Source organism: Balaenoptera physalus (assembly GCF_965194825.1).
Source record: "Balaenoptera physalus genome assembly, chromosome: 8".
NCBI lineage: Eukaryota > Metazoa > Chordata > Mammalia > Artiodactyla > Balaenopteridae > Balaenoptera > Balaenoptera physalus.
Window position 1 is genome coordinate 6,241,051 of NC_138887.1, and position 288,358 is coordinate 6,529,408.

Sequence of the window (288,358 nt, forward strand, 5' to 3'; positions counted from 1 at the left end):
TCTGCTCCCTTTCATAGTACTTCTCTTACTTAAAGACAACAACCTAAAGGAAGTAGTTTTCCTGGCCATTTTGAACTCTTTGTACACAGTGTCAATTTGTTTGAAAGTTGGGGGTGGGGGGAAATCTCAACTAAAACATGAGAGAACACTTTAAGACTTTCAAAAAATTTCTCTGCATCTATACTCTTTGTGAAGAAAGATAAACTGATACCATTCTCTCTCTTTAGTCTCTTTAGTTGTTTCCTAAGAAAGCACACATTCTGTCATTTGTTACCATTTACTATAGACAAACCAGTCAGACAAAACTTGCTGACCTCCGAATCCTCCACGACCTTCCCTGGGCTTTTCCTCCATCACCAGCTCAGGGTCTGCTTGTGCTCATCACACACGTCCCATCACCGAGAGGTAGAGCCTTCTTTCTCGGCTCTACGACAGGGCTGCATTTCTCCCCAGCAGTTTTTAATTGGGTAAATTAAATTCTATGCCTCAAGAATGTCAACCATAATAATGATAGGGTATAATCATGAGCTGTGATAAACATCTGTCCTTTTACATTAGTCCATATTTGAAATACACTCATTTAAAGTAAGGTCTATCACGGTATTCAATGCATCATGACCTCTGGACCAAAATCTCTCAACAAATAGATATGCACACACAGGAGATGAGCCAGAATGAGTTGGAGAGAGAAAGGAAGGGAGAGGTGAGAGGAAACCACACCTAAAAAGTGGCAGTAGCACTATTTAATCAGGAAGGCTGAGGCTGCAAACGCTCATGCCTATATTAGCCACGCAGGCCCCATAAACTGGTGGGTCAGGCTCGGTGGTGTCGGTGTGAGCTGGAGACCCAGTGTCCTTTCCGAAGGGGACCGTTATCACCCCGCCAAACGCCAGCTCACATGAAAGCACACCCAGTTGGCGAGCACTTTCCATTTTTCAAAAGAAACACAAAATTCACATTTTATATACGAAATCTCCTGATTTTTAAATGCTGCTATTAATTCAATTAGAAGAAATATTAAATAAGCCCCACAAAACCACATCTGTATCCTGAACTTGGTCTGCCGGCCACCAGTTGAAACCTCCAGGCTAGTGTTTCTAGTTATAACTATTCCCTGAGACAAGTGGTGACACCCTGGACAAAATATTTAGTGTCAGTTTTAAACCCTTAACATGGGCAAGGCATTGTACAGAGTCCAGAAACCTCCTACAAGATCCCTGCGCAAAGTAATTAACAAACATCGCAACAACGCCAGAAACTAGCATTCAAAACGCGATCCTGCTTTTTGAGAATTACGTAACCCTCAACCCTAGAGATAAGGAAGAATACGAATAACATATAATACTACTAAGAATACTAATGATAAATGAAGGCCTCAGCACTTTGGTGTCAGCATATGATCCCTGAAAAAGAAGCTGCTTTTTTCTATTCTGCCAGAGATAGGTCTCAACTCAGAGTCAAATGCAAATAACTCGACTCAAAGGGAGAGGAAACCCGGAAAGCCTGCCACCAGCACCGCCCAGGAACCTCGGCAGGGTTTCTGAGGCCACTGACTCTTACCTCTCAGAAACAGGTAATGTCTGCTCACAGTGTAAAATTGTAAGTGTGTAAAAGGACAGACATTTGAAAAACAAGTCTCCCTCTAACTCCTGACCCCCAGCTACCTAGCTCTCCTCCCCAGTGACAATTCTTGTGTCTTCTTAAAATATATCTTTAGAAGAGCTGTTGAGTGTGTGTACATTGAAATGGGAACCTGTTTTAGACATGCACGTTCTTAGAGAATTTTAGGATTGGAAGCGATCTGGTTCAGCCCTTAATTCACAGCTTCCCCTCGTGCTCTTTCTGCACACAAACCTCTCTAGGGATGGAGAAACACTTTCCACTTGGAGGCAGCTCAACCCACTTTTAGATAACGCCAGTAGTTTACAAAAGATATTTTTTTAAATTCTGAAATCTGCCACTCTGGTGTTTCATCCTCTTCAATTCCTGCTTTGACCTCAAAGGCCAGAGAAAACAGGTGGTCAAATGCCTTTTGCCTAAAATGGAACTTAAAATATTTGAAGCCCTCCCACTGTCACCCTGCCAAATAACCCCGGCTTCTCCTCCCCTTCCACAGGGTGTGTGGTTTCAGGGGATTCACTGCCATGTTCCTTCCAGAAAGGATTAAAGTCTTATTTAAAATACTCAGAAACTTCTTCAAAGAGGAGAACTGCTCATTAGAGGAGAGGAAAAAATTTCTGATCTATCGCTGGCAAAGTCATGAACAGCCTGTGTTATGAAAATTGATGGACCACAGAAGATTTAATGTGGGATGTACTACAGTCTCAGTGCATACTTGGTGTGCACGGATGCTTTATGTAGGAATTTTGGGGCCAAGTAGAAATTTTTGGTTGTACCTTCTCTAAAAAGTTTCCAAGATCTTCTGAAATAGAATTTGGGGGCCTGAAGTCTCCATGTGTCTCAGGTCTGGAAAAGTGGCAGTATGAGAGTGATGAAGGACGTGGCCAGGGTTTGAGTTCAAGGCTGGCCTCATGACTAGCAAGGATGCTTTGGGACTTTGGGCAAGTTATTTACTTAACCTTTCCCAGCCACGGCATCATCTTGCTATAAAAGGCAGACAAAAGCGTAACCTAGCTCATGGGTGGTCAGATAAGCTAATTTCTGATCAGTACTTAATACAGTGGAGTCAAGGCTGCTCCTGCTATTCCTGTGGTGGTGGTAGGGGCAGCTTTTGCTTGGGATATGGCCCGGGATGTGACGTGGGATCACTTCTTGCAGAGGCTGGGTGCCCGAGCATCCTGTCTACAGGGCCCAGTCTGGGCAAAGCTCCGTTCTCTCAAGAGGATGTCATTTCTGTTAGATCAGCCACACAGTGTTTTTCTTAACAAGTAACACATTCATGAATACACTCCACTCCACGTACCTGTCAAAGAGCATAAAATCATCCTGAATGTCACCCCTCACATCACAAGCTCAGAGGAGAAGCTGAACCGTCACATACATGTCCCAAGAGGATGCTGAGCTTTCCCGTTCCTCTCCAGTCACTGGGACCAATCCCGTATTGGTTCGTGTGCCTGAAGTGTCACCCTGCCTCTTCACGTAATTGTTCTCACAAGACTCTGCTTCTCGAGATGCCATCAGGTCGTATGGAACGATGCACTATGAAGGTAGTTGCTCTCTCCTTTTGGGAGAGTCATGGGAGAAATCCCTGTGCAGTCTTAAATATTTGATGTAGCTTGAATAGCTTGGTGTTTTAATGGACAGTATATTCGTGCTACCACACAAACGTTTCCTTGACAATGGCTCAGGGCCCAGTCTGTGGCCCTTGTTGAGTAAATGCACAGAATTTCTGTGAGCAGATCTCTGCTACGAGACGCACCCTTTGCTGCATTCTGTGCCCCCACTGCTGTGTGCCTTGGTGTCCTTCTCTAGCAGGTTGTCCTTTCCTGAGGTTGTTTCTTTACAAACCACTTTAAGTCCTTGTTTGGAGTGTGTGGAGGGGACCGAAGCCACAGACTGCAGAACGTACACAGCCCCCTTCATCCAGGGGCTGGATGAGTTCAGCAGGCTCAGTGGTCGTCCTGATTCATTAAAACAAAGAAACAAACACAGATGACTCTAAATTTAAAGAAGTCCCAGGTTCCATGGACTTGCTGCCTGGGAAGGAAAGATGTAAAGTTCTGCTCCTCCAACCATAGGAAAGGTCCTGCTTTAACTCTGCTTACTGTAGGTTTGTGATTCCTGCTTAAACAGCAGGGAGACCAGAGCTGAACCGCCTGAATGTCACAGTGGACCTGGTGAGGAGAGGCAATCCGGCTGTACACAGGCGGAAGACATCTGTCCTGTAGGAGTTGGAGCAGTAGGGTAAGGCGGCCTTTGCTGAAGGAATTTAGCTAAAAAGTTCCTGCAGCCTGAGAAAGGCTAATTTCTTCTAGCCGAGTCCTTAGTGGGTTTCCCTGGCTTTTCTCCTGCTTGAGTTACAGCGTGGTTGTCTCTGGGCAGAGGGGCACCTAGCTAGTGTTTGTGCTGAGCCTTTATTCTCAGCGCTTGACTTTTTGAAGTGATTTACTGCATGTATTTGCTTTTCAAGTACTCCTGGCACATGAAATGCTGCAGGCTCCTTCGGTGCCCATGCACTCGTTCAATACACGTTTTTCCAAGGCTAGTCTCTGTGTCAGGAGTTGGGTGCCCTCATTTCAGACGACTTCGAGGGTGCCTGACGGGATCCGAAGGACCCTCGGACTTGAGAGCGCATCTCAGAGGCCAGGCACCCACCGCATCCACGCGGGCGCGGCTAACTACCTTCTTGGAGGCCAGACCGCCGCTGACCCCCCCACTGGGATCCCGGGGTGCTCAGAGCAGTTGGGGGCCAGAATAAATCGGTGGTTTCCCCCTAAGTACCATCATCCGGCCTTGGCCTAAGGCTCGGCCAGTTTGCCCGGAGCTAGAACAAGTTTGCTCCGCAAGTTGGAGGGAGGAAGAAGGGAAACGGGAACCCTGGCACATAAGTGGCTCGCAGTAGGCTGGATGAACGAGACCGCAGGCAAGTCCTCGAGGACCCGTCCCGAGGGACAGCGCGGGGAACGCCCGGCTCCGCAATGAACTCCCGAGGCCTGGCTCGGCTCTGCACGCCCCCTTCCCGGGCGCCGGGCTCCCGGGGCCGCCGCTGTCCGCCTCCCCCTGTCCTGCCGGCCGACGCTCCTCCCGCCGGTTCCTCCTCCGCGAGGCGCGCCGTCCGCCCCTCCTCCCGGTCCCTCCTCCTTCGGCTCGGCCTCCCAGCGCCCCCGCCCCCGCCCCAGAGAGCTAGACATCCTGGCGGCCGGCGCAGCGCGCAGCCTCCGCCCCGGCTCGGTGCGCACGCCCGCGGCCCCGCGCGAGCCCCGTCTGCCCCGCGCCGCCGAGTCCCGCGCCCCGTGCACGGCCGCCGCTGCGTCCCGACCGAGTGCGGAGCCCGGCGCGATGCGACGCTCCGAGGCGAGCCGCGCCGTGCTCCTGGCGCTTCTGGCCGCGCACTTCCAGGCGAGTCCGGCGCTGTTGGAGAAGAAAGGTAAGGCTGCCCGCGCCGCCGTCCTTCCCGTCCTGGGCGGCCGCGCTTCTGCCGGGCCGCCGAGGAACGCGCGCCTCGGTTCCGGGCGGCGGGGCACCTCGGGCGCGAGGCGCGGCGGGCCGAGGAGCCCGGAGCGCGGCTTTCCCGTCCGCTGTCCTGCCCTCCGCCGGGTGGACGCCCCGGCGAGCGCTTGGTGCGGGGCGGGTGCGTCCCGGCACGTGCGTCAGCAGTCAGCCCGGGCCCGGGGGCCGAGGAGAGGCGCGGGGTCCATCCCGCCCCCTCGGACCTCCGGAACGGGAGCGGCCCTCCGCACCCGCGCCCCGCCCCCGGGCCGGCTCTCCGACCCCGTGAGCCCTCCTCCCGGCGCACCCTTGACCCGGAGGCCCGGGAGCTCGTCCCGGACACCAGCCACCTGTGCTGCGCGGCTGGGAGGGCCGCCCCTCCCTTCGGCACGGCCCGTCCGCGGCCCCCCTGCCGCCGCGAGCTGCCCCCGGCCGTCCGCGCCTTCCCAGACGGCGGGCTCTCGTGAGTGGTGGCTTCCCGGGACTGCCGAGACTCGCCCCCACCTGCAGCCTTTGGGCCGCGTGTCCGGGCTGCGCGGTGGAGTGGACAGAGCGGTGGGACCGGCCCCGGAGCGACAGCCGGGTCCTGGTGCGAACGCCCCAGGGGCGGAACCCATCCTGGCCGGGGCCCCGCGGTTTCAAAACAGGACTCACAGCAAGCTTTCCTCCTTAAAATCCAGAGATTTTTCTCTTTGGGATGTGTCTTCTAGCTTTTTGAAGAATTTGACATTAGGCCAACCAAAATATTAAACTTAACTAAAAAAAAAAAAAAAAAATGGATTGATGTCCATGGTTCACGTGTGCCCTGTCCAGACCTAACATGAGCGAGTCTGGCTTCGTGACTACCGACCATAAACCCACTTGACACGAGAAACATGCCTCAGAAGGTTTAATTGCACAATTTCAAGATCGAGCAGCCCGGGTTCCGAGAGTCAGGTCTGTACTTGCTGTTGATGTCATTGGCACAGGGAGTTGGGTTTGGGGCTGAGCGCCTTTGCTGTGGGAGCGCTAAGGCATAAAGCAGTGGTTCCCAAACTTTGCTGCAAATTAGAATCACTTGGACATTAAAACAAAACAAAACAAAAAAAAATGACGTCTGGCTCCCACCCGCAGACTTTCTCATTTCTCTGGTCTGGGGTGAGATCTGGCATCTGTATTTTAAAAAGCTCTTCCGGTACTTTTGTTGGGCAGCTGGGTTTGGGAATCACTGGCAATAGAGGTAAAATCTCTGGAGAGATTACCTGCCAATTTAAAAAGCTCTTTTGGAACATCTGGAGTTTTAACAATCTTGCAAAAGTACGGGAAAGAGGACGTGGGGGTGATTTCAGTAATAAGGGATTAGTCTTTTCACTGAAAGCTTCTCCTCCTCCTAGTCTGACGGGCTCCCCTACTCCATGCTGTGAACCCAGGAGGCTGTGGTCCTGCTCCTGAATCAGTTGACAGTAGGGTTCTTTTAGGCAGGTGGCAAGGGGACCCCATCCTTATTTTAAATTAAACTCTTGGAGTGTCTCCAAATCATCACTTTTCTCACTGCAGAAATGTTCCCAGCTCCTCGCTGTTAACCCCTTTGAACACTGCTGTCAGTGCTTGGAGATTTGTTTCTAAGAAATATATAACTACCACTGAATTTGCCTGTTAGTCCCGTGTTTGTTTAAAACAGAATCCTCCTGAATAGAATAGTGAGAGTAGGTGAGCAAACGTCATTGGGTTAAAGTAACATAAAAAGGCCAAAGTGTAAGGGGCAGATTATTAACAAAAAGTGTGAAAGACCCATATCAATCAAATGTGGTCAGTTTTGTTCTAGAAAATTTACTCATTTTAGAGAGATTGGTTTGGTTCTAAGATACGGTGTCTTTTGTTCTTACTGCACTTGGTCCTGTCAGACACCGTTTTAAGTGTCCTCTTAATCCTTACATCAACCATACGAGGTGGGTCCTCTCATTATATTTGGGGAAACTGAGGTACAGAGAGGTGACTTTCCCACAGCTAGCAAGAGGCAGAACCTGGATTCGAAGTCAGGCCTTCTGGCCCCAGAGCTTCCCCCCGCCCCTGCCTGTGCTGTCTTGTGTGAGTTCTGGTTTTGGGGGAGCCCTGTGGGTGTGTGTGATGTAGGAAGCTGGCAGGGGAGGAGGAGGACCGGGGATGGGGAACCCGCCCGGCCCGTGGTCTGGACTCCTGCTCCCGGTACTCAGGAGGCACCTTTTGTGGAGGAGCTCCATCACCAAGTGAGCCGTGACCATGGAGATTGCTGGAGGGATGTTGAGCAAGCCCCTTGCTCTTGCAAAACGGAAAGGTGAAGGCGCTACTCCGGAAGTGATCCTGGGTGGTATTCCCAGCCAAGCCAGCCTGCCTGGCCCCTCCTCTGAGGACATCCTTGGTTCAGTAGGTCTGGGCTGTATTGAAGAGGACAAACTCGGGGATTCCAAATTGTATCCAGAGCGAACCCTCCTTCCTCTAAGGAGACCAGAGGACTCCCACTCAGTTCTGGCCCGGAGGCCAGGAGCCTGTGTCCTTATTCCCGCTCTGTGTGAAGGTGGACACGTCCCTTGCCAGCTCCAGCTTCTTGAGTCCTCATTTCTCAGTTCAACGAATATTTATGGAGCGCACAGAATGTGCCAGACATTATGAATTCAAAGGGGCAGGGGTAATCTTAATGGTTTCTGTTGTTGCTTCCAGAGTGGTTCTTTGGGCCACTAATTAAGTATTAGTAGATTGCTTTTCAGATCTGAAAAGGAAACCAGCGTCTGTGTGTCTGTCATCTGTCCACACCCGGGTAGCTCCGTCTAGCAGTAACAGGCTGATAGCTCCCATCGGCTTTGGACTGCCATTTCAGGCGTCATATGTTTCGTTTTATAGTCCATAGATTTTCAAAAACTTATTCTGAAGTTTGAAGAAGCCGATTGCCAGAATCCATTGTGCTATGTAATTAGACTCGGTCCATGTGATGGCACTAACATGTTTTTAAATGTTTTTAGAGGTAGTGTCAGTAAAGAGGAAGAATTCTGCCCTGTTTAAAAAGAAAATACTCTTTGTTTTTCCTTTGATCAAAGCTCCAGGACTAGCAGCTAGTGTCTGAAACTTTCTTGACAGGAGTGGCAAGCCAGCTCTAACATTAAATTGATGATCATGGTGTCTAAGAGAAGATAGCCCCATGCTGGTGCCCCAAGCCCTGATACGGGGGCAGAATCAGAGCGTTGCGGACACACGGCTTGTTGAAGGACACCTAAGAAATTGGCTTGCACTCGCCCTGTGGCTTGCTGTGAAACTTGTGCTTGTGTGTGTGTTTGTGTTTTCATTTGGACTTAGTATAGTAGAAACGGGCTTATGGTTTTACTAATAGAGGTATGTTTTGAGAAAAGGTCCAAGTTCTAGAACATGGCTCACCCATGTGTTGTTTCCTTGTAGACACAATTTAAAAATTATATTATGCCCCTCAGATTTCTACTGAACAAATCCCATTTTCGTTTTCTTCTGTCACTTGTGGACATTCGAAATTATGATAAGAAACATTTTTGGTCTCAGTTAATTATTACTGGTTTATTTCTGAACCATCAACACCCATGGAACAGAACTTACATCTTAGCTTGTTCTCGTAGGTCATTCCCATTTGCATCGGAGCTTCTGCCCATACCTTCTTTTTCATCTCCCTTCTAAAAGCTTGTCTTTTTTGAGAAAATTCCTACAGTTGTCTCTTTGCACAGCATCTAAGGATAGTCTGCCATCCAGCCCATGGGCGTAAGCAGGTGAGCTTGAATTCGGGCAAGGATCCAGGCTTTGAGACTTAATGCCAAATAACCGGTTTGACTGAAATTTTCACATTTTCAGAGTCATCAGGTCCAGCTTCCTTACAACAGGCTTAGATAGAAACACTCGATTCAGTTGTCTAGAAAGTTCCCTGAGCCAGCTGGTGCAGGAGGGGTAGCTGGGGCCGGCGAGCAGTGGTGGCTTGTTTACTTAGCCTCATTAGAAGCTAAGAACTGGATTTGACGTTTTAATCTCTGAAGACGCTGAAGTATAAGATCAAATGTCTGACCCTGCTGACTGAGCATCTGTGAGTTGCATATGCTTAAAATAAACTTTACTCCTACCAAATTTCAGCAGCTTGCTTAAGAAAGTCGTCTGCAAAAGCTTGAGTGTGGGGTAGAGTTTCCTTCTTTGCCCCAGCATTATATCCCATTTTGGTGGTTTCTCATGGAAAAACCCAGAGTCCAAGTATCTCTTCTGGCTATATCTGGAACTTGTCATTATCAAGAGTCTCAAATTGCAATTTAGTGGACTAATGGTTAGGTGAGAATGCCTTGTACATAGTTCTTGTTATAGCCACAATTGCACCTGTTACTAGGGGGCCAGCAAACATGGCCTTGATTTAGTTCATTTAATTTAGTTTATTTAATTATTATTACATAAGTTAACCACTATTGTTCTTCCTTCGAATAAAAGGATGAGTATTACTGTGTATTACAGCCTTGGCTTTTATTTGCATTTTTTTCTTTACGTTCAAACCATGGTGACAGTGTGTGCTGTTCCATCCACATTTTGAACTCTAGGAATGAATCTGACTTGATACTTGCCCTTAAGTGTCTAGAAGTCCAGTATGGGAAGAGAGATCTATAGATAACAAGTGTGAAAATGTCACAGAAGCGATGATAGAATTCCATGCAGGATAAAGAAGTCTTCTGGTATTTAGTCCTTGCTTTGAATTCTACCTGGAGAGGGGGCCAGGTATAGCCCCAAATGGAAGGGATTACTCATTTGAGCCTGCAGAGAGCTATGGGTATTTCCCCAGAGACTATGACGTATGATGTGAAGGGCATTCCGAGAGAAGTGCCAAGAGTAGCAAAGTCCCGAAGAGCACTGGTTATTCAGTGTGATGGGAGGAGAAGGGAGAGTTGACGAGCCTGCAGTTCGTGGGAGCTGTGTGTGAAGGGAGGGGCACCGTGGAGTTCGAAGCTAGGAACTGGCGTGATGTGTTTGGTGTTTCGGAAAGATGACTCCAGCAGGATTGTGGGGGATGGATTATAGGGGCAACAGTAGCACTAGGGAGATGGGTGACTCCTGCGGGTGAAATGATGTCTCAGGACCAGTGAGGTTGCAGAACAAGAGACTCGGGCAGATCTGGAGGTAGAGCTGATTGATAATTATGTGTAACGAGTATGAGAAATGGAGAACCCCAGGATGCCACACAGGAAGCCTGGACAAATGTAAATCCATTCACGGAGGCTGCAAACGCTCCAGGAGGGATGGAGTCGATTGGTGGGATTTGCAGCGCTCAGACGGAAAAGTCCAGGAGGCAGTAGAGCGTACGGGTCTGGAGCCCAAGAGAGCAGTGTGGCCTTGAATTGTTGTTCTATTAGACGTTTCAATGGCAGGCGTTGTCTTTGGCTGTAGGACAACTCGCCCCAGCCTGTTTTATGCTCACTGCACTGCCGCCATCCATACTGAGCCTGGCCAGGTTGTAGATCACCAGCTGCTTTTCGGACTCGGCTGCTGTGGTGAGCAACCTGATGAGGTGCAGTTATCGGCAACCGATGAATAATGTACCGTGCATCGAAGTACGCTGGGAACTGTATTGGTGTACTGCTGTGCACCTCCTCAGATGGGAATCCGCCGTGTCTTATTTAGGACAGCATCGGATTACTTGGTTTTGTACATTAGTGACTGAACCGAAAAGACCAGGAGGTGACTCCTTTTTTTTTTAAAAACAGCAGCCTTTCCACTTTGAACATTCCTTAGAATCACCAAGAAGCTTCTGAAAAACAGGATGCCTTGCTGCACCCTAGGCCAGTCCAGTCCAAATTTCTGGAGGATGGAACACCGGCACATACTTTTTAAAACTCCCTGGGGGGTTGTGATGAGTGGAGTAAGTGGTGTGTATAGCTTGTGGCAGAGAAGAAATGTTGTCTTCTCTGATTCCCGTGTTTTACTCATTACATGGGCTTCCTCAAGAGTGAGGGGCTGGTTTATATTTCATTAATAAATGAGTCTCAGATTTGCATGTTTTTCATGAACTGATACATGAGAAGTCTACTACAGTGGCTCTCAGAGTATGTCCCAAGACAGCAGTAGTAGCACCTTGAACTTAAGAGAAATGCACATTCCTGAATCCCCAGCCTGGACCTCTGAATAAGGCACTGGGGGTTGGGGCCAGGGTTCGAGAACTGCTAACATGCTGCCCACAGGCCTCGAGCTGGGTTCTGGGTACACACTAGAGGAACGCGGGAATTGTGCTCGGCCTCACTAGATGCACAGTTTGCAGGGCTGAGCAGGGGGGAGGGACACGTGTAGCACAACGTCTCGTGATAGATGTGATGGGGGTTTCGGTGGGAGCCCAGAAAAGGGGCTGCATCTATCTCTGGGACAGCGGCAGCGTCTCAGAAAGAGGACATTTAGCTGGACCTCAGAGAATGAGGTTTTGCCTGGTCTCCATGCGAAGGGAAAAGAGGGAGATGATACTGTGACTGGTAGTCCTGCAGCAGCCCCGCCATGGCTGGCCACTTCGTAAAGGCACAGGTGAAGGCTTTAGCATTTCCTGCTTCCTTTTCTAAATGAGCATAAGGAAACTTACCATGTCAAAAGTAAAGTGCCCGAGAGCTGACACATTTTATATTTAAAAAATAAAATGGTCATTTGGTCATCTTCTTAAAAATTAACCAGATATGAAGGATTGAACTAGCATCTGGATTATAGTTCATAGTTTTAACATTCTCCCCAGTAGCAAGATTTGTCCCTAAAACTTGTTGTGAATAAGAAAAATGACTTCGTCCGATCCTTTATTTAACTCCTACTACAGAAAGCAAGGAGAAAATGGCAACAAAAGTCTGCATAATTCTAGACACAATAAATACATGTTGAATCACATTGAGCTCAGAAAATCTCTCAAGTTAATCGAGCCACTATCACTTATGAATTAGAAGACATCTATTTCCTGATTCACTGTTGAAAATTGCACAGGTTTACCTGTTTATTTGCAGAGGTCATTTGGAAACAACCAGGCGGATTTGTAACAGGGGATTAATGACTGCAGATGCTCCCTTGTGCACTCATTCCTGCCTTTAAGTGGAAGGAAATATGGAAGTGGTTCTAGACCACTGTTTACTTAGCAGTTGTTTTAAGAGCATTTATGAAGGATTTTATTTTAATCGCAGAAATGTGATACCTGAAGGTTTTACTACTGTGGACATGCAGGCCTGCACATGGTGAATGATGTCATGATGGCCTTAGCAGTTGTAGGCCTTTGCACATGCTATCATTATGACCACTTGCGGAAGTTCCTTTCTTTTACTCTAAGTCTTGGAGAAAACTGATGCATTGCATATAGTCTCTCCAGTTTGACAAACTGAATGTATGTGAAAAACTGCATGTTGTAGTTTCTTTGCCCTCACTCATAAATTCATCTCTACTTTAGTGTCTGGAATAAAAACAAATCATTTATTGAATCTGTGCAAGTCCTTAAGGACAGGCAAGTGTTCCCAGAAATCTCTTAAAATTGTAAATGGGATTTCAGAAAGTTTTGCAAAAAAAATTTTTTATATCACAAACCTGGTTTTACTTATTTACCAGCAAATGTGGAATACCTGAAGTCTGTAGGGAGATTTTATTGCCATACCCTTTCTGCATTTACACAGTATCTCTTAGTTCATTTGTATGCATCATAAACTAGAGTAGATGGCTAAAATTGTGCTGAACAAGATAAACTATTTTAAGTTTCTTCTAGTACTAACTTGTAAGATCCTGTCTTTTTTTTTAACTAAAGTATACTTTAACATAATATTAGAAAGTTAAAAAATTATCACCTCTTTCACAAGAAAAGAAAAAAACACCCCACTACTTTTGATTAAGTCCAGATGAATGACAGAAAAGCAAAAGGTGGTAGTCTAGTCGAAGCATTATTGTATCACCTGTTGGTATTTAAGGTATTGATTTTTAAATACAATGCATTTCAGAACTTTTTTTTGGCTTTGATTTGCTACAGAGTTAATAGAGAATCAGAAACCTTTCCTTATAGTTACTTCCTGATTTCTTTCTCTTGCCATTTCCTGATACTTTAATAGACTTCATGCATGGAACATATTTATGACTGAGAATAATGTATTACCTTAATCTGTCCTCCCTCCCTTGCCTTCTTTGCGTCCTTCCTTTCCTCCTTCCTTTCTCTCTTTCTTTTTGGAAGCTGTTATGAATAAGCGTTTGCAGAGAAAGAAAATTTCCACAAAAGATTGCAGTGAAAACCTTTGACGAGTGACTGCAATAATATACTATGTAATTTTTTTAAGTTAGAAAGTATCAAAGACATTCAGTATTTATGATTATTTTTTGTACAAATAAGCATATTCTTGTATCATTCCTTAAAAGTGGTGTTGCTAAAGTTTTCCTTACTATGTAGCTTAATGTATTTTTCCCCCAGTAATCTGTTGTTAGTTACAATAGGAAGAGAAAACAGATTAGAATCTACCTTCCTAGTTTCAACTTCCAAAAAACAACTAAACCAGATGGTTCTGAGCCTCCTGCCAGCTGGAACTGTCTATGAAATTAAAAGCAAATCTAAATGCATGCAAGGTATATATTTAAACATGTCGATAATAAATGTATTGTCCCTATAATTTAGATGCTAAAACATTGATGTCATAATAATAATAACACCTTGCATTTATACAGCACTTCACAGTTTACAAAATGCCCTAATATCCATCTTTCCCAGGCTCCCAACAACCCAATGGGATGGAGATAATTATCCACATTTGAAGGTGCAGGACCCAGGCTCACAGGGGTTCTGCAGTTTGCCCATGGTTACTGGGCTAGTCAACACTTAGGTGCCGAGAGCTTTTCCTGCTTCACAACACACGCTGTCTCCCGACACGTGTGACACATCTGACACAGGTGATGCATCTGACACGGGTCACGCATCTGACATGGGTGATGCATCTGACACGGGTGACACATCTGGCACGGGTGACACATCTGGCACGGGTGACACATCTGGCACAGGTGACATGGGTGACACATGACATGGGTGACTCATCTGACATGGTTGACACATCTGACACAGGTGACACATCTGACACCTGTGACACATGTCACACAGGTGACACATCTGACACAGGTGACACATCTGACACGGGTGACATCTGACACGGGTGATGCATCCGACACATCTAACGGGTGACACATCTGACACCTGTGACACATCTGACATGGGTGACACATCTGACACGGGTGACACATATGACACCTGTGACACGTGTCACACGGGTGACTCATCTGACACCTGTGACACATCTGACACGGGTGACGCATCTGACACCTGTGACACATCTGACACGGGTGACACGCTGTCACCCGTGTCAGATGTCCCGCACGCTCTCCTTACCCCTCCTCTGAGATGTCCCTGGTTCTTCGCTGTTGATGCTTCCTATCATTTTTAGTCCTGTTTGTGAATCAAAAGACTAACAGAATTCCTCAACGTTTCTGTTATACATCTATTACTTGTTTTTAATGCCCCTCAGAATTCCTGCTCTGTATTGTTCCTTTCCCACTTTTCCTCTTGTTACGAAGTATTTTTTGAGAGTTGTCTCTTATATATGTGTTGTAATAGCCTGTTTCATAAGATACAGGCATTGAATTTATGAGCCTTGAAGACGTTTACTTTAGAAATTAAAAGTATAACTTTATTTTAAAGAGTCATAAGCTTATGTAAATTTGCCAGACCTGTAAATACTTGAAGAAAAAATGAGGGGAGAAAGCACCTTGGTGTAGCAGTTGGGTCAGTTCACAATGCATGTGGCAAAGTGTGCTAATTTACTTACACAGTTGTGCAAAGAATCATATGCTGTGATTTAAATGAAGCACATACTTCAGTTCATTAGGGTGTGTAAACAGCTATGATGAAAAGAGACACACTTAACAAACAGTGTGCTTTCCAGGGATGCTCACGTCTACGTCACACCCTTTAGACAAAGCCATTCTGGCAAGTATCATCCTTGGAAGTGTGGACTTTGAGGAGAATTTATTACAAAAGTGAAGTTGTCCCACTTTGAGGAGCTTTGTCGGTTAAATGGATGGAACAAGGAACATGACAGTGGGTGGGCCCCTCATTGATGGAGAGACACCTTTCCTCAAAGAATCTCCAGATACACTGTTCATTCTCCTCCATTACAAAGGAAGGAGCTTTTTTCAGTTATTGTTTATTCCTAACATAGTGGAAACTTTTAGTACTCCAGCAGAAATTCCCCAAGAGCATGTTTATATTTCATAATTATCGAGTGAAATAGGGAAAAGTTCTGTATGTAAGCTGAATAATTTTTTTTTACTTTTTAATATTTATTTATTTATTTAGGCTGTGCCGGGTCTTAGTTGCAGCACACGGGATCTTCGTTGCAGCGTGTTTAGTTGCGGCACGCATGTGGGATCTAGTTCCCTGACCAGGGATCGAACCCAGGCCCCCTGCATTGGGAGTGCGGATTCTTACTCACTGGACCACCAGGGAAGTCCCTGTAGGCTGACTAACTGATCTGCAGTTGCAGCCTGTGTACTCAGATGTAGGGGCTGTCACTGAGAACGTGATTTTTTGCAGCCTGAGATGGCACAAACCCTTACAGTGAACAGGCAGCTAGTATATTGATCTCAGGGCCACTTTAGTAACTGAGCCTCTAAGTCTTGCAGAAGTTACTTGGGCAAAAGCTATGCCATTTCACCTTCAATCAGCAAAGTCTGCCCAGCCAAGGCAGAACAGACAGTTAAGCAATTTGGTGAAATGGGACGACGTAAAGAGTCAGTCAGATGAGTTGCTCCGATTTTCACTTCACTTTTGGCCTCCAGAGACTTTCTCTTGTGTAAATGCAAATTTAATGATGTCCCTGGCGGGGGGAGGGCATTAAGTGAGAAAGCCCCAGGTTGATGGAGGACTTGGGTGGGTATCTGAGTCCATGTTCCCTCGTGACATAGGGATTGTCCTTAAAGTCTTGGCTAGAAAAGCTAGGTTTTTAGGTTGTTGAGCAACAGCTACTAAATAGTCATAATGTTGCCCAGTTGCAGAAACAAAACATTCAAACTATAGCCAGGGAAATAAGTAGTCAAAAATTCAAGGTCTGAACCATGCTAGGAGCCAGTGAGAATGGGGTGTTTGATGCCACGGTGGGGACAGTTCTCAGGAGTGCATTCTTCTGTTGCAGTTTTTCTTTCTTCCTTGGACTTCATTGTGGGGAGAGGTTGGACTTTATTCCCCTTCTAGGCTTGCATCCTCTCATCTAGCTGACAAGGGAGAGGTAGACCGAGGTGGCAACCACAGTGCAGTGCAACGGTGGTGAGCGCAGGGATGCCGAGTGCATGTTTGTTGAAGTTTCACAGGCTGGGTGACTTCTGGACACTATGTACAAGGTTGCTTTTTAATTAAGAGAGAACCACTGGGTACCACGTAATGTAGTAACAGTATGCAGTCCTGATCTCATGACCGTCACATGTCCTGTTCACGAGGTGTTCCGTCGAGCCAGAAGAGGCCCAGGCTGAGTTTAAAAGGAGCTTTAAAAGTAACAGATGATAATTAATTAACACCCAGTGGTTTTGAAATGAGCCATCAAAATGCCAACTCAGCAGCGTCTCTCAGAGATGGGGAGAGGGTGGGACGATGAAGTCCGTCTCTGTCTGAGGAGATGGCTTCGTGCGGTGAGCTGGAAGCTGAGCGTGGTCTCGGGGGAAGCGCGTGTCTACAGATGAGTTTCCCCAGCGTTTGATCGGTGAAGTTTCGTCCTGCGTAGAGCTCCGCGTGCACACACCTCTGCCTCCTGGTGTGGCTTGGCTGGCCCTGACAGGTGGGAATCGTGTGCATCCTGACACACGCGGCTGGGCTGTTTGCAGGTCGGCACGTGTGTGCCACCTCCAGAGACGTGCGACCGCTGCCCCCTGGTCGCCTGTGACTGTCCTCGCTCTGTTGTTGGTGTCATTTTGCCGCAGATGCTTCTGGTCACTTATCAGTTTGCTGTGCCCACTGGTTGGTATAGAATTGATTCTCCTGAAGAATGTGTATCCGTTTATATGTTGGGCGCTGTAAAGTGGAATGTGTATGTCATTTATTAAAAGGTCGTTATTAAATGGGGAAAACGTTCTGGGGTTTCTTGACTCAAACAGGGAAAGAGGACACTTCCTCAGCCAAGGATTGACTACATTTGTGGGGTGAAGAGGACTTACCAAACCAGATGTCGAAAAAGCCACACGTGCCAATCGCTCAGGGCTCTTGGAGTAACCGCCCCCAAAACAAAGGCTTCCATTAGGTGGATGTTTGTGAATTTCACTGGTTCTGTGTCCAAAATGATCATGTCTACGAGTAATTTTTCCAATCTAAACGTTACTATAATAAGCTAAAGAATGCATTCGACCAGCGATTCTAGGAGTAATCGTCACCAACATTTGACGGATGACTTTTTCATTCTAGAAAAGGCAATAATAACGTTCGTATCGCTATCATCTGTCTGATGTTAAATTTTTTGTAAACAGGAAAAATAAAATGTGTACATGGGACTAAAATATAAATATCCAAAACAAGGAATATATCAGAAAACCTCTAGATCTGCCGTGTGGTTCTTTTCCTGGACAAAAGTTACTTACGGAGGCTCTACATCCTGCACGCTCACAGGACGGTGTGGGGTCTGCATCAGTCTCCCCTTGGTTGCTGGGCACGTTGGCCAAGTTGAGTAACCCCGTGAGTCCTGTTTTCCTCATCTGTAGAATGGAGACAGTAATGGTGCTTATCTCCTGGGGCTGCCCAGAGGATGAAAGGAGATGGTTTGTTTAGAGGATGGAGTCCGTTCCGGAAGAGCCCACTGTTATCCCTGTGTGAAGTGCTGCTGACTTGCACTCTGACCTCTGACCCTCACCACGACCTTTATGATCCCTGTTGTAGATGGGCAGCCTGGGGTGGGGCAATGTCACACCACTCACGGAGCTCATCCGCCCAGGCAGCGTGGCCCTGGCCCCTGCCCGGGAGCTGGCGTCCTCAGCAGTTGCAGGTCTCTGCCCCAGATGCCCATCCTGGCTTGGGGTCCTCAGGAGGCCATGGGGTCCAGGCAGGGAAGGCTCAGTGGCCCCACTCAGGGCCTCAGTTTCCCTCGGAAGAGCACTGTTGCTGTTTTGTTCCTGTACAGCCCTGGGCCGGTTTTCAGAATGCTCCTGATTTCATTGTACAACCTGATGATCTATTCCTGTGCTGTTTTCGCGTTAGCACGTTTATCACCGCCACTGTGAAGGCCCATTTCTCGTCCGTTTTGCCTGCTGACCCTCCTTTCATCACTGCAGCGCCCATGGCACTGATGGCCACACACGTTTCCCCAGCCTTTATGTCTTCATGGTCCCCTGGACAGGTGCCCTGCCGGGAGCCCTTGGCCGTTTCAGCCACAGTTCAGTTTCTAAAGAAAGACAAAAATGGGTCTGTGTTCCCCCTTTCAATTATCATTTGCTCTGAAATTAAGCTGTTTCAGGTAGTGCTTAGTGCACGTGTGGTGGGTCCCGAGCTTCTGCAGATGTCCTGCCCAGGGGCCGCTGCCTTCATCTGGGGCACCAGCCTCAGAGCTTCCTTCGCTTTCCGGTTCTTCACCAGGTTTGTACTAAGGCCTGCAGGTGCTCTTGTGGAACCAGGAAAATGTACCAATTCTCTAGGTGTCTATCATTTGATTTATCATTGTTTTTGAATTTGCAAGATAACAGACTGGTCATGAATGAACATGCTAGAGACTTGCTATTTCCTAGCAGCAGCATATAAAAGTTATTTTTAAAGTTGTTTTAAGTCTGTGAGTAAAAATAAATTGCTTTTGCTGCAAGAAACACCAAAAATGGAAAAGCTTAACAGTCCAAAGACGATAATTTATCTCATAGGCATTGTTAACAGTGTAGCTGCTTTAAACAGTGAGAAGATTTATGAGACGCTTGATTTACAACTGGGTTGAAGGGCGTTCTAACCTTCGTGCCAGGTCTCGCCATCCTTGAGCTTTTTGGAGTCACACGGCACAGTCGTGGAGATGTGGCTTGCCTGTGAGCGGGCCATTTGAAAACAGGCAGGACACACAGGGAAGCAGTGAGCGCTCCTGACACGTAAGCCTTTGGGAAACAAACATTTATTTTCTTAGAAAATTAACTTTATGGTTAGCTCTTTTTTTTTTTTTTTTTTTTTAAAGCATGGGAGAAAAGAAAATGTGCAGTTAGGAAGGTTAGGATTAAGGAAGTAAACTGCTGTACCTTCCCTAGATAACGTTTGAGAGAATAAGTTCTTCACTTTCAAAACACAGTTTAGGGCTTCCCTGGTGGCGCAGTGGTTAGGAATCCGCCTGCCAATGCAGGGGACACGGGTTCGAGCCCTGGTCTGGGAAGATCCCACATGCCATGAAGTAACTAAGCCCGTGTGCCACAACTACTGAGCCTGCACTCTAGAGCCTGCGAGCCACAACTACTGAGCCCGCGAGCCACAACTACTGAAGCCCATGTGCCACAACTACTGAAGCCCACGCACCTAGAGCCCGAGCTCTGCAACAAGAGAAGCCACTGCAATGAGAAGCCCACGCACCACAACAAAGAGTAGCCCCCGCTCTCCACAGCTAGAGAAAGCCCACGCACAGCAATGAAGACCCAATGCAGCCAAAAATAAATAAATTAAATAAATAAATTTTTTTAAAAAAGACACTTTAAAGTAGGTATTTGTCTGAACTTAGTGTTTGGATCTTATTTTTTTCTCAATAATTTTTTTTTTTTTAACTTAATAGAGATGTTCGGAAGACTTTTGAAATTGTTGTAGTCCTTAGACTAAAAATAAAACACTGACCACCTTATGTAAATATGAATGGTGGTTTGCTGCAACAGCAAAGCTTTTTGTTGTTAACTTTTTATTTTTCAAGAATTACAGATTCACGGGAAGTTGCAAAATAGGCACAGGGAGGTCCTCTGCACACACCCACCCCCAACTGCCCCCAGTGGAACATCTTAGCAAAGTTTTAAATATTTAGTTTGATGTCTTTATCTAATATAAGCTAGGCTAAATGCTCACTATTTTAATTAGCTAGTAAGGTGATAATACAGAAATCATAGCCTTCACAGTACTATTTAGAAGTTAATTTTTTTTTTTTTAATTTATTTTTGGCTGTGTTGGGTCTTCGTTTCTGTGTGAGGGCCTTCTCCAGTTGTGGCAAGTGGGGGCCATTCTTCATCGCGGTGCGCGGGCCTCTCACTATCGCGGCCTCTGTTGTCGCGGAGCACAGGCTCCAGACGCGCAGGCTCAGCAATTGTGGCTCACGGGCCCAGTTGCTCCGTGGCATGTGGGATCCTCCCAGACCAGGGCTCGAACCCATGTCCCCTGCATTGGCAGGCAGATTCGCAACCACTGCACCACCAGGGAAGCCCGAATTTTTTTTTTTTAAGAAAATTGTTGGTCTTTAAATTTGGAAGCCATGGAGGCATGAGGAAGGAAATGGAATGAGGGATGGAGGGAGAACATAGACAGACAGACAGACAAACAGAGAAACAGAGAGAGAGATAGAGAGATAGATTGCTTTCTTGCTTGATTGATTGGACAAGCCAAACATTCTCTTCTAGTTTTGGGGTTAATTTGCCAAGTTTATATTGTGTTCAGATCATAAGTGGTTGGGTTTTTGTGTGTGTACCGTTACGTCCATCCCATGTTTATTTTCCTCTGTTTGGTCTATTTTGCCTTCTTTAATTATCGGTGCCCTAGATGAGGGTCTTCTGGATCGCTGGTGATGTCATGTTTCTTGATTCAGATGCTGATTCCACAGATGGAATCACTCAGTGAGGGATTCATGGACCTGCATATTTTTGATTTGTACACTTTTCTACATGTACATTATACTGTACTAAGTTTAAAATACTGGCCTCACAGTCACTAGGTAGAGAAGATAAAAAACCTATAGGGAAAGCCAAGATTTTATTAGAAAATTCAGGATCTCAAAGACAGTATTGGACTTCCAAGTCAAGGCATTGCATCTGTTCTTTCTTTTGGTATAAATAGCAAAAAGATCTCTTCAACTCAAAGTGAGACTGCTCTTCCCGTTACTTCACTTTAAGTTAATTACAAATCATTTTAAATATAGGGTTGTAAAAGGATAGCATCAGAGTGGCATACTCCTTCTTCTTACATATATATAAAATCCCCCCCCCCAGGAGAAAGCCTCTTTTAACAGGTACTCACCAACTGCAGAATCCTCGCAGAAAGACAGTGTCATTGGAGGGTAACCACGTCTTCCTTCCTTGTCTGTTACCTCCCAGCGTCAGGGTCTCATGGAGCTATATTTAGACCCACACAGGGAAAGAGGAGAGAAAACCAATCCCATGGTAAAGACAGCTCCCAGTGTACATAACAAACGCATTCCCATACCGCAGATCCTCTTGTGGGAGTCTCTAGAGATTCCCAGATCTCCAAGCATGCTGAGCCCTGGTTCTTACACCTATTCCATTGCACAGCCGTAAACTGTGCTCGCAGTATAGCAGGGGCGCTTTATCTTAATAGATCGGTATAATTTAGCAGAATCATATTCATGTTTCATTTCCAACTTTTCAGTTCAGTTCAACTCAATAGGCATGCATTAAATGTTTACTGCGTATATTGTATACCAAAAAGCTGCTGGGGCGGGGTTCCATAGTCAGAAAATGTAGTCTCTGCCCAAATGAGCCTGCAGTCCAGAAGCCCATTCCTTCCGTCAAGTTTCCGAAAGTGAGAATTTGGTCTCATGTCGTTTGTGAGTTCTTCAGAACTGGAGTGATAGTCTCAGGAAACCTGAATGGGTTCGCTGGGCTGCTGGTGTGTGGCTGTGAATCAGGACGTAGCTTTCAGAGCCCCTCACAGCTTTCTCAGAGCCTTTGACACACTTTATCTTGTTTGAATAATCATGCAAGAATAGCCTCATTTCGGGGACTTCCCTGGTGGCGCAGTGGTTAAGAATCCACCTGCCAATTCAGGGGACACGGGTTCGAGCCCTGGTCCGGGAAGATCCCACATGCCGCAGAGCAGCTAAGCCCATGCGCCACAATTACTGAGCCTGCGCTCTAGAGCCCGTGAGCCACAACTACTGAGCCCACATGCCACAACTACTGAATCCCGAGCGCCTAGAGTCCGTGCTCCACAAGAGAAGCTGCTGCGATGGGAAGCCCATGTACCGCAACAAAGAGTAGCCCCTGCTCGCCACGACTAGAGAAAGCCCACATGCAGCAACGAAGACCCAATGCAGCCAAAAATTAATTAATTAATTTTTTTAAAAAATAGCCTCATTTCCCTTTTTGATCTCTTTGTCAGGGTGATCCAGTAGATTACAAGCCCCAGCTTCGGTGTTCACAGAACCGAATTGGTTCAGAAAATCTCTGAACTCTTTTCACGTTTCTAAGTTGACATCTAAAGTTGTTTCCCATAAGCTTAATAGTTGTAAGAGGTAAAATTTCAATCCTTTGGTGAAGCTGCCAGAAAGATGCTGACTTCTGTTTCCCGGTCAAAACACTTGTTAATACTTTCCTTAAAAGACCTGTCTCAGTTCTGAATGCCGATTCTAAGATGGATATTTTGACACTTGATGGGAAGTTGGGGCAAGGAGCCGTCGGGGACCGGCTGCCGGGAGGGAGTCGGCCAGGCTGTCTGCAGCATTTCAGTGCTGGGCCCAGCACCGTGCACGCGGCAGTCCTTTCATGTGGCAACCTGGAAGGGATTTTACAAACGGGGCCTGAGATGGGCCAGGAGGGTGGTTGTGAACGGAGAACCTGGATTCAGGTGGGTTGGCTTTAGGAAAGAGCACGCACAGGCGGGGAGACCCTGGGAAGTCCGGGTACCATGGGGGCCACCGCCGTGGTGTCAGACTAAGGACAGAGCAGGCAGGAGTGTGAAAGTGACAGTCAGGAAACTGGAGGAAACACATGTGCCTGCAGCCTTTTCCTAAACAGTGAACCTTCCTCCAGAGGGAGGGAGGGGGCTGTGAACAGCATGACCGTTCGCAGGAAGACGGCTGAGCAAACCCATCACAGCGCAGGTGGGCTGGTCCCTATGACAACGTTGAGCCCACTGTGCATCCCCACCTGGGGCTCCTGGGGAGCAAACCTGCCCTCTGTCTTGAGCTCAGTAAGTAGTGGCGGCAATTATGAAGCTGCTCTAAAGTTGCTTTCTCAAACTTGGGGGCCACAGATGTACCCTTTGGGGGAAGTGCCTGTGGACTTTATGAGATTTTTAAATCTTGTCTATTCATTTTGAGGATAATCTACATTCCTTTGAACTTATGTGCAGACTGAACCATTTTGTAGCAATAAATCACAACCCGATGGTACGCATGTGTGTAGGTAAACCTCACCCTCCAGTGATATCTTAACGGTCACTTGTATATTAAGGAAATTAAGAGGAGAAAAGGAAAGCCGTTATTTTATACTGACCCACCCATTTACCATGCGTTTCCCTTCTCTTCTGTCGTTCAGGCTTGCACTGACCAGTGGCTATTGCCTGACAACAGTTGCCTCAACTATTTCACTCAGTTTTCTGGTTGTTTATAGCAGGAGGACAGTCTAGTACCAGTTACCCAGAAGTGGCCAGAAGCAGAGGTGTGTGGATGGAATTTTTATAATTTCAGTGTTTCTCCAATTGGGGTCCAGTGGAAATTGTTTTTCTGTAAAAAAAAGGCCCATACAGTATTAAATGTGAGAAACCTCACTATAAATGAAGGAAGCTGAGAGGAACGAACAAGTAGGTGTCTTGTTCAACGTCCTGTACTAGGGACCTGATCGCCAAACACTCAGCCGATGCTGGGTAGCAGACCTACACCAAGTATCAGAAGTTCTGTTTGTACACGCCACGCTTTAAGGGGAACCTAGAAAACAGGTGTGAGGGGCAGTAGAGACAGCAGGAGAGTGTGGAAGCCTGAAGAACAGTTATAACAACCGAGGATATGTAATGGGAAGGAGAGGAACTTTTAGGGGCCACACCTGCCTCCTCAGGTTGACAGGGAGAAGAGAGAGCACGGATGAGAAGGGACAGCAGAGGCCCACGGAGGCAGCTCTGCCCAGAGAGGAATGTGCTTGGTTGAGGCAGAGCCCCTCTGTCCCGGGGGTGGTCGGAGACCGAGCAGTCATTTGTGGGTTTAGTACTGAGGTGTTCGTTTATAGAGAGAGTCTAGGAATGCTTGAGTGTGTAGATATTTAAGAAATAAATTCTGCACATCCCATGTCTTTTCCATACTCTGTCGTGCTGTCACAGTGGTTGCAAAGGAAGCACTGCCTGACATGAGCCCCCCAAGGCCTGGGAGCAAGGAACTGTCCCTAAACTACTGAGAATGAAGGAAAGAGATGGGTCCTCTGTGGGTTTGCTCCCAGCTGATACCTTTCTCTTTCTTAGACCAACTGATTAAGCTCTGACACGTGACTGTCCTCTTAACTAATACACTGAGAGTGAAGCAGAAATTCAGGGCTCCCTGAGGGTCACAGGGTGTTTTTAAACAAGTTTTCTATAGGGTAGATCCAGCTTTGTCGCCACTGGCTCTTGTTACAACAAAGAAAGCTGCTTATCAAAAAGTTGTGTTGTAAGGATGCCTTTCTGCATCAAGCTTGGAATCTGGCCACGTGGAGGTGGGAGGAATGAGTCCCCTAGGGAAGTATAAAAGACGGATTATGCCTCTGTATCTATATAGCCTGTAAGATTTCTGCACAGAACTACTGTATATGTATATACTGCATTTCTTCAGAGAAATATTAATCCTGAGACCCGCAGTCAAGTAGGATCCAGAGATGCTTAAGAAGACGGTGAGCTCGGAAGATCTGCGTGGTTACATCCTCTGTGTGCTGTGACGATGTGCTCCATCAGGGAAAAGCTTTGGTAAATACAAAGTGGGTGAATCAGACCTTTGCGATGCCTTTTACTTACGCATTGCTATTTTTATTTCAAGGCTGGTTTGAACTATTACAAAGTAATGTTTAAAAGTGCTTTCCTCACTCTTCTTTGCTCTGCGTTTCCCCATCAGATCACTACATAACTGGAGAGAGATGTTTCTTTGTTTTTGTTTTTCAGTGTCTACTTATAAAACATGTTTTTTGAACAACTGTGTTTTCGGGACAGCATGCCTTTTCCCAGAAAATACCAGGTTAACATTAAATAGGCACTGGATGTTTATCTGATCTTGTTTATGGGAGCATGAGAAATTCGGTAACCTTTGTATATACTTTACGCTATTAACTAGGTAGGAGGTCATTGGAACGTTTAGAATTCCACTATAAACTTCTAAAATTATCAGGTGATAATTTTATTTGCATTGCATCTATATCAGAAGATGTTTGTTATTCATCCAGGAATGAAATTAGCTATGTGAGAAAGAATATTTGTGGTTCTGTTTGGAAATCTACATTCAGTGACCAGCAACTGCATGTCCTTCAGAAGTTCACAAGGCCATTCTGCACCGTCCACCATGGTGGACGCCTTAGTAAATTAGCCTGGGCCTCTGTGGTGGTAAGTGTCATAACTACACCCATGGAGTCAGACACTGATGATGGAAGAAGTTACATATAAAACCACAGAGTGAGCCTGAGGTACTCTGCACTTCTTTTATGACATTCTAGATTATTTATGTTCTGGTACAAATTTCTCACTAGATTGTCAGCTCCGTGTGACAAGCAGCTTCTGGTTCATTCAGCCCATAACTCCCAGCACCATGCCAGGTACATAGTGAGCAGTAAATAAATAGTGGCTGCAATGCATTGAACATATCTAGGGTACGATTGCATTTCAAGTAAACTTCTGAAATCTGAACACATCTTTTTTCACTAAGAAGCACGAATGTAGTTTTTAAAAACGGGGGAGAACTTTTTAAGCCAGCAAATGATTAGATTATAGTGATCTCAATTCGTAAAATTTCTCACTGGCCTTCTTTATACTTAATTTGGAGTACATAGAAAAACAAGCATGTCTGAAGGAGAGTGCCAAGTGTTTTCTTATTTTACTTTTCAGAGCATTCATCTCTAAAGTAAAGAACATACATTGGTTTAAAAGTATTTTTAAGGAATTAGTAGTTGGATTAAAATTGAGTTATCAAGGAAAAACATATCTTAACTTCATGCATTCATGATTAGACCTCTTCATATAGAAGGGTCTGAGATTTATCTGCCGTATTCACCATCATCCAAAGAACTCAGGGGCATAGATTTTTTTTTTTAATTAAAATTAGTAGAAATTGGCATGCAGTTTAGAGTAATATCTGATCTTCAAAGCTCCCTTAGCAATTAAAAGAAAACTAATTATTTTTGCATGGAATACGATAAGGTGACTTTAAGTGCATATTAAAAGGTCATAACCATGACAACTCTTAAATATTACATCCAAGAAAAATAAGTTTGACTTTCATTTATTTTGGAAATAGCTATTAACTGTAACCCAAGAAACATTATGATCAGTGAGTTTGCTTCACGCCAGAGTGTTGTGAAAGTCAAGTGGCTAGTGGTTATTTATTACTGACAAGAGGCAGAAGTCATGTCCTGTCTGTCTATGTGTCTGGGTCTGCCCAGAGTTGGTACACTGATGAGAAGACCACAGGTACTAAATGAGGGGCTTCAATGAAATAAAACTGAATTTCAAGGACAGGGAAAGCAAAGTTCATTGAATTCTGTGACTCATCCCAAGTGTCCTAAGCTTTCTTACACTCAGTGCAGGATTCCTCTGTTTCATTTTATATTTATTTCCATGTAGCGTGGATGTGGGTGAGAGTCTCCTTTACAAAGGCGGTTCGTGTAATTTACTCTATGTAAGTGTATGAGGAGATTATAAAATTTTGAACCATCAACCAGATAAATTTTTGAATCTTCAAACCGGAAGACATAAAATAGAGGGAATCAGAAGAACTATGTAAACAAAATAATGATAGCAGGTCAAACTTTGCTGCCACACATGAGTCTGGGGCGGAGCATTGGTCTTGACTTTGCATGTACACGTTTCACAAATAGTTCTTTCTTCCTTCCCATTTACCTCTGGAAATGGAAATTAGCGTCGTCAGTGACTTTACTGGGAAGTAGAAGCTGTCTGTGAACTTCCTTTTGTTGTTTTTAAAACAGACTATCACATTTAAATGTCAAATATGATAAGCTGGCATCCTTTAGGAGTACCTGTTTCAAATCAGATGGTATCTATCCTTCAAACTGCCATTTAATGACTGACTGCTATACACAAGGTGTTACCTTCAAACTTAGGACTTAAGCTGCAAATCAAGTTAACAGATTTCAGCAATAGGCAGATCCAGACCAGTGGTTCTGTACCGGGAACGGTTTTGCTCCCTGCAACCCTCAGTCCCCTTCAGGGAGCATTTGGCAATGTCTGAAGCAGTTGTTGGTTTTCACACTGGGGTGTGTCATAGGCATCTAGTGGGCAGAGGCCAGGGCCAGACCCCGCCATAAAGGACAGTCCCCAGCCCAAAACGTTAGTGGTGCCGAGGTGGGGAAACCCTGGGCTAGGCCAAGCCAACCGTATTCAGCTCTTACTCATCCCTCTTTTTCATATCACACCAGCATACACTCACGGGCTTTATTCCTCCTGGCTTTGGAGCTGATTCTGCCTTCGCCTGGGTTTTCTGTGCGCCCGCGGTGCAGCAGCCGGCTTGGAGTCTGGCGTTCCTGACGGTTGCACTCGAGCCAGCATCCCACCTCCACCTGCAAAAGCCTGTCCAACCTGAAAGCCTGGCGAGTGAAAGCAGGAGTCATGTGAAGACGCCTTCATTATACCCACCCATAAACTTGCTTAGGAAGGAATCCGTGAGGTCCTGGAGTCAGAAATTGGCTCTATCCCGGTTGTCGAAACAACAGAAATCGAACAGAAAACACGTGCTTTTTCTTTTCCCTTCTTTTGTCCCCCTCCTGGCAGTGCAAGAGCGCCATTAGGTGAAGAAATCTCTCCCCACGCCACTCCCCAGAACCAGAAGAAAACCCAGCTTGTTCTAGCCCAGCTTTGTCATGGAGAGAAGGCAGCTGCTGCATTCTGAAATAGCCTTTCTCTGATAGCAGCCTGCCCGAGGATGAAATGCGTTTAAGAGTTTGAATTACACAATGCGCAGTGAATGCGTGCCTGTTTCTGCTTTATGGTACTTGCGAGTGAGGCTGTGTGCGCTGAGGTTTTAGATCACGACACCTAATGGCCTAGCAGAGGGGGAGGAAACCTTCTGCCAGGCAGGGGTCACTGCGTCAGTATTGGGGTGCTGGCCCACCAGCTGCCTGAGACTCCCGAAAGGGCTAAGTCACCGAGCTCTTGGCCGTGCCTAAAGGGAGTTTCTAGAGTCTTGGAACAGGGCCACACACCTGTGAGGTGCTCCCTGGGCATTTGGGCAGGGCAGGTGACCAAGGGTCCTGTTGGAGTTGGAAGCCAACTTGAAAGCACATCTGGCTGTGAGCTCAAGTTCAGTAACACTCCCCCCCGCCGCCAACCCCATAATTCATGTGTGTCATAAAACACAATAATTTCTTGAACTTTAAAGTCATGCCTGTAATAGTGCCTGGCATACAACAGGGGCTCCATAAGTATCTGTTGAGTGAACGAATGAGTTCAGAACTGACGGGCTCTTGGTCCAGCTCTCACTTCACAGAGAAAGGAACTTGAGGTCCACAGAGATTCTACGATTGCCAAGTGAAAAGGTTGCTTTCACGGGCATGGTTTGCAGGGCCCTGTGGGTTATGTGCTAATACAGACCCCCAGGAAAACACCCACTCAGCAGACAGTGCCGCCTTGGGCACCCTCCCGCTCCTGCTCCCAGCTTTCTTAAAAAGAGCCTCCAGGATTGCTTAGGCTTCGAGCTCCCCCAAATCTGCATCACCCTGGTTGAGAAAAATCAAAGAATAAATAGAATGGGGCTGAAGGCCTCGCCATAACTATTAGTTCTAAAACAATGAAATAGATATTTTCAAATGTAAGACTTTTTAAAAATGTTTATTATATATATTAGTTCTTGCTCTCTCTATATGAATGTAATACAAGTGTCGCTCTCTGAATAAATTAATAAGTTTTAGAGAGCCAAACTGATAGTTTTTTATAAATTAGACACATTTAATCAAATTTAGTGTGACTACACCCAGCTACATAACTGATTGAACGTAATTTGAATTTCTGTATTATATGTTTTTTCCCAATAATTGACCCCAGTTTTCCCATCTGTAAAAAGGGGTCAGACCTCACGGTAGCTAAGGTACGTGCCGAGTTTAAGGGAAATGGCCCAAAGGGAGGACTCCGGACCATGTCCACAGAGGGTCCTGCGGCCCCAGAGTCAGCACCATCGCTTAGTGACTGTGTGACCTTGAGAGGCACCTCTTTGTGCCTCAGTTTCCTCACCTGCCAAACACCAACACAATGGCAGCTAGGGCTTAGGGCCATGATGAGAATTCAAGGAAGTGATGCATGAAAAGTGCCTGCCATGTGAAAGTGCCTGCCATGTAGAAAGTGCTCAACAAAAATTAACTATTTTATTGCTGCTGCTGCCGCCACTGTGGTTATTAATGTGGTTTCTAGACCTTTGCCATCCAATAAGGTAACCATGAGCCCCATTCAGTGGCTTTTGGGTGCTTGAAATGTGGCTTGTCCGAACTAAGATGTGCCATGTGTCTAAAGCACGTACTGGATTTTTCAAAATTTTAAAAATAAGATTTTTCACATACTTTTCCTTGTACTAAGTCAGGACAAGAAAAAGTATGTGAAAAATCTTAACACTTTTTAAAATTAAGTACACATTGAAACAAAAATATTTGGGGTATATTGCATGAAATAAAATACATTATTAAACTGTATTTCAGCTGTTTCTTTTTACTTTTTTATTACTGTGGCTACGAGAAAGTTTTAAGTGACGTATGTGGTTCGAATGACAGTACTGGGCGGTGCCATGGGTACTGTGGGCGGCCAGGGTCCCAGGACGATGCGGCAGGTTTTGTCACAACTTGACCGTAGCTTCTGGTCTCCTCCACCCGAGCCCTCGCAGTGTGGGCCTGAATTTTCAGATTGGTAGGCTTTATCTCTCGGAAGGGTTGGCCCAAATACATTGAAAAGAATAAGCATCTAAGCCACTGTGAATTTAATTTGCTCTCTGATTCTTCTGCTCTGGCCAAGGGGAGGCCCTCTTTAAGCGTCAATCTGCCCCCAGTAAATGAAGGGCGATCTTGTCCCTTGCTTCTCAGAGGATCCACTGAGAAAGCGTCACTGACCTTGCTTACGGCTCTCCTTTCAAGGGCAGCACGTGGCCTGGTGCTTCTTTAGTCTATGGTTCCCGGCTTTGTTCCTTAGACACATGTTAGTGTTAATAGTTCTTGGAAAAAAGCCTTCAGTGGAAGGCCCTGCATGTACAAGGCCACTTCCTGTGCACATTTGATGTTAAGGACTCTGGGTAGTCCTGCAGTAAGGAGGCCTGTCTGATGTTGTCATGACCCGTGGTCACTCAAGTTTATTTGACCGCAGAATCCTTTTCAAAGAACACCTGTAAGACACACCCCACCTGTAAGACACACCCCAGACTGAGACAGTTTCAAAAACACTCTCTTAATGAAAAGGGTCCTTTCACCTGAACAATGTTTTCAGGGAAGGCAGGCTGAAACGGTCCCCTTGGAAATGTGAGACTGCTGCTTACTGATCGCCTTTGACTGGAAGAAATCGCTGGTAACTGTGCTTCTCTAGAAAGAGTGAAGGGGGAAAAAGTAATTGCTCTTTTACTAGTGTGTCAACCTCTGATTAATACCTTTCTTATTTTCGGTTTCTCAAACAATATTGAAAGAACGCCTTGTTTAGATCAATAAAATAAGGAAAAAGTTACAAAAGGTTTGCCTTAAATTTATATGTATTTATCATTAGTCTATTTCCTGAAAGTAGCTGAGACATGAGAGTTGCAAAAATAGGGCCATTCCAGCGAAATTGTAAAGCGAAAAGAACGCAGCCATACAGGCAGGAGGCGACCCGGCCGGAGACTGCAGGCTAGTGGGAGTCATGCAGCCGGGCACGAGCACCAGCTCGGAGCCTCTTGGCTGCAGGGAAGGCCTTTGCAGCTCCATGGTCCCAACCCCAGGCCTGGTAGATGGCTGCCTGAGTCATAGCAGCAAGGCCAGCTCTGGTGGGGGGGATCTCCAACATCTGGTTACTGCAGATGTCAGTTTAGAGGATTATGCGTTATTGGAGTGTTGGTATACAGAAAAACTTCTTTATAAAAAGGCCTGAAGGGCTTCCCTGGTGGCGCAGTTGTTAAGAATCTGCCTGCCAATGCAGAGGACACGGGTTCGAGCCCTGGTCTGGGAAGATCCCACATGCCGCGGAGCAACTAAGCCCGTGAGCCACAACTACTGAGCTTGCGCGTCTGGAGCTTGTGCTCCGCAACGGGAGAGGCCACGACAGTGAGAGGCCCGCGCACCGCGATGAAGAGAGGCCCCCGCTCGCCGCAACTGGAGAAAGCCCTCGCACAGAAACGAAGACCCAACGCAGCCAAAAATAAATAAATAAATAAATTTATAAAAAAAAAAAAAAAAAAGGCCTGAAAAGAAAAAACCTAATATAGTCAATCCAAATGTTTTTTAAATGAAAAAATGTATTTGTGTCCTTGATCTGGCTTGCTGCTTTTGAAAGATTAAAATTGGGGTGAAAGAAGTCTGTGTGCAACCATATGTCTGATAAAGGGTTAATTTCCAAAATATATAAGGAATTCATACAACTAACTCAATAGCAGAAAAACAAGTAATCCACTTTAAAAATGGACCCAAATAGATATTTTTCCAAAGAAGATATACAAATGGCTGACAGGTACATAGAAATGCAAATTGAAACCACAACGAGTATCACCTCATACCTGTCAGAATGGCTATTATCAAAAAGACAGGAAGTAACAAGTGTTGGCAAGAATGTGGAAAAAAGGGAACCCTCGTGCACTGTTGGTGGGAATGTGAATTGGTGCAGCCACTATGGAAAACAGTGTGGAGGTTCCTCAAAAAACTAAAAGTAGAACTATCACATGATCCAGCAATTCCACTCCTGGATGTATACCCAAAGAAAACTAAATCAGTATCTCAAAGAGATATCTGCACCCTCGTGTTCATAGCAGCATTATTCACGAGAGCTAGGATGTGGAAACAATCTAAATGTCCATCGATGAATGAATGGATGAAGAAAATGTGATACAGTGGAATATTATTCAGCAATTAAAAAAGAAGGCAAGCCTGCCATTTGCAACAACATGGATGAACTTGGAGGACATTATCCTAAGTGAAATAGGCCAGACCCAGAAAGACAAATGCTGCATGATCTCACTTATGTGTGGGATCAAAAAAAAAAAAAAAAACCAAACACTGAGTTCGTAGGACCAGAGAGGAGAATGGTGGTTGCCAGGAGCTGCGGGGAGGGGAAAGTGGGGAGATGCTGGTGAAAGGGTACAGGCTTTCAGTTATAAGATGAATAAGTTCTGAGGATCTAGTGTACAGCATGGTGACTATAGTTAATAATGTTCTATTGTCTACTAGAAATGTACTAAGAGAGTGAATCTTAAACTTTCTCACTACACACACAAAAAAGGTAACTGTGAGGTGAAAGAAGGGTTAAAAAAAAAATCATCTGAATACATGTTATGCATATTATCACAGGGCTAGAAAATAATCAGTCAAATAAAAATTCATTAACATATTCATTAACTAGGAAAATAGTCCAATGAGGAGCAGAAACTTCTATTTAATTTTTATCTCATCATTTTCTGTTTCTTAATACATAACATGTATTAGTACAACTATCTATGTGCATTGTAATTAAATAATCATTTATTATGGGGATGTTCTCAATGCATATTTTGCTAACAGGGATGCTGATCTGAACTATTTTAGGCCTTCCTGCTCTAGCCTCGTCCACTGGTTTTCCAGCAGTAATGAGGGGTATTTAAAATAATTTTTTGTAATGACACATGGCTTCTCTGGGCCAGCGTGTGAGTAGTAGGTGACAGCTGTGTGCCTTGTTAAGCTGTTTGAACTGGCTCCAGGGCCCTGCGTGGAATTTGAGTTACAAGTGCTGATGAAGTTGGTGAAGTTTAGGTAAACACAGCTGGGACTGCCCGATGGCCTTTGCGTGACCTTGGACATCACTGTAATTTAACCTTTGGAGATGTGCATGTGCATCTTCCCTGGCACGATAGGACCTTCCATGATGCTTTTAAAGTGCTTTGGTCTGTGTTTTCTTGGTTACCAGACTTTCATGGAACCAATAGAAGACAGTGGTTAAAGGCATCTCTTTATAGACAGACTGGGCTCAAACTGGCCGTGGGCCCGTGGGCACGATCCCGCGTCCGAGTCCTCGCTTGGGACTGAGGGTAGAGTCTCCACCTCTGTCAGAGCACCGAATGGGACACTGCATGCCGAGTAGGTAGGCACTCACAGTAATAACTCGGTGCCATCTGGGGCACAGGTGAAATATGGTAGCAGCTGATCCAGAATTCATACAAGGAGAAAAGTAAACTAAATGACCTGGAACAGATTTTCTTCTTTTGAATGTCTCTATAGCATAAAATGCCAGTGATTCTCAGGAAGGAGCTATATACATCAAATACAAGCTGTCTCTTAGTTAAAGGAAATCCAGACTATTAGCACAAATGGTGTGAACAAGCCGTTAATACACAGTAAACCACGGCCCAGCAAGACTCCTTTTTCTGTTAGTATTTCCCAGACTTTCCACTCTGATTTTTGGTGCAGACACCAAGTAACCCTGGTTGTCTGCCCTGCTTTCAGAATACTTTGTAAGGATCCACACCAAGAAGGGAATTATTGTTTTTATGAGCTGGGTGTTTGGATTATACTATAACGTGGAAATAAAATCATCAGACCTTTGTTGCCTGAAGTTGGAGCCACTACAGGTAAATCTTTCCCACGAGTATTTTGCTGACGCTGGTTATAGCCTGGCTGTTGATGCAGTGTCTGTGGAACATACAAAGGGTGACCCTGTATTGAAAATCAACCCCAAACAAGTTTTTGTTATCCTTGTCCTTGGAGGCCCCTTATCCTCTGAATGGTGTCACAGTAGGGGGTGTCGTCTTTTTTTTTTTTTTTAACATCTTTATTAGAGTATAATTGCTTAACAATGGTGTGTCAGTTTCTGCTTTATAACAAAGTGAATCAGTTATACATATACATATATCCCCATATCTCCTCCCTCTTGCGTCTCCCTCCCTCCCACCCCTCTAGGTGGTCACAAAGCACCGAGCTGATCTCCCTGTGCTATGCAGCTGCTTCCCACTAGCTATCGGTTTTACATTTGGTAGTGTATATATGTCCATGCCACTCTCTCACTTTGTCCCAGCTTACCCTTCCCCCTCTCCGTATCCTCAAGTCCATTCTCTAGTAGGTCTGCATCTTTATTCCTGTCTTGCCCCTAGGTTCTTCTGACCATTTTCTTTTTTTTTTTTTTTTTTAGATTCCATATATATGTGTTAGCGTACGGTATTTGTTTTTCTCTTTCTGACTTACTTCACTCTGTATGACAGACTGTAGGTCTGTCCACCTCACTACAAATAACTCAGTTTCGTTCCTTTTTATGGCTGAGTAGTATTCCATTGTATATATGTGCCACATCTTCTTTATCCATTCATCTGTCGATGGACACTTAGGTTGCTTCCATGTCCTGGCTATTGTAAATAGTGCTGCAATGAACATTTTGGTACATGACTCTTTTTGAATTATGGTTTTCTCAGGGTATATGCCCAGTAGTGGGATTGCTGGGTCGTATGGTAGTTCTATTTTTAGTTTTTTAAGGAACCTCCATACTATTCTCCATAGTGGCTGTGTCAATTTACATTCCCACCAACAGTGCAAGAGGGTTCCCTTTTCTCTACACCCTCTCCAGCATTTATTGCTTGTAGATTTTTTGATGATGGCCATTCTGACCGGTGTGAAATGACTTGTGCTCTAATTGATCCAATGCTTAAAATTGTTCTCTGAGATTAAATTTTACAGGAGTCATATCACACCTTTCCAAATGCTTACTGTGTCAGTTTTAAACAGCATACCTTTCCGGAAAATTTAATCTATATTTAATATTTTTTTAAAAACGAAAGTACTCTGTTACGAGTGTTTGTTATGTCTAAGACTTATTCGCCTCACCCCCCCGCATGGTGTTAAAAGTAAGCAAGCGTGGTTATGCTTGTGATATGAGAGATATTCAACAAGTCCCAACTATTATCCACACACACGCTCTCAATTCACCAAGAATAGTAAGTTTGAGAGGAGTTTGAAATTCTCGTATTAGAAAAAAAGTGCTGTGTCAATATTTTAATTCCCTGTGAATGATCGGTGGAGGTGTGTAGACAGAACCACTCATGCTTTCAGAGCTTTTATAGAACTGGGTGCTGTCTGAGGCACTGGTGTCCATAGGTAGCATGGTCCGAGGACCATGTGACCAGTTAATGGAGCGTTGGAACCTACCCGGATCTTTCAACCTCAGTTGCTTCTGTAACACCAGAAGGAAGAAAGCCAGGCTAGAAGGTTAACAGGAAACAGAAACCAGCTAGCTTAATTCTCACCAAGAAGATGTTGAAATGGGACAGATGCCTGAAGTGGCTGTGCTTTAATAACTGGGAACACAAGTGTCCTACAGTATATTGAAGATAGAACTCGAAACTCAAAATGCTATTTTAAAATAATATTTTCAACCCTTTAAAATAAGTGAAAGTGTTATTTACTTTTAGTATGTATGCTTTAGCCACATGAAGTATTTTGATGCCGTTGATGCAATACAATATTCCATGACTTTTTCTACCCAAATTAGCTAAGTATGAATTCCATCCGCATTATCTGAGTAAACTTTAATACGATCTTTACTGACTGTAGCAATACGTGGGGATGATCATTGATACGTGTATAGAAAGTTCCATCCCAGCTTCACAACCCCCTGTGGGAGGCCCGAAGAGAGAATAATTTTAATGTATCTTCTATTAGGGAAAACCTGGAGCCACCACTCCCTCCCGGCCCGTGGACCCGTGAGCGCTCAGCCCCTTGTCGCTGTTTCACAGGACACACCACAGGCCACCGCTGCACGGGCAGACCTGTCAGCCCTTAGACGGCTCTGGGGAAGGAAATCTGATACTTGACCCACAGGTCACGTTTGACAGTTGGGGATTAGCTAGCTGTTCTCCTTGCTTCACTCGTCCTCCTGCAGACCTTCCCCTGGCAGCCTGGCCGTGGGCCCCTGGCCATCCCTCGTGGCCTTTCCCGGGGCCGCAGGTACAAGGCTCTGCACAGCGTGGAACCGACGGGATGGGGTCCGGCAGGGCCATCTCAGGAACAGGCCCGCAGGGAGCCGGGGGCTCTTTCACATATGGAATGATAAACTCAAACAAAATCAGGACTGTGTGTCCACAAGCTCAGAGGAGCGCAAACCCCTTGCTTACGTGCATCGTGGTGGCAGATTCTCAGTCAGCCCGAGTGGGAATCTGCCCGTCTTACCTGCAGAATTCCCACACGCCCTCACGTCCACAGACTCCCACGTGGCCTCTGAAAATGCTGCTTGAATCGCCCCTTCACCTGCTCCCACCGCGACCCAGCTGTCACTGCGGGCGAGCGATGGACAACCTCCCCAGTCGTGGACCACGCCTAGGGGGTCCAGGCGTGATCGGGTCCACCGCTCTCCCTCTCTCTCTCTCCAACTATTTCTAACTGTGACAAAACCTACATAACACAACATTTACCACCACAACCATTTTTAAGTGTGCAGTTCAGTGGCATTAACTACATTCACATTGCTGTGCAATCATCGCCACCATCCATCCCCAGAACTCTTTTCATCTTGCAAAACTGAAACTCTGTCCCCAGTAAACAACTCTTCATTCTTCCCTTTCCCCAGCCCCTGGCAACCACCATTCTGCTTTCTGTGTCTATGAATTTGGCTACCCTAGAAGTCTCATATAAGTGTAATCATACAATATTTGGCTTTTTGTGACTGGCTTATTTCACTTAGCGTATCTTTAAGGTTCATCCATGTCATAGCATATTGCAGAATTCTCCTCCTTTTTAAGGCTAATAATATTTTATTGTACATATTTACATTTTGTTCATCCATTCATTCATCAGTTGACACTTGGATTGCTTCCACCTTTTGGCTGTTGTGAATAATGCTGCTATGAACATTGGTGTCAACTGTTGTCTTCTAAAGCCCAAATCTGATGAAGTCACTCCCCAGCTTAAAGTATTCCCCAGCTCCCTGTGCCCGTGGGGTAAAGGCCAGGGTCTCCTGTAGTTTTCTCCTGCCAGCCCTGCCCTGGGTTGTCTGGCCCATCACTGTGGCTGGGCCTTGCATCTCCATAGCCCTCTGCCTGTTTCCATACTCTGCCCTCCATCTAGAATGTGGTCTCAACATCTCTACCTGCTGAAATCTTGTTTCCTCTTTCAAAAAAAAATCCAAACCCCAAAATCCAAAGAGCTCAAGTGTCCTGGCCTCTGCCTGGGGTTCGGCACAAGCCTGCTCCCCTTCCCTCCTCCTGTGTGTGTCTGTGTGTCTGTGTCACAGGATCTGAGCCCCTAGAGGGTGGGCACACCATCTGGTTCAGTCTGGAAATCCTGGTCTTCCCTAAGTGCCTAACTTGCTGGAAATGTCCCTTGAGCAGTGTGACAGCTCCTGACCCTCAGGAGAGCCCTGCTAAGTCATTCCTTTGCAGATTGCTGCTGCTACCCAGGTCACAGCTCTTTGCGTGAGTGTATCTGGTCCCCAGAGAGTGACCTGTGGGGCAGGCACAGCCCTAGGAAGCCTTTACACAAAGATGAGGCTCAGCCTTCTTTGGTCCAGTTAGGGTCACGACCCTCTGAAGTCTGCGTGTCCAAGGTTAAAGGGTGCTTTTGGAGAGCTGCGCTCATGCACATGTCCCCACCTATTCCCCAGTGTCATGTTAACCCACTGTCCCCCGGCTCTCTCGGCTCCAGCCTCACTGGCCACTGCTTAGTTTCTCAAACTGAAGCTCTTACTCCCCCGGGGCCTCTGCACAAGCTGTTCCCGCTGCCTGGACAGCTCGTTCCGGATCTTCCATTGTAACCTCCTTCTCACCTTGTGGAGTATTTGTTTGCTCTTTAAATGTCTCTCCAGCTGGACCACGAGGGCAGAGCTCTCACCTGCTTCCTTCACCTGTGTACTCACAGAGCCCAGCACCACTGTACGTTGACTGACACAAAATGCACTGAGAGCGAAAAAAACCTGAATCCCAGCTCCGCAGCGCTTGCTTCAGCTGAGTAGGTTTGCTCAAGTCCCATGTCCTCCCTGGGCCTTAGTTTTCTCTCCTGTAATACGATGAAGTTTCCCCCTGCTGGCGTGTCTCGGGGGACTACACAGACAGGCACTGAGCCAGCGCCTGCCCACTGACGATGAGAAACGGCTCTGAGCCTTGCAAAAGAGACTTACACACCGTCCTTCCTCAGGCACAGTTTATTCATTATTCATTCATTGTGTTGAGAAATGGGTTCTGGGGGAGCAATGTGGTGTCCACAGCCCTGATCGTGCACCTTGGTCTCTGATGGCCTGGCCTAGACCCTCACATTTAAGCCCTTTCTATTCTTCAAAAATTAGACTTCTTTCAATAGTTTCAGTAATCAATCAATCAGTAGTAGTAGTAATAATAATAACGATAGTGAGTAATCCTGCCCCATGCAGGCCGTGCTCCACTGAAAGCAAGCTAAATGCTGCTCTCCCCAGAAACCTCGGGGGTCTGTCCCGCCCAGTAATGCGGCTCTGTGATGGAACAAGGGAAGATGCCACCATGTGGAGAGGTGCCCCTGGCCGCCCAGGCTGGTAGCGGGGGATGCTAGCCGGGCTCTTGCACACGCGAGGGCTGACGACGTCAGTGGCCAAGGTGCAGATACCCGGCAGGCCGTGTGGAAAGGGGCGAGTCCACGGCTCCCAGTGGGGATGCAGTGGCTGCCATGCGACGGAGGCTGGCGGGGGGCCGTCCTGGAGGAAGGGCCGGCCGGGGCGAGCGTGGGCTCTGACCCCTGGAGCCCGCTGCCCCCAAGCCGCTCAGCTCCCGGCGACCCTGAGGACAGCGCCACGTGGGGACTGGGAGAGGAGCCAATGAAAGACGTGGGTTCCCAGCACCAGGAGAGGACCTCCTCCAACTGTGCAAACAGTGCCCTGCAGGCATTTTAGGGATACGGTTTTGAGGAGAAGTATGTTATTTTAGCTTTCTTAGGTCAGGGAGAGAATGCAGCCCGGCGCACATTCCTCAGAGCAGACTATTCTAATTATTACCAGTTTAATACGGGTTCTGCTTATTTAGGGAAAATCCCTGTGGTTCCCTGACATGTTTCACTGTCATAACTAAGTGTTGGAGTAAATAAGACTTCACGGCCCGGCGCCTGGAGGAACTCAGCCCTCGGCGATGGGGGCTGGGAGACCTCCGACCCCGGCAAGTACGGAGGCGTCCCTAGAAATGAGCCCAGCACCGCGCGGTCCGGCTGCGAGGCGGTGCCTGGTGGGCCGGCGCGTGCGCAGCTTGCCAAGCTGCTCTGCGGCCCGGGAGTCCCCGAAACGTCCCGGCCTGCGGTCGCCAGAGCCGCCTCCCGCCTGGCCACGCTTTCTCCTCCCGGGGTTTCCCACGTGATCGCAGAGCGCTGCCTGTTTCATTCAAAGCTCGGCTCACACTGCTTGCCCTTAGAGACGGTGCTGCCTTCCCCGGCGGCGGCAGGGCGAGAGCGGAGCTGCAGCCCCTGCGGGGGAGGCCGGCGGAAGCCCTGGGAGAACCATGGGTTATACAGTTGATTGCTAGCTGTCCCGGGGCCAAAAAGCAAGTTACAGTTAAAATGCAAAGGATCTCACACCGGTCAGAATGGCCATCATCAAAAAATCTACAAACAATAAATGCTGGAGAGGGTGTGGAGAAAAGGGAACCCTCTTGCACTGTTGGTGGGAGTGTAAACTGATACAGCCCCTATGGAGAATAGTATGGAGGTTCCTTAAAAAACTAAAAATAAAACTACCATACGACCCAGCAATCCCACTACTGGGCATATACCCTGAGAAAACCATAATTCAAAAAGAGTCATGTACCACAATATTCATTGTAGCTCTATTTACAGTAGTCAGGACATGGAAGCAACCTAAGTGTCCATCAACAGATGAATGGATAAAGAAGATGTGGCACATATATACAATGGAATATTACTCAGCCATAAAAAGAAATGAAATTGAGTTATTTGTAGTGAGGTGGATGGACCTAGAGACTGTCATACAGAGTGAAGTAAGTTGGAAAGAGAAAAACAAATACCGTATGCTAACACATATATATGGAATCTAAGAAAAAAAAAAAGTCATGAAGAACCTAGGGGCAAGATGGGAATAAACACAGACCTACTAGAGAATGGACTTGAGGATATGGGGAGGGGGAAGGGTAAGCTGTGACAAAGAGAGTGGCATGGACATATATACACTACCAAACGTAAAATAGATAGCTAGTGGGAAGCAACCGCATAGCACAGGGAGATCAGCTCGGTGCTTTGTGACCACCTAGAGGGGTGGGATAGGGAGGGTGGCAGGGAGACACAAGAGGGAAGAGATATGGGAACACATGGATATATATAACTGATACACTTTGTTATAAAGCAGAAACTAACACACCATTGTAAAGCAATTATACTCCAATAAAGATATTAAAATTAAAAAAAAAAATGCAAAGGTTGGCAAATCCGAGAGGCTCCTGTCCCAGCCCAGCCGCCCCTGTGTCCCAGGCGACCTGGGGTGGGCGGGGACCGCATCTCTGTGGACACCTGATGCCTGGCCGTTCCTTCAGGTGATTCACATGGGCTCGCACTCTTTGGTTTTTTATTGATTGATCGATTGAGCTCTTAACTGATCTGCTTTACAATAAGCTGGTTTCGTTGGAAGCAGACAAACCCAGTTCCTAAGGGACATTGATGATTTCTTCAGTCTCTGAGGAAGAGTTTTCATTTCCCTCAATCTGTGGAAAAGGCAGGTGCCCTCCCTCCCCCTCGGGGGACAATCTCCACACCCGTCAACGGGTGCCGGGTGCCGAGTGCCGCGGCATGGGGCCTTGCCCACCCTGGAAGAGGAGAGCCTGCCCACCGGGCTGCCTGTTCGCCGTCTGTTCTCTGCCCGCACTCGCACCCGCCCTTTCTGGAAGGTCTGAAGGCCTGGCGCTCCACGCTTCCCTCCCTCAGACCGCCTGGCCCGGATCGGGCGGCTCCTGGGCCGAGCGCCCAGCCTGGCGCAGGAGCCTGGCCGTCCAGTCCCCCCACCTCGACCTTCGCTGACCTTGAGCAAGTTTCTCAGGTTTCACCTTTGATGAAACTTGAGCAAGTCTCACCCCCAGGTCGTCCTTCCGTTGGTGTGTGCGGGACCAGGTGGCGTTGCGTGGAAGACAGCTGACGACGGGAACCATCTGGCAGGAAGGGTGTTTGCCCGGCCGGGAGGGGCGCGGGGCTGGCGGGCCGGGCTGCCTTGACCAGGCCCAGAGCCTCGTGCCTGCCTGTGCCCGGGCCTCCTGCGGGGACCCAGCTCCCCAGCACAACCGCTCTGGACGGGTCAGCGAGGCTGTTTCACACACTGATGTCCTTTGTTCCCCAAATGGGGGCCCTTAGTCTCAATCACAGCTTGACAGCGAGCCCGGATGTGTGACGTCTGCTTGGGAAAGTCTGGAGCACCTGGTGGCCAAAACCCCTGGGCGCGGTAGGAAGCCAAGCACCTCTGCTCTCACACCCCTGCCGTGGTGGTAGGGCCTCAGGGCAGCGTTGCATTTCTTTTCATGCCGTCTCCATCCTTGTCCCTTCCGCCCTCCTCGTCCCCAGTGCTCTTCTCCGTGCTCACCGTTAAAGGCCCCTGCGGACCCCGGATGCAGAGCCTTCACCATGGCTGGGCCTCACGTCTGCCCACGTGTGTATAGAGCCCCTTGAAGGTTGCACTGGCAGCCCCACAACCGCTTCAGCTTCTGTTTACACGTGCACCAGAGTCACACACCAGAGCCGTCCTAGACGTCCCCATTTTCCCCACTGCGTCCATCCTGTCCTTGGTCCTCACGCCGACCTCTTGGGTCGGCCCTCACCATCTCCCGTGAGGACAGTGTCATTGCTGCCTCCTTGCCTCCCTCCCTTGCTCTTTCTTAGAGCTTCTCGTCACGGCTGCCAGAGCCATCTCTAAAACTGGTTTGAAACCTTGGCTGCACATTGGAATCGCCTGGGGAGCCTTAAAAAAGCCCAGCACTGGCCCCAGTCCCTGGTATTCTGCTGTAATTGGCCTGGAGTGGACCTCATAGGTGTTTTGTGAAAGTTCTCCATATGGTTTAGCTAGAATTGTTCTGAAATGTTCTAAAATGCTAATCGCATCAGGTCACGAGCTCCCTAACTCTGTTAGGTGATCCTTCTATCTGATGTTCAAAATTGAACATATCTGGACTCAGTGTACACATTTACACTTGTGCATTAACTCATCCAGCCCAGGGACATTATTTAGGAACTGGTTACTATGGTTGCATATGACACATGACTGTTTTCCTCATAAGCGCATGACCTGTGGGTCTGTCCTTGAAGTAACCACATTTAGCTGTGCAACTTCTCTCCCCTTCTTTCCCTCCTCTTCCCCTAGCAATTCCTCCCTCCCGCTCACAGACACACACACACACACACACACACACACACCAGGATCAGTGTCATCTATGCTGAACCGCATCGTCTGCATTGTGAACTCTTCTGAGTTTGAGTGACTTACTCTTTTGTTCACTGTTTTCTTGTCAAGTAGACTTCCACCTACTCGAAGTCAGTTCTTGAGCTTTGTGTGTTCACAGGGCTTATTAGCACAGAGCTGAACATGCCTGAATGAACCAGGGTGCTTCTGGGAGCCTCAGTGTAAGAAAACATTGGGTTTCTCCAGCTCTGAGCTTGAGTTTGCTCTTAATAATTGCATGATTCTGTGACAGTTTGTTGGTTAAGAAGGGAATACAAAAGGTGAGTTAGACCCTTGGCTCCTGAAAAATATTCACAAAACATGGAAAACCAGATGGGTGGGGGCAGAGGGAATAAAGGCATCTTGTAAGCGACATTGGTAGCTTAAGAGTTTAAGGAAAACTCATGAGTGTTTCTACTATTTAAGTAAAACAGTAGGTCATCCTGTATTTATGTGTAGGGTAATACCTGGAAAACTAAGGAGCTTGTCTGATGTGTCAGAGTCAGTAAAGCAGCTACGAGTGCTGCTTACATAACTTCTAAGAATAACATTTTGAACTAAAAGATGTGCTTTCCACTGATTTTCAAACTGGTGACAGTCAGGATCTGACTCTTTCTCAGCAGTATACTCTGTGCCCCTCCAAACACACGCGTCTGAGCATGAGGGTGGGACGTGATGGGACTTCACCTCATCGTCTGCAGTGCCCCCTCCCACGTGACACTGGGACTCTGCGTGGCTGCTTTGCCTTTAACAACTAAGTGATAATAATATAGTTAAGTTTTAACATGGAAAAATTTAATTTCGGGTTCACTTGTAGGTCAAAAGTCCATGTGTTTCCTTAGTCTGTTTGTTGCCCAATCATCTTATGGAAAATTGTCCGCTTTTGGACATTTTTTTCTTGAAGGCACTATTTGTTGAATGACTGGCAGAATGACAAAGCACCAGTTATGTAAGTGTGAAGAGGATGGGGTGTTTTCGTTGGCTCAGGTTAAGTGTGAGCCAACAGCAGTGTGGTGTGGATTCAGCAGCATGTTGGTGGAAGCGCAGGGTCCTGACCCCACGAGGTGATGGTCCAGTGCCAGGTGCTGGGCAGGCGTGAGTAGACTCTGCTGGCTGATTCAGGGCACATCTTAAAGGGACCATGGTGAGTGGGAGTTTGTGGAGTGGAGTGTAGCCAAGAGGAGAGTTAGAAACCATGCATGAGTAGTTCAGCTTGATGGAAGGACTCGTGGTGATAACAGCCATCCTCAGGTGTTCACGGTATCGATATGTATGGTGTTAGGTAGGGGTCTGATTTCATTCTTTTACATGTAGCTGTCCAGTTTTCCCAGCACCGCTTATTGAAGAGGCTGTCTTTTCTACATTGTGTATTTTTGCCTCCTTTGTTATAGATCAGGTGACCGTAGGTGCATGGGTTTATCTCTGGGCTTTCTATCCTGTACTATTGATCTGTATTTCTGGTTTTGTGCCAGTACCATACTGTCTCAATTACTGTAGCTTTGTAGTATAGTCTGAAGTTGTGGAGCCTGATTCCTCCAGCTCCGTTTTTCTTCTCAAGATTGCTTTGGCTATTTGAGGTTTTATGTATTTCCATACAAATTGTAAGATTTTTTGTTCTAATTCTGTGAAGAATGCCATTGGCAATTTGATAGGGATTGCATTGAATCTGTAGACCGCTTTGGGTAGTATAGTCATTTTCACAATATTGATTCTTCCAATCCAAGAGCATGGTATATTTCTCCATCTGTTTATGTCATCTTTGATTTCTTTCATCAGTGTTTTATAGTTTTCTGAGTACAGGTCTTTTGCCTCCTTAGGTAGGTTTATTCCTAGATATTTTATTCTTTTTGTTGCGAGAGTAAATGGGATTGTTTCCTTAATTTCCCTTTCTGATCTTTTGTTGTTAGTGTATAGGAATGTGAGAGATTTCTGTGCATTAATTTTGCATCCTGCAACTTTACCAAATTCACTGATTAGTTCTAGCAGTTTTCTGGTGGCATCTTTAGGATTGTCTATGTATAGTATCATGTCATCTGCAAACAGTGACAGTTTTACTTCTTCTTTTCCAATTTGGATTCCTTTGTTTCTTTTTCTTCTCTGATTGCTGTGGCTAGAACTTCCAAAACTATGTTGAATAAGAGTGGCCCGAGTGGACATCCTTGTCTTGTTCCTGATCTTAGAGGAAATGCTTTCAGTTTTCCACCATTGAGAATGATGTTTGCTGTGGGTTTGTCATATATGGCCTTTATTATGTTGAGGTAGTTTCCCTCTATGCCCACTTTCTGGAGAGTTTTTATCATAAATGGGTGTTGAGTTTTGTCGAAAGCTTTTTCTGCATCTATTGAGATGATCGTATGGTTTTTATTCTTTAATTTGTTAATAAGGTGTATCACATTGATTGATTTGCATATATTAAAGAATCCTTGCATTCCTGGGATAAATTCCACTGGATCATGGTGTAAGATCCTTTTAATGTGTTTTTGGATTCTGTTTGCTGGTATTTTGTTGAAGATTTTTGCGTCTATGTTCATCAGTGATTTTGGTCTGTAATTTTCTTTTTTTGTGATATCTTTGTCTGGTTTTGGTATCAGGGTCATGGTGGTCTTGTAGGACGAGTTTGGGAGTGTTCCTCCCTCTGCTATTTTTTGGAAGAGTTTGAGAAGGATGGGTGTTAGCTCTTATTTAAATGCTTGATAGAATTCTCCTGTGAAGCCATCTGGTCCTAGACTTTTGTTTGTTGGAAGATTTTAAATTATAGTTTCAATTTCATTACTTGTGATTGGTCTGTTTATATTTTCTAATTCTTCCTGGTTCGGTCTTGGAAAGTTGTACCTTTCCAAGAATTTGTCCATTTCTTCCAGGTTGTCCATTTTATTGGCATATTGTTGCTTGTAGTAGTCTCTTATGAGAGATTCTCTTAGTCTTTTTGTATTTCTGCAGTGTCCGTTGTAATTTCTCCTTTTTCATTTCTAATTTTATTGATTTGAGTCCTCTTCCTTTTTTTCTTGATGAGTCTGGCTAAAGGTTTGTCAATTTTGTTTATCTTCTCAAAGAACCAACTCTTAGTTTTGTTGATCTTTGCTCTTGTTTTCTTTGTTTCTATTTCATTTCTTTCTGCTTTGATCTTTATGATTTCTTTCCTTCTACTAACTTTGGGTTTTCTTTGTTCTTCTTTCTCTAGTCGCTTTAGGTGTAAGGTTAGATCGTTTATTTGAGATTTTTCTTATTTCTTGCGGTGAGATTGAATTGCTGTAAACTTCCCTCTTAGAACTGCTTTTGCTGTGTCCCATAGGTTTTGGATCATCGTGTTTTCATTGTCATTTGTTTCTATGTATTTTTTAATTTCCTCTTTCATTTTTTCAGTGATCTTTTGGTTATTTAGCTGCACACTGTTTAGCCTCCATGTGTTTGTGGGTTTTTTTCCTGTAATTGATTTCTAATCCCATAACACTGTGGTCAGAAATGATGCTTGATACGACTTCAGTTTCCTAAATTTTCTGAGTCTTGATCTGTGACCCAAGATGTGGTCTATCCTGGAGAGTGTTCCAGGTGCACTTGCGAAGAAAGTGTATTCTGTCGCTTTCCGGTGGAATGTCCTATAAATATCAATTAAATCTATCTGGCCTATTATGTCATTTAAAGCTTGTGTTTCCTTATTTATTTTCTGTCTGGATGATCTGTCCATTGGTGTAAGTGGGGTGTTAAAGTCCCCCACTATGATTGTGTTACTGTCGATTTCCCCTTTTATGGCTGTTAGCATCTGCCTTATGTATTGAGGTGCTCCTATGTTGCATAAATATTTATAATTGTTATATGTTCTTCTTGGATTGATCCCTTGATCATTATGTAGTGTCCTTATCTCTTGTAACAGTCTTTATTCTAAAGTGTATTTTATCTGATATGAGTATTTCTACTCCAGCTTTCTTTTGATTTCCATTTGCATGGAATATCTTTTTTCCATCCCCTTACTTTCAGTCTGCATGTGTCCCTAGGTCTGAGGCGAGTCTTATATATGCAGCATATATATATATGCTGTCTCTTGTAGACAGCATATATATGGGTCTTGTTTTTGTATCCATTCAGCCAGTCTGCGTCTTTTGGTTGGAGCATTTAATCCATTTACATTCAAGGTAATTATCGTTATGGATATTCCTATTACCATTTTGTTAATTGTTTTGGGTTACAAATGAAGGATCAAGGTAAAAACCTACAAGACCAAATAAATGAAGAGGAAATAGACAACTTACCTGAAAAAGAATTTAGAGTAATGATAGTAAAGATGATCCAAAATCTCAGAAATAGAGTGGAGGCACAGATTGAGAAAATACAAGAAATGTTTAACAAAGACCTAGAAGAACTAAAGAACAAACAAACAATGATGAACAACACAGTAACTGAAATGAGAAATACACTAGAAGGAATCAATAGCAGAATAACTGAGGCAGAAGAACGAATAAGTGAGCTGGAAGACAGAATGATGGAAATCACTGCCAAGGAGCAGAATAAAGAGAAAAGAATGAAAAGAATTGAGGACAGTCTCAGAGACCTCTGGGGCAACATTAAACACACCAGCATTCAAATTATAGGGGTCCTAGAAGAAGAGAAAGTGAAAGGGTATGAGAAAATATTTGAAGAGATCATAGTGGAAAACTTCTCTAACATGGGAAAGGAGATAGTCACTCAAGTCCAGGAAGTGCAGAGAGTCCCATACAGGAGAAACCCTAGGAGAAACCCACCAAGACACACATTAATCAAACTAACAAAAATTAAATTCAAAGAAAAATATTAAAAGCAGCAAGGGAAAAGCAACGAATAACATACAAGGGAATCTCCATCATGTTATCAGTAGATTTTTCAGCAGAAACTCTGCAGGCCAGAAAGGAGTAGCAGGATATATTTAAAGTGTTGAAAGGGAAAAACCTACAACCAAGATTATTCTACCCAGTAAGGATCTCATTCAGATTCGACAGAGAAATCCAAAGCTTCACAGACAAGCAAAAGCTAAGAGAATTCAGCACACCAAACCAGCTTTACAACAAATGCTAAAGGAACTTCTCTAGGCAGGAAACACAAGAGACGATATATTATTATTAACTGAAGTTCACAGTTTACTAGCGTTCACTCTTGGTGTTGAGCATTCTATGGGTTTGTACAAATGTATAAGGACATGGCTCAACCGTTACAGTGTCAGACAGAATAGTTCCACTGCCCTAAAAATCCTCTGTGCTCCACCTGTTCACCCTTCCCTTTCCAGAACTTGTGGCAGTCACTTGACCTTTTGCTAAATGTATTTATTCCTATGCTTTGTGTTATTCTATGCTTACCACATTCTGATCATGTGAAATTACATGACCTATAGTAGTGCTCCATAAATATTTGTTGAATAAATATTTGCATGAATAATCAGAGTTTCACAAGATTTCTTATCCATTACATCATCATTATGAGAAAACAGTGTTTTCACAGAGATGCGCTGAGGGGACACCGGGCACGTTCTTGACCCGGAGAACGTCTGGGCGGAAGTTGAGCTGGAAGCACGGAGGTCCGCGCTCTGGTCCAGGTGTTACTGGGCCTCCAGGAGCCTGTGCTGGGTGCCCGCTGGTGGCTCAGGGGTGCAGGCTGAGGTGGGTTCCCCGCCTGCCCCAAGCACACAGGGGGTTCTGAGGGGGACGTGCAGGGGCTGCTTCCACCCCACAGAAGAACAGCCTAATTCTAATTTACTTCTGTCATTCTAAGTTTTCTTACCTTTCCCAGTGAGCAATTTTATTACTCTTAATCACAGAATTGCCATTTAAAGTCATAGGATTTTATTTCATTAAATTTATGTATTCTAGTTTGTTCAACCATTCTCTTACTGGGCCACTTTGTGTGGTTTCTTGATATTTCTTTTTTTATTAGTGCCTCAGTAGTTTTACACAAAATTATTTTTCTCTTTTGGATTATTTCCTTCGGGTGTAGTTCAGAAAGTGAAATCACTGCAGTCTCATGGTAAATTTTTGAATTTCACGGTGTGATGCTGATTTTTCAAAGTCCCACATTCTACAAAAAAATGTAATTAGGCACACCTTTTTAAATTTAATTTAATGTTTTTTATATAGCAGGTTCTTATTAGTTATCTATTTTATACATATTAGTGTATATATGGCAATCCCAATCTCCCAATTCATCCCACCACCACCACCCCTGCCACTTTCCCCCCTTGGTGTCCATACGTTTGTTCTCTACATCTGTGTCTCTATTTCTGCCTTGCAAACTGGTTCATCTGCACCATTTTTCTAGATTCTACATATATGCATTAATATACGATATTTGTTTTTCTCTTTCTGACTTAACTTCACTCTGTGTGACAGTCTCTAGGTCCATCCACGTCTCTACAGATGACCAATTTTGTTCCTTTTGATGGCTGAGTAATATTCCATTGTGTATATGTACCACATCTTCTTTATCCATTCGTCTGTTGATGGGCATTTAGGTTGCTTCCATGACCTGGCTATTGTAAATAGTGCTGCAATGAACATTGGGGTGCATGTGTCTTTTTGAATTATGGTTTTCTCTGGGTATATGCCCAGTAGTGGGATTGCTGGGTCGTATGGTAGTTCTGTTTTTAGTTTTTTAAGGAACCACATACTGTTCTCCACAGTGGCTGTATCAATTTGCATTCCCACCAACAGTGCAAGAGGGTTCCCTTTTCTCCACACCCTCTCCAGCATTTGTTGCTTGTAGATTTTCTGATGATGAGGCACACACATTTTTTAAAATAGACCTTTCCTTAGTATCTTTTCTGTCCGTTTTTGTAGGGGAGTGCCAGACTGTTTCAAGAACCCAAGACCTAATACCATCCCCCCATGAGCAGGGCCACAGTGAGCTTCTCATTACTTTGTCTCCATTTCAGGAAGACATTGTAGAACTTTTCATCTTGTGTTTTGGGAGCCGTAGAAGGTTATGATAGACACCATAGTTTAGAAGGTTATTTGGGCTTGTTCCCAATGTAACAGTGCAGTTCCCTCTGAATAGTAGATGAGCAGGTTTGAGGACTCAGGATGCTGTGTGGCCTGGAGAAGGAACCTGCCCTTGGAGCTGGAGAGACCTGGTCTCGGTCCAGCTCTGCCTGTTACCAACCACGTGACCATGTGAACTTTCGGAATGATGAGCATGGAGTGGGAGCCCAGCGAATTACTGTTGTTTTCGATGATGTTAAGCAGACATGGCCAAATCTACTCTAACTTCTGCCACATGTCAGTCTTTTAAAGTAACCCTAAAGAAGGTGAACAAAACATTGGGAGACACTCCTTGCTCTTTAAACAAGACGGAAACTACAGCCCAGGAACCCATGCACGCCGCTCCTGACTGTGTTTCCACCAGCAACATTTGGGTCTAAAAACAACACAGCCCACTCTGAATCACTTAACATGAATCCAGTGGATTTCGTTCGTGATATTTAGTAGGCCCCGTGGGACTGGACATGTAGGTCTCTTGTTTGGATGGGATTCTGTCTTCCATGTGTTGCTGTTTAGCTTGAAGGTCCCACCCCTGGGAAGGCTGTAGGGCCTTTACCAACTCGCCCACCCACACTAAGGACAGCAGCATCCAAATGTGGAGAGTTTGCTTCCCACTGTTCTCAGCTGCTTCCAATTAGCCCCGATATACATAACCCGGGTTGTGTCTTTATCAGTACAATTCTCCCATGTCCGTGCAGATTCTGAACCACAGAGCGGGGGAAACAACCGTGGATGTTTTTTATAACAGAGCTCTCCCCTCCCCTCACTGTGGTACTCACACTGCACGGATTTCTTTGCTCTGATGAGACGTTTCACATCCCAGATTTGCTGTGAGAGGCACACTTCTCCCTACGTGGGTCTCAAAGGATGTCATATATAAAAATCCCTATAAATATACACATCTCTCTGTGTGAAAGGTCATTGCCCATATGTGGATTGTTGGAACCAAGACAAATGAGCTTAGCCAAGAGACTGTAAAAGGTAGACCAACTATGATCTAATCTCCTTGACCTACAAAGCATTTTATACCTTGATTGACACAGTTTGTGCAGCACCTAAAAAGTGAATCTGTTTAAGCCTCACAGACACCACTGTCTCTATGTGGGTACGACTGCTGGAGATGCGGGGCTTGGACCGACTGGTCCTCACAAGCTCAAGCACGCGGTGCGTACTGTCACTCTGGGCGGACCAGGGGCTGGGCATCTAATTGCTGAGGGTTATGGGACTCTAATCTCAGCTTCAGGGGAATTTAGGGCCCCGGAGGAGGAACTAAAAAACCCCATGAACCAGGAGAGGGACTGATGCTGGGGAGATGTGAAAAGTAAGAAATCTAGCCTTTAAGAATGAGCGAGCCCGAGGCTAAAAGCCAGAAGTGGAATAATGGGGGAGCGAAGGACTGTTCTAGAACTAGGTCCCAGCTCTAGCAGCTCCCAAGACATGGTGGAAAAGGAAACTTCCTTTTTGAATTAAGATTGATCTTCAAAGACAGGTGGGGGATTTGTGGTTCACTGTGTGAGAAAGAGGCATGAGTTCTGGCTTCCAAAGCATCTGAATTAAAGTGGGAGTAATAGGTGGCCATGAAAGGGCGGAACAGGAGAGAAAAGGACTCCACACCTCAGGTACCCTTTCTTAACCCTTTACTTAAGATCATAGAAATGACCCTAGAAATAAGTTACGATAATTGACTGTTGATCGTTTGTACCTATTGCTTCAACGGTCATGTTTTCTCTTTCATCACTGCTTATTTGCATGGAAAAGTGTACATGGGTTTCTGAGTATAATTTTGTGGTGTTCCTCTCCACTGTATTTGTGCCATTTGGATCACATTTGATAGGCAGGCAAACAGTATTATTCAGTATTCGTCACAGTATTATATACAGTATTGTTATTATTCAGTATTATTTCCCAGTAGCTTTCTTTCCTTCCCAGTTCTTTGGAAATAATCAGGAACTGACTTGTGGCATCATTGAAGAGCTACTTAATGTAAAGCTGTGCTCTGAACTTGACAAATGTACTTTTAATACCAAGTTAACGGAGCCCGTACTGCTCGTATGAGATGAATCTTACCATGCTGTGGTTGCTTGCCCCATGCTAGGCACCGTGCTTTAAGCCTGTGTGCTTAAACTCAGCCTGCAAGAGAAACATCATGGCTCCTTTTCACCGGTGAGGACCAGAGAGGTGGAGTGACCACTCCAAACCCACAGGGCCAAGCCCGAGCCCTGAGCTGTCTGCTGCCAAGGTCGCTCTGCTTCTCCACACCACACTGCATCTCCATTCTCATCACTCAGGGTCAGATGGAAAGAACAGATGGGGTCAAGTTTCAAACATAAGAGAAATTAGGAAATCTATGCCCGGAAGCCAGAACGACCGGCCTCATCAAACTGGTCCAGTCGCCTCCTCTCATCTCCAAACTTTTCTGCCTTTGGCAGATTTTTCTCTCCCCCGCTCTTCCTCCTTGATCTTCCCTGGTGAAGTCATTAAGGTCCAGGCTTTGTTTCACTTTGGTTCATAATTTAGATGGACCCACATGGGCCGATGCAGTTGGAAAGGTGTGGAATTCTCTGGACAGCAGTAGAGTTGTGGACGGATCCAGTGTGTGTTTAAGATGAAAAGACCAGGCGTGGGGGAGGAAATAGAATGAACAAAAAATAGATGTTTTTTCATGAATACTAAACCTACACTTAACGGGAAAAGTTCTCTTCCCATGAGATCCCCCCGAAGTATTTTACCATCAGCGCACACAGAGCTTACTCAGAGATGGGGCCATCTTGGGACCACCCGGGCCGCACGTGGCATCGGCCTGGCCAACAGAGGTGCATCGTGAGCCCGGCACTGGGTGCTCTTTGAAGGGCTGGGCCTGCGCAGCGAGGGGAGCACGGCAGTGGGTGGGATGGTTCGTGAGACACGCTCTCCATGAGGGTGACGTAGAGCAAGCAGGGCGGTGCCCCCAGGACTGGAGGGACTTCTCAGCTTGTCCTGGGATGTAAATCCCAACTGCTCTCTTCTTCAACCGAGAAATAAGGCTGAATCAGCCAGCACAGGAGTTCCCGGGCTTCTTTGCTTGGTGCTGCACGTTTTTCTTGTTTTTCCTTGCCTTTCACCTCCACATGCAGCCCTCAGGGAGTGAAAACCTAACATGGAAAATAGAGGTTTTAGTACATTTTTGTCATCTGAACACCACTGTCCTTCACTGCTAATGGAAAGGCAGTTCCCATCAACCTTCTTGTTTCAGCAGTGCTTCATGATGTGCGATGCACAAGAAAGCAGAAAAATTGTACCAGGTGTTTTGGGTTTACTTGCCTGAACATAATAGGAGATTTTTTTTTTTTCTTTTAAAAGAATGATCTTCCCTGGACTAAAGGAAAACTGCAAAGCACAAGTAAACATCAGTTTTTGATGTATAACAATATATTTCTTCAAACAGCGTCTTTAATATTCAGAGTTTAATTTAAAAATGCATGCAGGCTTACGTACGAACCTATCGATATAGAATGAATGTTTAATAGTAGGTTGTGTGTATTATTCACAGGCCTGTTTGACTGTCAAGTAGAAGTAATTCCAATTCATAATAATTGTGTCAATTATTCTTCTCCACCAGTAAGCCAATTTAATGGAAAATAATTTAATGTAGTGTCTGTCGGTTGTAATTTCAAAAATCCAGAACGGGATATTTTTCACAGAGCAGCCTGTACTGCTTTGTAAGGAGAACATATTAGAATCCAGACGTCCAGAAAGGGCCCCTCACGTTCTCAGAGTCCATTTTCCCTTTTTTGAACAACACGGGGGTTAGGGTCACTGACCCCCGCGCGGTGGAAAATGTGAGTATAACTTTACAGTCGGCCCTCGGTATCCGTGGCTTCAGCCAACAGCAGATCGTCTGGTGCTGTAGTATTTGCCATTGACAGAAACCTGTGTGTAAGTGGACCTGCACAGTTCAAACCTGGGTTGTTCAAAGGTCCACTTTACAGACAAAAACACATAAATAGATGCAAACCAAACAGAGATCTTAGAGTGATCCCACTGATGTTTATGTACTTTTTTTCCCTCATTCGGTCCTTCAAATTCTCACTCAGTGGCTATTTGCTCTTATTTTAGGGACAGTTTAAACCTAATTAGAAACCAGAAGCTCTTACATGTCCACAAGGGATTTAAAAAGTTTGACAGCAGCAAGAAAAAATAGTGTAGCAATTACATAGCAAGGTAAAGGCTGCTAACATCACGAGGATAGAATTTCTCATTGATCTTAGACTTGTGAATTTAGAACTTCTCATAACACCTCTAGAACAAAGAAAAAGTCAATGAATAAAGGACATGAAAAGGAGACATAAGCCTAGTGGGCAGGTCATCTGTGTGACAGCAAACAGCCCACACAGGCCAGAGGCCAAGGAGGTTGGTGTGTCCCAGCATTGTCTACAGAGGGGGTCACCTAACACGCTGCACCACAAACCAAATATGGTGACATCGGAAGGCTTAGAGCCAATGTTTTACAAATATTTATCCAAAAGCATTGAAATAAACATTCTCAAGGCTTACAGAGGTCAACCTGAGTTATCTGGAAGGTGATGACATTTTTTTGGAGATTGCTTGATCCTTAATAGATGGGGGACCAGATGAGGATTTTCCCGTCTACTGTCTCAGAAATGTAATTCTGGAATTCCTTAGCTTCCTGGAGATTCTTGCTGCATTCTGGGCTTTTCCTGTATGAATACTTAGATGTTCTAAGTAACTCCCTAGGGAGGAGAGGGGTGCACGAGGAGTAACCTTTGCTGATGACTCATGTGCTGTGTGGAAATTCCCCGTGCAAGTGAGCTGCCCTGGGCGAGTCTGAAGAGTTAATGCACTTTCGAAAGCCTCTACTTTATTATCCGGGAGAGTAACTTACTCACCAGAAGTATCTAGGTGATACTAACACACTTGTAGCCTTTAAAAGATCAGTTTTATTTTAAGATCAAAAGTACAGAGCAAGGGCTGGAAAGTCATTAAAAACGGACAACCAGTTTCCCATTTTTGAAAGTATTCATTAAAAGGTTCCTGTTGCAAAAGGAACAAGAAATAGCTTGGGATCGCGGCAGCATGAATCGTGTTGTCAACAGGTTAACTCCGGCTGGAGAGAGGTCTGCAAATCAAGCCAGAGGTTAGATGAAGAATCACCAGAAGGGTGCTGTGGTGTAGGGCACATGGACTGTTATTTCACCACCTCTCTCCACTAACATGTTCTGATATTCATGGCAGGGGTGAAGGCACTGGGGACACAGAGTCAGTGAACTAATTTTTCTACAGAATGAAGTTGAGTCATATAGCCTCTGTCATTCCCAAACTATTCTCTGCTGCCGCATTCCTCTGTAACTCTGGAGAGGGGTTCCGGAAGTCTGTTCCTATCATGGATTATGAAAAAGACGAACTGTTCCAAAAAGCTGGAGATCGTTTCTAGCCTGTGTTTTCCTAGCTGTGGCTACATGACTGAAGTTCAGTGCAGACGGGACATCTGAATAAGGTGCTGAAATGTCCCCATGAGCGTGGGGAGAACCGCCCTGTGGAGGCTGGCTCCTTTCTTGCTTCTCTTTTTTGCAAGTTAACACATTCCTTCGATTTGGAGAGACTCCTTTACTTTTCGTTAGGTGGTGTTCTTACCTTCAGAAATATAAAATAAAATTGGCGAATCACCGTAATCTAGTTTGACTTTGGAGAATTAACAGCCCAAGTTTTAGAAAAATCACAGAATTGATAACTGAAGAATCACAATATTTTAACACTGTGGTTAAAATATTGTGGCATTTGATAGAAAACGAGTTATCGCCATGCCTCCGTTATTTTCAGACTTTCGCAGCCCCTTTTCAGCACAGAGACTGTTCTGCTGGAGGAGCCTGGGCACGGTGGGTGGGTGGGTGGCAGGTGGCCGAGGCAGGGGGTGCCTGGCGGTGCCCGGACGCGGCGAGGGCTGGGGCGCGTCTGCGGGAAGAGAACGCAGATTCTGCAGGAGATTAGATCAGAACGCACGATAGCGGACTATCTTCACGACCACATGGAGGCATCTCTTTTCACCGTCAAGTTTGCTTTGCTGAATCACAAAAAAAAAAAAAAGGCAGGTCAAAAAAACTTTGATTTTTTAGATTGATATTAGGAAGGTGAGATAAACTGTGCCCGGCCGGTTGTTCCGGCTGCTCCTGGGGTCAGTGGCACGTTCCTCTTCTTTGAAATGGACCCCAGCAAAGACGAATGACGTGCGCGCCGTTCCTAAGCTTGGGAAATGATACAGCAAGAAAAAATACATGATTTCACGCTCACGCAGAAACTTACTTTTAAGTTTCAGAAGTTTCACGCAGAAACTTCTGAAACTTAAAAATAATTAACACGTTCACGTAGAGTTGAAATGACAGAACTCGAGATTGAGTTGGCAGTTCCTGGAGCAGGATGGTGAGCCCCACGTGGCTGCAGGGTGACAGCGCCTGCTTGGGCTCAGCTCCGCCGCCTGCTGACCACGGGATCTTAGGCCGGCTCTGTACCCCTCAGGATCTCTCTCCTGCAGCCCTGCTGCGGGATGCTGTGAGGTGAGGATACTCGGCACCTACTCAGTGCCTGGTGCAGGGGGCGCATCAGGTAAGTACAGTTCTGTGGCATCAGAGTAGATGAGGAGGGTCCGAATTTAAAAAGCTGGAGCTGGAAAATGCTGTTGTATCCAAAATGCTTTCAAGATTAATTAGGGACACGAATGAGGAGAGAAATGGAACCCACAAGAAAGTTATTTCAAAGTATTACATTTATTAGAGGAAGTCATCTGAATGGAAAATGTACACTAAAACAAATAAATGCCCTAACAAGCAAGCAAAATAATGATAAGAGTCCCTGAAAGGTTAGTTACTGGTCCATGACGTTCAAAACTTAAAGTGAGGACCCCTCAGTGCTCTATAGTCAGAAGAACAGTCATTGTTTTGCCTTGGCTTTTGTTTTGAAATATCAGAACAATAATAATTTTCCACAGACAAAAATCCTCAATCAGCACCATTGTTCTGTCTCATATATTCTTTTCTTTAAAATTTTATATTGAAGTAAAGTTGATTTACACTATTCTGTTAGTTTCAGATATACAGCATAGTGATTCAGTTACTTGTTTTCAGATTATATTCCATTATAGGTTTTTACAAGATAATGGGTATAATTTCCTGCACTATACAGTGTATCCTTGTTGCTTATCTATTTTATGTATAGAAGTTTGTATTGGTTAATACCACACTCCTAATTTGTCCATCCCTCCCTCTCCCCTTTTGTAACCATAAGTTTGTTCTCTATATCCGTTAGTCTGTTTCTGTTTTGTATATACATTCATTTGTATTATTTTTTAGATTCCACATGTAAGTGATATCATATAGTATTTGTCTTTCTCTGTCTGACTGATTTCACTAAGTATAATATTCTCTAGGTCCATCCATGTTGCTGCAAATGGCAGTACTTCATGAATATTTATGGCCGAGTAATATTTCATTGTGTTTGTTTGTGTGTGTTTGTGTATTAAATCAATCATCTGTTGATGGGCACTTGGGTAGTTTCCATGTCTTGGCTATTGTATACAGTGCTGCCATGAACATTGGGGTGCATGTGTCTTTTCAAATTAGAGTTTTTGCCTTTTCTGGATATATGCTCAGGAGTGGGATTGCTAGATCATATGGTAGTTCTATTTTTAGTTTTTTAAGGAACCTCCATACTGTTCTCCATAGTGGATGTACCAATTTACATTCCCACCAGCAATATAAGAGAGTTCCCTTTTCTCCACGTCTCTCCAGCGTTTATTATTTGTAGACTTTCTGATGATAGCCATTCTGACTGGTGTGAGGTGATACCTCATTGTGGTTTTGATTTGCATTTCTCTAATAACTAGCGATGTTGAGCATCTTTTCATGTGCCTGTTGGCCATCGGTATGTCTTCTTTCAAAAAATATGTATTCAGGTCTTCTGCCCATTTTTATTAGATTGTTTTTTTGATATTGAATTGTATGAGCTGTTTGTACAATTTTGGATACTAGCCCTTTGTCAGTCACATCATGTGCAAATATTTTCTCCCATTCTGTAGGTTGTCTTTTTGTTTTGTTGATGGTTTCCTTTTCTGGCGAAGGTTTTTAAGTTTAATTAGGTCCCATCTGTTTATTTTTGCTTTTAATTTTTTGTGCCTTGGGAGACTGATCTCAGAAAATATTGCTACAGTTTATGTTAAAGAGTGTTTTGCCTGTGTTCTCTTCTAGGAGTATTATGGTGTCACCTCTTACATTTAGGTCCTTAAACTATTTTAAGTTTATTTTTGTATGAAGGAATGTTCTAATTCCACTGTTTTACATGTAGCTGTCTAGTTTTCCAAGCACTACTTGTTGGAGAGACTGTCTTTTCTCCATTGTGTATTCTTGCCTCCTTTGTCATAGATTAATTGACTGTAGGTGTGTGGGTTTATTTCTGGGCTGTCTATTCTATTCCATTGATCTATATGTCTGTTTTTATGCTACTACCATGCTGCTTCGATCACTGTAGCTTTGTAGTATAGTCTGAGGTCTGGGAGGTTTATACTTCCAGCTTTGTTCTTTTTTCTCAGGATTGCTTTGGCAACTTGGGGTCTTTTATGGCTCTACATAAATTTTACGGTTATTTATTCTATTTCTGTGAAAAAATGTCCTGCATATTTTGATAGGGAGAACATTAAATTGTAGATTGCCTTGGGTAGTATGGCCATTTTAATAATATTGATTCTTTCAATCGAAGAACATGGGATATATTTCTATTTCTTTGAATCATGTTCAGTTTCCTTCATCAGTGTTTTGTAGTTTTTAGTGTATAGGTTTTTCACCTCTTTGGTTAAGTTTATTCCTAGGTATTTTATTTTTTGATGTTATTTTAAACAGGTTTGTTTTTACACTTTCTCTTTCATTGTTAGTGCATAAAAATGCAGCAGATTTCTGTATATTAACCTTGTATGCTGCATTCTTTCTGGATTCATCTATTAGTTCTAATAGTTTTGGGTGGAACTGTCTCACATAGTCCTCATAGACTTCAGGCTCGATATTGAAATTTTTTTTCTGAAAATAGAGAAGGATACAAAGACAAGATTCAAAACAATCGATGTCAGGCCCCTTCTCTTTTTTATCTTGTTTCCTGCTCCCTCAGCTTTCCTTGGGGATGGTGTTTCTGGTTATTTCTGGTAGCAGCACATCCAGATTAGACAATGGTTTTCTTCACAGATAGTCTGCAGTGAGACACCAAACGAGGTCAAAGCAAAGATTGCCGGGCACAGTGATGGTCAAGTACCTGGACACTCCCTGGGGACTTGCCCTGGGTGGTTACCGTCCCCTCCTCCTGCCAGCCCTCACTGAAGCCGTGACCACAGTGCACGGTGAGAGTCAACGTGTCAGTGCCTTCGGCCAGGAGGCAGTATTCTGTCAACATCTAGGAGCAAACTTGGAAGAGCTGAGGGAAGAGAGAAGCTCACCTCCACGCTCGTGTTAGAAACGTATGGAGGTGAGCAGATGAGCAGGGCTGGGGCGGAGCCCCAGGGGAAGAGCGTTAGGACATGTGTTCCGAGAGGAGAGGTCTGGCTTTGTTACGGAACTTCCAGGGCCCTTTGGGAACAGTAGCCGCTTCTTTTTGCTACTGTTTCTTTAGAGAAAGGTCGTGAGACTACAGTCTCTTATGAAGCAGTTTTGAGACATTCAGTTCCAGACTGATTACAGAGATGAATGTATGAAGCTTATTTTTACTGTATTTTTTTAATGGAGTTCTCACTTCAGGAAAGGCAAAGAAACCCGTGAGAGCTCTGCAGTTAATATTTCTTCTAAAATCAGATAATTAAGACACATGACACTCCTGACACTGCTGAGAACGTGAAGAGAAAAGTTTACGCTGGTGGCCCTGGAGCTCCATGTGTTCAGCTGCAAAATGAAGTCACTTATAACCACCTATTTTAGCCCTTGTCATGGCTCTGCTCTGCTACACATATATGTCCAATAAGTATTTGTTGAACGAATAATAAACAGCCTCGGAATAAAAGACAGTGGGTGGTGCCAGGTCTAAAAGAACCCCTCACTCCGCCCATCCTGACTCCCCCCCGGGGTTCCCACAGGCCTGACTCGTCAGACCTAGGTCTTGCTCAGTCCTGGGTGCCACAGAGCCCAACAGGTACTCTACCCATGAAGACCACACTCCCTACTCACTTTGTCCTCCTCTCAAGGATCGGAGACCTTCTAGGGCACAATACCGTGATGAGCACGCACCGGCCTGTGACATTGCCGACTAGAGTTTAAATATTAGACCACCGACAGTGGGGTCAGGTGGATGCACTGAACCCAGGAAGATGCCTGAAAAGACTTGCCTAGTGTTTGAGGAGAAAATCCTTACAGGGCATGTGCCCCAAGCTGATCTACCTGCTACCTACACCAATCACAGGGGTTCGATTACACACACAAATACGCATTCTCTCTCTCTCTCTCTCTCTCTCCCCACCAACCTCCCCACCCCCCCGACACACACACACACACACACACACACACACACACACACACACACACACACACAGAATCTTGTTGCTTAAGTTTCAGATAGTCTACTTTCAGAAGAGTTTCCAGAAATACATCATGTACCAAACGGAGATATTACCTGAGCTTCTTTTTAGTTCTAATAGAGAGCAACGCAGGCTGCATTATTTTTCAAATATCACGCTTGAAAAGCACAGACAGGACACAAATATATTTAGAAAAATAGGTTATTAAAATTATTTTAAAAGGAGAATAACGCTACATGCCTTATCCCACCTTTCTCTGAATGTGACATTTCTCCCCTGTCCCAGGCTGCATCTAAGAAAAATGAAAGGTAATACACTATGTCTTTTTTTTTTTTTTAATATTACTGTAATGTATTTTTATTTTTATTTTTATTTATTTATTTATTTTTGGCTATGCTGGGTCTTCATTTCTGTGCGAGGGCTTTCTCCAGTTGCGGCAAGTGGGGGCCACTCTTCATCACGGTGCGCAGGCCTCTCACTATCGCGGCCTCTCTTGTTGCGGAGCACAGGCTCCAGACGCGCAGGCTCAGTAGTTGTGGCTCACGGGCCTAGTTGCTCCGCGGCATGTGGGATCTTCCCAGACCAGGGCTCAAACCCGTGTCCCCCTGCATTGGCAGGCAGATTCTCAACCACTGCGCCACCAGGGAAGTCCAATGTCTTCTTTTCTGAGTAATGAAGCCCCAGTTTTCCCCACCTTTTCAGTGCATAGCACCTTCTTTTATTTCTGCTCAGACAGGCATAGGTTTTGACCCCTGAAGTTGTGCTCTCTGAGTCCCCTAATATCACTCACTGACTTATTCTCATCTAGGCGATCATAAGAATCACCAACTTTCCTGCCTCAGCAACACCTCCACTTCTTGAAATATAGCAAGCTTACCCATTTTGGAAAGGACTGCCATAACTGGAGTGGGAAAAGAACCAAAGTGTTGAACTTCTTACCTAATTTCCATTTAGAGTTCTGGGATTTAAATACGTACGTGCACACAAACCCACATGCAAGAAAGTGGCAAAAGCATTTTATTTATTTATTTTTAAAAATTTAATTAGTTAATTTATTTACCTTGGCCACATGGGCTCTTTGTTGCGGCACGCAGGCTTCTCTAGTCGTGGTGCGCGGGTTTCTGTAGTTGCGGCACACAGGGTCTAGAGCACATGGGCTCAGTAGTTGTGGCGCGTGGGCTTAGTAGCGGTATGTGGGATCTTAGTTCCCCGACCAGGGATCTAACCCCAGACCCCCTGCATTGGGAGCATGGCATCTTAACCACTGGACCACCAGGGAAGTCCCGGCAACAGCATTTTAAAAAATGATTAGGTGCTGGAATTAGAACAGGACTTTTCAGTCTCCAGTTCAGTGCTCTGCTTTTACAGATGAGAGAGTTGAGGCCTGTGCAGATGGTCACTGGCAAATGATCCTCCAGTCTTCCAGTTTATGTCGTAATTCACAGCGAGTGCTGATTTTAGAAGCAAATAAACAAACGTGCAGGAAGAAATCACACAGACTGTGGCTTGGGTAACCTCCTATCTTGGTAGGATCGTTGATCAGTGTTGCATTCTTCTCATTCCCCCACGCCAGTCCCGCAGAAGGGCAAGGAAGTGGAGAAGAGAAAAAGGAATGAACAAAGCTGATGGGCTTTCGGCCCAGAAGAATCCTATTTAATCCCAGCTTTATAAAGTTTTGCTTTATTCCATGGCAACGTGGGTGTACACATCCCGCTGGATGTTTCAGTCTCTTGGAGCAGGTGAGGTCTGTGCCGAGTTCAAGCAGGAGGCAAAGCGGAGACGGGCCCCAGAGGTAGATGCCGGGCCTGTCATCCCGTCTGTGCCTCGGCCTTTGCTGTGAGATCCAGAAGGATCCCCTGACGCTGACCATCGAAGCAGAGCCAACGCTGTGTAGGCAGTTTCCCGCGTGGCCAGGAAGGAACTGGGAGTCTTGTGTCCTGTTCACAAGCAGGAGGTGAAGAGGCTGTCCCACCCCACTAGTTGTGTGCTGCAGTGGAGAACTTATACACGATGCACTTTCCAAAATTGACTTTGTATGTTTTGGGGTTAAGGCTTTTGGGGGCAAGAGGAAAGGAACAGTTGTTTTGAATATATACTTCCTTTTGCTTCTGTTACTTACAATCGTGTTTTGCCTATTTTTAAAAATTCAGACTCTTCAAGAAACAAATGACAAGTTCTCGCAGAATGTTTTGTTTGAAAGGAGAATTGAAACCAGAGAGCCTGAGGGTGTCCGTTAAACCAGGGCCCGATGACTCTCTCCTCACAAGCCGCCCATGTGTGTCGGCAGAATCCTGGCAACTCTGTGGCTTCTTGGGTCTCTTCGTCTCTTTCAGACTGTGACCCTCCTTCCCTACTAACCACTCTTACCGATGTGCCTGTGTGTGCGTGTCTGTGTGTGCGCACGTGTAGCTCACAAGAACTCTAAAGAGATATATTTCTGCTTAAATACTAGTATGTTTGCAGTCTACATTTCAAATCAGTATAGAATCACAGGATTCTCTCCAAATTGTAGTTGAAAGAGAAAGAAAAAACAAAATTTATCTTACACATATACTCATGGCACATTCAGGTCACACACACACAGAGATGTTCCAGAATGTAGCTTATCTCTTGAGAGACAATTGACATGGTTTTCTGGGCAAGGCAAGGCAAAATATTCAGTAACTTAGCAACATAAACAGAATAGAGCCAGTATTGCAGCACACTTTTCTCTTGGACTGGGCCAGAAAGTAGCACAGAGAAAACAGTGTAGAGAAAGCTGAAAGACTCCTGCAGCCGGTGCTGGGATTAGCGCTATCCCCACACTAGGGATTCCACCAGGTGTGCACCAGTGCCAGCACCTCCTTGACCATGACATTGAGTACAGCTCTCCCTTGGTACGTGACCTCCAGGAAAGTGAAATGGGTATGCTTTATAAAGTTCCAGTGCCTACTTAACTTGTTACTTTACAGAACATCAGTCCAGGTGTCATAGCTATTACTAGCAAAGTAATTTGGGAGTGACTTCCTCAGGGAACTTTGTACAGAGTTCAGCACATATAGCCCGGCACGTGATGTATTGACCACTATCATTAGTGGTGCTGGTTTCCCTTTTTAAGGAAGTGACTTTTCTATGCAAAGGCACCAACTACATAAGGACAGCTTCCTGTCAGCACACTTGCCCATTAATTGTTTCCACTAATAGGACCAGGAATGGTTGTTCAGCCTTTTTATGACTCATGGATGCACCGTAGTCAAATTGCTTGGATGTGTTTAGATAAATACTGATAAATGCTTTTAACAATGTGCTGTTTTGTCTCCTAAAAGAGGTCCTTGAAAGATGACAGCACAGGTGAAAAGATGTCAGGAGTCACCTGACATCTCCAAGTGAACCTGTTTTCTTTACTTGTGAATTTGCCAGCTTCTAAAATGTCATATACCTAGGACTTTCATTAATTTTTTTAGGCACATGGCTACAGTTCAGTTTAATTCACCATCTGGAAATTTCCCTAACAGTCAGACTAAAATTTCTCATGTTAACGTCTCACTACTTGTACGTAAGCACTCAGGCTTTGCTCTGTATGATCACTCCCTGATCACCTTGTCATCATTTTCCTCCCAACCTGTCAGTCTTTTTTCTGTCATTTAACCACTTAATGATCTATGATTTTTCCAAAAACTGAAGGAATCCCCTCAGTTCGGAGAGTCCAGGATCAGTGAAGGGCTGATTCAATCCTGGGCAGCCTGAGTGGTGCTGGGTGCCGTCGTCCCCATCAGCCTCCCGGGTCTCCCACTCAGCCTGCTCCCTCGTCTGTGGAAAGCTGTGCGTGTAGTGCCTTCCTACTAGGATTTTTTGTGAGAATAAAATCAAAGACTCACTGGAAAACTTTAGCACAGTGAGCGGGTGAGGTACGTACCACCGACGGAAGGGGTGTGCAGTGTAGATGCCGCAGCAATGCACATACGTGTATCGCCCCAAGCTCCCCACTGCGACTTTGAGTGCAGCTCACACTTTGTATGTGGCCTGTGGGGACGTGAAATGTGTATTATTCCGTAATGTTCAAGTGTGAACTCAGTTTTGAATTTACGTAACATTATGGGCTCTTAGCTGCTGTTTAAGAGCATTCATATCCACTTTGTCCCATTTTTCCCACCAGGAAACCAAGGAGCAGAAATTAGAATACTTTCTAGAATCATCTGAACCACATCCCTGTTAATGAGAGAGACAGGCACACCTACATCAGATTTGGTTTTCCCCACCTCTTAAGATGTTATCAGCTTCATTTTAAAAAAAACGGGGTGGGGGGGTGGCCCTGGCAGTCCAGTGGTTAGGACTCTGCGATGTCACTGCCGAAGGCCCAGGTTCAGTCCCCGGGGACTGAACTAAAATCCCACCACCCTGACGTGGGGTGGCCAAAATGATTTTTAAAAGGCAAATATGTTGTCTACTCTCACTTAGTCAAGCAATTATAACATATTTTTCTTTGAAGACTGTGTAACTTACTGGGATGTGTATCTTCCACAAGGAATAACTTTTAGGCAAATTATGGTTAAAATACTGTTTGCATCTTTTCCCCTTTAGAATGGAAATGATCATGTCTTAGATTGAGTTAAACTAGCTCTTTCTGAGCGAGAGTGAGTGTAAGCCACACCCTTCGCCTGGCCTGGAGAGGCAAGTGGGCGGAGTCACTGGATGTGGGCGGGGCTCCTGTGGCGCTGGGCGTGGCCGGCAGTCCCTGGCGCATGCTCTCTCTGGTTCCCTGCGGGTCCGCCGAGGCACCGGCTCTGCTTCTCCTGAGGGGCCCTGTCTCAGTCTAAGGTGCTCACTATTAACCCCAAGAGAAAACCAAGAGGCTGGCTCCCCGCCCTGCCCACTTGCTCTGAGGCATGCTGGAAATGTTTCAGAATATCTGTTTTGACCATGAGTCCACATCCAGATCCACAAAAAAACTTCTGTAGGACCACGTGTTCACTGTGAGATCCCATTTTGAGTCTCCTCCTGGCTAACCAATTACTTCATGACTTTAATACCTTGCTGCGTTTACATCCTGCTGGTCTCAGTTAGAGCTGAAAGTTATGAGGATGTCATCAAACTAGAGCCCTGGTTTACAGCTGATTCCCCTTGTCTGGTTTGTGTTTATAAAATAGAAACAGAAAGTGTAAGTAGTGACATTTTTTTTTAACATCTTTATTGGAGTATAATTGCTTTACAATGGCGTGTTAGTTTCTGCTTTATAACAAAGTGAATCAGCTATACATATACATATATCCCCATATCTCCTCCCTCTTGCATCTCCCTCCCACCCTCCCTATCCCACCCCTCTCGGTGGTCACAGAGCACTGAGCTGATCTCCCTGTGCTATGGGGCTGCTTCCCACTAGCTATCTATTTTACATTTGGTAGTGTATATATGTCCATGACACTCTCTTCACTTCATCCCAGCTTACCCTTCCCTCTCCCCGTGTCCTCAAGTCCATTCTCTACGTCTACATCTTTATTCCTGTCCTGCCCCTAGGTTCTTCAGAACCTTTTTTTTTTTAGATTCCATATATATGTGTTAGCATACGGTATTTGTTTTTCTCTTTCTGACTTATTTCACTCTGTATGACAGTCTCTAGGTCCATCCACCTCACTACAAATAACTAACTCAGTTTCATTTCTTTTTATGGCTGAGTAGTATTCCATTGTATATATATATGCCACATCTTCTTTATCCATTCATCTGTCGATGGACACTTAGGTTGCTTCCATGTCCTGGCTATTGTAAATAGAGCTGCAGTGAACATTGTGGTACATGACTCTTTTTGAATTATGGTTTTCTCAGGATATATGCCCAGTAGTGGGATTGCTGGGTCCTATGGTAGTTCTATTTTTAGTTTTTTAAGGAACCTCCATACTGTTCTCCATAGTGGCTGTATCAGTTTACATTCCCACCAACAGTGCAAGAGGGTTCCCTTTTCTCCACACCCTCTCCAGCATTTATTGTTTATAGATTTTTTGATGATGGCCCTTCTGACCGGTGTGAGGTGATACCTCATTGTAGTTTTGATTTGCATTTCTCTAATGATTAGTGATGTTGAGCATCGACATATTCTTTCACTCAGTGTGAAAGGCCACTCAAAGTCTTTTCAAAATTATTTTTGAGACACATATGGATTTTTTTTAAAATATCTAATTATTTTAAACATCTTCTTGCCTGTTCCCCAAATACATGATGTTCTTACCTAGGATATATCAGGGAGGTGATAATTTCTCCCTACCCCTCTTGAGTTCTTTAGGCTGGTCTAATAATTACATTGACACAAGACAGATTAACAGGAGGAAAAAAACAATTTAATTCATATGCATGAAGGTCTCATAGAAATGGGACCGCCGAAGTGACCAGAGCAGACTGTTTTTATATCATTTTTAGACTAAGAAACACTTGTGAAGATGTAACAAACAAAGGGGCTTGTGCTTGGGGCAGCAGCCTAATGAAGAAGTGGCCAGAGTTTGTTTATACGGATTTCTTAGCCTTGATTTCCCTAAATCCGGTGCTAAGTATGCCCTCTATCCTCTTGGTACAGGAAGGACACCGTCACATGGGAGATTATTTATTTCCCACTTTCTGGGGGAAAGAGGAGTGTCAGAGTGTGGGGTTTTATACCTTTTATTCCACCAGCTGTTTGTTAAGTAACTTTAATTCAAACTAATCAATATGCCTTTGAGGCATGTTTTGGGGTGGCCTGCCCTGGGGCCCAACAGATGTATAATATTACTAAAGAATATCTAATATTTAGGAATGCATATTTTCATGTTATAAACTACTACGACTACAAATTGACCCATTCATTGAAGTCAAAAGAAATTTGTAATCAATGAGTAAGCTTGCTGGCTGTCAAAATCGAGGTTATATTTTCTTAAGGTAGCTAACCTATCACTCTAATTACCAAATTAAGAGCTCTCTTCCGAAGAGTATTTCAACAAAACCTTTCCATCCAGAATTTGAACCATGAGATTGTATTTCAGAAGTCTGTTTTAGACAACTTTGGTGAAGATTCTAAGAGTTATGTTAATGGAAAACCGATAGAAGAACAACCTCAAGAAGACATTTCACAATACTAGTGAAGTTCCTTTGTCACCCTCTTAAGACTCTTACAGAACATTTGGAAGTCACTGAGTGGGGGTCAGGGGTGCCCAGGTGGCTGCATGGTCAGCCCGCTGCTAGAGCAGGGTCGGGTAGCTCCAGGCTGCGGGCTCGTGCTTGGCATGCTGAAGACAAAGGTCAAAGGAACCAGTGTCAACTTCACCAGCCGGGACACCACCTCTGACGACCTGGCCTTCCTCGCCCACGCTTCCTCGGCACCTACAGCCACATTCCTTTCGCTCAGCCCTTCTCCTGGAGGTCATTCTATCAACTGAGTTGTAAGCACCGTGGCAGAAGTTCTCGTCTCAGGGCTTTTGGAATAGAAACAGTTTTCAGACCGTGCTCACGGGGGAGTGGACTTAGCAACGACAATAACACAAGCAAAAAAGAAACCCGTGTATCTTGGAACAACGCATTTGGCAATCTGAATTTTTCCCCAGATTCGGTCACGCTCGCGTTGCAGCTGATACATAGCCGTGACCCTCCCAGATCTTGGGAACACATCTTCTTGAACTTGCTTACAAATGGGCTCCCTGAAACGCGGGCTCCTCTGACAGGGACACCCCAGGGCAGGGCCAGAGGCAGCGGGGAGGCGAGGCGGGAGCTCGGGCCCATCGCAAGTGCGCCGCAGCTGCCTTGGCTGGCAAGCGCCGAGCTACACGATGTACTCCGGGATTGGAACCCTTTTTTTTTTTTTTTTTAAAGTTGGTTTGTAAATAGGATTGCACAAAAATCCATGCAAATCAACTCTCCGGATCAGAGTTTGCTGAGCTAAGAAGACCATTGAATCAGAGGGGCTGCTTTCAGTGGTGCGACTGTGACAGAGTAGCTCTTCAGGGCAGGGCTTTAGAAAGACAGACAAGCTCACCGCACGGTAATTTCCAGTAACCTGGAAATGTCAACACTGTTTAGCTCGATTAATTGTCTTTGTTCACTTGTCCAGCCTAGCAGTTACCCATTACTAACTAGAAATGAATGGCGTGTTTGCTGTTAGAACATCTCATTTAAGTAAGGTACTGCTACTGTTTATCATGACATTCTGTTAGCAATGTTTCATCAGCTTGAAAGGTATCACAATCCAAACTCTGTGTGAGCTTTATTAGTTTTTCAGGTGGCATACCTAGCTAAAATTCTAATTGAAATATGATTTTCATCATAGTTGAATAAATAACCGAAATGGTAACACATGTTAAATATCTGTAAAACCTAAGAAACACCTGTAAGTTCCTTCAATCTGAGGGGCACTACAAGACAGTTTTGTTATCAAGACTCAGGGATCCCAGTAAAAGCTGGATGCATCGGTTAGAGAGAATCCCAGTAACCCCTGTGCTTATTTACTTTGATGATTGACATTTCCAGTATGTTATGTGGCCTGGACTTAGGAACACAATTAATGTCGAGAGAATAATTCTCCTTTTTATTTCTCTCATCTAGTTCACCTGTTTTCATACACACCAGCCAAAAACAACCAAGCAAACACACACACACACGCACGCACGTTCACCTTTTTCATCTATATCAATTTTTCAGAGCTCATCTCAATAAGACCTGTTTACTACTTGATCCCTGCTTCTTCCAACAGTCTCCCCTGCAAGGAAATAGTTTCTTCTCCTTTGTATTTCACTTGTAGAGGATTCATTCACCCTTGAGGAAGAGTTACTTGGGCATGCATTGTCCCTCCCCTACTAGAACATAACACCCGTGGAGCTCTGGGCACCCCTTCATTTGTTTTGGACCTTTGTAATGCCACCCCATCATTGGCATTGCCATGTAGGATGTCAATAAATATATGATGAATAAAACAGAGAATGAGGGAAATTGACTAGCAACCAAAGTCCTGAACCTTCTCTACTTTGGTGTTTGAAAACCGAGTTCACTACCATCACAGGACATATAAAGGCAGAATGAAAATTGTGCAAAAATCTGTGTTGGTACCAATGTCTGCACGGTTGTTGAACAAACACCCATGTAGTAATAGAGGAGTGGCTAAGTCATTCAGTGTTTTGGTGAGATCAATTACAGATTATTATTTAGACTCAAAGATTCCAAAGAAGATATTTGGATCAAATCTTCATTCTTTGTAAAGCTAGGTGGAAGTTGGCAGTTTAATATTCTGTGCTAGATGTGGTATTTTTAAAAACGTTATCAGTGTGCCTGGCATAGGACCTTGGCCACATAGAAATTCTTTGATAATCGTTGAGTAAAAGTTCAGTGTAAAAGATAACATTAAGACGGTGAAATTATTTTCCTGGGTGGTTAAAATAGTAAATAACTAAATATTTTGCACAACATAAGCTGTCGAACAATTTCATTGCTTAATTTTCTAATCTCAGTCTTGGTATTTACTTGGAAAGTAAAACTTTGGCTTCCTTCTCTCTCTGTAACAGTGAAAAAAGCATGTGTGTGTCATGTGCCCTACTGCACACTTCCCAGTCTAATATCTAGATCGATGATGCGTGATTGTGATGTAATTAAATGACAGAAATGTTGACTCCCGAGTGGAACCAACCCAGGGGAAGCCAGGCTGGGCAGCGTGTAGACTAAAAGATCCAGGTCTGCCAGAGTGCCAGAAACAGGCCAGAGCAGGAACCCACGTCCCTGGGCAGGAGTGGAAACCTCCTGTGAGGCCGCAGGGCCTCTCGGGTGCTAGATTTAGTGAAATGCTCTTGCAAAAGAAGGCTTGGAGAGGTGCTATTCTGGGTGCACCGTCAGCTTTTCTTTTCTTTTCTTTTTTTTTAACCTCTTTATTGGAGTATAATTGCTTTACAATGGTGTGTTCGTTTCTGCTTTATAACAAAGTGAACCAGTTATACATATACATGTGTTCCCATATCTCTTCCCTCTTGCATCTCCCTCCCTCCCACCCTCCCTATCCCACCCCTCTAGGTGGACACAAAGCACCGAGCTGATCTCCCTGTGCTATGTGGCTGCTTCCCACTAGCTATCTATTTTACGTTTGGTAGTGTATATATGTCCATGCCACTCTCTCACTTTGTCCCAGCTTACCCTTCCCCCTCCCCATAGGCAGTGACAGAGAGCTGGACGTTCTCTCCTGGGCTGGGGGCTGCAGAACAGGCTCTGACGCCCTCGGGCTCTGCTTGGTTTGGCTCACAGAGCTTCACAGGATCGCAGTGTTTCACCAGTTAAAGGCGATGGGTGGTGAGCCAGGATGCTGTGGGTGACGGAGGGAGCGGGGCGGGCACCTTAGCTGCCTCTCTTGGGGTAAAGTACACAGCGGGCCTGCCTTTCCTCCCTGGGCGGGAGAACAGCCTAGAATAGGCTTCATATGTTCCTCCTGGCTTTCTAGAAACTCTGGAGTGTTTACCCTTCCCCCGTGGTATGTTCCAGTCCCGGGGTGTCCCCTCGCCTGTGGGCACGGGGGGAGGGGAAGGGGGGGCAGCTTGACAGCTGTGGGACCAGGGGTGGGAGGGCGGATGAGGGCCTGCCCTCCTCGCCGGCGCAGCTCCCTAAAGCCCACAACAGTGCCAGAAAGGTCCCTTCTCACAGCCACACTTCAGGTACCCCGCTTCTCCAGAGGTGCCGCACTTTTAGAGAAATACTTTTCTTTTGCTTTATTTTCCTTAACACTTAGACTCTATGCTAATCGTACTAAGTCCAACAATACCTAAGTGTGCAAAGAGTCTGTAAGCTTCCTCCTTCCTTCATCTGGTCCCAACCCCCTGAGGAGAACCGTTCTTACGCGCTGTTACATGTCTTCCCACCTGTAGAAAATGTTTATATCTACCTGTCAGCTTGGAGACCACACTGATGCTGCAGTTGCTGAACCTGTCGGATTAAGGAACTGCCAACGTGGCTGACGTGGTGAGAGCCTGGAAGCCGTGATGGGTCCACGGTGCGGGGCTCTGCCCACAAGGACGGAGGCGTGGGCAGCCGCGGGCAGCACTAGGTCTCTGGGTCCCAGAGTATCCCCTCCATCACCTGGGCGTCCTCCGCAGAGACATGGAGTAAGAAAAAGGTTCAGGAGCTCTGCTGTTTCGTGCAGCCCTACATCCTTGTATGGCCTAGAGCGTGGTAACAAGCACAGGGCACCAGACTCTCCTCCACCTCCAGGTACCAAGTACTTATGTTCAGTTTTGGTTTCAAAAGGGAGAAGAGAAAAAAAGATCGGCGCGTAGGGGTTCTTCACTCTTTCCTGCCCTGAGTGACAGGCTGTTGCCAGAAGTGAACATTTGTAGATTTTGAGAGCTCTTCCTACGTTCTCTTTATGAGTCCTCTGTCAGATATGTGGTTTGCAATGTTTACCCCCAGTCCGTAGCTTGTCTTTCCAACCCCTTAGAAGGGTCTTTGCTGAGCAGAACGTTCTCGTTATGAAGTGCAGGTGATGCGTTTCTTTTTATGGATCATGCTTTTGGTGTCATGTCTGAGAATTCCGCACCAAAGTCCAAATCCTGAGGGTTTTCTCTTACGTTATCTTATAAAAGTTTCATAGTTTTGCATTTTAGACTTAAATCTTTGATGCATTTTGAATATAAAGTGTGAGCTTTAGGTCGCCGTTCACTTTTGCCCCTGAAGTCTAGTTGCTCCTGCACCATCTGTAGAAAAGACGCTACCCTATTTCAAGACATATTACACAGCTGTAATAATCAGGAGTTCTTGTTTCTTTTTGTTTTGATAATAAGTGCCGGTCACTGCATCGTGGACATGGTGGGGACAAACAGGGGACGTTCCTCCCTGTGACACTGTGACCTCAGGGTGACCCGGAGGTTGGGGTGCTGGTGATTGATGACAAGACCTCCCCACAACCCAGCCACCAGACACTTAGAAAAATGCCCACAAAAGGTGCGCTGCAAAGCATGAAAGCTCAATCCTGGACTTTAAATGCTTTAAAAAAAGTACATGGTTACCCAAATGTAAAGCTGATAGCTAGTGGGAAGCAGCCGCGTCGCACAGGGAGATCAGCTCGGTGCTTTGTGACCACCTAGAGGGGTGGGATAGGGAGGGTGGGAGGGAGACGCCAGAGGGAGGGGTATGGGGATATATGTATATGTATAGCTGATTCACTTTGTTATACAGCAACAACTAACGCACCATTATAAAGCAATTATACGCCAATAAAGATGTTTAAAAAATAAATAAAAAAAAAAAAGTATATGGTTACCACGTTTATGTCAAACAGTTTTTCAGGTGGAATTTTTCCTAACGTAAAACAAAAGCAATTTGAACAGAAAGCGTTTTGAAACGTGCTTTTGGTGGGGCTCCTTGCAGATAGGGAGTGGAAATGATTAACAGGACGGTTATCAACTGTGGACTTCCGGCAGCAGAGGCAATGTTATTTTTTGACGTAGTGTGAGCCTGAGGCAGGCACATACCCCGGACATTCGATTTTGTGGACAGTCTCTTTCCTCGTCCACGGCAAAGAGCAGGAGGAGAATGCAGTGCTGGCAGAGGATGTGCAGCTTTTTCTTGGTCATTCCTGCTGCTGGTAGGGAGCAGACGTATTTAGCCTGGCTCTGCTTTCTTCTTTGCTGTGTGTTGCAGAACCCCAACAGAGGCCAGGTCCCCAGGAAGCTGGGGTGTGGGTGAATTTGAGCTGCAGTGCCGGAGCGCACCTGCCCTTGGCCACAGTGCGGGGGGGGGGGGGGGGGTCAGCCTCTAAATTCCCCGTGGGCAAAGCCTCCCCTTGGCGAGCCAGGCCGTCACCAAGTTACCCACCAACCTAGGGTAACAGTGGCTGTTTCTGCACAACTCCTTGGTGTGGCTGGGAAGAGAATGGGGAAGGAGATCATTCTGGAGTAGTGAATTTTCTTTCTTTTTAACCTTCCAGCTCTTTTCCTCTCTTCAGAACATGCTGTCAGTGTTTTCTTGTTTATTCTATAGGAGATTTTGAAGCCAGTCATAGACTCACAAAAAGTTGGCACAGGAAAGGTGTCAAGATAACATTTGGTTCAATGGCTTTCAAACATTACCAAACTGAGAAATTCATTTTAAAAATTACGACATTTACACATGACTACATATGAAGTTTCATGAAATAATACCGTCTTTATAATATCACTCTGAAACTGTCCATTTTCTTTTCTTTCCATTCTATTTCTTTTTCTTCTCTGTTATGCCGGTCTTAACCCACTAAGATGATTTCACAACACTGCTGGGTTGAGACCCACAGTTTGAAATAGCATCTAGGGCATGACTCTCATGTACAGAACGGGAAACTGAGGCCATTAGTAGATAAGTGATTAACCCAAAGTTGTTTAAAGCTAGTTACAAAGCGGCAGAATCTGGATTAGAACTGTTTTGGCATCAGGAACTTGGGTCGTTCTTGGTACTTCCATGAGTAGAAAGATAGTCTTTGAACCTCACACATGGATAGAAGATACATTACCTTACATTATTCCCCATTTTCCTTTTCTCCTTTCTGCCACCAGTCATTGGATTAGGACCCACCCCAGTCAGGTATGACCTCATTTTAACTTGATTACATCTTTAAAGACCTTATTTCCAAATAAGGTCACATCACAGATACCGGAGGTCAGGACGCGGGCACCTCTTATTGAACAGTTCAAATCACAGCACACAGTCATCTACATATTCCACTGGGAGACTTTGCTCTTCGTGGTCGTAACCACTGCAATGTCAGTGTCGCAGACAGCTTGAAGCATATGATCTCTGAAATGCATTGAAAACATTGTGTTCCCTTCCTTAGTCTGCAGTCAGTCAGCCTTGAACTCCAGTGAAGGGCTTCCTTTGGATTTTCTTCATGACTCACTCCACTGAGCCCTCCCCATAGTCCAGAAGGACTGTAGCAGATACCTTTGCCAATGGTCTAGAGCCCTCGCTGAAAGCTTTCTTTGGTGAATACAATATGAGGATGACACACAGTAGGTCACTCTTGCAGGAGAATGACAACTTACCTGTAGTATAACAAAAAGAGTGATATGGTGAGACACTATAAATCCCAAGTTTTAAATTACAGCTAGGCTGAGTGGAGATCTCTGGTGGGTCTACAGATGATAACAAAGACGGAGGAAAGGGAATCCTTTTTTGCCCTTCGAAAATTGCAACTCATTAATCAAACTTGTGTTTTAAAAATATGTGAAAAGGAGATCAAGATGGCGGAGTAGAGGGATGTTGAGCTCACCTCCTCCCACAGATACATCAGAAATACATCTACATGTGGAACAGTTCTCACAGAATACCTACTGAAAGCTTGCAGAAGATCTCATACAACCAAAGCTGCAAGAAAGATCCCCATGTAACGAGGTAGGATGAAGGGAAAAAGGAGAAGAGGAGGAATCGGGAGGGGACCCGCACCCCTGGGAGGAAGCCGTGAAAGAGGAAGGGTTCCCTCACCCTGGGAACCTCCCTTTCCAGCCAGGAGGTCAGCCTGGACAGATGGGGAGCTTCAGAGGCTGGAGAGGAGAGTGTGGGAGCTGGCCTGTGGCCCCACAGGGTAGAGAGAGACCAGGACAGACGGTCCTGGCCACATCGCTGCACTTCCCAGCCCGAGATGGGCACATGCTGGTGTGTGCTGCAACTGGCTTCAGTGGACAGACGCAGGGAGAGGACTTGGTTTGGCCACTCGGAGACAGCCCAAAGGGTCTGGAGTGTGGCCACGGAAGGGAAGAGGTACGATTGTCATTATATGTAGATTTCTATATACTCTATATAGAAAACCACACAAAAACTATTAGAACTGATAAATGGTTTCAGGAAGGTAGCAGGATACAAGATTAATACACATAAATCTATTGCAGTTCTTTACACTGACAATGAAATATCAGAAAGAGAAAGTTAAAAAAAAAAAACCTGTTTAAAATTGTGTCAAATAAATAAAATACCTAGGAATAAACCAAGGAGGTTTCTGAAAGACTTATACATTGAGAACTATAAAACATTGATAAAGGAAATCAAAGATGATTCAAGGAAATGGAAAAATATCCCATGCTCTTGGATTGAATTAGTATTGTTAAAACGGCCATACTACCCAAAGCAATCTACAGATTTAATGTGATCCCCATCAAATTACCCATGATATTTTTCACAGAGCTAGAATAAATAATTTTAAAATGTATATGGAACCACAAAAGACCCAGAATTGCGAAAGCAGTCCTGAGGAAAATGAACAAAGCAGGAGGCATAACCCTCCTGGACTTCAGACAATACTACAGAGCTACAGTAATCAGAACGGCATGGTATTGGCACAAAAACAGACATATGGATCAATGGAACAGAATAGAGAGCCCAGAAATAAACCCATACACCTACGGTCAATTAATTTTCAACAAAGGAGGCAAGAATATACAATGGAGAAAAGACAGTCTCTTAAGCAAGTGGTGTTGGGAAAGCTTGACAGCTGCATGTAAATCAATGAAGTTAGAACACACCCTCACACCATACACAAAAATAAATTCAAAATGGCTTAAAGACTTAAATATAAGACATGCCACCGTAAAACTCCTAGAAGAGAACATAGGTAAGACATTCTCTTAAATAAGTCTTAGCAATGTTTTCTTAAGTCAGTCTCCCAAGGCAATAGAAATAAGAGCAAAAATAAACAAATGGGACCTAATCAGACTTATCAGCTTTTGCACAGCAAAGGAAACCATAAACAAAATGAAAAGACAGCCTTCAGAATGGAGAAAATGTTTGCAAACAATGTGACTGACAGGGACTTAATTTCCAAAATATACAAACAGCTCATACAGCTCAATAACAAAAAAACAAACAACCCAATCATAAAATGGGCAAAAGACCTAAATAGACACTTCTCCAAAGAAAATATACCGATAGCCAATAGGCACATAAAAAGATACTCAGCATCGCTAATTATTAGAGAAATGCAAATCAAAACTACAATGAGGTATCACCTCATACTGGTCAGAATGGCCGTCATCAAAAAGTCTACAAATAATAAATGCTGGAGAGGGCGTGGAAAGAAGGGAACCCTCCTACGCTGCTGGTGGGGATGTAAATTGGTGCAGCCACTATGGAGAACAGTATGGAGGTTCCTCAAAAAACTAAAAGTAGAGTTACCGTATGATCCAGCAATCCCAGTCCTGAGCATATATCCAGAAAAGACGAAAACTAATTTGAAAAGATACAGGCACCCCAGTGTTCATAGCAGCACTATTTACAATAGCCAACACATGGAAGCAACCTAAGTGTCCATCAACAGATGAATGGATAAAGAAGATGATGTAGTGTATATATATACATATATATGTATATATATACACACACAATGGAATATTAGCCATAAAAAGAGTGAAATAATGCCATTTGCAGCAACAAATGAGATTATCATACTAAGTGAAGTAGGTCAGACAGAGAAAGACAAATATCATATGATATCACGTGTATGTGGAATCTTAAAAATAGTACAAATGAACTTATTTACAAAACAGAAACATAGACACAGAAAACAAACATGGTTACCAAAGGGGAAGAGAGGGGAGGGATAAATTGGGAGTATGGGATTAACAGATGCACACTACCATATGTCAAATAGATAAACAACAAGGATTTACTGTATAGCACAGAGAACTGTATTCAGTAACTTGTAATAAACTGTAATGGAAAAGAATAAAAAAACAAATATAGATATATACATATATATGTATTACTGAATCACTTTGCTCTACACCTGAAAGTAACACAATATTGTAAATCAAGTATACTTCAATAAAAAATTTTAAAAATAAATAAATATGAACTATAATGCAGACAGCTGTCAGTTAAGTATACTGAGAAGTCTTTGGTGAAATGAAATCCACTGTCTCTGTATATTACTCATGCAAGTCAGTAGGCGACATGCTGGGAATGATTGTCCAGGTTCAGTAAGTACCCAGGTTTTTCTAATACAAGAAATGAGGAGGGATTCGAATATACGGGTTGGCAAGATCAGGACCCTAAAACATGAACCACAGTGAATGGAACAGCATTAGGGAATTCATTAACAGCAAGGTCAAGGCAGGGCCAACTGCAAAGACACAGGATGGAGGAAAGCTGGCTTAACAGATGCACCCATTGAAGGTGAGGCTTAGTTTACCATAAGGAAATAACAACCCCACCTGGGATGTTGTAACAAATTAGTGCAAGTGCTGTGGCTTAAAACAATACACATGCATCCATCGTCGCCCTGTTTAGTGCCTGGGTTCTCAGGGGCTCACAATGCTGTGATCCAGCTGGGTTCTCAACTGGCGCTCCCAGCCCTCCTCCATGCTCATCCCGGTTGTTGGCAGAATATACTTCCTGGAGGTTGTAGGACTGAGGCCCTTGGGCCGTAGCAGCTGCCTGCCCATTCACAGCAGGACTGTTTGCTTCTTCATGACCACAGTGTCTCTGCCAGGAGAGACATTTGTTAAGAGCTGTCACCTGATCAAGTCAGGCCCACATGGATACTCTCCCTTTTGATCTGGGACCTTAATGACATCTGCAAGATCCCTTTGCCTCTGACTTAAAACCTAATCACAGGAGTGATATCCAGCATGCATTTGGATCAAGTTGTATTAAGGAATAAGCAAGGGACATGAAACTGGATAAGCTTATGTTGATTGGAAGTGCTCAGCTCCAGGGCTGCACTTGGGAGGGATGTTTGCAAATTGAAATGGGCCAAAGGGTGGGGAAGGCACTCAGAAAAGTCACAAGGACAGATGAAGATGGCCTGGGGCCTGCTTGTTTGGGAGAAAACTAAGGGAGGATGTAATAGTTATCTTCAAATATTTGAAGGGCTATTATTGGGAAGAGGAATTTGACATACTGGCTTTTGGCCTTTGGAAAGGCACGATGAGACATCCTGAAACATCTATCCCAGCGCAGCACTCGCCTGCCACATTCCTTCCCGGTTCCCCAGTTCAGTTGCTTGTCTGAATTCCAGAGGAGCACAGCCCTGGCCATAGTCTTCAGCAATCACATACATTGTGGACACTCAGGAAACAGGGAAGTAACTGTGGCAAAGGCCCATTTCCATCAGAATGATCTACTGAAGGGCATGCTCCAGTCCCAGGAGGGTGTGTCCTCCCCATCACTTCTCTAGACCCTCAAAGGATCAACTAGCACCAGAAAATCAGGACACCAGAAGCCTTGAGAAGTTTCCGGTGCCTAAGTGGACAGCTGCCTAGAATAAAAAACATCCATACAGGTATTCCATATTTAATCATATAAAGAATACATACCACCTTGAAAAACTGCTGCAGGTGTGTCTTACCTGAGGCATCAGAGTTGGCATTCAGTTGCCCCTTTCCGCTGTATTCATGCCAATTCTTTTAATATTGCAAAAACTCAGTGTCATTTCCATCTTCTTTAAGTCTTCTGCGTGTGTCTGTTTTTCCACGGGATGGCGTGGCGGAATGGAAAGCCGGTGGGCCCTGGGGTCAGGTGAGCTCTGGTTTCAGGTCCCAGGTCACCATGTGCTCCTGGACCCGTAGGCATCTGCTCTATTGCACTGAGCCATTTTCTTTCCTATAAAATGGAGATGATTCTGTCTCTAAAGGAGTCCGTGAAAACCTAATAGAGCAACATAGAAAGAATAAAGTATATAGTTGGTGCTTTATAAATACTTCTACTTTCTGAAAATTACTTCTGAAATAACTGGACAAGAATCCTTGAACATGTAGAATTTTCATTTTAACCATACCATAACGTCAATAGTGTGGTGAAATTCTGCTAAATGTGATCTGCTAAGCATCAGGCAGGGAGAAGAATTGACACCCAGGGTCCCTGTGTCTCCTGGCACGGTGCTGGGTCCTTTATCCAGCGTGTCCTTGATTCTCACAGGTGCCCCTGGTGACACAGTGGCAGATGCGATGGCCGAGCTCTCGTGTTTTGGGCTCCATGTTTTGTCCACTGAACGTGCTGCCCTGAGTCTGACAACGTGCAGGGCTGCGTAGGGACGTGCCCCCTGCCCCTGGGGAAGGTGACCCTCTTCCCCTGCTAACTCCTTGTGCGTCTCACACATAGTTTAAAACCAGTATTGATAGTATTATGGTAGCTGCTGTTTACCAGGTACCAGGCCCGTGCTGGGTAATTATTATGAATTATCTAATGTCTATATTGCCTCACAATTTTCCTGCTTCAGTATCTCCACTTCACAGGTGAGGAAACTGAAGCTCAGAGACTGAATAACTTGCCCTCGTTCACACAGCTGGTCAGTGTAGAGCCAGGGCTTCCAACTCAGAACGTTCTTAATGTCTTAAAACCAGTCATTACAGGTTGTAAGATTCACCAGAAAAAAAAAAAATGACGGTCTGTGGTAATCCAAAAAAGTGAGATTATTTGGCTCCCGTGGAGGAAGAAAGAGCGCTGGAAAGACGTATCACCAGAGCATGGGAAAAGTGAAACTACGGCTTCTCTGTGAGCAAGTTCTTTCCTGGCAGCGTCTTGGAACAAAACCAACGATAGCAGAATTTTCTGTTTTAATATGAGCTGCAGGGTGACCTTTTTTCTTCATGCTTTCACCTCTCTCCCTGTCTCTGCCTAGTTAATTCCAAGGAGCCCCTGCCTGGCCCACTGGACAGCCGTGCAGCTCGCAGTCCCCAGGGCCAGCCTCCAAGGCACAGGGGCCACTGGCCTCTGCTCCCGCCAGGAGGCCCGGAGGCCCACACAGCCCAGGGGGGGAGGCAGCAGCCGCTGGCCGGCCGAGCAGGGGGTGAGCTGGGGGGTGGATGGCCCACGAGAGAACTGAAGTCTTTCCTTTCTTTTTGTCTCCCCTTCTAAGCCGTGAATCGACCCCAGTCTCCCCCCCACTCTGTCCCCTCTGGCCCCTCTCCGTCCGTGCCCCGCTGCAGCCTCGCGTTCTGTGTACACAATGCTGTCCTAATATTTCTCTTTTCTCCGGGCAGGAAATGAGAAACTCATTTTTTAGAGCCATTCAGGAAGTTGTCCAGAGTTATAATGGCCCATTATCTAATGGCCGGAGTTTACTTAGGCTTTCACTACTTCCACTGCCCACTTGAAACAAGGAAAAGTATTTCCCCCGCTGCCGCGAGCGTGCTATTGAGACGGACCACGGGCACCCGGATGCCCTGCTGCCCAGCAGCGCGCTCCAGGCTCACCCTCCTCCGTGCTCGTTGGAAGAAGCTTCTCGGTTATCTCTTCTAGTCTGTGCTCTCAGCGTTGGGCTCACAATCCCCTTACTGAACCCGTCATTCCTTAGAGAGTCGATCAGCCGGAGCCGGGGCACTTTTAAAAATGCGTATTCCTAGGCCTGCGGAGGGAGGGGACGGTGGGTCTCCGGAATGCTCATTCTAAGCCTTATTCTCTGCACCCAAAAGAGGCAGAGCGCACGCTTTAACGAAAGGTGGTTTGCGCCTGAAGCACGTAAAACATTTCAAATATGTGGCAAAATGCGTCTGATGGGCACCAAAGATTTTTTATTTTTATTAGGAGCATGAATGACAAGAACAGACTTTGAAGGAGGATTAAGCAGCCTTTTCTTACCTGCGCTTTGTGCTGTCGGGACAAGTCGGAAGCTCCCCTTTCGGGTTCATCAGTGCCTGAGCACCCACGCCCCCAGCTGAGACCCAGCCCCGTGGGCCGTGCTCTCACCCAGGATGTGGGAAGGCCTGGCCATGAGTCAAGGCTTACAGGAACCCATGCAGGTGAGCGGGGAACATTCCAGCACCTGGTGTGCAGCTGCCCCTCCCAACGGCACTCCTCCCTCTGTTCAGCACAGGCCGCGGAAAGGAACCCACGGTAGTAACTCTGGGTGTGTATGTCCGTAGCTGCTCGAGATGGGCCCACGGGGGAGGTGATACACGGAAACAGGGATCTCCTTCCTCAGATCCTGGCATAACGCAGGGAGTGAAAGTGCACCCGCTCCCACATCCTTGATACCTGCCACACCTGCTCGGTGCCCATTCCTCTCCCGTCTGGATGAACAGCCCCACAAAGCCCGAGGTACCGTGAAGGGAATGAGGTGGCCACCTCCGCGGAGAAGAAAACCTGGTTTCAGACTCTGCACTCACCTTCCCCTGCCCTGCTCTGAAGGTGGGATCCATCAGGGCAGGCCCCCTTGGCACAAAGGACCCCATGAAAGAACCTGAAATCCAATCTGTAAAACTGCAAAACAGATGCCAGCAATGTTCCTAGGACGTCTTCGTGAGTCAGAACACAGGTGCCTTCAAGAACATTTAACTTCTCGACCAGTGTGCCCTGAGTATGTGCACTCTCCCTGGATGGAGCCCTGGCCACACTTGTGGTTGTTCAGATTACAGGGGTAATTTTAGAGTAATTTAGAAGTCAACTGCCGGGCATCTGCACTTGCAAACTAAATGCCTGGCACATGACGTGGTTAAGGTCATTACAATACAAATGACAGGGGCGCACCTGGACGACCTCCATGGTCATCCAGCTCCTCTGATTACCAGGGGCGGTCACCCTCCCTCTCAGCCCTGATGAAAGCCTCCATCCTTCTGCCAATGGGGCGCAACCCTGTTTTCAGCCCCCTTTTTTTTTTAATGCTGACACTGTTTTCCTTCTGGAATGAAAGGCCTCTGCCCACCTCACTCCCGTCCCTTTGAATGTGAAGACAGCAAGCTCCGGAGGTTTGCCAGCGTGCCCTTCCTGCATTCCACCATCCTTCCTCTTCCCTCCCTCCACCATTCTTATCTGTCTCCATTTGTTTGTTTGTTTGGCTGTATTTTAATTCCTTGATACGAAAACGCCTTCTCCTTGTAAAAAGTTCAGTGGTCGCAGAAAGTCAGAGAACAGAGGGAGTCTTCCTCTCCACCTCCCAGATCCCACTTCCACTGGCCAGAGTTTGGGAGGTGCCTTCCAGAATTTGTTCTCTGTATTCTACATACAAACATATGCACAAATAAAAATACTTTAGGTTTGGTTTATAGTTTTATACAATGAGTGTATATGATGCAAATTGTTTTGCTACTTGCTCTTTTTTTTTCTTAAACTTCACTTTAACTGAGAGCTTTCCAAATTGCCATCTGTATGATCTGTGTAACTGTTCCTCGTCCTCAGGGTGGCCTGCTGCTGCTGGTGGGCATTTAGATTGCTTTGGATTTGTTAGCCAGAACAGTGAGGGCTGTAGTGAACATGTTTACACAGTTTTTCTCTACACACAGGAAGGGGTTTTCCAGAAGACAGCTAGAAGGGGAGGACCATTCAGTGGATTTTTCAATAAATTGTTTTCAAAATTTCCATTATACCCAGAAGTTGTAATACACATCCAGAGCCCCAAATCATCAAGATTATTTCACCATCTATCCTTTCATTTCTGAAAAATTTTAAAGCCAGTCACGTCACACCAAGAAATAATGTCATTTCACGACACCATCCTTCATTATGCACCCCTAAAACCGCGAATTTTCTGTCATCCCAAGGAGAGTGGAGCAGTTCAAGGAATGCTCAAGCTGTTGGTCAACAGAGCCCGGACTGTGTTCTAAATGTGGCCCTGAGTAGTGGCCAGCGGGAGTCCGTGAGTAGTACTTGAACTCTATCAGAGCTTGCCTTAGACAAGGTCCCTCGGCCTTCTGCAGAGCTGTACACAGGTGGCAAGACCCAGTCCTAACTTGGTGTGCACACCCATGACTGAAGTTTGGCAAAACAACACGTACAACACACACCCTTAATGACTAAGCTGCCTCTGTTCTCCCACTGTGCCCATGATTCCTGCTGTGCTGGGAACAGAATGGCCTGAAACACAGTATTGTGGGTGAAATATCGTAAACTGTCCCTTGCTTCACTTTGCATTTGGCCTGACAATTCCAGTAGAGGCTGAGTTCTGCAGATGTATTTGAGGAGGCCAGGAAATGCCCTGGAGGCCGAGATTAGGTGCTCCCTGTCGTGGAGCAGTCACCTTAATTGCTGCAGCAAGGTCTGCATCAAGAGCATCAGCCCGACCTCACTGCAGCCCTGCGGTGCAGTGTGCCCCGCGGAGGCTCCAGTGTCCTTGCTACCCCGTAGTCGGGGGCACTTGCAAATCCAGGCCAGCCCGAGAGCCCGGCACACTCACACTTCACCTACCCCTGCGATCGCAGCGCATAAATGATCCCGTTTTTCATCCCCGAGGACTGCTGTTTTTTCTATATTTATTACAGTATAATTGGTTCTGAAGAAAGTGTTCAAATTGTGTATCATGTGGAATACGTTTATGGAATCAAGTTTATATACCTTTTTCACCGGTTCACAAGGAGCTGTCCTAGCAAATGTCACCAGGCATAGTGACGAGCAGGTCACGTCATCCCTGTGCCAGGCTAATAACAGCTGCCTGCGCTGGCGTCAGCCACCGGGCAGGGCCAGCTGGTGGTGCATCTCCAGCAGTTTGCAGATCATAAGTGTGGTTTTCATGATGTTGCTAAAGATGTCAGTGTAGAGAGGGATCAGAGATTAGGAATTTGGAGGGCTTCTGTTGCTAGCATTTCTACAAAGGACCAGTTAGAGGACTGAGTCCAGCCTGCACACCTATGTGAAAACCTGTAATGGACAAGTTCACTTAATCGGTTACTTTTTTTTAAAAATTTATTTATTTACTTATCTTTTTATTTTTGGCTGTGTTGGGCCTTCATTGCTGCACACGGGCTTTCTCTAGTTGTGGCGAGTTGCGGGATGGTGGCTTTTCTTGTTGCGGAGCACAGGCGCTAGGCTCATGGGCTTCAGTAGTTGTGGCGTGCAGGCTCAGTAGTTGTGGCTCACGGGCTTAGTTGCTCCGTGGCATGTGGGATCTTCCCGGACCAGGGCTCGAACCTGTGTCCCCTGCATTGGCAGGCGGGTTCTTAACCACTGTGCCGCCAGGGAAGTCCCTTAATTGGTTACTTTTATGTGTCCCATCTTTCTAACTTGCCCAACATTTTCACATGTTTTAATTTTAGTCAAAAGAATCTAAACTAAAATGGGACTTTGAAAAATTATTTACCTTATGTGTGTCTTAATTTCCTCAACTGACATCTCGGAAAAAGAAGATGAGCTAGATGGTCCCAGGGGTCCCCTCCAGCGTGCGTGCCTGTCAACTCCTCGCAATGGGCAAGCCTTCAGGGCACTTCTGTTGGTCGTGTCCTGTGAGAACAGATTTACCTTCTACCCTTTTAGTTCTACTTTCCATGTTTGAAATTATAGAGGTCATGTGTCCAGGCTTTTCAAATGAAATCGCCTTTGTGTTGGTGGTTGTATTGGTCATTTTTTACTCCACTTAGTTTTGGAATCACTAGCTTGGCCAATTTATAACCAAAAACTGTAGTTTACAGTTAGTAATAAATCCCGCAGATGACTGTAGTAGCCAAATCCATATTCTCTTTCCACGACTCATTTTCAGGTCTTAGTCCTAGTTAATGATAAACAGAAACAAGAGCATTTCTCACCCTGATTGTGCAGCACCTCTGTACTACTCTTCCTCGTCCTTTCATGGTATTACACAATTTTCCCTTCTGGAAACAGTAATTTCTACTTATATCTGTGGACAATCAATAATGAAAAAATGATTTTTTTCAAGGAGGAAACTGTATTTATATCTACTCTAATTTTGATGGAAACTTTCTCTGGAGACTGGGGTTTTGTTTTGAAAGTTTTTTCTTTTAAACATAGGAGAGTTTTTGCATCTGTTATCCAAGGATTAACCTAAGTTTCTCTTAGGCGGTGTGGTTTAAGGCTCAACATTTGAGGCCAGTCCACTCCTGGCGGCGGTGTTGGTCTTCCCGGTCACGCTGTGACTGCTCCTGGTGGCCCAGGGAGTGGCCAAGGAAGCATGGGAGGTGCCGACGGACACGGAGCAGTTGTCTTCATAAAACGTCAGCTGTATCGCAGATGATGGCAGAACCAGGACAGGAAGTGCATCCACCAAGAACTTAACAGTACAGTCAGTGTGAGATGCGCATAACATATAAAAAGTGAAACTATTGTACAGAAGCAATGCATTGCGTAGGCTTGTATGTTTTCCCCATTACAAAGGAAAGTTTGTCTTCAAGAGGGGCTGCTCGACAGGATGACATCTGGCGATAACATTTTTCATTTGGAAGTTAACCTTAGAAGCCAGTTTCCATTGACTGGTGAGGAGGAGAATGAATTATCCTAACCCAGCATCCAGGACTGCATCCTCGGGAGAGAGAGCTCTTGGTCGGTCACGAGAGGCAGCTGCCTTGTGCCCGCACCAATTCTGGGAGGTTTGCCTAGGGCTCTTCCTGAGCATGGCAAAAGGGCCTCGTGGACGTGGCCCTCCTACTGTCCAGATGATCGTACAGGACAGGCTAGCCTGTCACATCAGGAGGTCCAGTCAGAGAGAGGTTTTCAAGCATCTAGTTTGGGGGCAATCAATAGAGCAGTGCTTGGAGACTCATTAAGTCGGTGACCAACATCTAGGTCATAGTTTTCTACTAAGAGTCCATAATGAAAATAGGAAGAGGAAGCTACTCCAGAGCATTCTAACAATTTTCTTTCTCACTTCATCTCTCACTAATGCTAGATACGCTAAGACTTTGCATCCATGCAGCTATCTCAGATTGGTTTTGGAAGAGGGTAAAAGAAAGAACGCATAGTGCTTTAGGTTGTTTCTGGCCATCATAATCGCTCAGCACTACATGTTCACGGGCGTTTATTTTGCAGGCTCTAGACAGACCCTGCTCTTTAGCAGATATGTAGTTATCCTTGAAATATTAGAAAGGTCCCAGCAATTTAGCAAAGGCATTTTGGATCATTCAAAACCATGACTCATAGTAATGCAAATTCATGACTCTGACTTCAGTTGAGCAAAAGACACAGAGTTCTGTGGGGACATCCAGACTTGAGAAGTTGCTCTGAAGGCTTTTAGGGACTTGGAGAAGGGGCTCTGGGCCTCCTCCTTCAATGGTTCTTTCACTCCCCTTTCCTCAAATTAAGGCTCAGTGTCCCAATAATTCTGAATTGTCCTTTATCCTTTTCCTGTTGAAATGCCTTGCAAATGTGTACCAAAAGATGGTCATTTCCCTGAGGATACTGCTTGTTCCTCTTATTCTTTTGTAACTCCTGGTGCCCAGGCTTGTGGCACGGAGGGCATGGTCTCTCCAGCCCATCGCTGTGCCCTCGAGGGTGCATTCCCTTGGGAAATGCTGGGGGAAGGAGTTCGTCACCTTGGAAACTTAGAGCCTCCAGCTAAACAGAAAAGTCAGCGGTGAACACAGGATGATCCTGGGGCTACGTCCACTCTTTATGTTGGTAAGGGATAGATTTCACAGGGAAAGGAGGAAATAGTATTTTAAAACTCAGGTTTGTATTTTCTTTTGCTTATGATTCAGTAAAATCTATAGAGGAGCCTTAGAAGTCACCTTGTGGAACTGAATGTATTGTTTTTCAGTTCCTGGTAGCACATACGGAACCATCACCACTTTTGAGAAAACATCTTGTTTAGGCCTCACAGTGGCCCTTCTCACTCGCTCTGCCTTCTGTTCCTCTGCTTGAAATCACTGACGTTCCCCTGTGTCACCCACAGAGCAGATATCCTGGCAGGAAAGCCCTCACCAGCAGGTCTGCCCGGAGCTCCTACCACCCTTTCCTGGCTGAAAAGTCAGGGTGTGGCAGGGAGCAGCCCCAGGGCCGGAGGGAGCAGGGAGCTGGGAGAGCCGGGTCCCCTAAAGAGACGGTGATACAGACACAGCGTGGGTTCCCGGGGGCACAGCCAGGGGCCCGCTCCTGACTGTCTGTTCCTGCCTCTGCGCCCTTCGTGGTGCTCGGTGCCCGCCTGCACTGACCCCACCAGCCACGGGCACGCGCTGTCTCTGGTCTTGTCTGGTATCCACTTTTCCCTCCATCATGCAGAATTCAAAAGGTCAGATCACTTCACCTTCCTAGACTCAATTTCCTGTGCCCTAGAGGAGGAGAAGGCCGGCGGCATCACTGCCCTGTCCTCTCCCGTCTCCCGGCGGGTGCAGCGGCCACCTGGCTGTGACCACCCTGCTCAGCGCACTGGCCCCAGCGCAGGGCAGCTTCTCGATTTGTGCAGTGAGCACAGGGTCCCGCAGGCACGTGCGGGCGCACACACACACACGCACATGCACACGCGCACACACACGCACACACGCACACACACACACACACACACACACACACAGAGGTGAGGTGATCACTCCTAGTTAAGGAGGAGAAAGTGACGCTCACTCTCTCCTTTTTATAGAGGGGGAGATGGAGACTCCGTTTGAGGTGAGAAAGCACAGAAGTGAATCCTGGCCTCCACCTAAGCCTTTCTCCATGAAAGTTTCCCTCACTCACACTGTACACATACTCAAATATTTTTTAATGTCTTTGTTTGTTTGTTTGTTTTAATTTTATTTATTTATTTATTTATTTATGGCTGTGTCGGGTCTTCGTTTCTGGGCGAGGGCTTTCTCCAGTTGCGGCGAGCGGGGGCCACTCTTCATCGCGGTGCGCGGGCCTCTCACTCTCGCGGCCTCTCTTGTTGCGGAGCACAGGCTCCAGACGCGCAGGCTCAGTAGTTGTGGCTCACGGGCCCAGTTGCTCCGCGGCATGTGGGATCTTCCCAGACCAGGGCTCGAACCCGTGTCCCCTGCATTGGCAGGCGGATTCTCAACCACTGCGCCACCAGGGAAGCCCTAATGTCTTTTTCTAAACTCTTAGTCCTGTATGGTCTGATAGCAAGAAATGATTATAAGTATGCAGCTTACCTCATAGGGACCGAGGATAAATGTGATAAGAAACCCAGCAATGTCTGCGGGAAGAAAAAGTCAAAAGAACTGTGACAAGAGCACCAAAGGCTAGATCGACAGCAGGGCATTGTGAAAACAAAATAATTACTTATTGCCTCTATCCTCATAATTAAAATACACATGCACACCCAGGCAACCTTGTTTAAATCCTGGGCCCACGTAAGACCCGGCAGCCGGGAGAACACACACCGGCTACTTCAGTGGAGCCCAGTGGAAGGCGGTCCGGGGTCAGGCAGCTGTGCTCCTCCCCTCAGCAGCCCTCAGCTCCGTGGTTCTCAACGCTGGCTGCTCACTGGAATCATCTGAAGAGCTTTCAGACACCTGTGCTGCCCCAGAATGATTGATTTGCAAATAATATTTTTTTAAAACCTTACCATGACTTACTGAATATCTGACCCAATGATTTGGTCAGCAAGTTCTTTCCCTTTAATTTTCTTGTTTGTAAATGCAAGCTTCCCACCGGTGTCTTCTAGGTTTGGCAACTTTGGGTTCTATTTCATAGCAGTGCTGGCTCTGTCGATCAGAATTCACCTGTGACTTCTTTCTAGAAAATCATGGGGGACGGAATTTGCCTCCCCAGCAAGTATTGAAGGGTGAATTTGTGCATCCGTAAGTTTCTTCTTATTGTCTGCAGCTGTCTGATTCCTGTGCAGCAGTTCCGTTTCTGAACGGTTTACAGTAACGTTGGGTTAAGAAAACGTGTCAGCACACCCTGAGGTACCGTCAGCGATGGCTACTGAAGGACCCGTTCACTCGCTCATTTATTCAGCAGGTTTCTCTCAGGGGTCTGCCGAGTGTTTGCCGATGGTTGGGCGCTCAGGCACGAAGCAGGCACAGCCCGTTCGTCTCCCTGGTTGGTTCAGTTGTTCCGTGGATTGACTACACCTCTTGGTACCATGACCAGCCTTATTCTTCGCTCCCTTGCTTGTTGTCAACCTGAACCTTACCTTTGGGGCTCACTTTCTTCATACGTGACATTTAAATGCTAACAGATGCTGCTGGCGGGGGCCTTAACCTGCTCTGTACGCATCCCCTGGTCCATGCCCCCCAGCTGCCTGTCGTCTCCCCCTCTCCTGCTCTGACTGCTAACGCAGCCCCTCCCCAATCCATTTCCCTGTGTCTGTGCCGCCCAGGCCCACATTAAATCTTGGACATATTCACTGACCACTGCCTCTGGCTCTCCTCTGAAGGGCTCCCCAGTCGCTGCACCGTAACTCATATTTCGGGTACCGAGGTGCAAAGAGGGGTGCGTGGCGTCTCAGAGCTCTCAGCTGCTCTCAGTGGGACAATCTTAGGTACCCACTTCCTCATCCTTGAGGTTTATCACTCGGTGCCCTTGAGGATGACATTTAGAACCCCAGAGATCTGCACCTCCAAATCACCTTTCCTACCTACTCCCATGGCACTGGAGCTGTTTCACCTCAGAAATCTTGAAGCCTAATATCAGAAACCGAAATTTAATGTTCGTTTTACAGTGCTTTGCTCTATCACGCTTCCGAGACACTGCATTTTTTTTTTTTTTTTCCAAATTTAAGGTTTGTGGCAACCCCACATCAAACAAGTCTTTCGCTGCCATTTTTCCAACAGCATTTGCTAACTCTGTGTCTCTCTGTCACTTCTGGTAATTCTTGCAATATTTCAAACTTTTTCATTATTGTGTTTGTTATGGTGATCTGTGATTAGTGATCTTTGATGCTATTATTGCAAAAAGATCTCAGGCTCAGATGATGGTTAGCATTTTTTAGCAGTAAAGTATTTTTAAATTAAGGTACGTACATTGCTCTTTTATTTATTTATTTTTATTTATGGCTGTGTTGGGTCTTCGTTTCTGTGCGAGGGCTTTCTCTAGTTGCGGCAAGTGGGGGCCACTCTTCAACGCGGTGCACGGGCCTCTCACTATCGCGGCCTCTCTTGTTGCGGAGCACAGGCTCCAGATGCGCAGGCTCAGTAATTGTGGCTCACGGGCCTAGTTGCTCCACGGCATGTGGGATCTTCCCAGACCAGGGCTCGAACCTGTGTCCCCTGCATTGGCAGGCAGATTCTCAACCACTGCGCCACCAGGGAAGCCCCATTGCTCTTTTAGACATAACGTTATTGAACACTTAAAAGATTATGGTATAGTGTAAACATAACCTTTGTATGCACTGGGAAACCAAAAAAATCTGTGTGACTCGCTTTATTGCGATTTTCACTTTATTGCAGTGGTCTGGAACCAAACCCAAGATACCTCCAAGGTCTGCCTGTTCTCTGGTTTAAAAAAAAAAAAAAAAAGAGCAGCTAGGGTTGCACAAACACCTCGTGCTATTTTATTTTTTCATAATGAAGCCTTGTCCCCTCTTATAAGAATGTCGCCCCTCTTCTCTACTGGTTAAATTCTCTTGTTCCTTCCGGTCCCCAGTCTCTCCTCATCCTGTTTCCAGATGTTATAGGGCAACCTTCCTTTGCAGTTTTGGTGAAGACTAAAACCTGTATGCAGGTAACTTACCATCACTGGTTTGGAAACAGGCCTGTCTGGAGCGCAGTTCCTCCCCGTGTTCTCGGGGCACTGCCTCTGTGTCTCTGATATACGTCTGTGGGCCGTGTTGAAAGTGCCCCGGCCCGCTACCTGCCGAGTGAAGAGGCGGGTTTGGACGAGCTGACCAGACACGTCTGCTGTGCTCAGCTGCGCAAGCATTGTCACAATCATTGTCATTCCTCCTGCGGTTTGAAGCCCTGTTTCTTTTCTGCTAATTTAGAGAAAATTTCCTTTGCAAATCCTTGATAAAATGAAGACTTTAAACTTGTAGTTGATTTTCCAGTTATGTAGTTGTATTGACCAAAGTTCTTGGTAACAATTCAGAATCTTGTAAAATATACCCATGTGTACGGAGATCTGTTTTTGAGTTAACTCTGGCACGCCAGTGGACGAAAGCCTAAACCGTGTCATGGGGGTATAAGCTGTCTTTGCCATTCATGCTCAGTTTTTCTGCTCATTTATAAAAAATTCTATCAAGCAATGGGAATTAGATGACAGAGATCACATGTTACTTAAAAAAAATTCTATTTATGGATATTTTACTTGCAGGAACATGTGAAGCGTCATGATCTCAGGGACCAGGAAACCAAAATATTTTTCCCACTCGAACATAAATTGATTGATCAGGTGTTCCAGGCCCAGCTGCTCCTTATTCAGCTTCCACTTTCACCTTTGTCGACTAGGAATGTATAGGTTCCCTTGGAAAAAGAGACCTCTCCTTTCCCTCGCACTGGTGACAGGGTCTGTGCCGCGTTCTTGCCCACCCGCTCTGGAGTGGCTGTGAATGGTAGCTGTGTCCTTGCTGGGGCCAGGCAGAGCACTGGGGTGGCAGTGTTTCTTGATGGCTCCCTTCCTGAAGTTACTGGAGGTTCTGCCTAGATTAGATGTTAATAAAGCTGCCCTGTGCCATGCTTGTGCAATGGAGCTAATGGAATGGAATGAATGTAATGTGAATTCATTACCCCAGCCCCTCACCAACCCTTCAGATGCATATTATCATTCCTCCTTTGCCCGATAAAGAAAGGGAAGCAAGAGAGAGTGTGACCTTCCCAAGGCCGAGCCTGTGCTCTTTCTGGAGCTTGAATAACTGGTTCTAGAATGTTAGCATGCAAAGAAACTCCTGAGGACGTTTGTCAAAACGCAGACTTCTGTGTGCCGCCCAGATCTACAGAGCCAGAATCTCCCTAGGGGGCTTGAGCCACTTTCCTGGAATGCAGAACCGAAGCCTCCACCTTGCTCCTTTCCTGATGGCCTGAGGGCTCTCAGATCCACCGGGGAAGGAAGGCAGCACAGCCACTGTGAGAATGACCTCAGCTGGCAAAGCTCCCTCTCACACCTCCCACCCAGTATTGTTTTAATAACACAACAAAACAGAATAAAACTGACCAGCCCAAATAGCCATCAAAGAACAAATGGATAAGTAAATCACCTAGAGGGAATTTACTGTAAAGCTAATGAAACTGAAGCTCCTTCCAAGGCCCTGGGTGGTCCTAGCAGTATGCTGGCAGGGTCTTAATGTTTTAGGAAATTTACATAAGGAAAGCATCTTGTGATTTTTCATTCCAAGTATTCACTTGCACTTTGTACCTAAATTTATATGCGTAAGTCTCAGGACCCACAAACCCTGTGTCCACCTCTGGGGCCACCTGGGGGGTACTGCCCAGCAGGAAGCAGATTGCAGTAGATCACAGTGTGTCTGGTGAGCGATGGCCAAGATGGAGCCTGTACTTTGCCCACAGCACCCATAGGACAATCCCATTTGTGAAAAAAAAAGGAAGTGATGTATTTGTGTGCACCTAAGCACCTCAGAAATTTTTTAGCCCTATACTCTTCTGTACTCTTGATCTTTCCCCAAACTTCAAAAATGGTATTGATTCTATTATTTCTCCTAAATAGAAAAGTATCCATTTTTATAGGAAGCGTGAAAATAATTTAAAATGTGATGAGAAAATATTCTCAAATCATGCCTCACCATAACAACTACTGTAATGTATTTAAAATTGGCGTTTCTTCCAGGATAGACCCCAGAGCTGCCCTATGCCTTGATGGTGTAGTTGCTGAAACAAAGAATCCCCTTTACTTTAAAAAACGAGGGTGTCGATAGCCTTATTAGAAATGGAAAGCTCGTTGATTTTTTTTTTCCACATCTAAACAACCTGTGTTTCTTTGAATAACCAATTTGTGACCCGGCTGGGACCAGGGGAGGGAGCTCTCCTGTTCACCTACGGCGAGCGCGGCGGCAGACCTGAAAACATGCATGGGCTCCAACAGTGGAGGACCCGTTACATATGTAACTTGACGCTATATGATGAAATACTCTGCCAGTAAAAAGTATTTTGTAGATAAATATTTATTAAAATAAAATACTTGGCAGTCTATTCAATGAAAAAAGGCAAGTGAAAAATTATGTGTAGTAGAGTCCCATTTTTATAAATAAATTCCTTACCTACCCGCTATGCATAGAAAGAATTCTGAAAATACAAATACCGTATGAAGATCATTGGTTTTGTCTTTTTTTCCTGTTTGCTTATCTATAAGCCAGTTATGCTTCAAAGAACATGTTCCTCCAACAATATAAAAATGAAATAATTGAATTATTTTAAACAAGGGCAGGCAAACCTGGCCCTCCAAGCTATCATCCTTCTGTGATTTGAAACTTCAGTTTTCTCACTTGATAAAAAGATTCAACAAGGTATTGAAATAATATGTGAATAAATAAACCATAAAAGGTGTGGAGGTGTTGTCTGTGAGCCAAATTATTAAGTGATTTGATTCCTCTGAAATCGCAGTCTTCTGATTGCCAGGCAGCAACGGCTGCCCCAGGAGCTGCCGTCTCCAGGGGGAGCGGGTGAGAGGGCCCGAGAAAGGCCCCCAAAGCACGAGGCCCTCCAGCCTCTTCTCAAGTGCCTGTCTTCTCCCCTTCTCACTCCTCTCTCCCGTGGCCTCAAAGAGGAAATGGAAATCATTCGAGAAATACCCCGGGGTTCTCTCCAACCGGTTCAGCTCACGTGCATATATGTGGCTTCCTCTGTATCCCTCTGTTGATTTATTCTCTGGAAATCAGTGGATCGCAATCCCATGCCCGGCACGCTGTGAAGATTGTGGTGAAACTTCCCCACATCTCATCAATTACACAGACATTTCAGATGAGCTAACAGATGCCCGTTCTAGGGTAGGGCTGTCCCATATGACTCTTTTTTTGTTTGGGGCCGTGGGATGGGTGATATTTTTTTTTTAATGCTACATTCTTTTAAGCATTAAAGACCACCATTTGACTTTCAGAATTGGAAGTCAGTGTGATGGTACAAGCCTTGAGCATGAGGGCAACGTTCCTTTCTGTGAAGAGATGAAATAATTGCTTGGAATAGCTGAGCAGGACACTTGGTCCCAGAGGCACGGGAGGAATTCAGGCGCGAGGTAGGAAAAGAGCACTTTGCACTTAGCAGCCTTGAGGGCTCTGATCAGCCACTGCAAGACCTGCTGCTGCCAAAGCCACCTTCTGGAGGGGTGCCCCGCTGTCACCAGCTGTGGCTCTCCCCCGAGGGCACTCTCACCAGGCTGTGCCTGCACCAAGGCATGCCAGGGTGGGAGACGTCCTCTGCTGACAGCTCTGTGTGCCCCCTCCCAGGATCTGATTCATGAGAAAGCACGGATTTCACAATTTCTCCCAGTGTCTTCTGCCAACTTCTGTGAACAGATGTGGAATTTTAAAAAAAATTAAACAAAGGATCTCCATTCTCAATAACTGGGATGTTTCTTTTATATATATAAAAGAAACATAAAATGTGTGTATATATATATATAAATATACATTTTTAAAAATTTATTTTTGGCTGCACTGGGTCTTCGTTGCCACGCGGGCTTTCTCTAGTTGTGGCGAGCGGGGGCTACTCTTCGTTGCGGTGCGAGGGCTTCTTATTGCGGTGGCTTCTCTTGTTGCAGAGCACGGGCTCTAGGCACGCGGGCTTCAGTAGTTGCGACACGTGGGCTCAGTAGTTGTGGTGCCTGGGCTTAGTTGCTCTGCGGCACGTGGGATCTTCCCAGACCAGGGATCGAACCCGTGTCCCCTGCATTCGCAGGCAGATTCTTAACCACTGTGCCACCAGGGAAGTCCCAACTGGGATGTTTCTGATAGAAGAAAATAGGCTAATGATTTGTTTAAAATCTCAGAGATGGAACTGATGCATTAAATGCACCAGTGTTTACAGATTCGGGCAGACCTTGTTTTATTGCAGTTTGCTTCATTGCACTTCAGAGATACTGCGTTTTTTACAAATTGAAGATTTGTGGCAACCCTGCATTGTAAGATGATGGGTAACATTTTTACCAATAAGTACTCTTTAATTAGGTACATTTTTAATGTACATTTAATGTACACGTTTTAGACATAATGCTATTGCACACCCACTAGACTACAGTGTAGTGTAAACATAACTTTTATGTGCACTGGGAAACCAAAACACTTGTGTGACTTACTTTACTGCCATATTCGCTTTATTGCATGGTCTGGAACGGAACCTGCAGTATCTCCGGGGTCTGCCTGTGTTACAAGGTGGGCTGCTTATGATTTTAATCTTTTCTTTTAAAATTTTTCTGAGAGCCGCTGGGTCTAGGAGCTCTCCGTGCAAGCCAGGTTTGTCAAAAAGAAGCGGGCTTTCATTGTGGCCTCGGTGGCCAGCGTGCATGGCCAGCCAGCCTTGCAGCACCTCCAGCCCTTCCCCCGGGGGGACATGCTCCTTGAGCACCCTCCCGTGCTCCTCGAGAAAGGAAAGCACTAGAAGATCACAAGCCTTCACCAAGCTGCCGCGGGCCTGTTTGCTAATGTTAACTACGTCAAGTGCTTTGAGAAGGCCCCGCTCCCTGCACCGTGGGCTGCCCGTCGCGAAGGGCTCCAATCACAGCTGTGCCGTGCGCGCCCCATCCCCTCCGAGCCAGGATGTTCCGTGTAAACAGTGGTGTTGATTCCATCTGGCCAGCTCCCCCGGGTTCGGTGGGCGGGCCCCCAAGAGAGCTGAGCCTACAGGACCTCCCCTCCCCCCCAGCTGTCTGCTTTCTAAATTGTCTCAGAGCCACCACAGCTGTGCACCGCGGTGACCCTGCTCACAGCTGCGGTGCGCGAGGCCCAGGAGGGGGATCGCGGCTTCCGCCCTCTTAGAGCGCGGAGTCCTTGGGGTCCTGGACTTGCGGGACACGCGACAGGAAGCAGCAGCCTGAGCGGCTTGGGCCTCAGGTCCGGGAGGGCTGTCCGGGGCCTGAAGTCCGTGAACCCTGCCAAGGGCAGGGACCTCACCGCTACCCGAGACAATCTGTGTTCCACCTTTTTCAGCAGCTCTAATCATTTTAAAAAAAATTTTTGTCATTAGTACATTATCTGTGTCCCCGCCTCACCTTTCTTCTGGCCCTCCGACACCACATGTGACGCCTTCTTTCCTCGTGCCAACCCCCCAGTTTAAAGACAGCTGAGTGTCCTCTTCCCGAGGCTGAGAAGCCCCCTCCCTGCAACCAGCTGATGGCTCCTGCCACACTTTTGTCACTTGCCCAAGGGACCCCATGCTTCCCAAGCAGCCCCCCAACCACTCCTGCCCTCTCCCAGCTGCTGCTTGCTATCCTGGTATGTCGGGGTTTGGGAACCTAAATAAAGCACTTGTCATTTGCCCCTTTTAAAATTAACGCTGTTATCAACACTCCTTCATTCTAGCTTCTTGACACCTGGGATCCGATCCTGCCACCCGGCACATACAGTTCCAAATCCCGGTGTTTCATAGTGATTTCTATGGCTTTATTTACTGGATCGTGGCACAGATGTTGACCAAGGCTGAGTTGTACGTGGTTAACTCCGCTACCCTCATCTGCTTAGAAATCAACACTCTGTCAACAGGCTCTGTTTACCCTACGGGAATCCATGAAATGCTATCAGCCACCACATCTTTGCTAATTAATATTATGGTTTAGTTAACTAGATGGCCTCATTGCACTTCATAATTTTAATATGCCTTAAAATGTCTCTACATTCCTAACACTCTCTAATGCGTTCTTGTAAAGATACCCTTGCAAAATTAACTGGACATTCACGAACCTGTAGTGTCACATTAAGAGAGGGAGTGAAAGCTGGCATATTTCACCTGAAGCTCAATCTAAGGAAGAAAGTTTGTACAGACAGAGCTGTGTAGGTAGCACGCTTTGGGAAGAACAAGGTACCAGTGGATGGTGGTGTCTGAATCTGAGCAAGGGATATTGTCAAGGAAGTTTAGACATCAGACTGCGTTCTTCCAAACACAAGAATCTGTAGAATAATGTCCTGCAGGAAACCTATAAATATTCTGGAACCTGTCTCTTGATTGGGAGCTATTCATACAAGTTTTTTTTTTTTATTCATTTATTTATTTATTCATTCATTTATGGCTGTGTTGGGTCTTCGTTTCTGTGCGAGGGCTTTCTCTAGTTGTGGCAAGTGGGGGCCACTCTTCATCACGGTGCACGGGCCTCTCACTGTAGCGGCCTCTCTTGGTGCGGAGCACAGGCTCCAGACGCGCAGGCTCAGTAATTGTGGCTCACGGGCGTAGTCGCTCCGCGGCATGTGGGATCCTCCCAGACCAGGGCTCGAACCCGTGTCCCCCGCACCGGCAGGCAGACTCCCAACCACTGCGCCACCAGGGAAGCCCTCATACAAGTTTTGTCATCTCTGGTTACAAGAATAAAGGATGCTGTATGGGAAGTTCACATCTTTCAATTCACGAAAATTAATTTTTCTTGAATGATATAGTTTCTAAAAATGTATTACTTGCATTACATTTTTTTATTTTTTCATGCCCGAGGGTAGAAGTGCCTGTGCTCATATTAAAAACAGCAGTGTTAATCTCTGCCTGAATCAAAACCCAATTTATAGGATCTGTAGTGCTTATGCCCACCCAGAAGCACCCACGGACGTGCTGAGGATAAAAGAACATCTGTAGCTAATAGGAATAGGAAATGTGTATCAAATGCTTACTGTGTGATAGGCACTGGCATGTGAGCTTCAGGGTCTCATTAACAACCCTTTGTGGCAAAAAGCATTGTAAGCAATTCAGCAGGAGAAAACGGAGGCGTAGAGAGTCTAGGTAAATATACCAAGGCCACGGAGGTGACGACCTGCCAAGCTGGACTGACGCCCACACACATGGGTTCCAGCTTTTCTGCATGGCTGCCGTGGATGAGTGACATCTGGGTAGATGGAGTTTTGAAGTCACGTAGGATGCTGAGACAGGCTGGGTTTAAATCCCACCCCAGCTGCCTACATGCTCTGTGACCTTGGCAAGGTCATTTCCTTGAGTCTCGTTTTTCTCATCTATAAATTAAGAAAAACTAGGGCCAGTTATGGAGGTAGTTATCTTAAGAATTCCAAGGATGTGCATGGTACTCGGTAGCCGGTATATGCTACGTGATCCACGGTGGTTAGCACCACTTTGTATTCTCGGGGCAAAGATGCTGGGTGTGTTGAATCGCAGCCAAGTGGGCCCGTCTGCCGTCTCCTCCCAGCTCCCGCCCCACGGTAAGGCAGGGCTCAGCCCAGCAACTCTGCGGAAGCACTGACTCCTTCCATTCAAAACCCATGTTAGTGACCCTGTGGAGTTTGTTTTTTTGAGTTTTTGTTTTGTGTTGTTTTTATTTTTGTTTTTTTCTGTTGCTTTCCAGTGAAGTAGGAAGTGGGCAGCCTGGCAGGGAAAGCGATTTAGAATCAATTTATTGTTTATGCTTTGGCTTCATTTGATCTAAGACAGATCAGCTGCTCTCAGAAAGCTACTCAAATGGAAGAAAAGTGGCGGGGGTGGGGGGGAAGGGAATTTGGGTTAGTAAACTTTTCCATGATAGAAATAGTAGTAATGATTAATAACAACTTTTTTTTGGTTAATATGGTCAATTTATACTACAATGAGGCCCCTTTAAAAATGAATTGTACAATGGATGTTTGCTCTTGATTTGAGGATTTGGAGTATAATCGGTATTTTAAGTTATTGTTATGATCTTACAGTTGTTGCATCCTTCCCCTTATCGCTCATTTTTAGCTGTCTCCCCTGATGTCAAACACTTAGGCAGGAATAACACATTCGATTACCATGTGGCTCCATGTACCTCGGGAAACCAAGGACAGGGTGTGCCTTCACTGCTTCAGGTACTAGAGGGGAAACTAGTTCACCTGCTGTTTTACTTTTTTTTTAATCTCATTCTAAGTGGTTTTGTCAGTCAGTTTCCTGTTGTTACAAGAGAGGGATTTACTCTATAACTTATTTGTAAAACAGAATGTTAGACATGCCTTCTATGATGAAAGAGAAATTGGGTCAGAGGGAGGGGGAAATGGGGAGATGTAGGTACAGACTTTCGGTCTTAAGAGGAATTTGTTCAGAGGATCTAACGTGCGGCTTGGTAACTGCAGTTAGTAACACGGTATTGTATACTTGAGATTTGCTGAGAGTAGATCTTAGGTGCTTTCATCACACAGACAAAACAAGAGTTTAACTCTGGGAGGTGATCTTGATCTTGGTAATCATTTCTCAATGCATATGTATATCAAGCATCACATCATACGCTTGAAATGTATGCAGTTAGATTTGCCAGTTATTCCTCGATAAAGTTGGTGGTGGGGGGGGTGGGGGAAGGGAGAGTCTGGGTCTAGTCGTTTCAGTGCCTCCATGTAGACATGAATTGTTTCTCTCCTTTTCACCATGAAAACCGCTCCTGCATAAGTGGTACACGTAGTGAATAAGGCACGGTCACAGCATGAGGGGCCCTCGGAGCCCTGGGCGCAGAGCTGGACCACCTGTACCTGTCTCTAAAGGGGCTGACAACATCCAAGTAAATCACAGAGCATAGGTTCACCCACGTTAGAACGCAGAGCCCATGCACAGAAAAGGAATCCTGATTTTACTCTAAAGTTCATTTATATTTAAGGTTATTCCAAATGTATAAACTTTTTTTTTAATAGTAATCTTTTATTTATTTATTTATTTATTTATTTTTATATTTATTTTTGGCTGTGTTGGGTCTTCGTTTCTGTGCGAGGGCTTTCTCTAGTTGTGGCGAGCGGGGGCCACTCTTCATCGCGGTGCGCGGGCCTCTCACTATCGCGGCCTCTCTTGTTGCGGAGCACGGGCTCCAGACGCGCAGGCTCAGTAGTTGTGGCTCACGGGCCCAGTTGCTCCGCGGCATGTGGGATCTTCCCAGACCAGGGCTCGAACCCGTGTCCCCTGCATTGGCAGGCAGATTCCCAACCACTGCGCCACCAGGGAAGCCCCCAAATGTATAAACTTTTAATTTAGCTGTTTTGATAGAAAGATCTATTTGATAGATAAGACAATTTAAAATAAATGTTCATTTGATGAGTGGGTTTTTAAGAACTAGTTATTTTTATTCTTTCCTCTGAAAGAAGTAGGATGGTGAGAATAAGTAATAAAAGTTTTAAGCATGAAATAAGAAGTCTGTCACATGAATTTCTTAGTTCTTTCCTGATAACAACAAAATTCAGGACTTCGTGAAAGGAGGTATTTGAGGTAGTATATAGAGGCCCCAGGAGATCCAGAGACCCAGGTCAGGGCCGAGCTGGACCACTTCAGTAGAAAGCCAGGGCCACGGCCATTCTGAAGAGTAGGTAGAAGCTTTGTGTCCAGATGCGGAGCCCAGAGACGCGGGTAACTCTGGTAGTACGTGGCTGGATAGCGAAGATAAACATAGATGCTTACTCATCCCCTCCCAGCACTGGTCGGGGGCTCACTGTTTGTTCACGCCCACTCTCAGTTCAGGGATGCGCTAGAGCACTTCTGGCCCTGAGTCAGGAGTCACCAGGAGTGTTGTCCTGCCTAGGTGTCCCGCCAGTGGGCCATGCCCATCTTTTCCCTTCTTATTTGCAGCTGTATCTCTGTATTTCATGATGCGTTTTGCCCTGCTCCTAACTTGAAGTCGATCTCATTTCTTTGGGCACCAAATGGTCCAGTGGTTGTGTATCAGTACTCAGTCCTGTTTCCTTTAAACATCACTCTGCACGTCCAGGGATGCACTGTGTACTCCACAGTCCACAGGCCTGAGGGAAATTTTACCTTTTATCAAAGACTTAAAGTAAAACCTTTCAAATTAATCATCTCATGTGAAAGTCTAGACTTGATTAATACAAAGTGACTTTCCAGACTTTAATTCTAAGACGTTTTCCCCAAACTCTGGAATTTTGTTGCATCCTATCAATACGTATCCTTAATACAGCAGTGTATCAATTATTCCTCAACACCTGCATTGTAAAATGCATACTTTACAATCAGTTTTTAAAAAGTGGTGTTTAGAGATCCTGTTAAAAGTCTAGGAGTCAAGACATTACCCTATTAACCATGGAATTGTCTTCAGTTCTAACTCAGATGTTCCTGAATTCGTTTTCATCATGAACATGTTAAATATATGTATAGTATATTTGCATATAAAACATGGATATGTATTTCCAACCTTGTGTTTTTCTAAGTAAAATTACAATACAGGAAAAGTAAGTCTGCTTTGTCAGAAAAAATATATATTAAGCATAATCTGGCAGCATCTGGTTTATTAAAGCCCAGGCATTCTCACTGTTTACACAAAATAGTTCATGTTGTAACAAATGTCTTTCCTCCCGTATGTCACTTCCTCTTTCTCCCCATTTTTTGTTCCTGATACTTGGTGTATATTTTTTTTCCTATTTCCGTTGGCAAGCTACATGACAAGCAAATGATCACTAGAAGAATATGATTCCTCAGTGAAGGAAAATGCCCATTAGGTCTTGTTAATTAGTGATATAGACTATTTTCCAGTTTTTTTGTTTGGTTTTGTTTTCAGTAGCACCTACAGAGTTAAGTGATATAAAAAATCTCTTACTATTTCAGGTGTTCATGTTTAATGAATTTCATGTGCAATATTGGCATTATAACCCAAAAGAAAGGGAATATGTGAGGAGTGAATGCTGCAGCGAGTGAGAAATATCAGAGTTCCTATTTTTCAGCATCTTGTAATGTCCCAGCCATGTCCTGCCAGACTGAGTGCATCATAAAGCACAGGAGTGAATTCCGCTTGTCCAGAGTACATTTGACTTCCAAATTCCGGAGGCCACGGATTTGGAGATAGAACAGTGTTTGCATATGAAATTGTGGGATGATTTTTGCACAAGTGCCTGTACATTATCTGGAGAGAATTTGCCCACTCACTAGATTTCCCCCCCCCCCCGTTATCTGAAACAAACTACTGAAAAGACAGGCGTACTTGCAAAATAAATGATTTGCAAACTAAGAAAAATATTTAAAATCCATGCAAACGGTTACACTGTGTTACACTATGCATAAAAATGTCAATAAGCAAAGAATAACTGGAAAACAACTCCACTGCTGTGTAAATGAAACATCTTTTTACTGGATCCCACCGGGTTTCTTACAAAGCTCTGTATTTCCTCTTCAGGCGTTATCCTTGAAAGATGAAGTTGAAACAAAAGTTCTATTCTCTTTAAGTTGGCAGAACTTCTGAAAGGTGATTCTTAGCTGTACTATGACTCATTCCAAGTACAAAATTCTCTGACCCTGAGCTAGTCTATTTTTCATGTAGGAGCCTAGAAAAGCCACGAGCGATAGGAAATGACGATATGTAGACTCTTCTGAGAAGTGCGGGCCGGGAGGTGGACAGACCAGGAGTTGTGGTTGCCTGCAAGCTTCGTGCAGACTTACTCTCTGCGTTCCAAAACACACCTTGAGCACCTCTTATGAATTAATGGAAGGATGGCTTTTGTTCAGAGCAAACGAGGAACTGGTGCTGGCCTGCTTCCCTCGCCAGACCTCTCCTGGAGTAACATTTTGCTTTTCTGATATTCCAAGTAACCTTATAATTATATATACGTATATATTTTTAAAACTTCAAAAATTATAGAAATATATGACATAAAGTAAAAAGCCCCATAAACCTATCCCCACACAACTGAGAAATAACAAGTTTATAGCTTTCCCCCAAATTTTGCCTTTCATATAGCATATACGTGTGTGTATGGAGACATATATATGTGTGTGTGTATGTATATATGTATATACGTGTGTGTATATATATATATATAGAGAGAGAGAGAGAGAGGTGGGTATACGTAATGAATTTTCAACAAAAATAGAATCATATCCATGCTCTAACCTCTAATTTAGAGTTCATAACTCATGTAATCGTGTTCTAAAAGTTCCTTTTTTCTTTTTAACTTCATACTACAACTTGAGCAGATTCCAGGTGGATGCATTCTTTTAATAGCCGCCCTGTATACCAGGATTAGAATGTGCCCCGATTGTTGGATATTTGGCTTATTTCTAGAAGAGGTTGCATCCTTGTTCATACATTTTTATGCATTTAGGTAAGTCTCTGTTGGATAATTCCTGGAAGTGAAATCTGGTCAAAGGTTTGTGAGAGTTTTAGGTGTTAACATTTTAAGAAGGTGCAAAACTAGGCTAAGACTGAGGAAACGTAGCCTGCTCGGGATTCATGAATAATAGTTGAAAGAGCTGAGGCTATTTAGTCCTGACAGGAGAGATGGGGAGGGGGCTGCAGACAGGACAGCCATCCTCAAATCTTCAAAGAGCTTTTCTCCAGGGCAGGAACGGACTCCACCTGCAGGGAGGCGGGGCTGGGGGTGGGCGGGGCCGGGGCCAGACTCCAAGCGCGGCTTCTGTAGGCTTAGAAAGGACGCACAGACCACCCTGGCAGCAGGATCACAGGCCTGGCCAGTTGCCTGCTCTCGTGGAGCTTACATTTTAGTTCGGAAAACAGAAAATGCAGAAGTAAACTTACAAAAGAAAAAGGAAATTAATGATACTGGTCAATGATCGTTGAAAAAAAAATAAGGTACTGTGATAGAGTGACTAGAAGGGAAGAAGGATGAAGGGCAGCATTTAATAGGATAAACAGTAAAGGCCCAAATGAAGAACAGGCTGCCTTATTAGGCAAGTAAATTCCACAGCCTTGGAAGTTAGAAAGGGAATATATTAATATACACAGAGGATGAAATTATGGGATCTGCAATGTTATTTAAAGTCTCTTTCAACATAAAATATATGGATGTAATCCAAACAAAAGGTATCCTCAAGGACTCATGTTCTTCCCAAGGATCAAATTTTACTGTAGTTACACTGGGAGACTTACATCCGTGTCGGGAGAATCGTAAGGAATATCTAGAGGAGTGAAAGATCTTCGGGCATCGCACTGTGTTCCCAGATAACAGTAACTTCAGGCTGATTTCTGCCTTGAGGTTGTGGCCTCATGGCCGTCTTCAAAAAAACCAAGGGCCGGTACAAGGCACAAAGCACAGTGCTTGGTTACAAGGGATCCTATGGCCGGAGACCAAGCAGAAAGCAAGATGAGACAGGTCCTGACGCAGTAATGCAAAGCCTTCCTCTCTTTCCCATATGAGTCATTGTTAGTCAGAAAATTACCTTTGCAGAAGGACTTAAATCCTTTTCAGACCTTAAAGTGATTCTTCCTCTTGGCTTAGGTGTAAACTTTTGTCTCAAAGGATAGATTCTATTAATCTGTTGAGCCTAGGACTGTGGATGTGTGTTTATTTGCATGACAAAGAAGCCTTTGGTATTTCAACAAACAAAAACAGGCATATAAAAACATTCTCTTTTTGAATGAGTACCGAACTTGTTCTCCAGTGAACTTCTGAAGGAAGAGAAAACCTGGGTACTCCTCCAAGGCTGGTTGTGTATTTTCCTTGCAGGAACTCTGGCAAGCTAGCCCTCCGCTGAGAACAAGGTCACCTAGATAACCAAATGTGGAAGTATGTTAGGGGATGTAAAAAGATAGCAGAAATTGAGAGGTATAACAGTGTAAACAGATATCAAGAGGAGTGATATTATCACTGTAAGTGCCTGTGGGGGAAGAGGGTAGGAGAGAAGATTTTCTACGAATCTCATGAGAATTTCCAGAGAGAGACAAGGGGTCTCGATAGAGAGAGATGGCTCTGTGAATCCATCCCCACTAATCCCCAATAGGTGATAGCACAGAAGTGTGTGTCTGTGTCCCTACAGCCAAGCCCGTCCAGCCTTGCAGGGACAGGCCGGCCGCTGGGGCAGCCCTCCCAGCCCCACCAGGGGAAAGGCAGCAGAGATTGGGCACAAACCAAGGCTTGCATCAGCACCGCCCTCAATCATTTATAGGCCTTTGTCTTAAATCTTAAGTGTCTTAAGATTATTTAGTTATATATAGAGAGAGAGAGCTCAATTAACATGTATCCATAACCTAAGATATTCATAAGAGACTGTATGTGCATGAACAGAATCAGGGACCCAGGCCACTCTCAGTCCTGTAATTACTGCATTTCCACGTTGCTTCCTGTTCACACCCGGAAGTCGAATTTCAAATACTGCTTTTCAGACTGTATTTGGGACCAATTTTAGCTCCGCTTTCCTTTCTCTTGCCTCTTTCTGGCCATCAGCCACCAGACTCTGCACAATGACCAGCTGGCCCCTGGCAGATCTTGGGCCCAGGTGTGAAGTAGCTAGAGAACCGTTTCAGAGCCAAGAAGGGAGTGATTTCATTTTCCATTGGCAGTGTGCAGAACTGAAGGGGATTCAAGTGCCTTCAGAAAAGCTTCCTCCCAGTGAGTAGAGTTTTTGGGGAGTTTCCAGACTTACACTGCTTTTATTCTTGGAAGCATCATTGCCCCTTTTCCCCCTTCCATTTATATCCCAGGAACTGGTTCAGAAACCATAGCAATTGGATTTGGACTTGCTGAATGCTAGCAGACAGCTGCCCATACTCTTCCCAAGATTCCTGCCAGCTGGGTTAGGTACCAAATACAAGCACCCCGAGTTGGCCGGCCAGGTCCTCCAGCTCCAACCGTCCAACAGCAAAGTGACCAGAGCTGCAGTGCTGTGCTTCGTTCGTTAGACACTTTGTGGTTTGGGCTCAATCCACCAGGCTATGATTTCAACCCCCAGTAACGGGTTTGGGGCAGCTGCCCGGTGAGTCAGGTTTCATCCTGCTTCCTTGGCTGTTTTTTCTTACCTCACACCTTTTTCTTATTAGACTTGGATTTCCGTTTCCTGAGCCTGCTGTTTCCACGGATTCAGACAGGCTCCCAGGAGGACCTACCAGCCTTCTTGAATAAAATGCGGCAGTGAATGTCTTAGGTTTAAAATTGCCTAAAATGTGGTCTAAAAAGCACTAAAAATATTGTTACCATCCGGATTGAATAAAATCCTACAGAGGTGAGTTCCTTGGCTTGAACCGTTAGGTGTGCTGGCCTCACCTCAAGAGTAAATGTGTTCAGTTAAATAAGATAAGATCAAATAGAGGAGTGTTACCCTGGGGAGCGGCCTGGCCTCTTACGTCAGCGGCCCACCAGGTAAACACCGTGGAAATGCCACATTTAGGAGGGCTTAGGATGGTGCCACTAAAAGGAAAGGTTTTTTTTTTTTTTTTTAATTCTTTTTATTTATTTATTTTATTTATGGCTGTGTTGGGTCTTCGTCTCTGTGCGAGGGCTTTCTCCAGTTGCGGCAAGTGGGGACCACTCTTCATCGCGGTGCGCAGGCCTCTCACCATCGCGGCCTCTCTTGGTGCGGAGCACAGGCTCCAGACGCGCAGGCTCAGTAGTTGTGGCTCACGGGCCTAGTTGCTCCGAGGCATGTGGGATCTTCACAGACCAGGGCTCGAACCCGTGTCCCCTGCATCGACAGGCAGACTCTCAACCACTGCACCACCAGGGAAGCCCGGAAATGTTTTTAAAACAGGGAAAAAGTGAAAGGTGTACCCCAATCATAGTTCCCCTGTGCCAGACATTGTGCTAAGTGCTTTTGTCCACATTGTCTCCCTCCGCCTGAGGGCACCCCAGAGCTGCTCTTAGGGGGTGCAGGGGCTTGGGGGGATGGGGTTGGAGGGGCGGCTTGACAGCTCGCGCTAAGGCCTGGCAGAGCTAGAGCTGGACTCTTCCATGACCGCTGCCAACCCCGGCCTTACCTGAAAGCCGTCCACTGAGCAGTGCACAGGATTCGTGGGCAAAAGGGCAGCTGCCCTTTACCTCCTCCTTTTCAGGCTGGAAAAAGCCCACCACAATAACAGCAAGCCTTTAACCTGTGTGCCACAGTGACCTCCCAAAGATATATGAAAAAACCCACACAAAGTGAGTGTTCCACCCGTCTGCATCTCATGGATATTCACGGTGACATCAACACGATCTTGGGGACATTCTGACGGCCGCCGCTCTGTGTCCTCCCTGGTCCCGTGGTCACGGCGGGCAACAGAATCTTGGGCCAACTATGGGGACACGACAGCCTGGTGACCAGGCAGCTGGTGGGAGGGGGCCATTGCTCAAACCCATAATTCGCAGTCAAAACAAACAGACGATTAGCTGGGGGTTGTCACTTTCAATCAAGGCCTTTAGCATCGTCTGGACGTGGCCTCAGAATGAGCCCCGTGGGGCTCCGTGGCAGGCTCTGCGCAGATGGGGAAGCGTTGAGGAAGGAAGGGCTGCACGGATCCGAATCAGAAAGCCCACCTGGGCCTCGGTCACCTCCCATGAAAGGTGAGAGGGGGGTCTTCCTACGAGGCTTGCTACTAGAGTTGAAAAACAAGAAAGAGGGGCTGCAAAATACTGTCTAAAATGTGACATCACGACGATCCTTGTTAGGCTATGAAATTGCTGTCCAGAGGGCTTTTGTAACCGGCCCAGGTCGCCCGGGCACTTCGTGGCAGAGCCAGCCCTGGAATCCGTCTCCTGACCTTCAGTCCTGTGTGATTTTCGTCAGACGCACAGCCTGACAGTCACGCAGGAACTGCCGCCCAAGTCCCTGGGTTCCGGTCCCATCTTCTAAAGGCAGGTCTCATTTTATCCTGGTGATCCTGGGGCAGTCATCAAAGGAAGGTGAAATTATGCCCTGTAGATTCAGGATGTCCATACAGTTTTTCCCTCCAAACTAGCGCACTTTTGCGAGTGAAATGAGGGGGTGACTGGACCAGACCCTGGAGCCAAAGCGCTAAGAGAAGCACCTGGGCCGGCAGAACAGTGACTCCCTCGCACACGGAAAGGTTCGCGCGAGTCAGGTTTGTCACTCAGCTTCAGTTACGTGGAGAGTTCAGTGCCCTGGGCCAGCTCATTCCCTAAGCATTCTGGCTACTAGTGACCCAGTCCGATAGGACTGCTCACCCTGTGTCATGGTCGTGGCGACTGAATAAGATAGCGTGTGCGCTCCTGCACAGGTAGTGCCCGGTAAACGTGTTCGTCCCGTGAAAACACTTCCTAGTCAAGTCCCCTGGCATCCAGGCAGTCGCTCGTCTTCCAGGTGAAGGGCACAGCGAGATGTATGCCCAGCTCTTACTCTCCTGGGTGTTGGCAAGGGGGTCCTTTTGGTCTCCTTTTTCCTCTGAAAGTGTGGAAAGTCTTGGACGTGTAGAAACGTTATTCTTTTGCCCTGTAGACAAGTAAATCACCTTCTTTCCACATTCCCAATATTTTTTCAATGGATGTCCTCCAATAAGGAATCAATAGGGGGAAATTCATTGAAAGCTTTAATTAGGTTCACTATTGATCCAAAAACATACCTCAGAAATCCAGCTTTTGTTCAACATTCTAGCCCCGTATATTCACAGAACTTCAATTCTGATACAAGCAATTTATCTGCGACAGAGACCCCAAGGTGAATTGGTAAGAAGCAGGGCTGTGTATGGGCTCTGGAATGTTTTGATAGGAGTTCAAGTCCCACCCAAAGGCCCGCAGACCTCTAGAAAGCAGGACACATGCCTTACTGTGGTAGCCTGTGGCCACCTGGGGAGCTTTGAAGAAACGCTGCTGGCCCAGGCTCACCCGACTCGCTGTTTCCCAGGTCTGGGCCCTTTCTTGGGGGCGGGGGTTTGAAGGTTCCCGGGGTTGGGGGGGAAATGCCCCCCCAGAGACACTGAGAATGGTGCTTCCCTTTCTCTCAGCACTTAATACCTTGTCTTCCATTTAAGAAGTAAGACATGGCCGTCCTGGAAAATGGCCATGTAGTAAATAAAAACCTTGGCGTCCAGAGACAACCACTGTTAACAGATTAGTATGTATAAGTGTTTTTTACTCATTAACAGTATATCCTGAGATTTTTCTGTAGCATTTAATGTTTTAAAAAGATGTTTCATTGTTAGAGCACTCAATTTTATATCTATGTGCAATCATTTATATATAATAGTTTCTTAATATTGGACATTCAGCAATTTTTTAAACAAATACTATTTTTTTAAATGTCCATTTCTAATTTTTATCATAAGGAACCATTGGATTTGATGTAATTGGAGAATTCATTCTCTTCTATGGCACCGTGTCCAATAGACTCGAAGTCTTAATATGTGTGTTTCTGGGGGGTTTTTCCTGGCCTTTCAAAAAGAATGAAATACATTGTTACAAGCTATGTAAATATCAGCTTTTGAGAGAAGGAAATTTCATAGAAATAATGAAACATTGCAGCCTTTTATTTATTATTCTTTAAGTTTACATGAAAACCTAAGATGATTTCAAAAAATACCCTAAGTTAAAATATCACCAAGACTCTACTTAGACAAAAGTACAATAAAAGTGCATCAGGCTCTTGACAGGCATGATCTCTTAACGCCACGATAGGCTTGTTGTGAAGCAGGATCTTACCTACCAGGATAACTGCAGAAACACCACGCACGGTGCCCACACAGAGTACATATTCAGTGGTTGCTGTTTTTATGAATTCTGTTTAATAAATGTGTATTGTCCTGTATCACATTGAAGAAGTTATATTTATCATTACCTAAGACTTTAACGCTTCTGCCTTTTAAAAATAGATCCTGTAATCAGTCACAGGATTGCAGAGTGACTCACAGATCTGTAAATCTGAAGGGTTTCCTGGAAGGCTTCTCGGAGGTGGAGGCTGTTAGGAATCCCTCAGGCCTGGCACAGGGGCCCCTGGGACCGCGGAACGCGGGTTCCTGAAGGTTTCACTCCCCACCCACAGGTTCCCTTCAGACGCTCAGGCTACTGCTGATCAGACCCGGGAATGTATTTACATCAACTCTGTCCGTTACATGGAGAACTTCCTGTGTGCCCTTCCCTCTTCCATGTAACTCCACTTGCACAACGACATGCCGGTGTCGTTGCTGGGTACTTGGACTGGTTGACCCCTGGACTGCATAACTGGAATGGAGATTGACCTCAGTAAATTTCATAATCCTCAGGGCAATCATGTATTGTTAAAATTTTACGTTTTAAATGACAGCAGGTGTGTGTAGGAAGATGCACAGGGTCCCAGAACACAGATAAGCGTCTGAAGTTGGAAAGAAGTGTCCGCAAGTCAGGGTTCAGGGTGTTTTATTAGCTTCCTCAATTTGGAAGAAGGGGCAGAGTGTGTGGGTCCATGGTTATTGTTGTAACCTTACTTGTTTGACACTTGAAAATACAGCTTAATCATGCTAGAAAGGAGAGATTGCCCTGGGAAAAGGGAGACTTGAGGGCATGGATTTGAGAGAACCATGCGTGTTCTTTGTTTAAACGCCTCTCCGTGCAGGTGGATCCCTGATCTCAAGTGCGGGGAACGTCCAGGCCCTCTCTGCTTCCGACCCAGGGTAGATGAGTGAGATTTCTGTGCCCACACTGTGCTCAGAACTGCAGCCCTGGCAGCTCTCCTCTTTTGCAGGTGACTTGGTGAGAGGCCGTGAAGGGTCCTGAGCTCACCGCACTGTCCTGGCCCCCGCGGGCATCTCCTGTTCGTGTGTTCTGCCAGCCCCATGCATGGCCCCTTCGGAAAGCCTGATTCCTGACGGGGGATTCTGTTCAACCCAGGCAGCTTTTCTTATAGGGAGCAGCAGTCCTAGAATTTTTTCAAGGAATATTTCAATTCATGTATCACGTAGAGTCAGAAAAGTGCCCAGATCAAAGGGGTGCGATTCGATGAATTTCACAAACCAAACCCCCCTTTGTAACCAGCACCCAGATCAGGATAACAAGCCTCTTGTGTCTCCTTCTGGGGTATGGTCACCACTATCTTAATGCTAATACCATGGATTGGTTTTGCCTATTCTTGAATTTTGTATAAATGGAATCATCCAGCAAGTACTCTGGTGGGTCTGGTTCCTTTCACTCAACATTATGTGTTCAGAATTGTCCATGTTGTTCTATGGAGTTGTATTTCTCTCCTTCGTAGCTGTATAGTCCGTTATGAGAGAATTCTACACTGCATTTGTCCATCTACCATTGACGGGCGTTTGAGTTACTCTCTTTTTTGCAGTTATGAGACAGTGAATACTATCGCACGTGTTTCTGGGTGCACTCCTCTGCATTTCTGTTGGGTACCTAGGAGAGGAATTGCTGGGTCGTCAGGTGTAGGTTTGCTCTACTTTAGTAGATACTACAAAAAAAATTTCTGAAGTGGTTTTAGCAAACCATACTCCACCTGCAGTGTTTGAAAGTTTCAGGTGCTCTGGATCTGCCCCGATGCTTATGTTGTCTGATTTTCTTATTTTAACTATTCTGATGACTGTGCTCCTGGAAATCTAATGGTGAAAGTCAGTATTCATTAACCTTCTTAAAATTAATTAATTTTCTTAAATTTATAAATATAGCCTTTATGCCAAGGAGGCAGCATGGGACCTGGAACAGGCTATAAGGCAGAGATGGGCTTGAATATTGCTTCTCCCTTTGTCAACTGAGTAGCTTATCTTTAAACTTCGGTTTCTCCTTTCGTAAAATTGGAATAAAGGACAGGATTAAGTGAAGATTAAATGACATAATGTCAGAAAACAGAAAAGGCCTGAGGCACCACATTCAATAATGGTTAGTTGTTTATACCCCACTCCCTGCAGATTTTTAAAAAATTCACATTTGCTACAGAAAAGCTTGTATTCTTCAGCAAAGCGTGAGGGTTGTGTAAGGCCATGGGCCACAGTCAACTCTGGCCAAGGGCCATGAGCTGACATGTGGTCTCTTTGCTTTGTTCTCTCCCTAGACGATATGAATCTTCACACTTTTCCCAGGGCCATTCCCTAAATCCTAGAGGATGACACTTAAAAGAGAACGTGGGGACTTCCCTGGCAGTCCAGTGGTTAAGACTCCATGCTTCCAAAGCAGGGGACAGGGGTTTGATCCCTGGTCAGGGAACTATGATCCCACATGCCGCACAGAACAGCCAAAAAAAAAAAAAGCGTGGAAATCCTCCAGCCCAACAATTCACTCCATTAAACCGTAACTAAGCCTCAGGGGGTAGAATGACTCTCCCGAGACCCTACAGGTGGTTGTGGCCTGGATGCTTCTAGAACTCAGACCCTCTGATTCCAGAACTCGTGCTGGTCCCACACTGTTTGGTGCCTCTGGTCAATACAGTGTAAATCTGTATTTAAGCCGTAATGAAAATGAAAATAACTTCTGACATATGCAGTTAATATAACTTCTATCTTGTCCACAATAAATCTAACACCTCTCATACCAATGACAACTATTCAGCAAATTCGAAAGGAAATGTATTTGCTCTTTTGATTCCAATGGTTTATAAAGTGCGAGAGGGGTGTGGTTAAAGGTTTCCTTGCCCCCATTTTAGATCAGTAAATGTTTATTGAATGAATGTGTGAGTGGAAGAGAGATTCATGGCACCCAAAGAAAGATGTAACATTCTAGAAGGGAGGGGCATTTCCTCCTCTGGGAAAACCCGTCCTCTCTAACTTCCACGATTAAGAAGAAGCATGTTACAGTTAAGCTGCAAGAATCAAACAAGGCAGCTTGTCAAAACAGAAGGCCTTTTGGCTGCGGCTGCTGCGTGGAGGAACATTTGGTCCTAGGAAAGCCAGGGCGACCCTGGAGACCGGGCACTGAGTGAGGGGACACGTGCGTCCGGATCACGGCCCTGTCCTAACGGAAGGAGCTCTGTGGAGTCGCCCAGACCCTCCGCAGCAGGTACCGTCCGTGGGCCGCCTTCTCAGACTGGTCCACAGGCGTCTTGTAGGATGCCCTTGACGGACACCAAGGAAATGGGCTGACGCCCCCCCCCCAGCCTTCACGTCTGTAAATCCACGTTGGAACCGCACGTGCGCTCTCACACCGTTGAGAGCTTCGCAAGTCTCCAGCACATGTTAAGTTTTTATTAATGAATCCTTTATTTGTCTTCATAAAATACTTAGAAGGAAGTTCCCCCTGCAGGTTTTCAGCAGAAATGCTAGAGCAGGGTGGGCCCAGCAGGTCCGCCCACTGCTGGGGAAGCTGCTTCCCACTGGGTCAGCCTTGTATCAGCTGCCACCCTCCCCCGACCAGGTGTCAGTGACGCGGCCGCAGCAAGTCCAGCGGACACAGTGCCTGCGCCGCAGAAAGTTCACATCCACCGGCACACGGCAAGTCAGGCAGTCACTCACAGCCCTGGGGTCAGCGGTGTGAGCTGGTCCCTCGGGAAGGCTCCAGGGGTGGCGGGACACTGAAGTGGCAGATCAGAAGGCCCAAATCGTCCCTGTAAATGTGCTCTCGGTGCCAAACTGGCAGGAAAATTGGTGGTTTCACTTTACAGATTCTTACTGGAAAGCTAGAGTTTAAAAATACACTCCAAAAATGTTTTTATTTTTATTTTTGACAAATCCTACCTTTGCTCCAAAGGCAAGGAGAAAAGAATAGAGGTCCGTGGGGAGTTCAGGTAAGCCTGCAAACACTTGCCCCTTCCCCACTGCTCATTTTACAATTAAAGTGTTACTACATTTATTACTGCAAGAAAGGTATCATTATTTAGACCTTAATTTCATAATGTTGTCTAATCTGATAAGAATATGAATGCTGTGAAATGCAGGCCTTTTGAAGGCCTTCTCTAATGCGAATACTTCTCTAATACGAATACTTCTCTAATACGAATACTTCTCTGATGCGAATACTTCTCTGATGCTAATACTTCTCTAATACGAATACTTCTCTAATGCTAATACTTCTCTAATACTCTGTTCTCTGCATGCACAGTCTGTGTGACGGTCTGCAAATCCTTTCCCATGACATGTAACACAGTGAGATTACAGGCTCAGAATTCAACCTCAGACTCTCCCTTTCTTTGATAGGATAGGATATGACCTAAGTGTCTGATCCCAACACAGCCTTTGGAGTGTTTAAAACTGCATGGTGACTATAGATAATAATACTGTCGTGTGTGCTTGAAATTTGCTAAGAGAGTAGATCTGAAGTGTTGTCACCACACACACACACACACACACACACACACACACAGTAACTCTGTGAGGTGATGGATGTATTAACTTAATTATGGCAATCATTTCATAACATGTGTGTTATTAAATCGTCACATTGTACATCCTAAATAGATATACTTTTTATTTGTTAATTATGCCTGAGTAAAGTTGGGGAAAATATATGGAAGTAATGTTGGCTCTAAAGTTGCATATCTCCAACAAATGTTTAATCCTTGGAAACTAGAATTTCAAATTGCAATGTAGTCAGAGATGGTCTTACCCCAGCAAACGTGAGAAGAAACTGTCACTGTGCATTTTCTCCTCCTAGCCAGTGTGTGCATTTCCTCAGAATATAATCCGTGTGTTCTCACCACGCCACTGAAACTCATCTGGGAAAGGTTCGGAGACTGCTCTGTAGTTGAGATCTGGTCCGTGCCTTTCCTCTTACCTGCTCCAAGCTTTTGCAGCTTTGGACAACGTGGTGTCTACTTTTGCCTCGTGGCCTGGGGGACTGCCCTGCCCCAGCTCTCCAGTCTCCTTCATCTCTCCTTGTTGGTGGTATATTTTAACAAAATCTCGGCTAATTCATAGGCCCTCCAGGGCTTGAGAAGCGGTGTCCTGAGCTCCTGGAGTCTGATTATTGCTGAGGTCAGTGCTCTAATCAGGTGGCTAGATATGACTGGGGACGCTTTTTCTTTCGTGTGAGCCTGGATGGGCCCCAGGCCATCCACCTGGCCGGAGCAGGCTTGCGTTCTGGGTTTTTCCCTCGCGTTGTTGTGTCTCTCCGTCCTCCCGCCGTGTGTGACAGCGCGCTGCAGCGGCTGCATCTCCCAGGTTAGGGGCCCGCAGGGGTGTTGGGCAACTTGATTAATGGCAAAAGGAAGTGCTTGCTTTCTTGGACAAATAATCACTTCCACTCTTTCATCTGAAAGTTGTTCACATTGATAGAGAAAAGAATGCATGACCTCCATGAGGACATTTATGTGGCTTCGACCCATCTGGAAAGGCATCTACTCATTGCCCTGCAAATCAGTAGTGGTGTCAGGAATCCCCACCTGTGTTTAGTGTCGGTCTTTCTTCCCAGACTGTCAGCTCCGTGAGGGCGAAGACCGTTCACCCCTCCAGTAACAAGCACAGGGCCTGGCTCGCATTTGGGGCCAGTGAACGTTTGATGAGTGACGCAAGGGCTCGTTCGTTCTCCTGGGAACTCCGCTGGCAATCTTCAAACACTCATTCGGAACAGAGGCTGCTTGTCAGGATGCCAATTGTTATTATTTTATTTTCCACTGGTTATGGAGCCTTCAGACTTAAAAGGCATTATTAATATTGCTTGTCAGAAGAAATGTTGATGGAAACGAGTCAAATGGCATTATGGTTAGAAACTTGCCAGGTGTCATTTTTGGGAGATTAGATAACTGTGTTGTCTGGTAGAGTGAATTGCCTGTTTGTTGCAAGTTAGGACTTTGCTGGACTGGTTTACGGGGCTGAGGGGAAAGAGATAAGTGAATCTTCTAGTGAGAAGGTCATCTGTTTTGAAAGTGGGGACGACTCCATGAACCCGATCCAAGTGTTACAACATAGGGAAATGTGTCAGACCGTTCAGGGTAAGGAAGCCCCCAGCTGAACGTCGAAGCAGAAATTCTTCACGCTGTCGTCTTTGGAAAGCCTGTGCAATCCAGACCTCTGAGTGCACAGCCGTGAGTAGCTTTGGGGGTGAAGGTCTGATACCAGAGAAGAGGTGAGCTGCTTCCATCAGGCACCCGAGGACGGGGCTGTCCTGCCGTCCTTGCCGCTGGCGTTCAGAAGCTGTTTCAACAGAGGAGGTGAAAAGCAGACGGGACTTCTCCTCCCCGCACCGGCGCAGGGCAGGTAGGGCGTGTCCTGTCCATGGCACCGCGCCATCCCTTCCTGTCAGGTAGTGGCTTGGCCGTTAGAGGGATATCTTGGACGTCTTGGCATTTTCCATGACAAGAAGAACAGAAGATCCTGCCCTTCTAGAGATTGCACTGGTCCCCGTAGCCAGCCGGCCGGGCCATGCTTTCTGCTGCTCTTTCGCTCCATGCCCCAGCCCGGCCACCACCCCTATTACTTTCTTTCTCTATCTGAATTCCATTCAGAGAATCACCATTAAAAACAGACTAGAAATACACCACCCTGCAGCATAATGGGTGGTTTTTATCTTTTGTTTTAGATTACCAAGCTTTCCTGGATAACGTCATTTAATTGATCTTCGTATTAGAAGGCCTTCCCCTTCACCAGACTAAAAAGGTATTTCAGTGATGCAATCGAGTGTGCGCTGTAATTAGTTCAGCCGTCTAACAAGTGTATTTGTCAGGGTCTGTTCTGTGCAGGGGGCTCCTTGCCGTCCGATCCCATCGAGTCACGCTGTATTGTGCGCTTAAAACCGGTTTGGAGGGTAGGTCTCACGTTAAGTGTCTTAACACGATACAATTTTTAAAAATTAAATAGATAACACTGTTAGATTTTTTTTAAAGTCAATTCAGACCCTTAGAGTCCAACCCCAAAAGATTTAGAGGGTGGATCTGAGCCCACTTTCTGAAAGAAACGATATCAATTTACTTAGGTACTCTGTGAAATAAGCAGTATGGGAATCTCCTCCCTAAGAGCCCTCGGAGACCCCAACACCCACACCTCTCACTGGCCTCCTGTGCTCCCAGCCCTCAGCCTCCCTTGTGGCACCCGTCCTCCCTGCCCTCTGGCAGCGCGCACGGTGATCTGGTGATCGCGGCCCCTGCCTGCCTGCCTGCCTGCCTGCCAGCCACAGGCCCTCCCCCCACTGCCAGCCCTTTGTGTGCTCCTTCCTCCTAATCAGTGCCCGGCTCACTTCTGGAGCCGCTGTTCTGGGCTGGCATCAGGATGACGCCTTGCTCAGCGAATGGACCTGTGTCTCCCTGTTTCTTCCCGCCTTCTTCGAGTCTTCTCATGTTCTGTTCCTCTGTTCTGTCTCCCCCTTGTTCCTCTGCACAACGAAAAGCTACTCTTCACAATACACTCAAGCAGCAGCTCCTTTAGGAAGCTTCTTTTTTAAAGGTGCCCTCTATCCTCGCTTAGCTGAGAATTAGCAGCCTGAGCAGTTGCCGTAACTTCTTTCCAGCATGTCGCGTCCTGTCTCTGCCACGGGCGGAGTTCCTTCAGGGCAGGGGCCAGTGCACAAGTGCCTTGTGTTCAGTATATGGTGACAGATGAATTGACTGGTTAATTAATTAATAGTTTACAGTAGCACACCTTTGATGCAAAGATCACATTAACATAATCCACATGCTGGGTTGTTTTAGAGTGATGGCCTCTGATCAGGAAAGAAGTCACAAGACTAGGTCACGAATTCCTTTTTAATCTACGGGCTTCCTATAGAAGATATTGAAAATGACCCACCTGGTTCCTCCAGTTTTACCAGGCTGTGTCTTAAATTTCTTGTATGGAAAAAATGTGATGTGCGGCTACAGACCCTTCTTGGTGTGACCTAGTAAGTCTCAGGTGAATTTGTGGAATGATGGTGATGCCGTGGTGAAAGCCAAGGGGTAAAAGAGGTATTTTTTGCACATAAATATCTATGCAAGCAATTAAGAAATTAACATTCAAAATGCACTTACAGTAATCAGCATAATCATTCCTTTGATAAACAAACATGAAGAAAACTTAACTAAAAATACTGCATATTTCTGCTCAAGATTATATGCCCAGAAAGGATATATTCTCTTAAGGATTTTGGTTTTTACTTTCTGTTTAGAATAGAGTCTGTGGGAAAATGCATTTCTTCATACTTGAAGTGTACCTCCATGTAAAGTGTTTTCAGAGGTTACTTATGTAACAGACGACTGCTGGCACCGTCTTGAAGAGCTTCATCCCATCTTTATCATGTGCTTCATTTCATGAGGCTTTGTAAGAGGAGCTTTAGAGCTGCAGTGTCTCACTAGTATAAGTGTCAGTGTCAGTTTAAATCTAAGATGCAGTTTCTGAGAAGGAAAGCCTATAGGATAAGACAGAGAGGGATCAAAATATGGGGGAAATGTAATGAAAGACTAGAGCAACTGAACTTTCCCAGCTCAAACACAAAATTAAAGCTCTGTGTGTGTGTGTGTGTGTGTGTGTGTGTGTGTTTCTAAAGCCTAATTAGAGAGGGTGCATAAAGGAATAGGGACATGAACAGGAAAGCTATAGCTTCAGTTACAGGAAAACTCTGCTCTAGATCAGTCATGGTTTTAAAATGTCCAGACTTGTCGATATTTTCCCCCTGTGCTATTGGCACAAAATGTCCCTGTGACATTCCATACTACTTCAATCAAATCTAAAAGCTTTGTTTCAGCATGTTTTATTGAAATCAGTATGTTTCAAATCTCTACCAGGTTTTTGTATAGGCACACGTAGGCCTTAGATTGACTCAGTTATTCACGATGGAGGCTGAACCCCACATAAAGTGTGGACCCGGGCTCTGGAGACTTGTTTGACATTGTTGGTGTTTACAGAATCTCAAAATTGCGAATTTAAGCTCTACAATTACGATGTTGTTCAGGATATCCTTTGGTTGCGGCCCCCAGTTAGAAAGCTATAGGGGGTCCTGTGTGAATACCATGGATCTGGGGACTTTTTTGAAGTCTGCATTGTCATGATATGCAGGTTTGGACTCGGCGTAACTAACTCAAAGGATGGAGCCTTGTGGGCAGTGCACTTGGCTGACGGTCGGGAGCCATCACCACCTGCTTGTCCCTAGGATGCACCGCTGTCATCTGCAGCCCGAGCAGGGAGACTAGGCTTCAGGCAAGGCGGGCAGCCCCTCTCGCCCGGTCTGGACTGAACTCAAGGTCTTTCCCTATTATCTAGGCCTTTTGTTTTTCCTTGCTGCCATGACGAGCTCAAACAGTCCAGATGTTTACTTGGAAAGGCCTCTTTTGTGCTTCTGTAACAAGCTCTCCCCAGTTTTGTGGATTCAAACTCCTTAACACCTGTCGGGGTTGCCCGTGACCCTGCCACCATGCTAGTGCCGGGCTCGGAAAGCTCAGTGCAGGGGCGTCTCCTAGAGACCTGGTTAAGATGCACATTCTGATTCTGTGAGTCTGCGATGGGCCCAGGACTCTTCATTTCTAACAGGCTCTCCCAGACGAGGCCAACGCTGCCAGTCTGCAGACCCCACTCTGCGTCTTGAGGCTCTAGACTGTTCTGCAACTGCCTAACTGGTCTCCCCACACTGCTCTGGAGATCTTCTGGGCCCATCTCCACGGGGCAGTAAGGCCTCTTGTTTAAGTTAGAAGAGGGAGATTATTTAATTTTACGAAGGTGCGTGCGACATGGCATAGAGAAACATAATTCTTGTGCCCCGTAGAAACTGCACGCTTGTGTAGCACAGGAACTCTACTTAATGCTCTGTGGTGACCTAAATGGGCAGGAAATCCAAAAAAGAGGGGAATCTATGTATACATGTTGCTGATTCACTTCGCTGTACAGCAGAAACTAACACAACATTGTAAAGCAGCTATACCCCAATTAAAAAAAAAAAAAAGATATGGTAGTCTTTTAAAAAAAATAATGGCTTTCCTCTTTACAAGAAAAAAATCGCAGCGTTTGAAAATTACAAGCTATTGATATCCCACTTAGAGGTGAAGAGTCCGCTGTCACCAGGGCACCGCCAGAAACCAGGCTCATTGCCCCCAGCACTGGGTTCCAGCCTAGGGCTTTGGCTCTTCCGACAGCTGACACATTCTAAGGATGACAGTTCCTGCCAGACTTCTGCCTTACAGCTTGTGCTTCTGAAAAAGTAACGCAATTAAACTTCTTGTTTTGGGAAAAGTGGAAACTCACATGTTGTAAGAACTGGCACTGAGAAGCCCCGTGCAACCTTTTATGTAGTTTCCCCAGTGGGGCATCTTGCAACACCAGGATGTTGGCACAGAGCGTCCCCTCCCACAGGACCTCGTACGGACACGCCCTCTTCGGGGCACCATCTAGGTCCTGCTCCAAAAAGCAGCAGGTTTTTCTTTTTTTAACGTCTTTATTGGAGTATAATTGCTTTACATTGTTGTGTTAGTTGCTGCTGTATAACAAAGGGAATCAGCTCTACATTTACATACATCCTCGTATCCCCTCCCTCTTGCATCTCCCTCCCTCCCACCCTCCCTATCCCACCCCTCTAGGTGGTCACAAAGCACCGCGCTGATCTCCCACAGCAGGTATTTTTTAAACACAAATCTGAGCATGTTCCTCCTTGTTTGAAACCTGTCGGTGGCTTCTCGTGCCTTTAAAATGGAACGGAAAGTCCTCAGCAGCAAGCCCTTTGGCGGCCCCCCTGCCTCCCCTTTCGCTGGCTCTCTGGGCTGCATCTCTGCTAGACTCACGTCCTGCCAGGGAGCCTTCCCCAATCGCAGCTCCTGCTGCAAGAAAGCCCCCCGAGCCCTTCCCCGCACTTGGCCAAGCTCCTCTTGTCCTTAAGAGCTCAGCTGTATGGCCGTAGCTCAGGGAATCCTGCCAGGGCCGCTCTGACTGCGTCAGGGTCGACCCTCTACACCCTCCCCCAGCCACGCTCCCAGCCACGTTGCAGCACCGAACTGATCCATGATTTGGTAGCTGTATGTCTCCCCACTGGAGTGCAAGCTTCACGAGGCAGGGACAGTGCCAGACCTATCTCAGCCGTGTGCCCGGACCTCACGCGTGCCTGACACACACGGACGCTGCAGTGACAGTGGTGATGACAGTGGTAACAGCGATGGCCTCCGTGAGCAGACACGGTCTTGCAGATGCTAACGATTTCGTCCTCACACCGACCCCAAGAGGGTGGCACTTTTACCCCCATTTTACAGAGGAGGGAAAGCGAGGCTGAGCCAGCAGTGATTTGCCTGGGGTGACCCCACCGGTCCCCTCAGAGCTGGCTCAAAGGCAGTCATCGGAGCTGGAATCCTCACACTCAGACAGGAGCATTCACCACAGGCAACCTCTGCGCTGGGCCCTGCACACGGTGGTCAGGTGTCCAGCGGGCATCTGCCGTACAAACGCTGGAGGGAAGCGGTCCCCGCGCTGCCCTCGCTAAGCGGGGTGTGGTCACAAGGGGCTTTCATCCTAGTGGGCTAGATTCTCAGCAGTTTCCTTATTAGGTTGATTTTCTTTAATAGCTTAAGTATTAGGTAGAGATGAATTAGAAAGTTGAGATTATTTGCAAGTGTGAAGTATAAAGCATTTTGTAAATGTAATTCTATTTGTAAGTGGATGAGGGTATAATGAATGTAACATTCATTATATGTAAAGTATTGTGGGATTTGGGGTATAAAATTGACTTAGGAATTGTCCTATGAAACAGCCACAAACATCCAGTAACACCCAAACACCCCCTTTTAACCTAAAATCAACACTAAATAAGAAGTGACTAGACTTAAGGGGGGGGGGAATGCATGTGTATTTCTAGTGGTAAAAACCATTCCCCAGTGAAAATTAAATTATTATCTAGTTAATAAGAGTTCCCCTGTCCCTTAGCACATTAATACTTGCTCCCAATTGCTATTTAATATTTTTGGTTTTGTATGTCTTTTGCAAATTGAGCTAGCATTTGATGAATGGCTAGGTTCTGCTACCCCAACTTTTGGACTGTTTCCCACATAAAAATTACAATTCCAGATAATCATGCCACAAAGATCTGGGTCTCATTAGGAGGGCGGGACGCTGGGAGGTGGCCCAGTCTGGCCTCCCCCAAACCAAAGAGCTATGGCTTTCTCTCATCGTCCTACGAACGATTCAAATTTTTTAGTAATTCTAAAACCTGATGTGCTTTTTCCATGAAAGGAAGTGTTAACGGCATTTTCCAAAGGGGGAGGATCTATATCCTTGCTCCTTTACCCTCTCATTCCCACCCCCTCACCAACACCCACACAACATCTGTAGTTCTTAAACTAAAAGCACAAATTACTGTAAAAGTTAATTGAGCTTACAAAGAAATGTTTGTGTAGGAAACTTTCTCGGCTTCAAGGAGAAAAGTCTGGTTTGCATGGCCATTCCACAGGGTAGCAATTGGTCCACTGGAGGCATTCCTACAGCCCCACTGGGTAGCCCCTTCTGCTGCCACCAGCCCCTTTCTGCAGATTTGACAATGTGCCAGAACAAACAGCTTAATGATGAGTCCTCAAAACATAAAGCACACACTTACAGTTTTTCACTTCTCTGGTTACTGGCCCCAATAACCAGATAGTCAGCTTAAAAAGCAAAAAATAAACAAACCAAAAAAGTACTTTAGGTTACACATTACCAACTTACTGAAATATGTCCATTGCACCTAGGCCCCCCGGCCATTTTAAAAGACCTTGGACACCATCCTCACACAGCACTGGCCTTGCAGGGACCTGCAGGGCCCCAGGTTGCCAGGAATGACTTTATCTCTGTCAGCATGTTCTGTCGGATTGAATGGGACAGCCCAAGAATCTGGGGCTGGCACGAGAACAAATAAAAAGTTTTCCCATCTCCTGGAGTGAATTGTTGAGCCTGAATTTGGTACTTAAGACATATAGCACGGGTCAGCAGCTTTCACTTGCGGTGGTTTTCCAGACCCAGGTACTTGGCTCCAGCCCCATCACTCCACTGCTCTCCCTTAACCACCAGGAGTCTCTTAGACTCAGAGTCACAAGCAAATAGGTGGAGGCCATCTTGGTGAAGCCTTGTAACTTCACTTACGGTACCTGCATTTTGAAAGACACTAACAATGATCAAAAGCCGCATATGTGGCTCCTGGAGATTAGTCTCCGATTATCCCCAAGGGGAAAAAATCCAAATAGTTTCCCACTAACAGATAAGGAAAGCCCACTCCAGGATTCTTTGGCCTAGAATTATTTTCATGGTGGAGCAGTTTCACCTTGGTCATTGAGCTTAAATGAAGGCTATTTTAGAAAGCCGAGCAAGGAAGAGAATTACAAAATGTCTTCTGTGAGCAAGAGAAAAGCAGAAGAGAGAAGTCGAAGGTAGGAATTTTTTCAAGAGAAGACATGAAGTATGTTTTGTGAATCCCCTGTGTGAGTTATTTTTATGTATTCCCTTGGGTAATAATTAATAACGCAGCAAGGATGGCAATGATAAGTTTTCTTGTCTGTTATTCTAACAGACCATGTTTTTGGAAGACGTCTCTCTGGTTAAATCCCAAATACATTCAGTCAGAAAGTGGGCTTTCAACAACAGAATTCTGTACCTGCAGTCAGTAGCAAATCCAATTCCATTAGGCCAGGAGGATGTAATAGAAAGTAAAACCTAAGAGAGACCCGAGCAAGGAAAAATACTTCCTCATCCAAGCCTGAGAGGAATTTACGGTCAGCCCTACTATTAATAGATGCAGTGGAGATTCCATTTTCATTGCTCAACTGCCATTTTAGTGATTAAACTTAAAGAAGTGAATCAAGTCTGCTGAAAACTCATATATGATGTTAGTACAGATATTTTAGTAATTTAGCAGTATTTATTCATCCCTTATTGCTTGCTGAATTTCTCAGTGTAATAAGCTAAAGGGAAGCCAAAGGAAACAGCATGCTTGCTGTCGTTCTCAGGTGACATATTATTCTTTAAAGAGACAGGATGTGCTGTGAAACAACAGAACGCTTTCACCACCCAAGTATGAGCAAGTGCACATCCATGAGAGGCAGCCGGGGCTGAGGAACCAGGAGGAGGAGGCTGATGGGGCAGCCTCTCTGGAGGGTGTAGCTGTGAAGGGAGACCACACACGTGGAACTCCCAAGAGCGCTTCGGAGGTGGAGTCGGGGTGGGGAAAGCACTGCGGTGAGAACAGCAGTGAGAGACTGCTGTTGTCTTCAGTATCTGCAGGGCCGGTTGCATCTGTGTTAAGTCAGAGGAAATTATCATGGGTCTAGCTTCACATCAGTGTAAGGAATAATTCTGGGATAGAGCTGTAAGTCAGGAGTGGGCTGCTACGCAAACTCTTAGCAAGATTAAAACTCTTAGTCACGCGGAAGGCCCAGCAGCACTTGATAACCATTTGTCGTGAATATGGAAAGCGAGGATTCCTGGATATGGAGTTGGATGTCCAGTTCTTTTTTTTTTTTTTTTTTAACATCTTTATTGGAGTATAGTTGCTTTACAATGGTGTGTTAGTTTCTGCTGTATAACAAAGTGAATCAGGGCTTCCCTGGTGGCGCAGTGGTTAAGAATCCACCTGCCAATGCAGGGGACACGGGTTCGAGCCCTGGTCCGGGAAGATCCCACATGTCGCGGAGCAACTAAGCCCGTGCGCCACAACTACTGAGCCTGCGCTCTAGAGCCCGCAAGGCACAACTCCTGAAGCCCGCGTGCCTAGAGCCCGTGCTCCGCAACAAGAGAAGCCACCACAATGAGAAGCCCACACACCGCAACGAAGAGTAGCCCCGGCTCGCCACAACTAGAGAAAGCCCGTGCACAGCAACAAAGGCCCAATGCAGCCAAAAATAAATAAATTTATAAAAAAAAAAACCAACAAAGTGAATCAGCTCTACATATACATCTATCCCCATATCCCCTCCCTCTTGCTGATGTCCAGTTCTAAGAGTAGATGACATAGCTTCGCACAGAACCGTAACCTCACTGCCCCAAACACTTAAATGACAGCTTCCAGCCCCGCACTTCCTTATAAGTTCTTAGTACCGTATATCTTCAATTCCTCTATTTAGCTGAGGATAAAATAGGAAGAGCTTAACCCTAAGAAAACCCTTCTGGAGTTTGGCCTTGGAGCAAAATGACTCACTTTAACCAGGTTTATCTTCTAGAAAGTACAGAATAGAGGGAATTCTAATCACATGCTTCCCCACCTTCTGTCAGGCCTTCCTCTAAAGCAGAGATCGGCAAAGTACAGCCCAGGGGCCAAATCCAGCTGCTGCCTGTTTTGCAAATAAAGTTTTATTGGCGCACGGTGGGGCCTGGCTGGCATTGCTTGTTGTCTGTGGCTGTCTTTGGGCCACAGCAGGATTGAGGGTTGGGACAGAGGCCCTGTCATCTGCAAACCCAGAAATATTTACTCTGGCCATTTTCAGAAAAAGTTTGCCAGCCCCTGCTCTGGACCAGCATACAGGATGCTTCAGACTGTATTTTCTGGACTCAGACCTGCAGGGTGAGAGGCAGCTCTGGTTGGCATCACTCGTTCATGCATTTTTCCAGGCACGTGACCCATCTAATAGCAGATGGTTCCGTAGGAAAACTATTACCTTGAATTGCTAGCTCCTCGTGGAGAGCTTATATGTTCTAGAAACAGTAGTATCTGAGCAAAATCAAGATTCTTCTGTGGCAGAAAGTTGGCTCAGGCTTCTTCTTAGTTAACTTAGAAGTTTTTAGTGATTTCTGAGTCAGTATTTCCTAGTCACTGAGCCCAGGAATTGGGGTGGGCTTTGGGTCACACTGCAAACCAAGGAAAGAGAGGCTGCAGGCCTCCACCGCTGGGACCATTTTAAAATGAAACTTAAAAGGAATATTTAAATTAAGTAGGAGTAAGTGAAAAAATTGTTCATTTTAAAACAAGCGTTAATTAAAAACATGTGCATAGACACAGCACACAAAGCCAACTGCACTTACAAAACCACCACAAAGGGTCAGGCGAAGCTTTCTTCTAAATGAAAAATAACAACAGGAGAGAATGTTCTGAGCAGAAAGCTGGAGCTCTCCTCAGGGAATTCTTCTAAAAGGCACACAGTAGGTGTGGCCTCCTCAGCCTTCAGTGCCGGGCACAGACCCCCTGGTCAGATACAGGCCCAGATGCCCCCGCTTTCAAGCCCTGGGCTCGTCCCCGTGGCCGGTCAGCTGTGGTCAGGAAGGTCACTGCTCCTTCCCTCAGTACAGGAGCCACGGCTGCTCACCAGGCCACAGACAGCCACGTGAGCAGAGGGCAGAGGGGTCAGCCTCTGGGAGTGCTTGGAAGGAAGGAAACGATTCATTCGACTGGACCCGGTCCAGATTTAACTCAGATTCAAGTCGTAGTAATCTTTACTGAGCCTACCATGTGTCACTGAATCCTCCCAAGAGGCCCTGTTTTATAGGTGAAGAAAAGGAGCCTCAATGTGATGGAGAAGGGACCTCCGTAGCGGTGGGACCAGAGTTCTTATCCAGTCCCTGTGGCTCCAAGGCCATTGGTCATTGACAAGTCATTGTAAAAGTCGCATGCTATTGTTCTGTAGTCAGAATGGCAGCGGTGGGTGGAGGGGGGGGTGTTTAACTTGCCCCTTTTCTGACTTTTCAAATCCTTCATGACCTGAGTATGAAGCACTGGTTCAAATAGTTGTGCTGAGGACCTGACATGTTTCAGTAACTTTAAAAAAAAAAAAAGCAAGCGGCAGACTCTGCTGGTGGGTGAAATCAAGCCCATCACCTTTTTAGGGAGATTACTTTCCTCCTTTCACTGCTTCTGATTTGTTCCCAGCAGCAAAAAGGATACAATGACTCCCCCGCAGAGAGCGATTCCAGCCTGAAGCAGCACAGTGCAAGCTCAGACTCGAGAAGCGGCCTCGAATTCTCAGCCGTGCTAGCTTTGTCCCCTCCACACTCCCCCCCACAATCCACGCTTTCCCAAGCAGCACCCCCGTAGACCGGCCTCCTTCTGCACCTCTGCTTCCTTCCCCTGCTCCTCGTTCCTGTGGGTTCCCCCGCAGGAGTGTCAGAGGTCCTCTGTGACCTCCTGCGTGTCGTCTCCTCTGGGCTTTCCTGCGGTTCTGCAAAGGCCGCCTTTGGAAGTGTTCACACGGCAAAGGCCGGGCGGATCCCAAACACCACGGGCCAGCTGAGGAACTAGACCTAGCCTTACGGTGGCCCGTGCTGCCCAGGGAGCAAAGGGAGGGGTGCTGGGAGCATCTTGGTTTTCAGAAGAAAACACTGGTGTCATGGCCTCTGCCGGTGTCTTAGTGATTACTCCCTTGTTTGGATTTTTGTTGTTGTCATTTGCTTTGGGTTTTTGTTTTTTGTTTTTTGTTTTGGTGGGGGGTAGTGGCTATTTGTGTGTTCGGGTTTTTTTCTGACGCTCACGAGTAAACCAGCTTAAATGTGTGTATGTTTAGAGAGGTGACCTTGAAACACCATTGTGCACTAGAGACTGATTTCTTTAAAACATGAGTGATAATAGATGAACACATTTAAAAGGACATTCAAACCATCTTGGGGTGGAGGGTAGGCATGCACAACCGCATAGCACCCAAACACAGTGCTTCTGCAGGGAAGTAAATACTTGCCAGAATGGTCCTTACCCCCACCCCGCCCCCGTTGTGGATTGGAAATCTTTTATTTCCTTGCAAATTACAAATCTTTTCCAGAATTTCCTTCAATAAGAAGAATGCGTGGAGAAGTGATTCTTAGAGATAACTATCAAGAACCCAGGAAGGATCACTTGTATCCCCAGGTGGCCCAGAGGAGGGGAATGCAGGGGGGGAAGGAGAGATGGAAGGAACCTTACTTTCTTCGTGTAGCAAATGGTGTGACTGGGTACAGTGAGGTCACCAAGCCCAACAGCTGGCACTTGTAGGCAGCCTGCTCTTTATGGGAACGTAGGGTAGCGTGGCCTCATTTGCTTGACAGTGAGGAGTGCGGGGAGCGTTCCCGGGTAGCTCGCGGTCGGCGACTTCTCCTCTTGCCGGCCTGGGGTCCTTTAGCGTCTCTGCTCCGCTTGGCTGTGGGATGTCCTGTGACTATTTCATATGTAAAGTCATCTCCCCAAAGGACGAATACATTTCTTCAGGGCAGTGAGCACTTCGGATTCATTCCTGGCAACAGTTGTAGAACCATTTTATTAAAATATGAAATATGTTTTAGTTGAAGAAGTGAATGATCAGAAGAACAGACAGCCCTCGTGGCCCTGGTGCGGACCACAGAGCAGGAGGGAACAAACCCTCACGCGGTGGCCAGCGACCCCCAAGGCGATGATGGCTCCCCAGGCCAGGGCGCTCCTAGGCCGGGCTGGGATGAGCTCCAGAGGGGCAGCTCCCACTGTGGGGCGTGTTACCCAGCCTTTGTCATTAGAGGGAGTCGTGCAGGCCTGAGCAGAATGGAAAGCAGAAGGGATGTGAGTCGGGCGGGGACGTGTCAGCCTTGCCCCGCTGTACCTCCGCGCCATGTTGCTGGGAATGACACCGATTGTGAGCTCGCCACAACCTTCCTGCTGCCTTCAGCTCACCAGGTCTCTGCCGAAGAGGGTCAGGCCGAGTCAGAGGTGAAAGGTGGGGAGGGACAGCAGGCAGTCCTAAGTCAGACTTTGACCCTAGTTTCAAGCAGTGGTCTTTGACACCAACCCCGTCTGGGATTTCACATTTCCCACTTCCTTAACCAGCCCTCCTCTGGGCTTTCCTCTGTGCTAACCATCTGTGTCCCCTTTACCACCCCGGCCCGCCCCCTGTCCTGCCCTGTTCTTTCAAGTCTCGTAGCTTTCAGATGGGCAGACCGTCCCATTCCAGTGGGTGCTTCGGCGGTGAGAGAGGGTAACCAGCTCTTCCTCATCCAGGTGACCGGCAGGTCTCTGCGGTCGCCTTCTTGAGGAAGAGCTTTGCAGACTGTCATTGCAACTGTGCAGTGTCAAGTACTAATCTTATCGTGGACTCTGTGCTGCCCCACACCGGTCGGGCTGAAGTCATCACCTGAGAACGCAACAGGGCTCTGAAGAAATAGGTCAGAAGCACCAAAATCGCAGTGCAGGCAAAGCATCCAAGCAGTGGTTTGGCCAGCGGACCTTTGGAAGGGAAGTGGCATTACTCACTTCAGAAGTATGCCTGTGTGCAGAGAGAGAGCCCTGAGCATGAGTAAGCAATAGTCCCCAGCTAGGAGATTAGAAAAACAGAACCCGGGTCGGGAGGAGGCGCTTGCTCACAATATATCTAGAAAGGAACAGCCAGACTCACTAAATTCACTCTTGGTATATTTTCACACAGAGAGATTTTAAACCAAATCCAGCATTCTGTCCTTTCCTCAGTGCACCCTGCTCAGCATTCAACATTCAATCAAGGAACATTCCAGTCCCATAGAGGTCTAGTTCTGTGTTACCTGATATAGAGTCTGATGTATAATCTGATATGTATCATTCATCTATCCATGAATTTTCATTCAGTACATGTCCGTGTATTTAAAATACAGATGACCAGAGACAGAACGTGTTGCCAAGTACTCGAAAGAGATTTATTGGACTTGAATGAATAAAAGATCAGTATGGCTTTCTGAAATCTCCTCCGGTCCAAATCCATTCCTGATAGTCCAAAATAGGTAAAATTCATTTCTGATCTACCAGCCATTCAACTACCTATACAAATGGAGTTGATGGCCAGCCCTGTGATTCAAGATTTTTCATTTCCGTTGTCAGGACCATTCTCTGGACTGGACAGCATCCTATAAAAATGAAAAGTGATGTCTTTCATTTCAGAATTTTAAAGCATCCCAAATTTCAATACAACTCATCAAATTCTGTTGAGTGCATTTAAGAAAGAAATCCTTTCTTAATCCTTGTATGGAAATATGTTAATAGAAATGTTTCAGACATTACATGAAATTTCTAAAAATCTTAAAAAAGAAAGAAATCCTGGGCGGGTAAGCGGGGGGATAGTTTGCTGGTATCCTTGAAGACACATAGGCAGAAATAGACTGCAGTGTTTTGGCTACTGTGAATACTGCTATGGTGAAGCCGTAGTGTCAGACATGATTTGTATTTAGAGAGATTTGTGATTTATGAAGCACGTTCATGTCCACGATCTCACTACTTCCCACAACTACCCTGTCAAATGCATCAAGCTGGTCTGATTTTAACCAGTGAGAACACCGAGACCCAGAGAGTTGCGATAACTGGCTGGAGATCATCCCATAACGATACATCACAATCTTCACACTGATAGAGCAGATGTTTGATGCGGTCCCTGGAAACCTTCCACAATCCCTCCCAGAACTGGCCTTCCCGGGATTCATAAACTTCAGTTAACTCCCAAGAAAGTGGATACAATATGCACAGGTATCCTAACGCAGTATATTTTTTAAAAGTCATAAACTGGGCTTGAGCTTATTTTAATGGCTAGGAGGAGAATCATGGGGAAGGAAGTCAACCAGTTTTGGTATTCTGTGCCCCGACTCAAAAATAAAATAGGTGTAATTTTAAAGTCTTCTGCTTGTTAACTTAATTAGAGTTACCTGAGTTTGCAAACGTGTTGGACGTGCCGAGGCTTGGCATGTTTAGTCCAGTAGGCATATTATAATGCACATGGCAGATTATCAAGTATTTAAGAGGACTTTTTGAGTACTACATGTGCATATTACAAGTTGCAGTGTAGATTGAAATTCAGTTTGACAACAATCTTTGGATGCCTACAAACTGAGAACTATTTATTAGTTATGAAATCAAATATGATAAAATAAGGAACTACTGATAAAATATAAAGTTTTGGAAAATAAAGAAAGATCTTTTTCAAAATTATAATGAGACTTTTCCCCTTCCACAAAACCTTTGATTAAACAACAGTGAAAATTTAAACACTATTTTGTATTTACTCTTATTATTTTCCCAATTATTTCATTATAACTGAACTGTAGATCTAGTTTCCTACAAACTGTTGTGTGGATTAAATAAGTTTCACAGGCTAGTCTGGTGCCGTAATCACAATTTATAACATTTTTCTATAGAATAAACTTACTGTCTGCTCCCTGAAATGGAAAAATGTATTGCTAGATCAGGAAGAAAATGGAACTTGGGAACTCTTCAGTTCTGTCCTCATCTGAGGAGAAACCATGTGTGTGCAATGCATGGCGCTTCCCAGGGGCTGCCATATGCAGCTGTTCTGAACAACACTGACGTGCATAAGCTGCAGTTTACTCGCCCTTCTAACACTTTCTATATATAGTACTTCATTCAGTTATTTCTAATTTTTAAACCACTTTCATAAAGCCGTTTAACATGCAAAACTTTGAAAATCATTTCTCCATTTTTGTGAAGTGTATTTTATTTAAAATGTCCTTCTTTTGGCCTTGTTCAACACAGATTTTTGTAAATTATCTCCTCGATAATGTTTTATTATAAAGAAATATATGGTCACTATAGAAAATTTGAAAAATGGAGAAACTATAAGGAGGAAATAAGAAAAACACCCAGAATCCCACTATTCATAAAAGACTATTGTTAACAGCATTTGGTGTATTTTCTTCCTGTCATATTTCTGTGCATTTTTGGATAGTTGAAATGTATATACATACACATTTTGAAATTGCCACCATAATACAGTTTCAGTAAGGCAAAAGAAATGATAAATCCTGATACGACGAAACCTCTAGCAAACTCTGAGTATCTTTTCCTTATTTATTTTTAAATCCATTATGTAAATATCTTTTTTGAGATTTCCTTAAACCTTTTCAGGATGAAAGTGGGCAGAATCTTCCTCTGGCTTTTAAAGCTTAATCAAAGATGTTACCTAGCCTAGAAAGATTTTACGGTAACCCTCCGGAAAGTTGTGAGCACTGGCACTCTTCTGAGACATCCTGCAGCCTCCTCCACCTCCACCACCAGACACACGGAAACAGGAAAGGCAGAGGGACCCAGGTCAAGTCATCCAAGACTTTGGTCACATGGCCACCATTGACCCATTGCTTCCACGTCTAAAATGTAAACGCAACATGTGTATTCACATCCCAGCAGTCAGTCCAGCGAGATATATCTGTACATATTCCACCTCTCCCCATTCTGTGTGTGTATTTGCATAAACAAATAATAATTTTAAGTAGTGATAAATGCTAAGAAGAAAAGAAATCAGGAAAATGTGATAGAATGCAATGGTGGGGACTTAAGCTGTTCTGGTTCCAGACAGGCTTTTCTGAAGGAATGTCATGTCCATTGAGCTGGAATCTCAGTGATAAAAAGGGAGACAAAGATGCAAAGAGCTGGGGAGAAAGGGAAGAGCCTTCCAAGCAGATGGAACAGTCCTGAAGGGAGCAGGAACCTGGCGCCGGGGAGAAATGGCGGCGGGGGTGTGTGTCGGGGGCGGAGAACGTATGTGGCTGGGCCAGTGGACGGGGGAGGGAGCCTGAGAGGAGGTGGGGAGGCCGAGGGCAGGGGCCCGTCCCATGTTCTGATGATACTGGGAAACCTGGATCGTTCAAACCAAGAGCAGTGCAATGTGATTTCTGCTTCAAAATGAGGTGCTCTGTGGAAAACGGGGTAACAATCAAAACAGACAACTTCGGAGAAGGGGATAGATTGGCAAGAACCCAGTGACTTTGGTTGCCGTTGAAGTGTAGAGAAAAGAAATTAAAACAATTATGAGTTTACTTAGGCAATTCCACAAGTGTCTAAGTGGATTTGGAGAAACCTGGAGAAACCTGTTTTCACGTTGTGTCTTAATCAGCCATACAGATTTGCCCAGGCTTGTGGGCAAAGAGAAGGGCCCACTCCCACAATGACACAGGAAGGCCACAGGCTCTCCCCCTCACATCAGGGGTATCTCAAGACTTAAAGGAGGCAGATTGTTTTATTTTCAGTTAAGATAATTTGGGGGGTTTCTTAAGAAAAAGAACAGCCTGACTCTGGATCAGCCCTCACGTCCAAGTGTAATACGTAGATAACTTCCCATAAGACTCCCTGGAAGCCACGTGAAGCCCAGCACCAGGATGAATCTCAGAAACGCCTGCTGTGCGGGGTACCTGACACCAAAGGGCGGTGCTGGGTGATTCCAGGAGCACGAGGTCCCCAGACAGGCAGAACTATTCTAAGTGAAAACAAATCGCGCTGTGTGGTGTCTGGGGCAGGGATTGTCTGGGCGGGGCCGTGAGGGAGCTCCTAGGGTAACCGGGATGTTCCAGGGGTAACAAGTTACACGGATGCATACATTTGTTGAAACTCATCAATGCTACACTTAAGACTGATTATCTCACAGTTTGTGATGTTACCTCAACAACAGCTGTCTACTCATCTTGAACTGTAATCAGTGGCATGTCAGGGTGAAGGGTACTGATATCTGTACCTTACTTTAAAATGCATCAAAAAAATGAGATGGATAGATACATGATAAAGTAAACGTAGTAAAATGCTACTTTAAGGATGTTCACAGTACAATTCTTTTAGCTCTTCTGTCCATTTATGAATCGTCGTAATAAACTGTGAAGGTGAAAAGCTAAGTGCTTTGCAGGCCCTGCTGCTCTTGGTTCAGTAGGATTTGTCTTCACATTTGCAGGAGGGAGAGCAAATCCCTAGTATGCTGTACGGAGCTTGACACAAACACTTTTAATTGTCTGGTTTTCGACTTCATAGCCCTAAGGTAATATTAAATTTCTCTTTGAATAAATTGCTTAAATATGCCTAAATGCATATTTTAATGAAATTCTTAAAGTACAATGTATTTCTTTTTCTTTCTTCTTATGATTGGATAAATATTCTTCAGACAAAGAATAAAGTAACTGTTTAATGCGCAGTATTTGAGTAAGCCAGTCGGCAGATCCAAACATGCCCAGTTCAGACAGCACCTTAGGACGAGGACACGTCCACAGAGGTCCCCAATTCCTGTCCAGAGGCACCTTATGTCAAACACCTGTCACGGTTCCCAGTAGTTAGCTGTAACAAAAGAAAGTTGAAGCTTTTGTGTTCATTCAATCCTCAGAACAATTCTGGGAGGCCAGGATTGTTTTCACCAAGTCTGTACTTGAGGAAAGCGTGGCGTAGAGCTCGGGGAAGTCGTTCAGTGTTGCATAAGGAAGAAGGGCTGACCAAGAAACTTTCTCCTGGCTGAGCTAAGGGCTCTCACTCTTGCAGTTTTGTCTTAAATCTGCCTCACTAGTTAGTGATTTTTACTTTTTAATATTACTGATTCAATAGCCTCACATTTAAATTTTCTCACCGCTTTATATTACATAACATGAGATATTTGGTATAAAGATGGAACCAAGATTATACTTTGTTCAGTCAAGAAACCTAGGCCAGGCCATTCCCATCCTCACTCTAGATTTGCTGTCTCCTTTTGGGCGTATGACAGGGGAAGCCTAAGAAGAAACAGCCTTGTAAAATTTTCTTTTGATACTTTAGTAATTAACCCCAGAATAGAACTCAAGATGGACTTGCCTTAAGCTGAATCAAATAATGTGTCAACTGCTTTTTCTCTAGGATAAACATGTTGGACAGTTGGACAATTTTTTGCCATTATTAAAAAATAAATCAACATCTTGCCTGACAGTTTAGGTCTATTACCTCAAAATAGGTTTTCCAAAGTGGACTCATCATGACATGGAATTTAAGCATATTTATTTGTTTACACAGGTTGTCCAGTTGCTTCTCAAAATGTTTTACAAATTAACCTTCATATCAATAATGTGTAATGTTGCTATTATCTTCCAGATACAGGATCTTTTATGAATGTAAAAGTAATTCATACTAATTGTAAACAGTGAAGGGTCATAGTAGGTATTCCTCAAATAAATACTCATTCAGCACTCTTTGAAGGAGTGAATGACAACACAAGTACAGTCTTTTTGCAATTATTTTCTTCTATAACAGGCTAAACTGACATGGCATGTTTTCCTTTTCTACTGATGAAAGTCACTTTTGCGTGATTTAATAATAAAAATTCTTTGGTTCAGCCAAGAGAAATTTACAAGCTAGTACCCCTGATCCTTTAAAATGAAAGTAGCTGGGATTGTTTTCATCCTTCTGTGTACAGAAGAAACGCTTCAGAAATGTGCTCCAACACCCCGTTCTAGTCAGTAGTGGTCACCTGGCTGGTGTGAAGGGCATGATCGATACTTGGGGCTCCCTAGACCAGAGCTGACCAGTTAGGCTGAAATTTAGAGACCATGGTCTGTCAGCTGGAAGGCAGCTTTTGTTCCAAGGTGTGCCGACGGAAAGGTCACCCTTTATCGTCAAAACCCTGTACCTCCATTGGTGGTGGCATCTTTAAGGACCTTAGAATTGGGAAATCTGTCTGGCCCCGTCCACATGCATTGCAGCCAACTGTGTACAGCGGTTCCAACTTGAGGTTGCCGTCAGAGCGGTCCACACTCCTGGGTGAAAGCAGCCAGAGATGTTGGGTCCGTCCCGTGTTATGGTTGGAAGAGTGATGGAATCACTGTGCCCTGGAGCCAGTGCCGGGGGGGCTCTGTCTTGTGGGCCGTCGCAGTTCCCGTGTGAACGTTCTCTCTACCACCAGATTTGAATGAGACCACAGAAGGGGAGAAGAGGGAAATCCCCACACAGTTAAAGAGGAAGTAAGGGTTGCTTCATATTTACTGTTGGTGTAAATGCTTTGCACTGATTGTGTGGTATCTGAACGTGTGCTCGCTGCCGTGGCGCTAAAATGCAAGAGCAGACGGTGATCCTCTTCAGAACACTTCCGTGGGGAGGGGACAAAGGACCTATCAAAGAGAAGTGCAGACTCGGCAAGAGTTCCTGAAGGAAGTCCCTGCATATTGACTCTGGCCTTGGTACTGTCCTCAGCCACCTGGTTGCAGATTGCATCCGTGGAAGAGCCTGGCCTGGTCTGAATCTAACCTCCAAAGCCAGGGGCCATATTTCTTCACTTATGATAATTTGGGTTCAAAGTACAGTCCCTTAACAGCTCCCTGCTTCAAAAGCCCCGAACCTCTTTGTTTTCTTATGCTTGCCTGTACATGTTGTTCAAAGAGCTAGGTTTATAAACATGGCTTTATTATAATCCTCTCCTTTGCTTTTAAAGATAGACTAGCAAATGTATTTTCATAGTCAAACTTTGTCCCCTAATTTTAAATGTTTTCTTATATTAAGTTTGATACCTGAAAACATCAGGGAGTTAACCGTGCCAAGGCCGCATCCCGGCAGGGGATGCGAAACCCTTGCACCTGCGCCTGGGTGGGTGGGCTCCTTGGAGTGTGGGCAAACACAGAGGCATGTTGGTTTCTCAGGAGCTGAGTGTGTTTTTTAAATATATGTTTTCATGTCGTCATTTTCTAAATGTTATATAGTATTTGATTTTATTCTTTGGTGCATTCGTTTAGAATATTTTTCATCTCCAGCCAGTGGGTTTTAATTTACACTCTTGTCATTGATTTTAGGTTGTACAGTGTTATGGTCAGAAAATATGTTTGTAAATATTCTTTGAGCACGTAATAATGTGACATGCTATTTTTTCCAAAGTAAAAAGTTCATTATATAGTTGTTAACTCATCATTGTAATGCTGAGTTGCATATTATGATATGTATTTTTTGTTCACTAAAGCTCTTATAGACTGTTTTATCTTAAAGATTTTCATAGAATTCCCATCTATTTCCCCTTGAACTTTTAACAGTTTTACACAATTCCATGCATTATAGAGATGAACTAGTCCTTATTATGAACTGCACCTTATATAAACTTTTAAACATTTTTCGTCACAGTTGTCCTGAGTGGCCTTCAATCAGAATTTCTGTCGTAAGTCACTGAAGTGTGCAGTTGAAGATTGCGAATATCGTTTTATTTTAGTTTTGCTCTTCTACTTGGCATTTCATGTGATACCTTTTTTCCTCTTGTTTCCAGTTTGCCAAGGGACAAGTAACAAGCTCACCCAGTTGGGCACTTTTGAAGACCACTTTGTGAGCCTCCAGAGGATGTTCAATAACTGTGAGGTGGTCCTTGGGAATTTGGAAATTACCTACATGCAAAGTAGTTACAACCTTTCTTTCCTAAAGGTTAGTTCAATGAATTTGATTCTTACCCAAATATAGTAGAAGTAAATATAAGTAGATAAAGACCTTGGCAGAATTTAACTGGCAGTGTATTTACTTTTGCTGTGGCAATTATAAGTCCTAGGGACCTACACATGCAAGTTTTATGAAAAGGCCACTTTACCAGCTAGTGTCAAGTTACAGCTATAAAAGAACAACAAAGAGAAACAGATTAGTCTGGCATTCCGCTATCATCGTGGACACTAATCTTTTAACTGTCACTTCAGCCATGGTATCCTGACATACTGGCTCTTTAGAAAAAAAAAAAAAAAAAACTCCTGCTTTGTAGCATTTGACTATTTCCTTGGTATAACTACCCCCACCATGGTTGATTTCCAGCTACCAAGAGTTTAACAGCTCATTCACAAAATTCCCAGATATGTCACAGTAGCCTCTAATGAGCCAATGGGAATCAGCCCTGAAGGCTTCTGAGTTTGGTGTAAACTTAGGATTTGATTGGTTTTCTTCTGGGGTTTTTTGTTTTTTTTTTTAATAGGAAAACCTGCAAGATAGATAGAAAATAAATTAATAAAACATTTCCATTTTCATCTCAGTGTGTTGAACAGCAAGCAAAATGAAAGTCACAGCATTCCTAAGTAATACACATGGTCCTTTGTTATTATTATCAAGCTCAAGAGGCAAAAATGCAGGAATCATTGTAAATTCTGTCACCTCCCATGGGATCCAGTGGTAATCACCTACATGCTTCGCATCTGTCAACCACTCCTGTCCAGCTAGGTGTCCTGGGCTCTCTGGACCCATTTCAGATCTTGCATTCGTGAGTTCCTCAAAAGAGAAATAATACGTTTATGTTTTATCTCCTTAGACCATCCAGGAGGTTGCTGGCTATGTACTCATTGCCCTCAACACAGTGGAGAAGATTCCTTTGGAAAAGCTGCAGATCATCAGAGGAAATGTGCTCTATGAAAACACCCATGCCTTAGCGGTCTTATCCAACTACGGTGCAAATAAAACCGGACTGAGGGAGTTGCCCATGAGAAACTTACAGGGTGAGAGGCCAGGGAATGGGGAGGCTGTAAAGGCAGAGAGTGACCTCGGATGGTACTCAGCAGACTTGGTGCTTTTCTGAATTCCATTCAGAGAAGACTTTTATTCATCAGACACAGATGTATTTGCGTGCCAGCCATGGGCAAGATACAGCAGGTGGAAGTTGCTAAGGAGATAGTAGATGGTGGGGTGGGAAGGGAAGATTTAAGCCAAGTACCAGTTCTCCCTGGTTCATGGAAAAGTATCCAGAGAGTTTGTAAAAAGTGGTAAAGGTTCTGGAAAAAAGAGAGTATGACCAGGTGACCGGAGCTGGAATGCTTAGGTAGTCTGCCGGTCTCACTACCTGGACCTCAGGTATAAGGGACATAACGTGAAAAAAATCAACCCTTATCTGAGACATTTTCCAGATTAATGCTGTTATCCGGAAAGCCATTTTTAAGTTAAGGATAGGGAATAAAGGTATTACAGGAGAAGTCTGAATTCTTGTGAGTAGGGCACTTGTGTGAGTTCTATGAGAGGAAACTACAGAAGATGAAGAAAAGACGTCAAGTTGATTTTTAAAAATTGAAGGTAACAGTGATCGTGCCCTCACCACACGGCAGGTGCAGTGCCAGCCGTGTTAAATTGGTAACTTCATCTAATGCCCACAACCTTCCTTGAAAGCAAGTGGTAGCTCTGCCACCTTACAGATAAAGAAATGGTGGCAAAGTAACCCTCCTGAAGTCCCACATGAGCGAAAAGATGGCCGGGGATGGCCACCCAGTCTGTGCCCCCAGAGCCCTCGCATCTTCCACGCAGCTCTGACGAGCGAGGGGGCCGACCCCAAACGGGGGATGAGAGCAGAGGATGCACGACAGGGTGAGGGTGCTGGGCGGGGAGGGGCCTGGTCCCAGGCCGCGGTGCTGGGATGGCTGAGCGCCCAAGCCCCACGGAGCCCGACGTCCGCTCTCCAGGTTGGCTCCTGGGCTCTGCCTTCAGGAGGCGGCCTTAGGGCTTCCGACCCCCTCGCCTGCTGGGCGCGGCCCCGGCGCTGGGTCGTGCAGTCCGTGCAGTCCGTGCGCGGTTGTGCTCGGCCCACCTGGACGCCCATCCTGCCTCGCGCTGTCGCTGTCTCGTGGCGACAGGCAGGGGCGGGTGGGAGCGGACGGTCGGGGTCCAGCCCCGGCTCCGTCGCTCACCAGCCAGGCACCCGGGAGCGTGTTCTCTGTGTCTTCAAACATGGGGATGAACGATGGTGACAGACTTCCGAGGATGGCTGAGAAGACTCAGTGAATTGCTCCAGATAAAGCGCTGGGCAGCCGTTTCTTCGCTTGGTATTGGGGTAGTGTCAATCCCGATTATTTAATGTTATTAAATAATCCTCTAATGTGGGTTACTGGGCGAGAATTACACACTGTTATTGATAACTAACGCGGGCCTCTGCTGCCCGCGGCTTCTGTCGGGCCCTCGGCCTCCCCGCTGGCGCTCTCCCGGCCCCTGGTCTGTCGTCCCGAGGGTCCCGCTGCCCTGACGTCTCTCTTCTGCGTCTCCTGTGCTGACCTCTCATCAGTTTATCCCTTGACTCTGGCTCCCTCCTGGTGAACGTTTTCACTTGGGTGTCCTGCTGCCGTCTCTGACTTCGCATCCAAAGCTCCCTTTCCGACCCCCCAAGCCTGCCTCTGTGGCCCCCGGCGCCCGCCCTCCCTCGGGTTCCTCCACGTGCTCCCGTCAGCCTTCAGGAAATGTCATCCTTTCCATCAGCCTCAGAGAGCTTCCCAGGGAGAACCCTTCCTCTGCCACGTCCTTTTCCCGCTGTGGGATGCTGGGCATTAGCTACGTATGTAGATTTGAGTTACAGTCCGAGGACCGTGCGAGGATTAGCTCAGGTCACGCGTATAACCCGGCTGGCCCCAGCCCCGTTGTGAGTCGTGGTCCTCTGTGGACGTGAGGTCATTAACTGTGTGACGTGTCCCCCACGCATGTCGCCCCTTAGAAAGGGACCAACAGAAATCACTCGTCTCCGCTGACCCCGCAGCTCTTGCTGCTGTGCTCTGTGTACACAAGTCATTCAGGAAATGTTTACACAAATGTCACGGAGGAAACACTTGTCCTCTGCTCAGGCTTGACTTTTCTTATCACCCCTGACTTTCCATGTCTTCCCAGCTCTTCCTTTGAACAGTTGAACACTTTTACACCTTGGCATTCCCGGTGCCCGTCCCGTCTCTTCCTCACATGTGCATATCCTCCTGCTGCACCTCACTCCCACCCCCTTTTCTCCAGTGAAATGCTCCCAAAGCCCCTCACAGCATATTCCCTTCCACCCCCCCTTCCTGTCGCGTCTGCCCTTTCACATCGTCATCACACGGTCATTCCGGTCCAGCCCAGACCAGCCCCCCCGGGAACCACCGACTCACTGTACACGTGTCATTTATGCTAAGTGACTAAGGCGTTATCTTCTTTCCTCCCCATATTTTGAAATTCTGATCATTCATGGTTCAAAGACCCAGTGCAGGGGAACCCTGACTCTTCCACAGAGGAATCCGTCAGGTCATTTTCCACGGCCCCCCAGGGAAGTTCCAAGGGGAGTCTCGTTTGCAGGTGGCCGTCTTTTAGCAGGAGGCACAATGTGAAGAGACGCATGCCTACCTCAGGAGAATTGAGGAGGGACGGCACATTTGCTCATGGGGGTTCCTTCCTCACGCAGAGATCCTGCAAGGCGCCGTGCGATTCAGCAACAACCCCGTGCTCTGCAACATGGAGACCGTCCAGTGGAGGGACATCGTCCACGCCGACTTTCTAAGCAATATGTCGATTGAATTTCAGAACCAGCTGAGCAAATGTAAGTGTTCCACAGGGACCCCTGCCCCCAACCTGCAGCTCCTAAGGTGGGCAGAGCTGTGGGGCTGGGGTGGGGATCAGAGAAGGCAGAGCTAACACTACGTTACATTAATCTAATACAAAAGTAAATATTGATAGTAAACAGATTATATGCTCACCGGAAGACAGAGGGGAGGAAAAAGTCTGTTTTTCATGGTGACAGCTCCCCTGCTGGCAGATCACCCGCCCCCCCACCCCCACTCAGGACAGCTAAGCCCTCATGTGGCATTAAGAAGAGCCCGTCATGTCAGCCCTGGCGAGGGGGCTTCTCACATCTTGTGTGAGGGGACTGACTAGACTTTTGTGAGCTTCTGACTTGCTGCTGAGGCTCAAAGTAGCGCCAGGCCCTCTGGAAAGCTTTGGGGCTGAACTCTGCCCTCCTGCTGATGGGCCTGGGCACTCCCACATGGAGCCCCCAGCAAATTGGGGAGCATATGGGGACGCGTTTGTCCATCTTTAACTAGTGCCCATTACCTAGTCCCTGCCATTCATCAGTAAAGCAGCCCATGCAAGGGAGAGGCTGGCCGAGGCCAGGCTGCAGGTCAGGGCTGCCCCATTAGCGCTGTTGGCAGTGGGAAACTGAGGACCCTGAGCTCCGCTTAGCCGGCTGCCTTCCTGATCTCCCTGACCTTCCGGTCTTGAAAATAAGAAGCCATCATCGTTTCCTGCTTCTCTGTTTCCCTACAACTATGCAGTGGATGCAGGGGTGTTTTTTTGTTTTTGTTTCTTGGGGGTTTTTTTGGTCTCAGAATTTGGAGCTGATATGGATCTTAAAAATCAACTGGAGCTGCTTTGTTTTTTGGTTTTTTTCTCTGATTTGATTGATTGATTATGATAAAATACCCTTAACATAAAATTTACCATCTTAATCATTGTTTTTTTTAAATAAGGACCTTTTTTCCTTTTGTGTATTTTTGTGGTGAACTTTTTTTCTTTAATTTTCTTTATTTTATTTATTTATCTTGGTTGTGCTGGTCTTAGTTGTGGCAGGCGGGCTCCTTAGTTGCGGCTCACTGGCTCCTTTAGTTGCGGCACGTGTGCTCCTTAGTTGCGGCTCACAGGCTCCTTAGTTGTGGCATGCGAACTCTTAGTTGCGGCATGCATGTGGGATCTAGTTCTCTGACCAGGAGTAGAACCCACGTCCCCTGCATTGGAAGGCGGGTTCTCTACCTCTGTGCCACCAGGGAAGTCCCCATCTTAAGCATTTTTAAGTGTGCAGTTCAGTAGCATTAAGTACATTCACATCGTTGTGCAGCCATCACCACCGTTTATCTCTTTGCATCTTGCCAAACTGAAACTCTGTCCCCACTGAACACTAACTCCCCACTCCCAGCCCCTGCACCCACCATCCTACTTTCTGTCTCTATGAATTGGACGACTTTAGGTGCCCTGTAGGAGTGGAGTCACATAGTATTTGTCCTTTTGTGACTGGCTTCTTTCACTGAGCACCGTGGCTCTTCTTGAAGAGCCATCCAAGTTATAGCATGTGTCAGAACTTCCTTCCTTAATATGGCTGAATACTATTCCATTTGTTTATTCATTCATCTGTCGATGAACACTTGAGTTGCTTGAGTTGCTTCCACCTTTTGACAGTTGTGAATAAAATGCTTCTGTGAACATGGCTATTGAGCCCTTTGGTTTTGTAAATATATTATTCCAACAGACACTCAGCATGATACCTACTATGTTTGCAGGAAACCAAAAGATTTCTTTTACAATGCAAAATTTTATATTATCCAGAGATCGAGGTTAGCCTTTCCTCAGCTCTCTGATGGACGGTGGAGGAGGTTAAATTGTGTATATTTATAGCAAGAAAAACTGACACGGAAAGGCTGTGAACCTAATATGGGTTTGCCATGGACCAGATCAGGCAACCCAAAGCGGCACATCTGCCCTCTCACACCACAGCTGTGGGAAACACCTGGCAAGAAAGTGTTGGGAAAGAAGAATGGTGGACAGGTTTATGCAATAACAAGATTCAAATATTACAAAGCTATGAACTCTAAACCAATATGGTATTGGTTTAAGAGTAGACATATACAAATAAGAATAAGATAATAAGAATAAGCCTAACTGAATCAAATGTCCGTAAAGAAATGACATTGCAAGCAAATAAGAAAAGAATTCATTATTCAATAAATTGTTCTGGAATGATTTCACTACTAAGGGAAAAATATCAAAGTGACAGAACTATTAAGGGTTTTTTTTAAAGGATCTAGGGATATTAGGTTAGTCACATTGGAAATTAAGTGATGTAGAAAAATATTTTTGTTCAAGAATGTTCCTTACAGCCTTGTTTATAATAAATTTTGAAAGCAACTTATGTATCTAAAAAGAAGAGATTGGTTAAATAAATTGTGGTCCAGCCATGCCATTAAAAATTCATGTTAGGTAGAAAGATATTTACTTTTTTTTTAAATTTATTTATCTATTTTTGGCTGCTTTGGGTCTTCGTTGCTGCGCACAGGCCTTCTCTAGTTGCGGCGAGCAGGGGCTACTCTCGTTGCGGTGCGTGGGCTTCTCATCGCGGTGGCTTCTCTTGTTGCGGAGCACGGGCTCTAGGCGCGCGGGCTTCGGTAGTTGTGGCACACGGGCTTCAGTAGTTGTGGCTCTCAGTCTGTAGTGCACAGGCTCAGTAGTTGTGGCGCACGGGCTTAGTTGCTCTGTGGCATGTGGGATCTTCCCAGACCAGGGATCGAACCCATGTATCCTGCATTGGCAGGCGGATTCTTAACCACTGCGCCACCAGGGGAGTCCCAGAAGGATATTTAAAGGCATGGAAAAATTGTCATAACGTTTTATCAGTTATTTTTTAAGTTATAGTACAGTGTGTAGTGTGATATTAATTCTTATATGTAGATATACTTATATGCCTATATTGATTACCTCTGGATGATTCTCATTTCTTCTTCTTGCTTTGTTCTATTATCCATATTTTAAATAATGTCTAATTCTTTTTTTGTCACAAAAGGTTAAGAATAGAATCATAAGCAGACTTTGAATTCCTTGATTGGCAGATGTTTTCCTGTGTTACAGAAAGATGCCATTAAACGTTTTTATTTTAAATATTTTCTTTTATAATCATACTATATGCTTATAATAGAAATTTGGAAAATATGGGGAAGTATCGGATAAAAACGAAAGATAACATGATATCATTGTACAGACACAACCACTTTGAACATATCTATGTGTTACTTTTGCTCTTTCCTCTTAGTTTCTTTCTCTCTTTCTGTCTTCGTCTTCATCTGCCTCTCTTCACAATGTACTACCCACACCATCCATCTGGGGCTCCTCCTGCCATCCTTCAGGATTCTGAGAAGTGCCAGCATTGCACTAATGCCTTTCGCCCCTGGGAGCGATTGTAAACCTTGTCGGTCTTATTGAAGGGGTGCCCTGGTCCAACAATCACTTGGCAAATCGTCAGCTCTTCTGTTTGAAACCGAAATTCTCCCAGAGACTGAATTCTTCCTGACTGTGGGAGACTTTGGGACACACGTTAAGTCCCTTGGTGTTACTGTGTCTTTGCAATGGAAGTGATCGGCATGGCTGATCTCTTTCTAACAAATTTGGTGGTCAGCTCTTTTCTATGTCTGTATATAGAACACTCGGTCTTCAGATTTCTTAATGCTGATGAAAACAAAACACAACTGATGAGATTAAAACCCTTAGTAGCTGTCATTTATAGTCAATCATTTACAAAAACTGCACGAATGGATTGATCAATTACAGATAGTTTCAGACAGTAACTTGCAAATTAATAGCTGAAGTTTTAGATAATCAACCAGGTGACACAGAACATGCACGTCCTACCCTTTGTGTGGCATCCAGGCCTCTCTCTCTTTGGCGTGGAGTGTAGCAGTGTTTATTTACAGGACCCCAACTCCTGGGATCACAGAGGATTGGACACGGCACGAATGTGGTTGGTGCATACCCATCCCCCAAGATGAGGCGTCCTTAACATCATTGTGGGAGATGCTGGACAATTCTCCAAGCCTAAGCAGATTTGAAATCTGGACCCATGAGTCCATTTAAATCCCAGTTTTCATGGCCTTTGACAAGTCAATAATCGCTCTCCTCCTTAGTTTCCACGACTGAAATGTAAATAAAAGCAGTACCTGGTTCTTTTTTTTTTCTCCTGAGAGCCTTTTTTAAATCATCTTACAAACCAACCAGTTGAACAAACAGAGAATAAGAAATTTGAAAGCACTTCCTTGTTTCTAGGATGTGGCTTTGCCTAGGGGCTTGAGAAGGGGCCATCCGTTTCTTGTTCCCTTTCCTTGAAATATGAATTTAACCATTACTTTTATATTTTAGGCCCAAAGTGTGATCCAGTCTGTCTTAATGGAAGCTGCTGGGGTGCGGGGAAGGAGAACTGCCAGAAAAGTGAGTCGGGGAGCAGAGTTTCACTGGCCATCTTCTCCCCTTACACTTGCATTTGTTTTCCCTTTGAAGACTCCGAAAGCATTGTTGATTTTAAGGCCAGGTGTTAGCAGTTATGTGAATGACAGTCTTGCACATCTCCCCGTGTGCAGTTAGTCCAGCGCGAGCTGTTGTTGGCACTCCAGCCTGCCATAAGTCAGTGCAAATGGGCCACCCGTGTACCAGCCGTTCTCTCTGAACAATATGTTTGGCAGGTTTTCCTGGGAATGGGGGCTCGTCTGTGTTACCTGAGTCATGGCACCTCTCGCATCCTCTCCTCTCCTGCCTCTTGCTCTCCTGAGTACCCACCTCCAGAGAAGCAAGAGTAGCTTCTCCTTCAAGGGGGTTTTGCTGCGGGAATCCTAGTTCAGGAGCATGAACGGCCAAGGAATCTGGGGACACGTCAGCTTGAAAACTTTAAGTCTAATTGTGATGCGACTGTTATGTCCTTTTAAACACTACTTTCTGGCAGACGTCATGCTCTTTGTACATGCTTTCCGTTACCCCCCCCCCAAACTCAATTCTCATCGGTATCTAATTTAGCAGTCTGAAAGTCCAGAGTTGATCTGAGTCAGTTCTCCTAAGTGATGAGAAACAAGTAGGAAAAAAAAAAAAAAAAAAAGTACAGTAAGAAAGATCAAGACTCAGTTGAATTGAGCAGAATGTGAATGTTTGGGAACTTAAGCCGCAGAATCACCAACTTGATCCATCTTTCATCCGCTGTTTGCAAGTGCTCTGCGAGGTCCCGGGGAAGGCATCCTTCCTCCCTCCCGGGCCCTTCAGCTCACGGGTGGCCTCTGCTTCTTTCCAGTGACCAAAGTCATCTGTGCCCAGCAGTGTTCCGGGCGCTGCCGCGGCAGGTCCCCCAGCGACTGCTGCCACAGCCAGTGTGCCGCCGGCTGCACGGGGCCGCGGGAGAGCGACTGCCTGGTAATACCCACCCCAGCGGCTTCTCTGGCCCGAGATTCAGAGAGCCTTCCTGTGATTGAAACGTACTGACTGACGTCTGTAGCCGCAGGGGTGACAAAGCATCTTTTAGTGTCCTGCCTTCTTTCACCACTTACTTGGTGACCTTGGGCAACTTACGTGACCTCTCCGTGCCTCGGTTTCCTTGTCTGACAGTGGTGGAGAATAAAGTGCCTACCTGTTAAGTGGTCTAAACGGCACAGTGTGTGTGGCGTCTATACCCAGGCCCTGGGCATAGAATGAACCAAAACACGAACTGTGTGTTATGGGCCCCTAATGTCTCTTGGGGCCAGCACCAGCCTCGTCTCATGTTTATCGTTCCACTCGATTCTCATTGCAAACCTAGGGTGTTGATGCCGCAGGGACCCCTAAAATGTGTACGGCGAAGGTCAGGGGCCACACAGATCCCGAGTGGCAGGACAGCTGGGGCTCCGTTTGTGCCTTTCGCCCCTAAAGCCTCTGCTCCTTCCACCTCGGCTCAGATGCCTCCTGCACATCCCTCCACACCCACTCCCCGCCTCCTCGCCCCCCCCCGTGGGGTCCCCATGCCCTCGCTGTTGTCCCTGTTGCTGCAGAAAGCTCAAGCGAGACCTAGTGTCCCCGTGGGCCGTGGGTGCCACACATCTGATTATGGGCACCTTGTGAGTCCCGAGACACCAGGGCGGACAGACGGGGTCCCAAAGTCAGAGCTGAGCAAGCTCCAGACTGGGAGACTCACCTTGGATGGGATGCAGAAGAGTCTGGTTTTCAGGGCCAGGGGGGCTAAAGTTCCAGAGGCTGGACAGGCCCCCAGGCTTTGGACTCGGCTGGTCTGGGCCGGTCCTGATGTGCGGCTGGAAGGAGACGGCCCGAGGCCGTTGGTCAGGACCCCTCTGTGCGTGGTCTGGTCCCCTCTGCACGACACCCCCGAGTCCAGGTTCTCTGCGTTTGGCAATAATTTCTAAAATGTGTCCTCAAGTGTTGTTGAGGAGGGAAACCTGACGTAAGTTAAGCTGAAGAATAATTTCACCGTAGAGTTAACTACTCTCGTGTGTGTACTCCTGCCTCCTTTTGAAAGTTAACGGAGACGTGTTTTTCCCTCATCATAATCCGTAAACTCTGACGGCTGGGACAGTGGATTTAAGAAAAACCATGCTTTTAAGAGAAGGGCCTTTCTGACTGTACCGAGAGTACTTTACTAGACGTGTGTGCTCTGACCAAACACCTGGACGCAGAGAACTGTGGCCGTGGCTCCCCGCACGGAGTCTAACAGCCGCCCCCCCCTCCCCTGACAGGTCTGCCGCAGGTTCCGGGACGAAGCCACGTGCAAGGACACATGCCCGCCACTCATGCTGTACGACCCCACCACCTACGAGATGAAAGTCAACCCGCTGGGGAAGTACAGCTTCGGCGCCACCTGTGTCAGGAAGTGCCCCCGTGAGTGCCCCTCGTGGAGACCCTTTCGTTGTCAGGCACTCCACTACCTGTTCTATCTCCTGCTGGCATCCCCGCGTCCCCCGCTCACGCGTCCTTGGGTCCCTGTGTTCGCCTCAGCGTCAGGCAGGTGAGGGGATGACTGCTACTCCGGCCTCGAGTCAGTTCTTGTGTCCTGAGCCCCAGCTGTGGTCGCCCAAAATATCCCATCGTCTGACTGGCACAAACCCATGACCACTGGGCCATTTTCCCGTTTAGCTCTTTGCAGGTATTTAAAAGGCCCAAGTGAGAGAGTAGTTAGAAGACCTGCCTTCTTTAGTGGTTAAAAATCTGGTGAAGGTTGTGCCCTTAGGAATACTGCAGAGGGGTTTTTGCTTGTCAGTCGGTTTTGTTTAATCATTTGGGCTTGGGTTTTGCTTATTTCTATTTGGGCTTTACAGATGGCTCTGGTATTTAGGGAATTGGCAACATGAATTATTTCGTGGTAGAGGAAGTGTAGAATTGTCTAATTAAATTGTTTTAGAAACCAATCTTGATTTCCAAGAGGGAAGGTTAAGGAAAAAAAAAAATGTTTAAGAACAATTATGAGGGGGAGGTTTGCCCTACCAGATCTGTGAACATGAAATTTTATAAATTTGGAACAGAAAAAAGAACACACAACTAGAATAATAAACCACTGTAAGGTAAATGACGAGCTAAGAAAAATTCGCCACAGTCGTGACACAGGTAGACTCTCTGAGAGACAGCTTAACAGGCAGAGTTTAAAGTCCACAGGAAACCACTCAGAGCCTCAGAGAACAAAAGTAGACAGTTTTCAGAAGGAAAATGACAAATGCCCAGCAAATAGGTTTGAGGATCCACTTGGGAAAGTCACAAGGAACCCATAGAGTTCCTGAAAAGTATAGACTAATATTTGTGTTAATAGGTTATTAACACAAACACGTGTTTGCACCGGTGAGGGCAGCCGAGACAGTGACCGGCGTCGGGGCTGGTGCCGAGCGTGGGCACCGCCCCCCGCGGTGGCCGGAGGGGACGAGGGCAGCCCCGGCGGAAGCGTGGTCTTTGTGTAGCTTCCCATTTTCTAATAAATAGTCAAGCTTCAACCACAAGTCCTGAAGGGAGACCCTACGGGAACACAGGCTGCAGGGAGGGAGGGAGGGAGCATTGTGACCAGCGGGCGGGCGGCGCCCCGGGCAGCCCGGCTCCTCGCCGCCCCGCGCCTGGCGGGGAGGCCCTGAGAGCCCGTGAACCCCGCACCCCTCTCTGTTCGCAGCCTTTCATTCTTTGTCCTTAAAGTAAACAAAACCAGAGGATCAGCCCGTCATGGAGGGCCGTGAGGCCCAGGAACACCTGGCGCCGCTCTCGTCACCTTCCTTTCACTGTCCCCCAGGTAACTACGTGGTGACGGACCACGGCTCGTGCGTCCGCGCCTGCAGCTCGGACAGCCAGGAGGTGGAGGAGGACGGCGTCCGCAAGTGTAAAAAGTGCGACGGACCTTGTGGCAAAGGTGGGAAGCCGCCCGGTGCGGGGGAGGGGTTCTCTCTGGTCCCTGCCCCCAGGCCTTCGGCATCGCGCTCAGACGAGACGTGAGGGGGTCTCCAGGCTCGGAGATGCGTCCCTTCCTGTACGCTCTGCCCTGTTCCTGGGTGTCCTCAATGCCAGTTTATCCCTGCTTATCCTGTACTTTATCTTTTATCTTGAAATTTTTCAAACAACACCCAGAAACGTTGCAAGAATAGTGTAATGAACACCCATGTGCCCTGCACTTAACTTTACCAATTTTCAGTAATCGCCACATTGCTCTCACTCTGTGTTTGTGTCTGTGTCTGTGTCTGTGTGTATGTGTGTGTGTGTTTTCTGAGCCCTGTGACAATTACAGGTGTTATAACACTTCACCCTACATTCGCCAGCACGCTTTCCTACACACGGGACATTCCCCTAAGTAACAAAAGACGGCTTCACTCTCATCCGGAGTTTAACATCGATTCAATGCAATTCTAGTTTTCAGTTTAATTTCAACTCCCCCACTGTCCCAATATGTCCTTTTTAGCTGCTTTTCGATCCAGAGTCCAGCTGAGGGCTGTGGGTTCCACGCTCTTCGTTAATTCAGGACCATTTCTCAGCCCCCTTTTCCCCGATGTTGTGCAGAGTTGAGGCCGGGTGTTTTGCAGGACGTCCCTCGTCTGGCCTGGGCACGGTTTTCCTCCGGGCGGGACTCAGGTGGGCAGGAGCATTTCCACTCATTGCGTCCCACCAGGTGGCACAGCCATTTCATCCCGTTACCATGACGACAAATTTGATGATTTGCTTGAAGTAGCGTCAGTCAGATTTCTTGGTGGTTATAAAGGAGTGATTTCCTATTTCTATCATTTCTTCTACATTTATTAGTTGACATTCTTTTCTAAAATAGCCTTTTTAGTACCCATGTGAGGTCATTGAATCCTTTTTTTATTCAGTTTATGGTAACTCCTCCTGTCATTATTCACTTTGATGTCCAGACTTTCTCCCATGTGGCCCGTGGGAGCCTCCCCAGTTGGCACCTGGGTCCTTTGGGCACGTGGCAGGCCTAGACTACGTCTTCCACTTCCACAGAAGACGCATCTACACTCTTTGTACCTTGCCACTTAAACTTAGCATACCCTGGAGATCACTCCAGATAACTTCACATGAATCTTCCTCATCCTACTTTGCAGCTACTGGGCACTCCCCGAACCCTATCCATAATCCCCTATATCCTATCCCCTCTACCATAATTTATCCAGCCAGTCTCCCTGTATATGGTCATTGAGATTGTTTCCACTGTTTCGCTGTTACCAAAAAAATGCCTCAATGAATAACTGCTTATCTTGAACATCTGCTTCAGATGCCACCTTCCCTAAGAAGCATCTGTGATTTCAGCTGAAACTGATTACCACCTCTGTGCTCTTACATTGCACGTGTGTTCTTTCACGGGGCAAACTCAGCCTCCGTGCTCCACGTCATCGAGTCCCTCCAGCCCCTCTAGGGGGTCTGTGCTGTTACGATCCCCGCTTTACAGACCCACGAGCTCCCAGCGGGTCTCTCTGGCCACCTGGCCTTGTAGCTCCTGTGTGGCAGGGGTGTCGGGGCCCTGAGAGATGAGTATCCTTTGGCTCCGGGAGACCTCCCGGCAGAGGGGACGTGGAAGGAAGAAAATAAGAACCTGGGGCAGTGCCTGGCACAGGAAGTAGAAGAGTTAAGCCCCTGAAGAGAGAGAGGGTTACTATCAGCATCCTCAAATGGATCAATAAAATCAGAGATTATTTTTGTCTTTGTTCTGTTAGTTTTGTGTTCAACAAACATTTCAATTCTCCTGTAATCATTATGCTCTATTTTCTACCCACCCCCAGTTCATATCCTGGAGTAGTGGCCAACTCAGATCCCTTCGGGTATAGGGCGACGCCAGGAAAACAAAGTTTGGAAAATGCGTGTGTTGATGGTCCACAACTTCTCCAAATCTGATCGGTCTAGGGGTGAATGTGTAATTTATCTCCAAATTTAGGAATTCAGGTAACCCCACCATCACCATCACACCTGAACAGAGAGAGAATGGATATTCTTTCAAACATGTGGAATTCTCTTCCGAACCCGTAATTAAACGGCAAGTCCCCGTTGGCAGGCATCTGCCTCGGGGCTTGTTTGGCCAAAGCCGCCTCACTGTGTTGTCAGCCAGAGCCTTGGAATACTAAACCAGCCTCGCCCTCACATTCCCAAACCCACAGGAGGCAGATGCAGCGCAGGGCGAGCCTGGAGGTCCAGGGGGGCTGATGGGACAGGCCCCACTGCCAGGTGGCAACCCAAGCAGCAGGGACTCCGGACAGGGTAGAGCAGAGGGAGACGGAGTGACGGGAGGGACCTTGTCCCCAGGGAGGCCTGGGCGAGGCCAGGGGAGGACTTCATTCTGAACAATGAGATTTTCCATGATTGTTCTTCAAAGTGAGATACAGTCTGAAAGAGAGGTACCAGAGATTGCACTGTGAATTCTAGAAGTAGAGCCACAACAGATAAATGGGCTTTCGAGGGAGCTGGCATTTGAGATGGAAATTCGGGAGTGAATGTACATTAATAAATGGGCTCAGAGTGTGGAAAAAAGGCATCTGAGACTGACGTCCCAATAGGACACAGATCAAAGCACATGACTTAAGTAAACACTGTGGAAGAAAAGCAAGTTATCTGATAAGAGTTATTCCAGTATTTCTTATGATGTAACATCAGACGGCCATTAAAAACCATGTTTGTGAATGGTTTTAATGACAGGACAAATGTTCACAGCATAACAAGTGGAAAAAAGAAAAAAAAAACAGCTACATATCTAGTGTGACATAACCATGGGGGATAGCTAGAAGGAAATTTTCTAAAGTATCAAAGGTACATAGTAGAATTGCTTGTCATTTTGTTCCTCTTTATTCTGTGTTTTCAAGGTTTTCGCAGATGAATGCATCTTGCTCTTTTCATTAAAAAAAAAATCTATGCATATTGTTTCTTTCAGTTAGAAGACCAAGCCGCAGGCCCAGTTAGGCGAGGGGAGGCGTTGAGGGATAGTAGGGGCACGCGGGTGAGCACACACAGCGTAGGGTACACTGCCATGGAGAGGAAGCTGGAGTCCTCAGGAGCAACTGTACTCTGGCCCAAGCGGGGAAAATGAGGAGGAGAAAGCAGGTTCCTCGAGGACAGCCATGGCGTCTCCTGTAACCACTGCAGCCCCAACCCTGCCGTGGTCCCTGGGCCCTAGCAGGCCTAGCAGTGTTTGTCGAGTGAATGCATGACAGCGTGGCGGCAGTAGTTCCCACGGCTGCAGTTTCCTGCCTGCTCCCCTCTGCCTGTGGAACACTAGCTATTCTTAATTCAACAAATGCGAGTGGAATAAACACCTCCCTTATCTTTACAGTTTGTAACGGAATAGGAATTGGTGAGTTTAAAGATACACTTTCCATAAATGCTACAAATATTAAACACTTCAGAAATTGCACCTCGATCAGTGGAGACCTTCATATCCTGCCAGTAGCATTTAGGGGGTAAGTAAAGATTAAGTTACTGATATAATAGAAGAAAAGGAAATCAGCTTTGTTCAGCGGCAGGTTGTTACTGATCGTCCTGTTACTTGTTTCAGTGATTCCTTCACACGTACTCCACCCCTGGACCCAAAGGAACTGGACATTCTAAAAACTGTAAAGGAAATAACAGGTGTGTGCCGCTAACATATCATATGAACATTAACAGGAAATCAGTGTTTTACAAAGAGAACTTTTAGCAGTATTTTCTTCTCCTTTGGCATAAAAACATTTATTTTGAAATTCTACCATTAATGAGTAATTAGTTCTTCGATATTTTTCAAAAATGCAGTTTCCCCTGCACTCGAGAGGTGAGCTCTTTAAGCAAAGAGTTAGGTCATTCATGACGTGGTGTGAACATGTCTGATCTCTCACTGCCCAGCCCAGGCCAGCCGTCCGAGGACCAGCCCAGGACGTGGTGGGTAGAGGGAGGGGGGCAGCGGCGAGCGGACAGCCGGCTCCCGGGCCTGGAGACGCACTTCACATCCTGCTCCGCCACCGGCAGACCTGGGCCCGGGACCCGTCAGAGCTCCACTTCTTCCAGCCCTAAAAAAGAAATAATCAGACTAAATAGCAAGGTTGTTTGGAGAATTGGAACTAAATAAGGATAACATGTCAGGCTCCTTGTGGCGCTACAGCTCGGCACTGGCCGCTGTCATTGAGCGCGGCGGCCTGCTTGGGGTCTGGCCCTTGGAGCACAGCCTGCGGGGTGAGAGTCGGGCGGTGGCCCAGGGGCAACGTGCCTGGTGCACACCGACGCGTGCGTGCGTGTGCTCGGGAAGACGACTGGAAGGACGTTCACCTCCCCTGCTCGTGGACACGCTCCTGAAAACCCTACAATAATGTCTCATACAAAATAGAAATTTCTAAGTGGTGTGTGTCTGAACCTTCCTTCTGCCTTATAGGGTTTTTGCTGATTCAGGCCTGGCCTGCAAACAGGACTGGCCTCCATGCTTTTGAGAACCTGGAAATCATACGTGGCAGGACGAAGCAACAGTAAGTTGACCCCAGCCAAGGCCTGGTAGACCCTTATTTTTTGTTCTTGAAATAAGACTTAGAGAAGTGCTACAGAGACAGTACAGAGAGTTCCCACACATCTTTCACCCTGCTGCCCCGATGGTGACAGTCTACATCAGCGTGGCACAAGAATCAAGTAAAGAAATCAGCAGTAACTGAACTGCAGACTTTCTGGGATCTCGCCAGTTTTTCCATGAACGCCTTGTGTGTTCTGTCAGCCCACACTGCATGCGGCTGTCACGTCTCCTTGGTCCCTGCAGTCGGTGACAGTTCCTCTGTCTTCCTTGTCTTTCATGGCCTTGACCCTTTCAAAAAGTATTGGTCAGGCATCTTGTAGGATAGCCAGTGTTTTCTCCTGATTCAGCTGAGGTTTTGCATTTTTGGCAAGGACAGCGCTGAGGTCACATCCTTTGCAGCAAGTCATTTCAGGGGACCTGAGAGGCTTTTTAACATTGAGTGTTTCTTTCAGGATTTCCACTTTTCCAGCTCCAACAGTGAAATACACACACACACACACACACACACACACACACACACACACGCACCTTTAACGTAATAAGGGTAATGATGAGTTTTGTGGTGAGGGGAAGTTTGGGACTCTTGTTCAAACCTGCCTTGGAAACCGTCTGGTTCTGAGAACTCTTTCCCATAATTGACCCCTAAGAGGGCTACATAATATTGTGCAATATTAAAGAAAGTCAGACGACAGTACATGTAAAATAAGCATCACTCTCCAAAAACCGTCTTGGCTTTGCATCTGTGATGCAGCTCATATCACTTCCCAGAAAGGCCCCTGTGCTCTGAGTTCTCAGGAGTACTTCTTTTGCCCAAAGTTCATACAGAGATGAGAGATTTAGGTCAGTTTTCTTGGGTGACTAGCATGTACCTCTCAGCTTAGTTTTAGGGATTTAAACAAGATAAAGATGACTTTTTTCCTTTTCACATTTGCTGAGAAGCCCAATGATGCACCGTCCCTCCTGGGGCAGTGTGACCCCTGGTTCTCAGCAAAGCCAAACCTGCCCTGCAGGGAAGACCTCAGCTTTGTCCCTGCTGGCTTGCCTCCCCTGGGCACAGTTTGGGGGGATTCCTAACAGCAGGGACGCAGGTCTAATACACAGGAGCCAGGCTGTGGGAGGACAGAGGGAGGAAAGGGTGGGGAGAGAAGAAGAAACAAGGAGAAGAAGGAGTCTCCAAATTATGCTTTGACTTCTGTCATCTCACGCCTTCATTATCTCTCTCTCTACTGTACTGTCTCAACTGGCCCATTCCATGTCCTGGTGTCCAGTGAGCTTCCTAAAAAGGCAAATCTCCTTCCTGTGGTTTCCCATCATTTGCAGACAAAAACCTCCACGTGGTGTCTAAGGTGGTCCATGCTCTGGCCTCTTCCTCCCTCCCAGGCACATCCCCCCCCCACCTCCAGCAGTAGTTCATGGTTCTCAGTGCCTGTCACGTGCTCCTCCAGGTGGTTCAGGACTTCCTTCCCTTTAGTCAGAATAACTTCCATCTGGTCACTTGATGAACACGTACTGATCACCCCGTAGGATCCTAGCACAGGGTTGGGTAGCGAAGAAAATATCATAGTTCCTGCTCCCAAGGTCCTGACAATCAGGCATCACCACTTCCGGGAGACCCCCTCCCCAGACTTGTTTAGACCCCTACTCTTTGCCTCCGTGGTACCCCTGCTGGGTTAAAATTATCTGCTCATATGATTGTGTCATCACTAGACAAAAGGTTTTTTGAGAATAGGAAACACACACTTAACCTAGAATTAGAATAGAATTAGTCACATATTACCTCAAATGTTTGTTCAATAAATGGATGGGTGGATGGATAGATGGACGGATGGGTAGACGGATGGATGGAAAGATGAACCTCTGATTTTTTAAGTGTATTTGGATATTTGAGAAGTTAGAACATGTTCTCAATTCCCAGGCAAAATTAAAATGCAGCAAATCAAATAATGACATTAAGACATTTATTCAGCCCCTAGTCTGCCACTGGGATTAGAGATACTAAATGAACAAGGAACTAGCTTTTCCCTGAACTAGCTTTAAAAAGCACTTGCAGTTTTCCAAAGTTGCAATACATACCTTCCACAACATGACTTACAACCCGTGGAAGGCAGTTTGTGGTAAATCTAAAGTGGTACAGAAAAGCAAAGTTTTTAGTGATACTGTGTTTTCATAATTTTTCACGACATTGTTTTTCTTCTCTCCAACTTAGTGGTCAGTTTTCTCTTGCGGTTGTTGGCCTGGATATAATGTCCTTGGGATTACGCTCCCTCAAGGAGATAAGTGATGGAGATGTGATCATTTCAGGAAACCGAAAGTTGTGCTACGCAGATACAATAAACTGGAAAAAACTCTTTGGGACCTCAAATCAGAAAACCAAAATTATAAACAACAGGAGTGAAAAGGAGTGCAGTGAGTCATCACTTTGGTCCATTGTGGAGATGGTTCCAGCGGGTCATTTATTTTGATTTAGACTATTGAAGAACCGTTCCCAAACATTAAAATTACTTTTTACTTTTGTAAAGAAGCAAATTAAAAGAAATCTGTATATTCTTAATTGTGAAGTTCATCAGAATTGTTTCTAGATCATTCTCATTTCATAGGATGAGCTTGCCTTGAAGTCTAGGCTATCAATTATTGGTAATTTACAGAACTAAATGTAGCATTAATTACATTGCATTTTTTTAATTGAATTTTATTTATTTCTTATACAGCAGGTTCTTATTCGTTATCTATTTTATACATATTAGTGTATACATGTCAATTCATCCCACCATCCCGACCCGCCCCTCTTCCCCCAGTTATATTGCATTTTAGCTGTGTGTTGCTCCCTTCTCATTTCATCCCCAGTGACTATAGCTAGACACACACATGCACGCGCACACACACACACACACACACACACACCGGAATGGGATGAGTATGTCACACGGGCATTTCCAGTTCTGAGTTTAGAGCCATAGTCAGCTTTTGAAGCGGGGCCTGCACCGTAGCCTGTGCTGAGACCCTGGCCACCGGCAGAAGCAGACCTGAGTTCACATCGTGGCTCGAGCCCTTCCTAGCTTTGAGACCTTCGTCAGTTTACGTAAATCTTTGGGCTTTGGCTTCCTCATCCATGAAATGGAGGTAATAATGATTCCCACACCATAGTGCAGTTGAGAGAATTGGTGAAATTCTGTGTGCCTTGCACACGGCAAGGAACCACACGCTTCCCGTGCTGTTCCGGCAGCTCTGAGTGTTTCATCCAGGTACACTCAGCCCCCAGCAGGGCAAAGGGGACTTGCAGTGGGCCTCCGGAAGCCCTTTTTTGCATCACTGCTTCTTCCAGGGGGCCCAGCATGTGTTTGAGCACCTCACCCACCCTTGGCCACTGTTCCTTGGCTGACCCGTGTGGCTCACCCTGTCTTCGCAGAGGCCACGGGCCACGTCTGTAACCCGTTGTGCTCGTCAGAGGGCTGCTGGGGCCCGAAACCCAAAGACTGCGTGTCTTGCCGAAACTTCAGCCGTGGCAAGGAGTGTGTGGAGAAGTGCAACATTCTAAAGGGGTAAGAGGCTTTGTTTTTTAATCCCTATGGTTTTTTGTTTTGTTTTTTAATTTATTTATTTATTTATTTATTTTTGGCTGTGTTGGGTCTTCGTTTCTGTGCAAGGGCTTTCTCTAGTTGCGGCAAGCGGGGGCCACTCTTCATCGCGGTGCGCGGGCCTCTCACTGTCGCGGTCTCTCTTGTTGCGGAGCACAGGCTCCAGACGCGCAGGCTCAGTAGTTGTGGCTCACGGGCCTAGCTGCTCCGCGGCATGTGGGATCTTCCCGGACCAGGGCTCGAACCCGTGTCCCCTGCATTGGCAGGCAGACTCTCAACCACTGCGCCACCAGGGAAGCCCCAATCCCTATGTTTTGATTAAAAAAAATAAGACTTTGGTTTTATAGGTTTATAGTTAATCAGTCAGATTATTTTCCTTTTTTTCCTTTTCCTTTGTTTTTGTTTGTTTGTTGACATCTGTTAATCACAAAGGGAAGTGAACAAACTTTTTTCATTACTTAATCCAATCCAATTTATAGAGTCTCTCTTTATCTGGAAATATCTTATATTTTTCCTAGCTGCACAAAGTTCCCAAGACAAACAGAACAGTCTTCCATGGTTCAGATGGCCAAGACCATGGCCACTGTAGCACAGCATTCCTGCTATGGCAAAACACAGCTCCTGGTTAATTTTTGTTTATGTTCAAGACACACTGAACAGTGCAGATAACTTCAAATATACCCATGGACAAAGAAATAAACAGTTGTATAACATTTGTTGAATTTATTGCAATCAAGAAAAAGTACAGTCTGTTGATTCTATAGGAATTTTGATATTGAGTAAGGCTTTGAATGACCACAAATAATGACTAAAATAAATTAATAGGAAAGTGAAATGGAAGGATAGAGACTGGCAGAGGCAATTTTTTTTTAAATTTTATTTATTTATTTATTTTTGCCACGTTGGGTCTTCGTTTCTGTGCAAGGGCTTTCTCTAGTTGCGGCAAGCGGGGGCCACTCTTCATCGCGGTGCGTGGGCCTCTCACTGTCGTTGCCTCTCTTGTTGCAGAGCACAGGCTCCAGACGCACAGGCTCAGTAGTTGTGGCTCACGGGCCTAGTTGCTCCGCGGCATGTGGGATCTTCCCAGACCAGGGCTCGAACCCATGTCCCCTGCATTAGCAGGCAGATTCTCAACCACTGCGCCACCAGGGAAGCCCTTTTTTTTTAATTTAAAGAACAAGAGAAATTTCATGATAGAGAAGAACGTAGGAGTTACAGATGGCTCTAGGAAATCTTCCTTTCTGTTTCATTATCAGGGCTTGGGCTACAGCTCAGATCAGAAATACTCGGAAGCAGGATGAGAAGACCAAGTTCAATTCTGTAGGACTCTTTAGCTGATAGGCTCATTAGCCTAACAGAGTAATTTGCATAATTGATAGTATTGTTTCAACAAGTAAGAAATATTGGTGCAGTCCTTACAGCTGCAAACAGACACTAAGCTCTCATGTCTTCAGTGCTGACTTCTCTTTGAAGCGACAAGGTGATTAAAATAGCCACGGCGGTGGCGCCTGGGTCTGCCCATTAGAGAACCCCAGTGTCCAGCGGCACCTCCTCCAGTTGCGAGGCTGGCTCCTGCAGTAGGTGTGGTAACCCAGAGAAGAAGCACAGGGAAAAAGTCCCGCGGCATATTTGGTTTACTTGATGCCGTCTGCCTGAGAGGACTCAACGGACCACGTCTTTGGATGTAAACACTCCTTGTTCACTGCTTAGTTAATTACCAGTCATCTTAACAGCTACCACAACTACAGTGTCTTTTCAATCAAACATCAGCTTGTCGCTTAACGTTAATCTAAGTTTGAGGAATGGTTAAAATAGTACAAGCAAAATTTTTCCCACCTGTGTTCCCTACTTGCTGTTTTTAGGAATAACCATTGAGGAAACTTTTAAGAGCCGTCTTTCCTTTTCCCAGGCATTAGTCTAGATACCATTTCTTTGCAGCTTAATTTAAATATCCATGAATCTGATATTGGAGGGGGTATCTTCTATCTTAAGGACTGATATCTTAAAGACTGTTTTCTTCTTTTTTTTTTTTCCCCATGTGGCGCCTTGCTTATCTAATATTCAAAAACCGTGCCTGGAGAAAAAATGTAGGGAAGATGTTTTGATTATAACGGAAGCCGATGTTTTTTGTTCCAGGAGAAGATGACCAGAGATTCCGCTGACAAGAATCAGTTTATTACATTCTAGTCCTAGATTCCCGGCCATTCGACTTTTACCTAAAACTGTTTTGGCTTTCTAAGAGAGGTGATTTGTGTCATCTGAGCTCCCAGACAGGTGAAGCCAGACAGCATCCTGCAGCAGGGTCTCCAGGGACGGCACTGACCAGTTTCCCGTCTTGTCCCGTCAGAGAGCCCAGGGAGTTCGTTGAGAAATCCGAGTGCGTGCAGTGCCATCCGGAATGCCTGCCCCAGGCCATGAACGTGACCTGCACGGGACACGTAAGGAGCATGTTTGATGTCACCCCTACACGTCAGCCGTAGCCCGCGAGGCTGACCCTCACCCCCGTCACCCTGTGCCTGCGGGGACACACGTCCAGCGCACTCCCCGCCCACACCTGAGGCCGTGCCACCTCACAGCCGTCGGGGGGGCTGTGACCGAGGGGAAGTCAGCACACACCCTGCCTGGCACGGGCATTCCCCTTCTCTGTCCAACCCCAGATGCACGTGGTGACGCCCGTCCTCACACCACAGAGCAGGGCGCCCTGTGGACGGGGCACACCCACGGGCAGCCTTCAGTGTGTCCCTGACGTCTGTCATCGTTGCTTTATCGTCTTAATCAGACACCACCGAATTCTTATTTGACATGAGTTCATCGTTATTTGAAGAGTGTTCTTTAATCGCAAAGGAAAGGTTTTCAAAATTCAGTTTCACATCTACACGTTCAGTAATAATCTTTTAGAGAGTGTGAGAATGCAGGTCCCTCTCACACCAGAGTGCTCATGTTGTTAATTCTCAGAATTATTTATATGAGGAGCTCTGTTTGGATTTGAATTTCAACAGCCATATCTAAATCTAGTAACGGAAAACATTTTTCAGAAGTTCTTTAAATCAGACAGAAGACGGGTAAGGCTCAGTTTTTGAGGTACAGGCTGCCAAAATGGCTGGTTACAAAGGAAACCACTGGTTTTTAGGTTGGTGTTCGGTTACATTTTCATCAGTGAAATAAAATAACTGGTGATGTTGACCGACTTAGTCATCTGATTGTTCTGGCTCCGGGAGTACTCAGTCTTTGAGACATGAGAGCACTGACCCAACAGGCAGACCCTCCCCTACCCACGTTATTTCAGCCCTTTGTGAAGTTTGCGGACACAACCCAAGCAGCCCCAATGCACTCATTTCTGTGGGTTTTACCGACGCATTCACATTCGACCAACAGAATCAAATTTAGCATGTTGCACAGTTAATTATGCAGCCAACACTGCATTTACACGTGCCACCTTCTCAACGCTGGAGAAATGTAGTTGTGGGTTTTCTCATCTGGGCCTTTGGCGAGTACAGCTTCCCACTGAGGCCCCCTCAACTCCAAACACGATTCACAAGGAAGTCCATCTGACCGATAAGGATATAAATATACATGTGGGCCAATCAAGAATGCTTTGACAAGGAAAGATGCCCACAGTTTATTAAGTAAAATGTGATAAAGCACATAGTACAGTTTCTTTTATGTTTTATATATATATATATATGTACGTATATAAAATACACGTTTAAAGTCAAGAAGGCTTTATTCTCAGCTGTTAACAGTGGTCACATCAGGCAAGTCACAGAAGAGCTTGTCCACTTTAAGAACTTCCACGTTGTTTGATTTTTTCATGATAAGCATTTTAAGTAAAAAGTTACTTCATTCTGAAAAAGAGAGAGACATAAGTAAATGTTTGATTTATGAAACGGTTTTTCCACCTCGGTGCAGGGACCAGGCAGCTGTGTAAAGTGTGCCCACAACATCGACGGCCCTCACTGCGTCAAGACCTGCCCTGCTGGAGTCACAGGAGAAAACAGCACCCTGATCTGGAAGTATGCAGATGCCAATCACATGTGTCACCTGTGCCACCCCAGCTGCACCTACGGGTGAGTGCAGAAAGCTCTGGGTCTGCAAAGGAAAAGGCAGAAGAACAGGGTGCTTCCCATCTTGCAAATTCGTAGATTGAAAATGTCTCCAGACTTTCCAGTCAGTCAAGTACACAGGTTTGTATTTGAGTCAGTTCCTCCAGGTGTTCTGGTCCCACGGCCATGGCAGCAGCAATGATACGCTCGTGGGCAGATCATGGTGCTGGCGGGAGAGCCTCTCAGCCTCTCCAGGTGTGTCTCGTGCCAGGGCCCTGTTCTGCAGTGCCAGCATGTCCCAACAAGAAGAATAAGGGACAGGGGGAACGAGAGCAGAGGTCCTGCCCCGTCCCCAAAGGTTTCTATATATATATATCTTTCCAGATGACTGGGATTCCTGTGGGAATCTTTTATTGGTTTACAATTAATAGAAGATAACATTGCCTGGAATGTTGCCTAAAGATGCTTTTTCTTTTAGCTAGTTGATTGCTAAGCTGTTAATAGGGAAATTAAAACTATTTTGACTGTAATTAGCAGAAGCACTCAGAACGTATATATCTTATTTACTAAAATGATAAATTTGACAATGAAATGGGACTACTAGAAATCAGAAGGAGAAGTTGTCCCATATATTTCACATTCCCTTCTCTCTCTCATAATCCTCAACTTTATTGGCACCGTTACTCTTCTCTGGAGCCATCTCTTACTAGCTGTGTGGACTTGGGGAAGTGTCTTAACCTCTCTGTGCTTCATTTTCCTCACCTGTAAATTAGGATAATAAGACTGCATTGCTCACAGGATTTTTGAGATCTTGAGTGAATACGTGTACTGTAATTAAAATAGCGCGTGGACCACACGAGCACTCAATCAGTGATTGCACAGATGGCGGTGCGGAGCTGGTGGCAAGGTGGCAATGACGATGGTGGCGGTTATAATACTGGTGAAGGAGGTAATGGTGCCTGTGCTGCTGGTAGTGACGGTGGTAATCATGACCGTGACAGTGATGGTTAGTGTTCTGAAGGGGTGCAGAACCTTCCAGCTAGACTTCCAAACATCAGGAGTCTTGAAAATTTTCCGAGTACATCCTAAGTTTTTCCAAAAAACCTATTTTAACTGCATTTATATGGAAGAGCCTGGGCCTGGAGACAAGTGATTTGGGAATGACTGGTACCCTGGTCAACTTCCATTGTTTCACCTTCCTTCTTGAGTTTCAGCCATCATGAGGGTAAATGGAAGGGCTCCATCATTCCATGACCCCGTGGTCCAAGAGTTTCAGTCCCAGGCAGCTGATTCCCCAGCTAACATGTAGGAAGCCTGGGCATTTCCTGTGTGGTTTGCATGTGACTGTCTTCTCCCTCTAATCTTAGTCTAAGCCATTGGTGTGTTGCAAGTGACCTGGAATATTTTACCAAGTTTAACACACACATACACACAAACCCCACTAAAGCCAATTAATTAATTTGAGTAGGGCTAACATTTTTACAATATTTTGTATTCCCAGTCAGGAAATGATAATTTCTTCATACATTCAGATATTCTTTTTTATATTTCAGTAAAGTTTTAGTTGTGTTCTTTCATGTTCTGCCTAAACATTTTGTATTTATTTTTGCTACTGTGAAATGGACCTTGTTTTCTAGTATATCTTCTCATTTATTATATCTAATATATAAGATAGCTTTTGATTTTTTTTGGCCGAGGTGTATATTCATCTCGTATTGGTGGTCTCTACTGAACTTCCTTTGAAATTAGGGTTTTAGTTCATGGTCTTGGATTTTCCAGGAAAACAATTATATCATCTCCAGTAATGGTATCTGTATCTCTCTTCCAAAAGTTTCAAATCATATTACAAGGGCCAGAATTTCTAGAATAATATCAGATACAATGGTAGTGGAGATCAGAATTTTATATCTGATGGTGGTGGGCATGGCTGTAATAAATCACCATTAAGAACAATATTTGCTATTAGTGTGAGATTCTTATTATCTTGTTAAAGAAACAGTTATCTATTCCTACTTCTAAACTCTTTTTTTAAATCCAGAATGAATTCTGAACTTTACCAAATACCTCCTTGGTAGGAATTTCAAGATTTTTCATATTCTTCCCTTTGCGTATACCAGCACACTGGTTATATTGACCACTCTGCAAACTCTACAAAACATAGTATAAACTGTAATTTGCTAGTTTTTCACTTAGTCTATTTTTTTCATATTCCCCAAAATAAGCAATTTCGGAGCAGATTCTCTAAAATAGAATTATATTACCTATATCAAATAAATATATTTTTCCTGTTTTTTCTATCTTTGGGAAATAAATGTGTTTCTATATGTGTGTATGTCTGTGAGCATATAGCATTGGTAGAAAAATATATAGTTTTCTGTAATCTTGTTATTACTATCTCTATCTTCTCCCAAAGGAATTATGTACTAAAAATGGATTTAATTTTTTAAATATGGAGAAATATTGATGGGGTGAGGGGAAATAAAAAACATTTCTTTTACTGTGTATCTGCGATGTGCACAGCATCATGAAACACATAGTCTCAACGATGACTAAGAGCGAACGCGCTGCTTTCCCCATTTGTATTGTTAAGGAACCACTTAGAAAGGCTCTGGGGTCACCACGGCTCATCAGCCAGCAGTGACAGAGCCCAGGTCACAGGCGCATGCTTGCTTCCAGAAGCCGTGCCCTTCCCACAGGGCAGGTCTGCTTACCCCAGGGAATGGGTCAGCAAACTTGAAGCAAATCCACTTTTTTTAATGTATTTATTTATTTATTTATTTATTTATTTTGGCTGTGTTGGGTCTTCGCTGCTGCGCGCGGGCTTTTCTCTAGTTGCGGCGAGCGGGGGCTCCTCTTCGTTGCGGTGCATGGGCTTCTCATTGCGGTGGCTTCTCTTGTTGCGGAGCACGGGCTCTAGGCACGCGGGCTTCAGTAGTTGTGGCTCACGGACTCTAGAGAGCAGGCTTAGTAGTTGTGGCGCACGGGCTTAGTTGCTCCGCGGCATGTGGGATCTTCCCGGACCAGGGCTCGAACCCGTGTCCCCTGCATTGGCAGACGGATTCTAAACCACTGCGCCGCCAGGGAAGTCCGCAAATCCACTTTTAAATGGAACCACATTTTATAGTAAGTCGTCAGGGGAAGGTTTCTTTGAAATTTTATGCCAATTAATTAAACGAAATAACACAAAATTTTGCCTATTTTAATTACATGTAACAAAAAAATAATAAATCGAGTGGGAGACAAGGAATAATTTTTCTGACAAAATTAAATGATAGCATGATATGGCCTCTTTTGCTTGATATCTGACAATCATTTCTGCAGAATTATGCAGGGCACCATCAGCTTTCCCAAGGACCTCTTAATCCTTTGATACTCAGATGGTTCCCTCTTAGGGCACCTATCCAGTCACTACCCATGTCCATCATCTCTTCAAACGTAAACTGGCCGAGCTCTCCCTAGGAGCGTCTCCCTTGTCCACAGCTTCTTGCTAGAAACCCCATAGGTTTCCCAGCAGCACTTTCAGGGGCTGCAAGAAACCCTGCTGCTTGTCCAAAGTTTGCAATTCCAGTTTGCACCACTATGCATAGAGTTGCCATTCTGTTACGGTCTGGAAACCAAACAGGCATTATGGGAAAATATAAAAACACTAGTGAGGAGGGATATTTTGAGGAGGGGTTAATTTTACCAATTTTTATCCATTAGCGAATGTTGTCTCTGACGATTATCCTAGGAGATAAAAGATTGTGAAAAAAGGAGAACTGCTCGTGTGTTCCACTGCCTGAAGAAGCCTGTGTCGGGTGTAGGGATGAAGGCCCGAAGGCTTGCAGGGCCGAGACTGCGTTGTCTGACACCACGGAAAAGAGCTCTCAGACCCTCAAAACCAAGAGGAGTAGAGTATAGAGATCAGAGCCCTTGGAATGAGACAGAAAATGATTAGAACCAGTCGACAGTGCGCATCCAACAAGCACCGGGCCTCTTCACATACCTGAACCAGGCTTCTTCATCTTTCCCCAGGCCGTGAACATCAGTCTTCCCCATTTAATTGGAATATTTTATTTTCCTGTTGACGTTTTTATTGACAAACGTTGCTGTCCTTCAAAGCCAACTTAGTCTGCCTTTTCAACCATCATCCTGTAATCAAAATAACAGATGGTGGTGCCCCACAGAACGGGAACCCAGCTGCTGAGGGGTCACGTTAGGACAAATGATGTCCCTGCTTGACGTACAACATCGCAGTTGTGTGGAAGCGGATGGAGCCAGCCCCTGGCTTTCTGCGTCTGAAATCATCGTCCCTGTTTCCCTGCCCCCTGAGATGCATGTCGTCACTCGTCTGCCCCCCCCCCCGCCCCGCTCCTTAATCAGTGTGCCCCAGGAAATGGTTCTGGTCTCAGCTCCCTGTACCTCCTGCCCACGTTGATGTTCTAGAGCCAGCTGTGGGCCAGCTGAACCTCTGGCAAATGGAAGCCGTGAAAACATGTCAATAATGAAGACCAGAAATGTCTACGTTGTTCAATGCTAGAACAATCCCTATCACAAAGCAGACACTCAAAAATACTTGCTGAGTGAATGAACAAATGAATAAATGCATAATAAACAAATGCTTAAGCACTGTTGAGACACACTGCGATTGTAATGATTTGAAAGTAATTTAACACACATTGCCTTATGATTTAATAAAAACTCTCCAAGAAAAAGTGCTAAAGGAGTAAAATGATCGAAATGTGTATCTCTCTTTCAATTCCTACAGCTGTGCTGGGCCAGGTCTTCAAGGCTGTGCAGTGAATGGGTAAGTGTGACACTTTGTATGGGATGACCTGATCAGAAATGACCAAGAGCGCTATGGGTCCTGAGGGTAATGCTTTCCCTCTTTTCCGACTGCCCTCTGCCTTGGCCGGTTCTCACTTCACCCTGGGCCAGCCTGGGCATCCCTAGCAGAGCTCACCCTGCCCACGCTGCTGGCTGTGCTCTGGGGCCGGGGGGCGGGGGGGGGGAGGGGGAGGGCAGGACAGAAGTGCTGGGCCTCCTCCACGCGGAGCCAGCCTCTCTGCCCAGCGCTTCACATGCAGTCCTGCCCCCTGGGTCACCAGGGTTGCTGGCTCCTTCTCCTCCAGCTTCTCTTCTCTTTCCTCGCTGACCCAGCTGGCCCTACCACAAACCTGCGTTTGAATGACCTTTCTGTCCAATGACAAGAGCTCCAGCTTGGGAGAATTTCTCCCCTTACTTCCTTTTCTAAACACAGGACTTCCTTCAGCATTTCAGTTGTGATCACTTTGCCGTCACTGCCTGAAATGCTGCACAGAGAAAAGCAGAATTGGGACCTCCTGTTCAGACTCATCAGGAAAGAGTGATATTATCCATTAATAATGTCTATCGAAGAATCAGAATTATACACAAGACACTGACCAGATATCCCCAAACACCAGCCAAACATCCAGGAACCTCTGCCATCAGTAATGTTTACAAAATTCCTCCCCTCAACAACCTTCCTCAATGCCAGTCAGCTCAGTCTCTTGCTGAAGAATTAGCCAAGATAACTGATCCCTCCTACTATCAAGTGAGACATTAAAGACAAATGGGGCAGTTTCTCAAAGATAAAGATTTCCTTTTACGCCCCTCTTCACTTGAGCCACGAGGACACCAGCAAGCTCCGTCCTCTCTTTGTGAGTCAATCAGCATCTTAGTAATGAGGTTTTCCGTCACATCCCCACCCTGAAACCAATCAACGACCATTCTTCGTTATATTTACCCTTTTAATTTTTTTCTCTTTTCACTCCCCCTACTTCCCATGGAACACATACTCTGTACAAATTATTCCTGACATCTTTCAACGTCCCCTTCAAAATGGTAAAAACCCATTAATTCAAACTGCATTAATTAGGAAGATGGTATAACTCAGGAGATGACTTTTGCACTTGCTAAGAAGAAACTGTCATATATACTATTTACGTGAAGTACCTTTGACCCACTTATGAGAAATCCGTAAGAACTATGGCACATTTTTTTAGGTGCAAACGGTGCTGATTAATCTTTGATATTCGTTAACATTTCTACCTGAAAATATGAAGTTTGCCAGAAGCTTAGATGGCACAGGTGCTGGAGAAAAAAAGCTTTAGGAAGATTCTAAATTCAGAATCTACTAATTCAGACGGTTCTTTCCCCGTGAGCTTTAGAACCCGAGTCTTGGGTGTTTGCTGGTCCCGAGCCCTGTGGGGTGGCGGGGGCGGGGGGGGGGCTGCAGGGTGACATCACTCATCCATGACAGCTCTGCTGTCCGTGTGGAAATCCTGTCACTTCCTCACCCCCTCCACACTCATGCATACAGCTCTTGAAAGCCCCGGACCCCTCGGGAAGTCTCCATAAGTTTGAAAGGGTCCCTCCTTCCAGCCTGGCCAGCAGACATCGCAAGTGTCACGTGCGGAGGGCGTGCCTCAAACGCGTGGAGACACTCCGGGGAGCCACACAAGTTCATATGAAAAGCATGACTGAACTCTGAGTTACTTTTTAAATGATGTGTTTTCTTAATCAGCAGATGAAAGTATGATCGCTATAGGGATAAGTCCAAGTGGTACCTCAGTGTAAAACATGCGACAAAGCAGGCTCCTATACTGAAGGAAGCTGGAAACCCTGCCCTGGGGCTCGAAGTCCGCCCTCCTTTCTCCTTTACGAGCTGCGCCGTATTCCACTTTCTGAGCTAGCCCTAAATGACGTCATGCTATCAGAACATACGGGAACTATGTGAAATGCCACCGTAACAAACCTCACCCCCTTGCGTGTCCACCTCGTTCCAGGCCCAGGATTCCGTCCATCGCCACCGGGATCGTGGGCGCCCTGCTGCTGGCGCTGGTGCTGGCCCTGGGCGTCGGCCTCTTTCTGCGCAGGCGCCGCATCGTCCGCAAGCGCACGCTGCGCCGGCTGCTGCAGGAGCGCGAGGTGAGCGCCCAGCGCGAGGGGGCGGGGAGGCGCGGCAGCCGGAAGGTTGCGTCTTAAAGATGTATTATTGTGCTCTATTTATCGCGAGGAAAGAGTTGGAAGAATCTCTGAATGTCCGGTTCTAAGCAACTACATGCACATGTTAGTACTTGTATCCAGGGGAATGCAGCTGTGTCTAGGGTAAGTCCCACGGCCGGTTACCACGCCGGGGCGCCCGCTGCCCACGTGGGGTGGGCGCTCGGGCCGGCCAAGGGGAAGGCTGGTGCGCAGAACTGTGAACTCACGAGGTGTTACTTTGGAAAATGCCATTGTCCACACCAGCGGCCGCTCCCTTTGGAGCCACGTCTGTGACCGTGTTGTCCGTGATTCCTCAGCCGGCATCCGTGTCTGACAACGTGTCAGACGCCAGAGGCCCTGGGAAGAGGGACCCACCGCAGCTGCAGCATCATGGCTGTGAGGGGCCCGACCGGTTAGCAGAGTGACCACCACAGAACACTGTCCTTCCCCAAGTGTTCTCAGCCCGGACACAGAAATAGAAATTGCACTTATTGCAAAGGAGCTGTTCTGTTCAAGGATGCCTTTTTTTGGGGGGGGTGGGGGGGTCAGTCCCTGTTCCTTCCGAGTGTCTCACCAAGTTCCTTAGAACAGGCGTCCCTGTCTCCGGAGTGAGAGCCGCGAGTTCTGTCCCCTGGTGTCTGGACCTGCCACCCCTCTCGCCGGCCCGGCGGGCATCGTCTCTTCCTCTTGTCTCTCACAGCTTGTCGAGCCTCTGACGCCCAGCGGAGAAGCTCCCAACCAAGCTCTCTTGAGGATCTTAAAGGAGACGGAATTAAAAAAGGTCAAGGTGCTGGGCTCCGGAGCATTCGGCACGGTGTACAAGGTGAGCCCCCCCCCGCCCCCCGCGAGTACAAGGCGCCTTCTGCTGTGGTGTTTATCGTGGTCACGTGCTCTTTGTGTCACTGAGGGTTTAGGAAATTCCGGTGTTTTTCTCAAGTTGTCTAGGGGAAGTCTTTTATGATCACAGTGACAAGTAAGTGGTCCGGTGAGATCTGTACACAGGCACAGACATTTTCAGGAGGACGGTGTGAGCTTTCCGAGGGGTGGGTGGCACAAGTCAGTCTGAAAGAGGGTTGCCTGTCACGGCCCAGCAGCATCTGAATAAAGCCCAGCTCAGAACAGCTTCCTGTTCATTTCTTTTTCCTACATCCCTATTGCATAGTCTGATTTCAGTTAGGCCTAGACCCAGAATCTCAGAATTCTGGACAAAATGACTCACGCTGACTGTGTAACCGGCACGAGCTTAGGGGTTTTGTCTAACTACTCTGATTCCTGGAACATGATAGCTAAAGAGCTGCTGAGCTCTCGTGACTCCCAGCACCGGTGGCCTTGGGTGCAGGGCTGTGCTCGAGCCCCTCGCCCTTTGGGGTGGGGTCACTAATGATGCCCAGCCGGCCTAGGAGCCGCATCTTACGTGTATGGTGATGGCCAGCCAATGTCTTCCCCTCTCTTTGTCACAGGGACTCTGGATCCCAGAAGGCGAGAAGGTTAAAATTCCTGTGGCTATCAAGGAATTAAGAGAAGCCACATCTCCAAAAGCCAACAAGGAAATTCTTGATGTGAGTTTCTGCTTTATTCTCTAGCTATCTGTGCGCCTGGAAGCCAGAAGCCACCTTTTTTCGTGATTGGCAGCACATTGCTCTGTTTTAGACTCTGTCATCACCGCATTCTAAATGGTCACTTTTCCTGTCTTTTTTTTTCCTTCTGGCTATAGTTGGTATAATTCTCTCTCGTAGAGAAGACTCACTCTTCCATTCTCTTATTGGCCCCCAAAAGTATGGAAGCCCGCGGTCCCCGGGCATCCACCAGGGGCCATCCCCGTGCTAGTGGCTTTACCCCCGCCGTCTCAGTGACCTCCCCTGGCGGGCCTGTGCTGCTCTAGGTGTTGTGCCCCCCACGCCTTCAGTGAAGAAACGGAGGCATGAAGCAGCCCTGGTGCTCAGGGTCGCGTGGCTGGGGGAGGTTTCCAGCACGTGGTTACTTCTGACTCTGAAATGCATGTTCGTTTTCTTCCACCAACTAGCTCATCTTTGAAATGGCTTTGTAAAGGTGCCTAGGATTAACAATATGATGCTCTATGAACTCTATAATCTGTTGCTCACCTTCTGTACTTTTTCTCAAAGTAATTTAAATGTTATTTCCAGCATCCGCTGATTGCTACTTTACGGAGTCTTTGAAATACTCCACAAGATTATTGTTACATGTTTTTACTTGCGATTCTCTTGAACTTTTTCCACCTTCCCTGGACCCTCAGTAGCCAATGAGGGGGCTGCACAGTCTTAGAAAGAGGCTGGATGCAGGAGGGGCCAGCCTGGAGCTGGGCAGAACCCTCTGCAGGTAGAAGCCCAGGAAGCTCCAGTGGACGCACCCTCGGGGTCCCGGCCTAACAGCGCTGGCCTCCGCTTGCTGGGGTGGATGTGGGTTTCTCTTGCTCTTGTCCCAAAGCAGAGCCAGTGAAAGAGGAGCTGGAGGGGCTCAGTGGTGAATTAGGGAAACAGTCAATGGAAAAGGAAAACGACTGCCTTTACTGAGTCAAAAATCTAGAGAACTTAGTTCGTGTTACAGCCACAAAGGACAAAGGTCAGATATAACATTTCCCCACTCTTGTATCTAACCCACAGAATATACAGTAAGCAAAGCAAACATGGGCCTTTTTAAAAAAGCGTTCAAACGGTGAGCGTCCCAGGAGCGCACTCTCTCCAACCCCATTTTCTCCAGGCAGCCTCCTCTCCTTTCATCGCAGCAGGAAAGTCCCAGCCCAGTATTTTCTGCATGAAGGATGATGTATTAACACAGTGCAACAGAAAGTCTCACACACTGATGATAGCTCACCAAGCAAAGTTATCTTTCATTTTAACAGTTTACAGATTAATGTACAGTCTGTTAACGTAGGGTCGACTCCTATTTCCATAACCACAAGAAGTACAGCAAACAAGTGATTTGTGAAGTCTCTTCACTTTCAACCTCTAGGTCCTTCGCCTACACTGTTAAAAAGAAAATCTTTTTGCAGAATTTGCTTCCTTAATTCATTTGTTACTCATTTAAGACATTCTAATAACTTTCACAAAATGGTGTTGAGATGTGAATTTTAACAATATTCACTATGCAGAGTAAGGGCGATTTTGAAGACAGTAGCTATACTTTGGGAAGGAAGTAGCTTCACTGAGAAGGGCCCTCCAGGACCCCTAAAACTGGAGGAAATCTGCTTTCGTGGGCCAGAGTTGGGGTGGAAGATAGAGAAAGGAAAGACAGACAAGGTAAAAAAAAAAGTTTAAAGTCCCATTTCGCCTCTCGTGCTGTCTCTGTCCTGCTCTCCTTCTCTCCCTGCGTCCCGCCCCTGGTTTCTTTTTTCTGCTCTAACACCCGTCCTGTGGCTGTAACCAGAGGGATGGCAGCCCGAGGCCTTCCGCCTGCTTTTCCCGAAGCTCCGTCTGCCCCGCGCGCACAGGGAGCCTGTCCTCGCAGCGTGGGCGTGGCCGTGGGGAGCCCCTGAGGGAAGGGAAAGCCAGTGATTTGAGGGCCAGTTTCATCAGTGAGTTAAAGGGCGAGTTAATTCTGTAACAGGCAGCCCAGGGGGCTGAGCGTGGGCTTTGAAACACTCACACGCACTTGTAAATGGCTCTAGCAACCCGTGCTCTTATTCCCCTGCCCAGACCAGCACTGAGGTACAGCACACACACACACCCTCTAGCCCTGGCGCACGCTGCGGTCAGTGGTGGCTTAGTTACTGGGACACTTTCAGAAATATTCTTAAAGTGAAGTGTCTGCCTCTCCTGAAGGAGTTTAAAGTCTAGTGGAATCCTTTTTTCCCCAATCTTTGTGAACGTAAACTAGTTCACAGATGAGGGAGACGGCAAGAAGGAAGGCCCCCCCAAATTTCAACGGTTGGACAAAATAATAGACTTTCAAGGTCACCGAGCCTCAGAGGCCCTCCTGCCACGTGACTCTGACCTCAGCCATGGGAGCCTCCGAGCATGGGCTCTGCCTGCCAGTCTGCACGCCCGGCGGGGGTGGCCGATCAGAGATGGCTGGGCAATACCAAGCGTTCTTGCCGTAGGTCACGGTGCACCTTTGAGATTCCAAGAAAAACAAAGCTAAGAACAAAGCTCACGTTAGCTCCTGCACACACTGAACAGGACACACGACCAGACGGCATCCCCATTGTGCCTGGGCTTCGGGGTGCAGAAATCTGTGGCTGTACCGGATTTTAATAGGAGCGGGGACCTGGCAGGGCTCCAGGCTCTGTGTGGCCGGACACCCACGCCCATGCTCTGCTCCCTGAGCCCCAGGTCAACTCCTCACGGCCCACAGCAGATGGGCCACTCAGACTGCTCTGATCTGCAGATTTTTCTCCCCTCTAAAATGAATACAACATGTTTCCAAGTCTCAACCAGATCTTAAGAAAATAAGAACAGCCAGAGGATTTCTTTGGTGTTATGGTTGTACAGTTTCCCAGACTGGGGGAGAGACGTGATTTGTCCTTTTCTGGCGATCGCATGGCCTACTGATGTTTCCATAGACTTTCCAGTTTAAATTTAGGGCAGGCAACGGAACGAGAATGCAAAACAGATTTATATACGTGCTCTTTCTGTGTCATAAGGTCTAGAGCTTTCTGGTAGCCCATCTGCCGGAGCACTCAACAAGGCCTCACGGCGCGTGGGGTAAGCGGGGGAGGACCAGGAGGGCCCGGGTCGGGGGAGACCCAGGTGTGGGCCCTGCCCTGACATAAGAAATGTGGTCTCTGGTTGTCATTCACTGGGCCTCAGTTTCCTCTTCAGACAAATAATGGCTTGAGAAGAAACCATTTGCAGGCCTTTTCCAGTTCTAACTTTTTATCAGTAGCCCTTCTCAAAGGTGAAGAGCTGTCAGAAGGTCCATAGTATTAAACACCTGCTCTGCTGTTGTGATGCTGCGTTTACAACACAGACGAGGAGAAAGGCCGACTGCCCATGAGAGCAGGGCGTCTCCACTTAGGGCAGCGTCCAGACGGACGGTGCTTCTGCAGCGGATGTCAGAGCTGTGGGTTTCTTTCCGTAGTGGACGTGGCATGGTCTCTGTGTCGTATGATTTCAGTGTCTTTCAGCCGTGGTGTTCCTGAGGCAGCTCTGTGCCTAGAGATGTGTTGGGCACCACGGGAATGACGCAGCAGGAGCAGGTGTTGGGGAGGTGAGGTGATAAACAAGCCCCAGCTCCGTGCATCTCTCACGGCACACCTGCCCAGGCAAGGCCCAGGGATTGGCATCTCTGGCAAGTTTGCAGGCCGTACTCAGCCTGCTCGCCCGAGGGAAAAACTGCAAGATGCCAGGAGAGTTCAACTTAGATTGGGGTTCAGGGAGGCCCTCTGAGGAGGGGTCAGCCAGGGAAAGGAGAGGTGGAAGGGCATTCCAGACAAAGGCCCTCCCAGGTACAGGCGAGCAGAGGTGGGGAACAGAGGGCAGGAGGACCGGGGGTCTGTGGGAGGAGAGGCTTTGCAAGGCCTGGTGGGCTTCCCAGGAACAGTGAGGCCGGGGGAGGGGTTCAGGCCAGAAACTGGTGCCGTCACGTTTGTGTTTAGGGATATGTGTACGTGCCCCTCCACCTGTCTGTCACCACTGTCACCTCTGGCTCCTGCGGTGCATCCCCCAGCATCCCCCTCGCGTGCCTTCACCTGGCCCAGGCTGTGTTCCCTTCTGCACAGAGGGCCCACACCCCGAGCACAGCAGCGGTCAGATGGGGAAAGGCGCCTCGGAACTTTCTCTTGGAGACCAGGTGATCTGAATAAAATGTCCCCCCCGCCTTTGCATTCTAAAGGGAAAGAGATGGAGTTTATTGGTGGAAATTGAGGATTCCCTGATTCTTAGTCAGACAAAAGCCAGGCCCAGTTGTGTGCATGGTTGTAAATGAAATCAGCTTCCTCCGCCCAAGGATAGCAGAAGGGTTCAAATAAAGTCCACGGCTGTGGGTCTGTGTCAGGCTCCCGCCACGGCAGCCTCCGAATTAGCAGGGGCGGGGCTGGGGGGAGTGGGTTCTGCAGAGCAGCACGGATTTCCCTTCCCAAGGCTGAGGCGGGGCGACACAGACCCCCTTTTCAGAAGTGAATCCTGGACCGCCAGCGGAGTCTGCGAGGGCTGTAGGTGTGACGTCCTCCATCCGGTTCAGAGCCAAAAGGGCTTCTCTGCCGTGCGAGGCAGTGGTGCCCGTGGCCCCGGCAGTGCCGGGGGGGCGCCCCCTCTCTGCCCCCGGCGCTCTGTGGAGAGGTGAGGTCCCCCTCCCTCTCCCGACCCCCCAGAGCTCTCAGCATCTCCCACCACGGTGCCCACGGCTGGGGTTCCGGAGTCAGCGGGCAAGTCTTCACCAGGGTGTGGGCCCCAAGCACGGGTTCCCACCGGCCCTGACACCATTTGAAGCAGCGGCATCTTTGGCTTTGAGGTGGAGGTCTTCGTAAGGACTCAGCAACGCCCAAACTTGGAGACATCAGGTCTCATTGTCACCCAACGCTTTGCCGATGGCGAGCGCTGCCTGGGCCTCTGTGTGTCGCAGAATCCGCACGTGCGCTCAGAGGACACTGTCTCCCATCAAGCACCTGGCCACGCCACAGCCTCGCGTGCAAGAGAGCCTGCGGGAACGTCCACTGCACTAGACGTTTCACGGGCCCCCTTGTCCTCCACACGCGCGCATTTCCAAACTCAAAATCACGTTCGACTTCTGTACCCGGAAAGGGACAAAAAAGCCTGCCCGTTCCGTTAGCCACGGCGGGGAGCCTTTCTGATGCGCCCTCTCCTCCTCTGCCCCCAGGAAGCCTACGTGATGGCCAGTGTGGACAACCCTCACGTGTGCCGCCTCCTGGGCATCTGCCTGACGTCCACGGTGCAGCTCGTCACGCAGCTCATGCCCTTCGGCTGCCTGCTGGATTATGTCCGTGAACACAAGGACAACATCGGCTCCCAGCACCTGCTCAACTGGTGCGTGCAGATCGCAAAGGTAAGTCAGACGAGGGCGCTCGGAGCAGGTGCCCGGCTCTGCCGGGAGGGCCGGCAGGGCCACGAGGCAGGGCTGGCGGCTGCCTTCGCTTGCCGCTCCGCCCTCGCCCCCCGGGATAATGCGGTCCCTGGGGAGAGTCCCGGAGACCGGCGGCAAAGGGGAAATAAAGACAACCAGGAAGTCAGTAATTACGTTCTCCATCCTAGGACAGCGCAGAGTGTGCCAAGAGAGCGTGTGTGTGTGTGTGCACACGCGTGTACATGGCATGCACACATCTTTAGTTTGGATTAAATTGAATCAATTGTCTTTTGCATCAGATCGGTGCCTGTCCCACTGCACACTGAAAATCTAATTATTCAGCTACATTTGCACAATTTTCTCTGTACGGGGGGCTCTCAGTATGCCTGACGTTGGTGTTCTCATTTCCCTGGCATTCTTTTTGTTGAATACTGTGGTAATTTGTAGCAGAGGAGGAGGTGTGGCTTTCACCCAGGCAGGACTTGATCACAAGGCCAGCAAACCAGGCCAGGGCTGTCAGGTGACAGAGTGGCCGGGCGGACAGACAGGTGCTGGCTCTGACTTGCGGTGGCAGGAGGTGAATAGATGTTTCTGCTGCTTCATGGGGCTCTGTACGCGTCCCCCTGTCGACAGGCTAGATCTGGAGCGAGGGAGGGGCCGAGGGGGCAGACAGCGGCCAGGTGGAGCTGAGGCCAGGAGCAGAGCGATGAGCTGGGTATTTAGCTGCTCAGATGGCCTCACAAGGACTGTTCTTCCATTTCAGATCTCTCTCTCTCGTTTTTTTTTTTTTTTTTTAACAGATGACTTCTGCAGTGAACGGATTTTTTTTTAATTTATTTATTTATTTTTATTTATTTTTGGCTGTGTTGGGTCTTCGTTTCTGTGCGAGGGCTTTCTCTAGTTGAGGTGAGCAGGGGCCACTCTTCATCGCGGTGTGTCGGCCTCTCACTGTCGCGGCCTCTCTTGTTGCGGAGCACAGGCTCCAGACGCGCAGGCTCAGTAGTTGTGGCTCACGGGCCTAGTTGCTCCGCGGCATGTGGGATCTTCCCAGACCAGGGCTCGAACCCGTGTCCCCGGAATTGGCAGGCAGATTCTCAACCACTGCGCCACCAGGGAAGCCCCAGATCTCTCTCTCTCGATGCCAGTAGTGCATCAGTTATCTGCAACCCAACTTGCTAAATTCTGTTCCTCCTGACAGTGGGTATACCTTTCACTCAGTGGAACGAATGGAATCTGTGGGCAGGCCCCGCCCTCAGCCCCGCGGCAGGTGTTGGGAGCGTGCAGGAACCAGGGAGGACAGGGCGCCCCTAGTGCCCCGGGCCCCATCCAGGTCCTGGTTGCTCGCCTCACCCAGGGCGGCAGCACCGTCGGTCCTGCAGATTTACTCCTGAGGATGCTCCGGACTTGCTCGCTCAACCCCCAGCAGGCGTAGAAGGTGACTTCAGACAGACGAAAACGTGTTGTGGGCTCCGCTCAGCCAGCAGCCGCCCGAGACGCTTGCTCCAGGACGGGCTCCTCTGGGGTCAGCGGTGCAGGGTGAGGCTGGCAGTGGGAGGCAGCCTCTGCCCTCTTCTTCCAGTGCCCGCCTGCCGGGGTCGCTGTCTCAGCCCCAGCCCCGGAGGCTCCGGCACCCGGCAGTGTGGGCGCGCCTCTTGGACCCCCGCCCATCGCGTGGTGCTCTCGGCACTCTCACGGCCGTAACCCCGGTCACAGGGCAGAGGAGTCACGTGGCCGCTGCTAGGCAGTGGTCCTGGTAGAGCCTGCGTGCCTCACGTGCTGTGGTCTCATGAAAAGGCTGGTTATTTCTGTGTCTCACCGTGTTAGTTTCCTAGGGCTGCCAACCAAAAGGCACAACAAACTTAGTGGCTTACCACAACAGAAGCTTACTCTCTCATAGTTCTGGAGGTCAGAAGTTCAAAATCAAGGTGTCAGAAGGGCCGCGCCCCCCCCAAGGCTCTAGGGGAGAATCCTTCCTCCCTCCCCAGCTCTGGGGGCTCCAGGTCCCTCCCACCTCTGCCCCGGTCTTCACGTGGCCTCCTGCCCTAGGCCTGAGTCCAGATCACCCTCTCTCTTAGCAGACACCAGTCATTCCTAAATCCAGGATGACTTCATCTCAAGGTCTTTAACCGATTAGATCTGCAAAACCCTGTGTCTAAAGAAGGTCACATTCTGGGGTGCTGGGTAAGCATGAGATCTGGGAGGATGCTTTTCAGCCCAGAACAGAGGCTGGTGTCGGGGAGGAGGTCCTTAGCCCCAGGTAGGTCTCGCTGAATATGGCATTTTTCCTGGAGGTTTACTTGTGTCCTGACTCCTGTCCCCAGAAATTCTTCCTTAGTCTCTTCCCTGATTAGCTAAGGCAGGAGAATCACCAAAGCTATCCCCCTCCACCCCAGGCAACCTCTATCACCTTGCTTAACTCGCTTTATTTTTTAAAAACACATTTTGCTACCTGCGAAGACCTGGTTTATTTACTTGTTTAACTTGAAACGGGGAGGTGAGCTCTGTCAGAGCCAGGCCCTGGCTGCTGCCCCCGTCAGGCAGGGCATCCAGAACTCTGCACACCTGCCTGGGTGATGAGGCCCAGCTCACCAGAGGGTGCCCGGATATTTAGCATTCTGATTATCTTGTGTCAGTTGGCAGCTCCACAAAAGTGACTTCTTATGTGATGCGACACATAGCCTTGGCAAGTTCTGCCCGGTACGGAACCGGGCTTGTGACTCTGGGGGATTCACATCTCAATTCTGGCTTTTCTTAGGCGAGTTGTCTCTCTGTGGCCGCAGAAGGGCCTCTGCCATCTGTCTTCCCGGCAGCGAGAACGGTGCTGGGTAGCCTCTGTGGGGTGCCCACTCGGGCCCCAGCAGGCACCCCACGCTCACCTCTCTGGTTTTTTCCCTATATTTTGACTAATTTAAGTTAGATTAGTGACGAAAATCTAAGCTGAAACATTGTCTTATTCTAGTTCTATATCGACTTTCTCTCCCTAGAGCAGCATCTCCTATTTCCGGTCCCTCTCTCGTTCATGAGCTTTTCCCCTTCTCTCCTTGGCAACCCTACATTCAGATCTGCCTGCTCACAAGTGTCTGCATAGATGGAAGTTTATTTGACCCCAAAAATCAGTCTTCTGCCAGCACGAGGAAGAAACAAACACCTGACCACGGCAGTGCCCACCACAGGGCGAGTTCAGCTCTGCCCGGGCCCTGGTCAGCCATGAGTTTCCAAAGTCCCTGAGTTGAGTTTCCAGGGCCTGCAAGTTTTCCAAGATAGTGCTCTATATAATATTACTCAGAATTTCACCTTGTTATTTCGATCCACTGCTCTGCCTGTTGAACTTCGTTTAGGTTCGCTCTCATCCAAAGTCGGTTCACGTTGCAGCTGTTAGATTTGTCTGCGATGGAGCTGCTTTCTATTTCACAAGAGAAACCTAAGCCACTGTACTTGAATAGCTGTGGCGATGCAGTGTCTGTCCTTGCAGGGAAAGGAAAATAATGGTTTCTTCAGCTGTAAAGAGAGAAATTTGCTCTTGGGTTAGTGACTGTTTACCTAAGTATTGAACAGTTTTCTCTGTAAAAGTTAGAAGTGAAACTACCCAGAAACACTTAGTGGCTGACCAGAAACTAAACCTGCTGGCGTTTTCAAGGTGGGATTTATTGACTTATAAATGTCCTCCCTGATTCACAAAGGCACAGGCTCTCTGGGGAAGTTTTCCAGTATTCACGGAGACCTGGGTACCATTACGTAGGTTTATTCTCCTGGCTAAACTGCTAGGAGGACAGATAAAATTATATCACGGGCAAAAGAAAAAAAGAAAGAAAAAAAACAGAGGCGGCCTAGTGGGGAATCTTGCTGGGGTTGGGAAAGCAGAGGTGCCGTTCCACACAGGGTAAGAGTGGATTCTAGACTCAAGTCTCAGGAGGCCGTGGAGACGTCACCTGCTCCCTCATCACCTCTTCCTGAGCTCCTGGCTCGGGAAGGTACAGGGGGCTGTCACTCACGGGGAGTAACTTAGGTGCTTCGGAAAGTGTGTGCATTCTTCCTGGCTGCATAAACCAGCTAGTAAATCCCAAAATAATTAGACGGGATAATAACGTAGTAAAATGTTAGAATCCAAAAGATGCTGTCTGTCATCAATTCAGTTTAGAGAACACCGCTGCCGTGCCAGGCTCTTTCCTCTTAGAGCACCGCAGAGCACATTACTGCCGAGTCCTGCTTAAATCAGCTCTCTAGGCTGTGATTGATTTAACATTTTCACAAACCTTTGGGACCACAGAGCTTTCTTTCACCTAACCTGGATTAAGATCTCACAGAAGTGAGTTTTTAGAGAGGCGATATACGTTTCAGATACTTGACCAGGCCCTGGTGAGATCTGAAGGTAGCTGGGGCTGGGGTGGAGGGGTGGGTGGGTGGATGCTGTCAGAAGGAAACGGACCACAACTTCAGAAGCACCGAACTACGCCTAGTTCATTCTACAAGATGCAACTTAATAAGGATGAACTTCAGAAAACATTCCATTCAAAGGATCCATTTTTTTAAGTAGACAGGATACTTAGTTTGGTCTAAATTCATCTGAAAAAGCCCCAGCGTCTTCACTGCTCACACATTTATAGGCACTTTCAGGGCACGAGAGCAGTGAAGAGAAGACCCATCCAGGTGAGGAGAGGAAGGTGGTCCTGCCGATGACGTAGCAGAGCGTGCTGGCCCCTCGTGTCTGGGTCTAGGTGCCGTGTCATGACACCCACATCGACAAATTGTGGCCTGGTCGTGAGGGATGAGCAGGGGTGGGAGAGAATGAAAATCATGCTGGAAGAGGGGCCGGAAGAGGAGACGTTGTCCGTCAGCCTCGCGCAGCCTGCGGGGGCAGCGGGGAGACACTCACTGCCCTGTGCACAGCCTCCTGTCTGGGCCCAGGTGGCTCTGGCCCTCGCGCCCAGGTCTGCTCCCCCGCCACCCGCCGCCTGGCTTTCCGGTGCTCCAGATCAGGACTCCTGAAGGTGAGGTTTCAGGCAGCCCCCCCCCCCAACTGCTGACTAACTGTGCAGCCTGAGGGTGGTGATTCAGCCTCCAGCCTCCAGCCTCCAGCCTCCATCCACGCGATGGGAGAGGAAGGCGCTTCCTAAGAGCTGATTCAGCTGCAGAGCAGGTACCTGCGTAAAACCCTGGGCAACAAGACCGCAGACGGGAACAGAGCCCCACAGCAGATCCGGTTACCAGATATTTCAGTTATTTGAATTATTTTTTTATTTATTCTCACATCGTTCCACAAGATTACAGTTGAACTTAATCAACCTAAATGATCACTTTACAGTATGTCACTATAAAGCCAAAAGTTGCTGTACTGTTAAAGCATGTTCATCAACTTCTGGTCATTTCACTTGGTGATTTCTTGAGCATATATCTGTCAGTGTCAGGTATCATGTGAAATATGTATATAAAGAAGACAAAATTTCCTATCTCCCCAAACTTGCACACAGGTGAGGAAAACAGATCCAAACAGAGGTAACAATGCAGCAGGAAATGAGTAGGTCAGAGCAGGAGAGCTGAGGGACCAGCCTCCCAGAGGCTGCTGTACAAGTCACACGCGGACAGCAAAGCGGGCTCAGTCAGCCAGCCGAGTGCCAGGTGCGGGGACGGCAGTGGTGAGGCGGCCGCCCTGCACCCTCGGGAGCCTGGACGTGGCTGTGGTGCTGTGGACACGAGTGAGAGCCCGTCCCCGTCCTGGGGACCATCTGAGGGAGCAGTGAGACGTGACCAAGAGACACTGAGGGCTGCCGAGGGATGAGGGGCAGGCCGGAGGGGAGGGGAGACCCCGCAGGAACCTGCAAGCGCGGCTTCATCAAGAAAGCGAAGGGCGCCACGTGGGAATTTATTCATGATCAGACTTTGTTGGGAGGTGTAGCAGGACGTGGCAGCAGCCTAATTCAAGGTCATGGCAAAAGGGGTAGAGAAGAGAGGATGGATTTGGCATTTAGGAGGAAATGATAATCACAGCGCCGAGGGAGGACTCTCCCTGGGCACCGTCCGAAGTGCTCCATGTGGATTAACTCATTTAATCCTCTGAGTAGCCCGTTGTACATGTGGGGGAGAGTGAGGCAAGGGGTGTTGAAGTAACTTGCCCAGGTCTCAAGCTAGGAAGTAGCAAAATCAAGATTCCACCCCAGGGCTCCTTGCTCCCAAGTCTGTGCTTTTCCCCAGCACGTGATGTCACGGGTCAGAGTGGAGCCCACAGGCTGGTGAGCCTAGCAGGCCTCCTGTCCCTACACAGCAGGAGGTTGGTGCCTGGGACAGGAAATTCTGACACTTTCCTGCCTCTTCTGAGGGCAGGGGTGCAGTGGTGTGGACGCCATGCCTTGCTTTACTCTGCCAGAGCCCTCCGCCTACCCCTCCGCTCCCTATTCTGCCACCTCCGAGGTCACCAAGTCAGTGGCGGTCCCCCGTACCCACCACTTCCCCACATGGTGGTTAAGAAATACGCTAGAAATGCAGCTCGTTCCTGCCTCTCGCTCTGGGCTCCTCCTAAGAGTCGCAGGACGCTGCAGTGCCTGGGAATACGGTCCCTACATGTCACACCCAACCCAGGCCTCTCTTCTCCCCCGGCTGTTGTGCGAGGAAGGTCTTCAAAACCCTCGTGGAAGCAATCCTGTGTCTCCTGTGCATTCAGGTCCCAGGGCGGCTCTTCAGATCCCCTGTCAACCTCAGTATTGCAGCATCCATCCTAGCCGTCCTGTGTTAACTAGCAAAATAAATATGTTCCATTAAATTAAAGTGAGGCTCTCAGAGAAAAGAATCAGGGAACTGCGTTTCCAGGAGGCCCCACGAGGCTGACGCTGATATCGCTTCCGGCGGGTCTCTGTTTGGATTCTGAGAGTTCACGAGCGATGTCAGGGCTCTTATCTTTGGTGCTGGTTAAACTATAACTCTGCTGGGCCTAGAACTATAACCGAGATGGCCTTTCAAACTGCCATATTGTGTGGGACAGAGACCAAGGAATAGAGTTTTATCTAAGTTCAAATGAGTCTAATCTTGTCCCGAAATTATCTCTGATTTAAATCCCTCTAGCTGTGTGCTCCAGACACGTACTGCTCTTTCCTGCCCTTTCCCAAGCCTTCTCTGAAGGCTGGTGTTACGAGAAAACGTTGCAGTTTATTGCAGTTGCTCTGCTCCTTTAAAAATATCTGAGGGGGGGGAGGGGCGGGGGTGGAGCTACTTCCATTGTTAGATTCCCATCCACCTGCCCTTGGGCACGCTCAGCTGCACTTGGCCAAGATGCTGGGGTGTGGCGTCCAAAGCAGTCTCTGGGTCAGCAGACAAGTCTCACTTGGAGGCCCCAGCAGGAAATTAAGGGCACTGTCCCAGTGGTGGCCTCAGAGCCCTTGGTCTGTGAAGCAGCACCAGCCCAGGCTCTGGGCCCCTGGGTCAGCTGTCAAGGCTGTTGTGTGGGTACCAGACCTCCCAGCACCGGGAGAGGCATCTTCGCAGGCGTGTTTGAAATGCCGGGCTCGGAACTGTCGGCCGCTATTATCATTCATTCATCCCTTCCGTCCTTCATCTTCAACAAGCTTTTGTAAAAAATGTATCCAGTGCACCAGATCCTCTGTTAGGCATATAAAGAGGCAGAAAGAAAGTTCACGACGATAGTTAAATGTAGCTGGAAATGCCCTCTGAAGTCCTCCTTGTGGGCTTAGTGAAGAGACGGATGCTGCTGAAAGGAGCCCCGTGAAGGGCGGGAGGTGCCAGGGAGTAGGAAGTCCTCCTCTGCCAGGAAGCCCTGCTTCTCTCTCCCTCTCCACGCTCCATCCCTAAGGAATGATTCCTAACCTGGAAGTGCTATTCCAGGGAAGCACCTGCCCACTTCCTCTTGAATAGACATGAGCCCATTAACCTTATTTCCCGGCACCTGAGACATCTTAGAAAGGAACCATTTAAATCAAACAGCATCTTAAACATGCAGGAGCTTTCTAGATAATACAGTGGACACATGGGAATCATTTTTTTTTTTTCCCAAGAGAAGAAAAACATTAAAGGCCTCAAAAATAGCCCTCAAAGACTAATTCCTGGTAGTGTCTTTGTAAGATCCTATTTTCCTGTGATGGCTAGTTTAACTCTAGAAAGAAAATTTGGAAACTTCGCTTTGATGTGACAAGTTAATTAGTAATTTTTACCTAATATCTATGCAAAAGGAAGCAATGAATTTGCCAGAAAATTTGGGATCTATCCTTATCTGCAGGTATTCCCTGCATTTGCACTAAAATGAAGAGAGCTACATGCAAAAAGCTCGAGGGTAATGCAGAGTTGGTTTTGCCCATTCATTTCCATTTTGTGCCCTTCGGTAAGCATGTCTGTGGTGCCTGCCCTTCACTGGAGAGTTCATGAGTGTCAGCTGTAAAGGAGGCTGGAAATGTGGTCCACCTCCCTGGCTGGGGAGAGGAGAGGTGCCTTTGTGAGCAAGGAGGAGAACACGTGGTTCCAGCCGCACAGGCCGTGTGCAGAACTTGACCCTCCGGCATCTCCTGCCTGCCCGTGTGGCCCTGCACAGGGGCAGCGGCTGCCAAGCTCATGTCTACGGGTTAGAGCTTGCGAGGGTCCAAGGGAAGCTTGGCTCAGCTGGGCAGGCTTCAAGCCAGGAGTAGGGGCAGGAAGTGAGCCCGCCTGTCAGGGGAGAAAGGGCAGGTGACAAAGACACCAAGGAGGCTGTGGACAAGGGCTAGAGGTGAGGGGTCACACAGTTAGTCCTTCGTAGCCGCGGTTCTGCATCTGCAGAATCAGCCAACCGTGGATCAAAAACATGTGGGAAGAAAATTCCAGAAAGCTCCGAAAAACAAAAGTTGAATTGGCTGGGCACAAGCAACTGTTTACATAGCATTTACATTACGTTTACAAGTATGTACATTGTATGAGGTGTTGTAAGTAATCGAGTGGTGATTTAAAGTATGCAAGAGGGTGTGTGTAGGTTACAAACAAATACTTGCTCCATTTTTTATAAGGGACTTGAATATCTACGGATTTTGGTTAGGGGGGCGGCAGGGAGAGGGGTTCCCGGAACCAGTCTCATGGGTACTAAGGGGTGACTGTACATCCGAGAATTCACTATGTGTCGGGCACTGTGCTGGGTACTTCTCAAGTATTCTGTCTTTCTTTCTCTTCCAGCCTTGATTCTGATGACAGCAGTTATGGAGGCAGCCAGGGAGAGGGTAGGGAGTGGCACCTTGTATCAATAAAAGCAAATTCGATATCCATGTGATTTCAATTTAAAAAAGAGAAAATAAAACAGGACCAAAACCTTCACTGGTAGTGAATCATGTAAGATGGTCCAGGAAAGCGTGATGAGAGCCCTGGATCCTGGGGAGGTGGCGCCCCAGACGCGCTGGCGCGGGGAAGGCGAGGCCAGGCAGGTGGGGTCGGCCGTCCGGAGCAGCGTGCAGCGTCTAACCAGGTCGCGGCCCGACGGCGGGGCTCCTGCTCTGTCACTGGCCTCTTCTATTTGTTCAACTGAGTTTGAAACTTGAGTAACCGGATGGCGATAAGTTAGTAAGTCAGCAGCTAGTTATGTCTTCATCTCTTCACCTTTTCATCCGTGGAGCAGATAGACTCTGGTCACTGATGTTACCAGGTGCAAGTCACTGTGTCCGTGGAGGGCAGTCGGTCCGCAGACAGGCTCCGGCTCAGAGGCTGCTGCGTACGTGACACTGCACCCTGCGCCGGGGCGCCCGCCCTCTGCCTGATCGCCGCTGAGCACCCACCCCTCACCGTGTGGCCCCGTGTTGCAGGGCATGAACTACCTGGAAGACCGGCGCTTGGTGCACCGAGACCTGGCGGCCAGGAACGTGCTGGTGAAGACGCCGCAGCACGTCAAGATCACGGATTTCGGGCTGGCCAAACTGCTGGGCGCCGAGGAGAAGGAGTACCACGCAGAAGGGGGCAAGGTAAGGAGCTGGCGTGTAGAAGGGCGAGCACTTCCCCGCCAGCAGGCTGACCAATGGGAGGGCCGTCCTCAGGACCTTCTGGGTGAGGTCACAGCTGCCACCAGCACCTGGGTCTAGCCAGGCCCTTCTGGCCCTGCAGCCAGAGCTGCCCGGGGAGCAGGATTTGCTGGGAAAGTGCGTAAAGGTGTTTCTGACACATCCAGAAGCCAAAGGCAGTAAACGTGAGTTCAGCTCCATCTCTAGGTGACCGTTAGCCAAGGGTAGGTTTCAACCTCCCAGTCCTGGGTAAAGCCCCTTCAGAAGAGCAGCTGGGAGAGCAGCCCGGAAAGGGCCCCGTGTTGTTCCAGCAGCTCCCGAGGGGCGCCGGCCGCGGCGGCATTGGCTTCTTCCTCTCGGACGGGCCTGGGGCTTCTCCAGGGGGCTCTCCCAGCAGCGAGGGGTGCGGGTCTCCTGATAGGCCCTCCGGAACGCTCTGGATCAGCTGATCTTCTCTTCGCCCTCACTGTGGCCCACGTGGCTCCAAGCAGCTAGCCCTGCAGACAGCCACGGACACAGGGCACAGCCAGGGCCCCCAGCTGCCAGCACGTGCACGCAGCTCGGCAGAACAGCCCACAGACCCAAGGCCCTCAGCTCTGGGCCTGACAGAGGCCCTGTTCGCCACCAGACTAAAACCTCTCCCCCAGCTGGGAAGGAACACTGGGCCCGGGTTGGGCTGGGGGTGGCCCAGCTTCCTCACCTTTGTTGCTTGTAATGCATTCCAGTGTGATCTACTTTTTTTCAACCGAGGGAAGCTAATTGTTGTCTTATTACTTTTCTCTCTCATCATCCCAAGGTGCCTATCAAGTGGATGGCCTTGGAATCAATTTTACACCGAATTTACACCCACCAGAGTGACGTCTGGAGCTACGGTGAGTCGAAATCCTGAGGCTGATGAATCAGGGCTGAGGCTTCACTGGCTCGTGTTGTCGATGTACATGATACGCTCTGCCGTCCAGGGCAGTGACTAACAACCCCGTAATCATCGCCGTCTGTCTGTTGTACTAGGAAATGTGAGAAAGGAAATTGAGTGGAACTACCGTACCGGGTGTCACTGGAGAGAACAAGGAGCGTGTCAGGAGAGCGGGTAGCGGGAGGGAAAGAACTGGAGCCTAGGAGACGCCTGTCCCCCAGAATCAAGCCAAACGTGACCTCTTGCCCTGAATTTGAAGTGAACCAAAGGGAGATGACAGATCAGGTTTCGTGGGGAAGAGTTTCCCGGTAGAGAAATGTGGTTTTATGATGGACTGACTCGGGGGTTATGGTTTCATATAGTGAGTGGTCATCTTTGTGTATCAGAGAGAATGGCTTCATGAAACGCACTGTGAGGGTGTGTGTGTGGGGAAATATGAGGAGAGGGAGGTAGTTACTGTTTCCAGCTCTCGTGAAGGCCGCCTCGTCAGGGTCTGACTCTTCTTCCTTCCAATGAGGACAGCTCAGACACACCTTCCACGCTCTCGCCTCGTCCTCTGTACAGAGCGCTTCCTGGGTCCGCAAGGGCCTTGCCTTTCAGGAAGGCACTTCCACTGGCTGCCGTGCTGGGGTGCTTCCGCCTGTGTTACTGCAGGCAGTCTCGCTGTCACCCAGAATCAGCCCAAAGGTTGCAGAACACCTGATCTGCATTGACCGATGCATTATCAGCCTATCCCAGCTATCAACGCAACAGAGGTGAAGGGAAGGAGTCACCCACCTCCATAGAAGCGCGTATTTGGGGAGAGCAGTAGTAAAAAGAATCTCCGAGAGGGATTTAGTCACTATCACAAAAACAAAATCATTCAGGATGTTGTCCATTTAGCATTTCTTTCAGAGCATTATTAACTTCCTAATATTCCAAATGCATTTTTAAAAATTCCATGGCTCTTTGTCTTTTCTGCTGTAACGTAAGCTTTACAGAGACGGAGATCTCTGTGAGTGAATAAGTGAATTTTCATTTATACCTGTGAGCTAGCTGCTCACGATGAATGAACTAGATAAGGAAATAAAGCTATTCTGATGCCTTATTTTCAGTCATGTTCAAGAAATGTCTACTCCCCCAGAGGGATGGGAAGAAACGCCGCTTTCCCATTTGTGGTCCTGCCCAGAGCTGTCATTGTCATTGTCACAGCCCAAGCCACCCCCACCCCCCACCCCCAGGGACACCAAGCAGGGGCTCCTCCTGGGTCTTCTCTGGGCTTGTTTTGCACCCACTCACCTATTCTCCAAACAGCAGGAAAATATATCTTTAAACCACATTAGACGTTCGCTTCTCTGTTTAACATCCTTCTTTGGTTTTCCAAATATGTTCCAGATAAAACCTGAACCCCTAACCGTGATCAATAGGATCAAGAGCGGTCTGGCCCCCCTGCCTTTCCCAGCCGCCCGGCTGCGTTCTCCCCTTGCCCTGTGTGTCCACTCGCAGCCCGCGCTTGGGCCACGTTTGTCCAGTAAATGAAAACTCTCCGGCTCAGTGACTTACTCCCTGTGAATGATTACAACCGGCATCAGAAAGCCAGCATCACCACGGGGGCTGTGTCTTTCGTCTCAGTGGAAATCGTGTTGTCAGTGGTTCTAATCTGCTGTCCTGGCAGTACACCGGACCTGTTACAACATGAACCTGAGTTTTTAGCCTAAAAACATATCCTGTTTCTCCACTCTCTAGGCTCCAGTCAAGGCAAAATATTTTCGTCAGTTAGGGACCTACGTGTTCCACTTAGGAGTTGAAAAGAGAGAGAACTCACAGCACCTCCCAGCCCCACTCATACCCCACAACCGGGTTCACACACCGCCCTCATTCACCGTTTGTTCCGAAACCTGAAAAGCTGCCTTCCCGCAGGGATTCATTGTGTGTGTTTAAACGCAATGTCTAAACCTAGTTAGAGCAGGACCAATCGACTTTAAAGATCTGGACATGAGATTTTCTTTCTTTCATCAAGTCAATATTGATTCCGTGGTGGGCAGGACAGAAGAATCAATTTTCTTGTCCCTGGACCACTGCTTTTCTTCATTCTTCAGCCTTGCATTTTGCGTGTTAATTCAGGTCATTCGGTTTGGGAATGACCTCTGGAAAATCTATGCAGATGTGTGGTGATACGCATTTAGAAGCCAATCTCAAGAAAAGGGGTGGTTAGATTAGCTGGAGACCAGGAAGGCCCCGGGTTCCTGTGTCTGGTCCCTCCCTGTGTGGTCTGGGGGCATATTCCCCACGGCATTTGTGTGTTTCTGGAGCAGAGAACTCCATCAAGGGAGGCACGGAGATGGAAGGACCATCAGAACTTCGGAACAGTCTTAAAAAACACCAATTCTAAAATTACTCCTGCTTGGATTTTTTTTAATCACGATGATTGATTGATGTTGAAATTAAAAGTATGGGGTTTTTATATTTATCAAAGGGAACACAGGGGGGTTTTCTTCCAATTTTTTTATTCTTTAAAAACACAGGCTTATAACCTTGCCGGTAAGTCACCTGCGGCCGATGATGTCTGGGTGTGTAACTCCAGCTCCACAGACCGTAATCCGTATGTTTCAGAGTGGTGGTATTCTCTTTGCTGTTATTACTAAAGTTTACTGTTTATTGGCCACTTACCGTCTGCCTGGGATTGTCTGAACATTGCAGCTGTGTTATCTTGTTTGATCCCCACAACTGTCCTATGAGGCAGACGCTGTCATCACCCCCCCCCTTTACAGGGAGCTGAACTGAGACTTCCAGCATCAAGCAAATTGCCCAAGGCCACAGAAACATGGGTTTTTAAACCTTAGACACAGTATGTCAACAATGATGACTAAAGACAAGGTGCTGTGATTATTATTGACTCACACAGCAACGCTTTTTCCTCTTAGGAGTCACCGTTTGGGAGTTGATGACCTTTGGGTCCAAGCCTTACGACGGGATCCCCGCGAGTGAGATCTCAACCGTCCTGGAGAAGGGAGAACGCCTGCCTCAGCCGCCCATCTGCACCATCGACGTCTACATGATCATGGTCAAGTGTGAGTGGCCGGCTGCACCTGGCCCTGGGCTGCCCTGAGCCAAGCGCCCCAGGCCTTCGACGCCCTGAAGACATGCTGTCACAGTCCGTAGGCAGGCACATCTGTAAACACCCCCACAGACACTTCTGAAAGCACTTACCTGACGCACTGAACACTGTGAGCTGACGTTTGCCCATGTTCACAAGCAAACGAGTAAAATCAAAGTCCTCCATAAGCCGTTACACCAAAATATTCTTCTCTCTGAGTTGCTCAATGAAAAAAAAGCTGCCCCACTTTTTGAAGCCTGTTACCAGAGAAACTGTTTTTAAATGCCTAACAATGAGTAACCACAAGAGGTTAATAGAATCGGCATTTCTGCTTTGACGTCAACCTTTTCAGATAGTGGATTTATGTGAGGACTTCTGCAGTGTAGCAAGTAAACATTTTAATCCAAGTAAGAGTGTGTAGCTTGACTGTGACACTACCGCGCCATCAGAATCACAAATTCAGTAGGCTCTGGGGGTAACATTACATGTATGATGAGCATTTATACAGAAGGTAGCACAGGGAATGTGACAGAGTTAATGTAAATATTAAGCCTTTCCGAACTTTAGACCACAGAGTTAATCAGTTTTAACGTCCTTGCTTTAGGTTGCGGAAGCTGGGATCCAGAGAGGTGACATGATTTGTCTAAGGTCACATAGCAGTCTGGCCCAAAATAGCCTGACATCCTGCTGATAGAAAATAAATAAGAACCCTCAGGAATCATGAGGATTTCCAGTCAATAGCTGTTCCTCCAGCATGTTTAATCTAGACTTGGATCATTGTGTACTCAAATGCACTGGCATGGTTGACAGAAGTATCCCCCCCCCCCCCAGGAAAGGCACTGAAGCACCCCTGTCACGTACACATGTGATTGCTTGAGTGTGTAATACAGTGAAAGCACCAGGGTGTGGAGTTCCCAAACGCCGAGGTTCTTAAGAAAGTCCCTAATTTTCCCTACACCGAATCTGGTTTCCAGCTTACTAGACTGCCGAGTGAATATGCATGTCGAGGGAGGACTTTACTGAGAGACTGGACCCAGGGCGCCCTGCGGTCAGAGCAGTTCACAGAAAGCAGTGCATATCGTACAGCTGCTGGGTCACTTCAGGCGATGACACCAGAATGCTGGCCCTTGGAAGGGGAGGTGCAGAAAATTAGAGCATGTTATTGCCATTCTGGCTCAAATATGTGATGGCATCAGGGTCCTTAAACAGTAATCAGTGCTGGTTCGCCAAGACTGAACAACCTGTCACGAAGATTAGGTTTCGTCCTCGTTTATTTGTCTAAAAGAATCTCACCGTGAGTGCTTTCTTTCAGCGATGCCATCTTTATCACTTCTTTCAGGGTTCTAATTGCACTGACTTTCCTCCTTCCTTCCCCAGGCTGGATGATTGATGCAGATAGTCGCCCAAAGTTCCGTGAGTTGATCATTGAATTCTCCAAAATGGCCCGAGACCCCCAGCGCTACCTTGTCATCCAGGTACCAGCTCCCAGTCTGCACACCCACTGGGAAAATCCCTCTAAATAAGCATCAAACGTCACTATGCTCCGTCCGGTGCCGACACAGCCTCCCCGTCTCGCAGGTCACACCATTAACCCTCAGTGCATTAGAAGAAGCACAGCCCAAGCTGTGGACTAATTGGAGCGCACCATGGGGCCCCCAGCTCCATCTGCCATCCCTGTGAGCCCCTCACACTCGGCCCCCGTCATTTCATGGTCCCCTTAGCCAAAGCCTTATGTCGCTCTCATGGAGAACCGGGGCTTTGGTGTCGGGCAAACCTGGCTTCAGATCCCTGACCCTGTACTTACAACGTGAGGTTAACAAAACTAAGCTCGCAGAGCTGCTCTAAAGATTCAGTGAAATAATATATGCAAAATACTTTGCAAAGCGCCTAAAGGTTCTGCTCAGCAATCGCAGGGTGTGTGTGTTGGAGGGGAGGGACCCCACACCACCAGGCAAGCAATTCTCCATCACCAGCTGGTGTCCTTCAGTTCAGCTCAATCTGACACTGTCCACCTGGAGACAGCGTCAGATCCCACAGTCCTCCAGGACCGCTTCCCCTCCCCCCCCCCCCCCCCCAGTTCAGATGCCCGTCCCAAGTCCAGGTTGTTACCTGGGCATCTGACCATCTGGCAGAAGGTTCCCACAACCCCCTCCTTGGGTTCCATTAATTTGCTAGAGTGGCTCTCAGAGCTCAGAAAATCTTTTTACTTACTGGATCACTGGTTTACTATAGAAGGATATAACTCAGGAACAGCCAGATGGAAGAGATGCACAGGGCAAGGCATGGGGGAAGGGCGCAGTTTCCGTGCTGTCTGGGTGCACCACTCTCCCCGGATCTCCAGGGGTTCACCACCCCGAAGCTCTGAACCCTGTCCTTTCAGGGTTTTACGGAGGCTTCATTACATAGGCATGATTAAATCATTGGTCATTGGCAATGGAGTCGACCCCTAGTCCCCCTGCCCTCCCTGGAGGTTAGGGGTGAGACTGAAAGTTCCGACCGTGTAATCACATGGTTGGCTCCACTGGCCACCAGCCCCCATCTTTAGGTGCTTCCAGAAGTCTCCTCATTAACATAAGAGACACATAGGGAATTCCAAGGGTTTAGGAGCTCTGTGCCAGGAGCAGGGAAGAAGACCAAATGTGTATTTCTCATGGTACACAGCACAGCACTCAGTAAATGCTGTGGCTTTGGCCCTTCCTTTTTCCTCCTGAGCCGTTTGCATTTCCTTTGAGGACTTTGAGACATCAGGGAATTTTCAGCGTCTTAATTCCAGGTCGGGGGAAATGGAAGGAGGAACTGTACTTCCCAGAACCGGGCAGGGGGAGGGGGGACGAGTGTATTAGAACCCAACTGGCAAACACACAAGCACCTGCTGACAGCAGACCCGCCTCGATAGCCAGGGGGGTGGAACGGCAGCTCGCCGGACCTTTCTGATGGTCTCACAATCTCTGCGCCAGGGGGACGAGAGGATGCATTTGCCAAGCCCTACGGACTCCAACTTCTACCGCACCCTGATGGACGAAGAGGACATGGAGGATGTCGTGGACGCCGATGAGTACCTCATCCCCCAGCAGGGCTTCTTCCACAGCCCCACCACTTCCCGGATGCCCCTCCTCAGTTCCCTGGTACCAAAGTCACTCTTGCTCAGGCTCTGCCTCCTGGTTTGAACAGATTGAGTTTTAGCAAAAAAATGATACCCATCTTGTGGAACTCAGGTAGAGACAAAGAAGTAAACGTTAAGCAGATGGTAAAGCCAAAATCAGAATGAATCAATTCAGTGTATTATTTATCTTACTGCATTGCAACAACTGGATCATAATCTTTTTTGGTCCACTAAGGAACAGAGTTAAATCAGAACTAAACCTGGTTTTTCTAAAGCTAATGAGTCAAGACGATATCAGGCCCCTTTAACTGTGCCCACTCCCGGAGGCCCCCCGTCCTGCTCTCAGTGGGGGTGGGGGAGCGTCCACGTGCACCATAAACAGCTGCGATTCTTTTTCAGAGCGCCACCAGCAGCACTCCCACTGTGGCTTGCGTTGATAGAAACGGGGTAGGTATCAGCTCCTATAAACCAGAATTAAATCACAGCTCTGTACCATGGCTCTATTAGACATAAAAAATGCCCACCCTAACCCAGAAAGCTGTGATTTTCCTTCCTGTATTGTTTCATCCCTACCCTACGGCCAGCAATTAGCTATCGCTTATCAAAATGCTATTGAAAATACAGTTGATAGACCAGCAGCAGCACGCAGTTCATGGACCTGGCAGTCTGTTAGAAATGCGAACTGTCGGGCCAGCACCCCAGACCTCCTGACTCAGGATCTGCGGGGAGGGGCCTGGCCGTCTGTACTTGAGCCCACCTTCCAGGTGACGCTGTGGCTTGACGTGTGAAGCCTTGATTAGACCCACACTCACCAATGTAGCAGCCACTAGCCACATGCGGCTGCTTAAATTTACATTTTCGTTAATTAAGTTAGAATTTAAAATTCAGTTCCTCGCACCTGTGCTTAGTAGCCGCCACGCGGAAGAGCACAGATTACAGAACATGTCTGTCATCGCGGAAAGCCCCGCTGGACGGCCCCGGCCAGGGCCGTGCCGCCTGCCCTGTGGTCTGCGGGCCACCCGTGGGTGGAGCGGGTCCTCTCCCAGACCTGCTGAATCAGAATCTGCAGGTTAACGAGCTGTCAGGGGGTCCCGATCCCCGCCGAAGCGAGCGGCGCTGGCTGCAGTAACCTTGCCTAATCTCCTCCCCAGCAGAGCTATCCCCTCAAGGAAGACAGCTTCTTGCAGCGGTACAGCTCAGACCCCACTGGCACCTTGACCGAGGACAGCATCGATGACGTCTTCCTTCCGGCGGCCGGTGAGTGCCTCGCCCTGGAAGCGGTCATGCTCCTCGGCCTCCGCCCCCGGTGCCCCGGCCAGCTGCTGCTCTCCAGCTGGTCCAGAGGTGGGGCCCGTGGCACGCGTGCAGACACGATGGATGGAGGAAGAGGCCGATCAACAGAAACCGCTAGGCAGGCGCACGGGTCTCTGAGGGGCTCAAGGCGTGTCCAGGTTGTCTTTAGAATGAATCTGCACATTTTCTAGAATTTGAAGCAAACAGCAGAGATATACATGTGTGAGTGTGTGAGCATGTGTGGGTGGGTGTGTGACACATTTGATCTCTGTTCTCTCTCCTGGCTCCGTTCTTGGCCTGTGAAACATGTATTTGCCTAATCTAAGCTTGATCCCCAGACAGACCCAACCATCACACACACACACACACACACACACACACACACACACACACACACACACCCTCAAGGGAGGCTGTCCTCTGAGAACTTTAAATTAGCAAAAGATAAACGTGCCCATCGCTTTGAGAAGGACAGAAAAGAACACAATTTATTTTAGCCAGAGAGTCGTCTCCCCAGGCTTCCCCGCTTCTGTCATCCGTTGCCTCATTGAAGAATATTCACGGGTTCGGAATGAGCCGTGGAATCCTGCTTATTAGGACGATGCTTTGCTGATTACGTCTGATTTCTTTTCAATTTCAGAATACGTAAACCAGTCGATTCCCAAAAGGCCCGCGGGCTCTGTCCAGAACCCCGTCTATCACAATCAGCCTCTAAACCCGGCTCCAGGCAGAGACCCTCACTACCAGAATTCCCACAGCAGTGCTGTGGGCAACCCTGAGTATCTCAACACCGCCCAGCCCGCCTGCGCCAGCGGTGTGCTCGACGGCCCTGCCCTCTGGGCGCAGAAAGGCGGTCACCAGATTAACCTGGACAACCCTGACTACCAGCAGGCCTTCCTTCCCAAGGACGCCAAGTCAAACGGCATCTTTAAGGGTCCCGCCGCTGAAAATGCGGAATACCTGAGGGCAGCGCCGGCAGGCAGTGACCTTACCGGGGCCTGACCACGGAGGACGGCCTCAGCCCTAAAAATTCCAGCCCCTTCAGCCCCCAGGACCAAGCCACGGCAGCTACTCAGTCCTGCCAGCCATACTCACGTTCACTCTTGGACCCGTGCACTGGTTTGGCCACATCTGCCGTGATCAGCCCATCTTTCAGCCAACAAGTGCCCCCGACTCGGATGCACTTTGGGGAATTGCAGGGACATTCCTTTGTCTTCAAACTGTGAGGCTTCCACAAAAGGCATCCAGAAAGAATGTTGTCCGTGTGGGCAGAAGTTCACCTTTCAATGAGGTATATTTGAAAAACACTAAATACGTTTAAGTTTTATTGCTTGGGGACCTCTGCGGTTTTAATTGTCATTGATTTTGCTCTTAATGGACTTTTCCAATGAGGGAAAATCTTGCTCGTAGCACCTGTGGCACTGAGTTGACCCAGGCCCACCTGTGACCAAGAAGCAAGGGTCAGTCTTCCAGCTAACACTTGATTCCCTTGGCTCTGCTTGGAGACTCTTCCATTGCAAGACAGTTGAATAACGAACCAGTCCTCTGGATCCTAAGCAGGCCCGATTGGTACTATATCAAATCACAGCAGGTGCAAGAGGATAAGCCACTTTGAACTCTTCCTGGGCAAGGAAGAAATAGAGGGGGTAGAATTCTTCCTCAGACTTACTTTTATATAAATGTCTCCATGGTACTTAACTCTCCATTGGTTGACCAGTGTTTTCTAATTACAGGTATTAGATTTGTTTCTTTTCCATTCCATTGTTTTGAAATTCAGTATGCTTTCCCTGTCAGCAGGAGGAGACGGTAACCAAGATCAGCTCATATTTGATTCGTCAGCATTCAGACCAGTTGCCTTTAATTGAGATGGAATGACAGTGCAAAAAAGGAACAAATCCCCCAAATTTGAGTCCCAGAGGAAATCAAGTCCTTTGGGGGTCGGGGGACAGGCATGTATCGGGAGACTGCAAAAACGAAGCTGCGGTTAAAACTTTGAGCTCCCCCCGACAGAAAAAAAATTTGTTTAAGCTACTCATGGAAGATAGTTTTCTTTTTATTTCACTTCAAGGGTTTTTCACTCCAAGGGTACTTTGCTCCTCACTGGTAAGCTGCCCCCGAAGCTCCTCCTCGCCCTTGGTGAGCTGAAGGGTCCAGGCTCTGAGGCAGCTCTGCAGACATGTCTCGCCCTCACCACTGCTGGCACGTTTTAGACTAGAGACAGCATTTTGTGTCGTGTGGAATTCAGGTGGTAAATATGAAATTTGACTTTGATGATAACTGCCTTCATACCATCTATAGGCATGTGAGAAGAAGAAAACAATTTCCCCTTAAAATAACTCCCTGTAATTGGAGGACCTGCTGCTTAGGACACCAGCATTTTCTCAGCTGTGTCCTCGCACCCTGACTGTTAACGCACTTCTTTGTAGACAGTGTTATAAACACTTAGCATCCACCGCAGCCAGGAAGAAATGCTTCAGACAGTATTTTCAGCCGCCCATCCCACATCCCACATCCACGATTTTCCTTTAGCTTTTATTTATTGACTCAGATGGATCAGGGCCCCAGTTTTGTTACCAAAGTATTTTATTTTGTCTCAATGGAAATATAAACTATATTCAATTCCATCACATCGTGTTCTAAATACCCTTGAACACCTTACCAGCCTGGCATAGGTACTGAAGATAAATAAAACATAATCCGTGATTCCACGAAATTCACAATTTAGCGAAGAAAATTGACTCACAAATACCAGCCTTAAAACGGTATGACAGATGCCAGACATGACATGTCAGCCCAGCACCGTGACAGCACAAAGCAGGGCGTAAGGGGGGACCGGGTCCTGGAGGAGCCCACTGCCCCTTCCGGCCTGGGAGTTACGTTCCAAACAACATCTCTTAAGAGTCTGAAATTTTATGTCCTTGTCAGTAAACCACTTTATTTATTCACCTCAGAACATAAATACTTTAGCCCACTATTTATCCAGCACTGAGAAACAGAACGATTCACATTCGGCTGTCACTTATTTGTCAGGAAACAGATGGTGAGGGAGGACCACGACATGCTGGTCCAATTGTAGCAGTAAAATCCTAGTATTTTTGTAATTTGAAATACTTTAACATAATAAAACAGCGAGAACTATTCAAGTTTTTTCTTCTTTGTATTTCAGTTTTCCTGCGTAAAATGTAGTTGCTAAATTCTCTTAAAGATTGTGTTTCCCGAAATGGTCTCACTGTGTCTGTCCAGGGAGGTGCAGGGGGGCCTGTAGATGCTTCAGAGCCCGAGAGAGCCTGAGTCCAGCCCGGGGGTCCCTGGGCAGTCAGGAGGGGGGCTCCCAGGGCTCCAGGATTCCCACGTCTTGGCTCTGACTGGCTGGACCTCAAAGCTTAACGCTCACCCCTTTGGTTCCTCCTAGTTGACACCAGGTCCCGAGGTCCCACAGAGAGCCTGTCTTCTGTTTCCTCCCCAGCCATCCCTGGAACCCTTCCCCACGGCCCAGCCCCAGACCAGGCCTTTGGAAACAGGTCAGGGGGAAGTAAGAGTTAGAGGCTAACATTTACAGCTGACCCTTGAACAACATGGGTGCGGGTCCCCTTAGACGTGGATTTTTTCACTAGTGAACGTGACAGTTCTACACGAGCCCCCGTTGGCTGAATCCTCAGATAAAGAACCGGAGGCTCCAGAGCGCCGACTTACTAAAGTTACTGGCGGGTCCACTGCTCAGAGGGTCAGCGCCCCAACCTGAGTCATTCCAGGGTCAGCTGTCCAGTGGACCTTACACACATCTTCTCACATAATCTTTAAGGAGTCCCCATTGTCACATTCTACGAAAATTTGTTCTGTCCCCTCAGGAAAACGGAGATGAATCTTCCAAACTCTAGGTTTGCTCTGGTCCAAGTTGTCACTGATTTTACAACTAGGACCACAGTGGTGGAGACGGCAGGTTGCATTCCAGTTGACGATAAGGCTTAGGTATTTGTTGAAAGTTCTTAATTTTGAGCTTTAGCCCTCCCCCGCCCGAACTGCAGACATACATGAACCGTGAACTGCAGAAGCACAACGATAGTGGTTCTCAGGCTGGCTGCCCTTGGGAGTCTCCTGGGTCCCAACCGAAAAGGGTCTGAATTTGTCTCAGGTGCAGCCTGGGCCCAGGGGTTTTCAGAGCGCCCCCAGGTGACTCTGACGAGCACCAGAGTTTGGGGAGCAGCCGTGTAGAGGAAAGGCTCTGCAGGGGAGACTCAGCCTTGGGCTGACGGCCTCCCGCTCACGGCGCACTCAGCGTGTAGGATGCGGCTGTTGGGTTTCAGTGACTCGCGGTTCTCACCCTTGCTGCCCGCCAGGACCGCCTGTGAGCTCAAAAGGACCAACTGAATGGGAATTCTACGGGCTCCCCATGTGGTTCTGATGGGCAACCAGAGTTGAAACCCTCATCTCTAAGGTCACCTTCCCTTGTACAAGCCTAGGCATCTACACCGTGCCCCCAAGTCAGGGCAGAATCAGAGAAACTGTGTGTGTGGAAGAGATTCCTGAGGCAGGGCCAGAACGACCCCGCGGTCCCTGGTGTGCCTGCAGACCCAGCCACTGGTGGCCATTCCAGAAGCCTCTAATTCCTTGTTACCAGCAGCTAACTCAGCCTGAAAGTGGCAGATACCCAAACCTGAGCCTTGAGAAAGCCCTGGACAGTTTCATTTTCTAAGAAGTATTAGAAAAATCCATCTTCCGCTGCAGGGAATGAGCTGCTCACCCAGAGTGACAGCTGTTGAAATTGCCCTTAACATCTATTCTGCATTTCTTTCCTGGTGACGAGCGCATTATTACAATGTAATGATCTTTGTTTTTTCTTTGCTGGGGCTGTAGAACCTTAGTGAATAGAAACCCCTACCTCTTTCATCAATCACACCGGCTGTATCAGGAGCACAGATTTTTTACTATTGAAGACACATTCCAACAAGATTTTTAAATGTAAGCCTATTTTTGTAACTTTTTTGAGCACTGAACTTTGTAAGGTATATTTATAGGAAAACTCACTTTTCTACCAAAAGAAATAGCTTACTTTAGAAAGACTGCAAGAGAATCAAAATTTGAAACTGAAATTTTTTTTTTAAAGGGATTTGAATGAAACAAGAGAAAATTCTCTTCTTTCTCATAAAAAGGCACAACATCATTGCAGAGCTAGGTTAGGTCGTCTTGATAAAGAGGAGACTCGTTTTTATATCTATAAAGTGAGAAAAAGGTGGAAAGCACATATAGTTTCTTGGTCTGAAGGAGGTTCATTTGACTCTGGCGCAATTCAGTGGGAAAGAATCACTGTTACAACTAAGACACAACTTCAACTGCATGCCGTACTCCACCCATCTGCCAACGAGACCCTGTAAATGTGAGAAAAACAATAGCGGAGCACTTTGCTGGTTTATCTATCCCAATCTGATTTTGATGCAAAGTATTTTATTTTTGTATTTACAATTGATATGCGATTACAATATAGACTAGAAATACCAGCAGAGCCCTAATAATGTTTAGCATGTTAGATGAATGCCACCAACGGTCTTCCAAACTAAGCCGTTCCCGCACCCTAGGGATGGGGCTGTCAACGCCGGCTGCACAGTGAAATCGTGGGGGAAGCTTTTGAAAATCTTGAGGCCCAGCCGTGCCTCAGGCCAGCGAAACCCAGGATTAATACTTCGTAAAGCTCCTAAAATCATTCTGATGTTCAGCCAAGGCTGAGAACCACCAGCCTAGGGATTAGCCACAGGTGTGTGGACTTGCAGGCAGATTCTGCAGTTGTAGACACCTGAGGATTGAGAGAAGTCCAAGCACAAAGACCCCAGCATCGGACTTCCCTGGTGGTGCAGTGGTTAAGAATCCACCTGCCAATGCAGGGGGCACGGGTTTGAGCCCTGGTCCGCGAAGATCCCACATGCTGCGGAGCAACTAAGCCCGTGCGCCGCAACTACTGAGTCTGCGCTCTAGACCCCGCGAGCTACAGCTGCTGAGCCCACAAGCCTAGAGCCCCTGCTCGGCAACATGAGAAGCCACCGCAATGAGAAACCTGCGCACTGCAACGAAGAGCAGCCCCCGCTCGCCGCAACTAGAGAAAGCCCGTGCGCAGCAACGAAGACCCAACACAGCCAAAAATAAATAAATTAAATAAATTAATTTTTTTTAAAACCCAGCATCACTCGCTGAGCGTCGGGAACCTGGATGGACGGGGAGGGTCCAGGGCACGTGCCCAAGCACTAGAGGGGAGAGGGCCAAACCAATCGATGAAGAGGAAATACAGAACAGACCCCCGTTTTCCACGTCTTCCATTGAAAGTGGACTGCTCGTGAGCACCCTTGCTGCTTGGGCAACCAGCTGGCAGCCCTGCCTGGAGCCGCTGTGCATCCTTCATTGCCCAGGGAGAAAGGAAGCAGTTAGCCGCAGAGGGAGCCGGCAAGGAGACTGCATGAGTAGGTGGATGGCGTTTGTAAAAACCAGAGCCAACGAGAGGGTGCCTGCTTTAAGAAACACGTCTTATTTTTTCTTTTTATATATATTATACCTGGGATAAAAACTGAAGCAGTTAGTACTATTTTCTCTTCCACAAGCACAGTATGCCTTCCGAGATTACACATTCCTATCTGAATTGCCAGCAGAAGTACTAAAAATCCCCACCCTATCACCTGGTAGATAAAACTACACATTTTTAGCTGCGTTTACTTGTTTGTTTTTTTTTAAAAAAAAAGAAACCCTTTTGACTTAATTTGGCTAGAGTAATCTTGCTGTATAATATAAACTCTTGGAAACAAAGACATGCTATGGATCTGATGACTGATATTAGAGGTGATGATGTAACTGATTAGCCTCGGACACCAATAACTTCGTTTTGAAACAAGCAAGACTTTTTATAGCCTCTATATATGGTACGTTTTAACATTGTAAAGTTTTGCTATGATGAAAGCAATATTTGTACAAATGGAAAGCAAGGTTTTCTTTTATATGGTTTACACTGTTGATCAAAACATGTTGATTGTATATGGAGTATTAAAAAATTAGATGTATACTATTCATTGTTCGTTACTCATACTTACCTTATAAAAAATAATATCGCATTCTTGTTAATGTAGTGTTGATATTAGTTATTAATCATATCTGACCTACTGTGGATGTTCTTTCCTGGCAACTTTTTAACGCTCATTAATAAACTTTATTTTTAGAGCAGTTTTAGTTTCAACAACTGCAAAACTGAGGAGAAATTGCGGAGAGTTACCGTATGCCCTCTGGTCCCCTGGCTCCCCGCTCCGCCGTCCACACCGTAGGGCCTGATACGCTTCAGCGAGTGGGGCTGTCTCAATGCCGTGCTGTGCAGGGCACACCTCCAAGATCTCCCCTTCCCAGATGTCCTCCAAGAGACAGGCCTCCTTGCGGAAGAGTCCGTAGCAAGGTTGCGTTTCCTCAGGACACCAGAAGTTTGTGGTTGTGACTCTGCTCCGTGATAAACACTGAAAGTCAGAGACGTTCACGAACCACAACCTTGTGCTAGGGTGTCGGGCCCAGCTGCTCCCACTCTCTCCCCGTCACCCCCCGTACCACGGCGAAGACCTGCCCGCCCGCCCTGAGCCGTTTCCTCACTCGCCCGTGCAGGAAACCAGCAGCGCTGAGGGAGGATGCTGTGTTGAGATTAAATCCTTGAACGGCTCAGGGAATCGGAGGAGGTTTGTCATCTGAACTAGCCGTAAGGGGCAGCGGGCGGTGGGAGGGCGCACCCAGGCAGGAGGCCGCAGTCACCTGGAGCCGTCCCACCCTCCCGAGGCCACCGCCCAGGCCCCCCGTGTCACAAGCTCCCTAATGCTGGCCGCGTAGACGCCCATCACTCCCAGGGGAGGCGCAGCTTTGTTTGGCGCGGTGCCTCCCGAAGATCACTTATCACCTACGTGCAACGCAGGCTGAGGGGGATCAGTCACTCAGGTGGCAGCAGGACTTCAGGTTCCGGAAGCAGAAGCGGGTCCAGGGACCTCTCCGGGTCGCTGTGGGACCCCCAGGCCTCCCTGGCCTCCCGAGCCCCCCGGTGTGCTCGGTGCCCTGGGAGGGGTGAGCCTCTTAGAACAACTCCCAGCCTTCCATCAGGGCTGAACCCTCACGGAGAGAAGGGTGAGGCAGACAGGGACAGTGCTGGGGCCCCGGCTGCCTGGAGCCTGAAATGTCGCCCCCAAGGGAAGGTCGTGGCTTCCATCCCCCCCTTGGGGCAAATCGCAGCAGCACCCCGCTCTCCCCCCACCCCGCCCCGGAACCCTCGCTGAAGCTCAGTGCACGTGGGGTTTCAGCTTGAAGGGATTCTGCCTTTGGAATCACAAAGGCCAAGTCATCACAGCTCTCTGGGGAGAGAAAAGCTTTCCCAAGAATAGGAGGGTCTGAAAAAGATGGGTAGACGGTTCTTCCCTGGGTTTTCCGCTTGTTCGGGGCGTGGGCAAGTCCTCCTGAGGCCGGTTCTCCAGGTTGTGTCGTGTCCTGGCTCGTCCTCCAGGCCATCCCATTCCTTCCTTCACACCCGGGAAAGGACGTTTAAAAACCTGGGTAGAAAAGCCGTTAAGATCACATCTAATTTTTGCCCTGGCCTCAAAAACACAGCAAACAAAATATAATAAAGAGCCCGTGGGCATCCATTCGTAGTTTGTAAATGTGTGCCTTGAAGGAGCCTCGCCCTCCGGCCCACCAGGCAGGCGTGGCGCCCTGGGAGACTCAACAGTGCAAGGACGGCCGGGTCCGCGCTGAGGCCCTGCCACTGGTTCTGCCTGCAGCCTCTTCCTCCTGCCCTGGACACCGAGCTAGAAAACCTGGACACTAGGTTCTAACGAAAACAAAAATACATCCTTTACATCTTTTACTCCATTCCTGAAAGTTAGCCCCGATGAGCCCAAGCACAAAGCTATCCCGTCAAGGCACATCACGCGTGCAGGTCGCAGGGCAGGACAGATGGGAGCCACTCTGTCTCACCTGTGGCTCAGCCCCACGCACAGCAGGCGGCCCCCCACCTCTCCAGGTGGTCTGCACCGTGAAGGTGCTGTCGGCTGGGCCGCTTGGGCAAGGAATCCCTAGGGGCCCAGCACCTGAGCATGAAGAGAGAGGGCAGGCTGCAGGGGGGCTCTGCCTACCTCCTACCCCGCCCCCAGGAAAGGATGCATCCAGGGGTCCGAGGGTGGTGAGGCGGAGGGAGCTAGAGAACACTACAACCCAGGGTCCCCAACACCTGGAGCTGAAGCTGGTGTGGCCCCAGCAAAGGGGACCTGACAACTCAGCAGGGAGTGGAAAGCCCAAGGTTTCCAAGAGCCTTAAATGCCCATCAAATTTTCCAAAGTGCAAAATCCCTTCTTTCCTTGAACCAATGATGCCCTTAAAAAATCCAGCCCTGGGCTTCCCTGGTGGCACAGTAGTTGAGAATCTGCCTGCCAATGCAGGGGACACGGGTTCGAGCCCTGGTCTGGGAAGATCCCACATGCCGCGGAGCAACTAGGCCCGTGAGCCACAACTACTAAGCCTGCACGTCTGGAGCTTGTGCTCCGCAACAAGAGAGGCCGCGATAGTGAGAGGCCCGCGCACGGCGATGAAGAGCGGCCCCCGCTTGCTGCAACTAGAGAAAGCCCTCGCACAGAAACCAAGACCCAACACAGTCATAAATAAATTAATTAATTTTTAAAAAAAAATCCAGCCCTGCTCCCTCTGGGTGGAAGTAGAAGTTGGAGGGGTACCCGCCCTCTTTTCTACTCCGGAGCAGCTCAGGACCTCTCCTTACCAGTTATTTTATCTCTAAAGAAGAGCTTGCCTTTTCTGCCTTTTCTGCTTCTCCTCTGTCTTTCCTTATTGTATAATTTAACCATTCCGGAACTCAAGCAGAAATGGGGGAGACATTTTAACCTATGACAGGTTTCTTCTGCTCTCACATCCGCTCGGCCGACCAGTTTCCACAAGAGCAAGTCTAAGTGGAATGCATCCCACGCAGCACACCGGCTTTAGCCATCGGGGACAAAGAGGTGCTGGGAGGACCAAATAACAGAGGAGATGGAAATGGCGGAGCCCGTCACTGAAAAAGTTCACTACGCCCAAATAATTTCTGGGTGTTCCAGCAAACCTGCAAAGAATAGTTAACTTTGATATCATTTAAAGTATTTCAGAACATAAAAAAAGATGGGAAGTTTCCCAGTTCATTCTACAGAAGTTAGAATAGTACTAAAAAATCAAAGAAATATTACAGAAAGAAAATTATGGCTTCATTTATGAATGTAGATATAGAAATCCTTAATGAAATATAGGAAATGGAATCATTTCTTCCATGAATTCAAGGACAGTTCATTATAAGATATTTTGTTTATATTCATGAAGAAGTAATAGGGAAAATGTGAATATTAAGAGATACATGGCATTTGCTAACATTCAATCACACTGCTGTTAAAATCTCTTAGTAACCTAGGAATAGATGAAAACACTTTTAACTGGGTAAAAATAACTGCCAAAAATTTAATAAGAAACATTGAACTTAATGGTGAGATACCAACACCTTAAATAAGAACAAGACAAGAGTGACTTTTATCATGTCTATTATTCAACACTCTTCTGAAATCCACTGTTTTGGAGACAAGGAAAAGCATATTATTCATATACAATATATTTGCATCCTTAGAATATTCAGCAAACCCTGTCCCATGCCCAGTAGTCAAATCCAGCCAGCAGCCTGTTTTTGTAAATAAAGTTTTATTGGAACATGGTCTCATCTATTCCTTTATTGCCTACGGCTGCTTCCACACTGCAGTGGCAGATTTGAGTAGCTGCAACAGGGCTCCTATGACCTGCAAAGCCAAAAATATTTCCTATCTGTCCCTTCACAGAAGAAGTTTGCTGACCCCAAACAACTGGCTGAAAACATTATTAACAAACATTAACAAAATAAGAAAACTCAGTAGGGTGGCCATCTGTGTCATTAATCCTACATACCATCAATCATTAATTAGACAATGTAATGGAAAAGAATTCCATTTAAAATAGCACTAAAACTACAGAACAGCTGGATATAAACTTAAATGTGCAAAAACAGTATGAAAACAAAAACTACAGAACTTTGCTGAGGCATAAAAGAAGACTTAAAAGATATAATGTAGGGCTTCCCTGGTGGCGCAGTGGTTGAGAATCTGCCTGCCAATGCAGGGGACACGGGTTCGAGCCCTGGTCTGGGAGGATCCCACATGCCGCGGAGCAACTGGGCCCGTGAGCCACAACTACTGAGCCTGCGCGTCTGGAGCCTGTGCTCCGCAACAAGAGAGGCCGCGATAGTGAGTGGCCCGCGCACTGCGATGAAGAATGGCCCCCGCTTGCCGCAACTGGAGAAAGCCCTCACACAGAAACGAAGACCCAACACAGCCATAAATAAATAAATAAAATATTTTTAAAAAATAATAATAAATGAATAAAAATCAATAAAAAATAAAGGAATTCCTTAAAAAAAAAAAAGATATATTGTATTCATGGTTATGAGGACTTAATCTTGTAAAAATACCAATTCTCTCCTAATTATTATATAAAGTCAATTGAAAATTTCAATCATTACTTTGGGAAGTAGAAGTTTTAGAACGTGGAATCCAAAAAAGAAAACGCACGACAGTAGCCAGGAACATTTGGAAAACAATTGAGTAGTGATATCAATGATATAAAAATACACAACATAAAACTAAAATAATTAAATCTGCATAGGACCAATGTAGCTACAGGAAATAATTAATGGAAAAAAATTAGAATTTTTGGAAACAGACGTGTACATGGAAGTATAGCATGTGATAGTGATGACATTTCCAGATAGTGGAGGAATAAAAGGCTCCCCAATGAATGATTTTGGAGAAAACTTTTATACATTTAATTATAAATAAATTAATTAGAAAATTAATTAGAGCTCTATTTCAAATTCCAGATGGACTAAAGATCTAAAGATAAAAAATCAAAACAATCAAAGTATTGGGTAAAATGTATGTGGATATTCTTGAATCTCAGGAAAGGTGATGTTGACGCATAACAACATAACTCCAAAGCCATGAAGAAAACGACTGGCAACACGGCCACCTAAATATTTTTTAGGTGTTTTTTTTTTTTTAACATCTTTATTGGAGTATAGTTGCTTTACAATGTTCTGCTAGTTTCTGCTGTATAACAAAGTGAATCAGCTATATGTATACATATATCCCCATATCTCCTCCCTCTTGCATCTCCCTCCCACCCCCACTATCCCACCCCTCTAGGTGGTCACAAAGCACTGAGCTGATCTCCCTGTGCTATGCGGCCGCTTCCCACTAGCTATTTTACATTTGGTAGTGTGAATATGTACATGCCACTCTCTCACTTCATCTCAGGTTACCCTTCCCCCTCCCCATGTCCTCAAGTCAATTCTCTACATCTGTGTCTTTATTCCCGTCCTGCCCTAGGTTCTTCAGAACCATTTTTTATTTTTTATTTAGATTCCATATATACGTGTTAGCATATGGTATTTGTTTTTCTCTTTCTGACTTACTTCACTCTGTATGACAGACTCTACCTCCATCCACCTCACTACAAATAACTCAATTTCGTTTCTTTTCATGGCTGAGTAATATTCCATTGTATATATGTGCCACACCTTCTTTATCCATTCATCTGTCGATGGACACTTAGGTTGCTTCCATGTCCTGACTATTGTAAATAGTGCTGCAATGAACATTGTGGTACAGGACTCTTTTTGAATTATGGTTTTCTCAGGGTATATGCTCAGTAGTGGGATTGCTGGGTAGTATGGTAGTTGTATTTTTAGTTTTTTAAGGAACATCCATACTGTTCTCCATAGTGGCTGTACCAATTTACATTCCCACCAGCAGTGCAAGAGTGTTCCCTTTTCTCCACACCCTCTCCAGCATTTATTGTTTGTAGATTTTTTGATGATGGCCATTCTGACCGGTGTGAGGTGATACCTCATTGTAGTTTGATTTGCATTTCTCTAATGATTAGTGATGTTGAGCATTCTTTCATGTGTTTGTTGGCAATCTGTGTATCTTTTTTGGAGAAATGTCTATTTACGTCTCCTGCCCATTTTTGGATTGGGTTCTTTGATTTTTGATATTGAACTGCATGAGCTGCTTGTATATTATGGAGATTAATCCTTTGTCAGTTGCTTCATTTGCAAATATTTTCTCCCATTCTGAGGGTTGTCTTTTCATCTTGTTTATGGTTTCATTTGCTGTGCAAAATCTTTTAAGTTTCATTAGGTCCCATCTGCTTGTTTTGGTTTTTATTTCCATTTCTCTAGGCGGTGGGTCCAAAAGGATCTTGCTGTGATTTATGTCATAGAGTGTTCTGCCTATGTTATCCTCTAAGAGTTTTATAGTGTCTGGCCTTACATTTAGGTCTTTAATCCATTTTGAGTTTATTTTTGCGTATGGTGTTAGTGTTCTAATTTCATTCTTTTACATATAGCTGTCCAGTTTTCCCAGCACCACTTATTGAAGAGGCCTTCTTTTCTCCATTGTATATTCTTGCCTCCTTTATCAAAGATAAGGTGACCATATGTGTGTGGGTTTATCTCTGGGCTTTCTATCCTGTTCCATTGATCTACATTTCTGTTTTTGTGCCAGTACCATATTATCTTGATTACTGTAGCTTTGTAGTATAGTCTGATGTCAGGGAGCCTGATTCCTCCAACTCCTTTTTTTTTTTCTCAAGATTGCTTTGGCTATCCAGAGTCTTTTGTGTTTCCATAGAACTTGTGAAATTTTTTGTTCTAGTTCTGTGAAAAATGCCATTGGTGGTTTGATAGGGATTGCACTGAATCTGTAGATTGCTTTGGGTAGTAGAGTCATTTTCACACTGTTGATTCTTCCAATCCAAGAACATGGTGTCTCTCTCCATCTGTTTGTATCATCTTTAATTTCTTTCATCCATGTCTTACAGTTTTCTGCATACAGGTCTTTTGTCTCCTTAGGTAGGTTTATTCCTAGGTATTCTATTCTTTTTGTTGCAATCGTAGATGGGAGTGTTTCCTTAATTTCTCTTTCAGATTTTTCATCATTAGTGTATAGGAATGCAAGAGATTTCTGTGCATTAATTTTGTATCCTGCAACTTTACCAAATTCATTGATTAGCTCTAGTAGTTTTCTGGTAGTATCTTTAGGATTCTCTATGTATAGTATCATGTCATCTGCAAACAGTGACAGTTTTATTTCTTCTTTTCTGATTTGGATTCCTTTTATTTCTTTTTTGTCTCTGATTGCTGTGGCTACAACTTCCAAAACTATGTTGAATAGTAGTGGTGAGAGTGGGCAACCTTGTCTTGTTCCTGATCTTAGTGGAGATGGTTTCAGTTTTTCACCATTGAGAACGATGTTGGCTGTGGGTTTGTCATATATGGCCTTTATTATGTTAAGGTAAGTTCCCTCTATGCCTACTTTCTGTAGAGTTTTTATCATAAATGGGTGTTGAATTTTGTCGAAAGCTTTTACTGCATCTATTGAGATGATCATATGGTTTTTATCCTTCAATTTGTTAATATGGTGTATTACATTGATTGATTTGCGGATATTGAAGAATCCTTGCATTCCTGGGATAAACCCCACTTGATCATGGTGTATGATCCTTTTAATGTGCTGCTGGCTTCTGTTTGCTAGTATTTTGTTGAGGATTTTTGCATCTATGTTCATCAGTGATATTGGCCTGTAGTTTTCTTTCTTTGTGACATCTTTGTCTGGTTTTGGTATCAGGGTGATGGTGGCCTCGTAGAATGAGTTGGGGAGTGTTCCTCCCTCTGCAATATTTTGGAAGAGTTTGAGAAGGATAGGTGTTAGCTCTTCTCTAAATGTTTGATAGAATTCGCCTGTGAAGCCATCTGGTCCTGGGCTTTTGTTTGTTGGAAGATTTTTAATCACAGTGTCAATTTCAGTGCTTTTGATTGGTCTCTTTATATTTTCTATTCCTTCCTGGTTCAGTCTCAGAAGGTTGCGCTTTTCTAAGAATTTGTCCATTTCTTCCAGGTTGTCCACTTTATTGGCATATAGGGGCTTGTAGTAATCTCTCATGATCCTTTGTATTTCTGCAGTGTCAGTAGTTACTTCTCCTTTTTCATTTCTAATTCTATTGATTTGAGTCTTCTCCCTTTTTATCTTGATGAGTCTGGCTAATGGTTTATCAATTTTTTTATCTTCTCAAAGAACCAGCTTTTAGTTTTATTGATATTTGCTATTGTTTCCTTCATTTCTTTTTCATTTCTTTCTGATCTGATCTTTATGATTTCTTTCCTTCTGCTAACTTTGGGGGTTTTTTGTTCTTCTTTCTCTAATTGCTTTAGGTGTAAGGTTAGGTTGGGTTTTTTTTTTTTTGAGATTTTTCTTGTTTCTTGAGGTAGGATTGTATTGCTATAAACTTCCCTCTTAGAACTGCTTTTGCTGCATCCCATAGGTTTTGGGCCATCATGTTTTCATTGTCATTTGTTTCTAGGTATTTTTTGATTTGCTCTTTGATTTCTTCAGTGATCTCTTGGTTGTTTAGTAGCGTATTGTTTAGCCTCCATGTGTTTGTATTTTTTACATTTTTTTTCCTATAATTGATATCTAGTCTCATAGCATTGTGGTTGGAAAAGATACTTGATACAATTTCAATTTTTGTAAAATTAGGAAGGCTTGATTTGTGACCCAAGATATGATCTATCCTGGAGACTGTTCCATGAGCACTTGAGAAGAAAGTGTATTCTGTTGGTTTTGGATGGAATGTCCTATAAATATCAATTAAGTCCATCTTGTTCAATGTATCATTTAAAGCTTGTGTTTCCTTATTTATTTTCATTTTGGTTGATCTGTCCATTGGTGAAAGTGGGGTGTTAAAGTCCCCTACTATTATTGTGGTACTGTCAAGTTCCCCTTTTATGGCTGTTAGCATTTGCCTTATGTATTGAGGTGTTCCTATGTTGGGTGAATAAATATTTACAATTGTTATATCTTCTTCTTGGATTGATCCCTTGATCATTATGTAGTGTCCTTCTTTTTCTTTAGTAATAGTCTTTATTTTAAAGTCTATTTTGTCTGATATGAGAATTGCCACTCCAGCTTTCTTTTGATTTCCATTTGCATGGAATATCTTTTTCCATCCCCTCACTTTCAGTGTGTATGTGTCCCTAGGTCTAAAGTGGGTCTCTTGTAGACAGCATATACAGGGGTCTTGTTTTTGTATCCATTCAGCCAGACTATGTCTTTTGGTTGGAGCATTTAATCCATTCACGTTTAAAGTAATTATCGATATGTATGTTCCTATTACCATTTTCTTAATTGTTTTGGGTTTGGTTTTGTACGTCTTTTCCTTCTCTTGTGTTTCCTGCCTAGAGAAATTCTTTTAGCGTTTGTTGTAAAGCTGGTGTGGTGGTGCTGAATTCTCTTAGCTTTTGCTTGTCTGTAAAGGTTTTAATTTCTCCGTCGAACCTGAATGAGATCCTGCTGGGTACAGTAATCTTGGTTGTAGGTTTCTCCCTTTCATCACTTTAAATGTGTCCTGCCACTCCCTTCTGGCTTGCAGAGTTTCTGCTGAAAGAGCAGCTGTTAACCTTATGGGGATTCCCTTGTATATTATTTGTTGCTTTGCCCTTGCTGCTTTTAATATTTTTTCTTTGTATTTATTTTTTGATAGTTTGATTAATGTGTGTCTTGGCATGTTTCTCCTTGGATTTATCCTGTATGGGACTCTCTGTGCTTCCTGGACTTGATTGACTATTTCCTTTCCCATATTAGGGGAGTCTTCAACTATAAGCCCTTCAAATATTTTCTCAGTCCCTTTTTTCTTTCTCTTCTTCTTCTGGGACCTCTATAATCCAAATGTTGGTGCATTTAATGTTGTCCCAGAGGTCTCTGAGACTGTCCTTAATTCTTTTCATTCTTTTTTTGTTTATTCTGCTCTGTGGTAGTTATTTCCACTATTTCATCTTCCAGGTCACTTATCCATTCTTCTGCCTCAGTTATTCTGCTATTGATTCCTTCTAGAGAATTTTTTTTTTCATTTATTGTGTTGTTCATCATTGTTTGTTTGCACTTTAGTTCTTCTAGGTCCTTGTTAAACGTTTCTTATATTTTCCCCATTCTATTTCCAAGATTTTGGATCATCTTTACTATCATTACTCTGAATTATTTTTCAGGTAGACTGCCTATCTCCTCTTCATTTGTTTGGTCTGGTAGGTTTTTACGTTGCTTCTTCATCTGCTGCGTGCTTCTCTGTCTTCTCATTTTGCTTAACTTACTGTGTTTGGGGTCTCTTTTTGCAGGCTGCAGTTTCGTAGTTCCCGTTGTTTTTGGTGTCTGCCTCCAGTGGGTAAGGTTGGTTCAGTGGGTTGTGTAGGCTTCCTGGTGGAGGGGACTGGTGCCTGTGTTCTGTTGGATGAGGCTGGATCTTGTCTTTCTGGTGGGCCGGACTGTGTCCAGTGGTGTGTTTTGGGGTGTCTGTGAACTTAGTATGATTTTTCGGCAGCCTCTCTGCTAATGGGTGGAGTTGTGTTCCTGTCTTGCTAGTTGTTTGGCATAGGGTGTCCAGCACTGTAGCTTGCTGGTCATTGAGTGGAGCTGGGTCTTAGCATTGAGACGGAGATCTCTGGGAGAGCTCTCGCTGATTGATATTACGTGGGGTCAGGAGGTCTCTGGTGGTCCAATATCCTGAACTCGGCTCTCCCACCTCAGAGGCTCAGGCCTGATAACCAGCCAGAGCACCAAGACCCTGTCAGCCACACGGCTTGGAGGGCTTGTACACAAACAGCATTACAACAGCAACTTTAAAGACCTCTCTGCTTAGATAGCCTTTGTTATCTTCATCACATGCTTTAAATACTTCTTGTGTTCTGACGGGCTGGCTTCCCACATCCACAGCCAGGTCCTGGCCTTGTAAAACCCCACAGACTTCGTGCTGCTGCAGCCAAAGAGGATGGACTGCGTGGACCTGGGCCGACTCTGGGGAATCCTCAACCCTGCAGGTCCCAGAGGATGCAGAAAACATCTGTTGGGGATGTTGGCAGGGCACCCTTCTGGGGAGGTGCGTGCTAGGGGCAGGAATCCCCTTTTTTTTAGTTTTTAAAGAAAGAAATAGCAGTAAAAAAAATCAAAATTCATATAAGGAGAAAAAACTGAGATATATCAGGGATTAATATCTTAAAATATGAAGAATTCCAATGGACTCAAAAAAAATAGTTAAACACCCTACTAAAACTTTGACAGCGTATAAATGGACAATTCATGGAGAAATTACAAATGACTCATAACACTTATGAAAATATATACTCAACCTCACTAACAGTCAAGAAAATGCCAATTAAAATGAAACAATAAACCCTTTTCACCACACATTTTGGTAGGAATATGAAGTGTCATAAACTTTTTGTAAGACAATAAAAAGTTTAAATGTGTATATCCTCTGATATGGCAATTTCACTTGTAGAAATAAACTCTATTAAAATACTGTTATTGACTGAACATCTCTCCCCCCCACAATTCATGTTGAAGCTCTCGCTCTGGAATTTGGAGATGGGGCCTTTGGGAGGTAGTTAGGGTTAAGTGAGATCAGGAGGCTGAGACCCCATAGCGGGATTAGTGTCCTTACAAGAGGAGAGAGACCAGAGCTCACACGCTCTCTGCCACATGATGACACGGCGAGAAGGCAGCCGTCTGCAAACCAGGAAGAGTTCCCACCAGAACCTGACCACGCTGGCCCCTTATCTCACACTCCCAGCCTCCAGAACTGTGTGAAATCCATGTCTGTTGTTTAAGCCCCCAGTCTGCGGTGTTTTGTTTTGGCTGTCTGAGCTAAGACAAATATTCAAACAACTATACAAAGATAGAGGAATGAAAATGTTCACTAAAACATTATCTGTAATAGAGAAAAAAAATTTTTTAAATGCTTTATATCCATCAAAAGGGAAATTATTAAATAAATCATGGAGCAGCCATAGTATGGAATTCTGAGCAGTTGTAACAAAGAAAAGGATAAATCTCCATGACATATAGCTCTAAATGAAATAAAGCAAATTGCTGAATAACATTTTTGTTATTTTTAAAAGCTTATGTTAGTGTACATACCTACCTTTGAGTGTGTGTGTATGTGGGTGTGTGTGCACACAATCTGGAAACCGTCTGGAAATATTAGTGTCAGCCCATTAATGGTGGAGACGGGTGGTGAGTAGGGAGAAGTATGTGAAATAATAAAGTGGCGAGGAGGGAATTTCACTTTTTATTTTCTATATTTCTGTGTTATTTGGCTTTTATAATGAATATATATTACTTTGGCAGTTGTGTTGGGACAAAATTTAATGTATGTCAGTTCCCTTCCCTCCACTCACAACAAAACATTTAGCAATTTCTTGTTTTGTTTTCTCTTCTCCCTGCTCTCTCTCCCCAGAACAAAATCCTTGTGGCACTGTCTCCTGGGAACAGGTCAGTGGAAGGAGAAAACAGTGCTGGGGCACTGCGGGCAGCGGGAGGATGTGGCCAGCAGGGAGTTGGGCTGAGCACGCAGGTTCCTGTATCACTGAGGATGGGGTGACAGAGCCCCTCCACAGTGAGGGTGTCTTAGTCAGCTTGGGCTGCCATAAAAACACACCACAGACTGAATGGCTTAAACAGCAGACATTTATTTCTCACAGATCTTGGGGCTGACAAATCCAAGATCAAAGCAAAGGTAGAGGGGCCTCTTCTTGGCCTTGCAGAGAGCAGCCTCCTCACTGTGTCCTCATGAGGCAGACAGAGGGAGAGAGTGACTTCTCTGGTGCCTCTTCTTATAAGGACACTAATCCCGTCACAAGGGCCCCACCCTCACTACCTGACCTAACCCTACCTCCCAGAGGCCCCTTCTCCAAACACCATGGTAACTGGAGGCCAGGCTTTCAATGTATGGACTGGGGGGGACACAAACATTCAGTCTATAACAGAGAGCCTTCTTCACTTTAGGATGCAAGAGGCTCGGGGAGGACAGAAGACTTTAGTGAGAGCACATGTACTCTACAGTTTAAGTGAGATCCAAGTATGCTCTGGAATTTCTGTTTGGATCTTGTTTCTTTAAATGAGATACTGATCTAAGTATCCAAGCCTTTGCCATTATAGGTCAAAGTTTCAATACATAACTTTTTAATGCTTAAGAAACAGAACCATATTTTTAAGTTTACTGGCTACAGGAACTGGCAACAGAAAGATCTGGAATGTGTTTTAAAAAGTGAGTTGGAGCAGGGGGATGTTAGGAAGAGTTTCCTTAAATATATTCACTTCAAACAGCACGTCCCAAAGCCAGTCTCAACCCAGTTCCACAAATGAATTTAGCCTTCATGCAGGAATCCACTATATGTAAAAAAAAACTTTTCCCTGCCCTTCTAGAATTGTGCAGTTATGCACCATCCTTGGGAGAATCAAGACAATAATCGCTTAGATTTCTTCCTATAGAGCTAAATTCTCTCTAGGTACCCAAGTTGAAAAAGGCCTGCTGACATCCAAGAGTAAAAGAGGATTCCAAGCTTCACCCATTACACTAACCAGAAGGAACACGCCAGTAAAGTGCTAATTAATACTTGGACTAATGAAAGAATTAGCTAAAGAAACAATAATCATTGGTAATATATATTGATTTTTAACATAGATCAGATGCTGTGCTAAGTGCATATCTACACTAAGAGAGAAAAATGATTTTCCCATATTACAGATGAAGAAACATTTAAAATGCTGCATTATACTACTGTTTTAGACATAGGAAAAATCACGTCAGCCTTGTTTGGGACCAGAGCCCACAGAGCTGTTGTATTTCCTGGGGGTCAGCTGCACACTGCCTGGGCTCCAGACACAAAGTCAAAGCAAGCAACCCTGGGATACGGTCATTCTGGGCCCCCTGAGAGTGACAGGCCCACAGAGTATACACCAGCAATGAAGGACACTGGTTCATTGCAGCAAACATTTATGGCCCTACTCTGTGCCAAGAAAGGTGTTGAGAGCTGTGAAGACACTAAGGTTGGTGTCCCACGGCAAGTAAATTTGAAGGCACGCGCGCACACACACGCACACGCGCGTGCACACGTGTGGGACCATACCATCAGAAAAAGGTATGGTTACACTATGGAATACTATGCAATATTTAGATAGAATTAGCTGAATGTCTATGTCATAATGGAGAGAGGTTTCCAAACCATATTGCTGAGAGAAAAGAGCAAGCTACCGAATTATAAAGAGGAACTACCCCTCCTCACCAAAAAAAAAAAAAAAATCCATTGCCTTCGGCAATACCATACCATCAGAAAGCTGGCCAGAAGCCACACGTGGGGACGCCTCGCCCTCAGCTGCCAGAGGACATTCTGACAACCAGAACGGCTATGGCCAAGGTGAAACTACACAGCCTGACAAAGCGCAAGCAAATAAACAAAACAACCAACGTGGGAGCTAAGATGATATTCTTTAGTCTAAAAAGTACAGACTGGAACGCAGGAGATACAGCACAGCATCCTTTGAAAAAAATAAAAGGATCGTCCCAAAGGAAAGAGAAGTGCATTTTAAATAAATCCTGTATTAGCCGGGTCGAAACTATTTGTTCAGATCTTACCACTAGGAAGTTGTCATTCATTCATTCATTCATTTGTTCAACAAACATTACTGAGCACCTACCATGGGCCAGGAACTGTCCTGGACCCTGGAAATGTGATGGGAGCAAAGCTAACAAGGCCCTGCTCTCCCCCAGAGCGTACAGCTTGTTTCTCATGCCCCCCCTTTTCCTGTGATGACACAGATGATTTTAAAATACCTAAATGTGAAGGCCCCCAGGAATTCCCAGGACAGCCACAGTGGATTCTTCAGGTGGCTCCCTTGTCTCAGGGGGTATTTACTTATTCTAAGGACCCCTAAAACCTCCTCACTGAGTTTCCCTTTTACCAGCCCCTACAGGGCTGTGACTACTGTGTCACTGCACTCCTGTCCCTGAATAAACGCTGCAATTCTGGTAGACAGCCTTTAATACTACACCCATGTAATATGAATTCATCCCTCTTTTAAAAGAGTAAAATATTGGGCTTCCCTGGTGGCGCAGTGGTTGAGAAACTGCCTGCTAATGCAGGGGACACGGGTTCGGGCCCTGGTCTGGGAAGATCCCACATGCCGCGGAGCAACTAGGCCCGTGAGCCACAACTACTGAGCCTGCGCGTCTGGAGCTTCTGCTCCACAACAAGAGAGGTCGCGACAATGAGAGGCCCGCGCACCGTGATGAAGAGTGGTCCCCGCTCACCGCAACTAGAGAAAGCCCTTGCACAGAAACGAAGACTCAACGCAACCAAAAATAATTAAAAAAAAAAAAAAAGAGTAAAATATTGCCGATGGCAATGGATTTTTTTTTCTTTTTTTCTTTTTGGTGAGGAGGGGTAGTTCCTCTATTTATAATTCAGTAGCTTGCTCTTTTCCCTCAACAATATGTTTTGGAAACCTCTCTCCATTATGACATAGAAATTCAGCCAATTCTATCTAAATATTGCATAGTACTCCATAGTGTAACCATACTTTTTTTTTTTAAAGCCACTGTCCCTTTGTTGATAGCCCTTTGGTAGCTTGTTTCCAGTCTTTCACTTTTTTTTTTTTTTGGCTGAGTTGGGTCTTCATTGCTGCACACGGGCTTTCTCTAGTTGTGGCGAGCGGGGGCTACTTTTCGTTGTGGTGCGCGGGCTTCTCAATGCAGTGGCTTCTCTTGTTGCAGAGCACCGGCTCTAGGCGCATGGGCTTCAGTAGTTGTGGCACATGGGCTCAGTAGTTGTGGCTTGCGGGCTCTAGAGCACAGGCTCAGTAGTTGTGGCGCACGGGCTTAGTTGCTCCGCAGCATGTGGGATCTTCCCGGACCAGGGCTCAAACCTGTGTACTCTGCATTGGCAGGCGGACTCCCAAGCACTGCACCACCAGGGAAGCCCCTCCAGTCTTTCACTATTACAAACAATTTTGCAATGGACATTATTTTATATGCCCTCCTGTGCACCTCTGCAAGGCTCTCTCAGGGGTACGGCAACAGGGAATTGCTCTGTCAGATCATGGGATATTTTAATTTAAATACATACTGTCAAATTGCCAGAAGAATATGAGGGGCCTATTTCTTAACATCCTTGCCAATTCTTAATATTATCAAACTTTATCATTTGTGTCAATTCAGTGAACATTAAATAGCTGGTTTGTTTTTGTTTTTTACTTTTCTTTTTTTGGCTGCGTTGGGTCTTCATTGCTGTGCGTGGCCTTTCTCTAGTTGCGGTGAGCGGGGGCTACTCTTCATTGTGGTGCGCGGTCTTCCCATTGCAGTGGCTTCTCTTGTTGTGGAGCACGGGCTCTAGGCACACAGGCTTCAGTAGTTGTGGCGTGTGGGCTCGGTAGTTGTGTCTCGCAGGGTCTAGAGCACAGGCTCAGTAGTTGTGGCACACAGGCCCAGTTGCTCCGCGGCATGTGGGAATCATCCTGGACCAGGCATCGAACCCGTGTCCCCTGCATTGGTAGGCAGATTCTTAACCACTGTGCCACCAGGGAAGTCCTGTTTTTATTTTTGCTTTCTTTGTTTGTGGTTTTGCATTTTCCTAGTGAAGACGGGCATTTTTAAATTTTTATATCTGCATATAAAATGCTTATTGTAAGTAAAACATAAAGGTAGACAAACATTAAAATATATATATTTACTTATTTTTCTTATTTTATTAAACATTCAAATTTTGTTTGCGACCTTTTTCTATTGGGTTGTCTGTCTTCTTTTTATTGACATTTAGGAGTTCATTACGTACCCTGGATTCTCATTTTCAATTTTCTAATCACATACATTTTATATGGTAACTATTACCATTGGTAAACATAATTTTAACTTTGTTTATACAAATTTATTTTTTCTTTATGGTTTTTGCTTTGTGCATCTTATTTTAGGTCTTCCTTTTCCCTAAGGACATAAAAATGTTTTCCCATATTTTTGTCTGTCTCCAGGGTATTTTTACCCTCAGCTTTATGAGTTTCAACAGCATAGCTCCCTCTCTGGTGCTGGACCACACATCCTCCCAATGAGGCAGTTTCCTTAGCCGCACGCTCCTCAGCTGGCACTTCTGGGGCTAAGGCACACCCAGCAGGTCGACTGCCCTCATCACCAGCTGCTCACATCTGCCCTGCAACCTCCCAGTGTACGCAAAGTCCCAGCACTTGGTGAGATAAGTGAGGGAAACATTCTGAGTGGCCCTGCCGCTTTTGGTTTCCTGGTCCTGACTTCATGGCCCCAGTGATGAAACACCTCCCATGCCACCCACAGAGCCTGGAAACCCAAGGAGCAGCCCTGGGACTTAAGTGGTAGGAGGTTCATGGGATTCTTAACAAGCCTTAAAAATGCTTCTCTGGTTTTCCTGGCAGACTAACACATACCCATATAAATCAGCAGGAGGCGGTGGCAGTGAGGGCTCTGAAAAATCTTGGCAGGTTCTGCCATAGCCAGGGCCATCTTTCCGAGAAGAACTCATGGATGCTGTTGGCTGCCAGGGTGGTACTGAGCCGCCTCCAGACTACAGAATCAACCCACACGACCGTGTGTTCTCCTCCAGGGGCCAGAGGAAAAGTGCCCCACACCCCGAGTGCCTGCCAAGCCCATCAGGGTCCCCCTTCCCCGGAGCCACGCAGGCTTCAGACCACCACACGTTTTCAGCAGGAGACACCTTCCCCTCTGTCGAAGACCTTCCCCTTTGTCAGAAAACAACCTAAATTCCAAGACTTCCAGGCCTCAAACAAAAAGGAGCACCAGACTCTCCCTTCCAACAACGATCCTCACGGTGTTGGCTTTCATTATTATCCTAGTTTGCAGGACGGCTGCTATACCTCCAGATGGCAAGTCACAATTCCAGGAAAGAAGGTGGGGAAAGGGTAAATAGGTAAACAGGAATGTCAAATAAGTGCCTTTGGATCAGAAAGCCTAGATGTTTGATTGTATATCATCTGTCAGAACACTGACCGAGGGCAGAAGAGTACCAAGACCTCTCTAGGGCCATCGTGTTTCATCCATTTGGGCTGGAGTAGTCGCTCACCCTCCCAGGATCAAGGAATCTCTGCCACCTAAACAACTGGGCTACTATAGCAGAGAATAAGAGAGAGGAGATGCTGTCAGATAGATAACAGCCAGTGCACGCAACGAGGAGAAATCTGTGGGGAAACAGGACAACGAGAAAGGTACAAATTCAACAGGGCGGTGACCAGGAGTCTCATCACAACTCCATCAGGCCAGGTGGCAATGGAGGCTTGGTGTAGGGAGTGCCCAATGGCTGGGATGTGTTCCCAGAATGTTGGGGATGCCAGGGATGTTGGAATCCTACAGTTACCCAGCATGTTCTACCCAGTGTGGAGCAGAACCCTGGAAAGCTAATGGCGATACAAAGAGCACAGTCCAACCCATAGAGCAGGGACGGGAAAACTGGAACAGGGTGTGTGGGCCCAGCTACGTGGGTCAAAGAAGTGCAGGGCTAGGCAGCAGCCTCAGGAGGAAGCTAGAAGGCAGCCAAGAAACCAAGGCACAGCTGATTGCATGGCCCAGGCGGACGCAGCCAGCATCAGAGAGGAAAGCTGGGACTTAGGAGACACGCAGTGACCCAGAACTGCCTCCAGGTGTAGTCCAGGAATTCTGAGAGCAAGGCTCAGAGCAGGACAGCTAAGTCTAGCCTCCACCCTGGGGGTGGGGGTGAGTCTCTCTAGACCACCCCGCCCTTGGTGGACGTGACCAGGTCCTGTCAAAGCTGACCCCAGTTGAGGCAACATGGCTGGAAGGGGAGCCTGCAGCCTGGGGAAGAGGGGCTAACACGGTCCTCACGGCTCCTACTCACCTCTGCTTGTTCATCAGCCTCCTCTGCATCCATCCCTGTGATGGGGCAGGCAGCCGCACCCCCTCCACCTCCCTGCCCAGGTGCTTCTCTATGTCTGTGGTTCTAGAGGAAAGGTCAAGAAGAAGGACCCTCCCTTCTTTGGCTCCCTTCCCGTTCTCTTGACTTGGGTATGAATTCTACTCAGTTGTGCCAGACTTGGGTACCCTCTGGGTTATTCCTGCCTCTTTCCATACAGGAGTGCTACATCCACTAGAGTCCGCAAATTGTCTGTGCTTCAGGCCCCAGCCGGCTGGGCCCACTTCCCACCTGGAATTCTGACGTGCTGCCTGGAGGTGCAACAGCCATCTTGTCAAGCACCTTAATGCATTTATTCACTAAAAACAAACTTAAAAACAAACTTCCTCTTGCGACTTTGTCATCTCTTGCATACTGCAGCTCAGCTTTCACTCTCTACCTCTTAGTCTCCCCAACTTACTCCATCTAACAGAACACAGCATGAGTAGTTATGATGACCATTTACTACCGAACAAGAAACGCGGAGGCACTGTGCCCACGGCCTCATGTATTTTGGAGTTTTCATTCCTAAACAGTATAGAATAAAGAGCATCCTCTTGCTAGTAAACTGTCTGAAATTGTTGGAATAAGACATCTTGCTTAGTCAAGACTGCTACCAAGTCAGAGGTTCTGTCCAGAAGTTGGCTTAATATCTTACCCCTCCCCGGCTTTTCCCCAACTTACAAATAAGAACATCATCAATTTCTTGCATCTTTCCCATCACATCCCCCTGCAGCCTTCTCAGATGTAAGCACCATCCGGAATTGTGTTTTTAGTCATCTTCTTGCTTTTTAAAGAAGTAGTTTTATCACAAATGAATGAATTTCTAAACAGTATATTATCTCATTTTGCTTGATTTTTACTGCTCTAATTTGGGTGGTCTCCTGGGGCTGCTTTTTCCATTCTACATTATGTTGGTAAGATTGCTCGTGTTTGTTCATTCATTTTCAGTGCTGTAGTTCCTTTTACATTCAGGCAAGAGTTGATGAGAAGTACAGCCCTGCTCCTCCTGCATTCAGCCTGAGTGGCTTTCTGTCCTCCACGACGGACTTGGTGATGGTTCATCTCATCACACTGCACAGCGTCAGGGTGTTTCCCGGCCAGGTAGGTGAGGGCTGCTGCGTGCATAAGGTTTGCTAGGAGAGACAGGAGCAATTTTTGTAAGTCAAAAATGATGTCATTGCTCCTCTGGTGTTAAAGAGCTCTGCAGAAAACTGAAACGGTCATGTTGTTTCTGAAGAGTGCATTTAGTGGGTTCTAAAATGACGTCATCACAGCCTATCACATCACGGGTCTCACGATGAGACACATTTCTCTTGATCTTGAATGCATGGGACTTCAGCCTCAAATCGCCTTCCATATGGTTTTAATAAACAAACTTCAGCAAGAAACGTGAGCGCCTGTGGCACTGCAGGTGTGGAGCGTCACCTGCAACAGGAGCTACAAGCTCTGGTCTGGTGCGGAGCCTGCGAGCCATTCCCTGTGTGCCCTTGAGCGGGTTTTCCTCTCTGAACACAGTCTGCCCGTCTCTGAAAGGAGGAAGCTGGACCACACGGTCCTCTCTGGCTCCACAATTCAAGCATCCTTTAACTTCGGAAAAATCCAAGAAAGCAGAAACATTACTGGCAAACTCCAGGGTGAGAGAAGTGTTTACGCTGTACTGCCTGTTCCTCCTGCACGTTCCCCGACGTGTTCTCAGCAGCCAGAGATGTCCCATCCCTTTACTAACGTGCTTCACCAAGCCCGAGTCTGGGTTGGAGGAAGACCAAGACTAGCTGCAGGTGATATGAGCTTCAGACTGCCTTTCTTCCCAACAAAACAACAAAATCCCCTGTCTGAGTCCAACCCATCCATATGCATTTTCCAGTAACAAAGGAGCTTTAAGGCAGCTTCAAAAGTATGAGCTCACGCTGACTCTACAGATGCTAAAATTAGAATGCAAAAGAAATCTCTGCACCTATTTCATCAGTGAGCGTGGTTTTATCTCCAGGATGGACAAGGAACACACCTTCCCCTCCTTCTCCGAGGGGCTCACCTGGGCTCTGCTTCACACCGCTGGGTGTGACCTTGCGTGAACCCACATCCACCCTACAATGAGGGGCTGGGTTAGATGGTCCTTAAGGTCTACCACCTCTAAAGTCCCAAGATCAGACAGTCTATCTACAATAAAACAAACAAGTGTGGATACCTGTTTTTGGAGAGGGTTCAAAGTACAGAAGAAGAAATCTGGATCCAGATGTTACCTTCCTCTGCATCTTGGAGCTTCACTGCGCTTCTGTCCTGTCCTGGATGCCGGCCTCGTGTCTTATACATCCTGCCAAAGTCAGCACCTCAGTGACGTTGTTCCCATTTCACAGATGAGGAAACTGCATCTGAAATACAGTAGGTCACTTTCTTAAGGATTCAATTACTTGACACACAGCTACTGGACGTCAGTGCCGGGATTCGAGCAGAGGCCTACTCCACAGTGTGTGCTGTCCAAACACAGCAGAATCCTGCCGGGAGACAAAGCACAGAGCTGCTCCACTCTTCACAAGGTCCGCAAACCGTCTCAGCACAGCCCCTGCTTTGGACGCCAGCATCTCCCCTGTCCTCCCACTTTAAAAGTACAAGGGAAGGACTTCCCTGGTGGCACAGTGGTTAAGAATCCACCTGCCAGCTCTATTTACAATAGCCAGGACATGGAAGCAACCGAAGTGTCCATCAACAGATGAATGGATAAAGAAGATGTGGCACACATATACAATGGAATATTACTCAGCCATAAAAAGAAATGAAATTGAGTTATTTCTAGTGAGGTGGATGGACCTAGAGTCTGTCATACAGAGTGAAGTAAGTCAGAAAGAGGAAAACAAATACCGCATGCTAACACATATATATGGAATCTAAAAAAAAAAAAAAAAAGGTCATGAAGAACCTAGGGGCAGGACGGGAATAAAGACGCAGACCTACTAAAGAATGGACTTGAGGACACGGGGAGGGGGAAGGGTAAGCTGGGACAAAGTGAGAGAGTGGCACGGACATATATACACTACCAAATGTAAAACCAATAGCTAGTGGGAAGCAGCTGCATAGCACAGGGAGATCAGCTCGGTGCTTTGTGACCACCTAGAGGGGTGGGATAGGGAGGGTGGGAGGGAGGGAGACGCAAGAGGGAGGAGATATGGGGATATATGTATATGTATAGCTGATTCACTTTGTTATAAAGCAGAAACTAACACACCATTGTAAAGCAATTATACTCCAATAAAGATGTTAAAAAAAAAAAAAAAGGAAAAAGAATCCACCTGCCAATGCACGGAACATAGGTTCAAGCCCTGGTCGGGGAAGATCCCACATGCCGTGGAGCAACTAAGTCCGAGTACCACAACTACTGAGCCTGCACTCTAGAGCCTGCAAGCCACAACTACTGAAGCCTGCACGCCTAGAGCCTGTGCTCTGCAACAAAGAGAAGCCACTGCAACGAGAAGACCGCACACCACAAGGAAGAGTAGCCCCCACTCACCACAACTAGAGAAAGCCTGCGTGCAGCAACGAAGACCCAACGCAGCCAAAAATAAAATAAATAAATTTTTTTTAAAAAGTACAAGAGAAGAAGGAGCTGAGGACTTCACACAGAGGGTGGGAAAGTACTGTTTTGCTTACCTTGTTTTATATTCTCTGGAAAAAGGAAGGAAGCCTGCTTGGGTTATAACCCCAGGAGCCACTTTCTTGGCAGTGAGAGCCTCAAAGTAGCCATTAACATGACTTACAAGCTTATGTGAAATAAACGCCAGGCAGACAGGGTGCTTCTACAAAAGTGCAATGATTCTATGGAAATGCGCTCTATCATTTTTAAAGGACTCATCTCCAAGAAAATCAGGCTTTTTAATCTACAAGCACAATTATTTTCTCAGCGATTCAAAGCAAATATTTTATAGAATGCCTGTTCCCAAACATGAGGAAGCCATACGCTGTAAGGGGACCCCAATGTTACGTACAGGATTATGTAAAATGACATTCTCTTCCTATAAGTTCGGAAGATGCACAAGTTGAAAGAACATACAGCTATCTGAATGTCAATTTCGGGAAACAAATGTCTTCCAGGATGACTCACATTCTGGTGAAAAGTGATAAAATAACCAAGTTATGACAGCAGAACAGTGAGTCAAAACTGAGAAGAATAAGAGGCGTTGGCTGCCTGCCCTGCTTTCCCTTCCCCTCCCTCGTTCCCCTGTCGTCTGGCCATCACAGACACACAGGAGCGAGCAGAGCCGCAGACGCGGGCCTGGGAGGCGGGCCAGGGCTCAGCCCGGGCTTCCAGCGGGTGCCAGACCAAAGCCCAGGGCTCCAGCTGGGATTCTGGAACAAGGCTGAGTGTCATTAGCTGATTTCCTGAAGGCAAAAGCGTCTCGACGAGGTGACAGGAGAGCCAGGTGGCTCTGTCCGTGGAGAAGAGCGGGCGACAGAGGCCCGCTGGCGGCCGCTCAGCCTCCCTGGACCCCGGCCAAGGCCTCCAGCCGCCAGCCTGAGGCCCGCGGCCCGCGAGAGGCCACGGGGACTGGTGCCGAAGGGCGGGTCTGTGGGTGAAGAGGAGCTTTCTCACTCAGAGGAGATAACTTCTTGCCCTTTTTTCCCACCCACCCGGGCTCCCTAGTTCAGGCTTTCCCCACGGCCCCTCCCCCCGCCACGCTCAGCCCTCCTCTCCTTCCAGAAGCACGTGCATCGGGGGCGGCCGCGAGGAGAGATCGCCGGGCACACGTGGGGGCTGGAACCCTGACACAGCCCCACGGGGGACGTGCGCTCGCAGCCGCTCGTTACGCAGCTCAGCGCGCGCTCCTCGCTTCCAACAGACACGGACGGCCGCGGCACGAGCTGTGGCCATTCGCTGCGGACGGCCACTGCTGCCCTGGCCGCCGGGCCGCTCCTCCTTCGGAAGCGATTGCACCGCTCTCCGCTCCCCGGATGGCCCAGTGGCGTCCTCACGGCTGTCCTGGAGCACGAGGGACAGACAGTGCCGGCCGAGGGCCGCCCGGGTCAGAACGGCCCGGCGTTGCCACCTGTGCTCGGCGGCCTGGCTCATCGGCCCGATGCCAGCCAGCTCCACAGGCCTAGGCCCCGTGCCAGTGCCCGTCCAGCTTTATCCGTGCTGCGGGGGCTGCTCTTTGTGATGGAAACCCGTCATAAGCCGGGAGCCACCAGCACACACCTGGCAGGTGTGGTGCACGTGAAGGGCCCAGAGCAGGGCCTTGTCTGTACCCGCAGGTGCCGGGACCTGTCACTTTCCTAGTTTGTCATTACTTCTTCACCCTTGTCCGTGTTCAGATGTCAATGAAAACCAAATAATAAAGAAAAACAAACAACAAAGAACAAAATGCATTAACCAAAAGCTCCCCTCTTTAGGTGTATCTGCCATGCCTCTTTCGCAACTTACACTCTGTGAAGACAGTGACTGGTTCATTTGGCTTGGCAAACATAGCCATTAGTATATTATAAACACCCGGTTTAATGTCAATACGAAGGAGAATTTAGAAACGTCACCTCTGCAAAAGAAACTCTTCTAGGTAAGCATCCAGATCTCGTGTTGAGTCAATAATCTGTGGAAACAAACTTTTTAGTAGTACCTGGGCTGAAATTCCAAAATAATATAAATATTGATGTACCTCCTGAAATGAAAAGACTCCATTACAAACTAATTCCCTTCCAGGCAAAGGCCACGTGAAGCTGAAGGCTGAAAAAATGCCGTAAGTGACAGAGAAAAAGACATCACTTTCAAGCTGAAATGCGAGGAGAACTTGTCATGGCCCAGAGTCCACATGGTCTTGCAGTTTCAGGGCTAGTGGTGACAGGCACAGGACACTAAGACCATGTGTGATGGGAGTGTGGGGCAGGAAGAAGCAGATGAGAACCAGTTTCAAGAGATTTCCAAAGCTGTAACAATTTGAACAACAAAATAAGTGATGATCGTAACAGATTATAACTCATTGAATCAATAGGAGTTCATGAGTCCATAGCCATGTAAGACACATAAATAAGGAGAAGTGAAAGCTCTTCGTTAAAGTAGAGCGCCAACTCAAAATACAAAATAAAGATGGAAACCTCACAGCGTTGACACTCACACTGAGAGTGCAAACGCAGTGTGCCTAGAGCCTGCTGGAGTCTTCACACGCATCAACGCACCGGCTGCAAACTGCCAGCAGCCATGCGCTCTCCCCGCCAGGCACGCACAGTCATGAATAAAGAAACGTTAACACCAGCGACAAGTGATGTCGGTTTCTCTTAAGAATGTTCTAGATAAATTGGTTAAAAAAAAAACTATTAATTTCATTAAATCTTGGCCCATTAATATATGTCCTTTTACTATTGTGTGAGATGAAATGAGAAGGCGCGTGTGCCGTGTGCTGAAGGGTGACGGTCAGGGCACCGAGGACCCAGGTGTTGGATGGGTTTTGTGGGCGGAGCTTGTCAGCTTTCTCATGGACACCAGTTTTACTTGAAACAACAACTGAGAGACAAATATGTTATTCACACATGGGTATTAGGCAGACATTTTCTCAAAAATGGACAAACCAAGCCCGATGCTTCAAGGAAATAACTGAGAGTAAGTGTTGCCAATGAGAAAATTCAAGCTTTTTAACAAAAACTAGAATTTGGAAAACTTGAATCTGCCACCATGAGCTTGACCGTTTCCCATGACCTAGTAACTTCTATAACGAGATCAGTGGTGATACTAACAGATGTGATTTTTCGGTACTGTATAATGAAATGTGTCAACATTTGATAAATTTCACAACTCAAGGATCCAGTATTTTCCAAATGGCTAATGTCACAAAATGTGACAAAATAATACACAGATAAAACATCTATCCAAACTGCAAGATAGAACAATGGATTTTAATGTAACAGAGTATGAAAATTTAATTGACATGTTTCAAATTCCACATTGCAACTAACCTTTAAGAAACTACTATTGTTGAGTTTTGGTGTAGTATCAAAAAGAAGACCCATAATTATCCAAAGTGGATATTTAAATACTCCTTTTTGTGGATTTTCTGCAAACATTTCCACCATAAGACCATACTCCAACAGATCACAGAGGTGTGTAAAAATATGAAACAGAGCCACTTTTCTCACTAAACTTTCTTCTGAAAATATTATTTTTCATAAAATTGTTCATTTATGTTAACATGTATTTGGTTTATTATTATTTTTAAATGAATTAGTAAATACTTTTAAAGTCTCCTACCTCTAATTTCTTCTTCAATAAATATTGATAGATCTAAACCATATTAACAAAAGCTTTTTGGAGCCCTTAGTACTTTTTAAGAATGAAAAGGAGTCCTGAAATTAAAAAGCTTAAGAATTGCTACCTTGGGAAAAAGTATGCTTGGGGAAAAGGTGTTTTCTTTCTTGCCGATTCCTCAAAAACATTAAACTGCTAATGAATTGGAACTCTGCAAGGCGCCGGGAGAGAGAGATGGGCTATTTAGCACTGTTCAGACTTATCTGACCCCATGGACACCACTGCACCGTGTGGGCATCTCTCCACAGCCAAGAGCCCTGGAGACGGGAACCCAGGCTCTGCCATGAACTTGCCATGTGGCCTCGGTCAAACCCAAACACTTTCTAAATCCAAACCTAACACCCTGTAACAGTGGCACATCAACACTCCCACTTGCATGTGGCTTTGGACTCCAAATTCATATGTGGAAGCCCTAGCCCTGAATGTGGTAGCATTTGGGGACGGGGCCTCTGGGAGATGACTGGGTTTAGATGAGGTCATAAGGGTGGGGCCCTCATGGTGGGATTAGTGCCCTTGTAAGAAGAGACAGCAGAGAGCTTGCTTCCTCTCCCCTACACGTGAGCACACAGCCAGAAGGCAGCCATCTGCCAGCCAGGTAGAAGGCCTCACAGGGAACCGAATCTGCTGGCACCTTGATCTTGGATATCCAGCCTCCAGAACTGTGAGAAACAAACGTCTATTGTTGCAGCCCCCCAAGTGTGGTGTTTTGCGATAGCAGCCTGAGCTGACAAAGACACACACACCTACGACAAGGCGGCACAGCTAAGGAAGCCTGGCAGCGCCATGCAGTTACGTACGTGAGCCCCGTGTTCCCCACTCAAGTAAGCCTTCTAACCTGAGCTCTTTTCCAAATGTTTTAAATGTACTTTCAATCAGAGTAACATGTACACGTTTTCTAAAAATCAACTAAGGAGAGACACTGATAAAGAAAGCCACTTGTCCCTGCCTGCACCCCTACCCTCAAGCCCTGCTCTCCAGAGCAACCTGATTCAGTCATTTCTGATTTGGTTCTGTGGTTGCCTCTGAAGTTCCCAGTAACAAGCTCACAGAGCTATTTCTGGATTTATCAGCTCTACGCATTATCCGCTGTTATGCTGAATGATGGTTTAGTTTGCTTACACCCTCAATATCTTTCCCCATAACACATTCACCTACTACATACATACATATGTATAAGAAATATAGGTGTATATTCAATTTATCTATTTGTGGCCTTTATAATTTTTAAGTTGCATCTTTATATCTCTATTTCTTTCTTCATTAATTATAGACAGGTGGTATTTCTTTTTTAAAACATCATCGCCAATGCTCATTTATTGATCAAAGTCAAATGGGAAATACATCTGCTCTGATTTATAAATTAGGATTCCTAGTTGTCAGAGATGGTGTTTTTTTAAGTCTACTGCAAAGTGTACATTATCATAGTGGTGTGCGCTTTTGATGACGCATATGCATAGACTGGCCATCTATGGCTGGGATCTTTCATGGAATCCTTTGGGCATCTTCATGATATCCACGGCCTGCATTTTGGAGAAACGTATGCGAGTACTCCCAGAGCCCCCTTCTTCCAAATCTGTGAAGACGTGCTCTTTCTAGGACTGAGAATTGCTGTCTCCCAGGAACTCTCTTCAGAGCGCTCCTGAGTTGGACCCACTGTTTCCTAGACCCCTCAGCTCCCTTTTTTTATTTGCTCCTTGTTTTTGCTAGAGTACAGCCTTGCAGTAGTTTCCCAGGACAGACACAGAGGAGTTAAAGTGGATTTACTGCGCTGTTAATGAGCCTCTTCCAAGGGCCTGGAAAGGAAGGGCCTTTGCCTTAGAGTCACATGATTGTGTGTTTTTATAAATTCTTCAAAAATCAGACCCTTCAACAGCAACCGTTTAAGGCAACGTCTCTCTCCCGCCTGCCCTTGGTCACATTCCCCACATTGCTGGGTGGCGGTGAAGCGGCCCCAGCGCGTGTTTGTAATCTGGCTGAGGGGAAGCTGAGTGGGGAACACACTGAGCTTTGGCACCTCCATCCCCACGCAGAGCTGGGTTCTTGCCAAGCCAGAGAAGAACGGCTTCCACGAGCCACCCCACTCACCGTGTCACCTCTCTCCCCAACAGGCCGCGCCCCTGCAGGCCCTGAGGTCATATCCCAACATGAACACGGAGTTTCCTATACTATCAATAAGAAATAACAAATTTTGACCAACCATAGTAGAGAAAGGACTGAATGCTTCTCTTCTCTCCACAAAAATACTATAAAACTGTTGTCATATGAAGAAGCACCCAAAAAGTATAGGGAAAATACAGGATCAAAGTATAATAGAAATCAGTCAGTGAATCAAATTTTTTCTGGATTTTATAATATTTAAGGCTAATCTTTGTATTTAGTTGTGATTTCTCGTATGACTCTAAATAACTATTCACTTTGTATCTAATTATATAGTAGTAATTTTTAATGTTTTTCTGAAAGAGAGGCCCCCCAGATTGTACAGGCTTCACGCCCCACCAAACCTGAACCCATCACTGCACTGCAGGTACCTTTCCTGAACCCTTGCAATTCTGAAAATAACTTGTATTTGATAGATAATGCGGCTAAGTAAAAAATTCTAGTTTGAATTTTTGTTTCTCAGATACCCAAAGGCACTGAATCAGTATTGAGAGCACCATTTTGATTCGTTTCCCTGCTTTGGTGGAGTGGGGTGGGAAGCAGGCAGGACGGAGAGTCAGCTGGGCCACACGAAACACAGCCACACCTGCTGCTAAAATACAGAAATTCTTTTGCACCAGTTGGTCAGCATCCTATGACCCCCAGCCCCAGCCCTAGCCTGGAATGTCCCAGCATCCTGCAGACTCTCCTCTTGGACCTTTAGACCTTTCCACCATCCAAACAGCTAAAGGGCTAATACCCAGTAGAGCAAGACCCCACTTGAGAGCTACTTCCAGCGGCATCCATTCTGACGGGCCAGTGCCCAGGCCATACCAAGTGTTAAATATTTTGAATCCTGCCACGGGGTGGGGGGATTTCGTTCTTATTGTTGGTATTTATTTTACTCTGGAAGCCATTAATATCTTCTTTTGTCGTATGAGTTCCGAAATTTCACAGCAACGTGGGCTGTATGAGGCTCTTTCCTTTCATTGTGCTGGGTTCTCTACCCTGGAGATGTCCAATCTGGAAATCGCCCTGACCCCTCTCCTGCAGGAAGGCTTGCTCTGATTGTGACACAGGGGCAGCCTGCGATGGGACTTTAGATTCTTTCCTTAGGGAACTGCCCTGAGGCTGAGACCGTCCAGTTCACTTCCAGAAATCACTGCGCACAATCAGGCAGGAAGCTGCGTCCTCCCACGGGGCCCCCAGCCCTGCCTCACCTTCACCAGCCAGCACGCGCTGCCCCAGCTCACGCCCACCCTCTTCTCCCTCAGCATCTCTTGCGCTGTGGTCTCCTCACGTCACCGACAGGATGTGGGTCCTGTCACTCCTAAAGCACCTTTGTGTTTTGCTCTTTCTTCTGACACACACAAGCTCATCCATCACTTTTTTCTTCCAAAATTATACAAAACTGCCCTTTGCATGCAGAATATTGCCTGTAGGAAGTAGCCCCTGTCTGGTATCTAGATCTGTGTGACACCATCCCTCCCACCAGCGCCGCCCACACCATCTCCTACTCCAATCCCTGCTCACTCACGGCCTCCAGAAGCCGTGCTCTGCCTGGGATGACCTTCACCCCGCTCTACCCTGTAGGATTTAACTCACACTCCACCTTCTCTCTCAAGTTCTCACAGAAGCAGCACACACCCCCCTCCCATGCCAAATAAACCTCTCACTTAGCCAGGCCCTCCTTGGTGTGTGCGTGTAGCTCTTAGCTTAGCTGTCTCTCCTGGGTTCCGAGCCCCTGCACCCAGCTGTGAGCGCAGTGGGTTGTACATTACATAATAGTTACCATTCAGTTTGAGAGACTGGGAAGAGGGATGGTTCTGTGAAAAGAACGGAACCTCCTTGGGTAAAAAAGGTCTAGGAGAGCCAGAGAACCAGAACCTTGCATGTTTTTTTTGTAATAGAGGCCTGATTATATTTTGGGTTTGCTAAGGCTTTGCACCTCTGAATTTCAGAACACCAGAAAAGCTGGGTTAGGAAGAGCCTTTTACTCTGGTTGTACCAGATCAAGTATGATATCAGAGCTGCCTCCTCTCAGTCCGTGACCCAAGGTTAAGGTTAAGGGAGGACGGTGAGGCAGAGGGATCACTCCTCACCCCACTAAGTGAAAGGAGCCCGCAGATCGTAGAAACAGGGGGCTGGCCGGCACCGTCGAGGACCGCGGCCGTCGTCCCCCCCCCCCCCCCCCCCGATGGTTCCAAATGCTTTAGGCCTCAGAACTTGGAGGCCAGCCAAGGAGAGTCTGTCTTCCCACCCCGAGTCCCACCCCCACAGGCAGGAGCCCTTGGCCTGCGCTCTGAACCCCGTCCAAGGGGCTGGGCCCAGGCCTGTCTCGTTGTTTTGTCTAAGTTTGATCAGGAATGAGTAGAAGGCCAGCAACTGCGTTCTGCCCAGACAAAAACATTTTATCCGCTTTCGGAAAAGCACGACCATGGAAAAGAACTGACTTTCTTCTCCCTCTGGGAATATACCCCCTGCGCCCCTCCACCCTAATTTCTGTCTCCTTTGCTCCTCACATGTTGCTGTCAAGGGAAGTCTCAGAGTGCAGCTATTTTACAGGAGAGCAGTTAAACGGAAGGCTCAGTTAAAGATCTGAACCTCTAGAGACAAATGAGGTGTCCAAATCTGACCTTTGCTGCCAATACTCCAATAACCTTTTTTATCAAAACAGTGGAATATTTTAAGAATCAAATTATCAATTATTTTATTTATTTTCTTAAGTCGAGAGAAACTAAAATTTTAAATAGGCCTCAAATCATGGAATTTAAGGTTTTTTCCAATCGTAAACATAATGTATGTAGGAAAAAATACGATAAAAGAAAATTTTAGGAGTTAGTTTTCCTGGGTCTCTCCTATGTATACATATTATTAAACTTTGTCTTGAAAAGAAAACTTAAAATTGTTTTCATTTAAATAGAAGTTTTAATCGTCTATCGGGGCCCGTTTTTTTCTCTTTCGTGGCACCTGCTGTCCTCAGCACACAGCTTTTAACTCTTCGTCCAAGATTGCTGTTCTAATTCCAGCCATAACATCCACATTCCAGGCAAAAAGGAGACAAAGGCAGGAAAGGGTGTGCCTCCTGTCTTGGAGGACATCTCACAGGAGATGTGTCCACGCTCGCCTACAGCCCCTGGTGCCCCGTCCTCACGCCCTGTGCCGCGCTCGCTGGGAGATGGGGTCTGTTGTGGTGGCCACGTGTCCCGCTAAACGCCCTGAGTTCATTTACTGTAGAAAAATGGGAGAACAGACATTTGGACAGTACCAACAGCATCTGGTACGGGGAGTAAATTCCAAGGAGAAGCCTTTTTAAATCAGCAAAGGGATGAAAATGGGGATACAAATGATGGAGATCACGCTACATAAGAAAAGAGATGGTGTGAAGAAGTCTGGGAAGACAGGGCTGAAGCCAGCCCAGCCAGAGGGGCCCGGACACACTGACTTCTAGGTGGGAAGATGAGGCTGCTGACTCCAAGAGGGAGAAAAAGAGAAAAGGCAGAGGATTTTGTAGCGAGCGGGTTGCCATGTAAACTCTCTATACCGCCGTAAGTGTTGACACGGAGTGGAGCCGGACCTGTTTGGGAGAAGCAGCACATCCTGCTTTTCGGGAGGGTGCAGCAAAGCACAGCTGCTGGAAACACCAGAGTCTGTAGGTTTTCTTGCAGAGGGTGCTGGACACGTGCAGGGAGAGATCCTTGAGTGGAGAGCTCTCCCCAGGGCTGGTCCCCGTGATGAAAACAGGGCACGGAGCATGTCTGCAGCCCACGCTGTCCACACGTGTGTTGGGAGGTTCCTTCTGGTCGGGCACGGGGCTCCCGAGCACCCGAGGGGGCTGCTGCCTGGCACCCTGGTGGGTGTGGCCGCCGTCCCGCTACAGGCAGCCGGCGGTATGAACCCCCGTACTCTCCACCCCTCCCTCCTGTGCTGAGACGCGGGGCGGTGGGGGCCGGGGAAGGACACACAGTTCAGAACTAACTTCCTAACTGGCCTTTCTTAACAGTGATGTGAGTCAAAGTTCCCCGGGAAATTGGGGTAGGGTCTTCTTTTGCTATCTCCCTATAGAGCTGTTGTCCATTTCTGTCTGTCGTGGATGCTCACGAGTTTCCTATGAGAAGAAAGAAAAGCGCGTTTGTGTTGTTCATCGGGCATCCCACAGCCCGAGGGCAGGAATTGCTGGTCTGTGGGGAGAGCATGCTAGGCGGAAATAACAACACGAGAAAAGGGAGTTAGGAAGGCAAAGCCCCAAATCAGGAATTAAGAGCAAAGGGAGGACATGGGGTGCAGTAAAAGGCAAGTCTAGAAAGATCTAAGGCTCTGTTCAGGTGCCAGCTCATCAGCTGGAAGCAGCTGCCCTCAAGGGTCTGAGGCTTGTGAAAAAGGACACGTTGATTAGCTAATGATGTTGGCCCCAGGGGTGCAGAAGGAGAAGAGGCAGGGAAGGAGCATGGGAACCTCATCACAAATCCAAGACAAGCGTGTCCAGGGCCTTGGAGCCACACGAGGAAGTCTGCAGTGTGTCTGAGGGATTTGCCTTAGAGCAAGGGCCAAGTCCCTCTAAGGGCTGCAAGGTCCCGGGCTGCTCTGGCCTGAAAGTTCAGCACAAACATCCCTCTCTTAACAGTCAGCCAGAGGAGGCAGTGGGGTGACATGCAATCCCTGGGGCTGTCTTTGCCTCGGGAAAGCAAGGGAGAGCAGGGGCAGGGACACGAGGGACCACGGCAGACACGGCAGGTGGAGGGGAGGTCTTTCAGCTGCTTGCTTGGGTGACGATGATGATGATAATAATGAAGAAGCAAGATTTACAAGCAGCTCAATAAAAAAAAAAAAAAAACCCAATCCAAAAATGGGCAGAAGACCTAAATAGACATTTCTCCAAAGAAGATATACAGATTGCCAACAAACACATGAAAGAATGCTCAACGTCATTAATCATTAGAGAAATGCAAATCAAAACTACAATGAGATACCATCTCACACCGGTCAGAATGGCCATCATCAAAAAATCTAGAAACAATAAATGCTGGAGAGGGTGCGGAGAAAAGGGAACCCTCTTGCACTGTTGGCGGGAAGGTAAATTGATACAGCCACTATGGAGAACAGTATGGAAGCTCCTTTAAAAACTAAAAATAGAACTACCATACGACCCAGCAATCCCACTACTGGGCATATACCCTGAGAAAACCATAATTCAAAAAGAGTCATGTACCAAAATGTTCATTGCAGCTCTATTTACAATAGCCAGGACATGGAAGCAACCTAAATGTCCATCATCAGATGAACGGATAAAGAAGATGTGGCACATATATACAATGGAATATTACTCAGCCATAAAAAGAAACGAAATGGAGTTATTTGTAGTGAGGTGGATGGAGTTAGATCCTGTCATACACAGTGAAGTAAGTCAGAAAGAGAAAAACAAATACTGTATGCTAACACATATATATGGAATCTAAGGGAAAAAAAAAAAAAGGTCATGAAGAACCTAGTGGCAAGACGGGAATAAAGACACAGACCTACTAGAGAATGGACTTGAGGATATGGGGAGGGGGAAGGGTAAGCTGGGACGAAGTGAGAGAGTGGCCTGGACATATATACACCACCAAATGTAAAATAGATAGCTAGTGGGAAGCAGCTGCATAGCACAGGGATATCAGCTCGGTGCTTTGTGACCACCTAGAGGGGTGGGATAGGGAGGGTGGGAGGGAGGGAGACGCAAGAGGGAGGAGATATGGGGATATATGTATATGTATAACTGATTCACTTTGGAAAAAAAAAAAAAAAAAAAGAAGCAAGGCTGCTCTGAGAAGCCGGCAGGAAGGAACTGAAGAGGCCCAGATAAGAAATCGCATTTCAGGACTCCCCCAGCATCTCCTCCACTTCCCCACGGTGGTTACAGGGGAGCTTTCCCACCCAGGCTTCAAATCTTCAAGTGACCTCAGGCATTTGAAAGGTAGCTTTGTATTCCAGTCTGCTGTCCTTTCTGTGAAAGAACTTAAGGCCCACTGGGGTTGGGCTGATAGCACCTAAGTGTCACCATCATGTTTCCTAAGTGTTCTTTTCCAAAGCTGGTATTCCTGGATGAGATCCATGAAATTCCATGTATTCCTAGAGCTTCTCCCTCACGCCCAAGGGTAAAGCAGCTTCTATTGCCCCACCCGTGTCCATGGATCTTACATCAAATGCCTGTGAACCCTGACTGTGGGTTCTCATAACCCCCGGGCCATTTCTGAAAGACCTCAGGAGCTGCCGTAGAAAACCTTCTCCTGGCAGCTGCCCTGACAGCTCAGGCTTCCTGAAATGTATATTCAAAAAAGAACCCTCACCTAATAGTGTGACCTTAGAAATGTAACCATTTGAACACTTCACATTTCAATTCCTCTATCCATCCGAAAATTTTTTTGAAGATCAACAGTGGCTTCAAAAGTTTGCCTACCTGTCATCAGACTTCAATCCAACTACCTGATACTGGCAGAGTCCCTAGAAAAGACACTGAAGACGTCTTAAAACTAAGATGTCTTTTCAAATGAAAAGATAAATGGAATTCCTTGTTTTTAGTGGAAGCCCCGCCCCCTTTGCCAACAGTGCGCTTTGGGACCCATTGGGTATCCGGGTCCTCATCGCCCATCTCCACCGTGACAGGTTCCCAACCGACAGCGCCACCCGCAGGTCCGCATCTGGCCCCGAGGCCCAGTGTCAACGGGAAGCGGTCTTCGCTCCCTCTGTGTGCTCACCCCACACAGGGCCCAAGGGCGGCTGCTGGGCTCTGGAGCCGGGTCGCTGACCCCTGCACTGCCCTGTTGGCCCCCCTCGGCTGATGGGGGGCCCTCCTGATCAAGCACAAGACTGTGCCCAGCAGGTCTCCCGCGGTCCAGGCGCCGGGCCTCCTGACTCCGAGGCCACATTCCCATAATCTGTCAAACACCCCAGGGGACTGGCCACCTCCAACCCAAGCTAGGCCCTAAAGGCCCTCACCTGAGCACAGGTCCCCTTCACTCGGTCCTCCCTGCTGTGGGCGTCGCGCTGGGCATCTGCACGCAGTCTCGTCTTGTTCCCGTGACGGCCCTGCAAGGTGGTCTCATTGTCACCAAACCGATAAGCTAGAAGGCGCAGGGCAGAGTTTCACCCCAGCTGTCTGCTGCCCTGCCCTGGGTGCTGCGTGGAAGCAGTGCCCTGTTTTAATGTGATGCATTGCTCTAGAGAGGGAGTGAGCCCGGCATGTTCCACCTGTTTTATCTCGGCACAAAGGGCAGTGAGTTGTGCCTGGATGACAAGGACAGAACGTTCAGTGACCCCCGAGGAGCTCAGCCAACACGGACGCTTCTCGAAATCTGGTTTTCAAAAGAGCTCCCCCTTGTCCCGGCTCTATCTATCTCCGCATTAGGGCACATCGTGATGTTTCATTTCATATCCTTTTGTAAAAGCCAGCGTCTTCAAATGGTTCTTACAATCCATGAAGGCAGTATCCCCATATTATATGGTATTCAATCTTAACGCATTCTCCATAATGCCTGGCCTAGAAACCAAAGTTGTTGAAAACACCCACAGACTAATGGTGCCCTCTGCTGGTGGAGCGCAGCAGTACAGCACAAGGGATCCAGGCCTCAGTCTAAGGATGCTGAGATTCACAGCGGGCTCGCTTCTCCAGTGAAGAAGCTGAATTCCAGCCCCAACTCTTCTGCTGATTGACCAACTGGCATCATGTAAGTGATTCCCCCTCCTGGGCCTCGGGGGTCTGTTCTGGAATGAAGAGCTTGAGCCGGTGCTTCCACATTCCTACGTTCCTGGAGAGCAGGAGAACCCATCCAAGGTTTGGGAACCGGACCCTTTCACAACCTGGCCTAGAAGCAACAGAAGTCCCTGAACCACCATAACCTCCGGTCAGTAAAACATCACCTACTTCATCCTGACTTTTCAACTTCGTACGAGAGCAGAGAGAACCTGGGGCAGAGACAGAGCTGCTGAGATGTCCAGCTCACGTGCGGCCGGCGCACCCCCAGTCCTTTCCGCAGTCCCACTCCCCTCCCCCAGCCACGGCTGGCCCACTGCTGCCCTTCACTTGTTTCACTTACAAGTGGGCGGGTTCTGCGTTATCTAAAACCTGAGACCCACTGCCGGTGAGGGTCACTGACAAGCTGTCCTGGAGACAGCACTGGGGTTAGTCTCTACAAGGGGCATGGTGATGCCAGAGGCCAGAGTCAGGCTCCACCTCTGCTTCCGCCACGTTCCAGCTGGGTCCTGTGTCTCCACTCCTGCGTTGCTGAAAAACAGGGGTTTACTGAGGACCAGAAGAGAAATGAATACAAAACTGCCTCATCAACCCGGAAGAATTGTACACATAGATGTGATCATTAGGCTGCGAAGCCATCAAATAACAACCTGGCAGGACTTCCCTGGTGGCACAGTGGTTAAGAATCTGCCTGCCAGTGCAGGGGACACGGGTTCGAGTCCTGGTCCGGGAAGATCCCACCTGCCACGAAGCAACTAAGCCCGTGCGCCACAACTACTGAGCCTGTGCTCTAGAGCCCGCAAGCCACAGCTACTGAGCCAGAATGCCACAACTACTGAAGCCCACGCGCCTAGAGCCCCTGCTCCCAAAAAGAGAAGCCACCGCAATGAGAAGCCCACGCGCAGCAACGAAGACCCAACGCAGCCAAAGATAAAATAAATAAATTTATTAAAAAAAAAAAAACAACCTGGCATAGTTAGGTAGTAAAGAATGAATCGAAGGAAACTGAAAAGGAAAACCCAAATTTATGCAAAAAAAATAAATTAGGAGGTCTTGAACTAATAGCAAGCTTATCTCAGAGCATGATTTCCCAAAATAAAACTCCCTTGAGATGCTCCAAGGGAAAAAAACGATTGCATGGGCTTTATTCCCTCCTGGGAGATTCACAATGCCTGTCAGATTTTGCTGCCAAATTTCTTACTAAAAATGCTCAATTTTTAGAGCTGTTTTGGATTTCAGAATTGCAGAATTTTGATACTTGTAAACCTGTATCAAAATCTACAAAAAAAATTCCAGTCTGAGTGGCTCCTATGTCTCTGGTCTCTTCAGAAGGAATTAGTTCAATCTAGTTTTAGTTTATATCGTTGTCAGTAACTTAGCAGTCAAAATAATCCTACCAACTAGGGTTGCTTTAGGACTAAATTGCCCAATGTATACAAAGTGCTTATCTGTAAGTAGGCACAAGAGGGTTTAATACATGTGCTATAATCACCATCTGTGATGGGAGCATTCCTTCTGGCTCCAGGTCACTAGGAAAGATACTGCATGCACCAGTGCCACCTAAGAAAGGACCCAGGCCGCCACCTCATACTGATATTCTGAACCTCAAATTAGGACTAACGATCTGACAAGTATAACAGTAAGAATCACAGGACAGATTATTTGAACTCAGGACTGCCATAGAACATGTAGGATGCATAGATGACATAAGAAATGCATGAGAAAATGGGATCAATTGTCTTAACAACTGACCCAGCCTGGAATGTCAGATTCCCATCTGTCATATAATTCTTACTTATTACACAGGCTGAAGGAGGACGGAGAAGGATGGTTCCATCGGTGAATAGAGTGAACGGCTCTAAACTTTCACTATCACCATGTGCTGCATCTTATTCTACAAATCAGGGTCTTTTTTCAGCCAGCACACACTTCCTTGTCCTGAGAACACTGAATATAGGACCAGAAGAACCACTGTTCCCCAGTCGCGTTGTGATCATACAGACGTGGGCCCAGTACTCAGCTCCCCGTGTGCTCCTTTGGCCTGTTTGGGGGTTCTCACGCCTGTACCACACAGTGTTGATTACCGTGGTTTTATTAGTGAGTCTTGAAATTGGGCCATGTAAGCCCTCCAATTTTGTTCTTTTTTTTCAAGATGGCTTTGGATATTCTAGGTCCTTTGCATTTCCATGTAAATTTCAGACTCATTTTGTCAATTTCTACAACAAGCCCTGCAGGGATTATGATTGAGATTGCAGTGAGTATCTAATTGGGGAGAACTGATATCTCAATAATACTTTCTTCCAACCCACAAACAGGGTATATCTTTCCCTTCATTTAAGTCTTCTTTAATTTGTCTCAGCACCACTTTGCAATTTTCACTATAGAAGTATTGCATGTTTTTGTTGATTTATTGCAGAGTATTGTATGTTTCTGTTGTTATGGTATATGGTTTTTTTTTAATTTCATTTTCCAACTGTGTACTGCTATATATTAAGTACCCATTGATTTTTCTATATTAACCATATACCCTGCAATTATCAGTTCTAGTAACTTTGTAGATTCCTCAGGATTTTTCTATATAAACAATCATGTCATGACTATAAATTAAAAACCAAGCCAAGCTGTACCCATAAAATTAAGTCTCTCTCTGGAGCCTAAGAAAAATGAGGAAAAGTAAAACTTAAGATGCTTCATTAATGAACTAAAAGTTTACATCTACATGACCCACAGAAATGACTGCCATAACACAAGAAGGTGGACCAGATTATCAAATTTTATGTCATTTGATTGTTATTTCCTTTGATTTATGGAGGGGGAGAGAGAGAGAGGGAGAGAGGTGCTAATCTCATCTACATTTGGGTAAATTCTCATCTACTCCCCAAATAGTGTTACTATCAGTAAAGATATCCAGAAAGTATTTGTCATACATTAAATAATGACCTGAATTAACTGCTGTAAGATAAGTTAAAATATAGGGACTTCCTTGGTGGCACAGTGGTTAAGAATCCACCTGCCAATGCAGGGCACATGGGTTTGAGCCCTGGTCCAGGAAGATCCCACGTGCCCACGGAGCAACTAAGCCCATGCGCCACAACTACTGAAGCCCGCGTGCCTAGAGCCCGCGAGCCACAACTACTGAAGCCCGCGTGCCTAGAGCCTGTGCTCCGCAACAAGAGAAGCCACCGCAATGAGAAGCCCGCACACCGCAACGAAGAGTAGCCCCTGCTCACCGCAACTAGAGAAACCCCGCGCACAGCAACAAAGACCCAACACAGACAAAAATTAATTAATTAATTAATTTTTAAAAAAAAAACCACACAAATAATTTTGTGATCCTGTAACACAACCTCTTTTCTTCCATGTTCTTGCTTCCCAATCGGCTCTAACGCCATGTGATCATATCCACGGTGGTCCCACCCACGCCCCACAGCAGGGGGCAGGAGCCCTATCTCTGACATTGTGCAGAATCTCCAACCCGAGGTGATTATGAAAAGCACGCGGACTTCAGTCCTTTGCACTACTGTCCGCAGACTCTCTGAGGCAGTGCACCCCATACAGTGTGTGCCGGGTGGGCTGTGTCCCTACCGCGTCCCCGCGCAACTACCCCTCTCTACCGCCATCTCCAGCTGGGTCCGCAGTTTCTTTGCTGTGGACAAGCTACCAGTGCTCAAAACCCCTAACTCAGCCCTGGTCCTGTTCACCAAACATTCCTGCTGGCTCAGCTGTCTTTGAAAGTGTCCATGGCAGATTCTGAACTCAGAGCCTTTCAGTTATTGAGAGAGGCGTATCACCTTGGCTCATTCAAGCCTTCAGTGCAGGTAGGCCTCTGGTTTCTTATGTGTCTCGAGTAAAATGAGAAATATTACTGCTCCCAAAATAGACTGACCAAACTTAGGCAAAATTTAGACTAAACCTCTGGCCGACAGAATGATAGCCCCCCAAAGATGCTGTCCTAGTTTGCTAATAAGGCTTCCATACCACAGACTGGGACACAGACAGTATCTCGGAGTGGGTGATTACACAACAGAATTTATTTTCTCACAGCTCTGGAGGCTGGAGGTCGAGATCCAGGTGTCAGCAGAGCAGGTTTCTCCTGAGGCCCCTCCCCTTGGCTGCAGAGGAGGTCTTTGACCCTCTCCCCGCCCCGGATCTCTGCACCACCTTCCCTCTCTGTGTGTCTGTGTCCCGATCTCCTCCCCTGATAAGGGCATCAGTCAGATTGCATTAGGGCCACCCTAAAAACTTCATGTTAGCTTAATTAACAGTCACGATCTGAGGTACTGTGGGTTAGGGCTTCAACATATGTGTTTTGGAGGACACAATTCAGCCTGTAACACATGTCCATGTCCTAATCCCCAGAACCAGTGAGTGTTACCTTACATGGCAAAACGACTTTGTTGCAGGTGTGGTTAAGTTAATTTAAGGATCTGGTGAGGGGGGGTGGTTCATTCTGAATCATGCAGGTGGCCTCACTGTACTCACAGGGTCCTTAGAAGGAGGCAGAAGAGTCAGGGTCAGAGAAGGGGGTGTGACAACAGAAGCAAAAGCCAAAGGGAGACAAGACAGACTTCCCGGGGTAGGTTCCACGGGCTCTGAACACAGGAAGGGGCCGCGGGGACACAGGTGCCTCCAGAAACCAGAAAAATCGAGGACATGGATTCTCCCCTAGAGCCTCCAAAGGAACACAGCCCTGCTGACGCTTGGCTTTAGCTCAGGGAGACTTCCCACCTCCAGAACTGTGAGATAATAAATCTGTGTTGTTTTGAGCCACTAAGTTTATGGGAATTTGTTACAGCAGCAATAGGAAAACTAATATAACTTCCCCGTCTGGAAATATTTTGGAAGCTGTGAAAATGAGGAAACAATCAGAAGGATAATCAAAAAATAATGAAAAACTAGAGTTCAAGGGAAAAGACCAAAGGAAATGAGGAAGGGGGAGAAAGGGGGAAAGAGAAATCAAGCAATGCGACAGGAGAGAGCATAAGCATGCCTACGGTGGCCGCCCTGCAGAGGATGCGTGCTGGCCTGGGGAAGATTGTAATATGAAAGAATCTAAAACACAAAGCCCGTAAAACCAGTTGTGGAACCCTGAGCCTCTAGGAAAAGCGGCCAGCAGTGTATTCAGCAACTCTTTGCACCCATGGCTCTGACCACACCGCCAACACCCCCAGCTGAGCTGCCTTAGAAAGCCCAGACCACAAAGCCGGTCAGCCAGATCTGGAAATGGCCCAGGGCGGGCACGCTTCAGAGAAGCCACAGACGTAACAGGACCTGGTTCTAAGACCATCCAGGTGAACAATCTGGGCACCCTCCGTGGAGGTGACGATAATAATAACAGCTACTTTTTAGAAGCCTATTACTACGTCCAAGCACTTGAGAGGCAGAATACACAAAGAGACAATGGCCAGACCATATATAAGAATAGAGCTCTGACCCCCCACCTGCTGCAGCCCGCACAGGGAACCGACCTCTCATCCACAGTCCTCCACAGGAACCAGCCCAGGAATCAGCCTGCTGTCTCTAGTGACAATGCAGAAAGCCAACCAGTAACCCCGGCAACATTCAGCCCCAAATGCCCAGGACCTGATGAACGACCGACAGCTTCCTTTTGTCCCTACTAACAACTTAGGACCAACCAGAAGAAGCCAAATATGTCCCTCTGACAAATCGCATAGGATGTCCCCGTCTAGTAGCCACCTCCAGCCAGGGCACGCCTGAAACCTTCCTTTTTTTTCCACCATGAAGCTTTCCCACTCCTCTGCTTGCCTTTGAGTCTCTGACCAACCAGGTGATGGTGGTCACCGCCCTTGCTGCAGCCGGCTCTGCATAAATAGCCTTAGCCTGTTCTCACGTGGGTGGTCTTCATGTACACACTCAGGAAACACTCACAGCTGCCCGTGCAGTGATAACTGCCATGACGCTATGTAGCAGAAGCTAGAAGTCACTCTCTCACTGGCACCTGAGGCTGCGTGCTCATCATCTGACACTTGGAGCCCAGAGAAGTTTGGCTTCTTTTCCCAAAGCCTACCACTAACCATGTTTGGGAAAGACTGAACTAGAGTTTCAGAAGCAAAGCCGTAATTTGGAAGCCAGAAAGATAAACAGCTGAATGCCAGAGGAGAAGGATTAAACAGGGAAAAACAGAGAATGACCAACATGATGGTCAGACGTGTCTGGCCCTCATCACAGGGGCACTTCCGTTTAGAAATTAACACGCTTCAAAACGTGCCCAAGTGTTCCTGGAGGTTCCTCCAGGGTCTGTCTCGTGCTGTCCAGTGCAGTCCCGGCCACCACTGTGCCCGTGTCGCCCTGGGTCTCACGGACTCTGGAACCTGAGCGCTAACGCGGGGGCCTGCCTTCAGAATCCTGCACTCTTGCGCCAGAGCTGAGACCACTGCCCCCGCGGGCTGGCCTGCCCCCCAGACATCCAAGCCTGAACCACACACCCTCCCGGGAAGACCAGCACGGCCCCTCACTCCTCTCAGCGCACCTCCTCGACCGTGTTTTGTCCCAGCATCACTGTCACTCCAGATGATTGACAGAAGAACATTTACTCCTTCCCCTCATGATTCTTAAAGACGATCGCTCATTGCCACATTCCCATAATCACCTTGTTGAACTTGCAACAGTCTTAAAATTATTTTCACAAACACTATTCATGCATTACACTGTTCCTCTTTTTTTTTTCTTTTTTTTTTAACATCTTTATTGGAGTATAATTGCTTTACAATGGTGTGTTAGTTTCTGCTTTATAACAAAGTGAATCAGTTATACATATACATATGTTCCCATATCTCTTCCCTCTTGCATCTCCCTTCCTCCCACCCTCCCTATCTCACCCCTCTAGGTGGTCACAAAGCACCGAGCTGATCTCCCAGTGCTATGCAGCTGCTTCCCACTAGCTATCTATTTTACATTTGGTGGTGTATATATGTCCAGGCCACTCTCTCACTTCGTCCCAGCTTACCCTTCCCCCTCCCCGTGTCCTCAAGTCCATTCTCTACGTCTGCATCTTTATTCCTGTCCTGCCCCTAGGTTCTTCAGAACCATTTTGTTTTGCACAGCAAAGGAAACCATAAACAAAACGAAAAGACAACCCTCAGAATGGGAGAAAATATTTGCAAACGAAGCAACTGACAAAGGATTAATCTCCAAAATTTACAAGCAGCTCATGCAGCTCAATATCAAGAAAACAAACAACCCAATCCAAAACTGGGCAGAAGACCTAAACAGACATTTCTCCAAAGAAGACATACACTATCCCTCTTTTGGGGGGATGATGAACACTCGGGGGACCCTGGGTTTTCATCCAAAGAGCAAAAAATATTTAAAATCCAAAAAACCTCTCCTCCAGCTCCATGAAGTCAAGGACGAGATTTCAAACAAACCAAGCCACCCCAGCTGCCATCCACCTGGGCTCCGTTTGCTGGGAGGGCTAGAATCTGGGGAGGAGGTGGGGGACATGATGGGGAACATGTGAAAAGAAAAGGGTAAATCAAGGAAGAATGCCAGGAAATCAAAAATGCATTGGCAGGGGCTTCCCTGGTGGCGCAGTGGTTGAGAGTCTGCCTGCTAATGCAGGGGACACGGGTTCAAGCCCTGGTCTGGGAAGATCCCACATGCCGCGGAGCAACTAGGCCCGTGAGCCACAACTACTGAGCCTGCGCGTCTGGAGCCTGTGCTCCGCAACAAGAGAGGCCGCGACAGTGAGAGGCCCGCGCACCGCGATGAAGAGTGGCCCCCGCTTGCCGCAGCTGGAGAAAGCCCTCGCACAGAAACGAAGACCCAACACAGCCCAAAAAATAAATAAATAATAATTAAAGGTGCTAATAATTAAAAAAAAAAAAAATGCATCGGCAGAAGGCCAGCCTGTGGTAAGCACTCTAAGATCATAGCCCACAGGCACGGCCCTCTGGCGTGTGGGAGATGCTGTGCCCGGAGCCTCCTCCTGTACGGCCCGTTGTTCAGGACAGAGCGGACCCACAGCCAAAGGCGGCACGGAGACCAGGAGAGATAGGATGAACAAAGGATGAGAAACAAAGCTGAGCTCTCTTCTGAATGGAGACTCTATGAGAACCAGGCGGAGGGGAGCAGAGCGGCCCCCTCCACCCCTGCCGTCCTGAGTGCAGTGGGTGTGACCCTGGTGCTCTTGTGTGGGTCAACGCACCCCGCCATGCCTTCACCTCGGGGTGTGCAGTGGAGGTGTACTGACGCTGCCACACGTGCTTTCTTACAGAAACTTCTGCACTCGATATATGTAATGCTGTCGGAGCCAAGAACGGAAGGTTGTAGCCTCGCCCGTGACCAGGCTGGCCGATCACTGCCCCATCCCTCCAGACACTGTGAGGGGTTAAGGGGGAGATACGATCCCAGCAAAGCCAATCAGAATATTCAGGGAGATGGAAGAGGACACTGGGAGACGAGAGCTCTTCCTTATCAAATTCTGAGCTGCAGGAATCCTGTGACCAGGAGCCCCTGGAGGGCATCGTCCCTGCCACCTCACAGGTGCAACGCAGACCTGCAGACGAGAGGAAGTGGCCCCGACAGCAGGGGCCGAGGACCAGAAGCCTGCCATTGCTGAGGAAACGCGCATGACTCCTCGCCCTGAGTCGATGAAGTCCCTTGAGTTTCTAAGCAGACTGTACTTGGGCTTCTACCTCTCTTCCCAGCTAGAACAAAGGGAAACTGGCTGAGCCTATACCTAAAACTAGGACAGACACTGAGCAGCGGACCCCCTGCCCCTCCCCAGTGCCCGTTGAACAGTGTGACCCAGGAGGGATCAGGGAGGGAGAGCCTTCAAGAAGCGCGCCTCCCACCAGAGCTGAGCCCAAGATGAGGCAGTGACCTTACAGTGTGTCAGGACGGCCAGGAGAGCAGAAATAAAGCCTGTTCTCCTCCAAAGGGGCCGCGGCCTCAGGACCAGGGTCCTGGGCCCTCGGGCCCGAGCACGTCACTCAGTAGCAGCACACACTCACTCTGGTGCAAGATCCCTGACCCTAGGGCGAGGCTGGTCCAGATGCCGCTGAGTCAGAAACTCCTCCTCCAGGGTGCAAACCACCAGGAACCACCTTCACTGGCTCTTTTTGTTTCCAGAGCTGGGACTGGGCAATCCCGGTAGGGCCACACTGAACGTGCCTGGCTGCAGCCTGGCTTGGGACCCTGGAAGGGACTCGCCAGGTCCAGGCGGGGCCCTTGGATTGCTCTGGACGGCACTGTGCCCCCCCAAAATTCATATGGTGAAGCCCTAATCCCTCACGTGGCTGTAGTGGAAACAGAGCCTTTCAGGAGGTGATTAAGGTTAAATGAGGCCATAAGGGTGGAGCCCTAAGCCCATGGAACCAATGTCCTCGTCAAAGAGGAAGAGGCACCAGAGATCTCTGGCGAGCGCACGGTGGGAAGGCAGCCATCTGCAAGCCCGGAAAGGAGTCCTCATCAGAAACCACATCCTCCAGCACCTAAATCTGGACTCCGCAGCCTCCGGAACTGGGGAGGGAGAACTTTCTGTTGTTAAGCCCCCGGTCCGTGGCATTTGCTTTGTTGTCCTGAGATGACTAAGATGAGGACTGGGAAGATCTCTGGGTAGATAGGACACCCGCCTGACCCTGTGGTTTTCTGGACAAAGCCTCGGTAATGCTGAGCTCCGCGTGCTGAAGGACAGGGCAGCTGCTCGGAGCTCCACGGCCCTGATGACCAGCACGGCTGGGCCGTGGAGCCTACAGACCCGAAGGGTGGACTTTGGCCGGGAGCTCCGTTTCCTCACTGAGGAGGTCAGAGCTGCTGCACAACCTTGAAGAAAGTGAGGCATCAGGCAAAGTCCTGGCTCAGGGCTCAGTCACCTGGCCCCGCGGTTTGGACGCTGAGTGGGCACGGAATGAAGCGGGCCTTCCAATTCCAGATGCTTCAGCTGCATCCGAGGCCAGGTGGCGGGGGCCCCCTCCTGACGACTGGTCAGCAGAGCAGCCACCCCGGACAGTGTGGAAAACAGTCTCCCTGGGCTCCGAGCCCAGGGAGGGCAGGGCCGTGTTGGCTGTGCCCACCTTCGCCCTGTGCTGAGCATGGACGAAGGCACCCGGCGGGGCAGCTCTTTCCCAGACGAGGGGAAGTGCTGGGGCCCACGGACAGCGCCCAGCCGCTCCCCTCCCCTTGCCATCTCGGCGGCTGCTTCTGAGCACCACGGGGCCGTCTGCCCTGGGTACTCAGCCCGGATTTTCCCCCCTGCGGCTCTCTCCCCAGGCCTTCAGAGCGGAGGAAACCCCCTGCCTCGGCTCCGCCCTTGCTCCGCAGCACAGCCGTCCATCAGGGAGAGGGGCTGGGCGGCAGGTGAGATCCATCGCGCGCCCAGGCGTCCGCTGGCTCTTCCCCTTCACGATGTTACCGAAAGCGGGGTCCGCCTGCGCGTCCCTCGACAGCCAGTACTCAAGAGGCAAGGTTGGTGGAAAGAAAGACTGCTTCCTTCCAGAGCCCCGCAGCTGGCGGGGAGGGCGGACTCGTGTCCAAAGGCCAACTCCCCACCAACTGTCAGGAGAGTTTCAGGGGTGTATAGGCGGAGGGAGGGGGCTACACACAGAAACAGCCCAGTCGGCTCTGACAGGCATCCTGAAACTGGTCCTGCGGTGCTCTGACCAGCGCCATCGTGATTGCCTTAAGTACACTTAGTCTTCAGTTCCAGGCTTGGTGTGCTCCCATTTCCTTGAGGCCGATTCTCAGAACTGCGGCAGCTGATGTCACGGCTACAGTCTAGTCATCATGTAGTTCACTCCTTCCACCTGGTGGCGGTTTCAGTGTCTACGAGACAGCTCCCAGGATGTGGCTCAGAATATCATCTGTAGCCCTTGAGGAGGAACTAAAGGTCCTTGACTTTGCTTAATGATTACACTATTATTATTTGGTCTCCTTTGACTGTTTTCCTTTGTTTCTGCATTTTCCCAATTCTCTGATTAAACTTATTCTTTGACTAAAGTTTTTATACGGACAACAGGCAGGCAGAGGACACGGTGGGGAAGGACCACGGGGTCCTGCTCCATTTCAATAACCATCCCGGGCAGGAGACGGGGGCCTACCTCGCCCAATGATCCCAGCACGTTTCTGGAATCCTTTTGCTCTCTCCCTTCCCCGGGAGGTGATTTCACGATTTCTCCAGGCTGGAACACCCCACACCCCGCCCCCTCCTCACTCTCCACCCACAGCTTCCCCTTCTGCTTCCCTGAGGACACAGAGGCAACGATCTCCCACAGCCTGTCCGCAAAACTCCCTGCACCGGGGACACGGGTTCGAGCCCTGGTCTGGGAAGATCCCACATGCCGCGGAGCAACTGGGCCCGTGAGCCACAACTACTGAGCCTGCGCGTCTGGAGCCTGTGCTCCGCAACAAGAGAGGCCGCGATAGTGAGAGGCCCGCGCACCGTGATGAAGAGTGGCCCCCGCTTGCCACAACTGGAGAGAGCCCTTGCACAGAAACGAAGACCCAACACAGCCAAAAATAATAAATAAATAAATAAATAAATAATTTTTTTAAAAAAAACTCCCTGCACCGAGAACCACCAGTTCCCTGTCCTCCCCGTGGCAGGTGGTGAGCTGACCCTGCTCCTTCTAAAGCAACCCCTGCCCTCCGTTTGTGCTCAGGACCTCAGCCCCTCATGTCAACTCAAGGCCTTTTCTCCTGTGGTTATCTCCTCTCCCTCTGGCATCAGCGGTTTACCCTTGTCTCCTGGATTATCACCATAAACGTACAGCATGTTCTAGGATCTCCCTCCTTTTAAAAGCTTCTCTCTCTAGGACGCATGTCCCCCCTGAGCTGCTGCTTCCCCCGGCGCCGGCCCCTTGCCCTCTGCACTGAGCCTCTTCTCTCTACCACATGCAGCTGCTCGCCCATCCCATGGCTTCAGTGACACCAAAATGCTCATAATTGTTAAATGTCTATTTCCAGCCCCAACATGTTCCCTGAGATCCAAACTCAAATATCTCAGTGCTTACTCAGATGCCTAGTAGGCGTCTCAAAATTCATACAGTCATACTCTGGTTTCTCTTCAGAACGCATAAATCTTTCGCCTTTTACTGAAGATTTCCGTGGAGAGAAACAATTCCGAGTTTCTCGTCAATTTTTTGAGGCCTTGTTTTCACAAGGCTAATAAAAATTAAAAAAAAAAATTCATACAATCAAAACAAAACTCTTCCCAACGCCCCTCAAACTTGCAGATGCCCATTTCAGCACACGGCACGGACGCTGCTCCCATTTTCAAATCAAAACCCCAGGAATCCTCACTAAGTCCTCTTTCCCACATACTCTGGGATTCATCAGCGGGTCATACTCACTCCTTCATGAATCCCGAATCCAACCCCTCCCTACCAGGGCCTGCCAGCCCCAGGGCCCCAGCTTGGGGCCCCTCTATAAGCTCTTGTGCTGACAGCCGCCAGGCCACGGGCGCGGCAGCCCCTGTGGCAGGACAGGTGGTGAAAGATAAGCAGGGACAAGGGACATCCCCACCAGCTACTACACTCAGGACCAGGGCCACAGAAACGGTCATTACTTGCCCGAAATCACAAGACAGTAAGTAGAAGAGGCAGGATTTGAACCTAGGAAATCTGGCTCCAAAGTCTGGGCTCTAAAATACAGACGAGGACTGGACATGCAGAGTGTCCGGCTCACCTAAAGAACTGCCCCGCTGGAGAGAGTTGGACATATTCAAACCCCACCCACGCATTCCCACAGACACAGGCCATCCATGGTGTGGGCGGTCACGAGGCCATTTTTTCGGTCTTCAAAAACACTCTACTCCAGGGCTGAGGGTCTAGTTAAAGGTCTGGGTCCATGAAAGTGGCCAGCTGGGCAAGCGGTGCAGCAGGGGTGAGGATAACGGGAGCGTCCAGGGAAAGAGCGACGCACAGAGAGGCGGTTCCTGAACTAACACGGGGCTCCTTTCCTGGATTGCAGGGTCCTCCTTGTGGCCTGGCTTGTGCGAACAAAATCTAAAAGGGGCCCGCCTCTACCAGAAAAACTAAGTGCCCACATCGAACAGGCCATAAGTTCCCAGCGTGATCACAGCAATTGCTTTGGAAGACTGAAAAGACAGATTTCTAGGCCTGAATGAAGCAAAACATCTCAGGTGGCATCTGAGAATCTTTACTTTTAGAAGCTTCTCAGATGAGCTCATCCAGGTTTGAGAACCACTGGTGCAGAGTGGAAGAAGGCAGAGGGGTTTGGGGCCTGGTGTGATAGCGAGCTTCCGGGCTGACTCCCAGAGATCCCCACTGTCTGATGGGAGCTCCTCCCTGGGGCACCTCCTGCCATGCATAGGCCTAACCTGGGACAAGTGTCCTGCAACAGGACAGTGCAAATGGTGCTGTGAGGTTTGAGGCCGGGTCACAAAAGACATCACGGCTTTTCTCCTCACTCTCTCAGGATTCCTGATGTGACACATCACGTCACAGGGACACTCAAGCAACCCTACAGAGGAGCCCCCCTGGAGAGGAACCCAGGCCTCCTGACAACAGCAAGCGCAGCCACGTGGGTGCACCGTCTTGGAAGTGGATCCCCAGTGCCAGTCAAGCCTTCCTGACACAATGACTCTTCATGAGACAGGCTCCAAGTCAGAACCACCCAGCTAAGCCACTCCTGAATTCCTGACCCACAAGATAGTATGAAATAATAAATGTTTATTGTTGTTTTAACCTGCTGAGTTTTAGAGTGATGTGTTAAGCAGAAAGAGAAAACTAATAGGCCTGGAATGATCAGGACATTTTGTGAAGGAAATTGGACTCTGGGCTCTGATAAGAAGAGAAGGGCAGGGCATTAGGTTAAAGAGTAATCTAGGTCCGGAATGATCTATTTCACTGAAAGTCAAATAGAGGAGAATAAACTTATCCCTTATCCCTGGGCCCAAGTTATCCTGCTTTCCCAGTGACAGTGACAGGACCCCTCCGGGACCTGGGGCGGGGGCTGGGGGGTGAGCTGGCATCACGACGCTCCGTGAGGAGCTGGCCTGGATCCTCACTGACGCCGTCCACGGGTCTCCAGCTGGGCTGCATGTTAAGATCACCTGAGGAGCTTCAAAAAATATTGATTCCTGGGCCATATTCCCAAAGATTCTGATTTAACTGGTCTGGGCTGTAGCCTGGGCATGGGTAACGTTAAAATCTTTCCAGGTGACTGATATGCAGCTCTGGCTGAGGACCACTGCTGTAGATAAAGAGCTTCAGCGTCTTCCTAGAGCCGGGCTAAATATATGTGCAGCAAGGGTGGGCAGAAAACTGTGGACCTTTGTTCTAATGCAGCCCAGTATGCAGGGGCGCTGGGACCATGCACACTAAAGTCAGGGTCTTCTGAAGGGCAATAATTTTTTTTTAGTATGTTCGGGGGGTTTTTTTGTTTGTTTTTCTGTGTGTTTTTGTTTGGTTGGTTTTTTGGTTTTGTTTTTTGTTTGTTTGTTTGCTGTTTTTCCAAGCTGCGCAGCTTGCAGGATCTTAGTTCCCCGACCAGGGATTGAAGACGGGTCCTTGGCAGTGACAGCGCAGAGTCCTAACCACCGAATCGCCATGGAATTCCCATGAAGGGTAATAATTGAACAAATAGCCAGTGAGGATTGCTGCTCTGGTTATCTATAGCTGTGTGGCATAAATCGCAATAACCATTTATTGTAATTATCATGCTTGGTCTGGGATCGATGGAATTCATCTAGATGGTGCTTACTGAACTCTCACGTAGTTACAGTCAGACAGTGGCTGGGCTGGAGTCCTCTCTAAGACTGCTTCACACAATGGTTGACACCGGCTATCAGCTGACTCTCGTATAGGGCTGTTGGTGGAACATCTACATGCAGGCTTCCCATGTGGCCTGGACCTCCTCACAGCATGGTGGCCGGTTCCAAAAGTAAGCTTCACAAAAGAAACCATCAGAAGCTACTGGACCTTTTCTAAGCCAGCCTTGGAAGTCATGCAGCATCACCACATCTTTTTTTCTTTTTTTTTTTTAATTGAAGTATATAGTTGGTTTACAATGCTGTGCCAATCTCTGCTGTACAGCAAAGTGACTCAGTTATACACAGAGACATTCCTTTTTTTAATATTCTTTTCCATATGGTTTATCACACGATACTGAATATAGTTCCCTGTGCTATACATTAGGACCCTGTTGTTTATCCATTCTAAATGTAATAGGTTTGCATCTACCAACCCCAAACTCCCAGTCCGTTCCTCTCCCTCCCCCCACCCCCCCTTGGCAACCACAAGTCTGTTCTCTATGTCCGTGATTCTGTTTCTGTTTTGTAGATAGGTTCATTTGTGCCATATTTTAGATTCCACATGTAAGTGATATTATATGGTATTTGTCTTTCTCTTTCTGACTTACATCACTTAGTATGATAATCTCTAGTTTCATCCATGTTGCTGCAAGTGGCATTATTTTGTTCCTTTTTATGGCTGAGTAGTATTCCACTGTACCACATCTTCTTTATCCATTCATCTGTCGATGGACATTTAGGTTGTTTCCATGTCTTGGCTACTGTGAATAATGCTGCTATGAATATAGGAGTGCATGTATCTTTTTGAATTATAGTTTTATCTGGGTATATTCCCAGGAGTGGGATTGCTGGATCATATGGTAATTCTATTTTTAGTTTTCTGAGGAACCTCCATACTGTTTTCCATAGTGGCTGCACCAACTAACATTCCCACCAGCAGTGTAGGAGGGTTCCCTTTTCTCCACACCCTCTCCAGCATTTGTTATTTGTAGACTTTTTAATGATGGCCATTCTGACCGGTGTGAGGTGATACCTTGTTGTCGTTGTTTGATTTGCATTTCTCTAATAATTAGTGATGTTGAGCATCTTTTCACGTGCCTACTGGCCATCTGTACGTCGGAAATGCCTATTAAGGTCTTCCGCCCATTTTTTGATTGGGTCGTTTGTTTTTTTGTTGTTGAATGGTATGAGCTGTTTATGTATTTTGGAGATTAAACCCTTGTCTATCTCATCATTTGCAAATATTTTCTCCCACTCCATAGGTTGCTTTTTTGTGGATTTTTTTTTTTTAATGATTTCCTTTGCTGTGCAAAAGCTTGTAAGTTTAATTAGGTCCCATTCATTTATTTTTGTTTTTATTTCTACTGCCTTGGGAGACTGGCCTAAGAAAACATGGGTACAATTTATGTCAGAGAATGTTTCGCCTATGCTCTCCTCTAGGAGTTGTATGGTGTTATGTCTTATATTTAAGTTTTTAAGCCATTTTGAGTTTATTTTTGTGCACAGTGTGAGGGTGTGTTCTGACTTCACTGATTTACATGCAGCTGTCCAACTTTCCCAGCACCACTTGCTGAAGAGACTGTCTTTTACCCATTTTACATTCTTGCCTCCTTTGTCAAAGATTAATTGACTGTAGGTGTGTGGGTTTATTTCTAGGCTCTCTATTCTGTTCCAGTGACTCATATGCCTGTTTTTGTACCAATACCACAGTGTTTTGATTACTGTAGCTTTGTAGTATTGTCTGAAGTCTGGGAGAGTTATTCCTCCTGCTTTGTTTTTTTTCCTCAGGATTGCTCTAAAAATTCTGGGTCTTTCATAAATTTTTGGATTATTTGTTCTAGTTCTGCAAAACATGTCATGAGTAGCTTGATAGAGATCACATTAAATCTGTAGATTGCTTTGGGTAGTATTCCCAAATTTTAACAATATTAACTCTTAGTATTTAACAATTTTAATTAATTTTATTAATTTATTAATTTTAACAATATTAATTCTTCCAATCCAAGAGCATGGGATAGCTTTCCATTTTTTTGAATCCTCTTTAATTTCCTTTAGAAATGTTTTACAGTTCTCAGTGTATAAGCCTTTCACCTCCTTGGTCAGGTTTATTCCTAGGTATTATTTTTTGGTGAGATTTTAAAAGGTATTGTTTTTTTACATTCTTTTTCTGATATTTCATTGTTAGCATAAAGGAATGCAACCAACTTCTGAATGTTAATCCTGTATCCTGCTACTTTGCTGAATTCATGTACTTGGTCTAGTAGTTTTTGTGTGGAGTCCTTAGGGTTTTCTATATATAGTATCATGTCATCTGCATATGGTGACAATTTTACCTCTTTCCTTCTGGATACCTCTTATTTCTTTTTCTTGTCTGATTGTTGTGACTAGGACTTCCAATACTATGCTGAAGAGAAGTGACAGTGGGGCAGCATCACCACATTTTATCATCAAGGTAGTCACAAAGGCACAAGATAAAGTTGCTACAGACTGAATTGTGTCCCCCCCAAAATCCATATGTTGAAGCCCTAACCCCCAATGATATTTGGAGATGGGGTCTTTGGGAGGTGATTTAGTTTATATGAGGTCATGAGGGTGGAGCCCCCATGGTGGGATTAGTGCCCTTGTAAGAGATGCCAGAGAGCTTGTCCCCTCTCTCTCTCTGGCTCTGCCATGTGAAGATACAGCAAGAAGAGGGCATCTTCAAGCCAGGAAGAAGACCCTAACCAGAACCAAACACACTGGCACCTTGACTTCAGACTTCCAGTCTCCAGAACTGTGAAAATAAATGCTGTTTAAGCTCCTGGTCTACGGTATTTTGTTATAGCAGCCTGAGCAGACTAAGACAAAAGACTCCACCTCTTGTTAGGAAGAGTGTTAAAGGACTTGCAAGCATATTTTAAAAGCACCTAAAATAGGATGGACATAACACCTCTACGATACATCAAGCCTCATGCCGGTGAGTCTAAAGCTGAGAAGTTTCTGGGATTTTATAGATGATCAGCGGTAGAACTATTTTGTAATCCATAGATTTCCTGGAATTGCAGCTCCCAGACCCTTTCTAGCAGAAATGGGAGGAATGGAGGTTGATTTGGTGGTCTCACCAGGAAAGCAACAGAGGAGATTCTCACTTATTTTAAAAATTCCAACACATGTGCTCTGCCTACCACATGGGAGGTGAAGAATAAACACTTGGTGAACTGATGAATTCGGTTCTCAATTACCACCTCAGTCACAGCCTTGAGAGCCCAACTGAAAGGCCCTGGGTTTGAATCATCTCCATCCTATGTCTGGCATTGGTCTGCCTGTTGGGAAACAGAAGACATTAAGTGGGGCTTCCCTGATGGCGCAGTGGTTAAGAATCCTCCTGCCAATACAGGAGACATGGGTTCGAGCCCTGGTCCGGGAAGATCCCACATGCCGCGGAGCAACTAAGCCAGTGCACCACAACTACTGAGCCTGCACTCTAGAGCCCGCGAGCCACAACGACTGAAGCCCACGTGCCACAACTACTGAAGCCTGCGCGCCTAGAGCCCGTGCTCCGCAACAAGAGTAGCCCCCGCTCTCTGCAACTAGAGAAAGCCTGCGCACAACAACAAAGACCCAGCGCAGCCAAAAATTAATTAATTAATTTTAAAAAAAGAGAGAACAGAAGACATTAAGTGGACAAGGTGTCCACCTGCCGCCCAGTGACAGAGATGGGAGCAAGCAGCAGAGGGCTGAGACTGTTTATAAGTAGTTATCAGGATAGATTTCTGCTCTGAGGAGACAGCGTGGGAATCTGTGAGGGGGATTAGGCTGGGGCTGAGATGCTGGAATTCGTTTCAGATATGGATGACAAGACACAGTGGGACTGGAACGCAGGCAAACTTTTCAAGGCTGCTACAGCCCTTCAGCTGCTGTGGCCTGGCTCTGCGACCAGACGTCAGCTGCTCGCTAGAGGTGCCGGCCCTGGGCACTGCTCCCAGGGGCTCCTCCAGCCCTACACAACAAGAGTACAATGTACGTGGAATTTCCACAGGCCACTCTGTTCTTGAGTCCATTAAACTAGCGTCACTTGGGAGGGCAGATGGGAGGAAGTCCACGGGGTGGAGGGTGCAACCTCGGCTGTGGCTAGGGCAGCAGGACACAGCGCCCTAATGCTGCCATCAAGGTGTCAGCCAGAGGGATTTGCTAACTGGGTGAAGCATGACAAGGTCACAGGGAAGGTGACCTGAGGTGAGGTGGGAGGGGATTCCCAAAGATCAGGAGGATGTCACCACGAGGACCCCCAAGAGCAAAGAAGCAGCCCAAGTGATGACTGTTTCAAGGGGTTACTATACGCCTGGCAAGAAGCCAAAGCATGGGCCCGTCCAGGGCTGTGGCTTGGCTGTCAGACGGGCCCACACAGCCATTCATTGGACATCATATCCGTCAATCTCCTGGCAGCCTCTGAGGTGATGTCATCTCCACTCTGCACCTGAAGAAACTGAGTGTATTCCTCTCCTGTGCTGCTGTAAGAAACGACCACAAACTGAGCAAGGTGTTCTCTCCCAGCGTGGGTGGGGCCTGCTCCAACTGAAGGCTTCAAGGAGGACCCTTCCAAGCCTCTACCTGGCTCTTGGTGGCGCCTACGGTCCTTGGCGTTCCCAGGCTTGTGGACGCACCTCGCCAGGCCCTGCCTGTCTCCCCTAACCCACCCCACCCCACGCCCCGCCTCCTGCCGTGTCTCCTCTGGGTGCACCTCTCCTGACCCCCCTCCTCTTCTCAGAACACCTGCCGTTGGGTTAGGGCCCATCTCATCCAGGAGGACCTCACCTTAGCTAATGACATCTGCAAAGACCTAATTTCCAAATAAGAGCATATTCTCAGGCTCCGCTGAACATGGATTTCAACCCAGTGCGCTGAGTTTTAAAGAGGTTTAAGGAATTGCCAAGTTTCCACAACCCATAAGAAGGTAGTTGGAACAAGGTTTGAACCCACAGAGCAAAGCCGCTTGCATGCGTCCCAGATTTGCCTTTGTAACAGAGGGGTTTAACCCTGTGAAGCCCCCAAGAAACGTTCCCACCGCTGCCCTCACTTTTGGGCCATGGGGTGGAATTGGAAGACAAGTATTGTGCTGTCAATGTGAACCCCTGTGCCCGCACCCCTCAGGGAGCTGAGGGAAATTCTGCCCAGACGCCTGACCTCCCGACAATGTTCTCAGCTGGCTTAGGGAGACCATCCACCCTGACAGCCCTCACCCCACCCTCACCGGATCAATGGGCGTGGATCAGATCCCAAACTCTGCAGGAAGCCACAACCTCAAGAGTCCCACGCAGACTGCCGTGACCCCTGGTGGCCTGGAGGAGGGGCGCTGGAGGGAGAGTCAAAGCCTGGACTGGGGGGAGGAGGACGCTTACTACTCAGGGAGGGACCCCAGGATCCCAGAATCCCAGGCCAGGAGTCTGAGGGCTGGCGCAGGGGAGGGCCTGGGTGTTCTTGAGCTGGGTGGGGGGCTCCTAGTGATGGGTGGGCCCAGGATAAGAAACAGTCCTTTCTTGGTCCAAAGACTCTGCACTGCACTGCAGCACGTGATCAGAAAACAGGAACTCAAAGCAGCGCAGGGCTCAAGGGACACCTGCTCGTGCACTGGACGCCACGGACCTTCCTTCCCGCGTGTGGGTGGGTTTGCGGGAAGGAAGGACAGAGGCCCTCTCGAGGACCAAAGTCCCCCTCCATCCCCCGCCAGGCCTCAGGCCACTCCCGGCCCGCGCCTTAGTGGTGCCACCGTGTGCCTGGTACCTCCACCAAGGCACCAACCTGCACTGGGCTTCAGTCCCTTCAGTTCCACCAGAGAACAGGGATGACCTGACAGAATCGTAGCCAGGACAATGGGACAGCAACTGACAGCGTCGCCTGCAGCTCCCTTTCCGAAGAAAAGGAGTATTATCGACTTTTTTAATGTTCTAGATAGCCGCCAAGCAGGGCAGAAGGGCTGGAGCTGGTTCCACATGGCAGGACCCAGGGACCAGGCTTGGCTGAGCCAAGCAGGTGTCAGGAGCAGGGCCTGGGGCCTCAAAGCCAGCTCAGGGCCCTGCCCGGTCCCCCAGCAGCTCTGTGGGCTCAGCGGGCTGCGTCCTCCTCTGAGCGCTGGGCTGTGGTAGGACTCGGAGGAGAGCGTGCCCGGGGCCCAGGCAGCCCTGACGTTCCCGGAGTCTCCACGGTCTCCCCAGAACCTGCCTCTCCCTTAGTCCTAGATTCTGCTGCCACCTCCCATTTACTATGACCCGTGAAGTGCCACAACTAAGACCTGACACAGCCAAATAAATAAATAAATAAAATTTTTTTAAAAAATAAAGCTGAAAGATTTTCCTCTAAATTCAGGAACAAGACAAGGATGCCCACTCTCACTACTTCTATTTAACATAGCATTGGAGGTCCTAGCCACAGCAATAAGACAAGAAAAAGAAATAAAAGGCATCCAAATTGGAAGAGTAGAGGTAAAACTGTCACTATTTGCAGATGACATGATACTTTATCTAAAAACCCTAAAGTTTCCACCCAAAAACAATTAAAATTAATAAATGAAATCAGCAAAGTCGCAGGATACAAGACTAATATGCAGAAATTTGCTGCATTTCTATACAATAATAATGAACTACCAAAAAGAGAAAGTAAAAAAAAAAAAAAAAACCAAAAACAATAAAATACCTAGGAATAAACTTAACCAAGGAGGCGAAAGACCTATACTCTGTAAACTGTCAAACAGTGATGAAGGAAACTGAACGTGATACAAAGAAATGGAAAGATATCCTGTGCTCTTGGAATAGAAAAATTAATATTGTTAAAATTACTACTGTGTACTACACAAAGCTATCTACAGATTTAACTCAGTCCCTACCAAAATATGACATTTTTCACAGAACTAAAATAAATAATCCTAAAATTTATATGAAACCATAAAAGACCCTGAATTTCCAAAGCCATCCTGAGGAAAGAAGAACAAATGATATGACCGATAAGGAGTTAATATCCAACATATATAAATAGCTCTTACAACTCAATATCAAAAAAAAAAAAAACAATTAAAAAATGGGCAAAAGAACTGAATAGACATTTTTCCAAAGAGGGAAGGCTAATGGCCAACAGGCACATGAAAAGATGCTCAACATTGCTAACCAACCGCAAATCAAATCCAGCAACATTTAAAAGGGATTATATACAATGATCCAGTGGAATTTGTCACAGCAATGCAAGGTTAGTTTAACATATGAAAATCGGAGGATTAACCAAGATGGCGGAGTAGAAGGACGTGCTCTCACTCCCTCTTGCGAGAGCACCAGAATCAAAACTGGCTGCTGGACAATCATTGACAGGAAGACCCTGGACTTCACCAAGGAGGATACCCCACGTCCAAGGACAGAGGAGAAGCCACAGTGAGACGGTAGGAGGGGCGCAATCAGAGTAAAATCAAATCCCATAACTGCTGGGTGGGTGACTCACAGACTGGCGAACACTTATACCACAGAAGTCCACCCACTGGAGTGAAGGTTCTGAGCCCCACGTCAGGCTTCCCAACCTGGGGGTCCGGCTACGGGAGGAGGAATTCCTAGAGAATCAGACTTTGAAGCCTAGTGGGAATTGATTGCAGGACTTTGACAGGACTGGGGGAAACACAGACCCCACTCTTGGAGGGCACACACAAAGTAATGTGTGCATCGGGACCCAGGGGAAGGAGCAGTGACCCTGGGGGAGACTGAATCAGACCTACCTGCTGGTGTTGGGGGGTCTCCTGCAGAGGCAAGTGGTGGCTCTGTTTCACCGTGGGGATAAGGACACTGGCAGCCGAGGTTCTGGGAAGTTCTCCTTGGCGTGAGCCCTCCCAGAGTCTGCCATTAACCCCACCAAAGAGCACAGGTAGGCTCCAGTGTTGGGTTGCCTCAGGAAAAACAACCAACAGGGAGGGAACCCAGCCCCACCCATCAACAGTCAAGTGGATTAAGGGTTTACTGAGCTCTGACCGCCACAGCAACAGGGAGGGAACCCAGCCCCACCCATCAACAGTCAAGTGGATTAAGGTTTTACTGAGCTCTGACCGCCACAGCAACAGTCAGCTCTACCCACCACCAGAGCCTCCCATCAAGCCTCTTAGATAGCCTCAACCACCAGAGGGCAGACAACAGAAGCAAGAAAAACTACAATCCTGCAGCCTGTGGACCAAAAACCACAGTTACAGAAAGATAGAGAAGATGAAAAGGCAGAGGGCTATGTACCAGTTGAAGGAACAAGAAAAAACCCCAGAAAAACAACTAAATGAAGTGGAGATAGGCAACCTTCCAGAGAAAGAATTCAGAATAATGATAGTGAAGATGATCCAGGACCTCGGAATAAGAATGGAGGCAAAGATTGAGAAGATGCAAGAAATGATTAACAAAGACCTAGAAGAATTAAAGAACAAACAAACAGAGATGACCAATACAATAACTGAAATGAAAACTACACTAGAAGGAATCAATAGCAGAATAACTGAGGCAGAAGAACAGATAAGTGACCTGGAAGACAGAATGGTGGAATTCACTGCTGCGGAACAGACTAAAGAAAAAAGAATGAAAAGAAATGAAGACGGCCTAAGAGACCTCTGGGACAACATTAAACGCAACAACATTCGCATTATAGGGGTCCCAGAAGGAGAAGAGAGAGAGAAAGGACCAGAGAAAATATTTGAAGAGATTATAGTCGAAAACTTCCCTAACATGGGAAAGGAAATAGCCACCCAAGTCCAGGAAGCGCAGAGAGTCCCATACAGAATAAACCCAAGGAGAAACACGCCGAGACACATAGTAATCAAAGTGGCAAAAATTAAAGACAAAGAAAAATTATTGAAAGCAGCAAGGGAAAAACGACAAATAACATACAAGGGAACTCCCATAAGGTTAACAGCTGATTTCTCAGCAGAAACTCTGCAAGCCAGAAGGGAGTGGCATGATATACTTAAAGTGATGAAAGGGAAGAACCTACAACCAAGATTACTCTACCCGGCAAGGATCTCATTTAGATTTGATGGAGAAATCAAAAGCTTTACAGACAAGCAAAACCTAAGAGAATTCAGCACCACCAAACCAGCTCTACAACAAATGCTAAAGGAACTTCTCTAAGTGGGAAACACAAGAGAAGAAAAGGACCTACAAAACAAACCAAAAACAATTAAGAAAATGGTCATAGGAACATACATATCGATAATTACCTTAAACGTGAATGGATTAAACGCCCCAACCAAAAGACATAGACTGGCTGAATGGATACAAAAACAAGACCCATATATATGCTGTCTACAAGAGACCCACTTTAGACCTAGGGACACATACAGACTGAAAGTTAGGGGATGGAAAAAGATATTCCATGCAAATGGAAATCAAAAGAAAGCTGGAGTAGCTATACTCATATCAGATAAAATAGACTTTAAAATAAAGAATGTTACAAGAGACAAGGAAGGACACTACATAATGATCCAGGGATCAATCCAAGAAGAAGATATAACAATTATAAATATATATGCACCCAACATAGGAGCACCTCAATACATAAGGCAACTGCTAACAGCTATAAAAGAGGAAATCGACAGTAACACAATAATAGTGGGGGACTTTAACACTTCACTTACACCAATGGACAGATCATCCAAAATGAAAATAAATAAGGAAACAGAAGCTTTAAATGACACAATAGACCAGATAGACTTAATTGATATATATAGGACATTCCATCCAAAAACAGCAGATTACACGTTCTTCTCAAGTGCGCACAGAACATTCTCCAGGATACATCACATCTTGGGTCACAAATCAAGCCTCAGTAAATTTAAGAAAATTGAAATCATACCAAGCATCTTTTCTGACCACAACGCTATGAGATTAGAAATGAATTACAGGGAAAAAAACGTAAAAAAGACAAACACATGGAGGCTAAACAATACATTACTAAATAACCAAGAGATCACTGAAGAAATCAAAGAGGAAATAAAAAAATACCTAGAGACAAATGACAATGAAAACACGACGACCCAAAACCTATGGGATGCAGCAAAAGCGGTTCTAAGAGGGAAGTTTATAGCTATACAAGCCTACCTCAAGAAACAAGAAAAATCTCAAGTAAACAATCTAACCTTACACCTAAAGAAACTAGAGAAAGAAGAACAAACAAAACCCAAAGTTAGCAGAAGGAAAGAAATCATAAAGATCAGAGCAGAAATAAATGAAATAGAAACAAAGAAAACAATAGCAAAGATCAATAAAACTAAAAGTTGGTTCTTTGAGAAGATAAACAAAATTGATAAGCCATTAGCCAGACTCATCAAGAAAAAGAGGGAGAGGACTCAAATCAATAAAATCAGAAATGAAAAAGGAGAAGTTACAACAGACACCGCAGAAATACAAAGCATCCTAAGAGACTACTACAAGCAACTTTATGCCAATAAAATGGACAACCTGGAAGAAATGGACAAATTCTTAGAAAGGTATAACCTTCCAAGACTGAACCAGGAAGAAACAGAAAATATGAACAGACCAATCACAAGGAATGAAATTGAAACTGTGATTAAAAATCTTCCAACAAACAAAAGTCCAGGACCAGATGGCTTCACAGGTGAATTCTATCAAACATTTAGAGAAGAGCTAACACCCATCCTTCTCAAACTCTTCCAAAAAATTGCAGAGGAAGGAACACTCCCAAACTCATTCTATGAGGCCACCATCACCCTGATACCAAAACCAAACAAAGACACTACAAAAAAAGAAAATTACAGACCAATATCACTGATGAATATAGATGCAAAAATCCTCAACAAAATACTAGCAAACAGAATCCAACAACACATTAAAAGGATCATACACCACGATCAAGTGGGATTTATCCCAGGGATGCAAGGATTCTTCAATATACGCAAATCAATCAATGTGATACACCATATTAACAAATTGAAGAATAAAAACCATATGATCATCTCAATAGAGGCAGAAAAAGCTTTTGACAAAATTCAACACCCATTTCTGATAAAAACTCTACAGAAAGTGGGCATAGAGGGAACCTACCTCAACATAATAAAGGCCATATATGACAAACCCACAGCAAACATCATTCTCAATGGTGAAAAACTGAAAGCATTTCCTCTAAGATCAGGAACGAGACAAGGATGTCCACTCTCACCACTATTATTCAACATAGTTCTGGTAGTCCTAGCCACGGCAATCAGAGAAGAAAAAGAAATAAAAGGAATACAAATTGGAAAAGAGGAAGTAAAACTGTCACTGTTTGCGGATGACATGATACTATACATAGAGAATCCTAAAGCTGCCACCAGAAAACTGCTAGAGCTAATTAATGAATATGGTAAAGTTGCAGGATACAAAATTAATGCACAGAAATCTCTTGCATTCCTATACACTAATGATGAAAAATCTGAAAGAGAAATTATGGAAACACTCCCATTTACCATTGCAACAAAAAGAATAAAATACCTAGGAATAAACCTACCTAGGGAGACAAAAGACCTGTATGCAGAAAACTATAAGACACTGATGAAAGAAATTAAAGATGATACCAACAGATGGAGAGATATACCATGTTCTTGGATTGGAAGAATCAACATTGTGAAAATGAGTATACTACCCAAAGCAATCTACAGATTCAATGCAATCCCTATCAAATTACCAATGGCATTTTTTACGGAGCTAGAACAAATCATCTTAAAATTTGTATGGAGACACAAAAGACCCCGAATAGCCAAAGCAGTCTTGAGGCAAAAAAATGGAGCTGGAGGAATCAGACTCCCTGACTTCAGACTATACTACAAAGCTACAGTAATCAAGACAATATGGTACTGGCACAAAAACAGAAACATAGATCAATGGAACAAGATAGAAAGCCCAGAGATTAACCCACGCACCTATGGTCAACTAATCTATGACAAAGGAGGCAAAGATATACAATGGAGAAAAGACAGTCTCTTCAATAAGTGGTGCTGGGAACACTGGACAGCTACATGTAAAAGAATGAAATTAGAATACTCCCTAACACCATACACAAAAATAAACTCAAAATGGATTAGAGACCTAAATATAAGACTGGACACTATAAAACTCTTAGAGGAAAACATAGGAAGAACACTCTTTAACATAAATCACAGCAAGATCTTTTTTGATCCACCTCCTAGAGTAATGGAAATAAAAACAAAAATAAACAAGTGGGACCTAATGAAACTTCAAAGCTTTTGCACAGCAAAGGAAACCATAAACAAGACGAAAAGACAACCCTCAGAATGGGAGAAAATATTTGCAAACGAATCAACAGACAAAGGATTAATCTCCAAAATATATAAACAGCTCATTCAGCTCAATATCAAAGAAACAAACACCCCAATCCAAAAATGGGCAGAAGACCTAAATAGACATTTCTCCAAAGAAGACATACAGACGGCCACGAAGCACATGAAAAGATGCTCAACATCACTAATTATTAGAGAAATGCAAATCAAAACTACAATGAGGTATCACCTCACTCCTGTTAGAATGGGCATCATCAGAAAATCTACAAACAACAAATGCTGGAGAGGATGTGGAGAAAAGGGAACCCTCTTGCACTGTTGGTGGGAATGTAAATGGATACAGCCACTATGGAGAACAATATGGAGGTTCCTTAAAAAACTAAAAATAGAATTACCATATGACCCAGCAATCCCACTACTGGGCATATACCCAGAGAAAACCGTAATTCAAAAAGACACATGCACCCGAATGTTCATTGCAGCACTATTTACAATAGCCAGGTCATGGAAGCAACCTAAATGCCCATCAACAGACGAATGGCTAAAGAAGATGTGGTACATATATACAATGGAATATTACTCAGCCATAAAAAGGAACGAAATTGAGTCATTTGTTGAGACGTGGATGGATCTAGAGACTGTCATACAGAGTGAAGTAGGTCAGAAAGAGAAAAACAAATATCGTATATTAATGCATGTATGTGGAACCTAGAAAAATGGTACAGATGAGCCAGTTTGCAGGGCAGAAGTTGAGACACAGATGTAGAGAATGGACATATGGACACCAAGGGGGGAAAACTGCGGTGAGGTGGGGATGGTGGTGTGCTGAATTGGGCGATTGGGATTGACATGTATACACTGATGTGTATAAAATTGATGCCTAATAAGAACCTGCAGTATAAAAAAACAAACAAAACAACTAATACTAACCTCTCATTGGGTTATTTGTATGGAAATATGTTAATATAAATGTTTCAGACATTACATGAAATTTCTAAAAATCTTATATTTGTATTTGTATGGAAATATGTATGGAAATATGTTAATATAAATGTTTCAGACATTACATGAAATTTCTAAAAATCTTATATTTGTATTTGTATGGAAACATGTATGGAAATATGTTAATATAAATGTTTCAGACATTACATGAAATTTCTAAAAATCTTATATGTTCTGGTATAATGTTATAAGTAATAATCCTAGTTATTACTTTAAAATGTATATCTCAGAAATAAAAAAAAAAAACATATGAAAATCATTCAATATAATAGATCATATTAATAGAATGAAGGACAAAGTCCACATGATCATCTCAATAGATTCAGAAAAAGCATTAGACAAAATATAGCACCGTTTCGGGGCTTCCCTGGTGGCGCAGTGGTTGAGAATCTGCCTGCCAATGCAGGGGACACGGGTTCGAGCCCTGGTCTGGGAAGATCCCACATGCCGCGGAGTAACTAGGCCCGTGAGCCACAACTGCTGAGCCTGCGCGTCTGGAGCCTGTGCTCCACAACAAGAGAGGCCACGATAGTGAGAGGCCCGCGCACCACGAGGAAGAGTGGCCCCCGCTTGCCACAACTGGAGAAAGCCCTCGCACAGAAACGAAGACCCAACACAGCCATAAATAAATAAAACTTAAAAAAGAAAAATATATAACACCCTTTCATGATAAAAATATCCAACAAACTAGGAATAGATGGTACTTCTTCAACCTGATAAAGACCATCTATGAAAAAAACAGTTAATATCACACTTAATGATGAAAGACTAGATGGTTTTCCCCTAAGATCAGGAACAAGACAAAGATGTCTGCTCTCACCACTTCCACTCAACACTGTATTGGAGGTGCTAGGAGGGCAATTAGGAAAGAAAAAGAAATAAAAGTCATAGAGACTGGAAAGGAAAGGGTATAATCCCTATTTATAGATGACATAATCTTGTATATAGAGAACCCTAATAAATCCACTAAGAAATTATTAATAAATGAGTTCAACACACATATTAGTCAGAGTTCTCAAGAGAAATAAGACCAACGTGGGGGGGAGGGTGCAGAAGAGAGGAGAGGGGAGAAGAGAGAGGACAGAACAAAGAGGAGAAAGATTGAGACTTATGAGAAATTGACTCACACGATTGTGGGGACTGGCAAGTCCAAAATCTGCAAGAAGAGTTAATGTCACAGTCTTGAGTCAAGGCAGTCTGGAAGCAGAATTCCTTCCCCCTTGAGAAACCTTAGTCTTTTCCTTTCAGGTGTTCAACTGACTGGATGAGGCAGTCCACATAGTGGAGGGTAATCCACTTTATTCAAAGTCTACTGATTTAAATATTAATAACATCTAAAAAATATCTTCACAGCAACATCCAGGCTGGTGTTTGACCAAACAGCTGAGTACCAAAACCTAGCCAAGTTGACACATAAAGTTAACCATCACAGCAAGGTTAATATACAAAAGCCCATTTCCATACACTAGCAATGGACATTCCAAAAATGAAATTCAGAAAACAATTCCATTTATAGTAGTACCAAAAAGAATAAAATACTTAAGAATAAATTTTTAAAAGTAGTACAAGAATTGTACACTAAAAATTGTAAAACGTTTTTAAAAGATAGTAAAGATCTAAATAAGTAGAAAAATCCCCATGTACATGATTAGAAGACTCTAAGATGGCCACACTCCCCAACCTGATCTGCAGATTCAATGTCAACCCCATCAAATTCCTAGCTGGAAATTTTGATAAGCTGATTCTAAATTTATATGAAAACTCAAGGGATCAAAAATTATCCAAAATAAATCTTGAAAAAGAAAAACAAAGTTGGAAGAGTCACATTTCCCAATTTCAAAACTTATACTATAAGTTTACAGAAATCAAGAGAGTGTGATACCAGCATAAGGATAGAAATATAAATCAATGGAATAGAATTAAGAGTCAGAAATGAACCTTTACATTTATGGCCAACTGATTTTCAATAAGGGTGCCAAGATAGAATGGGAAACAATAGTCTTTCCAATAAATATTGCTGGGACAACTGGATATTCACATACAAAAGAATGAATTCGGACCCCTTATCTTACACCATACACAAAAACTAACTCTAAATGGATCATAAACATCAATGTAAGAACAAAACTATAAAACTCTTAGAAGAAAATGACCCTGGGTTAGGCAACAGTTTCCTAGGTATACCACCAGAAACGTGTGATGAAAAAAAAGACAAATTAGACTTCATCAGAATTAAACCTTTTGTGCCACAAATGATAAAATCAAGAAAGTAAAAAGACAACTCACAAAAAAAGGAGAAAATATTTGTAAATCGTGTTATCTAAGAAGGGACTCTGATTCAGAATATATGAAGAACTCTTACAACTCAAGTAAGAGTTGTAAGTAACCCAACCGAAAATGGACAAAGGGTTTGAACAGACAGTTCTCCGAAGAATATATACAAGGCCACATGAAAAGATGTTTAATATCATTTAGTCTTTAAGGAAATGCAAAACAAAACCACTTCACGCCTCCTAGGACACTTGGAATCAAAAAAGATAGATAATAACAAATGTAGATGAAGATGTGGAGAAACTGAAACCCCCATACACTGCTACTGAGAATATGAAATTGAGCAGCCACTTTGGAAAACGGTGTAACAGTTTCTCAAAGGCTAAACATAAAGTTACCATACAATCCAGTAATTCCACTCCTGGTTATACACCAAAAGACATGAAAAGCATATGTCCACACAAAGGCTTGCAGGTGAATGTTCACAGCTGCATTACTGATAACAGAGAAAAGGCAGAAACAACCCAAATTGTCTGTAAACTGATGAATGTATGAATAATATGTGTTATATCCATACAGGGGAATATTGTTTGTCAACGAAAAGGAATAAAAGCATTTATGTGCTACAACGCGGATAAATAGAAAGGAATAGTGTACTGACGTGCTACAACGTGGATAAATCTTGAACACATAAAAGAAGCCAGATGCAAACAACTACCTTATGTATAAGCCCATTTACACTAAATCTACAGAATAGGCAAATCTTCAGAGCCAGAAGGAGATTAGTGGGGGGATGTGGAATTAGGAGTGACTACTAACGGGTAGAAGGTTTCCTTCGGGAGTGACGAAAATGCTCTATAATTAAACTGTGGTAATGGTTGCACAACTCTGTAAATAAACTAAAAACCACTGGATTGTACACTTTACATGGAGGAATTTATGGTAAGGGAATAATATTTCAATAAAGCTGTTAAAAATTTAAGAGAAAAAAGATTCAGACAAGGAGGAGAAGGAAAGAGGAAAAAAAAGTAAAGAGAAGGAAGAAGTTATCTGTGTTGTCTTTCCAAAGTCATGAGGAAAGCTGTAAACACATCCTTGGAATGAGAAAGACCAACCTAAAATCACAAGAGGGGTCACAAGTCCAAATGCCTTAGACATCTGTATCACGACTGAGGAACACCAAGCTTAGGAAACCAAAATATTTCATTAATCTTTTATTTGTTTGTTTATCTTTTATTTATTATACAGGCTGCTAGCAAACCTGTCTGACCTTTACCTTGAAGGGAGACGTTATTATACCAGACAGCAAACAAAACCCTCCTCTCTGCTCCAGAAGGACACGAGTTCTCTGTTTTCCAAGGCTATTCACTCTACAAGTGTTACGGAGCAAAGGCTCGCCGCCTGACATGCATAGGAGACAATATCGTGGTACTGGCTTTTGAGAAAAGAAAGAGCTTTATTGCAAGGTCGACCAGCAAGGAGACAGGAGGCAAGGCTCAAATCTCTCTCCCAATCCAGGGTTGGGACAAAGGAGTTAGGGACAAAGGAGTTAGGGGAATTTCAAACTTGGAAGCTGATTGGCTAGTCTTGAATCAGTCCATATAAGCTACTCATGCTGCTGGAAGCCAGATTTTTCCGCCATGGAAGGACTTCTCGCTTCATAAAAGGCTCTGGTGGCAGCATTTTTATTCTTTGAGTTCTGCAGACTGAAGATTCTTGGTTCCAGGATCACCCTGGAGACACGGGTTCCCATCTTGCATGTGCACAAGGCTGCCATTCTCTGGTCCCTGGATAAATTCTCATTTGGGTGCATTTTTAGTCCCGTCATCATCCCGACTCTTGCGTCTGTGTTCCAGATTATTTACAGTTTTCCAAACATGTGGCTTTCAGAAATGAACACACTACTCCAGGTGTGGCTGACCAGCACAGAGTAAAATGGCCTATCACCTTCCTCTTCCCAACTTCTAGACTTCTATTAATGCAGTCTGAGCTCATTCTAGGGCTTCTGTTTTTTGTGGATTTTTTTGGCAGTCACTTCACAAACTGATGACTCACACTGCGACAACATTTTAAGACAGGCACTAAAAATCCTAAAGTCTATTTAACAGGAGATGCCACAAAACTCCATAGTCCACATTCTGCATTTGAGCAAGTGGGTATATGGATCAAGACGAGGACTTTTCCTAACATCTACTTGTCAAGATTTTTCTGAGTCCTGATTTCTGTTCCACAGCTCAGTGTAATCTACAAGTGTGAAAACTGTGCCTTCTTTGTGTCATATTGCAGGATTGGGATGAGACATGATGCTTCCTTACAGCACCCTGGAGCAGGTGAGATCAAAGAGGGAGCCAGGACCCGAGATAACCTTTATCGAGAGAGTAAAAGGGGTAGAAGGAGCCTCTGCAGAGAATGCTGTGCCTGCAGGGGCAAGCAGGGTACGACCAGCCAAAGGATACAACCAACTTAGCCTTGAATCTGGCCACTGGTGCTAAGATAGTGAAGACAGTGAAATCCTGTTCTGGGGGGTTACAATGGAAGGGACTGAGAATCTGATTGGCAAAAAGCCATGGTCCAGGGAAGCTCTCCGAAGGGCTACAATTATTTGGAATGTGCAAAGAAAAGGCTTGGTCCCTGGAAGTAGATCTAGCAAGAACAGTACAAGAAGCACAATGGAAACCCAGGCCTAGCAAGGGCATGGGGGCAGGAACAGCACTTCCTGACCTGAATCCAGGAGTGACAACTTGCTGATGGACCTGCCTGGACAGGATTGGTTTGGAGGCTGGGATGAAAGGGGGTGGTGCTGGGGATGAATCCAGCAGGAGACAGTTGCAAGTAACGGAGAAGGCAGAAACTGGGAAATGAGATACCCGTGCCATCACTGAAGCCCCCAGTGAAAGAGCAGAAGAGGACCGGGCTGAGATAGGGTCACAACACACACCTGCAGCCACACCACTCTCATCCTCTTCACTTTGAATTCCCCTTCTATGTAGTTTTCTCCATTTCGTTCTAAAATCTCACTTCACTGAGAGCAATTTCCCCTGTACTTTTTCCTGATGTTACTTGGCCATTAAATAGGAAGATATGTCCTTAAATAATCAGGCATCAGGTATCAGTACTCAGCGCTTACACCTAATTGCATTAGCATTTAACCTGCATTTTCCTCTTATCCAAATGGATAATGTTTTTTAAAACATTATATGCCAAGGCTTCCCTGGTGGCGCAGTGGTTGAGAATCTGCCTGCTAATGCAGGGGACATGGGTTCGAGCCCTGGTCTGGGAAGATCCCACATGCCGCGGAGTGACTAAGCCCGTGAGCCACAACTACTGAGCCTGCGCGTCTGGAGCCTGTGCTCCGCAACAAGAGAGGCCGCGACAGTGAGAGGCCCGCACACCGCGACGAAGAGTGGCCCCCGCTTGCCGCAACTAGAGAAAGCCCTCGCACAGAAACGAAGACCCAACACAGCCAAAAATAAATAAATAAATACATTTAAAAAAGGAAATTATATGCCTTGCTAGATTTCAGTAGCAACGTTGACCACTTTGCCAATCTCTCAATTTTATAACTGGATCAAAAAAGGAAATGAAGCTACTTCAGTATAGTTTTTAATTGAACCTACTGCCAAATTCTAGTCACCTCTTGCTTGTGCAAGTATAGACGAGCAATTCATCTGCTAACCTATTCTACAAGACTACAGTCTATAGAATGTAGGATGTACCTTCTTTCCCTTGGAGAAAATGGAAGCACCTCTTCATCTTTGTTCTTCTTACATACTCCAAATACCTGTGACTTGCTGAGCTCAGCTGCTCTGAAGTTCCTTTGGCTCAGACCTATAGGACAACCAGATAATCTCTCAGGAGAGCTCACCAACCAGCAGACCTTGGCCATATCCAGACCACAGCTGTATGTGATTCACTCAAACAAGGTTTTAAAAACTTTGAATTAGTTGCCAATGTTGAACACTGAAGACATCACATAAAATCAGGATTCCTGGCCTCTCTTGAAAATCTGGAAGCTATGACACCCCTGGGCCTTCACTTCCACATGGTACATCGGGTGCCTTGGGGTAGCACATGTTTCTAGTTTGCCTCTCCACCTGACCCACTTGCTCCTTCATATTGGCTTCCTGGCCCCTCTTGGTGTGGCATTTGTGATCCCTGATTTAGAGTTTCAACATTCACCCTGGACTCGGTTTCCGCCTTCCGGTTACAATCTTCCTATCTGAGGTTAATACTCCCCAGATGAGAACTAAGATGCAAAATTTGAGTTGAGAGCAATGGCAAATGCCAACATAGCGCCTGCCAGGCACCACAGACACTGAACTATTAGTTCATGTCACACTCAGAACAACCCTGTGTGGAAAGTGCTATCATCCCCACCCCCCCTTACAGGTAGAGACACTGAGGCTCAGAGCTCTTAGTCAACTGCCGTGTCTACATCTTCTGCTCAACTAACCCTTACACTACGGATGTCTTCTGCTCTGAACCTAATACTCAGACTGGTTTTTTTTTCTTGACCTCCACATTTTGGGCTAGCCTCAGCATAGCTGGGGGTTAGGGTGCTGGCCCCCCAGACACTATTCTTCCAGCTCTGTGATACTTCAGTCTCCCTCCTCTCATGGTCTGTGTTTGCCCACTTTTAAATTGGAGCCCATCTGAGTATGACTCCCCCCATGTCTTCTTGGCTCACGTTCTCTGTGGGCTTCAGGAAACAGGAATCTGTTAAACAAATGAAGTCACATTGTTTTGGATACACCACTAAGAATGTTTAACAAATAAAACTGTCTGATAAAACTGTGTGTAAATGGTCTGGGAAAATGAAGCGTGGATGAGAACGGTAATTACTCCTTATGAGTCAGGGAAGTTTTAAATTGACTTTCTGAAGTCAGAGGGTTAGAGGGTCACCACTGCAATCTGGTGAGTAAGTGGTTTCAGCACTTTCTTTCACTTGTCATTGTAAATAAATCTTAAATTGAAGGAAAATGAAGAAACACATTTCAGAAGAGCATGGTGTCTTTGACCTGAATTACTAGGGCAGAAACTGCACACAGACTCCTAAAACCTCGCCCAGTAAAGCAGGAGAGCATTTAGATTCAAGGACATTCACGTAGTCAGTAATTCATCAGGTATGTACTAAGTGCCTACTATGTGCCAGAAACTGTGCTAGGTGGGTACCAACAGTTTCATCCAATCGTTAATATTCTTTTGTGGGCCTACTAGGTGCAAGCATCACATTAGGCTCTGGGATGTAGCCCAAACTTTGGAGCTTATGTATCAGCAGAAGAGCCAGACTTTCAACAACCAATTACACAGAGTAGTTAATTATAAGTGCTGCAAAAAGAAAACGCAGTCCGCTCCCCAACTTAGGTGTTCCCGAACATCTAGTTCCCGACAACTAGTCTGGGAAGTAAGGAAAACCCCCCTGGTGAGGTAAGATTTGAGCTGAAATCTGCAGGAGTTGGAAGAATAGTGAAGTGAAGTAAGAGAAAAGGGAATAGGAAGCTCCAAGAACCTAAGGAGGGAAGGAGCCCTTGACTTCAAGGCACTGAAAAAGGCCAGTGCAGCACACACAGAGCACAAGCAGTGAGAGGGGAGGCACAGAGTGGGACCAGCGACCTGGGCAAAGACCACACCAGCTAGAGCTGGTGGACCCTGTTAAGAATTCTGAGATTTACCCTAAAAGCACTGGTAAACCAGTAGAGTTTTAAGCAGGATGGTGATATGATCAAATTAGCATTCCTAAAGTTCAGCATGCCCTTATGTGAAGAAAGGTCAGAGGCGTGGAAGGGCAGGTGCCGTGGGTCAGCGATCAGGTTAGCTCAGTGGGGCAGGCAAGGAGTGCAGAGTTAGGGCTTCCCTGGTGGCTCAGTGGTTGAGAATCTGCCTGCCAATGCAGGGGACACAGGTTCGAGCCCTGGTCCAGGAAGATCCCACATGCCGCGGAGCAACTAAGCCCACGCACCACAACTACTGAGCCTGCGCTCTAGAGCCCACGAGCCACAACTACTGAGCTCACGCGCCACAACGACTGAGCCTGCGCTCTAGAGCCTGAGCTCCGCGACAAGAGAAGCCACCTTAATGAGAAGCCCACACACCGCAATAAAGAGTAGCCCCCACTACGAAGACCCAATGCAGCCAAAAATAAATTAATTAATTAATTAATTTAAAAAAAAAAAAAAAAGAAGTGCTGAGTTTCTCATCAGCAGCAGCACCACTGGCATTCTACACTAGATGCTTCTTTGCTGTGGGACTGTCCTGTGCGTTGCAGGATGTTTAGCAGCAACCCTGGCCTTCATCCACTAGATGCCAGTAGCACCCTCCCTTAGTCATGACAATCAAAAATGTCCCAACATTGTCAAATGTCCCTTGGGGAGGAAAGTCACACACAGTTGAGAACCACTGGTTTATACTAAAGTGGTGACAAGGAAGGTGAAGAAATGTGGAGAGATTCAAGATGTAGCTTCTTGAAGCTGAATCAAAAGAAATTAATGATGGATGCATTAAAAAAGAATAAAATACCTAGGAATAAACCTACTCAAGGGGGTAAAAGACCTGTACTCGGAAAACTACAAGACACTGATGAAAGAAATTAAAGACGACGCAAACAGATGGAAAGATATACTGTGTTTCTGGATTGGAAGAATCAGTGTTGTTAAAATGACCATACTACTCAATGCAATCTATGGATTCAATGCAATCCCTATCAAATTACCAATGGCATTTTTCACAGAACTAGAACAAATCATTCTAAAATTTGTATGGAACCACAAAGGACCCCAAAGAGCCAAAACAATCTTGAGAAAGAAGAACAGAGCTGAAGGAATCACGCATCCTGACTTCAGACTATACTATAAATCTAAAGTAAACAAAACAGTATGGTACTGGCACAAAAAAAGACACATAGATCAGTGGAACAGAATAGAGAGCCCAGAAATAAACCCACACACCTATGGTCAATTAATCTACAACAAAGGAGGCAAGAATATACAATGGAAAAAAGTCTCTTCAATAGGTAGTGCTGGAAAAACTGGACAGCTACATTAAAAAAAAATAAGATTAGAACATTCCCTCACACCATATACAAAAATAAACTCAAAATGTATTAAAGATCTAAATGTAAGACCTGAAACCATAAAACACCTAGAAGAGAACGTGGGAGGAAAACTCTTTGACATAAATCGTAGCAATATTTGTTGCATCTCTATCCAAAGGCAAAAGAAATAAAAGCAAAAATAAACAAATGGGACCTAATTAAACTTAAAAGCGGGCTTCCCTGGTGGCACAGTGGTTGGGAGTCTGCCTGCCGGTGCAGGGGACACGGGTTTGAGCCCTGGTCCGGGAGGATCCCACATGCCGCGGAGCGGCTGGGCCCATGGGGCACAGCTGCTGAGCCTGCGTGTCTAGAGCCCGTGCTCCGCAACGGGAGAGGCCACGACAATGATAGGCCCGTGCGCCGCGATGAAGGGTGGCCCCCGCTCGCCACAACTAGAGAAAGCCCGCACACAGAAACGAGGGCCCAACACAGCCAAAAATAAATAAATAAATGAATAAATTTAAAAAAAAAAAAACTTAAAAGCTTCTGCCCAGCAAAGGAAACCATCAACAAATTGAAAAGACAACCTATGGAATGGGAGAAAATGTTTGCAAATGATATGACCAACAAGGGGTTAATATCCAACATATATAAACAGTTCATACAACTCAGTATCAATAAAAAAAAAAAAATTAAAAGATGGCAGAAGACCTAAATAGACATTCTTCCAAAGAAGACATACAGATGGCTAACAGGAACATGGAAAGATGCTCAACATCCCTAATTATTAGAGAAATGCAAATCAAAACCTCAATGAGATATCACCTCACACCCATCAGAGTGGCTATCATCAAAAAGAACACAGATAATAAGTGTTGGTGAGGATGTGGAGAAAAGGGAATCCTCATTCATTGTTGGTGGGAAAGTAAATTCCAGCCACTGTGGAAAACAGTATGAAGGTCTCTCAAAAAACTTAAAATAGAACTACCATATGACCCAGAAACCCAGAAATTCCACTCGGGTAAATATCCAAAAAACCCAAACTACTAATTAGAAATGATATACGCACCCCAATGTTCATAGCAGCATTATTTACAATTGCCAAGATATGAAAGCAACCTAAGTGTCCATCAACAGATGAATGGATGTGGTATATATACCACATCATATATATATATATACACACATACACACACACACATATACATACACAACGTACATGTTGCCATTTGCAGCAACTTGGATGGAACTAGAGGGCATTATGCTAAGTGAAATAAGTCAGACAGGGAAAGACAAATACTGTATGATATCACTTATACTGGAATCTAAGAAGTACAAAAAGCTAGTGAATATAACAAAAAAGAAGCAGAGTCACAGATATAGAGAACAAACTAGTGGTTAACAGTAGGGAGAGGGAAGGGGGAAGAGGCAATATAGGAGTAGGAGATTAGGAGATACAGATTATTATGTATAAAATAAGCTACAAGGATATACTGAACCACATGGGCAATATAGCCAATATATTATAATAACTATAAATAGAGTGTAACCTTTAAAAATTGTACACCTGTAACTTACATAATATTGCACATCAACTATACTTCAATAAAAATAATAAATAGTAATAAAAAAGTAAGAACTAGAAAAAAAGAAATTAATGATGGGTTTGAAAATGGACAGAGCATTGGGTCAGGGATGACTCTAACTTAAGCTACCAGTGGATGGCATGGCACCCACTGATAGAAAACATGAAAAGAAGACCAGGTTTGAAGGAAGAGTTCCATTTGGGGTATGTGGGATGTACAGCGCCTCTTAAGACCTGCAAGGAATGCAAAGAAAAACAAAGTGCCTGTCTTCCAGGAGTTTAGAATCTAGAGAGACTGACAAATACATTAATGAGTGCAGTGCACCGGGTCAAACACTGTGTTAACTTGTGCTCACGTTGAGTGGCCGGGAGTGAGACACACACAGACGCAACCAGGTGTAACTGGAGAGGGAGGCCAAGGGTGGCTTCTTAAAGAAACGAACCGCAGGGTGGCTTTTAAGGGATGGCTTTAAAGAAACCGGTTAGAGACAGAGAAGAGAAGAGGAAAGCAAATGTGAACAATCCGTGCAGCAGGGAGCAGCCTAATGAACTCAGAGAAGGTGCAGAGCAGCTGAAATGAGGGCCTCTGCTAAGACACTGAAACTGTAGACGGGGTGAGCTGAGGGCGTCTCCTGAGGTCCATTCCTCAAGACTTCAGACCGACTGGCCGTAGGGGCGAGAGCATGGGCTGCTCCAGCATGACCTCCGGCTGGAGCACCAGGTAACACCACCAGGACATGTGCAATATGGGACCCCTCCGCTTGACAGAGACTTCAGGGTGAGAACTAGATTGCGTGGGAGATGTTAGTGTGAGCTTAGGAAAGGCGAGTTTGAGGCGTGGAAGGGAGACAGGCAAGCGGCAGCAGCCTCGAGCGCACTGACCCCAGGCTCCTAGACCCCTGGCCTGTTTCAGGGCAAAGTCGGGCCCCAGCAGTGGTCCTTGGAACAATCGCCCTCCCCCACCCCTCCCCACGCCTCCCCCGGGGTTCTGAGCCGGGTGCTGCCTACATCTCACCATGTCCACCACCGCCCTGGTACACCTCGGACTTCCAGTCTCCACGTGTAAGCAGCCAGGGTCCGGGCGGGGAGACGGAGGGTCTGCGCGATGCCGAAACTGGCAGCACGGGCGCTTCCGGCGATGGCGCCGGGGCCTCCCCCGGACCCGCTTCCGGCCGGCGCCGCGGGGCGGGGCTGCACGCGGAGGGATGCTGAGCCGCTACCTCGCCGCTCACGCAGCCCGCCCAGGCCTCGTCTTCCGTGAGCACTTAGTGCAGGTTTCCAGCACTTCCGCTGAACTGAACTGCAAGCGCCACGGCGCCGACCCTGTTCTGTGAGGCTCTGGGAACTCCTTACGCTGCAGACGTTGCTCAGGGCGTTTCAAGGGATGAAATAAACAGGTAAAATGCGGCAAGCTGGCAACGTGTACGAAATGGAGATGAAAATAGGTCAATTTGAAAACTTACTTTAAAAATTTCCAAGAAGAGGGGCTTCCCTGGTGGCGCAGTGGTTGAGAATCTGCCTGCCAATGCAGGGGACACGGGTTCCAGCCATGGTCTGGGAAGATCCCACGTGCCGCGGAGCAACTAGGCCCGTGCACCACAACTACTGAGCGTGCGCGTCTGGAGCCTGTGCTCCGCAACAAGAGAGGCCACGATAGTGAGAGGCCCGTGCACCGCGATGAAGAGTGGTCCCCGCTTGCCGCAACTGGAGAGAGCCCTCGCACAGAAACGAAGACACAACACAGCAAAAATTAAAAAAAATAAAAAATAAAAAAATTTCCAAGAAGGAAAATGCTTCCCCCATTATTAACCAAGACTATACCTCATCCCTTTTCATCAATCCAAAAAATACCGCTATGACTCATCCACTGTCTCTTCTGTCCCGTGGTCACAACTGAATTGAAAAGTGAAAAAAAAAAACTAAAACGTTGTGCATGGAGTAGGGTTGCCAGCTAAGATACAGGACATTCAGGTAAATTTAAATATCATATAAACAGCCAAGTTTTTAGTATACTTATGTCCCAAATATTGCATAAGACACACTTACACTAAAAAAAACAAAAATAGGCATCGTCTATATAAAATTGAAATTCAACTGGGCACCCTGTATTTTTATTACTAAATCTGACAGCTGTACTGTGGAGCAGTCTGAAATTGGACCTTCAGCCTCCTAAAAGAATTATTTTAATGTGTTTATTCACTGGTTCAGTAGGTCCCTCCTTGTTCCAGAAAGGATGGGAAGTGCCTGAATAAAGTTGTGTCCTTCTAGGTGACCCTGTTGCCAGCTGTGGTCACTTATTCTTTATCCTGAAGAGAAGGTCCTCCTCAGACGGCAGAGCAGGTCCCCCCCACCCCGGGGCAGTCAGAGACCCAGGCATGGAATGACAGCACTCCTGTTCTGAGAGACCCTGACACCCTCCCTCGGTGCCTCCTGACTCTCCTCTCGGCTCAGGGCAGCTAGTTTCCCATCGTAAAGCTGGCACTGAACCTGCAGCAAACGCGATGAGAATCAAGGAGATCTGTGTCCTGGCGCCACCTTCCTCCTCACGCCCTACTCTTTAATCCTGGGCGAAAGCAGAGTCTCTCACTCCCCACACAGTGCTCGCGTTCATTCTGTTCCCTAAGGATGGGTTCCCAGGGAGTCAAGAGGACTGTCCTTCAGGTGCCAGGGGTCCTGTCGGACCTGTTAGGTGTGCCATGGAACCAGCATTCTGAGCTGATTCCGTTTGGGTCGGAAGCGAGACCAGGGAGAGGGACACTCAGGCAGTGGCATCTTTTTAAAGGTTATGTGTCATCATGTCAGACACAAAGACTGCGAGGAAGACTGGAGAAGTCCGAAAACAACTGAGAGAGAGAGAGAGAGACCAGGAGCGGTGCTGTTTTAATGTCTTCGCTCTCCCAACCGGGCTGACCCTACCCCCAGGCTTAGCCTTTTCAAAGCTAAGAAACTGGTTGAAACTCTGTGGTCAGAAGTGCCTTCGAAAAGCTATCTTTTCAGGCCTCAACTCTGTCTGGTTTTGCTGGGCAGGGAGAGAGGCAGGGGAATGCACAGCAAGGCCGGCTGTCCCGAGGAAGAGCAGGCACGCGCTGGTCTTCAGAGGCACACACCCACAGGGCCTGGTCTGGACTCCAGCCTAGAGCTCCACGGCAAGTCGCAGCTCCTAGGATGTCATCTTTAGTCACTCGTTAGAAAAGTCTGAATAAATACAGAATTCACACGCCTGGCCTACTCCAGACGGCTCAGAGCTCTTCAAGGCCATTATTACATGAATACTTTTTAAGATTCACAACAGTCATATTTGATACGTGGGTGTAAATATTATCTTCCTTTTTATAAGAGAGACATAGGGGCACTAAGTTTACTTAAGATCAGGCCAGAGAATAGTAATAAGACTCCTACATAAAATTGATTTTCTTTGGGTTTCCCTGGTGGCGCAGTGGTTGAGAATCTGCCTCCCAATGCAGGGGACACGGGTTCGAGCCCTGGTCTGGGAAGATCCCACGTGCCGCGGAGCAGCTGGGCCCGTGAGCCACAATTTCTGAGCCTGCGCGTCTGGAGCCTGTGCTCCGCAGCAAGAGAGGCCGCGATAGTGAGAGGCCCGCGCACCGCGATGAAGAGTGGCCCCCGCTTGCCACAACTAGAGAAAGCCCTCGCACAGAAACGAAGACCCAACACAGCCATAAATAAATAAATAAATACTTTTTTTTTAAAAAAAGTTTTTTTTAATTTTTTAAAAATATTATTTAAAAGGTTAAACATATACAAAGTAGAGAGAATAACATAGTGAACACCCATGGACCCATTGCTCAACTACAACAATTATCAATTCATGGCCCACCTTATTTCAACATCCACTTTCCCCTCTCTCATATTATTTTAAAGCAAATCCTAATCGTTACAGTATTTCATCTAGAAATGTTTAGTATGACTCTCTGAATGATCAGAACTCTTTTTTAAACATAGCCACATTACCAATCTCATACCTAAGAAAGAGTTAATTTTCCAGTAGCATCAAATACCCAATCAATGTTTAAATGTCCATTGATCTCATAAATGTCATAAATCTGTTTTTGGTTTATTTGAATTAATAGGATCCAAATAAGGTCTACACCCTCGGATTGGTTGACATATCTCTTAAATCTATAACTTCCCCTTCTACATTATTTTTTTCCCTGCAATTTGCTTGTTGAAGAAACCAAGTCATTTGTCCTGTAGAGTTTACCATAGTATGGATTTTTCTGATTGAATCCTGAGATGTCATTGAACCTATTTCTCTGTCCTCTGTGTTTCCTACAAACTGGTAATGGGGGCTTGATCCCCCTTTTTTTTGGAAAACTTCTTCACAGGGGGTGCTGTCTACTTCCAGGAGGTTATTTCTCTTTCTCCATCTCTTTTTCTGTCTCTCTGTCTCTCTGAAGTTATCTGCCATTTACTATTTAAATATTCAAAGCCTAGTTCTCTTCATTCATCACTGGTTGTGAAAAGGTGACATTCTGATTCAGTCTTTCCTTCTTTATCTGTTAGCTAAACTACATCCACAGAAAGAAACCACCCTCTTCTACTCTCTGGTTACCCATTGGTATAGTTCATAGAGGAAAAGTAGGTCAAATGTTTGATTTCTTCCCTTATGTATCATTTTCAATGTACCACTTTTCAAAATAATGAGGTGATTCACTAGCATTCTGCAACTGTAATCAGCGAAGTTTCTTTTGTGTTTGTGTCATGATGATCACAAATTAAGATATTGATAGATCATGAAATCAGAAGGTAATAGAAGATTTGAAAAATAATTAACAAGCTTACATCCATAATTGAATATATTTTTAATTGAAATATAATTCACAGACATAAAATCCACCCTTATAAAGCATAAATTTAGTAGCTTTTAGTATATTCGCAAAATCGTGCAAACATCACCATTATTTAATTCCAGAACATTTTTATAACCTCTCCCAAAAAACCCTATAACCATTAGTGGTCATTATCTACTCCTCCCTCCACCCAGCCCCTGGCAACTCCTAATCTACTTTCTGTCTCTGTGTATTTGCCTGAAGGCATATTCTTTACAATCACATTTGTAACATTTAAGAAAAATTACTGTATGAAAAGTCAGAAAGCAAATCTCAAGGAATGTCAAAGGACTGATAATATTCTTTGACTACAGTGCAAATAAATTAGAAATAAATAACGAAAAGATACCACATAACTGGAAGATCAACAACACACTTATTTGACTCAGGGGTCAAAGAGTCAATAAATCATGTCAATATTTACAGTACCTAGGAAATTACTTCCTTTGCAACTATTTAAACCTAAATTGAAAAGTATTAGATATCAACTTAAAGGTATGGAGAATTTTTCAAAATCCTTTTATGGAAGCGTGAAAGAAAGTAAGAGGTTAGAAAGGCAGGAAATTCGCTGGTTTAAAGACCACTTAAGGTGCCTGCCAGCGGGGGTGGAGCCCTGCTGAGTGAGGTGGTGCTGACCTGGTGGGCGGGGTCATCAGCGAGAGGTGATGTGCCGTTCCTGGCAGTTCAGAACAGACAACAGATGTGCTCTGACTACAGGAAACATCCCTTTAAGCCAGGCACTGCTCTGCCGGAAGTGAGAGTGCTTACTAAATTGGTCACTGGTGCTTCCCCAGTATCTCCTTCACTTGAAATCCCCAGCAGTAAGGACATAGATCCCCATAGCTTCTTCCGGTTACTACCCAGACAGTTGCCAGTCACTTCTTCACAGGTTGTATGATGAATGAGAATCCCTCTCAAAAGTGACACTACTTCCACTTTGCTGTACACCTGAAACTAACACAACATTGTTAATCAACTATACTCCAATATAAGGTAAAAATTTGTTTAAAGTCCAACTTCCAACAATCCTCTATTTCCGATTTCATGCTAACTCATCACTCCAGTAGCTCCACAAATGTGCCACGAAACTTACACTTTCACTTGCATTTCAAGCGGCCCTGGCATGCACCTGGTGGGCACACACAGCAACACCACTTGAGTGCCTTTTGTCAACCAACATGGATCAGAACCACTCAGATGAACACACAGCAATGGCAGAAAGCAGGACCACAGCAGTGGAATAAACAGATTGGTCAGCACTTGGGAAGATGAGGAAACGACACAGGGACCCTCACTGGCCGCGGGGGCACATCTGACTCTGTGCCATCACATAACGGCTAATGTGATACGAGGATTGTGTTAACTGTACTCTTCAGAATTCTAAAATAAAAAATATTCCTGAGGGAAAGCGAGCCGTGGGGCCTCAGCCTGCGTGCGGTCGCTGAGTGAGCATGCGCAGACGGCGCGGCCTGGAGCCTCAGCTGCAGCGCTCAGGCCCCAGGGTTTCGCTGCGGCCGGCAGTGGGGTGGGGCTAGGAGGCACACCCTCCACAGGGCACTTGGGTGGAGGGCGGCAGCAGTAATTCAGTGCCCAGAGCAGCTGGCAGACTCTGGCTCCAAGAAGTGTTGGCAGGGACTTCCCTGGTGGTGCAGTGGTTAAGAATCCGCCTGCCGATGCAGGGGACACGGGTTCGATCCCTGGTCCGGGAAGATCTCACATGCCACGGAGCAACTAAGCCCGTGTGCCACAACTACTGAGCCTGCGCTCTAGAGCCTGCGAGCCACAACTACTGAGCCCGCGAGCCACAACTACTGAGCCCGCGAGCCAAAACTACTGAGACTACACTCTAGAGCCCACGTGCCTCAGCTACTGAAGCCTGTGCGCCACAACTACTGAGCCCACGTGCCAGAACTACTGGAACCCTTGCGCCTAGACCCCTTGCTCCACAACAAACAGAAGCCACCGCAATAAGAAGCCCGTGCACTGCAACAAAGAGTAACCCCAGTTCTCGGCAACCAGAGGAAGCCCGCGCGCAGCAACAAGGACCCAACACAGCCCAAAAAAAAGGGTGTTGGCAGCAAATTCCAGAAACCCATAATCAGCAGACATCTAAGAACCCTAAACACTCTTTGAGCAGCACGAATAGTTTGTGGGTCCTGCACCCCCAACTCAGCTCCATCTCCTCTTGCTTTACCAGGAAACAAAAGTGACCGATAGAGGGAGGCCTGGGGTTCCAGTAGTTACTGGTCTTGTTACGAAGGAGAGGAAGGTCCATTCCTCTTTGCTCTGTTGTCCTTTCTTAGACCCGCGGCCGAAGGAAAAAATGTAACTTGTGGAACTTGAAAGTTGCTTGAAAATTCAATATAAAATAGTAGTTAGTGGGGTTTCCTTCATCCAAAACCATCTTGCTAAAGCAAGTATCAGGGGATGGTCCGTGACCGAAGCCAGCGTATAAGGGTTCACAGATGGAGAGCTAGGAAGCGGGTGGCTAAGGGCCCAACAGGACGTCTGTTAGCCAAGAAAGTCAGACCTGAGAATAAAATATTCTAAAATATTGTTTTCCTCTGGACTAGACTTACAAAGCATAACAGAAGACGAAGAGGAAATTTTTCACAACCTGGAGTAGAGGGAGGCCTTGTTACCTTTGTGCTCTTAGTAAATCACCAAGCATGGAGTTCATACAGGAGAATGCCTGATCCCCCCAGATCACAGAGAATGTCGAGCGATGCTAATTTTCATTATTTTATGCTAGCTGTGCTACGTAACATTTCAGTGTAAGTCTAAGAGTGCTGGCTGGAGTACACCGAGCCAGCAAGCGGATGCCCTCCGGGAGGGCTCGTGCAGGAAGTCTGCTCCTGGCCACTACCCTCTCCTCCGCTTCTGCTCTCCTGCAGTTAGTTCCCTCCAGGGTAACGTGCACGTAGGCATTTACGAAGGAAAGCTGTCATGTGGCATTGCACACAGACCTCAGGGTAAAATCATAAATATTTTAAATAAATTACAGCTACCCATTTTCTTAATCAACCCAGGTTCTAAGCATTAATCATATAGATTTTCCAATTAAGGCCCATCTACTTTCTTTCTTTCCTTTTTTTTTAAAATTTATTTATTTATTTATTTATTTTTGGCTGTGTTGGGTCTTCATTTCTGCGCGAGGGGCAAGCGGGGGCCGCTCTTCATCGCAGTGCGCGGGCCTCTCACCGTCGCGGCCTCTCTTGCTGCGGAGCACAGGCTCCAGATGCGCAGGCTCAGTACTTGTGGCTCACGGGCCTAGTTGCTCCGCCGCATGTGGGATCTTCCCAGACCAGGGCTCGAACCCGTATCCCCTGCACTGGTAGGCAGATTCTCAACCACTGCGCCACCAGGGAAGCCCTACTTTCTTTCTTGAATAAGATAGCTGTTGTTTTAAAAATACATATAATAATAATAAATGCTAATCATCAAAAGTTTAAAAAATTAAGAAATCTAGTGTATCAAAATCCTACCACCAGTGATTACTGTAATATAACACTGACATAATACATATACACATACATGCGCGCACACACATATACACACATGCTGAAATCTTGGCATTCACGAGTTAATCATTTGCAGTTTTAGTGATTCACAAGTAACTCCAGGTTCAACAATGTACGAATGTCACTTCGGTGTGTGGGAGAATGTCACTTTGGTGTTATCACTAAGCTAATGAACTATCTTGCTGAAGTGTCTGCCTTGACTACCTGGATCTCTGTATGTCATAAATTAATGCATAAGAGAACCCGAATTCAATCCATGTGAGTACATTTATTTGAAAACCCTACTGATATCAATAGAGACGCATTCACACTAAGCGTATAAAGGAAGAGTGTGGGATTAATAAACAGCAGCCTCATTGACATAGGTGGAAAGAAAGGGATACACATGTGGAACTCACAGGGAGTAGAGAAGAAAATTGGGAAACCAGAAACCATGGCTGCTCTCTCTGCCCTGTCTTAGGGATTTACTTGCTTCTGGTTGGTTCTTTCTGTGCCTCTGTGCCCCCCTCCCCAGTTTTCTCTGCTTCCTCCTCTGGCAAATGCCTAAAAATGGCCACCTCACCCCCAAGGATAAATGAATCTCAGTCTTATGATCCAGAGAAACTGTCAGATTTTCAGTGTCTCAGTTTCAGCATCCCTGGAGTGGAATCAGAATGGCATAGCTCACCTTTGACCGCCAGGCCAAGACCTACTAGTCCTTTGGAAGGTCTTTTTTGCTTTGAAACCATGTTTATATAATTCAGTAAAAGATGAAAAGCTGATGCATTCATCCATCCGTGTACTTATTTAACTGAGCGATTTCAATCTAGTGTGAATATGTTAAACTATTACTTCTCTTGGACATTTACAGTTTAACCCATTTATTTAGTGTAAGTATAGGTTGAAAAGTTTTATGTAAAGACATCTCAAGCATCAGTAATTTTTCCTGCAGATTGGGGGGAAGTGGTGGGTTGAGTAAGATAAAATTCAAACTATGGTCTTAGAAGTGATCTGACATTGTCCTTGTACGTGGCTGGATCCAGAGAGTCTATTTCAAATCTCTCTTGTGGGAGATGGAGCTGGTCTAGTCAGGGGCTGGTGGCTTAGTCCCACAGGTACTTAGAGGCTGAGGGGAACCAGGAGTCATCCCTGTCCTCCAGGCAGAGGGCAATTCAGCAAGTTCACATCTTCTGTAGAAGGATGGTCTCCTTGAGTCCAATATCTGTCCTGATCTCGTCAGCTGGCTTCCCTCTCATGAAGGGCAGCCTCCCTTGGAAGGGGCCATGGACATCTTTGGTATACAGATGCTCAGACCACCAAAACTTAGCACTTAGTCTTTAATGTGACAGTGTGATCTTCTTCCTTTGTAGCTGTAAAACAGATGCAACTTTATTTGGGTCTTTGCAGTTGATTTTGTATTCAGGGAATGATTTATTTTCCCGAATATGAATTCTGAAAATAATCTCTGAAAATTAATGTTTGGCCTTGGGAGATTGTGTATACGGGGTGTGTGTATATGGGGTGTGTGTGTGTGTGTGTCTGTGTGTGTTTAAGCAAATCATCTTCTGTTGGAAGACTGGGAATAATGGAAAGGCTTTTACTCTAATGGGAAAAGCTTCAAGGTCTTTGACTAAAGTGCTGAAGCCCACGTGCTTTAGCAATGTTTTACTGACAGTTCCTCCTCTGCAACTTGATATTGGTATAGTTTGATTAAATCAGACTTCAGGAAGCACGCTAAAGTGGTTATTATACAATAAGAATGTACCAGTGGGATAGGAATGTGCCGGTGGGTGAGGAAATAAATCCAACACCCAGAGTAGGCAACTTGGTCTGGGTTCCCCAAAATGCAATTTCATAGGTGCAGGCGGTTTATTTGGAAAGAGGATCTCAGGAAGCAGATGCAAGTGAGTGGGCAGAGGCAGGGAAGGGAGAAAAGTCAACAGAGGCTATATTTTGAGCTGTACTTGCTGGAGGCGAGTTGCGCTTCATCCACCTGGGAGCCTCTGAAGAGCCTGGGGGAAAATGCCTCAGCAAGGGCTCACAGGAAGATGGGGACATCTGTCCACAGGTTTCCACCTTCCTGAGGCTTGGGTTGCCCCCAGGGGCATTAGCTCCACTGCTCCTGGGCAGTGGCTGAGTGTCCTCCTAGGCCTTCACAGCAAGCCCTGAGGCATGGCGTCTGAGAGCCACTGCTGGTTGTAACCTGGAGAGCCCAAGGCCTGAGGTGAGGGCTCCAAAACAATGGCTGGAGCTGGGGATGGAGTTTCTCTAGAAGGTGGTGGAAGTTCCCACTGTAGAGGCGCCTACAGGGAAGCTGAGTTCTCAGGACAGGGAGCTAGTCTGGGACCCAGGAAGTATCCTGAGAGCATCTCCCATGGAAAGTTTACCTTTTACTTTGTTTTCTTTGTTTTCCCAAGAACTGTGGGACTAGTTGTATTTCCCGGCAGTGCTCAACATTTCAATCTTCTCTAGCTAGCATCAAACATCTGCATACAGTTGCCTAACTCCATCTGCTGTTAGTGTTTTGCCAGGTTTTCATTAACCATATGTATGTATCTATCTGTATGTGTACATAAGTATGTATATAAAACTTCTGGATGATTTGAAAGTAAGTTGCAGATGTTATGTCACTTCACTCCTAAACACTTCAGCATTCTTCTCTTAAGAGTGGCATTCTCCTGCATGACCACAATACCATTCTCATAGCTACAAAGATAATTCAATAATGTCCTCTAAGAGAGAAATCATTTTCAGATTCCCCAACGGTCTCCAAGATGTCATCTAAAGTACTGCCCCACCCCAGATCCAATTTGGTTCACACATCGAAGCTGTTAAATGTTAGTTTCTTTTAGTCTAAAACTTACCCCTTGCCTTTTCTTCCTTTTCATGATAATTGACTGTTTTTTAAGAATCTGGGCCAGATTCTTAAATTAACCACATTCTGTATTTGTCTGATGGTTTCCTTGTGATGAGATTCAAGCCAAATTCTTTTGGTAAGAGTATAAATAGAAGATATTGAATATTTCTTATTGTACCACGTCAGGAATTCCAAAATGTCAGATTTTCTCACTGTTGGTGCTGTTAAATTAGGTCACTTGGATAAGGAACCAACCAGCCTCTCAATTCTAAAACCACAACTTCCCCTATCTAATTAGTAATTAACCTAAGTAATCTGTAAGTAATCTGTGGGATGAGGGTTTTTGTGTATAACATCCTGTTCCCACAACATTTTATCTCATCGTTTTATCATCTATCTAATGATCACTGATCAATCAGCAATCAATGATCACTTACGGGTGCTGTTTAAAATTCTACCATTCTTTCTAAATTTATTTGCTGCCATTTGTAAATAAGAGCTTGCCTTCTTCTGCCTTTTCTTTCTTTTTGCTTTTGAATTTTATATGGACTCATGCAATTTTTTACTGTTATGATTTATTATCATCATTATTCTTTTTGACAAACTGACCCATTTTGGGGCAGTGGGAGCCTCTTCCAGACCATGTGTTTTGTTGGTTTTTTGGGTTTTTTTGGTAAGTGTTATTGAGGTATACAATAAATACAGAAAAGCAAATCCTGTGTCCTTTGACCCTATTTATCCTTCATTGAATTCTTCCTTGATTTCTGGTAAAACAAGATGATATCCCAGGCTCACCTCAGACTCCCCCAGTCCCAGGCCTAGCTTCAGATATTTCTTCAAGGAGTCCTGATTCCTTTTTGTAAGAAATGGGATTTAGAAAACAAGCTCTTGCAACTAGAGATTATCACACTAAGTGAAGTTAAGTCAGAAAGAGAAAGACAAATACCATACGATATCACTTAATGTGGAATCTAAAATATAACGCAAATGAACCTATCTATGAAACAGAAACAGAATCACGGATATAGAGAACAAACTGGTGGTTGCCAAGGGGGAGGGGGTGGGGGAGGGATGGTGTGGGAGGTTGGGATTAGCAGATGCAAGCTTTTATATACAGAATGGATAAACGACAAGGTCCTACTCTACAGCACAGAGAACTATATTCAATATCCTATGATAAACCATAATGGAAAAAACTGTTTTAAAAATAATGTATATATTGTATAACTGAATCACTTTGCTGTACAGCAGTAATTAACACAATATTGTAAATCAACTATACTTCAATTAAAAGAAAAAACAAGATCTGGTGTTTGTTGCTTCTAGATCATTTTGGTATACAGACGCCCCCCCCCCAAAAAAAAAGATACTGTTTTTAAATGTTGATAAGGGCTATAGAGAAAATGATAAACAGGGAGGAGAAGGCAAAGATAGCAATTTCAAAAGGGAATAAAGGAATTAGGACATTAAGAAAAAATGGAAGAGTAGAGCATAAAGGGAGGTGCGCTCCCTCCCACACCCACCCTCCAGCGGTTGAAGGCGACCAGCAGATGGGCAGGAAGAGGCTGGAGAAGTGAGGACAGCTGAGAGGATGGCACAGGCGCAGACTCAAGACTGAGCATCCCCCGCTTCTCGGCTCGCCAGCCGCGCCGGGACGTCAGGAGGAGCGATGAGTGGCGGTGCGGGGCAAGCTGGCGTTTGGGTTACAGAATCATGGCCATTGTTTTAAGTTATTAATTTTTTATTGGGGTATAGTTGATGTACAATGTTGTGGTAGTTTCTGCTGTACAGCAAAGCGAGTCAGTTATACAAACACCAATCTCCACTCCTGTTTAGATTCTGTTCCCATATAGGCCATTACAGAGTATTGAGTAGAGTTCCCTGTGCTCTACGGTAGGTTCTTATTAGTTCTCTATTTAATATATAGTAGTGTGTATATGTCAATCCCAATCTCCCAATTTATCCCTCACCCCTTGGTAACCATGAGTTTGTTTTATACGTCTGTAACTCTATTTCTGGTTTGTAGATAAGTTCATTCGTACCCTTTTTTTAGAGTCCACATATAAGCGATATCATATGATATTTGTCTTTCTCTGTCTGACTTACCTCACTTAGTATGATAATCTGTAGCCCATCGATGTTGCTGCAAATGGCATTATTTCATTCTTTTTTATGGCTGAGTAATGTTCCGTTGTATATGTGTACCACATCTTCTTTATCCATTACTCTGTCGATGGACATTTAGGTTGCTTCCATGTCCTGGCTATTGTAAATGGTGCTT

General features: G+C 46.3%; 1 protein-coding gene and 3 long non-coding RNA genes across 8 annotated transcripts; 3 read left to right on the top strand and 1 right to left on the bottom strand.

The window, feature by feature from the left end:
• The first annotated feature begins 4,788 nt into the window (after window positions 1–4,788).
• Window positions 4,789–195,786, top strand: EGFR (epidermal growth factor receptor). Of its 5 annotated transcripts, none has more exons than XM_082471510.1 (29): window positions 4,790–5,047; window positions 115,827–115,903; window positions 136,066–136,217; window positions 137,080–137,263; window positions 139,945–140,079; window positions 144,435–144,503; window positions 145,351–145,469; window positions 146,780–146,921; window positions 148,309–148,425; window positions 151,825–151,951; window positions 152,047–152,120; window positions 152,893–152,983; window positions 155,228–155,427; window positions 156,428–156,560; window positions 158,944–159,034; window positions 160,506–160,663; window positions 165,387–165,425; window positions 167,428–167,569; window positions 168,327–168,449; window positions 169,087–169,185; window positions 174,401–174,586; window positions 184,366–184,521; window positions 185,354–185,429; window positions 188,374–188,520; window positions 189,924–190,021; window positions 191,504–191,671; window positions 192,049–192,096; window positions 192,801–192,906; window positions 193,583–194,698. In XM_082471510.1, the coding sequence occupies exons 3-29, from the start codon at window positions 136,137–136,139 to the stop codon at window positions 193,942–193,944; spliced, it is 3,471 nt and encodes a 1,156-aa protein (XP_082327636.1). In that variant the 5' UTR covers window positions 4,790–5,047; window positions 115,827–115,903; window positions 136,066–136,136; the 3' UTR covers window positions 193,945–194,698. The 5 variants fall into 5 exon arrangements, 4 of the variants coding, with proteins under 4 accessions (XP_082327633.1, XP_082327634.1, XP_082327636.1 ...); XM_082471509.1 differs by lacking the exon at window positions 115,827–115,903 and adding an exon at window positions 132,763–132,846; XM_082471507.1 differs by lacking the exon at window positions 115,827–115,903 and having other exon boundaries at window positions 4,789–5,047.
• On the top strand, window positions 22,352–32,434 carry LOC309665836. The gene is made up of 2 exons (XR_014266728.1): window positions 22,352–31,273; window positions 31,588–32,434. It is a non-coding gene; the product is annotated as an uncharacterized lncRNA (long non-coding RNA).
• Window positions 195,787–216,481: 20,695 nt separating the features above from the next.
• Window positions 216,482–236,831, bottom strand: LOC309665374. Its single transcript, XR_014266365.1, has 2 exons — window positions 235,218–236,831; window positions 216,482–221,196 (listed from the first exon to the last, which is right to left on the bottom strand). It is a non-coding gene; the product is annotated as an uncharacterized lncRNA (long non-coding RNA).
• Window positions 236,832–239,096: 2,265 nt separating this feature from the next.
• Window positions 239,097–252,066, top strand: LOC309665379. The gene is made up of 2 exons (XR_014266372.1): window positions 239,097–244,895; window positions 244,930–252,066. It is a non-coding gene; the product is annotated as an uncharacterized lncRNA (long non-coding RNA).
• Window positions 252,067–288,358: the final 36,292 nt, after the last annotated feature.

What these genes read in the sequence shown, in the direction of transcription:
- EGFR (XM_082471507.1), top strand. Translation starts at nt 4,960, where the DNA reads ATGCGACGCTCCGAGGCGAGCCGCGCCGTGCTCCTGGCGCTTCTGGCC. An exon ending in CGCGGGAGAGCGACTGCCTG is followed by an intron (nt 145,470 to 146,779) that starts GTAATACCCACC and finishes CTCCCCTGACAG; the next exon opens with GTCTGCCGCAGGTTCCGGGA. An exon ending in GGTGCGTGCAGATCGCAAAG is followed by an intron (nt 174,587 to 184,365) that starts GTAAGTCAGACG and finishes CCCGTGTTGCAG; the next exon opens with GGCATGAACTACCTGGAAGA.